This window comes from Pleurodeles waltl, chromosome 6, assembly GCF_031143425.1.
Source record: "Pleurodeles waltl isolate 20211129_DDA chromosome 6, aPleWal1.hap1.20221129, whole genome shotgun sequence".
In the NCBI taxonomy this organism is placed as follows: Eukaryota; Metazoa; Chordata; class Amphibia; order Caudata; family Salamandridae; genus Pleurodeles; species Pleurodeles waltl.
Window position 1 is genome coordinate 212,772,089 of NC_090445.1, and position 288,358 is coordinate 213,060,446.

At 48.8% G+C, this 288,358-nt stretch overlaps 1 protein-coding gene across 8 annotated transcripts; it reads right to left on the bottom strand.

The window, feature by feature from the left end:
• Nucleotides 1-34,885: 34,885 nt before the first annotated feature.
• UBTF (upstream binding transcription factor) lies at nt 34,886-170,681 on the bottom strand. 8 transcript variants are annotated; one of them, XM_069237876.1, is made up of 21 exons: nt 170,329-170,681; nt 152,249-152,368; nt 148,254-148,429; nt 147,403-147,486; nt 146,531-146,686; nt 143,029-143,093; nt 142,707-142,827; nt 141,869-141,979; nt 138,335-138,468; nt 138,004-138,145; nt 131,181-131,222; nt 130,525-130,653; nt 130,174-130,329; nt 126,955-127,110; nt 72,215-72,325; nt 54,569-54,657; nt 53,353-53,542; nt 53,197-53,244; nt 52,659-52,727; nt 36,732-36,899; nt 34,886-36,290 (listed from the first exon to the last, which is right to left on the bottom strand). In XM_069237876.1, the coding sequence occupies exons 2-21, from the start codon at nt 152,304-152,306 to the stop codon at nt 36,201-36,203; spliced, it is 2,295 nt and encodes a 764-aa protein (XP_069093977.1). In that variant the 5' UTR covers nt 152,307-152,368; nt 170,329-170,681; the 3' UTR covers nt 34,886-36,200. The 8 variants fall into 8 exon arrangements, with proteins under 8 accessions (XP_069093977.1, XP_069093978.1, XP_069093973.1 ...); XM_069237877.1 differs by lacking the exon at nt 170,329-170,681 and adding an exon at nt 169,264-169,686; XM_069237872.1 differs by lacking the exon at nt 170,329-170,681 and adding an exon at nt 167,712-167,944.
• Between the last annotated feature and the right edge of the window lie 117,677 nt (nt 170,682-288,358).

Here is a 288,358-nt window from a genome sequence, read left to right on the forward strand (position 1 = left end):
AACCCCTGCAGCGGAAGACCAGAAGACGACAACTGCCTTGGCTCCAGAAACTCACCGGCCTGTCTCCTGCCTTCCAAAGATCCTGCTCCAGCGACGCCTTCCAAAGGGACCAGCGACCTCGACATCCTCTGAGGACTGCCCCTGCTTCGAAAAGACAAGAAACTCCCGAGGACAGCGGACCTGCTCCAAGAAAAGCTGCAACTTTGTTTCCAGCAACTTTAAAGAACCCTGCAAGCTCCCCGCAAGAAGCGTGAGACTTGCAACACTGCACCCGGCGACCCCGACTCGGCTGGTGGCGATCCAACACCTCAGGAGGGACCCCAGGACTACTCTGATACTGTGAGTACCAAAACCTGTCCCCCTGAGCCCCCACAGCGCCGCCTGCAGAGGGAATCCCGAGGCTTCCCCTGACCGCGACTCTTTGAACCTAAAGTCCCGACGCCTGGGAGAGACCCTGCACCCGCAGCCCCCAGGACCTGAAGGACCGGACTTTCACTGGAGAAGTGACCCCCAGGAGTCCCTCTCCCTTGCCCAAGTGGAGGTTTCCCCGAGGAATCCCCCCCTTGCCTGCCTGCAGCGCTGAAGAGATCCCGAGATCTCTCATAGACTAACATTGCGAACCCGACGCCTGTTTCTACACTGCACCCGGCCGCCCCCGCGCTGCTGAGGGTGAAATTTCTGTGTGGGCTTGTGTCCCCCCCGGTGCCCTACAAAACCCCCCTGGTCTGCCCTCCGAAGACGCGGGTACTTACCTGCAAGCAGACCGGAACCGGGGCACCCCCTTCTCTCCATTCTAGCCTATGTGTTTTGGGCACCACTTTGAACTCTGCACCTGACCGGCCCTGAGCTGCTGGTGTGGTGACTTTGGGGTTGCTCTGAACCCCCAACGGTGGGCTACCTTGGACCAAGAACTGAACCCTGTAAGTGTCTTACTTACCTGGTAAAACTAACCCAAACTTACCTCCCCTAGGAACTGTGAAAATTGCACTAAGTGTCCACTTTTAAAACAGCTATTTGTCAATAACTTGAAAAGTATACATGCAATTTTGATGAATTGAAGTTCCTAAAGTACTTACCTGCAATACCTTTCGAATGAGATATTACATGTAGAATTTGAACCTGTGGTTCTTAAAATAAACTAAGAAAAGATATTTTTCTATACAAAAACCTATTGGCTGGATTTGTCTCTGAGTGTGTGTACCTCATTTATTGTCTATGTGTATGTACAACAAATGCTTAACACTACTCCTTGGATAAGCCTACTGCTCGACCACACTACCACAAAATAGAGCATTAGTATTATCTATTTTTACCACTATTTTACCTCTAAGGGGAACCCTTGGACTCTGTGCATGCTATTCCTTACTTTGAAATAGCACATCCAGAGCCAACTTCCTACAGTGGCTTGCCCACTGTTCCATCCTGGGGAGTGCAAAGCCACAGTCTCTCAAGTCTCTACAGTGGGTGGCTTGCACACTGTTCCATCCTGGGGAGTGCAAAGCCACAGTCTCTCAAGTCTCTACAGTGGGTGGCTTGCCCACTGTTCCATCCTGGGGAGTGCAAAGCCACAGTCTCTCAAGTCTCTACAGTGAGTGGCTTGCCCACTGTTACATCCTGGGGAGTGCAAAGCCACAGTCTCTCAAGTCTCTACAGTGGGTAGGTTGCCCACTGTTCCATCCTGGGGAGTGCAAAGCCACAGTCTCTCAAGTCTCTACAGTGGGTGGCTTGCCCACTGTTACATCCTGGGGAGTGCAAAGCCACAGTCTCTCAAGTCAATATCAGTCTCCACTGGTACTGGAGGGGGATTAGTGCCCAGAGTGCTTTGTGCAGCCCTGCCCGACACAGATGCGGGCCTGCCCCTTCCGCCAATGGGCCAGCGGTGCTTGAGACGGCGGTGCCCAGTTCAGCGGTGCTTGAGATGAAGGGCCCAGTTCAGCGGTGCTTGAGACGGCGGTGCCCAGCGCAGCGGTGCTTGAGATGAAGGGCCCAGTTCAGCGGAGCTTGAGACGGCGGTGCCCAGTTCAGCGGTGCTTGAGACGGCGGTGCCCAGTTCAGCGGTGCTTGAGATGAAGGGCCCAGTTCAGCGGTGCTTGAGACGGCGGTGCCCAGTTCAGCGGTGCTTGAGACGGCGGTGCCCAGTTCAGCGGTGCTTGAGACGGCGGTGCCCAGTTCAGCGGTGCTTGAGACGGCGGTGCCCAGCGCAGCGGTGCTTGAGATGAAGGGCCCAATTCAGCGGTGCTTGAGATGAAGGGCCCAGTTCAGCGGTGCTTGAGACGGCGGTGCCCAGTTCAGCGGTGCTTGAGACGACGGTGCCCAGTTCAGCGGTACTTGAGACGACGGTGCCCAGTTCAGCGGTACTTGAGATGAAGGGCCCAGTTCAGCGGTGCTTGAGATGAAGGGCCCAGCGCAGCGGTGCTTGAGATGAAGGGCCCAGCGCAGCGGTGCTTGAGACGGCGGTGCCCAGTTCAGCGGTGCTTGAGACGGCGGTGCCCAGTTCAGCGGTGCTTGAGACGGCGGTGCCCAGTTCAGCGGTACTTGAGATGAAGGGCCCCGTTCAGCGGTACTTGAGATGAAGGGCCCAGTTCAGCGATGCTTGAGATGAAGGGCCCAGTTCAGCGGTGCTTGAGACGGCGGTGCCCAGTTCAGCAGTGCTTGAGACGGCGGTGCCCAGTTCAGCGGTGCTTGAGATGAAGGGCCCAGTTCAGCGATGCTTGAGACGGCGGTGCCCAGTTCAGCGGTGCTTGAGACGGCGGTGCCCAGTTCAGCGGTGCTTGAGACGGCGGTGCCCAGTTCAGCGGTACTTGAGACGGCGGTGCCCAGTTCAGCGGTACTTGAGACGACGGTGCCCAGTTCAGCGGTACTTGAGATGAAGGGCCCAGTTCAGCGGTGCTTGAGATGAAGGGCCCAGCGCAGCGGTGCTTGAGACGGCGGGGCCCAGTTCAGCGGTGCTTGAGACGGCGGTGCCCAGTTCAGCGGTGCTTGAGACAGCGCTGCCCAGTTCAGCGGTACTTGAGACGGCGGTGCCCAGTTCAGCGGTGCTTGAGATGAAGGGCCCAGTTCAGCGGTGCTGGAGATGAAGGGCCCAGCGCAGCGGTGCTTGAGACGGCGGGCCTAGTTCAGCGGTGCTTGAGACGGCGGTGCCCAGTTCAGCGGTGCTTGAGACGGCGGTGCCCAGTTCAGCGGTGCTTGAGATGAAGGGCCCAGTTCAGCGGTGCTTGAGATGAAGGGCCCAGCGCAGCGGTGCTTGAGACGGCGGGGCCCAGTTCAGCGGTGCTTGAGACGGCGGTGCCCAGTTCAGCGGTGCTTGAGACGGCGGTGACCAGTTCAGCGGTGCTTGAGACGGCGGTGCCCAGTTCAGCGGTGCTTGAGACGGCGGTGCCCAGTTCAGCGGTACTTGAGATGAAGGGCCCAGTTCAGCGGTGCTTGAGATGAAGGGCCCAGTTCAGCGGTGCTTGAGACGGCGGTGCCCAGTTCAGCGGTGCTTGAGACGGCGGTGCCCAGTTCAGCGGTGCTTGAGATGAAGGGCCCAGTTCAGCGGTGCTTGAGATGAAGGGCCCAGCGCAGCGGTGCTTGAGATGGCGGGGCCCAGTTCAGCGGTGCTTGAGACGGCGGGCCCAGTTCAGCGGTGCTTGAGAAGGCGGTGCCCAGTTCAGCGGTACTTGAGACGGCGGTGCCCAGTTCAGCGGTACTTGAGATGAAGGGCCCAGTTCAGCGGTGCTTGAGATGAAGGGCCCAGTTCAGCGGTGCTTGAGACGGCGGTGCCCAGTTCAGCGGTGCCTAAGACGGCGGTGCCCAGTTCAGCGGTGCTTGAGACGGCGGTGCCCAGTTCAGCGGTGCTTGAGACGGCAGTGCCCAGTTCAGCGGTGCTTCGGATGACTGCCCAGTTCAGCGGATCCGCCCATGGCGTGGAGGTCATTCGCCACCTGACCTGTGGCTGGCTGCACCTTCCTGCCCACCTGGGATGGGCCTAGTGGGGCCCTCCTGGGCTGCAGTACCGGGCCTGTTGGTGTCCTCCTGCCCACCTGGGATGGGGCATGCGGGTCCCTCCTGCACAGCTGGGCTGCTGGCGGTCTTGTCGGGCGTGCTGCCCTTCCCAGCCTTCCCTGTTCGCCTGTGGCCCTTCCCCACCTTTGGCGGTGTGCCAGATGGCACCACACTCCCTGCCGGAGCCATGGTAGGGATTTTGGTCCCAGGTGTTTTAGGCCTCTCGCGCCGGCCACTGACAATCTTCGCATGTTTTTGCGGGGGTGGGCTGCCCGTGCCTTGGCTCCCTACTGAACTGGCTGCCCTTGAGGGTGGGGGACTCCACAGTCCATGGCAGACTGTCTTCACAGGGCCCGCATTTGTGGTGGCTGAGGTGCTGACTGGAGTCCTATTAGATGGACGGGGTGGGGGAGTTGTTGGAAAGAGGTCAAGTTTTGATAGGAAAATAAGTTTAGGAAGAGAGGGACGGGTAGGTGTAGTAGGTATGGGAGTGGAGGAAGAGGTTGTGGTTGTAGGAGTTTGAAGTCTGCTGTCTTTGGGTGCAGGTGCTTGGGCTGGAGGCTGTCGTGAGGTGGATGGCTGTGGGGTGGGTGGCTGCCTGCATTTGTGTAGCTTGGAAGAGGGGTTGACAGACACACTGGGAGACGACACAGGGGACGTGTGAATGGTACTGGGGGTGGTGACTGCACGTGTGCGGGGGTTCTAGTGGGTGTGCTGGTGATGGACGTAGTGGCTGAAGATGTTGTGCATGCAGGTGTGAGTGGAGACGTGACAGGGAGGGAGGAGGGAGACCAGGAGGAGGGGGACACAGTGGAGCCAGTGGGTGTTGGTATGTCTGCATGTGGATGTTGCTTGTGTGAATGCTTGTGTGATGTGTGGTGCTTATGTCTGTCTGAGCTTCCCTTGGGTGTTGAGGTGTGTGCAGGCTGGTTTGATGGTGTGTCTGGGATAGGCAGAGGTACAGGGGATTGGGTATGGGTGGAGGAAGTTGGAGGGGGGAGGCTAGAGACAGGGACAATTGCTGTCATCAGTGCTGAGGCCAGAGTGTTGAACGATCGCTGATGGGCAGCCTGACCAGAATGAATGCCCTCCAGGTATGCATTACTCTGGTGCACCTCCCTTTCTACACCCTGGATGGCATTCAAAAGGGTAGACTGCCCAACAATGAGCATCCTCAGGAGGTCAATGACCTCCTCACTGAGGGCAGCAGGGGTGACTGGGGCAGGGCCTGAGGTGCCTGTGGCGAAGGAGATGCCCACCTTCCTGGGTGAGCGGGCACGGGGCAAACGCTGAGGGTGTGCTGGGAGGGCGGTGCTGGTGCGCTGGGTGGCGGCTGTACCTGTTGTTGTGGGGGGCACGGATGTTGCCGCCACCACAAGGGAGCTCCCTTCAGAGGACGAGTCGCTGTCACTGACATCCGCACGAGTCCCCGCTGTGGAGCTCCCCTCGCCCTCCGTCTCACTGGTGAATTCCGATTCAGTTGCATGGCTCGCCATGGCCATGTGAGATGCAGCTCCCTTGTGCTCCGATGCCACTTCTCCTCCGTCTGATGATGCTAATGCACAAATGAACAGGAAGACACCAAAAAAGGGGGGTGGGGAAAAATAAAGAAATGTTGAGTGCATGCATTGGCGACACCGTTGGCGGACAGGACAGACATAGAAGCCCCCTGCACTACGCCGCGCACTTGGGGTCGACTACGCAATCCGTGGGACATGGCCTACAAGCCTATGGGCGACCTCTGCTCACATACATGACACAGGGCAATGAATAGCTGTACTTGGCACCCTACAGAGGTGGGGGGCGGGGGCACAGGGCCATGCCTTACGGAGGGGCCTAGCCTACAGATATCACCCTGGCCTAGGGATACCCACAGCCCTCCTCCCCCACCCAGACACCTCCACTGCGCGCAAAGTCACCAGGATTTGAGTGTACTCACCCCCTTGTGTCTGCTGTGATGTCCTCATGCGCCCATCCAAATCGGGGTAGGCCACCGCCAGGATCCGGGACATCAGGGGGGTCAAAGTACGACTGGCACCCCTCCCACGTTGGGAGGCCATCCCCAGCTGAGCCTCCGCCGTCTTCCTGCTCCAGCGTTGGATGTCGTCCCATCTCTTCCGGCAGTAGGTGCACCGTCTGTGGTGGACCCCCAGGGTCCAGACGTCCTTGGCGATGGCACGCCAAATATCGATTTTCTGGTGGGTGCTGACCTATGTGACATGTACAGGGAGAGAAGAATAATCATCACCTTCTGCATGCTCGATGTGAGTGGCCCCCCCATCCACACCCTTGCCATGTGGCACATGCTCTCATCTGTCGTTTGATGCATGCCTCAATCGCTCCCCTCACCACCATCTTTCATCCACCCCACTCAACACAGGCATTGGCCACAAAGCATGGTCCCAGTGTACTTACCTGTTGGTCTGGAGGACCGTAGAGTAGTGCATACTGGGGGAGGACCCCATCCACGAGTTTCTCCAACTCCTGAGCAGTGAAGGCAGGGGCCCTTTCCCCAGTCGCATGAGCCATTGTCTCTTCCAGACCGTGGTCACAGCAGCACTTGCAGTGTAGGTCCTCTCCTGTTGAAGATCAGGTATAGAGTGATTAAGCAGATAGAAAACGGCGGTCACGCCCGCGGCGGTGCGTACCGCGACCGCCGGCGCACATCGTCATTGGCTCCTGAGACCCATAGGGTTCAATGTTAACCAATGCAGCTTTGCGCCGCAGTCTTCGACCGCCTACCGCCACGGTGTGCCACGCCAGCGCATTGACCTCACATCCCATTGTCGCACTTCACAGGTCAGGCAGCCGCCATTTCAAGGGCCCACATGCCTTATTTTCTACTGCGTCACACATACCTAGGCCTTGCATCGACACTCATACAAGCCATTCAATGCATTGGGAATCGTATTATGTGCAAGCTGTGGTTACGTACCTGTGGGTTGATTGACTCTGTGCTCGCTGTTGTCCTTCATAGGCACCGTCCGCTGGGACATGCGAGGAGATGGAGAAATCTTCCCGTGTACAGACCGCTGGTGGACCTGTCGACAATGGAGGAAAGACATGTCATACTGACATACAGGCTTGACCGAGCCACTATACAGGAACTGTGTGCCCAGCTGGAGCCAGACCTGATGTCACCAATCCGCCAACCCACAGGGATCCCCCCTCTAGTGCAGGTGCTGTCACTACTCCATTTCCTAGCAAGTGGGTCATTTCAAACAACAGTGGCCATATCATCAGGGATGTCCCAGCCCATGTTTTCCAAGGTGTTGTCCAGAGTGTTGTCTGCCCTGCTCAAACACATGCGGAGCTACATCGTCTTCCCTGAGGTGGGGGATTTGGCTACAGTGAAGGCTGATTTCTATGCCCTTGGACATATACCCAACATCATTGGTGCCATTGATGGGACACATGTTGCTTTGGTCCCCCCCCAGCAGGAGTGAACAGGTGTACAGGAACAGGAAGAGTTATCATTCCATGAATGTCCAGATGGTGTGTTTGGCTGACCAGTACATCTCCCATGTTAATGCCAAGTTCCCTGGGTCAGTGCATGACGCGTACATCATGCGGAATAGCAGCATCCCTTACGTGATGGGTCAACTCCAGAGGCACCGTGTGTGGCTATTAGGAGACTCTGGTTACCCCAACCTGTCATGGCTACTGACCCCAGTGAGGAATCCCAGGACAAGGGCAGAGGAACGGTACAATGAGGCCCATGGGAGAACTAGGAGGGTGATCGAGCGGACCTTCGGCCTCCTGAAGGCCAGGTTTAGGTGCCTCCATATGACTGGTGGATCCCTAATGTACTCACCAAAGAAGGTGTGCCAGATCATCGTGGCCTGCTGTATGCTTCACAACCTGGCTTTGCGATGCCAGGTGCCTTTTCTGCAGGAGGATGGTCAAGATGGTGGTGTTGTAGCAGCTGTGGAGCCTGTGGAGAGTGAAGAGGAGGAAGGCGAAGAGGACGACATAGAGAACAGGAACACAGTAATACAGCAGTATTTGACACACAGGTAGGAATCCACACCGGCATATTACATATACTTAACCCCTACTACCTCTCTACTGTCTGACCTTTTCCCCCAGTGTATGGTAACTGAGTTGTGACTTTCCCTTCTGATTTCAGAGATGTGGGCCCCACTGTGTGACATCTGCTTTATTTCCCCATGGACTACAGCTGTGTGACATTGGTATGTTGGCATCACAATGTGAATATGCCATTTGGCACAGTAATGTCTAATACATTTGTACAAAATCACAGCCAGACTCCAGATTGTTTTATGCAATAAGTGTGTTTATTACAGTGCTCTAAATTGGTGGGTGGTTGCAAATCGTTGAGGTGTGATGGTGGAGGATTGTCCATGGCAGAGTCCAGACTATCAGTATCACAGGTGCATTGTCCAGATGCCTGTGGAAAGTGGAGCAGGGGCAGTGTAAGGTTGGACAGGGTGTCAATGTGGGAAAGTGGGATGACAATCTGGGAGGTATCCTTTCCTGGCTGGGGTCTTGGCATCTTACTCTGTCTTCTTCCTGGATCTCAGGGCCCGCTTGCGGGGTGGTTCTCCTTCTGCAGGGGGTGGGGTTCTGGTGGCCTGTTGGTCTTGTGTCGGGGCCTCCTGTCCACTAGCACCGGCGGAGGTGGTAGGCAGTTCTTGGTCCATGCTAGTGTCAGGGGCCCTTTGTGGTGCAACAGTGTCCCGCAATGTGGTGACTACCTGATTCAGAGCCACTACGATGGTGCCCATGGCGGAACTGATGTTTCTTAGTTCTTCCCTGAACCCCATATACAGTTGCTCCTGCAGAAGCTGGATCTCCTGAAACCTGGCCAGGACCGTGGCCATCGTCTCCTGGGAGTGGTGGTATGCTCCCATGATGGAGGAGAGGGCCTCGTGGAGAGTGGGTTCCCTGGGCCTGTCCCCCCCCTGTCGCACAGCAGCCCTCCCAGTTCCCCTGTTTCCCTGGGCCTCTGTCCCCTGGACCGTGTGCCCACTACCACTGCCCCCAGGTCCCTGTTGTTGTTGGGGTGGTGGGTTAACCTGGGTGCCCTGTAGTGGTGGACACACCGCTGATTGACGTGTCCTGGGGACAGAGATATGGGCCCGCTGTGTGGGTGCTGTGCTGGTGTTCCCAGAGGGGGGAAGGTCTGCTGTGGCCTGTGGCTGTCTGAGGGGAACCGACTGTCCAGAGGTCCCCGATGGGCCGGGCTGGTCATCTAGATCCAGGTTGACAGAGCTGCTGTCATCACTGTGGGCCTCTTCTGGGGGTGGAGTGGACATTTGTGGACCCTCCTGCGCGGTGACGTGGCGTTCGGGTCCTGCAGGGGTATAGAAATATGATTATTGCTTCTGTGTGTGCCATAGCGTGCAATGGGTGGGTGCCCGTGTACCCCTGTGCTTGCTTTCCTGTGTGGGGGCTTTTGTGACGGTGGTTTGGCGGGAGGATGGGTATGTGCAGTGGGCATGCTTAGGTGATGGGTGTCCATGCTTTGTGGTCGCATGCAGGGCTTGGTGTTGGGATGGGTGGGTTGTGAGGGTGAGACATTTGCAAGGAGTAGGTGTGATGGGGGTGGGGGTGGGGGTGAGGGTGGGGGTATGAGTTGGCATGCTGGTGGGGTGGGGGGGATGAAGTAGTTAAGAATTGACTTACTAGAGTCCATTCCTCCGCCTACTCCTGCGAGGCCCTCAGGATGCAGGATCGCCAAGACCTGCTCCTCCCATGTTATAAATTCTGGGGGAGGAGGTGGGGGTCCGCCGCCAGTCCGCTGCACCGCGATGTTATGCCTGGATACCATGGAACGCACCTTCCCCCGTAGGTCGTTCCACCGCTTCCTGATGTCGTCCCGATTTCTTGGGTGCTGTCCCACAGCGTTGACCCTGTCCACTATTCTGCTCCATAGCTCCATCTTCCTGGCAATGGTGGTGTGCTGCACCTGTGTCCCGAAGAGCTGTGGCTCTACCCGTACAATTTCCTCCACCATGACCCTGAGTTCAGCCTCAGAAAACCTGGGGTGTCTTTGCGGTGCCATGGGGTGGTTTGGGTGATGTGTGGGGTGGATTGTGTGGTGCTAAGTGTGGTGATGTGTATTGGTGTGTAGTTTGAAGTGCGTGGTAATATTGCTGGGTGACAGTGAATTGCGCGTCTGGGTGCTCGGGTCTCTTATCTCTGTGCGTGTTCACGAATCTCTAGGAGTGGGGGTTTGTGGGTGATGTGGGTGTGTGTTTTATATTGTGTTGGGTGTGTGGGAGTGTTGTTTGTATGTGTATCAGGTATGTGTATTTCGAATTGTCCAATGTGGCTGTGTTTTGGAGATGTGTGTGTATTTTGAGCGCAGCGGTGTGTACCGCCAATGGAATACCGCGGTTGAAAGACCGCCGCGTGGATTAGTGTGTCGTGATAGTGTGGGCGTATTTCTGTTGGCGTGACGGTGGAGGTCTGGTCATCGCCAGTTTCTCGCTGGCCTTTGGTGTGGCGGACTTTTGTGGATGTCTGTATTTTGGCGGTTTGCCTGTTGTGGGTCAGAATGACCGTGGCGGTTTTCCGCGGCCGCGGCGGTGTTATGGCGGTCTTCTGCACGGCGGTAAGCGCCTTTTACCGCCGAGGTTGGAATGACCACCTATGTTTCTAAAAGTTGGAATACTTTTTAAGAATCTAAAACTATCTCTAGAACTTAATTCAAACTTTTACAAAACTTTTAAACTCTAAAAGAAATGCTAACAGGGACTAACCCAAGGCCCTAGCAGGACTTAAATTTTTTTTGAAAATTAGCTCAAATTTCAAAAATCAGTTTCTAATGACAATTTTTGGAATTTAGTCGTGTGATCAGGTATTGGCTGAGTAGTCCAGCAAATGCAAAGTCTTGTACCCCAGCGCTGATCCACCAATGTAGGAAGTTGGCTCTGTATGCACTATTTCAAAGTAAGGAATAGTATGCACAGAGTCCAAGGGTTCCCCTTAGAGGTAAGATAGTGGCAAAAAGAGATAATTCTAATTCTCTATTTTGTGGTAGTGTGGTCGAGCAGTAGGCTTATCAGAGGAGTAGTGTTAAGCATTTGTTGTACACACACACAGGCAATAAATGAGGAACACACACTCAGAGACAATTCCAGGCCAATAGGTTTTTGTATAGAAAAATATATTTTCTTAGTTTATTTTAAGAACCACAGGTTCAAGATTTACAAGTAATACTTCAAATGAAAGGTATTTCACTTAGGAACTTTAGGAACTTTGAATTAGCAAAATAGCATATACAGTTTTCACATAAATGACATATAGCTATTTTAAAACTAGACAGTGCAATTTTCAACAGTTCCTGGGGGAGGTAAGTGTTTGTTAGTTTTTGCAGGTAAGTAAACCACCTTCCGGGTTCAAGTTTGGGTCCAAGGTAGCCCACCGTTGGGGGTTCAGAGCAACCCCAAAGTTACCACACCAGCAACTCAGGGCCGGTCAGGTGCAGAGGTCAAAGTGGTACCCAAAACACATAGGCTTTAATGGAGAAGGGGGTGCCCCGGTTCCAGTCTGCTAGCAGGTAAGTACCCGCGTCTTCGGAGGGCAGACCAGGGGGGTTTTGTAGGGCACCGGGGGGGACACAAGTCAACACAAAAAGTACACCCTCAGCAGCACGGGGCGGCCGGATGCAGTGTGCAAACAGGCGTTGGGTTCGCAATAGGATTCAATGGGGGACCAAGGGGTCTCTTCAGCGATGCAGGCAGGCAAGGGGGGGGCTCCTCGGGGTAGCCACCACCTGGGGGTTGCTCCTGCACTGGATGTCGGATCCTTCAGGTCCTGGGGGCTGCGGATGCAGAGTCTTTACCAGGCGTCGAGTCTTTACCAGGCGTCGGGTCTTTGAAGCAGGCAGTCGAAGTCAGGGGGAGCCTCGGGATTCCCTCTGCAGGCGTCGGTGTGGGGGCGCAAGGGGGTCAACTCTGGCTACTCACGGTCTCGTAGTCGCCGGGGAGTCCTCCCTGTGGTGTTTGTTCTCCACAAGTCGAGCCGGGGGCGTCGGGTGCAGAGTGCAAAGTCTCACGCTTCCGGCGGGAAACGTGTGTTGTTTCAAAGTTGCTTCTTTGTTGCAAAGTTGCAGTCTTTGGGGAACAGAGCCGCTGTCCTCTGGAGGTCCTTCTAGATGCAGGGTAGTCCTCTGAGGCTTCAGAGGTTGCTGGACCCTGGGAACGCGTCGCTGGAGCAGTGTCTTTAGAAGTGGGAAGACAGGCCGGTAGAGCTGGGGCCAAAGCAGTTGGTGTCTCCGTCTTCTCTGCAGGTTTTTCAGTTCAGCAGTCTTCTTCTTCTTAGGTTGCAAGAATCTAGTTTCCTAGGTTCTGGGGAGCCCCTAAATTCTAAATTTAAGGGTGTGTTTAGGTCTGGGGGGTTATTAGCCAATGGCTACTAGCCCTGAGGGTGGCTACACCCTCTTTGTGCCTCCTCCCTGAGGGGAGGGGGGCACATTCCTATCCCTATTGGGGGAATCCTCCATCTGCAAGATGGAGGATTTCTAAAAGTCAGAGTCACCTCAGCTCAGGACACCTTAGGGGCTGTCCTGACTGGCCAGTGACTCCTTGTTTTTCTCATTATCTCCCCCGGCCTTGCTGCCAAAAGTGGGGCCGTGGCCGGAGGGGGCGGGCAACTCCACTAGCTGGAGTGCCCTGGGGTGCTGTAACAAAGGGGGTGAGCCTTTGAGGCTCACCGCCAGGTGTTACAGTTCCTGCAGGGGGAGGTGAGAAGCACCTCCACCCAGTACAGGCTTTGTTACTAGCCACAGAGTGACAAAGGTACTCTCCCCATGTGGCCAGCAACATGTCTGGTGTGTGGCAGGCTGCTAAAACCAGTCAGCCTACACGGGTAGTCGGTTAAAGTTTCAGGGGGCACCTCTAAGGTGCCCTCTGGGGTGTATGTTACAATAAAATGTACACTGGCATCAGTGTGCATTTATTGTGCTGAGAAGTTTGATACCAAACTTCACAGTTTTCAGTGTAGCCATTATGGTGCTGTGGAGTTCTAGCCTGACAGACTCCCAGGCAGACTCCCAGACCAAATACTCTTATGGCTACCCTGCACTTACAATGTCTAAGGTTTTGCTTAGACACTGTAGGGGCATAGTGCTCATGCACTTATGCCCTCACCTATAGTATAGTGCACCCTGCCTTAGGGCTGTAAGGCCTGCTAGAGGGGTGACTTATCTATACTTGCAGGCAGTGTGAGGTTGGCATGGCACCCTGAGGGGAGTGCCATGTCGACTTAGTCTTTTTATCCCCCCCAGCACACACAAGCTGGCAAGCAGTGTGTCTGTGCTGAGTGAGGGGTCCCCAGGGTGGCATAAGACATGCTGCAGCCCTTAGAGTCATTCCCTGGCATCAGGGCCCTTGGTACCAGGGGTCTTATCTGAATGCCAGGGTGTGCCAATTGTGGAAACAAAAGTACAGGTTAGGGAAAGAACACTGGTGCTGGGGCCTGATTAGCAGGCCTCAGCACACTTTCAAATCATAACTTGGCATCAGCAAAGGCAAAAAGTCAGGGGGTAACCATGCCAAGGAGGCATTTCCTTACACAACCCCGCCCCCCCCCCCCAAACGAAAGCGGATGAGACTAACCTTTCCCAAGAGAGTCTTCATTTTCTAAGTGGAAGGACCTGGAAAGTCCATCTGCATTGGCATGGGCAGTCCCAGGTCTGTGTTCCACTATAAAGTCCATTCCCTGTAGGGAGATGGACCACCTCAACAGTTTTGGATTTTCACCTTTAATTTGCATTAGCCATCTGAGAGGTCTGTGGTCAGTCTGAACTACAAAGTGAGTACCAAAGAGGTATGGTCTCAGCTTCTTCAGGGACCAAACCACAGCAAAGGCCTCTCTCTCAATGGCACTCCAACGCTGCTCCCTGGGGAGTAACCTCCTGCTAATGAAAGCAACAGGCTGGTCAAGGCCATCATCATTTGTTTGGGACAAAACTGCCCCTATCCCATGTTCAGAGGCATCAGTCTGCACAATGAACTGCTTGGAGTAATCTGGAGCTTTGAGAACTGGTGCTGTGCACATTGCTTGTTTCAGGGTGTCAAAGGCCTGTTGGCATTCTACAGTCCAGTTTACTTTCTTGGGCATTTTCTTGGAGGTAAGTTCTGTGAGGGCTGTCACTATAGATCCATATCCTTTCACACACCTCCTGTAGTACCCAGTCAAGCCAAGGAATGCCCTGACTTGAGTCTGGGTTTTTTGAGCTGCCCAGTCCAGAATAGTCTGGATCTTAGGCTGGAGTGGCTGAACTTGGCCTCCACCTACAAGGTGTCCCAAGTAAACCACAGTTCCCTGCCCTATCTGTCATTTGGATGCCTTGATAGAGAGGCCTGCGGATTGCAGAGCCTTCAAAACCTTCTTCAGGTGGACCAGGTGATCCTGCCAGCTGGAACTAAAGACAGCAATATCGTCAAGTTAAGCTGCACTAAAGGACTCCAAGCCAGCAAGGACTTGATTCACCAACCTTTGGAAGGTGGCAGGGGCATTCTTTAAACCAAAGGGCATAACAGTAAACTGATAATGCCCATCAGGTGTGGAGAATGCTGTCTTTTCTTTTGCTCCTGGTGCCATTTTGATTTTCCAATACCCTGCTGTTAAGTCAAAGGTACTTAAGAATTTGGCAGCACCTAGTTTGTCTATCAGTTCATCCGCTCTGGGAATGGGATGGGCATCTGTCTTGGTGACAGAATTCAGTCCTCTGTAGTCCACACAAAACCTCATCTCTCTCTTTCCATCTTTGGTGTGATGTTTGGGGACTAAGACCACTGGGCTAGCCCAGGGACTGTCAGAGTGCTCAATGACTCCCAATTCCAGCATCTTGTGGACTTCCACTTTGATGCTTTCCTTAACTTGGTCAGACTGTCTGAATATTTTGTTTTTGACAGGCATGCTGTCTCCTGTGTCCACATCATGGGTACACAGGCGTGTCTGACCAGGGGTTAGGGAAAAGAGCTCAGCAAACTGTTGCAGGACCTTCCTACAGTCAGATTGCTGTTGGCCAGAGAGGGTGTCTGAATAGATCACTCCATCAACTGAGCCATCTTTAGGGTCTGTGGAGAGGAGATCAGGGAGAGGTTCAGTCTCAGCTTCCTGGTCCTCATCTGTTACCATCAACAGATTCACATCTGCCCTGTCATGGAAGAGCTTGAGGCGGTTCACATGGATTTCCCTTTTGGGGGTCCTGCTAGTGCCTAGGTCTACCAGGTATGTGACCTGACTATTCTTTTCTAACACTGGGTAAGGGCCACTCCATCTGTCCTGAAGTGCCCTGGGAGCCACAGGCTCTAGAACCCAGACTTTCTGCCCTACGCATCTTTTAGGTCTAATGTGGTCATACCAAAACTTCTGGAGCTGTTGGCTGGCCTCAAGGTTTTTACTTGCCTTTTCCATATATTCTGCCATCCTGGAACGTAGGCCTAGTACATAGTCCACTATATCTTGCTTAGGCTCATGAAGAGGTCTCTCCCAGCCTTCTTTCACAAGAGCTAGTGGTCCCCTTACAGGATGGCCAAACAGAAGTTCAAAGGGGGAAAACTCTACTCCCTTCTGAGGCACCTCTCTGTAGGCGAAAAGCAGACATGGCAAGAGGACATCCCATCTCCTTTTGAGTTTTTCAGGGAGCCCCATGATCATGCCTTTCAATGTTGCTAAATCTTTTGTAAAGAAATGGCTCCCTGTTGCAGTTACCACCCACTTTTTGCCTGATACTGATGCTGACTTGACTGAGAAGTGTGCTGGGACCCTGCTAACCAGGCCCCAGCACCAGTGTTCTTTCGCCTAAAATGTACCATTGTTTACACAATTGGCACAACCCTGGCCCCCAGGTAAGTCCCTTGTAACTTGTACCCCTGGTACCAAGGGCCCTGATGCCTGGGAAGGTCTCTAAGGGCTGCAGCATGTCTTATGCCACCCTAGGGACCCCTCACCCAGCACAGACACACTGCTTGCCAGCTTGTGTGTGCTGGTGGGGAGAAAATGTCAAAGTCGACATGGCACTCCCCTCAAGGTGCCATGCCAACCTCACACTGCCTGTGGCATAGGTAAGTCACCCCTATAGCAGGCCTTACAGTCCTAAGGCAGGGTGCACTATACCACAGGTGAGGGCATAGGTGCATGAGCACTATGCCCCTACAGTGTCTAAGCAAAACCTTAGACATTGTAAGTGCAGGGTAGCCATAAGAGTATATGGTCTGGGAGTCTGTCAAAAACGAACTCCACAGCTTCATAATGGCTACACTGAATACTGGGAAGTTTGGTATCAAACTTCTCAGAATAATAAACCCACACTGATGCCAGTGTTGGATTTATTAATAAATGCACACAGAGGGCATTTAGAGATGCCCCCTGTATTTTACCCAATTGTTCAGTGCAGGACTGACTGGTCTGTGCCAGCCTGCTGCTGAGAGACGAGTTTCTGACCCCATGTGGTGAGGGCCTTTGTGCTCTCTGAGGACAGAAACAAAAGCCTGCTCTGGGTGGAGATGCTTCACACCTCCCCCCTGCAGGAACTGTAACACCTAGCAGTGAGCCTCAAAGGCTCAGGCTTCGTGTTACAATGCCCCAGGGCACTCCAGCTAGTGGAGATGCCCGCCCCCTGGACACAGCCCCCACTTTTGGCGGCAAGTCCAGGAGAGATAATGAGAAAAACAAGGAGGAGTCACTGGCCAGCCTAAGGTGTCCTGAGCTGAGGTGACTCTGACTTTTAGAAATCCTCCATCTTGCAGATGGAGGATTCCCCCAATAGGATTAGGGGTGTGCCCCCCCTCCCCTCAGGGAGGAGGCACAAAGAGTGTGTAGCCACCCTCAAGGACAGTAGCCATTGGCTACTGCCCTCCCAGACCTAAACACACCCCTAAATTCCGTATTTAGGGGCTCCCGAGAACCTAGGAAACTAGATTCCTGCAACCTAAGAAGAAGAGGACTGCTAAGCTGAAAAACCCTGCAGAGAAGACGGAGACACCAACTGCTTTGGCCCTAGCTTTACCGGCCTGTCTCCCCACTTCTAAAAGACACTGCTCCAGCGACGCTTTCCCCAGGACCGGCGACCTCTGAATCCCCAGAGGACTGCCCTGCTCTAGAAGGACCAAGAAACTCCAGAGGACAGCGGCTCTGTTCACCCAAGACTGCAACTTTGTTTCCAAAGAAGCAACTTCAAGACAACTGCGTTTCCCGCCAGAAGCGTGAGACTTGCTACCCTGCACCCGACGCCCCCGGCTCGACTTGTGGAGAAACAACACTTCAGGGAGGACTCCCCGGCGACTACGAGACTGTGAGTAGCCAGAGTCCCCACAGCGACGCCTGCAGAGGGAATCCCGAGGCTCCCCCTGACCGTAACTGCCTGCTTCCCAGATCCCGACGCCTGGTAAAGACTCTGCACCCGCAGCCCCCAGGACCTGAAGGATCGGAACTCCAGTGCAGGAGTGACCCCCAGGAGGCCCTCTCCCTTGCCCAGGTGGTGGCTACCCCCTTGCCTGCATCGCTGAAGAGACCCCTTGGTCTCCCATTGATTTACATTGGAAACCCGACGTGTGTTTGCACACTGCACCCGGCCGCCCCTGTTCTGCTGAGGGTGTACTTCCTGTGCTAACTTGTGTCCCCCCCCGGTGCCCTACAAAACCCCCCTGGTCTGCCCTCCGAAGACGCAGGCACTTACCTGCTGGCAGACTGGAATCAGGGCACCCCCTTCTCCATTGAAGTCTCCATTGAAGTCTATGCGTTTTGGGCACCACTTTGAACTCTGCACCTGACCGGTCCTGAGCTGCTGGTGTGGTAACTTTGGGGTTGCTCTGAACCCCCAACGGTGGGCTACCTTGGACCCAAACTTGAACCCCGTAGGTGGTTTACTTACCTGCAAAAACTAACTAACTCTTACTCCCCCTAGGAACTGTGAAAATTGCACTGTGTCTAGTTTTAAAATAGCTATATGTGATTTATGTGAAGACTGTATTGAAAATGTCACTTACCCAGTGTACATCTGTTCGTGGCATTAGTCGCTGCAGATTCACATGTTTAGCACAGTCCGCTGCCTGGTGTTGGGCTCGGAGTATTACAAGTTGTTTTTCTTCGAAGAAGTCTTTTTTGGTCACGGGACCGAAGGACTCCTCCCTCTTCGGCTCCATTGCGCATGGGCGTCGACTCCATCTTAGATTGTTTTCCCCGCAGAGGGTGAGGATGGAGTTGTTTGCTATAAATAGTGCCCATGCAATGGAGTGAATACGTATGTACATAAAAAGTTTATAATAATTATTTACAAATGTACAAATGTTTAAGATTTAAGATCCACTTCTAAACGGCTACAGGCTTCCCGGGGAGGCGGGAGGGCACATGTGAATCTGCAGCGACTAATGCCACGAACAGATGTACACTGGGTAAGTGACATTTTCAGTTCGATGGCATATGTTGCAGCAGATACACATGTTTAGCATAGACTATAAAGCAGTTACCTCCCCTAAAAGCGGTGGTTTAGCCTGTAGGAGTTGAAGTAGTTTGGAATAATGTTCTTAGTACAGCTTGGCCCACTGTAGCTTGTTGTGCATTTAGTACGTCTACACAGTAGTGTTTAGTAAATGTATGAGGCGTAGACCAGGTTGCAGCCTTACATATTTCGCTCATAGGAATGTTTCCTAGAAAAGCCATTGTAGCACCTTTCTTTCTGGTTGAGTGTGCCTTTGGTGTAATAGGCAATTCTCTCTTGGCTTTAAGATAGCATGTTTGAATACATCTGACTATCCATCTAGCAATGCCTTGTTTAGAGATTGGATTTCCTATGTGTGGTTTTTGAAAAGCTATGAACAGTTGTTTTGTTTTCCTGATTAGCTTTGTTCTGTCAATGTAGTACATTAGTGCTCTTTTGATGTCTAATGTATGTAGTGCCCTTTCAGCCACGGAATCTGGTTGTGGGAAGAACACTGGCAATTCTACTGTTTGATTTAAATGGAATGGTGAGATTACTTTTGGTAGAAATTTTGGATTTGTTCTTAGAACTATTTTATTTTTGTGTATTTGAATAAATGGTTCTTGTATGGTAAATGCCTGTATTTCACTTACTCTTCTGAGGGATGTGATTGCAATGAGAAATGCGACTTTCCACGTTAGATATTGCATTTCACAGGAATGCATGGGTTCGAAAGGTGGACCCATGAGTCTTGTTAAGACGATGTTAAGGTTCCATGAAGGAACTGGTGGTGTTCTTGGTGGTATAATTCTTTTTAGCCCTTCCATGAATGCTTTAATAACTGGTATTCTAAATAGAGACGATGAATGAGTAGTTTGTAGGTAAGCAGATATTGCTGCGAGGTGTATTTTTATAGATGAAAAAGCGAGATTCGCTTTTTGCAAATGTAGTAAGTATCCCACTATGTCCTTCGTAGAGGCATGCAATGGTTGGATTTGATTGGTATGGCAGTAGCAAACAAATCTTTTCCACTTAGATGCATAGCAGTGTCTAGTGGAAGCTTTTCTAGCTTGTTTTATGACCTCCATACATTCTTGTGTGAGGTCTAAGTGTCCGAATTCTAGGATTTCAGGAGCCAAATTGCTAGATTCAATGATGCTGGGTTTGGATGCCTGATCTGTTGTTTGTGTTGTGTTAACAGATCTGGTCTGTTGGGTAGTTTGACATGCGGTACTAGTGAAAGGTCTAGTAGAGTTGTATACCAAGGTTGTCTTGCCCATGTGGGTGCTATCAGTATGAGTTTGAGTTGGTTTTGACTCAATTTGTTTACTAGATATGGAAGGAGAGGGAGAGGGGGAAAAGCGTATGCAAATATCCCTGACCAACTCATCCATAGAGCATTGCCTTGTGATTCGCGGTGTGGGTACCTGGATGCGAAGTTTTGGCATTTTGCGTTTTCTTTTGTTGCGAACAAATCTATCTGGGGTGTTCCCCAAATTTGAAAGTACTTGTTCAGAACTTGGGGGTGAATTTCCCATTCGTGGACTTGTTGGTGGTCTCGCGAAAGGTTGTCTGCTAGTTGGTTTTGGATCCCTGGAATAAATTGTGCTATTAGGCGAATGTGGTTGTGAATCGCCCACTGCCATATTTTTTGTGTTAGGAGACACAATTGTGTTGAGTGTGTTCCTCCTTGTTTGTTTAAATAATACATTGTTGTCATGTTGTCTGTTTTGACAAGAATGTATTTGTGTGTTATTATGGGTTGAAAGGCTTTTAACGCTAGAAATACTGCTAACAGTTCTAGGTAATTTATATGAAATTTTGTTTGGTGTACATCCCATTGTCCTTGAATGCTGTGGTGATTGAGGTGTGCTCCCCACCCTGTCATGGAAGCATCTGTTGTTATAACGTATTGAGGCACTGGGTCCTGAAATGTCCGCCCTTTGTTTAAATTGTTGCTGTTCCACCATAGAAGCGAGAGGTATGTTTGGCGGTCTACCAACACCAGATCTTGAAGTTGACCCTGTGCCTGTGACCATTGTGATGCTAGGCACTGTTGTAAGGGTCGCATGTGTAGTCTTGCGTTTGGGACAATGGCTATGCATGATGACATCATGCCTAGAAGTTTTAGCACAAATTTTGCTTGTATCTTTTGGTTTGGAAACATAGCACTTATTACCTTGTGGAATGCTTGCACTCTTTGTGGACTTGGAGTGGCAATTCCTTTTGATGTGTTGATGGTTGCCCCTAGATATTGTTGTGTCTGACACAGTTCGAGGTGTGACTTTGTATAGTTGATGGAGAAACCCAGTTTGTGAAGGGTTTGTATGACATATGTGGTGTTGTTTGTGCACTTTTTTACTGTGTTGGTCTTGATTAGCCAATCGTCTAGGTAAGGAAACACATGTATCTGTTGTCTCCTGATATGTGCTGCTACTACTGCTAGACATTTTGTGAATACTCTTGGTGCAGTTGTTATTCCGAATGGCAACACCTTGAATTGGTAATGTATTCCTTTGAATACGAACCTTAGGTACTTTCTGTGAGAAGGGTGTATCGGTATATGAAAGTACGCATCTTTTAGGTCTAATGTGGTCATGTAATCTTGCTGTTTGAGCAGTGGAATGATGTCTTGTAGTGTGACCATGTGAAAGTGGTCCGATATGATGTAGGTATTTAGTGTCCTGAGATCTAATATTGGTCTTAATGTTTTGTCTTTTTTTGGAATTAGAAAGTACAGGGAGTAAACTCCTGTGTTTTTTTGTTGTACTGGTACTAACTCTATTGCATCCTTTTGCAGTAGTGCTTGAACTTCTAGTCCTAAAAGTTCTAAATGTTGTGGTGACATTTTGCGTGTTTTTGGAGGGATGTTTGGTGGGAATTTGTGGAATTCTATGCAATAGCCATGTTGGATTATTGCTAATACCCAATTGTCTGTTGTAATCTGCTGCCAAGATTGGTAGAATTGGCTTAGTCTTCCCCCCACTGGTGTTGAGTGAAGGGGTTGTGTGACTTGAAAGTCACTGTTTAGGTGGAGGTGTTTTTGGAGTCTGGAATCTTCCCCTACTCCTTGGGAATTGACCCCCTCTATATCCCCTGAAACCTCCCCTTTGGAATGAACCCTGATATGGTGTGGTTCTTGTTTGTTGGCTGGTGGTGTCTGTGGGTTGGCCACGAAACCCCCCTCTAAATGGAGTTTTTCTAAAAGAGCCTCTGCTCTGCGGGGAGTAGAGTGCGCCCATGGCTTTGGCCATGTCTGTGTCCTTTTTAAGTTTTTCAATGGCTGTGTCCACTTCAGGGCCAAAAAGTTGTTTCTTGTTGAAGGGCATATTAAGGACAGCCTGCTGGATTTCAGGTTTGAAGCCTGAAGTGCGGAGCCAAGCGTGTCTCCTTATGGTGACAGCAGTGTTGACTGTTCTCGCTGCAGTATCGGCTGCGTCCATTGAAGAGCGGATTTGATTGTTTGAGATCGTTTGTCCCTCTTCAACTATTTGCTGCGCCCTTTTTTGGTATTCCTGGGGAAGATGGTCTATGAGAAGTTGCATCTCATCCCAGTGTGCGCGGTCATATCGGGCCAGCAGCGCTTGAGAATTTGCGATGCGCCACTGGTTGGCTGCCTGTGATGCTACTCTTTTTCCTGCCGCATCAAATTTTCGGTTTTCTTTGTCCGGAGGTGGTGCGTCGCCAGATGTATGGGAATTTGCTCTTTTGCGAGCTGCCCCTACTACTACGGAGTCAGGTGGTAACTGCGAAGTAATAAACACTGGGTCTGTGGGTGGTGGTTTGTATTTCTTATCCACCCTTGGGGTGATGGCTCTTGATTTTACGGGCTCTTCAAAAATTTGTTTTGCGTGCCGTAACATCCCTGGTAGCATTGGGAGACATTGATATTGGCTATGTGTAGCCGAGAGGGTGTTAAATAAAAAATCATCCTCTATAGGATCGGAATGCAGTTGGACATTGTGGAATTCTGCTGCCCTAGCCACCAGTTGCGAGTATGAGGTACTGTCCTCTGGCGGTGACGGCTTTGTGGGGTATGAATCGGGATCATTGTCCGGCACTGGGATGTCATATAGGTCCCAAGCGTCTTGATCCGGATTATCTTGACTTATGGTAGTTTGCGCTGGTGAGTGCATTTGTGGCGGTGTTTGTGCCGGCGATGCCTGTTGTGGTGGAGAGGGCGGAGGCGTGACTTTTTTAACCACTTTGGCTTGTGGTTGTGCGTCATCCTTGAGAAATCCGATCCTTCTTTTTCTCATTATTGGGGGAAGGGTTGATATCTTCCCTGTGTCTTGCTGGATGTACAGTCTCTTTTGTGTGTAGTCTGATTCTACACTTTGGAGCTCTTGTCCAAATCTGTGCATCTGGCCACTTATTCCTTGTTCCTCTGTGTAAGATGGAGGTGTGGAACTTTTCGGCGCCGAGAGAGAATATTTTTTCGGCTTCGGCACCGACAGAATTTTTGTAGCTTTCGGCAGTGTGTCTCGGTGCCGATGTTTTTCGGTGCCGGCATCTTGTTTTTGCCTCTCGGAGCCGCTATCTCGGCTCCGAGGTTGCTCCATGGCGGTCCCTCGACCGGAGTCGGGTGTCTTCTCTATGGGCGTGCCCTTTTTTGGCGCCATCGACGGCTCGCCGGTTTTATGGGTCGAGCCATGGCCTGTTGGCAGTGGCGTCCCCTGGGCTTTTGTCTTCTCGATGCTTTTTATTTTCGACGTCTTACTCACTGTTTGTTGTTGTTGTTCGACGTCGGAGTCTCCGGATTCTGATTCCGGAACCGAGAATGTTTCCTCTTCGTCGTCGAAACGTGGTTTTGTCGGCGTGGACGCCATTTGTAGACGCCTGGCTCTTCGGTCCCGGAGTGTTTTTCTGGACCGGAAGGCTCGACAGGCCTCACAGGTATCCTCCTTGTGCTCGGGGGACAAGCACAAGTTACAGACCAAGTGCTGATCTGTATAAGGATACTTACTGTGACATTTTGGGCAGAAACGGAACGGGGTCCGTTCCATCGGCTTCGATGTCGCACGCGGTCGGGCCGACCAGGCCCCGATGGGGGATCGAAGCTACCCCAAAGTCTTCCGATGATCGGTGTCGATGTACCTAACTATCCCGATACCGAACGGAACAATACCGACGCTTTCTTCCGAGATTCTGACTAACTTTCCGAACCGAAACACGGAGCGAAAAGGAATACGTCCGAACACGACAGCGGAAAAAAACAATCTAAGATGGAGTCGACGCCCATGCGCAATGGAGCCGAAGAGGGAGGAGTCCTTCGGTCCCGTGACCAAAAAAGACTTCTTCGAAGAAAAACAACTTGTAATACTCCGAGCCCAACACCAGGCAGCGGACTGTGCTAAACATGTGTATCTGCAGCAACATATGCCATCGAACATGCTATTTTGATTATTCAAAGTTCCTAAAGTACCTACCTGCAATAACTTTCATTTAAATTATTACTTGTAAAATTTGAACCTGTGGTTCTTAAAATAAACTAAGAAAATATATTTTTCTATACAAAAACCTATTGGCCTGGAATTGTCTCTGAGTGTGTGTTCCTCATTTATTGCCTGTGTGTGTACAACAAATGCTTAACACTACTCCTTTGATAAGCCTACTGCTCGACCACACTACCACAAAATAGAGCATTAGTATTATCTCTTTTTGCCACTATCTTACCTCTAAGGGGAACCCTTGGACTCTGTGCATACTATTCCTTACTTTGAAATAGTGCATACAGAGCCAACTTCCTACATCTTTCAACAAGACCATTGGTTCATGGATGGTATGGTGTAGTGACTTTGTAAGTCACCCCACACTCATTCCACATGTGTTTCAGGTATGCTGACATAAAGTTGATACCTCTGTCAGGCACCCCCTCCTTAGGAAAACCCACTCTGGTAAAAATACCAATGAGTGCTTTGGCTACTGCAGGGGCAGTAGTCGACCTAAGGGGAATTGCTTAAGGATATCTAGTAGCATGATCCACTACTATTAGTATGTATTGGTTCCCTGAGGCTGTGGGAGGTTCAAATGGACCCACTATGTCCACACCCACTCTTTCAAAGGGGACCCCCACCACTGGAAGTGGAATGAGGGGGGCCTTCGGGTGTCCACCTGTCTTACCACTGGCTTGACAGGTGGCACAGGAGACACAAAACTCCTTGACCTTCTGGGACATGTTGGGCCAATAGAAGTGGTTGACTAATCTCTCCCACGTCTTGGTCTGTTCCAAATGCCCAGCAAGAGGAATATCATGAGCTAAGGTCAGAATGAACTCCCTAAACTCCTGAGGCACTACCACTCTCCTAGTGGCACCAGGTTTGGGATCTCTTGCCTCAGTGTAAAGGAGTCCATCTTCCCAATAGACTCTATGTGTTCCTGTTATTTTTCCATTGGACTCTTCAGCAGCTTGCTGCTTAAGGCCTTCAAGAGAGGGACAGGTTTCTTGCCCCTTACACAACTGCTCCTTTGAGGGTCCCCCTGGGCCTAGGAGCTCAACCTGATAAGGTTCTAACTCCAGGGGCTCAGTTCCCTCAGAGGGCAGAACTTCTTCCTGGGAAGAGAGGTCCTCTTTTCTTGTTGTGTGGAAGCTGGTTCCCCAGTCTTCTTTCCTTTTCTGTTGGTGGGTTGGGCCCTTTTTCCAGGCTCCAACACCACTTTTTCACCCTGAGCCTTGCACTGTGCCCTTGTCTTGACACACACCAGTTCAGGGATACCCAGCATGGCTGCATGGGTTTTGAGTTCTACCTCAGCCCATGCTGAGGACTCCAGGTCATTTCCAAGCAAACAGTCTACAGGGATATTTGAGGAGACCACCACCTGTTTCAGGCCATTGACCCCTCCCCACTCTAAAGTTACCATAGCCATGGGATGTACTTTAGTCTGATTGTCAGCGTTGGTGACTGGATAAGTTTGTCCAGCCGGGTATTGACCAGGGGAAACCAGTTTCTTTATCACCATGGTGACACTGGCACCTGTATCCCTCAGGCCTTCTACACTTGTCCCATTAATTAAAAGCTGCTGCCTTTATTTTTGCATATTAGGGGGCCAGGCAACCAGTGTGGCTAAATCCACCCCACCCTCAGAGACTAATGTAGCTTCAGTGTAAACCCTGATATGCTCTGGTCACACTGTTGATCCCACTTGGAGACTGGCCATTCCAGTGTTAGCTGGAGTAGAGTTAGAAGTGGAACCTTTCTTGGGACAGGCCTTGTCTCCAGTTTGGTGTCCTGGCTGATTACAGCTACGACACTAGGCCTTTTTGGGATCAAAGTTTTTACCCTTGTACCCAAAATTGGATTGTGAAGAGGCTCTGGGCCCTCTCTCCTGAGCAGGTTTTTGGGGCCCTGTAGAAGACTCTTTACTATTTTTCCCTTTGGATGTCTCAACACTCTTCCCCTGGGGAGTCTTTGTGACCCCTTTCTTTTGGTCACCCCCTGTGGAAGTCTTGGTCACCAAGGAAGTCTTGGTCACCCTAGCCTAGTCAGCTCCACCTGCCTAGGCCCCTGCCACCTCCAGTAGACCATCGGTGCTCCTTTGCGCTCTCTCCCGTCCAGCTCCTCGTTTTTCTCCTCTCCTCTTGGCACGCTCTTGTCCAGCTCCTCGTCTTTTCTCCTCTCGGCTCTCCCTTGTCCAGTTTCCCGTTTTTCTTCTCTGCTCTCTCTTTGTCCAGTTCCTCGTCTTTTCTCCTCTCCTCTTGGCTCTCCCCACATGAATTTCCCCTTCTACACTCTGCCACTGCGCCTTTCTACTCCTGTGTATCTCGCCCCTCTTTTTCCACTGCGCTTTCTTTACCCCTCTGACTCTTTCTACTTTTTGTTTTTTCCTGCCATCTTCGCATTTCTTCTGTGAATTTCCCCTTTTCTTCCCACTTTTTTTCTCTTTTTTCGGCCTCCCGCTCTCTGCTTTCCCGCCGCTGCCACCCGTGTGGCCCGCCCCCCCTGCTTCCATTCGTCACCCTCCCTCCCTCCTCCCGCCCCCAGCTGACCCATCCTTCCCCCCCTCTTATGGCGGCCACTGCGCGGCAGAGACAGCGACTCTTGACCCTAGGGTAGGTCGCTTCCCCCGCCGCTGCAGCTCCACCTACCCAGGCCCCTGCCACCTCCAGTAGACCGTAGGTGCTCCTTTGTGCTCTCTCCTGTCCAGCTCCTCGTTTTTCTCCTCTCCTCTTGGCTCTCCCTTGTCCAGTTTCCTGTTTTTCTTCTCTCCTCTGTGCTCTCTCTTTGTCTAGTTCCTCGTCTTTTCTCCTCTCCTCTTGGCTCTCCCTTGTCCAGTTTCCCGTTTTTCTTCTCTCCTCTGTGCTCTCTCTTTGTCCAGTTCCTTGTCTTTTCTCCTCTCCTCCTGGCTCTCCCCTCGTGAATTTCCCCTTCTACACTCTGCCACTGTGCCTTTCTACTCCTGTGTATCTCGCCCCTCTTTTTCCACTGCGCTTTCTTTACCCCTCTGACTCTTTCAACTTTTAGTTTTTTCCTGCCATCTTCGCATTTCTTCTGTGAATTTCCTCTTTTCTTCCCACTTTTTTCTGCCTCCCGCTCTCTGCTTTCCCGCCGCTGCCACCCGTGCGGCCTCGCCCCCGCTCCCATTCGTCACCCTCCCTCCCGCCCCCACCCGCCCCTCCTCCCCCCCTCCCTCTTATGGCGGCCGAAACCAGAGGCAAGCCCGTCTGCGCCCGTCCGTGCCTGGACTGCGCCCAGCGCCAGAACCCCTGACCCCGCAGCGCTCCCAAAACCCCCAGCACTGCTACGACGCCGCCTCCCTCCATGCACTCAACCCGGGACGTACTACCACCTGCTACCAAGCCAGCCCGAAACGCACACATGGACCCTTCGCCTGTCAAACCTGCAAGCATACCTTCCACCGCGACTGCATTCCGTCCACCAGCCCACGCTCCAACAACCACCTCAAGTGCATCCTCATCAACGCACGCTCCATCCACAAGCACGCCATTGAACTATGGGACCTCCTGGACTCTACCGCACCGGACATCGCCTTCATCACTGAGACCTGGATGAACGCTTCATCGGCCCCCGACATCACCATAGCCATCCCCGACGGCTACAAGATCACCAGGAAAGACGGCACCAACCAAGTTGGAGGAGGAATCGCCATCATATACAAGAGCTCCATCAACATCACCACCTCCACCGAAGACACCCTCCTCGCCGCCTAACACATGCACTTCCAGATCCACACCGACCCCAGGACCACCCTCAGAGGAACTCTCGTCTACAGGCCCCCTAGACCACGCGCCCTATTCAGCGAATCCATCACAGACTTCATCTCCCCGCACGCCCTAGCCTCACCTGACTACATCCTCCTCGGAGACCTGAACTTCCACCTGGAGCAGAACAACGACACCAACACCACCACCCTGCTTGACAACCTCGCCAACCTCCGTCTCAAGCAACTGGTGAACACGCCCACCCACATCGCTGGACACACGCTTGACCCCATCTTCCCCGCCAGTAACCACGTATCCTTCAGCCACTCTACCGAGATACACTGGACCGACCACAGATGTGTCCACTTCACCTTCAGACGCAAGACTCACCACCCGCGCACACAACCCATCGCCCGCAGACCTTGGAACAAAATCTCCGCAGAACAGCTACTCCCCACCCTCAACCACAACCAACCTGCCATCACCTCCGACGCCAACAACGCCGCCCTCAGGCTCACACAATGAATCACCAACTGCGCAGACAACCTCGCCCCCCTCAGACGCCACCCTAGTCAAACCAACACAAGAAAACCCCAATGGTTCACAGACGCCCTCAAAAACCTGCCAGACCCTCGAAAAAACCTGGCGCAAAGAACACACCGCAGAAAATATGTCAGCCCTCAAAAACGACACCCCCGAACCCCACCAACTGATCTGCGCCACCAAAAGAGCATCCTTCCAAGAAAGACTGGACAAGAACACCCACAACAGCAAAGAACTCTTCAACATCGTCAAAGAGCTCTCCAATCCCACCGCCAGCCCCAACTCCATCACACCCTCACAAGAACTCTGCAACTCCCTCGCTACCTTTTTCCATCGAAAGATCACCGAACTACACAACAGCTTCGGTCCACAGATCCCAGCCGTCGCCCTCAACGCCTGGACACCCATCAGCGCCGAAGAGACCAAAACTACCATCCACTCCGGTGCCCCATCGGACCCCTGCCCACACTACATCTTCAACAAAGCCGACGCCAGCATCGCCCCCTATCTCCAGACCATCATCAACAGCTCGTTTGCATCTGCCACCTTCCCCGAGAGCTGGAAACACGCGGAAGTCAACGCCCTCCTGAAAAAACCTACAGCGGACCCAAACGACCTGAAGAACTTCTGCCCCATCTCGCTCCTCCCCTTCCTGGCCAAAGTCATCAAGAAGACCGTCAACAAACAACTGACCAACTTCCTCGAAGACAATAACCTGCTGGACCCCTCCCAGTCCGGTTTTCGGGCCAACCACAGCACGGAAACCGCCCTCATCGCAGTCACCGACGACATCCGAACCCTACTGGACAACGGAGAAACAACCGCCCTCATCCTCCTCGACCTCTCGGCTGCTTTCGACACCGTCTGCCACCGCACCCTAATAACCCGCCTCCGCTTCACCGGTATCCTAGGACAGGCACTGGACTGGATCATCTCCTTCCTCTCGGACCGTTCTCAAAGAATCTACCTCCCGCCTTTCTGCTCGGAACCCACCGAGATCATCTGCGGCGTCCCACAAGGCTCCTCACTCAGCCCTACTCTCTTCAATGTCTACATGAGCCCCCTCGCCGACATCGCACGCAAACACAACATCAACATCATCTCCTACGCCGACTACACCCAACTGATACTCTCCCTCACCAAAGACCCAGCCACCGCCAAAACCAACCTGCATGACGGAATGAAAGACGTCGCAGAATGGATTAAACTCAGCTGCCTGAAGCTGAACTCGGACAAGACAGAAATCCTCATCCTCAGAAACTCCCCGTCCGCCTGGGACAATTCCTGGTGGCCCACGGCCCTAGGCACCGCACTGACCCCCTCAGACCACGCACGCAACCTTGGATTCATCCTGGACCCCCTCCTCACCATGACCAAGCAAGTCAACGCCGTCTCGTCCTCTTGCTTCCTCACACTTCGCATGCTCCGAAAGATCTTCCGCAGGATCCCCGCCGACACCAGAAGAACTGTGACCCACGCCCTCGTCACAAGCCGCCTGGACTACGGAAACACCCTATACGCAGGAACCACTGAAAAACTTCAGAAACGTCTTCAGCGCATACAAAATGCTTCGGCATGCCTCATCCTCGACGTACCCCGCCACAGCCACATCTCCGCCCACCTGAGACACCTGCACTGGCTACCCGTCAACAAAAGGATCACCTTCAGGCTCCTCACCCACGCACACAAAGCCCTCCACAACAAGGGACCCGAATACCTCAACCGTCGCCTCACCTTCTACACGCCCACCCGCCAGCTTCACTCCACCAGCCTCGCCCTCGCCGCCGTCCCTCGCATCCGCCGAACCAACGCAGGGGGGAAATCCTTCTCCTATCTGGCGGCCAAGACGTGGAATTCCCTCCCCGCCCACCTCGCCTTCCGGAGGCATCTCAAGACGTGGCTCTTCGAGCAGCAGTGACCCCCCCCCAGCGCCTTAAGACCCTCACGGGTGAGTAGCGCGCTGTATAAATACCGTGATTGATTGATTGAATGGTCCGCCTTCTTTCCCAATTCTTGGGGAGAAATTGGTCCTAGGTCTACCAGATGCTGATGCAGTTTATCATTAAGACAATTACTTAATAGGTGTTCTTTCACAAATAAATTGTACAGCCCATCATAATCATTTACACCACTGCCTTGAATCCAACCATCCAGTGTTTTCACTGAGTAGTCAACAAAATCAACCCAGGTCTGGCTCGAGGATTTTTGAGCCCCCCTGAACCTAATTCTATACTCCTCAGTGGAGAATCCAAAGCCCTTAATCAGGGTAGCCTTCATGAGGTCATAGGATTCTGCATCTTTTCCAGAGAGTGTGAGGAGTCTATCCCTACACTTTCCAGTGAACCTTTCCCAAAGGAGAGCACCTCCAGTGAGATCTGTTTACTTTTCTGGTTGCACAAGCCCTCTCAAAAGCTGTGAACCATTTGGTGATGTCATCACCATCTTCATATTTAGTTACAATCCCTTTGGGGATTTTCAACATGTCAGGAGAATCTCTGACCCTATTTATGTTGCTGCGACCATTGATGGGACCAAAACCCATCTCGTCTTTCCCTTTCTATGGCTAGGAGCGGTCTCTCTAAAGCCAATCTTTTGACCATCCTGGCTAACAGTAGGTCATCTTCACTGTGACTATCCTCAGTGATTTCAGAGGTGCTGGACCCTCCTGTGAGAGAAGCAGCATCTCTGACTATCACATTTGGAGTCAGGGTTTGAGGAGCCCTGGCCTCCCTAACAAGGACTGGAGGTGGGACTTCCTCCCCATCACTAGCTTACCCCTCTGGGAGGTCATCCTCAGAGGGGTTGTTCTTGGCAAACTCTGCCAAAAGCTCCTGGAGCTGTATTTTGGTAGGGTTTGAACCAGTCTTAATCTTTTTTATTTTGCAGAGAGACTTTAACTCTGACATTCTAAGATTCAGGTAAGGGGTGATGTCGAGTTCCATCACATTCTCTTCTGCATTAGACATTATGTTTCTAAAAGTTGGAATACTTTTTAAGAATCTAAAACTATCTCTAGAACTTAATTCAAACTTTTACAAAACTTTTAAACTCTAAAAGAAATGGTAACAGGGACTAACACAAGGCCCTAGCAGGACTTTTAAAAATGTAGAAAATTAGCTCAAATTTCAAAAATCAGTTTCTAATGACAATTTTGGGAATTTAGTCATGTGATCAGGTATTGGCTGAGTAGTCCAGCAAATGCAAAGTCTTGTACCCCACCGCTGATCCACCAATGTAGGAAGTTGGCTCTGTATGCACTATTTCAAAGTAAGGAATAGTATGCACAGAGTCCAAGGGTTCCCCTTAGAGGTAAGATAGTGGCAAAAAGAGATAATTCTAATGCTCTATTTTGGTGTAGTGTGGTCGAGCAGTAGGCTTATCAGAGGAGTAGTGTTAAGCATTTGTTGTACACACACAGGCAATAAATGAGGAACACACACTTGGGAGTCATTCTAGCGGTGCAGGCAGGCAGAGGGGGGGCTTCTTGGGACAGCCACCACCTGGGCAAGGCAGGGGGGTCGCCTGGGGGTCACTCCTGCGCTGAGGTTCGGTTCCTTCAGGTCCTGGGGGCTGTGGGTGCAGTGCTGGTTCCAGGCGTCGGGTCCTTTGTTACAGGCAGTCGCAGTCGGGGGAGCCTCTGGATTCTCTCTGCAGGCGTCGCTGTGGGGGCCTGGGGGGGGGTCGTCTCTGGTTACTCACGGGCTCGCAGTCTCCGGGGAGTCCTCCCTGTGGTGTTTGTTCTCTAGATCTCGAGCCGGGGGCATCGGGTGCAGAGTGTGAAGTCTCACGCTTCCGGGGGGAAATGTGCAGTCTTTGAAAGTTGCTTCTTTGTTGCAAAGAAGTAGCTGGTTTTGAACAGAGCCGCTGTTCACTGGAGTTTCTTGGTCCTTTAGTCCAGGGCAGTCCTCTGTAGCTTCATAGGTCGCAGGTCCCTGTCGGATGCGTCGCTGGAGCAGGTTTTCGAAGTTGGAGGCAGGCCGGTAGGGCTGGGGCCAAAGCAGTTGTCGTCTTCCTCCTTCTCTGCAGGCTTGTAGGTCAGCAGTCTCTGTTTCTTCAGGTTGCAGAAATCTGATTTCCTGGGATCTGGGGAGCCCCTAAATACTGAATTTAGGGGTGTGTTTAGGTCTGGAAGGGCAGTAGCCAATGGCTACTGTCCTTGATGGTGGCTACACCCTCTTTGTGCCTCCTCCTTGTGGGGAGTGGGGCACACCCCTAATCCTATTGGGGGAATCCTCCAAACTCAAGATGGAGGATTTCTCAAGGTAGGGGTCAACTCAGCTCAGGACACCTTAGGGGCTGTCCTGACTGGTGGGTGACTCCTCCTTATTTTTCTCATTATCTCCTCCAGCCTTGCCGCCAAAAGTGGGGGCAGTGGCTGGCATCTCAACTAGCTGGGATGCCCTGGGGCGCTGTAACAAAAGGGGTGAGCCTTTGAGGCTCACCGCCAGGTGTTACAGTTCCTGCAGGGGGAGTTGAGAAGCACCTCCACCCAGTACAGGCTTTGTTCCTGGCCACAGAGTGACAAAGGCACTCTCCCCATGTGGCCAGCAACATGTCTGGTGTGTGGCAGGCTGGCAGAAACTTGTCAGCCTACACTAGAAGTTAGATTGGTATTCAGGGGGCATCTCTAAGATGCCTTCTGGGCGTATGTTACAATAAATTGCACACTGGCATCAGTGTGCATTTATTGTACTGAGAAGTTTGATACCAAACTTCCCAGATTTCAGTGTAGCCATTATGGAACTGTGGAGTTCGTGTTTGACAAACTCCCAGACTATATGCTCTTATGGCTACCCTGCACTTACAATGTCTAAGGTTTTGCTTAGAAACTGTAGGGGCATTGTGCTCATGCACATATTCCCTCACCTGTGGTATAGTGCACCCTGCCTTAGGGTGGTAAGGCCTGCTAGAGGGGTGACTTACCTATGCCACAGGCAGTGTGAGGTTGGCATGGCACTCTGAGGGGAGTGCCATGTCGACTTAGTCATTTTCTCCCCACCAGCACACACAAGCTCTAAGGCAGTGTGCATGTGCTGAGTGAGGGGTCCCCAGGGTGGCATAAGACAAGCTGCAGCCCTTAGAGACCTTCCTTGGCATCAGGGCCCTTGGTACCAGGAGTACCAGTTACAAGGGACTTAACTGAGTGCCAGGGTTGTGTCAATTGTGGAAACAAAGGTACAGTTTAGGGAAAGAACACTGGTGATGGGGCCTGGTTAGCAGGGTCCCAGCACACTTTCAAATCATAACTTAGCATCAGCAATGGCAAAAAGTTAGAGGGGAACCATGCCAAGGAGGCATTTCCTTACACCAGTGAATTAATGTCTATGGTTTGAAAGACGAACTGACATATTATCCTCTGACGTATGGTCTTTTGAGGCATAACAAACCTGGTGTTTGTAATTTATGGTGAACGTTTGGTGGAATTTAAACAATTCCTTCATAATATAAAATGGCAACAAGGAGTTTCAGAAATAACACTTATGGGTCAAAAGCTGCCTCCCTGTTCTGGCATTGTTTGATCCCTAGCCGATGCAGATACTGTCCCTGAAAGTTGCTGTTCACCTTTCAACGAAATGTACACGTTGCTCAGGAGCTTTCCCTGTATACCTCTGAACCCCGTAGCAGAAAAAGATTATGAAATGAAAGGCAGCACAGCAACATTGTGGCCTTACAGTCAACATTATTGAGAGTCATAAGGACTACATCAGTCAACGCCTAGAAGAAAAAAGAAGGCTATTACCAACACTTCCGAACCTGTAGTATAAGATGGCAAAATGATGTGCAATATGTGAATCTAGAAAATACTTTTTGCTGTAAACCTAGATAATTGCTCACCTTATTGACAGTAAAGGACAAATAAATTGTTAAACAGTTTATTTTCCCTTAAACGTTTTATTAGTTTCTGATAGTATTTCACTTGGCAACAGAAACATTTTTTTTTCTTTTCTCACTTTCTTATACAAAAAAACAACGCAAAAAAAACAAAACAATGCCACATTTGTGTTTCCAGACTGGCTTCTAAATTCAGTTTAGAGATATACAAATGGAATTGTCCCTTGGACCTACAAAACACCTTTTTAAATACTAGAAAAAAGAAAATGTCTTTTCTCGTAACCTTTGATCAAGTAAAGTCCGGGTGCACGCAGTGCCAAAATGCACTCATTTTTATGTCTCTTGCAGTACTAGAATACACATTTCCCCCAGTTCAGATTGTACACTTAATTTAAAAAAAAAAAAAAAAAAAAAAAAAAAAAGTTGAGTACTGTAAGAATTTTTTGTATCTCTTTTAAAACACAAAAATAAAAAAAAATACTAAAACACATTTACTAAAATAGCACAATGCTTCACACATTCCTCTCGTAGAACGTGTCAAAGGATACGAGAGAGAGAGCGAGAGAGTCATACAGAGAGAGACACGAGGAGACGGATGAAGGGATGTATCTGCAGGTATAGCTGCAGTAACGCTATACTTTCTCGTCATGTAAGAAAAGTACATCTACTGCCCACCCACTGGTAAGTTTCTCTTCAAATGGACACGGAGATACGTTGCTAGGGATCAGCATCTGTGTTGACTGCCTGATGACATTCAAGGTAAACGTATATTTCTTGGGAGAATGATTCATTCGCACTGCTGTTGCTTAAGGCTCCCAAACCTTGTGTTCTCAGAATTTAGGCGACTGTGATGAGAGTCAAAATGAGACAATCCAATTAGAAGTTCATGATATGTACATTTGAATTGAATGTGTGAATAACTCCGGCAAAAACCTGGAGGTGTGCAATTTTTAATGTCGAGTCCTGAACAGAATAAAATATGTTTTTATTTGTAAAGGTACAAAAGAGGGCGTCATCAAAACATTACAAGGCGCTAGAAACTTTTGCACACTCTTGCACAGACAACGCAGGTGGAGCGGAGCTTTAGTCCAGTTTTTCAATGTAGTAGCTCATGGTGAAATAAAACAAAAAAAGTTAGGTACCTACCCAGGTATGCCTCAGAAGCCACCGAAGATGCAAAGAGTTCGTGTTATAAACAAACCATCCAGAAGTCCAGAGAACAATAGGCTCCCTTAGCTTATAACGCTAGCACCTGCTGCATTACACATAGTCACCTATGTATATTATTAATTATTTACAATAACCTCCTCCTTCTTTTTTCCGACTGGTTGTAAAGGCTTTCCGACTTTCACAGCGGCTCAAATGTTGGCATCTAGCAGTGAGACTCCTCTTTCCAGATGGCAGGCACATTTAGAAATGTTTTATATGTTTTCTCCGTTTTGAAGGTCATTTAATGCCGATCACTGGAAGATTAGCCAGTTCAGTCTCTTCCTCCTTTATAGTAAGCGTCCCTCCGATGTTTCCAACACCGTACACGTGCCCTGCTGCCCTCTACAAGCCAGCAATGTTTCCAAAGAATAATCTACTGTGCACAACTATCCATTGGGTGATGGCATCAAGGGAAGCTAGAGTGGCATGAGGGCAGCCCTGTGGGATCTATAATTTAATTCTCCCACTCCTTAGCCTCCAGGAAGAAAATGAAAGTGGAACAAATAATAACAAACGGTTCTGAAACTAGGAACAAATGTAATTTTTCTTCAAACGTGAGTGACATACAATGTGGCAACAGCCTCTCTCTCTCTCGCTCCGTCCCCTTGTCCGTTCTAAAAACTGTTCTCTATACAGGTGGGGTGCACGTAGGTCCCACTTTCGCCCTAACCCCACCCACTCATCCGCAAAAATAAATTTTGTAAACACGCTTTTACCACAGAGAAAAGCGTGACTAAGTGCAGTCTTCCCCCTTTTTTGGGAGGCCCCTGTTCCCGCTCCTTTGGCCATCTCAGAGTGATCCCATCACAGGCATGAAAAGTCTTCTAAGATGATGGGTTATGTCCTTCTAAGAGAGAAGCCGCTGGTGGCCAACTGGTAGGCTCACTGGGATCCAAAACATCTTTTTAAAGTATTTAACACAAAAAATAGGACAAAATGTACAAAAAAACTGGAGTCCATTCACGGTGATGGCCTCACTCGCCTCCAACATGTGCCACCCTGCAAAGGTGGACTCAATTTTGAGCTGTGTATGAAAAAGGAGAGGCCTGTGGGTCATCGATGCAGAGGACGGGGTCAGTTAGAGTCCGAGTCAGAAGAGTCGTCTGAAGAGGAAGAAGAACTGCTACTGCCGCTGGAATCGTTATCATCATCGTCATCGTCATTCTGTGGGACAAAATGGTAACATTAGATGTAAAGAGTACACAAAAGCCTGGCTTCAATGGGTCTTTAATTTGCTTGGATGGCCACTATCCTAAATATATATATATATATATAGAAAGGAAAGGAAAGCCTATGATATGGGTGCATATAGGAAATGTATGGCTTGCTAATGATGTACGATTAGGTTCATAATATGCAAATAGCACATGAAAATTCACTGAAACTTCAGCTATCAAATTGTATAAAAATGACTTGGAATAGCAGTTAGCAGTACACAAGTGATCTATGCAGCTATGGAAATGTATGCTGCAGCGCTAAAGCACAGAACAGAATTCATGGCACTGATATGAATGTAGTCACCACTTTATTTCTTTCCCCTTTTCTCTTCCTTCCCACCAGTGTCAGATCCGGTGGGCAAATTGCACTGTCCTCCCCAATGCCTACCTCGTCACCATCTTCACTGTCATCATCACTGCTGGAGTCAGAGGAGTCTCCTCCGTCCTCTGACGAATCATCCTTATCGTCGTCGTCATCATCATCGTCGTCGTCATCATCATCATCATCGTCCTCATCATCATCATCATCGTCGTCCTCGTCATCATCATCAGATTCCTGAAGAAGGAAGAAAACAAGCACCACTTACATATTTAGCATCTACAATAGGCAGTATGGAAAAAATACAGTGCAACAATGATTTTTGAATACAGGAATCTTCCAAGAATTGACTTGCTTTCTGTGTCTCCAGGAGACAGTGGGTGTATGACATACTTTAAAAATATTTCGTATAAACTTCAATTTGTAGATATGCTTTAGTACGTAGAACTGCAATTGTCTACATTTTACAAGAAGTACGAAAGGATGGTATTAAATAGATATTACCTAAAGGTCAATTAATGGAACCAACACCTTAAGAGGGTACTCACATGACCATCTTAGTTTCCTGCAGCCTGAAGCTATTTATTGCTTTGGTACTGTAGGAAGGTGGCTCTGTATATACTATATCAAAGTGAGATACTGTGTGCACAGAGTCCAGGGGTTCCCCAGAGGCTTAACAGAGGCTAAAGTAGATAAAACTAATGCTCTCTTTGTGGTAGTGTGGCCGAGGAGTTAGGCTTATCAGAGGGTAGTGCAAAGCATTGTTGTAAATACACAGACAATAGAAGAAGCACACACTCAAAGACTTAACTCCAGACTAATGGTTTTTATATAACAAAAATATATTTTCTTAATGTATTTTCCAAACCACAAGATTCAAGTTGCAGGTACGTACTTCAAAAGTTTCGTATTTCACACAGGTATCAACAGTACTTTGTTTGAAATAGGTTAGTAATACAGTTTTTGAACTATTAGCCAGAAGCTGTTTAAAAAATGGACACAGCACAATTTTCTTTTCAGAACAGTTCCTGGGAGGGAAGAAATGTTAGATCTTTTTACAGGTAAGTACAACACTTACAGTTTTAGTCTCCGGACTTTAGGAAGTCCACCAGTTGGGATTTAATTTAACCCCAAACACCCACCACCAGCAACACTGGGCCGGCCAGGTGCAGAGGTCAAAGTTGAGCAAATCTAACGTGGGGTCCTATGGGGATGGGTTACTCGGAATCCAGTTTGCCTGCAGGTAGGTACCCACGACTCGGGGGGCAGACCAGGGGGGATTAGAAGAGCACTGAAGGGGCCACAAGTGAGCACCAAACACACACCCTCAGCGGCACAGGGGCGGCCGGGTGCAGGGTACAAACAGAACGGCGTGTTTTCAATGCTGGTCTATGAGACCATGGGTGTCACTCAGAGGCTGCAGGCGAGGTCTGGGGGGTGGGCTGTCTTGAGCACACCACCGGTTGGACAGGGAGGAGGGCCGCCTGTTGGACGTTGAAGCACCGGGGGTCAGTTTCTCCAAGGCTTGGGGGTTGCAGATGCAGTGTGTTCCTAGGCATCAGATATCTTCGTCCAGAGCTTCGTGGTCAGGGGATCCTTGGGATTCCCTCCGCAGGCATCGTCATGGAGGGGTGGAGAGCTCAAGCCAGGGTGGGCACTTGCTCGCAATCGTCTGGGGACAGTCTCTTGCTGGATGAACCATTTGGACATGGGCATCGGGTGCACAGGGGTCAAGACTCACGCATCCGGAGTGAGGTGGGAGTCCTTAGTTGTAGGTTTTCTCAGGCAGAACCGCTGTCCTCTGGAGTTCTTGGTCCTTTTGGGTGCAGGGCAATCCTCTGGAGTTGGCAGAGGTCCCGGGTCCTGCCGGATGCGTCGCTGGTCTTTTGGAGGTTCTTTGAAGCAGGAGACCGGCCGGTAGGGCTGGGGCCAAAGCAGTTGTCATCTTCCTTCTTCTCTGCTGAGTGTTTCAGCTTAGCAGCCCTTCTTCTTGTAGGTTGCCAGGAAGCTGGTGAGCTGGGTTCAGGGAAACCCTTAATGAAAATGTCACTTACCCAGTGTACATCTGTTCGTGGCATCAGTCGCAGTAGATTCGCATGTTCTGCAATAGCTCGCCATCTGGTGTTGGGCCGGAGTGTTACAAGTTGTTTTTCTTCGAAGAAGTCTTTCGAGTCACGGGACCGAGTGACTCCTCCTTTTGTCTCCATTGCGCATGGGCGTCGACTCTATCCTCGATTGTTTTTCCCCGCAGAGGGTGAGGTAGGAGTTGAATTGTAGTAATAGTGCCCATGCAATGGAGTGACTAAGTATGCACCTATTTAAGGTTGAGATGATACATATATAAATAATTGAAGGTAACTTCCAAACTGCTACAGGCTCCCGGGGAGGCGGGTGGGCACATGCGAATCTACTGCGACTGATGCCACGAACAGATGTACACTGGGTAAGTGACATTTTCAGTTCGATGGCATCTGTCGCTGTAGATACGCATGTTCTGCATAGACTAGTAAGCAGTTATTTCCCCAAAAGCGGTGGATCAGCCTGTAGGAGTGGAAGTAGTCTGAAATAATGTCCTTAATACGGCTTGACCTACTGTGGCTTGTTGTGCGGATAACACGTCTACACAGTAGTGCTTGGTGAATGTGTGAGGCGTAGACCATGTGGCTGCCTTACATATTTCTTGCATTGGGATGTTTCCTAGAAAGGCCATGGTAGCACCTTTCTTTCTGGTTGAGTGTGCCCTTGGTGTAATGGGCAGCTGTCGTTTAGCTTTAAGGTAGCAGATTTGGATGCATTTAACTATCCATCTGGCTATACCTTGTTTTGAAATTGGGTTTCCTGCGTGAGGTTTTTGAAATGCAACAAAGAGTTGTTTAGTCTTTCTGATGTTTTTTGTTCTGTCAATGTAATACATTAATGCCCTTTTGACATCTAATGTATGTAGTGCCCTTTCAGCTACGGTATCTGGCTGTGGAAAGAACACTGGAAGTTCCACTGTTTGATTTAGATGGAACGGTGAAATAACCTTTGGCAAAAATTTAGGATTGGTCCTTAGGACGACTTTATTTTTGTGTAGTTGTATAAAAGGTTCCTGTATTGTAAACGCCTGAATCTCGCTTACTCTTCTTAGGGAAGTAATGGCGATGAGAAATGCCACCTTCCAGGTTAGGAACTGTATGTCGCAGGGGTGCATGGGTTCAAAAGGTGGACCCATAAGTCTAGTTAGGACAACATTTAGGTTCCATGAAGGAACAGGTGGTGTTCTTGGTGGTATAATTCTCCTAAGGCCCTCCATGAATGCTTTAATGACTGGTATCCTATATAGGGAAGTTGAATAGGTAGTTTGCAGGTATGCAGATATTGCTGCAAGGTGAATCTTAATGGAAGAGAAAGCTAGGTTAGATTTTTGTAAGTGAAGCAAGTAACCCACTACCTGTTCTGGAGTTGTGTGTAATGGTTGTATTTGATTAATATGGCAGTAGCAAACAAACCTCTTCCATTTACTTGCATAGCAGTGCCTGGTGGATGGCCTTCTGGCTTGTTTTATGACTTCCATACATTCTTGGGTAAGTTGTAAGTGCCCGAATTCTAGGATTTCAGGAGCCAGATTGCTAGATTCAGCGATGCTGGATCTGGGTGTCTGATCTTTTGGTTGTGCTGTGTCAACAGATCTGGCCTGTTGGGCAATTTGATGCAGGGTACCACTGATAGGTCTAGCAGCGTTGTGTACCAGGGTTGCCTTGCCCAAGTTGGTGCTATCAATATGAGTTTGAGTTTGCTTTGACTGAGTTTGCTTACCAGGTAAGGAAGGAGAGGGAGAGGAGGAAAAGCGTAAGCAAATATCCCTGACCAGTTCATCCATAGGGCATTGCCTTGGGATTGTTTGTGTGGGTATCTGGATGCGAAGTTTTGGCATTTTGCGTTCTCCCTTGTCGCAAACAAGTCTATCTGAGGTGTTCCCCAGAGTTTGAAATAAGTGTTCAGAATTTGGGGGTGAATTTCCCATTCCTGGACCTGTTGGTGATCTCGAGAGAGATTGTCTGCGAGTTGATTTTGTATCCCTGGTATAAACTGTGCAATTAGGCGAATTTGGTTGTGAATTGCCCAATGCCAAATTTGTTGTGCTAGCAGGCTTAACTGCGTGGAGTGCGTCCCCCCCCTGCTTGTTTAGATAATACATTGTTGTCATGTTGTCTGTTTTGACGAGAATGTATTTGTGAACTATTATTGGTTGGAAAGCTTTTAGTGCTTGAAAAACTGCTAGAAGTTCTAGGTGATTGATATGCAGTTTTGTTTGATGTACGTTCCATTGTCCTTGTATGCTGTGTTGATCGAGGTGTGCTCCCCACCCTGTCATGGAAGCATCTGTTGTTATTACGTATTGTGGCACTGGGTCTTGGAAAGGCCGCCCCTTGTGTAAATTTATGTTGTTCCACCACAGAAGCGAGAGGTAAGTTTGGCGGTCTATTGACACCAGATCTAGAAGGTGACCCTGTGCTTGAGACCACTGTGATGCTAGGCATTGTTGTAAGGGCCTCATGTGCAGTCTTGCGTTTGGGACAATGGCTATGCATGATGACATCATGCCTAGGAGTTGTAATACCATCTTTGCTTGTATTTTTTGTGTTGGATACATGCGTTGTATGATGGTGTTGAAATTTTGAATTCTTTGTGGACTTGGAGTGGCTACTCCTTTTGATGTGTCTATTATGGCTCCCAGGTATTGTTGTACCTTGCGTGGCAGAATTTTGGATTTTGTGAAATTGACGGTTGTAAGGAAATGCCTCCTTGGCATGGTTGCCCCCTGACTTTTTGCCTTTGCTGATGCTATGTTTACAATTGAAAGTGTGCTGAGGCCTGCTAACCAGGCCCCAGCACCAGTGTTCTTTCCCTAACCTGTACTTTTGTATCCACAATTGGCAGACCCTGGCATCCAGATAAGTCCCTTGTAACTGGTACTTCTAGTACCAAGGGCCCTGATGCCAAGGAAGGTCTCTAAGGGCTGCAGCATGTCTTATGCCACCCTGGAGACCTCTCACTCAGCACAGACACACTGCTTGCCAGCTTGTGTGTGCTAGTGAGGACAAAACGAGTAAGTCGACATGGCACTCCCCTCAGGGTGCCATGCCAGCCTCTCACTGCCTATGCAGTATAGGTAAGACACCCCTCTAGCAGGCCTTACAGCCCTAAGGCAGGGTGCACTATACCATAGGTGAGGGTACCAGTGCATGAGCATGGTACCCCTACAGTGTCTAAACAAAACCTTAGACATTGTAAGTGCAGGGTAGCCATAAGAGTATATGGTCTGGGAGTCTGTCAAGCACGAACTCCACAGCACCATAATGGCTACACTGAAAACTGGGAAGTTTGGTATCAAACTTCTCAGCACAATAAATGCACACTGATGCCAGTGTACATTTTATTGTAAAATACACCACAGAGGGCACCTTAGAGGTGCCCCCTGAAACTTAACCGACTGTCTGTGTAGGCTGACTAGTTCCAGCAGCCTGCCACACCAGAGACATGTTGCTGGCCCCATGGGGAGAGTGCCTTTGTCACTCTGAGGCCAGTAACAAAGCCTGCACTGGGTGGAGATGCTAACACCTCCCCCAGGCAGGATCTGTGACACCTGGCGGTGAGCCTCAAAGGCTCACCCCTTTGTCACAGCCCAGCAGGGCACTCCAGCTTAGTGGAGTTGCCCGCCCCCTCCGGCCACGGCCCCCACTTTTGGCGGCAAGGCTGGAGGGAACAAAGAAAGCAACAAGGAGGAGTCACTGGCCAGTCAGGACAGCCCCTAAGGTGTCCTGAGCTGAAGTGACTCTAACTTTTAGAAATCCTCCATCTTGCAGATGGAGGATTCCCCCAATAGGGTTAGGATTGTGACCCCCTCCCCTTGGGAGGAGGCACAAAGAGGGTGTACCCACCCTCAGGGCTGGTAGCCATTGGCTACTAACCCCCCAGACCTAAACACGCCCTTAAATTTAGTATTTAAGGGCTACCCTGAACCCTAGAAAATTAGATTCCTGCAACTACAAGAAGAAGGACTGCCTAGCTGAAAACCCCTGCAGAGGAAGACCAGAAGACGACAACTGCCTTGGCTCCAGAAACTCACCGGCCTGTCTCCTGCCTTCCAAAGATCCTGCTCCAGCGACGCCTTCCAAAGGGACCAGCGACCTCGACATCCTCTGAGGACTGCCCCTGCTTCGAAAAGACAAGAAACTCCCGAGGACAGCGGACCTGCTCCAAGAAAAGCTGCAACTTTGTTTCCAGCAGCTTTAAAGAACCCTGCAAGCTCCCCGCAAGAAGCGTGAGACTTGCAACACTGCACCCGGCGACCCCGACTCGGCTGGTGGCGATCCAACACCTCAGGAGGGACCCCAGGACTACTCTAAGACTGTGAGTACAAAAACCTGTCCCCCCTGAGCCCCCACAGCGCCGCCTGCAGAGGGAATCCCGAGGCTTCCCCTGACCGCGACTCTTTGAATCCTAAGTCCCGACACCTGGGAGAGACCCTGCACCCGCAGCCCCCAGGACCTGAAGGACCGGACTTTCACTGGAGGAGTGACCCCCAGGAGTCCCTCTCCCTTGATCAAGTGGAGGTTTCCCCGAGGAACCCCCCCCTTGCCTGCCTGCAGCGCTGAAGAGATCCCGAGATCTCTCATAGACTAACATTGCGAACCCGACGCTTGTTTCTACACTGCACCCGGCCGCCCCCGCGCTGCTGAGGGTGAAATTTCTGTGTGGACTTGTGTCCCCCCCGGTGCCCTACAAAACCCCCCTGGTCTGCCCTCCGAAGACGCGGGTACTTACCTGCAAGCAGACCGGAACCGGGGCACCCCCTTCTCTCCATTCTAGCCTATGTGTTTTGGGCACCACTTTGAACTCTGCACCTGACCGGCCCTGAGCTGCTGGTGTGGTGACTTTGGGGTTGCTCTGAACCCCCAACGGTGGGCTACCTTGGACCAAGAACTGAACCCTGTAAGTGTCTTACTTACCTGGTAAAACTAACAAATACTTACCTCCCCTAGGAACTGTGAAAATTGCACTAAGTGTCCACTTTTGAAACAGCTATTTGTCAATAACTTGAAAAGTATACATGCAATTTTTATGATTTAAAGTTCCTGAAGTACTTACCTGCAATACCTTTTGAATGAGATATTACATGTAGAATTTGAACCTGTGGTTCTTAAAATAAACTAAGAAAAGATATTTTTCTATACAAAAACCTATTGGCTGGATTTGTCTCTGAGTGTGTGTACCTCATTTATTGTCTATGTGTATGTACAACAAATGCTTAACACTACTCCTTGGATAAGCCTACTGCTCGACCACACTACCACAAAATAGAGCATTAGTATTATCTATTTTTACCACTATTTTACCTCTAAGGGGAACCCTTGGACTCTGTGCATGCTATTCCTTACTTTGAAATAGCACATACAGAGCCAACTTCCTACAACGGTGAACCCTAGTTTGAAGAGGGTTTGTATGATATGATTTGTGTGATTTGAGCACTCTATTAACGAATGGGCCTTGATTAGCCAGTCGTCTAGATATGGGAACACATGTATCTGCTGCCTTCTTATGTGTGCTGCGACTACCGCTAGACATTTGGTAAAGACTCTTGGTGCGGTTGTTAATCCGAAAGGCAGTACCTTGAATTGGTAATGTATTCCTTTGAATACAAACCTTAGGTATTTCCTGTGCGATGGGTGTATTGGTATATGGAAATAAGCATCCTTGAGGTCTAAAGTTGCCATGTAGTCGTGCAGCTTTAGCAATGGCAGTACTTCTTGTAGTGTGACCATGTGGAAGTGGTCTGATTTGATGAAAGTGTTCACTACTCTGAGGTCTAGGATTGGTCTCAGTGTTTTGTCCTTCTTTGGTATCAGAAAGTACAGTGAGTAAACTCCTGTGTTTATTTGTGTGTTTGGCACTAATTCGATTGCATTCTTTTGCAATAGTGCCTGCACTTCTATCTCCAGGAGATTGGAATGGTGTGTTGTTAAATTTTGTGCTTTTGGTGGTATGTTTGGAGGGAATTGTAGAAATTCTATGCAATAACCATGTTGGATAATTGCTAGAACCCAAGTGTCTGTAGTGATTTTCTCCCATGCTCTGTAATAATGACCTATTCGTCCCCCCACTGGTGTTGTGTGGAGGGGGTGAGTGACATGTGAGTCACTGTTTAGTAGTAGGGGTTTTGGGGCTTTGGAATCTTCCTCTATTTCTAGGGAATTGCCCTCCTCTATATTGTCCCCGAAAACCTCCTCTATACTGTCCTTGGTAACTGGACGGTGTGGCTTGTGAGGTGCTGGCTTGTGTGCTTTGACCCCGAAACCCCCCTCGAAAGGGCGTTTTACGGAATGAGCTGTAATTTCCTCTGCTCTGCGGGGAGTAGAGTGCGCCCATGGCTTTGGCAGTGTCCGTATCTTTCTTGAGCTTCTCAATTGCTGTGTCCACTTCTGGACCGAACAGTTCTTTTTCATTAAAAGGCATATTGAGAACTGCTTGTTGAATCTCTGGTTTAAATCCAGACGTTCGGAGCCATGCATGCCTTCTGATAGTTACAGATGTATTAATTGTCCGTGCAGCTGTATCTGCAGCGTCCATGGAGGAGCGGATCTGGTTGTTGGAGATGGCCTGTCCCTCCTCAACCACTTGTTTTGCCCTATTTTGTAAGTCCTTGGGCAGATGTTCAATGAGATGTTGCATCTCGTCCCAGTGGGCTCTGTCATAGCGCGCAAGTAGTGCCTGGGAGTTCGCGATGCGCCACTGGTTTGCAGCTTGTGCTGCGACTCTTTTACCAGCTGCATCAAACTTGCGGCTTTCTTTATCTGGGGGTGGTGCATCTCCAGATGTGTGAGAGTTGGCCCTTTTCCTAGCTGCTCCTACAACGACAGAGTCTGGTGGCAGCTGTGAAGTGATGAAAACCGGGTCCGTAGGAGGCGGCTTATACTTTTTTTCTACCCTTGGTGTGATTGCCCTACTTTTAACCGGCTCCTTAAAGATGTCTTTTGCGTGGCGGAGCATACCAGGGAGCATAGGCAGGCTTTGGTATGAGCTGTGGGTGGAGGAGAGTGTGTTGAATAAGAAATCATCCTCGACCTGTTCTGAGTGGAGGCTTACGTGGTGAAATTGTGCTGCTCTAGCCACCACTTGAGAGTACGCGGTGCTGTCTTCTGGTGGAGATGGCTTCGCAGGGTATGCCTCCGGACTGTTATCTGACACTGGGGCGTATAGGTCCCATGCGTCCTGATCTTGGTCACCCTGGCTCATGGTGGTGTGAGCTGGGGAGTGTGATGGAGTTTGTGTTGGTGAAACGTCAATCACGGGCGGAGGTGAGGGTGGTGGTGTAACTCTTTTCACCACTTTTGGTTGTGGTGTTTGTTCCGTCTGGAACTCCAACCTCCTCTTTCTCCTAATGGGGGGAAGGGTGCTTATTTTTCCTGTCCCCTGCTGAATGAAGATACGCTTTTGCGTATGGTCCACATCAGTTGCTTGTAGCTCTTCCTCAAACCTATGCTTCTGCATTTGGGAGGTTAGCGAGTGCTCTTCTGTATAAGAGCCTGAAGCTGGGTCGCTTGCAGTTTGTTTCGGCATCGAAACTTTGTCTGCGATTTTTTTCGGCTCCGAGGTGACTTTTTTCCTTTTCGGGGCCGAAACCTCTCGGCGTCGATCTGTTTCTGTGCCGCTGTCTCGGCGTCGAGCCGTGTCCACACCGGCATCACGGTGTCGAGGCTTGTCTCCAGCACTTTCTCGGTCCCGAGAAGGCTGCGTGCCGGTGTCTCGACCGGAGTCGGACGATCTCGGCACTGTTTGGGCCTTTTTCGGTGCCGATGGTCGGTCACCGAATTTATGGGTCGAGCCATGGCCTGGTGGCAGTGGCGTCCCCTGGGCCTTGTAAATGTTTCTCTGTGTGGCTTTCGACGTCTTACTCACGGTTTGTGTATCGTCGAATCCTTCGGAGTCGGAGTCTTGGATCGAGAAGGTACCTTCCTCTTCTTGTTCCTCGAACTCCCGTTGGGCTGTCGGTGCGGACGCCATCTGAAGTCTTCTGGCTCGACGGTCTCGGAGTGTTTTTCGGGACCGGAACGCACGACAGGCCTCGCAGGTGTCTTCGCTGTGCTCAGGTGACAGGCACAGGTTGCAGACCAAGTGTTGGTCTGTGTAGGGGTATTTATTGTGGCATTTGGGGCAGAAACGAAACGGGGTCCGTTCCATCGGCGTTCTTCAGCACGCGGTCGGGCCGACTAGGCCCAGACGGAGGATCGAAAAAACTACCCCGAAGGGCACCGGAGCTCTTCGATCTTCGATTCGGTGTTGAATGTAAGTACGCCGATCCCGAACGCAACAATACCGACGAAAAATCTTCCGAAATTAGCTAATTCTCCGTTCCGAAACTCGGAGCGACAGGAACACGTCCGAACCCGATGGCGGAAAAAAAACAATCGAGGATAGAGTCGACGCCCATGCGCAATGGAGACAAAAGGAGGAGTCACTCGGTCCCGTGACTCGAAAGACTTCTTCGAAGAAAAACAACTTGTAACACTCCGGCCCAACACCAGATGGCGAGCTATTGCAGAACATGCGTATCTACAGCGACAGATGCCATCGAACATACAAGATTTTGGGTGTTACAGGGGTCAGAGGGCATTAGCCAATGGCTACTGTCCCTGAGGGTGACTGGGAGGTGGGGGGGGCGTAACTGCAACAAGTGCCAGTTTCCTACACAATCCCCCTCTAGTCCACAGGCCAGGAGACTCAGCCAAACCTGGGAGAGTCTTCCTAATCTGTCAGGCGAGGAAGAGTAGGGAAACAGGCTGTTGGTTGCAGGGCCTGCTCTGCCTTACATCCTCCTGTCTAGGTCATTCCCTCTGGGGAATTGAACTACCTCAACAGTGACAGGACCCAATCGGTATTGCTTCTTTTCTGTGTTTTTAGTGTCTTCACCCATCCTTTTTATCTTGGGGCTAGAGGTATCCACCTCTGCTAATCCTATCTTAGCCAGGGTCATCCCCAGCTTACTCAAAGAGGTTACCCACAGCTGGAGTGACCACACCATGACCAACATGGTCAGGGGGCCTATCTTGCTATTTGGCATGGGGTCAGACCACCATGCCAAAGACAATGCAGCCATAAAAGCTAACACCCAGCACAGGCCACTGACAGCTATCAGTGCCCAGAACCACACCTTTAGCTCTTCGCCAACAAGGGAAGGGGCTACTTTACAGGCTTCTTTGGGTTCAGAGTGCCTGTCTGCTGTGGTAGAGTGGGGGGTTGCTACTTTTGTAGTAAACACCTTCCTTCCACTCTCTCTCCTGTTAGCTGAGAAGCCATCCACTCATGCTTAACAGTTGCCTGACTAGTCAGGACCTCTTGTGGGTCAGGTTGGACTTTACCAGTGCCACTTTTGGAGTGCTCCCCTACTGGAGCAGAATGTCCCTAGCTTACTGGAACCTTGGCTAAAGGTTGTCCACATTTCCTGCAATTTTATATCCTTTTTCTTTTCTAGGGCCTATCTTTAGACACTACAGGAGCAGTACCTCCAGAATCCTTGGGGGAGGGCTGGTACTGGACCAGCTCCTCTTTTGGGCCCTGACTAACCCCTGGACAGTCATTTCCAAGGAGACAATCAAGGAGGAGGTCTGTACTAACACCCTTCTCCAGCTAAACGTTCCACCCACTTCTAGGGGCACTAAAGCCACAGGCCTATTAGTCACTGTAGGAAAATGGCTCCCTGTTGCAGTTACCCCCCACTTTTTGCTGATACTGATGCTGACTTGACTGAGAAGTGTGCTGGGACCCTGCTAACCAGGCCCCAGCACCGGTGCTTTTTTCTCTAAAAATGTCCACAATTGGCACACCCCTGGCACACAAGTCCCTTGTAAAAGGTACCAGTGGTACCAAGGGCCCTGTGACCAGGGAAGGTCCCTAAGGGCTGCAGCATATGTTGTGCCACGCTAAGGAACCCCTCACCTAACACATGCACACTGCCTTTTTCTCCCCACCAACACACATAATCTACAATGGCAAAGTCAACATGGCATCCCCCTCAGGATGCCATGCCTACAAAATACTGCCTGTGGCATAGGTAAGTCACTCCTCTAGCAGGCCTTACAGCCCTAAGGCAGGGTGCACTCTACCACAGGTGAGGGCATAGCTGCATGAGCAATATGCCCCTACAGTGTCTAAGTCTATTCTTAGACATTGTAAGTACAGTGTGGCCATATTAAGTGTATGGTCTGGGAGTTTGTCAAAAACAAACTCCACAGCTCCATAATGGTTACACTGAATACTGGGAAGTTTGGTATCAAACTTCTCAGAATAATAAACCCACACTGATGCCAGTGTTGGATTTATTATAAAATGCACACAGAGGGCATCTTAGAGATGCCCCCTGTATTTTACCCAATCCTTTAGTGCAGGACTGACTAGTCTGTGCCAGCCTGCTGCTGAGAGACGAGTTTCTGACCCCCTGGGGTGAGAGCCTTTGTGCTCTCTGAGGCCAGAAACAAAGCCTGCACTGGGTGGAGATGCTTAACACCTCCCCCCTGCAGGAACTGTAACACCTAGCAGTGAGCCTCAAAGGCTCAAGCTTTGTGTTGCAATGCCCCAGGGCACTCCAGCTAGTACAGATGCCCGCCCCCTGGACACAGCCCCCACTTTTGGCGGCAAGTCCAGGGGAGATAATGAGAAAAACAAGGAGGAGTCATCCACCAGTCAGGACAGCCCCTAAGGTGTCCTGAGCTGACGTGACCCCTGCTTTGGTTACCATCTTGGTTTTGGAGGATTCCCCCAATAGGAATAGGGATGTGCCCCCCTCCCCACAAGGAGGAGGCACAAAGAGGGTGTAGCCACCCTGAAGGACAGTAGCCATTGGCTACTGCCCTCCCAGACCTAAACACACCCCTAAATTCAATATTTAGGGTCTCCCCAGATCCCAGGAAATCAGATTCCTGCAACCTGAATAAAGAAGGACTGCTGACCTACAAGCCTGCAGAGAAGGAGGAAGACGACAACTGCTTTGGCCCCAGCCCTACCGGCCTGTCTCCAACTTCGAAAACCTGCTCCAGCGACGCATCCGACAGGGACCAGTGACCTCTGAAGCCTCAGAGGACTGCCCTGGACTACAGGACCAAGAAACTCCTGTGAACAGCGGTCCTGTTCAAAACCAGCTACTTCTCTGCAACAAAGAAGCAACTTCTAAAGACTTCACGTTTCCCGCTGGAAGCGTGAGACTCTACACTCTGCACCCGATGCCCCCGGCTCGGCCTGCAGAAAACCATCACCTCAGGGAGGACTCCCCGGCGACTGCGAGCCCGTGAGTAACTAGAGATGACCCCCCTGAGCCCCCACAGCGACGCCTGCAGAGAGAATCCAGGGGCTCCCCCTGACCGCGACTGCCTGTAACAAGGGACCCGACGCCTGGAACCAACACTGCACCCGCAGCCCCCAGGACCTGAAGGAACCGAACTCCGATGCAGGAGTGACCCCCAGGTGACCCTCTGCCTTGCCCAGGTGGTGGCTGTCCCGAGAAGCCCCCGTGCCTGCCTGCACCGCTAGAGTGACCCCAGGGTCCCTCCATTGAAACCTATACAAAACCCGACGCCTGCTTTGCACACTGCACCCGGCCGCCCCTGTGCCGCTAAGGGTGTGTTTTGTGTGCCTACTTGTGTCCCCCCCAGTGCTCTACAAAACACCCCTGGTCTGCCCCCGAGGACGCAGGTACTTACCTGCTGGCAGACTGGAACCGGAGCACCCCTGTTCTCCATAGGTGCCTATGTGTTTTGGGTACCTCTTTGATCTCTGCACCTGACCGGCCCTGAGCCGCTGGTGTGGTAACTTCGGGGTTGCCTTGAACCCCCAACGGTAGGCTGCCTATGCCCCAGGACTGAGACTTGTAAGTGTTTTACTTACCTCCTAATCTAACCTTTACTTACCTCCCCCAGGAACTGTTAATTTTTGCACCATGTCCACTTTAAAAATAGCTTATTGCCATTTTTTACAAAGACTGTACATGATATTCTTTTCATTCAAAGTTCCTAAAGTATCTAAGTGAAGTACCTTACATTTAAAGTGTTTGATGTAAATCTTGAACCTGTGGTTCTTAAAATAAACTACTACTGTGTACAACAAATGCTTAACACTACCCTCTGATAAGCCTACTGCTCGACCACACTACCACAAAGAGAGCATTAGAATTATCTAATTTTGCCACTATCTTACCTCTAAGGGGAACCCTTGGCCTCTGTGCACACTATTTCTTACTTTGAAATAGTATATACAAAGCCAACTTCCTACAGTGACCTTTTCTGGACTAACCTTACTCTGGCAGTCTCACCTGGGATGAACTGGTTTGACAGCACCAGCCTGTCATGCACAATAGTGTGACTGGCACAAGTGTCTCTCAGGACAGTGGCTGGAATTCCATTCACCAGTAGGTGGTGGAAGTGTCTACTCCCCTCTGAAATCTCCAGCTCACCTGTTGGGCTCAATTTCCAGTTGAAGGCTATGAGGACCTTCTCATCTGAGGAGTCATCTCCAGTGGCTACACTGGTTACCCCTGGGGTTTTGCTAGGGTGTTTGTTTTTGGGACAAGAAGTGTCCTTGGTGTGGTGCCCTGTCTCTCTAGTGGCATCCCAGTTCTTACCATGGTACCTACTTTTGTTTTGGGATGTGTCTTGGGGCCCATCCACCTGCACAGAGTTTTGGGGGCCTACTGAGGAATCTTTTTCTTTATTTCTAGGAGTGTCACCCACTTTCTCCTGGGGAGGCTTTGTAACCCCTTTCTTTTGGTCACCGCCAGTGGAAGCCTTGGTGACCCTACTCTTGACCCAGTGGTCTGCCTTCTTTCCCAATTCTTGGGGAGAAAATGGACCTAGGTCTACCAGACATTGATGCAACTTTTCATTGAAGCAGTTTCTTAAAAATGTGTTCTTTCATAAACAAGTTATAAAGCCCATCATAGTCAAGCACTTCATTTTCAGTTACCCAACCATCCAGTGTTTTCACTGAGTAGTCTATAAAATCAACCCAGGACTGGCTCGAGGTTTTGTGAGCCCCCCTGAACCTAATTCTATACTCCTCAGTGGTGAATTCAAAGCCCTCAATCAGGGTAGCCTTCATGTGGTCATAGGATTCAACATATGACACCAGTGAGGGTGAGGAGCCTATCCATGCACTCACTAGTAAACAGTTCCCAAAGGAGAGCTCCAGACTGAGATGTTTTTAATCTTCTGGTTCCACAGGCCCCGGAAAGGCTATGAACCACTTGGTGATGTGATCACCATCCTCATATTTGGGGACACTCCCGTTAGGGATTTTAGGGGTGTCAGAATACTCTGTCCCTAGCTCTTAAATTGTTGCCACCATTAATGGGTGCTTAACACATTTCTGTTCTCTCACTTTCTATAGCCAGGAGCTGTTTCTCCAAGCCGAATTTTGGCCATCCTTGCCGAGGGTGTGTTGATCATTTATTGCCTGTGTGTGTACAACAAATGCTTAAAACTACCCTCTGATAAGCCTACTGCTCGACCACACTACCACAAAATAGAGTATTAGAATTATCTAATTTCGCCACTATCTTACCTCTAAGGGGAACCCTTGGACTCTGTGCACACTATCGCTTACTTTGAGATAGTATATACAGAGCCAACTTTCTACAATAAGGCAAATAGAATTGAAGTCTTGCTAAAGTACTGACAAAGTTTAAAGTGTGCCATACACGTACTTTGAAGGGAGTTAGCCTTTGCTATAGTTCCTCTACTTGGTCAGAAAAACATCAGTGATCTGCAGCATTGTTAAAAAGTAAGATAAGGAGCAATGCATCTCAATAGAATAGCCGTGGTAGACAATTCTTGTATAGTGCAAAAACTATCAATTGTAACACACTTCAAAATGAAGCAGAGGCGGCATGTACTAGACTCTCCTTGTACCCACTCAAACAAAATATGCCTGGGCCCTCTCAACACCTAAACCAAGTGATATACTTACCGACTTGGACTGTACAGCAGCCTTTTTGGGGTTCGGGCCACGCATTTTGGCTGTGCTCTTCCTTTTCAGCTGGTAAAGAACAAATAGAGTAACATGAGAGTAGTATTTAAATTAAACTGAGGGAAAGTCAGTCGACCTCTCTATTTACTGAATAGAAAGATGGGAGTGCCCACCATCAATTTGCTGATTATTTATTTACTGCTGAAAATAAGACCCCCTCTCCCACATTTTCAGGGGGGCCACTCACAGGCCACTAAAGATAAAAACAATACCTGGTCCTGTACCATAGAAAAATTAAACCAATAAATGCCATCAACAGTCACCATTGGCAATAATCTGAACATTCAGGATTAATCAGACAAAATGAAAGCAATGAGCATACCAGCTATTTCACGACTCAACTCAATCTGTTGAATGAAACAGATCCAATACCAAATGGTTTTGAGGTGCAGGACACGACCAATACTTAAAAGGACATGCATGATTTATAAGTTGCGGTGGGCTAACCGATCTCCATTAATTTATTATTTGTACTTACATTTGATAGGTGCTCTTTGTATGTTGCTCTCTCTTGGGGAGATAAGCTCTGCAGGAAAAAAACAAACTGCCGTTAGAATCATGGTATCTTAGTTTCACTAGTGACATGCCTATTGAGATGATACTCATAGGCACTGCCTGTCATGCCCCACCTCACCTTGATCCATACTTCTAGCTGCATCTTGTATTGCCGTTGCTGCTCCTCAGCCATTTTCTTGTAGTGGTCTTTCTGTGCTTGGGAGACGCGCTGCCATCGGCTGCCGATCTCTACCATGCGCTCCTTCAGCGGAAGATGGTTCAGCTCTCCATTGGACAGTAGCTCCTGGGAGAACTTCTGATATCCATTCCTGCAGCGGGACAGAGAGGAGTAAAGTACACCCAGAAGTTATTTTGAATCTCTGATGCCAGGTAGCGCACTTTGTTTTCTAGGAGGGATAGAGCCATTCCAATATTGCCTCTATACTGCATTTTTTTTTATCCTGAGCAAAGAGCCTTTGTCCCTTGTCTTCAAATTATGTATCTCCAATATAACAAAAGAAAGGAAAAAAGGGAAACTGTCATAGAGCTAGGAAGAGACATTATGACAGGCAGATTTATAGGTCGGGAGGCCTAAGGGGCGCAGACATGAAGAGAAATAGAGGGCCACATGTACAAAGCTAATGGTCCAAATTGCTATTTCAGGCCATTAAGACATGCAATATAGGCTTTTCTGACATACAAAGCCCTTTAAGGAATTGCAATTTGTGATCCCCTGAAGAGGAAATCGGAAATAGGGATTATCTATTTGTGATTCCTATTCAGATGTACAAAGCACTTCCTAAATGTGAATTGGACATCTAGGAAATGCAATTACCATCGACTTCAAGTTGATGGTAACCATGTGCAATTTTTAAAAAAGCAACCAAAAATGTTTTTTTTAAAGTGCAATAGAGCACACACATGCCCCTTGGGCATATGTGTGCTCTACATGTGCACCAATATTTTTAGGGTGCATCAAGGAGGGCCCTTTTTCCCATAGCCATCCCTGGTTTTGGGAAACAGGAAATCTATATTTGGGAAATGCAAAACCGGCCCATTGTCTCAATTGCATGTGATTTCTTACTTGCGATATCCTAATAACGATATCTAATTAGTAGGAGTTGCTGTAAGGAAACTGGTATCCTTGTACATAGCATCTTGCATTTCCTAAATAGCGATTTCTATGAAGTTGCTATTTAGGAAATGCAAAATTGGCATTTTAGTACATCTGGCCCATTGATACATAGATGACTGAAAGGCAAAGAGGCAAATATGGAAAGTTACTTTTTGGTGAAAGAAAGATTAAAATAAATGCTCATTTAATGGTTGAATATTAGCAAATGACTAGAACTCACACAGGCGCTTTCTTAGGCTCGCCTTCGAATTTCATTTTCCTGGCAGCGTTAGCTGACATTGGTGTAGACCTCATGTCACTCAGCTCCCTCTGTTGAAAAGGGGTTAAAATGGGAAGAACAGAAAGTCAGGGAAAGCAAGGAGGTAGTTCAAAAGAGCACGACACAAAACTCAGACACAGAGGTTTACAGCACTCAGACTACCTCTGTAATCGTGGTCTATAGACCTTCAGAGGCCACACTCTCCAGCTAATTGTTTCCTGCCTTCTCATGAAACTACAGCCCCTGCTCTAAATACAGAAGCTTTACAATACACTGCGTCTAAGCTCAGGAACCCTCCACTTTTTATTTTTACATGTAATAGAAGATCTGCACCAATAGTTAGGCCAGTGGAGATGAGCTGTACAATCTCTTCTATACAGATGCAGGACAATTACAATGCATAATATCCAGACGAACAAGTTACTTACCTTATCAGGTAGAGACTGTGTAGGAAGTTGGCTCTGTATGTGCTATTTCAAAGTAAGGAATAGCATGCACAGAGTCCAAGGGTTCCCCTTAGAGGTAAAATAGTGGTAAAAATAGATAATACTAATGCTCTATTTTGTGGTAGTGTGGTCGAGCAGTAGGCTTATCCAAGGAGTAGTGTTAAGCATTTGTTGTACATACACATAGACAATAAATGAGGTACACACACTCAGAGACAAATCCAGCCAATAGGTTTTGTTATAGAAAAATATCTTTTCTTAGTTTATTTTAAGAACCACAGGTTCAAATTTAACATGTAATATCTTGTTTGAAAGGTATTGCAGGTAAGTACATTAGGAACTTTGAATCATTTCAATTGCATGCATACTTTTCAAGTTATTGACAAATAGCTACTTTAAAAGTGGACACTTAGTGCAATTTTCACAGTTCCTGGGGGAGGTAAGTTTTTGTTAGTTTTACCAGGTAAGTAAGACACTTACAGGGTTCAGTTCTTGGTCCAAGGTAGCCCACCGTTGGGGGTTCAGAGCAACCCCAAAGTCACCACACCAGAAGCTCAGGGCCGGTCAGGTGCAGAGTTCAAAGTGGTGCCCAAAACGCATAGGCTAGAATGGAGAGAAGGGGGTGCCCCGGTTCCGGTCTGCTTGCAGGTAAGTACCCGCGTCTTCGGAGGGCAGACCAGGGGGGTTTTGTAGGGCACCGGGGGGGGACACAAGCCCACACAGAAATTTCACCCTCAGCAGCGCGGGGGCGGCCGGGTGCAGTGTAGAAACAAGCGTCGGGTTTGCAATGTTAGTCTATGAGAGATCAACGGATCTCTTCAGCGCTGCAGGCAGGCAAGGGGGGGCTTCCTCGGGGAAACCTCCACTTGGGCAAGGGAGAGGGACTCCTGGGGGTCACTTCTCCAGTGAAAGTCCGGTCCTTCAGGTCCTGGGGGCTGCGGGTGCAGGGTCTTTTCCAGGCGTCGGGACTTAGGTTTCAGAGAGTCGCGGTCAGGGGAAGCCTCGGGATTCCCTCTGCAGGCGGCGCTGTGGGGGCTCAGGGGGGACAGGTTTTGGTACTCACAGTCGGAGAGTAGTCCGGGGGTCCTCCCTGAGGTGTTGGTTCTCCACCAGCCGAGTCGGGGTCGCCGGGTGCAGTGTTGCAAGTCTCACGCTTCTTGCGGGGAGATTGCAGGGTCTTTAAAGCTGCTCCTTGAAACAAAGTTGCAGTCTTTTTGGAGCAGGTCCGCTGTCCTCGGGAGTTTCTTGTCTTTTTCGAAGCAGGGCAGTCCTCAGAGGATTCAGAGGTCGCTGGTCCCTTGGAAGGCGTCGCTGGAGCAGAGTTCTTTGGAAGGCAGGAGACAGGCCGGTGAGTTTCTGGAGCCAAGGCAGTTGTCGTCTTCTGGTCTTCCTCTGCAGGGGTTTTCAGCTAGGCAGTCCTTCTTCTTGTAGTTTGCAGGAATCTAATTTTCTAGGGTTCAGGGCAGCCCTTAAATACTAAATTTAAGGGCGTGTTTAGGTCTGGGGGGTTAGTAGCCAATGGCTACTAGCCCTGAGGGTGGGTACACCCTCTTTGTGCCTCCTCCCAAGGGGAGGGGGTCACAATCCTAACCCTATTGGGGGAATCCTCCATCTGCAAGATGGAGGATTTCTAAAAGTTAGAGTCACCTCAGCTCAGGACACCTTAGGGGCTGTCCTGACTGGCCAGTGACTCCTCCTTGTTGCTTTCTTTGTTCCCTCCAGCCTTGCCGCCAAAAGTGGGGGCCGTGGCCGGAGGGGGCGGGCAACTCCACTAAGCTGGAGTGCCCTGCTGGGCTGTGACAAAGGGGTGAGCCTTTGAGGCTCACCGCCAGGTGTTACAGCTCCTGCCTGGGGGAGATGTTAGCATCTCCACCCAGTGCAGGCTTTGTTACTGGCCTCAGAGTGACAAAGGCACTCTCCCCATGGGGCCAGCAACATGTCTCTAGTGTGGCAGGCTGCTGGAACTAGTCAGCCTACACAGACAGTCGGTTAAGTTTCGGGGGGCACCTCTAAGGTGCCCTCTGGGGTGTATTTTGCAATAAAATGTACACTGGCATCAGTGTGCATTTATTGTGCTGAGAAGTTTGATACCAAACTTCCCAGTTTTCAGTGTAGCCATTATGGTGCTGTGGAGTTCGTGTTTGACAGACTCCCAGACCATATACTCTTATGGCTACCCTGCACTTACAATGTCTAAGGTTTTGTTTAGACACTGTAGGGGTACCATGCTCATGCACTGGTACCCTCACTTATGGTATAGTGCACCCTGCCTTAGGGCTGTAAGGCCTGCTAGAGGGGTGACTGACCTATACTTGCATAGGCAGTGAGAGGCTGGCATGGCACCCTGAGGGGAGTGCCATGTCGACTTACTCGTTTTGTTCTCACTAGCACACACAAGCTGACAAGCAGTGTGTCTGTGCTGAGTGAGAGGTCTCCAGGGTGGCATACGACATGCTGCAGCCCTTAGAGACCTTCCTTGGCATCAGGGCCCTTGGTACTAGAAGTACCAGTTACAAGGGACTTATCTGGATGCCAGGGTCTGCCAATTGTGGATACAAAAGTACAGGTTAGGGAAAGAACACTGGTGCTGGGGCCTGGTTAGCAGGCCTCAGCACACTTTCAATTGTAAACATAGCATCAGCAAAGGCAAAAAGTCAGGGGGCAACCATGCCAAGGAGGCATTTCCTTACACAACCCCCCCCCAAACGAAAGAGGATGAGACTAACCTTTCCCAAGAGAGTCTTCATTTTCTAAGTGGAAGAACCTGGAAAGGCCATCTGCATTGGCATGGGCAGTCCCAGGTCTGTGTTCCACTATAAAGTCCATTCCCTGTAGGGAGATGGACCACCTCAACAGTTTAGGATTTTCACCTTTCATTTGCATCAGCCATTTGAGAGGTCTGTGGTCAGTTTGAACTAGGAAGTGAGTCCCAAAGAGGTATGGTCTCAGCTTCTTCAGGGACCAAACCACAGCAAAGGCCTCCCTCTCAATGGCACTCCAACGCTGCTCCCTGGGGAGTAACCTCCTGCTAATGAAAGCAACAGGCTGGTCAAGGCCATCATCATTTGTTTGGGACAAAACTGCCCCTATCCCATGTTCAGAGGCATCTGTCTGCACAATGAACTGCTTAGAATAATCTGGAGCTTTTAGAACTGGTGCTGAGCACATTGCCTGTTTCAGGGTGTCAAAGGCCTGTTGGCATTCCACAGTCCAGTTCACTTTCTTGGGCATTTTCTTGGAGGTGAGTTCAGTGAGGGCTGTCACAATGGATCCATATCCCTTCACAAACCTCCTGTAATACCCAGTCAAGCCAAGGAATGCCCTGACTTGAGTCTGGGTTTTTGGAGCTACCCAGTCCAGAATAGTCTGGATCTTGGGTTGGAGTGGCTGAACTTGGCCTCCACCTACAAGGTGGCCCAAGTAAACCACAGTTCCCTGCCCTATCTGGCATTTGGATGCCTTGATAGAGAGGCCTGCAGATTGCAGAGCCTTCAAAACCTTCTTCAGGTGGACCAGGTGATCCTGCCAGGTGGAGCTAAAGACAGCAATATCATCAAGATAAGCTGTGCTAAAGGACTCCAAGCCAGCAAGGACTTGATTCACCAACCTTTGGAAGGTGGCAGGGGCATTCTTTAAACCAAAGGGCATAACAGTAAACTGATAATGCCCATCAGGTGTGGAGAATGCTGTTTTCTCTTTTGCTCCAGGTGCCATTTTTATTTGCCAGTACCCTGCTGTCAAGTCAAAGGTACTTAAGAATTTGGCAGCACCTAATTTATCTATGAGCTCATCAGCTCTAGGAATTGGATGAGCATCTGTCTTGGTGACAGAGTTGAGCCCTCTGTAGTCCACACAAAACCTCATCTCTTTCTTTCCATCTTTGGTGTGAGGTTTGGGGACTAAGACCACTGGGCTAGCCCAGGGGCTGTCAGAGCGCTCAATTACTCCCAATTCCAGCATCTTGTGGACTTCCACCTTGATGCTTTCCATAACATGGTCAGACTGTCTAAAAATTTTGTTTTTGACAGGCATGCTGTCTCCTGTGTCCACATCATGGGTACACAGGTGTGTCTGACCAGGGGTTAAGGAGAAGAGTTCAGGAAACTGTTGTAGGACTCTCCTACAATCAGCTTGCTGTTGGCCAGAGAGGGTGTCTGAGTAGATCACTCCATCTACTGAGCCATCTTTTGGGTCTGATGACAGAAGATCAGGGAGAGGTTCACTCTCTGCCTCCTGATCCTCATCTGTTACCATCAACAGATTCACATCAGCCCTGTCATGGAAGAGCTTAAGGCGGTTCACATGGATCACCCTCTTGGGGCTCCTGCTTGTGCCCAGGTCCACCAGGTAGGTGACCTGACTCTTCCTTTCTAGCACTGGGTAAGGGCCACTCCATTTGTCCTGGAGTGCCCTGGGAGCCACAGGCTCCAGAACCCAGACTTTCTGCCCTGGTTGGAACTCAACCAGTGCAGCCTTTTGGTCATACCAAAACTTCTGGAGCTGTTGGCTGGCCTCAAGGTTTTTGGTTGCCTTTTCCATGTACTCTGCCATTCTAGAGCGAAGGCCAAGTACATAGTCCACTATGTCTTGTTTAGGCTCATGAAGAGGTCTCTCCCAGCCTTCTTTAACAAGAGCAAGTGGTCCCCTTACAGGGTGGCCAAACAGAAGTTCAAAGGGTGAGAATCCTACTCCCTTCTGTGGCACCTCTCTGTAAGCAAAAAGCAGACATGGCAAGAGGACATCCCATCTCCTTTTGAGTTTTTCTGGGAGCCCCATGATCATGCCTTTTAATGTCTTGTTGAATCTCTCAACCAAGCCATTAGTTTGTGGATGGTATGGTGTAGTGAATTTGTAAGTCACTCTACACTCATTCCACATGTGTTTTAGGTATGCTGACATGAAGTTGGTACCTCTGTCAGACACCACCTCCTTAGGGAAACCCACTCTGGTAAAGATACCAATGAGGGCCTTGGCTACTGCAGGGGCAGTAGTCGACCTAAGGGGAATAGCTTCAGGATACCTAGTAGCATGATCCACTACTACTAGGATGTACATATTTCCTGAGGCTGTGGGAGGTTCCAGTGGACCAACTATGTCCACACCCACTCTTTCAAAGGGGACCCCCACCACTGGAAGTGGAATGAGGGGGGCCTTTGGGTGCTCACCTGTCTTACCACTGGATTGACAGGTGGGGCAGGAGAGGCAAAACTCCTTAACCTTCTGGGACATATTGGGCCAGTAGAAGTGGTTGACTAACCTCTCCCACGTCTTGGTTTGTCCCAAATGCCCAGCAAGGGGAATATCATGGGCTAAGGTCAGAATAAACTCTCTGAACGACTGAGGCACTACCACTCTCCTAGTGGCACCAGGTTTGGGGTCTCTGGCCTCAGTGTACAGGAGTCCATCTTCCCAATAGACCCTATGTGTTCCATTTTTCTTGCCCTTGGACTCTTCAGCAGCTTGCTGCCTAAGGCCTTCAAGAGAGGGACAGGTTTCTTGTCCCTTACACAGCTCCTCCCTTGAGGGTCCCCCTGGGCCTAAGAGCTCAACCTGATAAGGTTCAAGCTCCAAAGGCTCAGTTCCCTCAGAGGGCAGAACTTCTTCCTGAGAAGAGAGGTTCTCTTTTTCTGACTGTGTTGCAGTTGGTTTCCCAACTGACTTTCCTTTTCTCTTGGTAGGCTGGGCCATTTTTCCAGACTCCAGCTCTACTTTTTCACCCTGTGCCTTGCATTGTGCTCTTGTTTTTACACACACCAGTTCAGGGATACCCAGCATGGCTGCATGGGTTTTTAGTTCTCCAGGTCATTTCCAAGCAGACAGTCTACTGGGATGTTTGAGGAGACCACCACCTGTTTCAGGCCATTGACCCCTCCCCATTCTAAAGTTACCATTGCCATGGGATGTGCTTTAGTTTGATTGTCAGCTTTGGTGACTGTATAAGTTTTTCCAGTCAGATATTGGCCAGGGGAAACCAGTTTCTCTGTCACCATGGTGACACTGGCACCTGTATCCCTCAGGCCCTCTACACTTGTCCCATTAATAAAGAGCTGCTGCCTGTATTTTTGCATGTTAGGCGGCCAGGCAGCTAGTGTGGCTAAATCCACCCCACCCTCAGAGACTAGAGTAGCTTCAGTGTGGACCCTGATTTGCTCTGGGCACACTGTTGATCCCACTTGGAGACTAGCCATTCCAGTGTTACCTGGATTGGAGTTTGGAGTGGAACTTTTCTTGGGACAGGCCTTGTCTCCAGTTTGGTGTCCAGACTGACTACAGTTTCGACACCAGGCCTTTTTGGGATCAAAGTTTTTACCCTTGTACCCAGGATTGGTTTGTGAAGAGGCTCTGGGCCCACCCTCCTGTGCAGGTTTTTGGGGGCCTGTAGAAGACTCTTTACTATTTTTATTTTTGGCTGTCTCACCACCTTTCCCCTGGGGAGGTTTTGTGACCCCTTTCTTTTGGTCACCCCCTGTGGAAGTTTTGGACACCCTAGTCTTGACCCAATGGTCCGCCTTCTTTCCCAATTCTTGGGGAGAAATTGGTCCTAGGTCTACCAGATGCTGATGCAGTTTATCATTGAAACAATTACTTAACAGGTGTTCTTTCACAAATAAATTGTACAGCCCATCATAATTACTTACACCACTGCCTTGAATCCAACCATCTAGTGTTTTTACTGAGTAGTCTACAAAGTCAACCCAGGTCTGGCTCGAGGATTTTTGAGCCCCCCTGAATCTAATCCTATACTCCTCAGTGGAGAATCCAAAGCCCTCAATCAGGGTACCCTTCATGAGGTCATAAGATTCTGCATCTTTTCCAGAGAGTGTGAGGAGTCTATCCCTACACTTTCCTGTGAACATTTCCCAAAGGAGAGCACCCCAGTGAGATCTGTTCACTTTTCTGGTTACACAAGCCCTCTCAAAAGCTGTGAACCATTTGGTGAGGTCATCACCATCTTCATATTTAGTTACAATCCCTTTAGGGATTTTCAACATGTCAGGAGAATCTCTGACCCTATTTATGTTGCTGCCACCATTGATGGGTCCTAGGCCCATCTCTTGTCTTTCCCTCTCTATGGCTAGGATCTGTCTTTCCAAAGCCAATCTTTTGGCCATCCTGGCTAACTGGATGTCCTCTTCACTGGAGTTATCCTCAGTGATTTCAGAGGTGTTGGTCTCTCCTGTGAGGGAACCAGCATCTCTGACTATTATTTTTGGAGTCAGGGTTTGAGAGACCCTGTTCTCCCTAGATAGGACTGGTAGGGGGGAATTTTCCTCCAAGTCACTATCCTCTTCCTCTGAGTTGCCACCCTCAGAGGGGTTGGCCTTTTCAAACTCTGCCAAAAGATCCTGGAGCTGTATTTTGGTAGGTTTGGGGCCCATTGTTATTTTCTTTATTTTACAGAGTGACCTTAGCTCCCTCATCTTAAGATGGAGGTAAGGTGTGGTGTCGAGTTCCACCACAGTCACATCTGTGCTAGACATTTTGCTTCTAAAAGTTGGAATACTTTTTAAGAATCTACAACTGGTTCTAGAATCTAATTCAAACTTTTACAAACTTTTAAACTCTAAAAGAAATGCTAAACAGGATCTAACACAAGGCCCTAGCAGGTCTTTTAAGAATTTAGAAAACTTTTCAAATTGCAAAAATCAATTTCTAATGACAATTTTGGAATTTGTCGTGTGATCAGGTATTGGCTGAGTAGTCCAGCAAATGCAAAGTCTTGTATCCCACCGCTGATCCACCAATGTAGGAAGTTGGCTCTGTATGTGCTATTTCAAAGTAAGGAATAGCATGCACAGAGTCCAAGGGTTCCCCTTAGAGGTAAAATAGTGGTAAAAATAGATAATACTAATGCTCTATTTTGTGGTAGTGTGGTCGAGCAGTAGGCTTATCCAAGGAGTAGTGTTAAGCATTTGTTGCACATACGCATAGACAATAAATGAGGTACACACACTCAGAGACAAATCCAGCCAATAGGTTTTGTTATAGAAAAATATCTTTTCTTAGTTTATTTTAAGAACCACAGGTTCAAATTTGACATGTAATATCTTGTTTGAAAGGTATTGCAGGTAAGTACATTAGGAACTTTGAATCATTTCAATTGCATGTATACTTTTCAAGTTATTGACAAATAGCTATTTTAAAAGTGGACACTTAGTGCAATTTTCACAGTTCCTGGGGGAGGTAAGTTTTTGTTAGTTTTACCAGGTAAGTAAGACACTTACAGGGTTCAGTTCTTGGTCCAAGGTAGCCCACCGTTGGGGGTTCAGAGCAACCCCAAAGTCACCACACCAGCAGCTCAGGGCCGGTCAGGTGCAGAGTTCAAAGTGGTGCCCAAAACGCATAGGCTAGAATGGAGAGAAGGGGGTGCCCCGGTTCCGGCCTGCTTGCAGGTAAGTACCCGCGTCTTCGGAGGGCAGACCAGGGGGGGTTTTGTAGGGCACCGGGGGGGACACAAGCCCACACAGAAATTTCACCCTCAGCGGCGCGGTGGCGGCCGGGTGCAGTGTAGAAACAAGCGTCGGGTTTGCAATGTTAGTCTATGAGAGATCAAGGGATCTCTTTAGCGCTGCAGGCAGGCAAGGGGGGGGCTTCCTCGGGGAAACCTCCACTTGGGCAAGGGAGAGGGACTCCTGGGGGTCACTTCTCCAGTGAAAGTCCGGTCCTTCAGGTCCTGGGGGCTGCGGGTGCAGGGTCTTTTCCAGGCGTCGGGACTTAGGTTTCAGAGAGTCGCGGTCAGGGGAAGCCTCGGGATTCCCTCTGCAGGCGGCGCTGTGGGGGCTCAGGGGGGACAGGTTTTGGTACTCACAGTCGGAGAGTAGTCCGGGGGTCCTCCCTGAGGTGTTGGTTCTCCACCAGCCGAGTCGGGGTCGCCGGGTGCAGTGTTGCAAGTCTCACGCTTCTTGCGGGGAGTTGCAGGGTCTTTAAAGCTGCTCCTTGAAACGAAGTTGCAGTCTTTTTGGAGCAGGTCCGCTGTCCTCGGGAGTTTCTTGTCTTTTTCGAAGCAGGGCAGTCCTCAGAGGATTCAGAGGTCACTGGTCCCTTGGAAGGCGTCGCTGGAGCAGAGTTCTTTGGAAGGCAGGAGACAGGCCGGTGAGTTTCTGGAGCCAAGGCAGTTGTCGTCTTCTGGTCTTCCTCTGCAGGGGTTTTCAGCTAGGCAGTCCTTCTTCTTGTAGTTTGCAGGAATCTAATTTTCTAGGGTTCAGGGTAGCCCTTAAATACTAAATTTAAGGGCGTGTTTGGGTCTGGGGGGTTAGTAGCCAATGGCTACTAGCCCTGAGGGTGGGTACACCCTCTTTGTGCCTCCTCCCAAGGGGAGGGGGTCACAATCCTAACCCTATTGGGGGAATCCTCCATCTGCAAGATGGAGGATTTCTAAAAGTCAGAGTCACCTCAGCTCAGGACACCTTAGGGGCTGTCCTGACTGGCCAGTGACTCCTCCTTGTTGCTTTCTTTGTTCCCTCCAGCCTTGCCGCCAAAAGTGGGGGCCGTGGCCGGAGGGGGCGGGCAACTCCACTAAGCTGGAGTGCCCTGCTGGGCTGTGACAAAGGGGTGAGCCTTTGAGGCTCACCGCCAGGTGTTACAGCTCCTGCCTGGGGGAGGTGTTAGCATCTCCACCCAGTGCAGGCTTTGTTACTGGCCTCAGAGTGACAAAGGCACTCTCCCCATGGGGCCAGCAACATGTCTCTAGTGTGGCAGGCTGCTGGAACTAGTCAGCCTACACAGACAGTCGGTTAAGTTTCAGGGGGCACCTCTAAGGTGCCCTCTGGGGTGTATTTTGCAATAAAATGTACACTGGCATCAGTGTGCATTTATTGTGCTGAGAAGTTTGATACCAAACTTCCCAGTTTTCAGTGTAGCCATTATGGTGCTGTGGAGTTCGTGTTTGACAAACTCCCAGACCATATACTCTTATGGCTACCCTGCACTTACAATGTCTAAGGTTTTGTTTAGACACCGTAGGGGTACCATGCTCATGCACTGGTACCCTCACCTATGGTATAGTGCACCCTGCCTTAGGGCTGTAAGGCCTGCTAGAGGGGTGACTGACCTATACTTGCATAGGCAGTGAGAGGCTGGCATGGCACCCTGAGGGGAGTGCCATGTCGACTTACTCGTTTTGTTCTCACTAGCACACACAAGCTGGCAAGCAGTGTGTCTGTGCTGAGTGAGAGGTCTCCAGGGTGGCATAAGACATGCTGCAGCCCTTAGAGACCTTCCTTGGCATCAGGGCCCTTGGTACTAGAAGTACCAGTTACAAGGGACTTATCTGGATGCCAGGGTCTGCCAATTGTGGATACAAAAGTACAGGTTAGGGAAAGAACACTGGTGCTGGGGCCTGGTTAGCAGGCCTCAGCACACTTTCAATTGTAAACATAGCATCAGCAAAGGCAAAAAGTCAGGGGGCAACCATGCCAAGGAGGCATTTCCTTACAAGGAACACACACTCAGAGACAAATCCAGCCAATAGGTTTTGTTATAGAAAAATATATTTTCTTAGTTTATTTTAAGAACCACAGGTTCAGATTTTACATGTAATATCTCATTTGAAAGGTATTGCAGGTAAGTACTTTAGGAACTTTGAATCATTTCATTAGCATGTATACTTTTCACATAAAACACAATAAGCCGTTTTAAAAGTGGACACAGTGCAATTTTCACAGTTCCTGGGGGAGGTAAGTTTTTGTTAGTTTTCACAGGTAAGTAAGGCACTTACAGGTTCCAGTTTTTGGTCCAAGGTAGCCCACCGTTGGGGGTTCAGAGCAACCCCAAAGTCACCACACCAGCAGCTCAGGGCCGGTCAGGTGCAGAGGTCAAAGAGGTGCCCAAAACACATAGGCTGCAATGGAGAGAAGGGGGTGCCCCGGTTCCGGTCTGCCAGCAGGTAAGTACCCGCGTCTTCGGAGGGCAGACCAGGGGGGTTTTGTAGGGCACCGGGGGGGGACACAGGTCAGCACAAAAAGTACACCCTCAGCAGCGCGGGGGCGGCCGGGTGCAGTGTGCAAACACGCGTCGGGTTTGTAATGGTTTTCAATGAGAGATCAAGGGATCTCTTCAGCGTTGCAGGCAGGCAAGGGGGGGGCTCCTCGGGGTAGCCACCACCTGGGCAAGGGAGAGGGCCTCCTGGGGGTCACTCCTGCACAGGAGTTCCGTTTCTTTAGGTGCTGGGGGCTGCGAGTGCAGAGTCTTTTCCAGCCGTCGGGAAAGGGAGTTCAGGCAGTCGCGGTCAGGGGGAGCCTCGGGATTCCCTCTGCAGGCGTCGCTGTGGGGGCTCAGGGGGGACAACTTTGGTTACTCACAGTCGTAGAGTCGCCGGAGGGTCCTCCCTGAAGCGTTGTTTCTCCACCAGTCGAGTCGGGGTCGCCGGGTGCAGTGTTGCAAGTCTCACGCTTCTTGCGGGGAGTTGCAGGGGTCTTTAAATCTGCTACTTGAAACAAAGTTGCAGTTCTTTTGGAGCAGTGCCGCTGTCCTCGGGAGTTTCTTGGTCTCTTGGAAGTAGGGCAGTCCTCTGAGGATTCAGAGGTCGCTGGTCCTGGAGAAAGCGTCGCTGGAGCAGGGTTCTTTAGAAGGCAGGAGACGGGCCGGTAGGACTGGGGCCAAAGCAGTTGGTGTCTTCTTTCTTCTTCTGCAGGGGTTTTCAGCTCAGCAGTCTTCTTCTTCGGTAAGTTGCAGGAATCTAAATTCTTAGGTTCAGGGGAGCCCTTAAATACTAAATTTAAGGGCGTGTTTAGGTCTGGGGGGTTAGTAGCCAATGGCTACTAGCCCTGAGGGTGGGTACACCCTCTTTGTGCCTCCTCCCAAGGGGAGGGGGTCACATCCCTAATCCTATTGGGGAATCCTCCATCTGCAAGATGGAGGATTTCTAAAAGTTAGAGTCACTTCAGCTCAGGACACCTTAGGGGCTGCCCTGACTGGCCAGTGACTCCTCCTTGTTTTTCTCATTATTTTCTCCGGCCTTGCCGCCAAAAGTGGGGGCCGTGGCCGGAGGGGGCGGGCAACTCCACTAGCTGGAGTGTCCTGCGGTGCTGGCACAAAGGGGTGAGCCTTTGAGGCCTGGGGGAGGTGTTAGCATCTCCACCCAGTGCAGGCTTTGTTACTGGCCTCAGAGTGACAAAGGCACTCTCCCCATGGGGGCCAGCAACATGTCTCGGTTTTGGCAGGCTGCTGGAACTAGTCAGCCTACACAGATAGTCGGTTAAGGTTTCAGGGGGCACCTCTAAGGTGCCCTCTGGGGTGTATTTTACAATAAAATGTACACTGGCATCAGTGTGCATTTATTGTGCTGAGAAGTTTGATACCAAACTTCCCAGTTTTCAGTGTAGCCATTATGGTGCTGTGGAGTTCGTGTAAGACAGACTCCCAGACCATATACTCTTATGGCTACTCTGCACTTACAATGTCTAAGGTATTGCTTAGACACTGTAAGGGCACAGTGCTCATGCACTGGTGCCCTCACCTATGGTATAGTGCACCCTGCGTTAGGGCTGTAAGGCCTACTAGAGGGGTGACTTATCTATACCTGCATAGGCAGTGAGAGGCTGGCATGGCACCCTGAGGGGAGTGCCATGTCGACTTACTTGTTTTGTTCTCACCAGCACACACAAGCTGGCAAGCAGTGTGTCTGTGCTGAGTGAGGGGTCTCCAGGGTGGCATAAGACATGCTGCAGCCCTTAGAGACCTTCCTTGGCATCAGGGCCCTTGGTACCAGGGGTACCACTTACAAGGGACTTATCTGGATGCCAGGGTGTGCCAATTGTGGAATCAAAAGTACAGGTTAGGGAAAGAACACTGGTGCTGGGGCCTGGTTAGCAGGCCTCAGCACACTTTCAATTCAAAACATAGCATCAGCAAAGGCAAAAAGTCAGGGGGTAACCATGCCAAGGAAGCATTTCCTTACAGACGCCATCAAGGCTTTCAGTGCCAATCAGATCGCACAGAGCTCCAGCAGGTTGATGTGGAGTCCAGATTCTGCCAGAGACCTCTGACCTCTACCGGATGGCCACCCCATCCCAGCCACCACTGCAGATCCTTTGCAGCTCCCGCCAGTATCTGAACCATGCTGGAGAGATTCCCCTGATGCTGCGCCCAGTGGAACTTCAGGTCCCACTACAGAACCCCCATAATGCAGGATGCATGCGGCCATGAGTCCCAGCAGCCTCAGAGTCAATCTCACCGAAATCCAGGATAGAGGCTGAAACATCAGTATTATAGCCTGAATAGCCTGGACCTGCTTTTCAGGAGGATAAGCCCGAACCTGCAGCATGTCCAGAACAGCTCAAATGAAAGAAAGCATCTGAGAGGGAGTCAGGTGTGACTTCTGCATGTTGATTGTGAACCGCAGCGAGTGCAAGAGGTCTGCCGTAGTCTGGAGGTGGGAGACAACAGCCTGGGGGCAAGCCCATCTTCAACAGTCAGACGTCGTGATAGGGGCAGATTAGCACCCATGGTCCCTGCAGTTGAGCTGCAACCACAGCCATCATCTTGGTGAAAACCTGAGAGACACTGGTAAACACTGTAAGTGCAGTGTGGCCATATTAAGTATATGGTCTGGGAGTCTGTCAAAACGAACTCCACAATTCCATAATGGCTACACTGAATACTGGGAAGTTTGGTATCAAACTTCTCAGCACAATAAACCCCCATGATGCCAGTGTGGGATTTATTAAAAAATGCACACAGAGGGCATCTTAGAGATGTCCCCTGTGTTTTACCCAATCCTTCAGTGCAGGACTGACTGGTCTGTGCCAGCGTGCCACTGAGAGACAAGTTTCTGACCCCATGGGGTGAGAGCCTGTGTGCTCTCTGAGGCCAGAAACAAAGCGTGCACTGGGTGGAGGTGCTTCACACCTCCCCCCTGCAGGAACTGTAACACCTAGCGGTGAGCCTCAACGGCTCAGGCTTCATGTTACAATGCCCCAGGGCACTCCAGCTAGTGGAGATGCCCGCCCCCGGACAAAGCCCCATTTTTGGCGGCAAGTCCAGAGGGATAATTAGGAAAAACAAGGAGGAGTCACCAACTCAGCCAGGACCACCCCTAAGATGTCCAGAGCTGAAGTGACTCCCTCCTTGCAGAATCCTTCATCTTGGTTTAGAGGACAAGGACCAACAGGGTTAGGAATGTGCCCCCTCCCCAAAAAGAGTGGGCACAGGAAGGGTGTAGCCACCCTCAGAGGCAGTAGCCAATGGCTACTGCAGTCTAGCCCTTAAAAATTACCCTAAATTTAGTATTCAAGGGCTACCTCAACCAAGCTAGTCAGATTCATGACGAGACTCGGCGCCAACCCTACTGGCACGTCTCCTGCTTCAAAGACCCTGCCAAAGAAAAGCGACGCATTCTACAGGACCAGTGACCCATAAAACCTTCAGGGGACAGCCTGCATCGCTGAGGAACAAAAAATTCCCGTGGACAGTGGCCCTGTCCAACAAGAAGAAAAGGAGACTCCTTCCAAGGGACTCTCACCTCACTCCAGAAGCGTGATTCCAAAACCACTCTGCACCTGATGCCCACCCACCAGGTACAGGTGGCACAACTATCCAGAGAAGATCCCCAGGTGATTCACCCTGGACAGTCCTCTCCATGACGATGCCTGCAGAGGGAATCCCGAGGAATCCCCTGACCGCGACTGCCCGGGACGAAGATTTCCGACGCCTGGAGAAGCACTGCTCCTGCAGCCCCCAGACTCAAGAGAACCGATCACCGGTGCAGCAGTGAACAGCAGATAGCACTCCTCCCTGTCCAGTCAGTGGCTTGCGTGAGAAGCCCCCCTGTGCCTTGCATTCAGCGCCTAAGTGACCCACGGGATCCCCTCAGAGTTCAATTGGGAACCCGACGCCCTGTTTGCACCCTGCACCCGGCTGCCCCTGTGCTGCTGAGGGTGCGTATCTGGCGCATACCTGGTAATATCTATTATTGCCTCTGTCAAGCCTCTGGGGAATCCCTGGACCCTGTGCACACTATATCTCATTTTGATATAGCATATACAGAGCCAGCTTCCTAAGCTGCTAATAAAGATGACCACTGATCACCTGGTTAGACACCATCATACCCACAGTCATGATTTCAATAAAATCTTCTTTGCGATCTCTTGGCAGATTGTCCACATACTGCTGGAATGCGTCTCATTAAGATCGCTTGCACCTGCCTAGTGGGGGGTGGGGGTGAGCCACAGTTGCAGTTTTCATATTTGTTGCTGCTGTTCCACATACTTTATGGCCCCACTGAGTAAAGTTTCCTACTCTCCTTGTCTGATGGGACTGTAGACAAAGGAGTAGTAGTGTGGACTTTTGTCTTTTTTTGCAGCCAGGACCCCATGGAAACAGGAGGAGGATCTAAACATAAGAATATAGGATCTTGTTCAGTAGGTCTGTATTTTTCTGTAGCCTGGATAGCACAGCTGCTGCTGAAGCAGGTGCAAGGAACAGTTAGATAACCAGTTCTAGTGGGCTTTGAAATAGAGACAGGAGTGGTCTTGATAATGAAAGTTGCTTAAGAGTTTCAAAAATCACAAATGTCGATATTATGGGAGCTGGTAATGGAATGTTCAGTTTAGTCGCTTACCAGATGAGTACTTCTTGAAATGTGCTAATGCCAATGATCAGTAAAACCATGGTTGGAGGACAGTCAGTCAAAGGAGGGGAAAACCACCTTGTGGCCAAGGACGTTGTTGTGGATTATGAAAGAGTCCTGGACCTGTGTCTACATCTAGATTAATACCGTGAAGAAGAGGTGTGTCTAGAATGTTGTGAGTGGTATCTTTAACTTGGTATTGTTCTAGATCTGCAACGGAATCTGGACTTTAGTAGTGAAGACTTAGAGCTCCTTGGTGCTACAGGTGGGCTTATAAGGAAGTGAGTTCCCAAAGGCACCGCAGACTGAAGAGAAGAAGGCAGCGAGAGTTTTGAAGGAATCAGAGGAGTTGCTGGAGAAAATGGATGTTGCAATGTTGAAGGTTGTTGAGAATCTCGAATGACTACCAGCAATGATGGAGAATATGTTCAAGTATTCTGAATTGAAAGTTGTTGGAAGTTTTCTCGCCTTCAATTTTCTGACTCAGTCGTCCGATTTAGTGATGGAAAATGCAAATTTGCTGTGTTTCGACTTCAAATGACCTCTCAACGGCAAATATATCCTATGTCTTGACATCATGGATTCTCTAGACCAGTGGTTCCCAACCTTTTGACTTCTGTGGACCCCCATTTTATCAATACTGGAGACCGGGAACCCCCACTGAATCATTATTGGAACACGGGGACCCCCAAGGAGTAATTTCTGATAGCTGGGACCTAATATTATAATTTTTTTTAAAGAAGCCGCGGACCCCCTGAGGAGGCTTCGCGGACCCCCAGGGGTCCCCGGCCCACAGGTTGGGAACCACTGCTCTAGACTTAAAATGTCGCCTCCTCTTTCAAAGTGGACCCAGTCCTCGATAGCGAGCAGGTTGCCTCTGTATGGCACCTTGATATTGAAGTTCTCGATGTCAAACAGCAACAGCATCTTTTTTCTGGATTTCTTTTCTTATTGAATCTCCCTCTCCTTGAGTCCTGAGGGTGGAGGCAGAGCCCTGGTAAAGGACTGACCCTCTCCTCACTCATGTGACATTCCACCTTCAGATAGCTCCTTGTGCTGAGCAACTCCTCTCTTTCATGCAGGCAAATGTTTTCCCTGTATTTTAGTATACACCTATGAAAGATCTTAACGTGATAACATCAGTCTGGGATGTGCCTGTCAGGAAGCTAAGGTACACAGCTCATCAGGTTCGGATTTAGCCTATTTTTCTGCTACACGTAGGACACTTGGCAAATAGAGACTGCATCTTATTTGCTTCAAAAACATATTTTTCTGTCAGAAAATGGCATAAAAACACTGTCAAAATAAAGTTATTGGAGATTCCCTGTCTGACAAATATAAATTATTTAAGCAAACATTTATATCATATGACATTCCTCAATAGAGATGCTGTACAGTAGGTTCTGCCTTTGTACAGATTATGTGTCATGCCTCATGCCTGAAGTTGTGCCATTGCTGGATACAGATATGATATTGTGCCTAGATTAACAATAACACTGTTCCATGTCTGGCCACAGCAGTTGTATAGCTTGCCAGGTTAAAATACAGACACTTGAAGCCAAATGATACAGAAATACCTGTTGCATTTAATACCTCATATCGCTTCTGGTCTTCGGCGGCTTTCTTGATCCACATTAGCTTTTCTTTTTTCTCCATATTATTCCAGGTCCCCTCCATAGCCTTCAAAGCTCTTGCTCGGTCATTCTGCAGCAATAAAACAAAACAAAAAAGTAAGTGTGAAGTGGAGTAATCAGAAAGAAGAAACAAGCCTAGTGCAGACAAGAAAACGATAGATGGGTGAGAAAGCGGTTACCTATTAACATCTACTGAGTTGCATCCTTCCAGGGGAGGAATTATTGTTCTTTGAAAGTAATACATAACTGCCCTTCGAACATCTAGCGTGTGCAAATGCTCTCTCCACTTGTGTTTTAGACTGTTGAAAAAAGGTTGGTAGGTGGAAAACTTGGTTGACATGGAATTTTAATACTACCTTAAGTATGAACCTTGGGTTTGTTCTTGTTGCCACTTTGACTAAATGTATCCATAGATATGGCTCCCGAGTGGTGAGGGGTTGTATTTTACCTACCCTCAAAGAGGTGATAATGATGAGGAATAACGTTTTTAGGGTTTTGAAACCTAGGTTGTGCATTACAAGGGTGATGTCATTAGCTGGGTGAGTACTACATTCAGGTTCTATGTAGGCACAGGCACGCTTCTTGGGGTGCTAATTTCTTGACCCCTTCTAGGAAGTGCTTCAGCACTGGTGGGGTAAAGAAACTTCTACTTAGTATCCCTCTTGTGTATGCTACAATTGCTGTTAAGTGGACCTTAATATAGGCATACGAGAGATACTTGTCCAGCAGATATGTCATGTGTCTAATGGCAGTGACATCCGATGTCTGGTCTCTGTGTTTCCCAGGCCTGTTATACCATTGTTGAAACAACATCTACTTGTTGCTGTGGCATCTCCTCATTGTTGGTTGCCTTGCTCCCTTTAGAATCTCGTTTGCTCTCCTTGACAACTTGAGGTGGCCAAACTCTAATTCTTCAGGAGCCATGCCAGTCTGAGTGTTTGGTTCTGGGTGCCATACCTTTCCCTCATGTGTCGTTAACAGGTCTTGGTGTGCTAGGAGTGCGATGTACTGTCCTTGGGATATCTCCATGAGGTCTGAGAACCATGTCTGTTGAACCCATTGGGGAGCTATTAGGATTAGGTTGACCTGCTCTTGCCTGCACTTTTGGATCACCTTCTGAAACACTGGAATCAGTGGAAAGGCATTAGCAAATCTGCCTGACCATTTTATTGATCGGGCATTCTCCAGTGTCTCCGGGTGGTAGAAACTGGTTGCAAAGGGTTGGCAATTTGCATTTTTGTGCACTACAAATACGGCTATTTGCAGTGTCCCCCAGATCCAGGAGATCTGCCCTGGCACTTATTGTTTAAGTTCCCATTTGCGTGTGGTGCTCACTTTTCTGCTTAGCCTGCCTGCTTCTGCATTCTCCTTTCATAGCAGGTTTATAGCCACTACTGATACCATGTTCTTTATTGCACATCTACAGATCTCCTGGGCCAAGTTTGATAGCAGGTAGGTTCTTGTTCTGCCTTGTTTGCTAAGGTGGTGCATTGTCGTGTTGCCTGTTTGAATCAAAATTGTTCTTCCTGTTACATGTTTCTGAAAGGCCTTTAGTGCAAGAAACACGGTCTTCAGATCTAGTATATTGTGTTGCACTTCTTCCTTGGTGTTCCAGAGGCCTCTGATGTTTAGCTTGTTCATCTGAGCTCCCCATCTCAATGTGAGATACATCTGTTGTTAGATTCACTGAGGGATGTGAGAGTTTGAATGGCCTCCTCAAAGTTAGGTTTTGGAGGTTCCACCATTGAATTTCTCTGAAACTTGTCCATAACAACCACTGGATTATCCTAACTCCTAGTTTATTGTGACCACTGCTGTTGGACCCATTCCTGTACTGGTCTCATGTGTATTCTTGAGAGCAGCCGCAGGGGAATGCAGGAGGCCTTCATGCCTATTATTTTCCCCACTATTCTTATCTTCATATGTTGCCCCTTCTGATAGCGGTGACCCTGCTCTATGATTGCTTTGACCCTCTTGTCCACTGGTCTCACCTTTGTGGTCGGAGTCCAAGATCGCCCTCAGGAAAGTTTCTTTGTGTCGGGGTTCTGTGACGATTTCTTGTGGGTAATGGAGAGTGTAGGGTTTGCATGACCTTGTTGACGTTTTTGTCTGCTTGTGTTTGCTTTCACATGCCAATTGTCTAAGTAAGAATAGATGTGTATTCCCTGTTGCCTGAGGTGTGCTGTTACTGCAGCTAGGCATTTGGTAAATACCAGTGGTGCTGATTTTATTCAGAATGGTAACACCTTAAATTGGTAGTACGTGTGCTTACCATAAACCTAAGGAACTGTTTGTGCTGTTTGTTTATTGGTATTTGCAGGTAGGTATCCTTGAGTTCTATGGTTGCCTTGCAGTCAGTCTCCCTTACTTATCAGAGGAATTATACTATCATTTGGAAATGTTGTGTTTTTATGAACTTGTTTAGTGACCTCAGGTCCAGTATTGGCCTTAACGTCTGGTCTCGTTTAAATACCAGGAAATAGTCTGAGTACACCCCTTTTGAGTCTTTGGTTCTGGGGTACTAACTCTATAGCTTCCTTGCTAAATAATTTGTCCACTTTCTGCTGTAGTTGTTGTTGGTTCATTACCTTTATTTTCTTTGTCTTTGGTGGTGTTGTTGGAGGAGACTTTGTTAACTCTATGCTGTAATTATATTTTATGATATCCATTTGTCAGAGGTGATCTCCAATTCCTTCAGGAATCCTCAGCTTCTTCCTTCAACTAGTGATCTGTGTAGGAGGGTTCCTTGTGGACAGTCACACGCCAGTGTGTTTCCCCCCTTTTGGGGTTCCCTCTCTTCCGCTGCCACCTATGGGCTGAATGGGGTTTGAGCAGTACTGCCATTATGGGGCAGTGGTGGCCTGAGTCCTTTGGCTGCTCAAGGTTGTGTGAGTCATATGTGGCTACATGGCTCTCCTTGCTGAAGCCACCCTCTTTCTCTGGGTGATGCCTCCTTGGAAGATTCCTTTGTACTGTAGGGCTCCCATGGCCTTGGCGGTCTTGTTCCTATTTATTTATTTATTTATTTTTTAACACATTTTTTAAATTCATTTTGAAATATGCAGGGAACAAACGGCAATGCAGTTCAAGAATGGAAGCAACATAATAAAAAAATCGGCTTTTGGAGCGTTGCATATAGGGCAAGCAGAGGAGCGGTTCGAGTCAATACGGTCAATATCTTAGGGTGTGATGTATATTCTCCTAAGGAATTTAAAGTGGACTAATTTATGACACTGATTGGATGAGACAAACTTGTTCTGCGTGAAGCATGCGTCCCACACCTTCTGTGATATTGGACGACCTAGATCCCTTGAGTCGAGTGTCCAGTATTGGAAGAGCTTTAATACAAGAGAGATAAGTTTGGGTACCAAGTGTGCTCTCGTGTCCGCAGTAGCCACCAAGGTAAGAGAGCGAACTCTGCAGGAGCAAAAGGATACGTGGCATAGCACGCCCGCATAGCGCGCTGCAGCCGGCAGAGTACGAAATGTTGTAAGTGCGTGGCATCAGTGAATCGAATATCTGCGGTGCGTGAGAATATGTGGTCATCCGAGAAAACATCCCCATAGATATCTAGGTGGAAAGTGTGTAGTATGCGCTGGACTAGTGTCTCTTGAGTGATAGGTATAAATGGATTATTAATGAGTGCCAAGGCAGGAGAATATAACGAGTCGCACTGATGCACACGAACGAGCTTGCGCCATGCCCAGCTGGTGGTAGAGATAGTTTGAATATCGCTGCTATGTAATGGGACACCCCCAGGCAGGAGGGCCAAAAGGTCTCTCTCCGGGATAGAGCATGGGAGACGAGCATCCAGATGATACCAATGATATGTGCAGTGGCACTGTGCCACAAGGTAGTAGAGCTGGAAGTGCAGAACATTGAATCCACCGCGCTCATACAGGTGAGTCAAGACCTACCAACGAATGCATGGATGGTGATCAGCCCACACCGAACGGGTAGTCAGGCTACGGAGCACTGCAAAAAAGCAATTGGTAAGTGGGATCGGAATGTTAAAAAACAAATATAAAAATTGTGGGAGAACCACAATTTTAGGAAGTGATATCCGGCCTGCCATGGATATCGGTAGTTTTACCCATCTGTCCACCTGGGCAGTGAGTCTCTCCACCGCAGGCCCGTAACTGAGCCGCAGTACCTGCTCCCTGTCTCTGTGTAAGTGAATACTGAGGTGTTTCACTGAGTCAGGGCACCAGCGCAAGGGGAACCCAGTCTCAAGCGGTTAGGTAGAATCAGTCAATGGGAAAAGATCTGATTTAGCCCAACTGATATGGAGCCCTGAGAAGGCACCAAAATGAGTCACCTCTTCCAATATTGGTGCAAGGTTGATCTCGGGATGACGGATGAACAGCAAGATATTGTCTGCGTATAACAACACCAACAGCAGTCCTGTAGTCCAACGCAGCCCTCTGTGTATATAACTTTGCACAAGTGGCGCACTAATGGGTCCATAGCCAGAATGAAAAGCAAAGGGGGTAAGGTGGCTTCCCTGCCACGTGCCTCGTGTTACAGGCAAGAAGGAGATAACTCGCAATTAAGCTGTATTGCTGCCGTGGGCCGTGAACAGAGCACAGAGATCAATTTGGTATAGCCCCAGTGGAACCCGAGTTTTCGAAGTACTCCGTGCAGAAAGGGCCATTCAAACGAGTCAAAAGCCTTTTCAGCGTCTAATAACGCAACCTCTGCCGGGACCTCAGGGGACACTCTATTTAGCATGCTGAATATAGTGCGTAGGTTAATGGAAGTGGAGCGGTGCGGGATAAAGCCAACTGAGAGGGGGAGATGATCATCTCCAACAAAAGGGATAGACCTGTGGCTATCATCTTGGCTAAAATCTTGTTGTCAAAATTAATCAGGGAGGCAGAGCGGTAGGACCTGCAATTTAGAGGATCTTTACCAGGTTTCGGCAACAAAGCTATGACCGCCTCTCTCATTGATTCCAGCAGGGACCCAATCTCAAGGGCCTCCGCATACACCAAGAGGATGTAAGGGCTAAGAATATCCTTAAATTGCTTGTAGAATGCTCCAGTGAACCCATCCAACCCTGGGTCATGGATCCCGGCCAAGGAATCTATTGCTTGCAATATCTCTTTGGCAGAGAAGGGCTCACTAAGGAATTGCTGTTGGGCAGATGGAAACCAGACCATAAGGATATCTTCAGGATAGTCCTGTAGTGTCGATCCCAAAGGTTCAGTTCTCGCAGTATAAAGACTGGAGTAATATTTATAAAACTCTGCCAGAACCTCTGTTGTGCCAGCAGCAATACTGCCATCAGGTCTTTGTATTTCGAGTATATGGAATACGGGACAAGATGGTCGGATCAATCTGGCAAGTAGTCTCCTGGGTTGGTTTCCCTCCCCATATCTACGGGCCTTAGTATACTTGCTCATGTATTGCACCCCTCGTTGTGCCAGGGTGTTACATTTCTCAAGCAGAAGCCTACAAGGACTCAGATGGGAGACAGCACTGACGTCAGTGGATTCACGGTCGAAGTCAGCGAGCTGCGCCTCGACACGTGCAAGACCATTACATATGTGACGTGGAACACCAGTGTGTGCTGAAATGCAGATACCTCTGATATAAGCCTTGAAGACATCCCACAACACTGCACAAGTATCCACCGAGCCCTCATTCAATTTAAAAAAGTTGAGCACTGATTTGCACAAAGATGAACAGAATGGCGTGTCCAACAATGCCATATTCAGGAACCTCCAAAATTTCCTGCACCTGGTGACCGCAGGTATAGAAAGAGTCAACAATATCGGGGAGTGGTGAGACACGGTCCACGGGAGATGCTGAAATGCCGTGGTCCATTGTGCAGTAGCACCCGCTAGGAGCCAATAATCTATGCGGTACCAAGTGCCACGAGGAGCAGAGCGGAAAGTATATGGTAACGCACCAGAGCCATGCGGTCGCAGAGGGTCCCGAAAAGCAAAAGCAGAACAGAGATCCTTCAATGCCCAAAGGGAGCAGGCTCAGATGACAGGCAATGAGAAGTGGTATCCAACGCTGGATCTATTGCCAAATTAAGGTCACCGCCCATTAGGATATGATGTACATCAAAGCGATCAATATGGGAGTGAATGTCTTGAAAACATTCAGGGCATTAATACTGGGTGCATACACATTGCCTACAGGATCCTACGCTTTTCCAACAGCCCTGCAACCATTACATATCTGCCCGTGGAATCCACCAGGGTCAACAGCGGTCGAAAAGGCACAGATTTGTGGACCAGAATATAGACCCCCCAGTAGTAGGTGCTATAACTTGTAGTTACCGGTGGGGGCCCCAAGTGATGGCAAATGAGGGCACCGCGCCAGCTGCAAGGTGCGTCTCTTGCAGGAACGCACCCTGCACCGCATGCCTGCAAAGGTACTGGAGCACCAGCCTGCATTTACGGGGATGGTTTAAACCACGTACGTTCCAGGACATGAAAGTAAGTCCCCAAAGCATTTGTGTGTGAGGAAGCCGCCATTCCTCCGTGTGGATCATGTGATGTCATCTGCGTAAACTGCAGGAATGGGAACGGACTGCATGCAAAACAAAACAACATTACATTGCATAAACAGAAAACACCCCTCCCACCACCCACACCCGGGCTACAAGTACCAGGCGAAACCCACAGGACCCTAAACAAAGAACATTAAGACTATAATAAGGGATTGTGGTATAAACCATGGGGGCATGGCAACGCAACCACAGGAATCCCCCACAACACAGGTAAAATTGACAGTGCAATATGGGTGAAAACGGCCTAAACGGAACATGGTAATGAACCAGTGAGAAGTCCTAAGCAGTGGTGGGGTATGACAATCAAAGGATAGACAGCATGGTTGTGAAACTGGCGGCAGTGTGGGTTCAAATAGACACATCTAGTCAGGTGGGAAGAGCTCCATGCTCGAGGCGGGTCCCACATCAGGATCATCATTGCCATGGAGAGTCATGGGACGAGCCGGTCGGCCGAGAATGTTGCTTACAAAACATCATGGCCTCTTTGGGGTTGTCAAAGTACCGCGTTTTACCGTTGACCTCAACCGGGCTAAGTACATCATGCCATAACGTATACCAGTTTTACGAAGCAAAACTTTGACCTCAGTGAATTTTCACCTGGCTTTCTGCACCGCAGGTGTAAAATCGGGAAAAAGAGACACTTTTGCATAGTGATACTGTAAAGGAGCTTTCTCTCTGGCAAGTCATAGGGCAGTGTCTTGGTCCCTGAAATTCAGCAGACGGGCGATTACCAAGCACGCAGGAGCCCCGGGGGAGCGGTCTAGGGCCCAAAGTACAGTGTGCTCTTTCCACCATGAAGGGTGAGGTGAAGCCCTGGTGCCCTAATAGATTTGTCAGCAACTTCTCTACAAATATGTCAAGCCGGGCAGTTTCAACAATTCCGGCAATGCACAAGCAATTGCAGTGGCCCCTGGCCTCTAAATCTTCGATCTTTATGGTTAAAGTCTTCAGCCTCCCCTCCAACTTCTCAAGACGCTTTTGCAGTGACGCTGTGTCATCCTCAATGACAGAAATTCGACCCTCTGCACCCTTCAGGCGTGATTGTTGTTTGTGCAGGCGACTGCTCATGCTATCGAGTCTGGTGGTCAGGGAGTCAAATCTATTGTCGATGGTGCGAAACCCAGCCCTCAACTCTTGTCATTATGGCCTCCGCTCCCAACGATCGGTCACAAACCTGACCACTCTGGGTCTCCTCTAGGTCTCGCATCGGAGCTGTGGCCATGTATGTGTGTTGTTTTTTTCTCAAATGGGAGCTCCAGTGGTGCGCCACGCAGTAGCCGACGGTATCTCCAAAAGGCGGTTAATGCAATTATCACTACAGCAGCAGGACACCACCATTTTAGTTTACTGGATTTATAGAGCGCATGGCTACCCGGAGGCATCCCAGCGCTAATGCAGTACCAGGAAGAACCAAAACGGTACTATGCTAAGATAAATAAAGTCTTCAGTTTTCCATGAAAAGAGATTCTAGAGTTGTCTAGTCGGAGTTCCAAGGGGAGGGAATTCCATATATTGGCTGCTCTACAAGCAAAGGATCTGCCTCCCAATCTTGCTTTCTTAACACAAGTGTTAATTAGAACGTCTTATGAGGATCTAAGTGTTCTCTGAGGGATGTAGGGTGTTATGATTCGTCTGAGAAAAGCCAGACCCTTATTATGAATGGCTCGGTGCATGATACACATAGCTCTGAAGTTAATCCGTTGAACAGGAAGCCAGTGGAGGGAAGCTAAGGCTGGCTTGGTAGAAAGATGTCTAGGAATGTCCATGGGTAAGCGGGCAGCTGCGTTTTGTTACCTGCAATTTCTTTAATACGTAGGTAGGAGAACTCAGGAATAGAACATTCCCATAGTCTAGACATGACAGTATAAGGGCTTGAATAATAAGTCTTCTGGCAGGAAAAGGAAGAAGCTTAAAAAAAATTCTAAGGGTTCTTAATAGATTGAAGCAGGTGGTGGCGAGTTTTGTGGCGTGGCATTCCATTGTAAGGCGAGAGTCCAGCCAAAAACCTAAACTTTTTATAGTTTCTTTTGGCGGGGGAGATCTTTAAGTCCTTTCGGGCTGAAGTAGGGGACTTATGTAAAGAAAAGTTCCCAACCAACATTAACTGTTTTTTCGTCGTTAAGTTTAAGCTTGCTGTCTGCCATCCATCTGGGGACATCTAATAGACAGGAAGATAGAGCGGCCTGTTCGCAGTTAGCATTAGTAAACAAAAAGAAAACCGGCTGTCATCGTCATAGGATATTAGGGGTAGACCATAGGGTTCCGCAATCTTTGCCAATGGGGACATATGAATATTAAAAGAGTAGGGCTCAGGGAAGAGCCTTGAGACACCCCACAAGTGAGGGGAAAAATATTGGAAAATAATGACCTATCCAAGACTTGAAAGGACTTCTTTTCCAAATAGGAGGAAAGCCATTTAAAAGTGATACCCTCAAATCCTGCTTGGGATATTCTGTGAAGTAAAATCTTGTGATCCACCGTGTCAAATGCGGCACTCAGATCTAGTAAAATGATTGCTACATATCCACCCGCATCTAGACGTTGACAAGTGTCTTCTGTCACGGCCAAAAGGGCAGTTTCTTCAAGGCAGCCTGTCACTTGCTTATTGACATGTTTTTCAATTATTTTGGATTCTATACGAGGAAGAGCAATAGGTCTATAATTACTAAGTAGAGAAGCATCCAGCCTAGGTTTTTTTTAGTAGAGGTTTCCAATTTTTGTGGTAACTGACCGGCTATAAGGGAATCATTAAGAACATTGGTTAAGACAGGCACTATGACATACGCACCTAAGGCTAGTATAAACGGAGGGGCAGGGTCCAGAGGAGATCCTGATTTTATATTACACAGGTAGTTCCCTACTAGTTCTTCAGTCAGTGGCTGAAAGTCAGAGAGTCGGTCTGAGAGGATGGAATTTATCCTGAGGTGCCAGCTTGAACTCTTGGGAGGAATTATTAGGAAAGGTTGCCAGAATGTCAAGGATTTTCTTTTGAAAGAAACACGCCAGATTATTACTGTGTTCCTTAGAGGCTTCTGTTAAATTAGTAGGGGATGGTTCATGAACCATTTCTTTAAAGATTAAAAAGATCTCTTCATGGGAGTTGGAGGATTGCTCTATTCTAGAAGCATAAAACACTGGCTGCGCGGGTTTAATTTTCATATGGTAGGATCTAATCGCTTTCCTATATTCAAATTTGAAGGCATCGTCAGAAGTTTTCCTCCATTTCCTTTCTAGCTGCTTACACTCCTTTTTTGAGTCCCGCAGCTGGGGAGAAAACCAGGGTGATTTCTTTTGGTCAGCATTTTTAAGAACAGTCTTAGTCGGTAATATGATGTCCAGAGAGTTAGAGATCCATTTATTGAATCTCTCTGCTGAAAAGGGCTCAGTGATGAAAGAAGTAGTGCAAGGATGTTCTAAGTTGTCTATCCAGTCCCTTCGTCTCAGTTTTAACCACTGGGGAAAAGTCAGCTTACTAGACAGTTGGTGTATCAGGGAAGCGGATGTGGGAAGTGTGAGTGGGATTAAAAAATAATCAGACCAGACCAGGGGAAGAGGTGGCTGAGCAGATGAATTGAAGAAGTTACTGAACACCAAGTCAAGTGTGTAGCCTTTGGTATGTGTGGGGCCAACAATCAGCTGTGTAAGATCGAAGGCTGCCAGATCCATGTGAAGGGTTTTACTATCAGTATTATGATCCTCATCTGTATGGATATTAAAGTCGCCCAAGATGGTGAAGTTGGTTTGCCTGCAGGCAAAATCTGCTGCCAATTCCGGTAAAGCCTGTAGGAACTTCCCATAGGGGCCAGGAGGGCGATATATCAGTATTCCCTAGAAAGTGAAAGTAGTACCTATTGCTAAAGAAACAGGCTTTCACTGTCAGGTATAGCCAAAGATTGAGTGAGGCAGTTAATCGAGTTTTTGTAAATAATTGCAACTCCCCAACCCTTAGAATTGGGTTTGTCTAGTTGATGTATTAAGAAATCCTTGGGCAAGGCCATGACTACATCCAAGGATGGTTTCTCAGATAACCAGGTGTAGGAAGTTGGCTCTGTATGTGCTATTTCAAAGTAAGGAATAGCATGCACAGAGTCCAAGGGTTCCCCTTAGAGGTAAAATAGTGGTAAAAAGAGATAATACTAATGCTCTATTTTGTGGTAGTGTGGTCGAGCAGTAGGCTTATCCAAGGAGTAGTGTTAAGCATTTGTTGTACATACACATAGACAATAAATGAGGTACACACACTCAGAGACAAATCCAGCCAATAGGTTTTTGTATAGAAAAATATCTTTTCTTAGTTTATTTTAAGAACCACAGGTTCAAATTCTACATGTAATATCTCATTCGAAAGGTATTGCAGGTAAGTACTTTAGGAACTTCAAATCATCAAAATTGCATGTATACTTTTCAAGTTATTCACAAATAGCTGTTTTAAAAGTGGACACTTAGTGCAATTTTCACAGTTCCTAGGGGAGGTAAGTATTTGGTTAGTTTTACCAGGTAAGTAAGACACTTACAGGGTTCAGTTCTTGGTCCAAGGTAGCCCACCGTTGGGGGTTCAGAGCAACCCCAAAGTCACCACACCAGCAGCTCAGGGCCGGTCAGGTGCAGAGTTCAAAGTGGTGCCCAAAACACATAGGCTAGAATGGAGAGAAGGGGGTGCCCCGGTTCCGGTCTGCTTGCAGGTAAGTACCCGCGTCTTCGGAGGGCAGACCAGGGGGGTTTTGTAGGGCACCGGGGGGGGACACAAGTCCACACAGAAATGTCACCCTCAGCAGCACGGGGGCGGCCGGGTGCAGTGTAGAAACAAGCGTCAGGTTTGTAATGGAAGTCAATGGGAGATCTAGGGATCTCTTCAGCGCTGCAGGCAGGCAAGGGGGGGGTTCCTCGGGGAAACCTCCACTTGGTCGAGGGAGAGGGACTCCTGGGGGTCACTCCTCCAGTGAAAGTCCGGTCCTTTAGGTCCTGGGGGCTGCGGGTGAAGGGTCTCTCCCAGGTGTCGGGACTTAGGATTCGAAGAGTCGCGGTTAGGGGAAGCCTCGGGATTCCCTCTGCAGGCGGCGCTGTGGGGGCTCAGGGGGGACAGGTTTTTGTACTCACAGTCTTAGAGTAGTCCTGGGGTCCCTCCTGAGGTGTTGGATCGCCACCAGCCGAGTCGGGGTCGCCGGGTGCAGTGTTGCAAGTCTCACGCTTCTTGCGGGGAGCTTGCAGGGTTCTTTAAAGCTGCTGGAAACAAAGTTGCAGCTTTTCTTGGAGCAGGTCCGCTGTCCTCGGGAGTTTCTTGTCTTTTCGAAGCAGGGGCAGTCCTCAGAGGATGTCGAGGTCGCTGGTCCCTTTGGAAGGCGTCGCTGGAGCAGGATCTTTGGAAGGCAGGAGACAGGCCGGTGAGTTTCTGGAGCCAAGGCAGTTGTCGTCTTCTGGTCTTCCTCTGCAGGGGTTTTCAGCTAGGCAGTCCTTCTTCTTGTAGTTGCAGGAATCTAATTTTCTAGGGTTCAGGGTAGCCCTTAAATACTAAATTTAAGGGCGTGTTTAGGTCTGGGGGGTTAGTAGCCAATGGCTACTAGCCCTGAGGGTGGGTACACCCTCTTTGTGCCTCCTCCCAAGGGGAGGGGCTCACAATCCTAACCCTATTGGGGGAATCCTCCATCTGCAAGATGGAGGATTTCTAAAAGTTAGAGTCACTTCAGCTCAGGACACCTTAGGGGCTGTCCTGACTGGCCAGTGACTCCTCCTTGTTGCTTTCTTTGTTCCCTCCAGCCTTGCCGCCAAAAGTGGGGGCCGTGGCCGGAGGGGGCGGGCAACTCCACTAAGCTGGAGTGCCCTGCTGGGCTGTGACAAAGGGGTGAGCCTTTGAGGCTCACCGCCAGGTGTCACAGCTCCTGCCTGGGGGAGGTGTTAGCATCTCCACCCAGTGCAGGCTTTGTTACTGGCCTCAGAGTGACAAAGGCACTCTCCCCATGGGGCCAGCAACATGTCTCTAGTGTGGCAGGCTGCTGGAACTAGTCAGCCTACACAGACAGTCGGTTAAGTTTCAGGGGGCACCTCTAAGGTGCCCTCTGTGGTGTATTTTACAATAAAATGTACACTGGCATCAGTGTGCATTTATTGTGCTGAGAAGTTTGATACCAAACTTCCCAGTTTTCAGTGTAGCCATTATGGTGCTGTGGAGTTCGTGTTTGACAGACTCCCAGACCATATACTCTTATGGCTACCCTGCACTTACAATGTCTAAGGTTTTGTTTAGACACTGTAGGGGTACCATGCTCATGCACTGGTACCCTCACCTATGGTATAGTGCACCCTGCCTTAGGGCTGTAAGGCCTGCTAGAGGGGTGTCTTACCTATACTGCATAGGCAGTGAGAGGCTGGCATGGCACCCTGAGGGGAGTGCCATGTCGACTTACTCGTTTTGTCCTCACTAGCACACACAAGCTGGCAAGCAGTGTGTCTGTGCTGAGTGAGAGGTCTCCAGGGTGGCATAAGACATGCTGCAGCCCTTAGAGACCTTCCTTGGCATCAGGGCCCTTGGTACTAGAAGTACCAGTTACAAGGGACTTATCTGGATGCCAGGGTCTGCCAATTGTGGATACAAAAGTACAGGTTAGGGAAAGAACACTGGTGCTGGGGCCTGGTTAGCAGGCCTCAGCACACTTTCAATTGTAAACATAGCATCAGCAAAGGCAAAAAGTCAGGGGGCAACCATGCCAAGGAGGCATTTCCTTACACAACCCCCCCCCAAACGAAAGAGGATGAGACTAACCTTTCCCAAGAGAGTCTTCATTTTCTAAGTGGAAGAACCTGGAAAGGCCATCTGCATTGGCATGGGCAGTCCAAGGTCTGTGTTCCACTATAAAGTCCATTCCCTGTAGGGAGATGGACCACCTCAACAGTTTAGGATTTTCACCTTTCATTTGCATCAGCCATTTGAGAGGTCTGTGGTCAGTTTGAACTAGGAAGTGAGTCCCAAAGAGGTATGGTCTCAGCTTCTTCAGGGACCAAACCACAGCAAAGGCCTCCCTCTCAATGGCACTCCAACGCTGCTCCCTGGGGAGTAACCTCCTGCTAATGAAAGCAACAGGCTGGTCAAGGCCATCATCATTTGTTTGGGACAAAACTGCCCCTATCCCATGTTCAGAGGCATCAGTCTGCACAATGAACTGCTTAGAATAATCTGGAGCTTTTAGAACTGGTGCTGAGCACATTGCCTGTTTCAGGGTGTCAAAGGCCTGTTGGCATTCCACAGTCCAGTTCACTTTCTTGGGCATTTTCTTGGAGGTGAGTTCAGTGAGGGCTGTCACAATGGATCCATATCCCTTCACAAACCTCCTGTAATACCCAGTCAAGCCAAGGAATGCCCTGACTTGAGTCTGGGTTTTTGGAGCTACCCAGTCCAGAATAGTCTGGATCTTGGGTTGGAGTGGCTGAACTTGGCCTCCACCTACAAGGTGGCCCAAGTAAACCACAGTTCCCTGCCCTATCTGGCATTTGGATGCCTTGATAGAGAGGCCTGCAGATTGCAGAGCCTTCAAAACCTTCTTCAGGTGGACCAGGTGATCCTGCCAGGTGGAGCTAAAGACAGCAATATCATCAAGATAAGCTGTGCTAAAGGACTCCAAGCCAGCAAGGACTTGATTCACCAACCTTTGGAAGGTGGCAGGGGCATTCTTTAAACCAAAGGGCATAACAGTAAACTGATAATGCCCATCAGGTGTGGAGAATGCTGTTTTCTCTTTTGCTCCAGGTGCCATTTTTATTTGCCAGTACCCTGCTGTCAAGTCAAAGGTACTTAAGAATTTGGCAGCACCTAATTTGTCTATGAGCTCATCAGCTCTTGGAATTGGATGAGCATCTGTCTTGGTGACAGAATTGAGTCCTCTGTAGTCCACACAAAACCTCATCTCTTTCTTTCCATCTTTGGTGTGAGGTTTGGGGACTAAGACCACTGGGCTAGCCCAGGGGCTGTCAGAGCGCTCAATTACTCCCAATTCTAGCATCTTGTGGACTTCCACCTTGATGCTTTCCTTAACATGGTCAGACTGTCTAAAGATTTTGTTTTTGACAGGCATGCTGTCTCCTGTGTCCACATCATGGGTACACAGGTGTGTCTGACCAGGGGTTAAGGAGAAGAGTTCAGGAAACTGTTGTAGGACTCTCCTACAATCAGCTTGCTGTTGGCCAGAGAGGGTGTCTGAGTAGATCACTCCATCTACTGTGCCATCTTTTGGGTCTGATGACAGAAGATCAGGGAGAGGTTCACTCTCTGCCTCCTGATCCTCATCTGTTACCATCAACAGATTCACATCAGCCCTGTCATGGAAGAGCTTAAGGCGGTTCACATGGATCACCCTCTTGGGGCTCCTGCTTGTGCCCAGGTCCACCAGGTAGGTGACCTGACTCTTCCTTTCTAGCACTGGGTAAGGGCCACTCCATTTGTCCTGGAGTGCCCTGGGAGCCACAGGCTCCAGAACCCAGACTTTCTGCCCTGGTTGGAACTCAACCAGTGCAGCCTTTTGGTCATACCAAAACTTCTGGAGCTGTTGGCTGGCCTCAAGGTTTTTGGTTGCCTTTTCCATGTACTCTGCCATTCTAGAGCGAAGGCCAAGTACATAGTCCACTATGTCCTGTTTAGGCTCATGGAGAGGTCTCTCCCAGCCTTCTTTAACAAGGGCAAGTGGTCCCCTTACAGGATGACCAAACAGAAGTTCAAAGGGTGAGAATCCTACTCCCTTCTGTGGCACTTCTCTGTAAGCGAAAAGCAGACATGGCAAGAGGACATCCCATCTCCTTTTGAGTTTTTCTGGGAGCCCCATTGTAAGGAAATGCCTCCTTGGCATGGTTGCCCCCTGACTTTTTGCCTTTGCTGATGCTATGTTTACAATTGAAAGTGTGCTGAGGCCTGCTAACCAGGCCCCAGCACCAGTGTTCTTTCCCTAACCTGTACTTTTGTATCCACAATTGGCAGACCCTGGCATCCAGATAAGTCCCTTGTAACTGGTACTTCTAGTACCAAGGGCCCTGATGCCAAGGAAGGTCTCTAAGGGCTGCAGCATGTCTTATGCCACCCTGGAGACCTCTCACTCAGCACAGACACACTGCTTGCCAGCTTGTGTGTGCTAGTGAGGACAAAACGAGTAAGTCGACATGGCACTCCCCTCAGGGTGCCATGCCAGCCTCTCACTGCCTATGCAGTATAGGTAAGACACCCCTCTAGCAGGCCTTACAGCCCTAAGGCAGGGTGCACTATACCATAGGTGAGGGTACCAGTGCATGAGCATGGTACCCCTACAGTGTCTAAACAAAACCTTAGACATTGTAAGTGCAGGGTAGCCATAAGAGTATATGGTCTGGGAGTCTGTCAAGCACGAACTCCACAGCACCATAATGGCTACACTGAAAACTGGGAAGTTTGGTATCAAACTTCTCAGCACAATAAATGCACACTGATGCCAGTGTACATTTTATTGTAAAATACACCACAGAGGGCACCTTAGAGGTGCCCCCTGAAACTTAACCGACTGTCTGTGTAGGCTGACTAGTTCCAGCAGCCTGCCACACCAGAGACATGTTGCTGGCCCCATGGGGAGAGTGCCTTTGTCACTCTGAGGCCAGTAACAAAGCCTGCACTGGGTGGAGATGCTAACACCTCCCCCAGGCAGGAGCTGTGACACCTGGCGGTGAGCCTCAAAGGCTCACCCCTTTGTCACAGCCCAGCAGGGCACTCCAGCTTAGTGGAGTTGCCCGCCCCCTCCGGCCACGGCCCCCACTTTTGGCGGCAAGGCTGGAGGGAACAAAGAAAGCAACAAGGAGGAGTCACTGGCCAGTCAGGACAGCCCCTAAGGTGTCCTGAGCTGAAGTGACTCTAACTTTTAGAAATCCTCCATCTTGCAGATGGAGGATTCCCCCAATAGGGTTAGGATTGTGACCCCCTCCCCTTGGGAGGAGGCACAAAGAGGGTGTACCCACCCTCAGGGCTAGTAGCCATTGGCTACTAACCCCCCAGACCTAAACACGCCCTTAAATTTAGTATTTAAGGGCTACCCTGAACCCTAGAAAATTAGATTCCTGCAACTACAAGAAGAAGGACTGCCTAGCTGAAAACCCCTGCAGAGGAAGACCAGAAGACGACAACTGCCTTGGCTCCAGAAACTCACCGGCCTGTCTCCTGCCTTCCAAAGATCCTGCTCCAGCGACGCCTTCCAAAGGGACCAGCGACCTCGACATCCTCTGAGGACTGCCCCTGCTTCGAAAAGACAAGAAACTCCCGAGGACAGCGGACCTGCTCCAAGAAAGGCTGCAACTTTGTTTCCAGCAGCTTTGAAAGAACCCTGCAAGCTCCCCGCAAGAAGCGTGAGACTTGCAACACTGCACCCGGCGACCCCGACTCGGCTGGTGGAGATCCAACACCTCAGGAGGGACCCCAGGACTACTCTGATACTGTGAGTACCAAAACCTGTCCCCCCTGAGCCCCTACAGCGCCGCCTGCAGAGGGAATCCCGAGGCTTCCCCTGACCGCGACTCTTTGAATCCTAAGTCCCGACACCTGGGAGAGACCCTGCACCAGCAGCCCCCAGGACCTGAAGGACCGGACTTTCACTGGAGAAGTGACCCCCAGGAGTCCCTCTCCCTTGCCCAAGTGGAGGTTTCCCCGAGGAACCCCCCCCTTGCCTGCCTGCAGCGCTGAAGAGATCCCGAGATCTCTCATAGACTAACATTGCGAACCCGACGCTTGTTTCTACACTGCACCCGGCCGCCCCCGCGCTGCTGAGGGTGAAATTTCTGTGTGGGCTTGTGTCCCCCCCGGTGCCCTACAAAACCCCCCTGGTCTGCCCTCCGAAGACGCGGGTACTTACCTGCAAGCAGACCGGAACCGGGGCACCCCCTTCTCTCCATTCTAGCCTATGTGTTTTGGGCACCACTTTGAACTCTGCACCTGACCGGCCCTGAGCTGCTGGTGTGGTGACTTTGGGGTTGCTCTGAACCCCCAACGGTGGGCTACCTTGGACCAAGAACTGAACCCTGTAAGTGTCCTACTTACCTGGTAAAACTAACAAAAACTTACCTCCCCCAGGAACTGTGAAAATTGCACTAAGTGTCCACTTTTAAAACAGCTATTTGTCAATAACTTGAAAAGTATACATGCAATTTCTATGATTTAAAGTTCCTAATGTACTTACCTGCAATACCTTTCAAACAAGATATTACATGTTAGATTTGAACCTGTGGTTCTTAAAATAAACTAAGAAAAGATATTTTTCTATACAAAAACCTATTGGCTGGATTTGTCTCTGAGTGTGTGTACCTCACTTATTGTCTATGTGTATGTACAACAAATGCTTAACACTACTCCTTGGATAAGCCTACTGCTCGACCACACTACCACAACATAGAGCATTAGTATTATCTCTTTTTACCACTATTTTACCTCTAAGGGGAACCCTTGGACTCTGTGCATGCTATTCCTTACTTTGAAATAGCACATACAGAGCCAACTTCCTACATTGGTGGATCAGCGGTGGGGTACAAGACTTTGCATTTGCTGGACTACTCAGCCAATACCTGATCACACGACAAATTCCAAAATTGTCATTAGAAATTAATTTTTGCAATTTGAAAGTTTTCTAAATTCTTAAAAGTCCTGCTAGGGCCTTGTGTGTTAAGTCCCTGTTTAGCATTGTCTTTTAGAGTTTAAAAGTTTGTTAAAAGTTTGAAATTAGATTCTAGAAACAGTTTTAGATTCTTTAAAAAGTATTCCAACTCTTAGCAGAATAATGTCTGATACAGAGATGCAGGTGGTGGAACTCGACACCACACCTTACCTCCATCTTAAGATGAGGGAGCTAAGGTCTCTCTGTAATATAAAGAAAATAACCATTGGCTCCAGACCTACCAAAATTCAGCTCCAGGAGCTGTTGGCAGAGTTTGAAAAAGCCAACCCCTCTGATGATGACCTCACAGAGGAAGAAATTAGTGACTTGGAGGCCAATGTCCCTCCTCCAGTCCTAAATAGGGAGAACAGGACCCCTCAAGTCCTGTCTCCAACTGTGTTAGTCAGAAATAGTGAGTCCCTCACAGGAGGGTCCCACATTTCTGAAATCACTGAGGATGCTCTCAGTGAAGATGACCTCCTGTTAGCCAGGATGGCCAGAAGATTGGCTTTAGAGAGACAGCTCCTAGCCATAGAAAGGGAAAGACAAGAGATGGGCCTAGGACCCATCAATGGTGGCAGCAATATAAATAGGGTCAGAGATTCTCCTGACATGTTAAAAATCCCCAAAGGGATTGTGACAAAATATGAAGATGGTGATGACATCACCAAATGGTTCACAGCTTTTGAGAGGGCTTGTGTAACCAGAAAAGTGAACAGATCTCACTGGGGTGCTCTCCTTTGGGAAATGTTCACTGGAAAGTGTAGGGATAGACTCCTCACACTCTCTGGAAAAGATGCAGAATCTTATGACCTCATGAAGGGTACCCTGATTGAGGGCTTTGGATTCTCCACTGAGGAGTACAGGATTAGGTTCAGGGGGGCTCAAAAATCCTCGAGCCAGACCTGGGTTGACTTTGTTGACTACTCAGTGAAAACACTAGATGGTTGGATTCAAGGCAGTGGTGTAAGTAATTATGATGGGCTGTACAATATATTTGTGAAAGAACACCTGTTAAGTAATTGTTTCAATGATAAACTGCATCAGCATCTGGTAGACCTAGGACCAATTTCTCCCCAAGAATTGGGAAAGAAGGCGGACCATTGGGTCAAGACAAGGGTGTCCAAGACTTCAACAGGGGGTGACCAAAAGAAAGGGGTCACAAAGACTCCCCAGGGGAAGGGTGATGAGACAACCAAAACTAAAAATAGTAAAGAGTCTTCTACAGGCCCCCAAAAACCTGCACAGGAGGGTGGGCCCAGAGCCTCTTCACAAAACAATGGGTACAAGGGTAAAAACTTTGATCCCAAAAAGGCCTGGTGTCATAGCTGTAAACAGCATGGACACCAAACTGGAGACAAGGCCTGTCCCAAGAAAGGTTCCACTCCAAACTCCCATCCAGGTAACACTGGTATGGCTAGTCTCCAAGTGGGATCAACAGTGTGCCCAGAGCAAATCAGGGTCCACACTGAAGCTACTCTAGTTTCTGAGGGTGGGGTGGATTTAGCCACACTAGCTGTCTGGCCGCCTAACATGCAAAAATACAGACAGCAACTCTTAATTAATGGGACTAGAATAGAGGGCCTGAGGGATACAGGTGCCAGTGTCACCATGGTGACAGAGAAACTGGTTTCCCCTGGCCAATACCTGACTGGAAAAACTTACACAGTCACCAACGCTGACAATCAGAGAAAAGTACATCCCATGGCAATGGTTACTTTAGAATGGGGAGGGGTCAGTGGCCTGAAACAGGTGGTGGTCTCCTCAAATATCCCAGTGGACTGTCTGCTTGGAAATGACCTGGAGTCCTCAGCATGGGCTGAGGTAGAACTAAAAACCCATGCAGCAATGCTGGGTATCCCTGAACTGGTGTGTGTGAAAACCAGAGCACAATGCAAGGCACAGGGTGAAAAAGTAGAGCTGGAGTCTGGAAAAATGGCCCAGCCTACCAAGAGAACAGGAAAGTCAGTTGGGAAACCAACTGCAACACAGCAAAAGAAAGGGAACCTCTCTTCTCAGGAAGAAGTTCTGCCCTCTGAGGGAACTGAGCCTTTGGAGCTTGAACCTTATCAGGTTGAGCTCTTAGGCCCAGGGGGACCCTCAAGGGAGGAGCTGTGTAAGGGACAAGAAACCTGTCCCTCTCTTGAAGGCCTTAGGCAGCAAGCTGCTGAAGAGTCCAAAGGCAAGAAAAATGGAACACATAGGGTATATTGGGAAGATGGACTCCTATACACTGAGGCCAGAGACCCCAAACCTGGTGCCACTAGGAGAGTGGTAGTGCCTCAGCTGTTCAGAGAGTTCATCCTAACATTGGCCCATGACATTCCCCTTGCTGGACATTTGGGACAAACCAAGACGTGGGAGAGGTTAGTCAACCACTTCTACTGGCCCAATATGTCCAACATGGTTAAGGAGTTTTGCCTCTCCTGCCCCACCTGTCAAGCCAGTGGTAAGACAGGTGGGCACCCAAAGGCCCCCCTCATTCCACTTCCAGTGGTGGGGGTCCCCTTTGAAAGAGTGGGTGTGGACATAGTTGGTCCACTAGAACCTCCCACAGCCTCAGGAAATCTGTATATCCTGGTAGTAGTGGATCATGCTACCAGGTATCCTGAAGCTATTCCCCTTAGGTCGACTACTGCCCCTGCAGTAGCCAAGGCCCTCATTGGTATCTTTACCAGAGTGGGTTTCCCTAAGGAGGTGGTGTCTGACAGAGGTGCCAACTTCATGTCAGCATACCTAAAGCACATGTGGAATGAGTGTGGACTGACTTATAAATTCACTACACCATACCATCCACAAACTAATGGCTTGGTTGAGAGATTCAACAAGACATTAAAAGGCATGATCATGGGGCTCCCAGAAAAGCTCAAAAGGAGATGGGATGTCCTCTTGCCATGTCTGCTTTTCGCTTACAGAGAGGTGCCACAGAAGGGAGTAGGATTCTCACCCTTTGAACTTCTGTTTGGTCATCCTGTAAGGGGACCACTTGCTCTTGTTAAAGAAGGCTGGGAGAGACCTCTCCATGAGCCTAAACAGGACATAGTGGACTATGTACTTGGCCTTCGCTCTAGAATGGCAGAGTACATGGAAAAGGCAACCAAAAACCTTGAGGCCAGCCAACAGCTCCAGAAGTTTTGGTATGACCAAAAGGCTGCACTGGTTGAGTTCCAACCAGGGCAGAAAGTCTGGGTTCTGGAGCCTGTGGCTCCCAGGGCACTCCAGGACAAATGGAGTGGCCCTTACCCAGTGCTAGAAAGGAAGAGTCAGGTCACCTACCTGGTGGACCTGGGCACAAGCAGGAGCCCCAAGAGGGTGATCCATGTAAACCGCCTTAAACTCTTCCATGACAGGGCTGATGTGAATCTGTTGATGGTAACAGATGAGGATCAGGAGGCAGAGAGTGAACCTCTCCCTGATCTTCTGTCATCAGACCCAAAAGATGGCACAGTAGATGGAGTGATCTACTCAGACACCCTCTCTGGCCAACAGCAAGCTGATTGTAGGAGAGTCCTACAACAGTTTCCTGAACTCTTCTCCTTAACCCCTGGTCAGACACACCTGTGTACCCATGATGTGGACACAGGAGACAGCATGCCTGTCAAAAACAAAATCTTTAGACAGTCTGACCATGTTAAGGAAAGCATCAAGGTGGAAGTCCACAAGATGCTGGAATTGGGAGTAATTGAGCGCTCTGACAGCCCCTGGGCTAGCCCAGTGGTCTTAGTCCCCAAACCTCACACCAAAGATGGAAAGAAAGAGATGAGGTTTTGTGTGGACTACAGAGGGCTCAATTCTGTCACCAAGACAGATGCTCATCCAATTCCAAGAGCTGATGAGCTCATAGATAAATTAGGTGCTGCCAAATTCTTAAGTACCTTTGACTTGACAGCAGGGTACTGGCAAATAAAAATGGCACCTGGAGCAAAAGAGAAAACAGCATTCTCCACACCTGATGGGCATTATCAGTTTACTGTTATGCCCTTTGGTTTAAAGAATGCCCCTGCCACCTTCCAAAGGTTGGTGAATCAAGTCCTTGCTGGCTTGGAGTCCTTTAGCACAGCTTATCTTGATGATATTGCTGTCTTTAGCTCCACCTGGCAGGATCACCTGGTCCACCTGAAGAAGGTTTTGAAGGCTCTGCAATCTGCAGGCCTCTCTATCAAGGCATCCAAATGCCAGATAGGGCAGGGAACTGTGGTTTACTTGGGCCACCTTGTAGGTGGAGGCCAAGTTCAGCCACTCCAACCCAAGATCCAGACTATTCTGGACTGGGTAGCTCCAAAAACCCAGACTCAAGTCAGGGCATTCCTTGGCTTGACTGGGTACTACAGGAGGTTTGTGAAGGGATATGGATCCATTGTGACAGCCCTCACTGAACTCACCTCCAAGAAAATGCCCAAGAAAGTGAACTGGACTGTGGAATGCCAACAGGCCTTTGACACCCTGAAACAAGCAATGTGCTCAGCACCAGTTCTAAAAGCTCCAGATTATTCTAAGCAGTTCATTGTGCAGACTGATGCCTCTGAACATGGGATAGAGGCAGTTTTGTCCCAAACAAATGATGATGGCCTTGACCAGCCTGTTGCTTTCATTAGCAGGAGGTTACTCCCCAGGGAGCAGCGTTGGAGTGCCATTGAGAGGGAGGCCTTTGCTGTGGTTTGGTCCCTGAAGAAGCTGAGACCATACCTCTTTGGGACTCACTTCCTAGTTCAAACTGACCACAGACCTCTCAAATGGCTGATGCAAATGAAAGGTGAACATCCTAAACTGTTGAGGTGGTCCATCTCCCTACAGGGAATGGACTTTATAGTGGAACACAGACCTGGGACTGCCCATGCCAATGCAGATGGCCTTTCCAGGTTCTTCCACTTAGAAAATGAAGACTCTCTTGGGAAAGGTTAGTCTCATCCTCTTTCGTTTGGGGGGGGGTTGTGTAAGGAAATGCCTCCTTGGCATGGTTGCCCCCTGACTTTTTGCCTTTGCTGATGCTATGTTTACAATTGAAAGTGTGCTGAGGCCTGCTAACCAGGCCCCAGCACCAGTGTTCTTTCCCTAACCTGTACTTTTGTATCCACAATTGGCAGACCCTGGCATCCAGATAAGTCCCTTGTAACTGGTACTTCTAGTACCAAGGGCCCTGATGCCAAGGAAGGTCTCTAAGGGCTGCAGCATGTCTTATGCCACCCTGGAGACCTCTCACTCAGCACAGACACACTGCTTGCCAGCTTGTGTGTGCTAGTGAGGACAAAACGAGTAAGTCGACATGGCACTCCCCTCAGGGTGCCATGCCAGCCTCTCACTGCCTATGCAGTATAGGTAAGACACCCCTCTAGCAGGCCTTACAGCCCTAAGGCAGGGTGCACTATACCATAGGTGAGGGTACCAGTGCATGAGCATGGTACCCCTACAGTGTCTAAACAAAACCTTAGACATTGTAAGTGCAGGGTAGCCATAAGAGTATATGGTCTGGGAGTCTGTCAAGCACGAACTCCACAGCACCATAATGGCTACACTGAAAACTGGGAAGTTTGGTATCAAACTTCTCAGCACAATAAATGCACACTGATGCCAGTGTACATTTTATTGTAAAATACACCACAGAGGGCACCTTAGAGGTGCCCCCTGAAACTTAACCGACTGTCTGTGTAGGCTGACTAGTTCCAGCAGCCTGCCACACAAGAGACATGTTGCTGGCCCCATGGGGAGAGTGCCTTTGTCACTCTGAGGCCAGTAACAAAGCCTGCACTGGGTGGAGATGCTAACACCTCCCCCAGGCAGGAGCTGTGACACCTGGCGGTGAGCCTCAAAGGCTCACCCCTTTGTCACAGCCCAGCAGGGCACTCCAGCTTAGTGGAGTTGCCCGCCCCCTCCGGCCACGGCCCCCACTTTTGGCGGCAAGGCTGGAGGGAACAAAGAAAGCAACAAGGAGGAGTCACTGGCCAGTCAGGACAGCCCCTAAGGTGTCCTGAGCTGAAGTGACTCTAACTTTTAGAAATCCTCCATCTTGCAGATGGAGGATTCCCCCAATAGGGTTAGGATTGTGACCCCCTCCCCTTGGGAGGAGGCACAAAGAGGGTGTACCCACCCTCAGGGCTAGTAGCCATTGGCTACTAACCCCCCAAACCTAAACACGCCCTTAAATTTAGTATTTAAGGGCTACCCTGAACCCTAGAAAATTAGATTCCTGCAACTACAAGAAGAAGGACTGCCTAGCTGAAAACCCCTGCAGAGGAAGACCAGAAGACGACAACTGCCTTGGCTCCAGAAACTCACCGGCCTGTCTCCTGCCTTCCAAAGATCCTGCTCCAGCGACGCCTTCCAAAGGGACCAGCGACCTCGACATCCTCTGAGGACTGCCCCTGCTTTGAAAAGACAAGAAACTCCCGAGGACAGCGGACCTGCTCCAAGAAAGGCTGCAACTTTGTTTCCAGCAGCTTTGAAAGAACCCTGCAAGCTCCCCGCAAGAAGCGTGAGACTTGCAACACTGCACCCGGCGACCCCGACTCGGCTGGTGGAGATCCAACACCTCAGGAGGGACCCCAGGACTACTCTGATACTGTGAGTACCAAAACCTGTCCCCCCTGAGCCCCTACAGCGCCGCCTGCAGAGGGAATCCCGAGGCTTCCCCTGACCGCGACTCTTTGAATCCTAAGTCCCGACACCTGGGAGAGACCCTGCACCCGCAGCCCCCAGGACCTGAAGGACCGGACTTTCACTGGAGAAGTGACCCCCAGGAGTCCCTCTCCCTTGCCCAAGTGGAGGTTTCCCCGAGGAACCCCCCCCTTGCCTGCCTGCAGCGCTGAAGAGATCCCGAGATCTCTCATAGACTAACATTGCGAACCCGACGCTTGTTTCTACACTGCACCCGGCCGCCCCCGCGCTGCTGAGGGTGAAATTTCTGTGTGGGCTTGTGTCCCCCCCGGTGCCCTACAAAACCCCCCTGGTCTGCCCTCCGAAGACGCGGGTACTTACCTGCAAGCAGACCGGAACCGGGGCACCCCCTTCTCTCCATTCTAGCCTATGTGTTTTGGGCACCACTTTGAACTCTGCACCTGACCGGCCCTGAGCTGCTGGTGTGGTGACTTTGGGGTTGCTCTGAACCCGCAACGGTGGGCTACCTTGGACCAAGAACTGAACCCTGTAAGTGTCTTACTTACCTGGTAAAACTAACAAAAACTTACCTCCCCCAGGAACTGTGAAAATTGCACTAAGTGTCCACTTTTGAAATAGCTATTTGTCAATAACTTGAAAAGTATACATGCAATTGAAATGATTCAAAGTTCCTAATGTACTTACCTGCAATACCTTTCAAACAAGATATTACATGTTAAATTTGAACCTGTGGTTCTTAAAAATAAACTAAGAAAAGATATTTTTCTATAACAAAACCTATTGGCTGGATTTGTCTCTGAGTGTGTGTACCTCATTTATTGTCTATGTGTATGTACAACAAATGCTTAACACTACTCCTTGGATAAGCCTACTGCTCGACCACACTACCACAAAATAGAGCATTAGTATTATCTCTTTTTACCACTATTTTACCTCTAAGGGGAACCCTTGGACTCTGTGCATGCTATTCCTTACTTTGAAAGAGCACATACAGAGCCAACTTCCTACATTGGTGGATCAGCGGTGGGGTACAAGACTTTGCATTTGCTGGACTACTCAGCCAATACCTGATCACACGACAAATTCCAAAATTGTCATTAGAAATTGATTTTTGCAATTTGAAAAGTTTTCTAAATTCTAAAAGTCCTGCTAGGGCCTTGTGTTAGATCCTGTTTAGCATTTCTTTTAGAGTTTAAAAGTTTGTAAAAGTTTGAATTAGATTCTAGAACCAGTTGTAGATTCTTAAAAAGTATTCCAACTTTTAGAAGCAAAATGTCTAGCACAGATGTGACTGTGGTGGAACTCGACACCACACCTTACCTCCATCTTAAGATGAGGGAGCTAAGGTCACTCTGTAAAATAAAGAAAATAACAATGGGCCCCAAACCTACCAAAATACAGCTCCAGGAGCTTTTGGCAGAGTTTGAAAAGGCCAACCCCTCTGAGGGTGGCAACTCCGAGGAAGAGGATAGTGACTTGGAGGAAAATTCCCCCCTACCAGTCCTATCTAGGGAGAACAGGGTCCCTCAAACCCTGACTCCAAAAATAATAGTCAGAGATGCTGGTTACCTCACAGGAGAGACCAACACCTCTGAAATCACTGAGGATAACTCCAGTGAAGAGGACATCCAGTTAGCCAGGATGGCCAAAAGATTGGCTTTGGAAAGGCAGATCCTAGCCATAGAGAGGGAAAGACAAGAGATGGGCCTAGGACCCATCAATGGTGGCAGCAACATAAATAGGGTCAGAGATTCTCCTGACATGTTGAAAATCCCTAAAGGGATTGTAACTAAATATGAAGATGGTGATGACATCACCAAATGGTTCACAGCTTTTGAGAGGGCTTGTGTAACCAGAAAAGTGAACAGATCTCACTGGGGTGCTCTCCTTTGGGAAATGTTCACAGGAAAGTGTAGGGATAGACTCCTCACACTCTCTGGAAAAGATGCAGAATCTTATGACCTCATGAAGGGTACCCTGATTGAGGGCTTTGGATTCTCCACTGAGGAGTATAGGATTAGATTTAGGGGGGCTCAAAAATCCTCGAGCCAGACCTGGGTTGACTTTGTAGACTACTCAGTAAAAACACTAGATGGTTGGATTCAAGGCAGTGGTGTAAGTAATTATGATGGGCTGTACAATTTATTTGTGAAAGAACACCTGTTAAATAATTGTTTCAATGATAAACTGCATCAGTATCTGGTAGACCTAGGACCAATTTCTCCCCAAGAATTGGGAAAGAAGGCGGACCATTGGGTCAAGACAAGGGTGTCCAAGACTTCAACAGGGGGTGACCAAAAGAAAGGGGTCACAAAGACTCCCCAGGGGAAGGGTGATGAGACAACCAAAACTAAAAATAGTAAAGAGTCCTCTACAGGCCCCCAAAAACCTGCACAGGAGGGTGGGCCCAGAGCCTCTTCACAAAACAATGGGTACAAGGGTAAAAACTTTGATCCCAAAAAGGCCTGGTGTCATAGCTGTAAACAGCATGGACACCAAACTGGAGACAAGGCCTGTCCCAAGAAAAGTTCCACTCCAAACTCCAATCCAGGTAACACTGGAATGGCTAGTCTCCAAGTGGGATCAACAGTGTGCCCAGAGCAAATCAGGGTCCACACTGAAGCTACTCTAGTTTCTGAGGGTGGGGTGGATTTAGCCACACTAGCTGTCTGGCAGCCTAACATGCAAAAATACAGACAGCAACTCTTAATTAATGGGACTAGAATAGAGGGCCTGAGGGATACAGGTGCCAGTGTCACCATGGTGACAGAGAAACTGGTTTCCCCTGGCCAATACCTGACTGGAAAAACTTACACAGTCACCAATGCTGACAATCAAACTAAAGCACATCCCATGGCAATGGTAACTTTAGAATGGGGAGGGGTCAATGGCCTGAAACAGGTGGTGGTCTCCTCAAACATCCCAGTAGACTGTCTGCTTGGAAATGACCTGGAGTCCTCAGCATGGGCTGAGGTAGAGCTAAAAACCCATGCAGCCATGCTGGGTATCCCTGAACTGGTGTGTGTAAAAACAAGAGCACAATGCAAGGCACAGGGTGAAAAAGTAGAGCTGGAGTCTGGAAAAATGGCCCAGCCTACCAAGAGAAAAGGAAAGTCAGTTGGGAAACCAACTGCAACACAGTCAGAAAAAGAGAACCTCTCTTCTCAGGAAGAAGTTCTGCCCTCTGAGGGAACTGAGCCTTTGGAGCTTGAACCTTATCAGGTTGAGCTCTTAGGCCCAGGGGGACCCTCAAGGGAGGAGCTGTGTAAGGGACAAGAAACCTGTCCCTCTCTTGAAGGCCTTAGGCAGCAAGCTGCTGAAGAGTCCAAGGGCAAGAAAAATGGAACACATAGGGTCTATTGGGAAGATGGACTCCTGTACACTGAGGCCAGAGACCCCAAACCTGGTGCCACTAGGAGAGTGGTAGTGCCTCAGTCGTTCAGAGAGTTTATTCTGACCTTGGCCCATGATATTCCCCTTGCTGGGCATTTGGGACAAACCAAGACGTGGGAGAGGTTAGTCAACCACTTCTACTGGCCCAATATGTCCCAGAAGGTGAAGGAGTTTTGCCTCTCCTGCCCCACCTGTCAAGCCAGTGGTAAGACAGGTGGGCATCCAAAGGCCCCCCTCATTCCACTTCCAGTGGTGGGGGTTCCCTTTGAAAGAGTGGGTGTGGACATAGTTGGTCCACTAGAACCTCCCACAGCCTCAGGAATGAAAATGTCACTTACCCAGTGTACATCTGTTCGTGGCATCAGTCGCAGTAGATTCGCATGTTGTGCAATAGCTCGCCATCTGGTGTTGGGCCGGAGTGTTACAAGTTGTTTTTCTTCGAAGAAGTCTTTCGAGTCACGGGACCGAGTGACTCCTCCTTTTGTCTCCATTGCGCATGGGCGTCGACTCCATCCTCGATTGTTTTTCCCCGCAGAGGGTGAGGTAGGAGTTGAATTGTAGTAATAGTGCCCATGCAATGGAGTGACTAAGTATGCACTTATTTAAGGTTGAGATGATACATATATAAATAATTGAAGGTAACTTCCAAACTGCTACAGGCTCCCGGGGAGGCGGGTGGGCACATGCGAATCTACTGCGACTGATGCCACGAACAGATGTACACTGGGTAAGTGACATTTTCAGTTCGATGGCATCTGTCGCTGTAGATACGCATGTTGTGCAATAGACTAGTAAGCAGTTATTTCCCCAAAAGCGGTGGATCAGCCTGTAGGAGTGGAAGTAGTTTGAAATAATGTCCTTAATACAGCTTGACCTACTGTGGCTTGTTGTGCGGATAACACGTCTACACAGTAGTGCTTGGTGAATGTGTGAGGCGTAGACCATGTGGCTGCCTTACATATTTCTTGCATTGGGATGTTTCCTAGAAAGGCCATGGTAGCACCTTTCTTTCTGGTTGAATGTGCCCTTGGTGTAATGGGCAGCTGTCGCTTAGCTTTAAGGTAGCAGATTTGGATGCATTTAACTATCCATCTGGCTATACCTTGTTTTGAAATTGGGTTTCCTGCATGAGGTTTCTGAAATGCAATAAAGAGTTGTTTAGTCTTTCTGATGTTCTTTGTTCTGTCAATGTAATACATTAATGCTCTTTTGACATCTAATGTATGTAGTGCCCTTTCAGCTACGGTATCTGGCTGTGGAAAGAACACCGGAAGTTCCACTGTTTGATTTAGATGGAACGGTGAAATAACCTTTGGCAAAAATTTAGGATTGGTCCTTAGGACGACTTTATTTTTGTGTAGTTGTATAAAAGGTTCCTGTATAGTAAACGCCTGAATCTCGCTTACTCTTCTCAGGGAAGTAATGGCGATGAGAAATGCCACCTTCCAGGTTAGGAACTGTATGTCGCAGGAGTGCATGGGTTCAAAAGGTGGACCCATAAGTCTAGTTAGGACAACATTTAGGTTCCATGAAGGAACAGGTAGTGTTCTTGGTGGTATAATTCTCCTAAGGCCCTCCATGAATGCTTTAATGACTGGTATTTTATATAGGGAAGTTGAATAGGTAGTCTGCAGGTATGCAGATATTGCTGCAAGGTGAATCTTAATGGAAGAGAAAGCTAGGTTAGATTTTTGTAAGTGAAGCAAGTAACCCACTACATGTTCTGGAGTTGTGTGTAATGGTTGTATTTGATTAATATGGCAGTAGCAAACAAACCTCTTCCATTTACTTGCATAGCAGTGCCTGGTGGATGGCCTTCTTGCTTGTTTTATGACTTCCATACATTCTTGGGTAAGTTGTAAGTGCCCGAATTCTAGGATTTCAGGAGCCAGATTGCTAGATTCAGCGATGCTGGATCTGGGTGTCTGATCTTTTGGTTGTGCTGTGTCAACAGATCTGGCCTGTTGGGCAATTTGATGCAGGGTACCACTGATAGGTCTAGCAGCGTTGTGTACCAGGGTTGCCTTGCCCAAGTTGGTGCTATCAATATGAGTTTGAGTTTGCTTTGACTGAGTTTGTTTACCAGGTAAGGAAGGAGAGGGAGAGGAGGAAAAGCGTAAGCAAATATCCCTGACCAGTTCATCCATAGGGCATTGCCTTGGGATTGCTTGTGTGGGTATCTGGATGCGAAGTTTTGGCATTTTGCGTTCTCCCTTGTCGCAAACAAGTCTATCTGAGGTGTTCCCCAGAGTTTGAAATAAGTGTTCAGTATTTGGGGGTGAATTTCCCATTCGTGGACCTGTTGGTGATCTCGAGAGAGATTGTCTGCGAGTTGATTTTGTATCCCTGGTATAAACTGTGCAATTAGGCGAATTTGGTTGTGAATTGCCCAATGCCAAATTTTTTGTGCTAACATGCTTAACTGCGTGGAGTGCGTCCCTCCCTGCTTGTTTAGATAATACATTGTTGTCATGTTGTCTGTTTTGACGAGAATGTATTTGTGAACTATTATTGGTTGGAAAGCTTTTAGTGCTTGAAAAACTGCAAGAAGTTCTAGGTGATTGATATGCAGTTTTGTTTGATGTACGTTCCATTGTCCTTGTATGCTGTGTTGATCGAGGTGTGCTCCCCACCCTGTCATGGAAGCATCTGTTGTTATTACGTATTGTGGCACTGGGTCTTGGAAAGGCCGCCCCTTGTTTAAATTTATGTCGTTCCACCACAGAAGCGAGAGGTAAGTTTGGCGGTCTATTAACACCAGATCTAGAAGGTGACCCTGTGCTTGAGACCACTGTGATGCTAGGCATTGTTGTAAGGGCCTCATGTGCAGTCTTGCGTTTGGGACAATGGCTATGCATGATGACATCATGCCTAGGAGTTGTAATACCATATTTGCTTGTATCTTTTGTGTTGGATACATGCGTTGTATGATGGTGTTGAAATTTTGAATTCTTTGTGGACTTGGAGTGGCTACTCCTTTTGATGTGTCTATTATGGCTCCCAGGTATTGTTGTACCTTGCGTGGCCGAATCTTGGATTTTGTGAAATTGACGGTGAACCCTAGTTTGAAGAGGGTTTGTATGATATGATTTGTGTGATTTGAGCACTCTATCAACGAATGGGCCTTGATTAGCCAGTCGTCTAGATATGGGAACACATGTATTTGCTGCCTTCTGATGTGTGCAGCGACTACCGCTAGACATTTGGTAAAGACTCTTGGTGCGGTTGTTAATCCGAAAGGCAGTACCTTGAATTGGTAATGTATTCCTTTGAATACAAACCTTAGGTATTTCCTGTGCGATGGGTGAATTGGTATATGGAAATAAGCATCCTTGAGGTCTAAAGTTGCCATGTAGTCGTGCAGCTTTAGCAATGGCAATACTTCTTGTAGTGTGACCATGTGGAAGTGGTCTGATTTGATGAAAGTGTTGACTACTCTGAGGTCTAGGATTGGTCTCAGTGTTTTGTCCTTCTTTGGTATCAGAAAGTACAGTGAGTAAACTCCTGTGTTTATTTGTGTGTTTGGCACTAATTCGATTGCATTCTTTTGCAATAGTGCCTGCACTTCTATCTCTAGGAGATTGGAATGGTGTGTTGTTAAATTTTGTGCTTTTGGTGGTATGTTTGGAGGGAACTGTAGAAATTCTATGCAGTAACCATGTTGGATAATTGCTAGAACCCAAGTGTCTGTAGTGATTTTCTCCCATGCTCTGTAATAATGACCTATTCGTCCCCCCACTGGTGTTGTGTGGAGGGGGTGAGTGACATGTGAGTCACTGTTTAGTAGTAGGGGTTTTGGGGCTTTGGAATCTTCCTCTATTTCTAGGGAATTGCCCTCCTCTATATTGTCCCCGAAAACCTCCTCTATACTGTCCCTGGTAACTGGACGGTGTGGCTTGTGAGGTGCTGGCTTGTGTGCTTTGACCCCGAAACCCCCCTCGAAAGGGCGTTTTACGGAATGAGCTGTAATTCCCTCTGCTCTGTGGGGAGTAGAGTGCGCCCATGGCTTTGGCAGTGTCCGTATCTTTTTTGAGTTTCTCAATCGCTGTGTCCACTTCTGGACCGAACAGTTCTTTTTCATTAAAAGGCATATTGAGAACTGCTTGTTGAATCTCTGGTTTAAATCCAGACGTTCGGAGCCATGCATGCCTTCTGATAGTTACAGATGTATTAATTGTCCGTGCAGCTGTATCTGCAGCGTCCATGGAGGAGCGGATCTGGTTGTTGGAGATGGCCTGTCCCTCCTCAACCACTTGTTTTGCCCTATTTTGGAAGTCTTTGGGCAGATGTTCAATGAGATGTTGCATCTCGTCCCAGTGGGCTCTGTCATAGCGCGCAAGTAGTGCCTGGGAGTTCGCGATGCGCCACTGGTTTGCAGCTTGTGCTGCGACTCTTTTACCAGCTGCATCAAACTTGCGGCTTTCTTTATCTGGGGGTGGTGCATCTCCAGATGTGTGAGAGTTGGCCCTTTTCCTAGCTGCTCCTACAACAACAGAGTCTGGTGGCAGCTGTGTTGTGATGAAAGCCGGGTCTGTAGGAGGCGGCTTATACTTTTTTTCCACCCTTGGTGTGATTGCCCTACTTTTGACCGGGTCCTTAAATATGTCTTTTGCGTGCCGGAGCATACCAGGGAGCATAGGCAGGCTTTGGTAGGAGCTGTGGGTGGAGGAGAGTGTGTTGAACAGGAAATCATCCTCGACCTGTTCTGAGTGGAGGCTTACGTTGTGAAATTGTGCTGCTCTAGCCACCACCTGAGAGTACGCGGTGCTGTCTTCTGGTGGAGATGGTTTTGTAGGGTATGCCTCTGGGCTGTTATCTGACACTGGGGCGTCGTATAGGTCCCATGCGTCCTGGTCTTGGTCACCCTGGCTCATGGTGGTGTGAGCTGGGGAGTGTGATGGCGTTTGTGCTGGTGAAACGTTAATCACGGGCGGAGGAGAGGGTGGTGGTGTAACTCTTTTCACCACTTTTGGTTGTGGTACTTGTTCCGCCTGGAACTCCAACCTTCTCTTTCTCCTAATGGGGGGAAGGGTGCTTATTTTTCCTGTCCCCTGCTGAATGAAGATACGCTTTTGCGTATGGTCCGCATCAGTTGCTTGTAGCTCTTCCTCAAACCTATGCTTCTGCATTTGGGAGGTTAGCGAGTGCTCTTCTGTATAAGAGCCTGAAGCTGGGTCGCTTGCAGTTTGTTTCGGCGTCGAAACTGTGTCTGCGTGTTTTTTCGGCTCCGAGGTGACTTTTTTTCTTTTCGGGGCCGAAACCTCTCGGCGTCGATCTGTTTCGGTGCCGCTGTCTCGGCGTCGAGCCGTGTCCACACCGGCATCTCGGTGTCGAGGCTTGTCTCCAGCACTTTCTCGGTCCCGAGAAGGCTGCGTGCCGGTGTCTCGACCGGAGTCGGACGATCTCGGCACTGTTTGGGCCTTTTTCGGTGCCGACGGTCGGTCACCGATTTTATGGGTTGAGCCATGGCCTGGTGGCAGTGGCGTCCCCTGGGCCTTGTAAATGTTTCTTTGTGTGGTTTTCGACGTCTTACTCACGGTTTGTGTATCGTCGAATCCTTCGGAGTCTGAGTCTTGGATCGAGAAGGTACCTTCCTCTTCCTGTTCCTCGAACTCCCGTTGGGCTGTCGGTGCGGACGCCATTTGAAGTCTTCTGGCTCGACGGTCTCGGAGTGTTTTTCGGGACCGGAACGCACGACAGGCCTCGCAGGTGTCTTCGCTGTGCTCAGGTGACAGGCACAGGTTGCAGACCAAGTGTTGGTCTGTGTAGGGGTATTTATTGTGGCATTTGGGGCAGAAACGGAACGGGGTCCGTTCCATCGGCGTTCCTCAGCACGCGGTCGGGCCGACCAGGCCCCGACGGAGGATCGAAAAACTACCCCGAAGGGCACCGGAGCTCTTCGATCTTCGATGCGGTGTTGAATCTAAGTACGCCGATCCCGAACGCAACAATACCGACGAAAATCTTCCGAAATTAACTATTTTTTCAGTTCCGAAACTCGGAGCGACAGGAACACGTCCGAACCCGATGGCGGAAAAAAAACAATCGAGGATGGAGTCGACGCCCATGCGCAATGGAGACAAAAGGAGGAGTCACTCGGTCCCGTGACTCGAAAGACTTCTTCGAAGAAAAACAACTTGTAACACTCCGGCCCAACACCAGATGGCGAGCTATTGCACAACATGCGTATCTACAGCGACAGATGCCATCGAACATATGTATATCCTGGTAGTAGTGGATCATGCTACCAGGTATCCTGAAGCTATTCCCCTTAGGTCGACTACTGCCCCTGCAGTAGCCAAGGCCCTCATTGGTATCTTTACCAGAGTGGGTTTCCCTAAGGAGGTGGTGTCTGACAGAGGTACCAACTTCATGTCAGCATACCTGAAACATATGTGGAATGAGTGTGGAGTGACTTATAAATTCACTACACCTTACCATCCACAAACTAATGGCTTAGTTGAAAGATTCAACAAGACATTAAAGGGCATGATCATGGGGCTCCCAGAAAAACTCAAAAGGAGATGGGATGTTGTAGGAAGTTGGCTCTGTATGTGCTATTTCAAAGTAAGGAATAGCATGCACAGAGTCCAAGGGTTCCCCTTAGAGGTAAAATAGTGGTAAAAATAGATAATACTAATGCTCTATTTTGTGGTAGTGTGGTCGAGCAGTAGGCTTATCCAAGGAGTAGTGTTAAGCATTTGTTGTACATACACATAGACAATAAATGAGGTACACACACTCAGAGACAAATCCAGCCAATAGGTTTTTATATAGAAAAATATCTTTTCTTAGTTTATTTTAAGAACCACAGGTTCAAATTCTACATGTAATATCTCATTCGAAAGGTATTGCAGGTAAGTACTTTAGGAACTTCAAATCATCAAAATTGCATGTATACTTTTCAAGTTATTCACAAATAGCTGTTTTAAAAGTGGACACTTAGTGCAATTTTCACAGTTCCTAGGGGAGGTAAGTATTTGTTAGGTTAACCAGGTAAGTAAGACACTTACAGGGCTTAGTTCTTGGTCCAAGGTAGCCCACCGTTGGGGGTTCAGAGCAACCCCAAAGTTACCACACCAGCAGCTCAGGGCCGGTCAGGTGCAGAGTTCAAAGTGGTGCCCAAAACACATAGGCTAGAATGGAGAGAAGGGGGTGCCCCGGTTCCGGTCTGCTTGCAGGTAAGTACCCGCGTCTTCGGAGGGCAGACCAGGGGGGTTTTGTAGGGCACCGGGGGGGACACAAGCCCACACAGAAATTTCACCCTCAGCAGCGCGGGGGCGGCCGGGTGCAGTGTAGAAACAAGCGTCGGGTTTGTAATGGAAGTCAATGGGAGATCTAGGGATCTCTTCAGCGCTGCAGGCAGGCAAGGGGGGGGTTCCTCGGGGAAACCTCCACTTGGTCAAGGGAGAGGGACTCCTGGGGGTCACTCCTCCAGTGAAAGTCCGGTCCCTCAGGTCCTGGGGGCTGCGGGTGCAGGGTCTCTCCCAGGTGTCGGGACTTAGGATTCAAAGAGTCGCGGTCAGGGGAAGCCTCGGGATTCCCTCTGCAGGCGGCGCTGTGGGGGCTCAGGGGGGACAGGTTTTTGTACTCACAGTCTTAGAGTAGTCCTGGGGTCCCTCCTGAGGTGTTGGATCGCCACCAGCCGAGTCGGGGTCGCCGGGTGCAGTGTTGCAAGTCTCACGCTTCTTGCGGGGAGCTTGCAGGGTTCTTTAAAGCTGCTGGAAACAAAGTTGCAGCTTTTCTTGGAGCAGGTCCGCTGTCCTCGGGAGTTTCTTGTCTTTTCGAAGCAGGGGCAGTCCTCAGAGGATGTCGAGGTCGCTGGTCCCTTCGGAAGGCGTCGCTGGAGCAGGATCTTTGGAAGGCAGGAGACAGGCCGGTGAGTTTCTGGAGCCAAGGCAGTTGTCGTCTTCTGGTCTTCCTCTGCAGGGGTTTTTCAGCTAGGCAGTCCTTCTTCTTGTAGTTGCAGGAATCTGATTTTCTAGGGTTCAGGGTAGCCCTTAAATACTAAATTTAAGGGCGTGTTTAGGTCGGGGGGGTTAGTAGCCAATGGCTACTAGCCCTGAGGGTGGGTACACCCTCTTTGTGCCTCCTCCCAAGGGGAGGGGGTCACAATCCTAACCCTATTGGGGGAATCCTCCATCTGCAAGATGGAGGATTTCTAAAAGTTAGAGTCACTTCAGCTCAGGACACCTTAGGGGCTGTCCTGACTGGCCAGTGACTCCTCCTTGTTGCTTTCTTTGTTCCCTCCAGCCTTGCCGCCAAAAGTGGGGGCCGTGGCCGGAGGGGGCGGGCAACTCCACTAAGCTGGAGTGCCCTGCTGGGCTGTGACAAAGGGGTGAGCCTTTGAGGCTCACCGCCAGGTGTCACAGCTCCTGCCTGGGGGAGGTGTTAGCATCTCCACCCAGTGCAGGCTTTGTTACTGGCCTCAGAGTGACAAAGGCACTCTCCCCATGGGGCCAGCAACATGTCTCGGTTTGTAGCAGGCTGCTAAAACTAGTCAGCCTACACAGATAGTCGGTTAAGTTTCAGGGGGCACCTCTAAGGTGCCCTCTGTGGTGTATTTTTCAATAAAATGTACACTGGCATCAGTGTGCATTTATTGTGCTGAGAAGTTTGATACCAAACTTCCCAGTTTTCAGTGTAGCCATTATGGTGCTGTGGAGTTCGTGTTTGACAGACTCCCAGACCATATACTCTTATGGCTACCCTGCACTTACAATGTCTAAGGTTTTGTTTAGACACTGTAGGGGTACCATGCTCATGCACTGGTACCCTCACCTATGGTATAGTGCACCCTGCCTTAGGGCTGTAAGGCCTGCTAGAGGGGTGTCTTACCTATACTGCATAGGCAGTGAGAGGCTGGCATGGCACCCTGAGGGGAGTGCCATGTCGACTTACTCGTTTTGTCCTCACTAGCACACACAAGCTGGCAAGCAGTGTGTCTGTGCTGAGTGAGAGGTCTCCAGGGTGGCATAAGACATGCTGCAGCCCTTAGAGACCTTGCTTGGCATCAGGGCCCTTGGTACTAGAAGTACCAGTTACAAGGGACTTATCTGAATGCCAGGGTGTGCCAATTGTGGATACAATGGTACATTTTAGGTGAAGGAACACTGGTGCTGGGGCCTGGTTAGCAGGGTCCCAGCACACTTCTCAGTCAAGTCAGCATCAGTATCAGGCAAAAAGTGGGGGGTAACTGCAACAGGGAGCCATTTCTTTACACAAGCCCCCCCCAGCCCACAGGCCAGGAGACTCAGCCCAAGCTGGGAGAGTCTTCCTAGTCTGTCAGGCGAGGAAGAGTAGGAGAAATAGGCTGGTTAGTTGCAGGGCCTACTCTGCCTTACATCCTTCTGTTCAGGTCATTCCCTTTGGGGAACTGACCCACTTCCACAGTGATAGGACCTAGTCTGAATTGCCTCTTGTCTGCATCTTCAATGTCTCCACCCATTCTTTCTATTCTGGTTTTAGAGGTATCCACCTCTGCTAACCTTATCTTGGCCAGGGTTACCCCTAGCTTACCCAAAGAGGTTACCCAGAGCTGGAGTAACCCCACCATGACCAATAGGGTCAGGGGGCCTAACTTGCTATTTGGCATGGGGTCAGACCACCATGCTAAGGATAGTGCAGCCATAAAGGCTAACACCCAGCAGAGGCCACTGACAGCTGTCAGTGCCCAGAACCACACCTTTAGCTCTTCACCTAAAAGGGAAGGGGCTAAGTTACAGGCTTCTTTGGGTTCAGGTTGCCTGTCTGCTGTATTAGAGTGGGGGGTTACCACATCTGGTAGTAAACACCCTTCTTCCACCCTTTCTTCTGTTAGCTGAGGAGCCACCCACTCAGGTTTAACAGTTGCCTGACTAGCCAGGACTTCTTGTGGGTCAGGTTGGACTTTATCAGGGCCATTTTTGGAGTTCTCCCCTACTGGAGCAGAATCTCCTTGGCTTGCTGTAACCTTGGCTAAAGGTTGTCCACCCTTCCTACTCTGTTTTCTTTTCTTCTTCTTCTGGGGCCTGCTTGCATTTACTGCAGAGGCAGGACTTCCAGAATCCTTGGGAGAGGACTGGCACTGGACCAGTTCCTCTCTTGGGCTCTGACTAACCTCTGGGTAGTCATTTCCAAGGAGACAATCAAGGGGGAGGTCTGTACTGACTACTACCCTTCTCCAGCTAAGAGTGCCACCCACTTCTATGGGCACTAAAGCCACAGGCTTCTTAGTGACCCTGTCTAGGCTAACTCTTACCCTGGCAGTCTCACCTGGGATGTACTGGTTTGAGAGCACCAGCCTGTCATGCACAATAGTGTGACTGGCACAAGTGTCTCTCAGGGCAGTGGTTGGGATTCCATTCACCAGTAGGTGGTGGAAGTGTCTGCTTCCCTCTGGAATCTCCAACTCACCTGTTGGGCCCTGTTTCCAGTTGAAGGCTAGGAAGACCTCCTCATCTGAGGAGTCATCTCCCATGGCTACACTGGTTACCCCTGGAATTTTGTTCTGGGGTTTGTTTTTGGGACAAGAAGTGTCCTTGGTGTGGTGCCCAGACTGTTTACAGTTGTGGCACCATGCCTTAGTGGCATCCCAGTTCTTACCCTGGTACCCACCTTTGTTTTGGGTTGTGTCCTGGGGCCCACCCACCTGTTCTGGTTTTTGGGGGCCTACAGAGGACTCTTTTTCTTGGTTTCTAGTGTTACCCACTTTCTCCTGGGGAGTTTTTGTAACCCCTTTCTTTTGGTCACCCCCAGTGGAAGTTTTGGTTACCCTAGTCTTGACCCAGTGGTCTGCCTTCTTTCCCAATTCTTGGGGAGAAATTGGACCTAGGTCTACCAGATACTGATGCAACTTTTCATTGAAGCAGTTACTTAAAATGTGTTCTTTCATAAACAAATTATAAAGCCCAACATAGTCACACACTTCATTTCCAGTTAACCAACCATCTAGTGTTTTTACTGAGTAGTCTACAAAATCAACCCAGGTCTGGCTCGAGGATTTTTGAGCCCCCCTGAATCTAATTCTATACTCCTCAGTGGAGAATCCAAAGCCCTCAATCAGGGTACCCTTCATGAGGTCATAAGATTCTGCATCTTTTCCAGAGAGTGTGAGGAGTCTATCCCTACACTTTCCAGTGAACATTTCCCAAAGGAGAGCACCCCAGTGAGATCTGTTCACTTTTCTGGTTACACAAGCCCTCTCAAAAGCTGTGAACCATTTGGTGATGTCATCACCATTTTCATATTTTGTTACAATCCCTTTGGGGATTTTTAGGATGTCAGGAGAATCTCTGACCCTATTTAAGTTGCTGCCACCATTGATGGGACCTAGGCCCATCTCTTTTCTTTCCCTTTCTATGGCTAGGAGCTGCTTTTCCAAAGCCAATCTTTTGACCATCCTGGCTAACAGGGGGTCATCTTCACTGGAGTTATCCTCAGTGATTTCAGAGGTGTTGGTCTCTCCTGTGAGGGAACCAGCATCTCTGACTATTATTTTTGGAGTCAGGGTTTGAGGGACCCTGTTCTCCCTAGATAGGACTGGTAGGGGAGAATTTTCCTCCTGGTCACTATCCTCTTCCTCTGAGTTGCCACCCTCAGAGGGGTTGGCCTTTTCAAACTCTGCCAAAAGCTCCTGGAGCTGTATTTTGGTAGGTTTGGGGCCCATTGTTATTTTCTTTATTTTACAGAGTGACCTTAGCTCCCTCATCTTAAGATGGAGGTAAGGTGTGGTGTCGAGTTCCACCACAGTCACATCTGTGCTAGACATTTTGCTTCTAAAAGTTGGAATACTTTTTAAGAATCTACAACTGGTTCTAGAATCTAATTCAAACTTTTACAAACTTTTAAACTCTAAAAGAAATGCTAAACAGGATCTAACACAAGGCCCTAGCAGGTCTTTTAAGAATTTAGAAAACTTTTCAAATTGCAAAAATCAATTTCTAATGACAATTTTGGAATTTGTCGTGTGATCAGGTATTGGCCGAGTAGTCCAGCAAATGCAAAGTCTTGTACCCCACCGCTGATCCACCAATGTAGGAAGTTGGCTCTGTATGTGCTATTTCAAAGTAAGGAATAGCATGCACAGAGTCCAAGGGTTCCCCTTAGAGGTAAAATAGTGGTAAAAATAGATAATACTAATGCTCTATTTTGTGGTAGTGTGGTCGAGCAGTAGGCTTATCCAAGGAGTAGTGTTAAGCATTTGTTGTACATACACATAGACAATAAATGAGGTACACACACTCAGAGACAAATCCAGCCAATAGGTTTTTATATAGAAAAATATCTTTTCTTAGTTTATTTTAAGAACCACAGGTTCAAATTCTACATGTAATATCTCATTCGAAAGGTATTGCAGGTAAGTACTTTAGGAACTTCAAATCATCAAAATTGCATGTATACTTTTCAAGTTATTCACAAATAGCTGTTTTAAAAGTGGACACTTAGTGCAATTTTCACAGTTCCTAGGGGAGGTAAGTATTTGTTAGGTTAACCAGGTAAGTAAGACACTTACAGGGCTTAGTTCTTGGTCCAAGGTAGCCCACCGTTGGGGGTTCAGAGCAACCCCAAAGTTACCACACCAGCAGCTCAGGGCCGGTCAGGTGCAGAGTTCAAAGTGGTGCCCAAAACACATAGGCTAGAATGGAGAGAAGGGGGTGCCCCGGTTCCGGTCTGCTTGCAGGTAAGTACCCGCGTCTTCGGAGGGCAGACCAGGGGGGTTTTGTAGGGCACCGGGGGGGACACAAGCCCACACAGAAATTTCACCCTCAGCAGCGCGGGGGCGGCCGGGTGCAGTGTAGAAACAAGCGTCGGGTTTGTAATGGAAGTCAATGGGAGATCTAGGGATCTCTTCAGCGCTGCAGGCAGGCAAGGGGGGGGTTCCTCGGGGAAACCTCCACTTGGTCAAGGGAGAGGGACTCCTGGGGGTCACTCCTCCAGTGAAAGTCCGGTCCCTCAGGTCCTGGGGGCTGCGGGTGCAGGGTCTCTCCCAGGTGTCGGGACTTAGGATTCAAAGAGTCGCGGTCAGGGGAAGCCTCGGGATTCCCTCTGCAGGCGGCGCTGTGGGGGCTCAGGGGGGACAGGTTTTTGTACTCACAGTCTTAGAGTAGTCCTGGGGTCCCTCCTGAGGTGTTGGATCGCCACCAGCCGAGTCGGGGTCGCCGGGTGCAGTGTTGCAAGTCTCACGCTTCTTGCGGGGAGCTTGCAGGGTTCTTTAAAGCTGCTGGAAACAAAGTTGCAGCTTTTCTTGGAGCAGGTCCGCTGTCCTCGGGAGTTTCTTGTCTTTTCGAAGCAGGGGCAGTCCTCAGAGGATGTCGAGGTCGCTGGTCCCTTCGGAAGGCGTCGCTGGAGCAGGATCTTTGGAAGGCAGGAGACAGGCCGGTGAGTTTCTGGAGCCAAGGCAGTTGTCGTCTTCTGGTCTTCCTCTGCAGGGGTTTTTCAGCTAGGCAGTCCTTCTTCTTGTAGTTGCAGGAATCTGATTTTCTAGGGTTCAGGGTAGCCCTTAAATACTAAATTTAAGGGCGTGTTTAGGTCGGGGGGTTAGTAGCCAATGGCTACTAGCCCTGAGGGTGGGTACACCCTCTTTGTGCCTCCTCCCAAGGGGAGGGGGTCACAATCCTAACCCTATTGGGGGAATCCTCCATCTGCAAGATGGAGGATTTCTAAAAGTTAGAGTCACTTCAGCTCAGGACACCTTAGGGGCTGTCCTGACTGGCCAGTGACTCCTCCTTGTTGCTTTCTTTGTTCCCTCCAGCCTTGCCGCCAAAAGTGGGGGCCGTGGCCGGAGGGGGCGGGCAACTCCACTAAGCTGGAGTGCCCTGCTGGGCTGTGACAAAGGGGTGAGCCTTTGAGGCTCACCGCCAGGTGTCACAGCTCCTGCCTGGGGGAGGTGTTAGCATCTCCACCCAGTGCAGGCTTTGTTACTGGCCTCAGAGTGACAAAGGCACTCTCCCCATGGGGCCAGCAACATGTCTCGGTTTGTAGCAGGCTGCTAAAACTAGTCAGCCTACACAGATAGTCGGTTAAGTTTCAGGGGGCACCTCTAAGGTGCCCTCTGTGGTGTATTTTTCAATAAAATGTACACTGGCATCAGTGTGCATTTATTGTGCTGAGAAGTTTGATACCAAACTTCCCAGTTTTCAGTGTAGCCATTATGGTGCTGTGGAGTTCGTGTTTGACAGACTCCCAGACCATATACTCTTATGGCTACCCTGCACTTACAATGTCTAAGGTTTTGTTTAGACACTGTAGGGGTACCATGCTCATGCACTGGTACCCTCACCTATGGTATAGTGCACCCTGCCTTAGGGCTGTAAGGCCTGCTAGAGGGGTGTCTTACCTATACTGCATAGGCAGTGAGAGGCTGGCATGGCACCCTGAGGGGAGTGCCATGTCGACTTACTCGTTTTGTCCTCACTAGCACACACAAGCTGGCAAGCAGTGTGTCTGTGCTGAGTGAGAGGTCTCCAGGGTGGCATAAGACATGCTGCAGCCCTTAGAGACCTTCCTTGGCATCAGGGCCCTTGGTACTAGAAGTACCAGTTACAAGGGACTTATCTGAATGCCAGGGTGTGCCAATTGTGGATACAATGGTACATTTTAGGTGAAGGAACACTGGTGCTGGGGCCTGGTTAGCAGGGTCCCAGCACACTTCTCAGTCAAGTCAGCATCAGTATCAGGCAAAAAGTGGGGGGTAACTGCAACAGGGAGCCATTTCTTTACAGATGTCCTCCTGCCATGTCTGCTTTTCGCTTACAGGGAGGTACCACAGAAGGGAGTAGGATTCTCACCCTTTGAACTTCTGTTTGGTCATCCTGTAAGGGGACCACTTGCTCTTGTTAAAGAAGGCTGGGAGAGACCTCTCCATGAGCCTAAACAAGACATAGTGGACTATGTACTTGGCCTTCGCTCTAGAATGGCAGAGTACATGGAAAAGGCAACCAAAAACCTTGAGGCCAGCCAACAGCTCCAGAAGTTTTGGTATGACCAAAAGGCTGCACTGGTTGAGTTCCAACCAGGACAGAAAGTCTGGGTTCTGGAGCCTGTGGCTCCCAGGGCACTCCAGGACAAATGGAGTGGCCCTTACCCAGTGCTAGAAAGGAAGAGTCAGGTCACCTACCTGGTGGACCTGGGCACAAGCAGGAGCCCCAAGAGGGTGATCCATGTGAACCGCCTTAAGCTCTTCCATGACAGGGCTGATGTGAATCTGTTGATGGTAACAGATGAGGATCAGGAGGCAGAGAGTGAACCTCTCCCTGATCTTCTGTCATCAGACCCAAAAGATGGCTCAGTAGATGGAGTGATCTACTCAGACACCCTCTCTGGCCAACAGCAAGCTGATTGTAGGAGAGTCCTACAACAGTTTCCTGAACTCTTCTCCTTAACCCCTGGTCAGACACACCTGTGTACCCATGATGTGGACACAGGAGACAGCATGCCTGTCAAGAACAAAATTTTTAGACAGTCTGACCATGTTAAGGAAAGCATCAAGGTGGAAGTCCACAAGATGCTGGAATTGGGAGTAATTGAGCGCTCTGACAGCCCCTGGGCTAGCCCAGTGGTCTTAGTCCCCAAACCTCACACCAAAGATGGAAAGAAAGCGATGAGGTTTTGTGTGGATTACAGAGGGCTCAATTCTGTCACCAAGACAGATGCTCATCCAATTCCCAGAGCTGATGAGCTCATAGATAAATTAGGTGCTGCCAAATTCTTAAGTACCTTTGACTTGACAGCAGGGTACTGGCAAATAAAAATGGCACCTGGAGCAAAAGAGAAAACAGCATTCTCCACACCTGATGGGCATTATCAGTTTACTGTTATGCCCTTTGGTTTAAAGAATGCCCCTGCCACCTTCCAAAGGTTGGTGAATCAAGTCCTTGCTGGCTTGGAGTCCTTTAGCACAGCTTATCTTGATGATATTGCTGTCTTTAGCTCCACCTGGCAGGATCACCTGGTCCACCTGAAGAAGGTTTTGAAGGCTCTGCAATCTGCAGGCCTCTCTATCAAGGCATCCAAATGCCAGATAGGGCAGGGAACTGTGGTTTACTTGGGACACCTTGTAGGTGGAGGCCAAGTTCAGCCACTCCAACCCAAGATCCAGACTATTCTGGACTGGGTAGCTCCAAAAACCCAGACTCAAGTCAGGGCATTCCTTGGCTTGACTGGGTATTACAGGAGGTTTGTGAAGGGATATGGATCCATTGTGACAGCCCTCACTGAACTCACCTCCAAGAAAATGCCCAAGAAAGTGAACTGGACTGTGGAATGCCAACAGGCCTTTGACACCCTGAAACAAGCAATGTGCTCAGCACCAGTTCTAAAAGCTCCAGATTATTCTAAGCAGTTCATTGTGCAGACAGATGCCTCTGAACATGGGATAGGGGCAGTTTTGTCCCAAACAAATGATGATGGCCTTGACCAGCCTGTTGCTTTCATTAGCAGGAGGTTACTCCCCAGGGAGCAGCGTTGGAGTGCCATTGAGAGGGAGGCCTTTGCTGTGGTTTGGTCCCTGAAGAAGCTGAGACCATACCTCTTTGGGACTCACTTCCTAGTTCAAACTGACCACAGACCTCTCAAATGGCTGATGCAAATGAAAGGTGAAAATCCTAAACTGTTGAGGTGGTCCATCTCCCTACAGGGAATGGACTTTATAGTGGAACACAGACCTGGGACTGCCCATGCCAATGCAGATGGCCTTTCCAGGTTCTTCCACTTAGAAAATGAAGACTCTCTTGGGAAAGGTTAGTCTCATCCTCTTTCGTTTGGGGGGGGGTTGTGTAAGGAAATGCCTCCTTGGCATGGTTGCCCCCTGACTTTTTGCCTTTGCTGATGCTATGTTTACAATTGAAAGTGTGCTGAGGCCTGCTAACCAGGCCCCAGCACCAGTGTTCTTTCCCTAACCTGTACTTTTGTATCCACAATTGGCAGACCCTGGCATCCAGATAAGTCCCTTGTAACTGGTACTTCTAGTACCAAGGGCCCTGATGCCAAGGAAGGTCTCTAAGGGCTGCAGCATGTCTTATGCCACCCTGGAGACCTCTCACTCAGCACAGACACACTGCTTGCCAGCTTGTGTGTGCTAGTGAGGACAAAACGAGTAAGTCGACATGGCACTCCCCTCAGGGTGCCATGCCAGCCTCTCACTGCCTATGCAGTATAGGTAAGACACCCCTCTAGCAGGCCTTACAGCCCTAAGGCAGGGTGCACTATACCATAGGTGAGGGTACCAGTGCATGAGCATGGTACCCCTACAGTGTCTAAACAAAACCTTAGACATTGTAAGTGCAGGGTAGCCATAAGAGTATATGGTCTGGGAGTTTGTCAGACACGAACTCCACAGCACCATAATGGCTACACTGAAAACTGGGAAGTTTGGTATCAAACTTCTCAGCACAATAAATGCACACTGATGCCAGTGTACATTTTATTGCAAAATACACCCCAGAGGGCACCTTAGAGGTGCCCCCTGAAACTTAACCGACTGTCTGTGTAGGCTGACTAGTTCCAGCAGCCTGCCACACTAGAGACATGTTGCTGGCCCCATGGGGAGAGTGCCTTTGTCACTCTGAGGCCAGTAACAAAGCCTGCACTGGGTGGAGATGCTAACACCTCCCCCAGGCAGGAGCTGTGACACCTGGCGGTGAGCCTCAAAGGCTCACCCCTTTGTCACAGCCCAGCAGGGCACTCCAGCTTAGTGGAGTTGCCCGCCCCCTCCGGCCACGGCCCCCACTTTTGGCGGCAAGGCTGGAGGGAACAAAGAAAGCAACAAGGAGGAGTCACTGGCCAGTCAGGACAGCCCCTAAGGTGTCCTGAGCTGAGGTGACTCTGACTTTTAGAAATCCTCCATCTTGCAGATGGAGGATTCCCCCAATAGGGTTAGGATTGTGACCCCCTCCCCTTGGGAGGAGGCACAAAGAGGGTGTACCCACCCTCAGGGCTAGTAGCCATTGGCTACTAACCCCCCAGACCTAAACACGCCCTTAAATTTAGTATTTAAGGGCTACCCTGAACCCTAGAAAATTAGATTCCTGCAACTACAAGAAGAAGGACTGCCTAGCTGAAAACCCCTGCAGAGGAAGACCAGAAGACGACAACTGCCTTGGCTCCAGAAACTCACCGGCCTGTCTCCTGCCTTCCAAAGATCCTGCTCCAGCGACGCCTTCCAAAGGGACCAGCGACCTCGACATCCTCTGAGGACTGCCCCTGCTTCGAAAAGACAAGAAACTCCCGAGGACAGCGGACCTGCTCCAAGAAAGGCTGCAACTTTGTTTCCAGCAGCTTTGAAAGAACCCTGCAAGCTCCCCGCAAGAAGCGTGAGACTTGCAACACTGCACCCGGCGACCCCGACTCGGCTGGTGGAGATCCAACATCTCAGGAGGGACCCCAGGACTACTCTAAGACTGTGAGTACCAAAACCTGTCCCCCCTGAGCCCCCACCGCGCCGCCTGCAGAGGGAATCCCGAGGCTTCCCCTGACCGCGACTCTTTGAATCCTAAGTCCCGACGCCTGGGAGAGACCCTGCACCCGCAACCCCCAGGACCTGAAGGACCGAACTTTCACTGGAGAAGTGACCCCCAGGAGTCCCTCTCCCTTGCCCAAGTGGAGGTTTCCCCGAGGAACCCCCCCCTTGCCTGCCTGCAGCGCTGAAGAGATCCCGAGATCTCCCATAGACTAACACTACAAACCCGACGCTTGTTTCTACACTGCACCCGGCCGCCCCCGCGCTGCTGAGGGTGAAATTTCTGTGTGGGCTTGTGTCCCCCCCGGTGCCCTACAAAACCCCCCTGGTCTGCCCTCCGAAGACGCGGGTACTTACCTGCAAGCAGACCGGAACCGGGGCACCCCCTTCTCTCCATTCTAGCCTATGCGTTTTGGGCACCACTTTGAACTCTGCACCTGACCGGCCCTGAGCTGCTGGTGTGGTGACTTTGGGGTTGCTCTGAACCCCCAACGGTGGGCTACCTTGGACCAAGAACTGAACCCTGTAAGTGTCTTACTTACCTGGTAAAACTAACAAAAACTTACCTCCCCCAGGAACTGTGAAAATTGCACTGTGTCCACTTTTTAAATAGCTATTTGTCAATAACTTGAAAAGTATACATGCAATTGAAATGATTCAAAGTTCCTAATGTACTTACCTGCAATACCTTTCAAACAAGATATTACATGTTAAATTTGAACCTGTGGTTCTTAAAAATAAACTAAGAAAATATATTTTTCTATAACAAAACCTATTGGCTGGATTTGTCTCGGAGTGTGTGTACCTCATTTATTGTCTATGTGTATGTACAACAAATGCTTAACACTACTCCTTGGATAAGCCTACTGCTCGACCACACTACCACAAAATAGAGCATTAGTATTATCTCTTTTTACCACTATTTTACCTCTAAGGGGAACCCTTGGACTCTGTGCATGCTATTCCTTACTTTGAAAGAGCACATACAGAGCCAACTTCCTACACCCGCACCCAGAAGAGTCCAGCAGACGTAACGGTATATTGCTTTAAAAAAAACTGACATTGCAGGAAAAAGTTACAGAGTAAAACGTGGAGAAAAATTGCTTTTTTTAACCTCAATTTCAATATTTTTTTTAATTTCAGCTGTTATTTTCTGTAGGAAAACCTCGGAGGATCTCCACAAATGACCCCTTTCTGAATTTTGTCTATTTTTCAGAAATGTTTAGCTTTCCGGGATTCAGCACTGGTTTCACACCCATTTCTGTCACTAACTGGAAGGAGGCTGAAAGCACAAGAAATAGTAAAAATGGGGTTATGCCCCAGTAAAATACCAAAATTGTGTTGAAAATGAAAATGTCACTTACCCAGTGTACATCTGTTCGTGGCATCAGTCGCAGTAGATTCGCATGTTCTGCAATAGCTCGCCATCTGGTGTTGGGCCGGAGTGTTACAAGTTGTTTTTCTTCGAAGAAGTCTTTCGAGTCACGGGACCGAGTGACTCCTCCTTTTGTCTCCATTGCGCATGGGCGTCGACTCCATCCTCGATTGTTTTTCCCGCAGAGGGTGAGGTAGGAGTTGAATTGTAGTAAATAATTGAAGGTAACTTCCAAACTGCTACAGGCTCCCGGGGAGGCGGGTGGGCACATGCGAATCTACTGCGACTGATGCCACGAACAGATGTACACTGGGTAAGTGACATTTTCAGTTCGATGGCATCTGTCGCTGTAGATACGCATGTTCTGCAATAGACTAGTAAGCAGTTATTTCCCCAAAAGCGGTGGATCAGCCTGTAGGAGTGGAAGTAGTTTGAAATAATGTCCTTAATACAGCTTGACCTACTGTGGCTTGTTGTGCGGATAACACGTCTACACAGTAGTGCTTGGTGAATGTGTGAGGCGTAGACCATGTGGCTGCCTTACATATTTCTTGCATTGGGATGTTTCCTAGAAAGGCCATGGTAGCACCTTTCTTTCTGGTTGAATGTGCCCTTGGTGTAATGGGCAGCTGTCGTTTAGCTTTAAGGTAGCAGATTTGGATGCATTTAACTATCCATCTGGCTATACCTTGTTTTGAAATTGGGTTTCCTGCATGAGGTTTTTGAAATGCAATAAAGAGTTGTTTAGTCTTTCTGATGTTCTTTGTTCTGTCAATGTAATATATTAATGCTCTTTTGACATCTAATGTATGTAGTGCCCTTTCAGCTACGGTATCTGGCTGTGGAAAGAACACCGGAAGTTCCACTGTTTGATTTAGATGGAACGGTGAAATAACCTTTGGCAAAAATTTAGGATTGGTCCTTAGGACGACTTTATTTTTGTGTAGTTGTATAAAAGGTTCCTGTATAGTAAACGCCTGAATCTCGCTTACTCTTCTCAGGGAAGTAATGGCGATGAGAAATGCCACCTTCCAGGTTAGGAACTGTATGTCGCAGGAGTGCATGGGTTCAAAAGGTGGACCCATAAGTCTAGTTAGGACAACATTTAGGTTCCATGAAGGAACAGGTAGTGTTCTTGGTGGTATAATTCTCCTAAGGCCCTCCATGAATGCTTTAATGACTGGTATTTTATATAGGGAAGTTGAATAGGTAGTCTGCAGGTATGCAGATATTGCTGCAAGGTGAATCTTAATGGAAGAGAAAGCTAGGTTAGATTTTTGTAAGTGAAGCAAGTAACCCACTACATGTTCTGGAGTTGTGTGTAATGGTTGTATTTGATTAATATGGCAGTAGCAAACAAACCTCTTCCATTTACTTGCATAGCAGTGCCTGGTGGATGGCCTTCTTGCTTGTTTTATGACTTCCATACATTCTTGGGTAAGTTGTAAGTGCCCGAATTCTAGGATTTCAGGAGCCAGATTGCTAGATTCAGCGATGCTGGATCTGGGTGTCTGATCTTTTGGTTGTGCTGTGTCAACAGATCTGGCCTGTTGGGCAATTTGATGCAGGGTACCACTGATAGGTCTAGCAGCGTTGTGTACCAGGGTTGCCTTGCCCAAGTTGGTGCTATCAATATGAGTTTGAGTTTGCTTTGACTGAGTTTGTTTACCAGGTAAGGAAGGAGAGGGAGAGGAGGAAAAGCGTAAGCAAATATCCCTGACCAGTTCATCCATAGGGCATTGCCTTGGGATTGTTTGTGTGGGTATCTGGATGCGAAGTTTTGGCATTTTGCGTTCTCCCTTGTCGCAAAGAAGTCTATCTGAGGTGTTCCCCAGAGTTTGAAATAAGTGTTCAGTATTTGGGGGTGAATTTCCCATTCGTGGACCTGTTGGTGATCTCGAGAGAGATTGTCTGCGAGTTGATTTTGTATCCCTGGTATAAACTGTGCAATTAGGCGAATTTGGTTGTGAATTGCCCAATGCCAAATTTTTTGTGCTAACATGCTTAACTGCGTGGAGTGCGTCCCTCCCTGCTTGTTTAGATAATACATTGTTGTCATGTTGTCTGTTTTGACGAGAATGTATTTGTGAACTATTATTGGTTGGAAAGCTTTTAGTGCTTGAAAAACTGCAAGAAGTTCTAGGTGATTGATATGCAGTTTTGTTTGATGTACGTTCCATTGTCCTTGTATGCTGTGTTGATCGAGGTGTGCTCCCCACCCTGTCATGGAAGCATCTGTTGTTATTACGTATTGTGGCACTGGGTCTTGGAAAGGCCGCCCCTTGTTTAAATTTATGTCGTTCCACCACAGAAGCGAGAGGTAAGTTTGGCGGTCTATTAACACCAGATCTAGAAGGTGACCCTGTGCTTGAGACCACTGTGATGCTAGGCATTGTTGTAAGGGCCTCATGTGCAGTCTTGCGTTTGGGACAATGGCTATGCATGATGACATCATGCCTAGGAGTTGTAATACCATATTTGCTTGTATCCTTTGTGTTGGATACATGCGTTGTATGATGGTGTTGAAATTTTGAATTCTTTGTGGACTTGGAGTGGCTACTCCTTTTGATGTGTCTATTATGGCTCCCAGGTATTGTTGTACCTTGCGTGGCCGAATCTTGGATTTTGTGAAATTGACGGTGAACCCTAGTTTGAAGAGGGTTTGTATGATATGATTTGTGTGATTTGAGCACTCTATTAACGAATGGGCCTTGATTAGCCAGTCGTCTAGATATGGGAACACATGTATTTGCTGCCTTCTGATGTGTGCAGCGACTACCGCTAGACATTTGGTAAAGACTCTTGGTGCGGTTGTTAATCCGAAAGGCAGTACCTTGAATTGGTAATGTATTCCTTTGAATACAAACCTTAGGTATTTCCTGTGCGATGGGTGAATTGGTATATGGAAATAAGCATCCTTGAGGTCTAAAGTTGCCATGTAGTCGTGCAGCTTTAGCAATGGCAATACTTCTTGTAGTGTGACCATGTGGAAGTGGTCTGATTTGATGAAAGTGTTGACTACTCTGAGGTCTAGGATTGGTCTCAGTGTTTTGTCCTTCTTTGGTATCAGAAAGTACAGTGAGTAAACTCCTGTGTTTATTTGTGTGTTTGGCACTAATTCGATTGCATTTTTTTTGCAATAGTGCCTGCACTTCTATCTCTAGGAGATTGGAATGGTGTGTTGTTAAATTTTGTGCTTTTGGTGGTATGTTTGGAGGGAACTGTAGAAATTCTATGCAGTAACCATGTTGGATAATTGCTAGAACCCAAGTGTCTGTAGTGATTTTCTCCCATGCTCTGTAATAATGACCTATTCGTCCCCCCACTGGTGTTGTGTGGAGGGGGTGAGTGACATGTGAGTCACTGTTTAGTAGTAGGGGTTTTGGGGCTTTGGAATCTTCCTCTATTTCTAGGGAATTGCCCTCCTCTATATTGTCCCCGAAAACCTCCTCTATACTGTCCTTGGTAACTGGACGGTGTGGCTTGTGAGGTGCTGGCTTGTGTGCTTTGACCCCGAAACCCCCCTCGAAAGGGCGTTTTACGGAATGAGCTGTAATTCCCTCTGCTCTGCGGGGAGTAGAGTGCGCCCATGGCTTTGGCAGTGTCCGTATCTTTTTTGAGTTTCTCAATCGCTGTGTCCACTTCTGGACCGAACAGTTCTTTTTCATTAAAAGGCATATTGAGAACTGCTTGTTGAATATCTGGTTTAAATCCAGACGTTCGGAGCCATGCATGCCTTCTGATAGTTACAGATGTATTAATTGTCCGTGCAGCTGTATCTGCAGCGTCCATGGAGGAGCGGATCTGGTTGTTGGAGATGGCCTGTCCCTCCTCAACCACTTGTTTTGCCCTATTTTGGAAGTCTTTGGGCAGATGTTCAATGAGATGTTGCATCTCGTCCCAGTGGGCTCTGTCATAGCGCGCAAGTAGTGCCTGGGAGTTCGCGATGCGCCACTGGTTTGCAGCTTGTGCTGCGACTCTTTTACCAGCTGCATCAAACTTGCGGCTTTCTTTATCTGGGGGTGGTGCATCTCCAGATGTGTGAGAGTTGGCCCTTTTCCTAGCTGCTCCTACAACAACAGAGTCTGGTGGCAGCTGTGTTGTGATGAAAGCCGGGTCTGTAGGAGGCGGCTTATACTTTTTTTCCACCCTTGGTGTGATTGCCCTACTTTTGACCGGGTCCTTAAATATGTCTTTTGCGTGCCGGAGCATACCAGGGAGCATAGGCAGGCTTTGGTAGGAGCTGTGGGTGGAGGAGAGTGTGTTGAACAGGAAATCATCCTCGACCTGTTCTGAGTGGAGGCTTACGTTGTGAAATTGTGCTGCTCTAGCCACCACCTGAGAGTACGCGGTGCTGTCTTCTGGTGGAGATGGTTTTGTAGGGTATGCCTCTGGGCTGTTATCTGACACTGGGGCGTCGTATAGGTCCCATGCGTCCTGGTCTTGGTCACCCTGGCTCATGGTGGTGTGAGCTGGGGAGTGTGATGGCGTTTGTGCTGGTGAAACGTTAATCACGGGCGGAGGAGAGGGTGGTGGTGTAACTCTTTTCACCACTTTTGGTTGTGGTACTTGTTCCGCCTGGAACTCCAACCTTCTCTTTCTCCTAATGGGGGGAAGGGTGCTTATTTTTCCTGTCCCCTGCTGAATGAAGATACGCTTTTGCGTATGGTCCGCATCAGTTGCTTGTAGCTCTTCCTCAAACCTATGCTTCTGCATTTGGGAGGTTAGCGAGTGCTCTTCTGTATAAGAGCCTGAAGCTGGGTCGCTTGCAGTTTGTTTCGGCGTCGAAACTGTGTCTGCGTGTTTTTTCGGCTCCGAGGTGACTTTTTTTCTTTTCGGGGCCGAAACCTCTCGGCGTCGATCTGTTTCGGTGCCGCTGTCTCGGCATCGAGCCGTGTCCACACCGGCATCTCGGTGTCGAGGCTTGTCTCCAGCACTTTCTCGGTCCCGAGAAGGCTGCGTGCCGGTGTCTCGACCGGAGTCGGACGATCTCGGCACTGTTTGGGCCTTTTTCGGTGCCGACGGTCGGTCACCGATTTTATGGGTTGAGCCATGGCCTGGTGGCAGTGGCGTCCCCTGGGCCTTGTAAATGTTTCTTTGTGTGGTTTTCGACGTCTTACTCACGGTTTGTGTATCGTCGAATCCTTCGGAGTCTGAGTCTTGGATCGAGAAGGTACCTTCCTCTTCCTGTTCCTCGAACTCCCGTCGGGCTGTCGGTGCGGACGCCATTTGAAGTCTTCTGGCTCGACGGTCTCGGAGTGTTTTTCGGGACCGGAACGCACGACAGGCCTCGCAGGTGTCTTCGCTGTGCTCAGGTGACAGGCACAGGTTGCAGACCAAGTGTTGGTCTGTGTAGGGGTATTTATTGTGGCATTTGGGGCAGAAACGGAACGGGGTCCGTTCCATCGGCGTTCCTCAGCACGCGGTCGGGCCGACCAGGCCCCGACGGAGGATCGAAAAACTACCCCGAAGGGCACCGGAGCTCTTCGATCTTCGATGCGGTGTTGAATCTAAGTACGCCGATCCCGAACGCAACAATACCGACGAAAATCTTCCGAAATTAACTATTTTTTCCGTTCCGAAACTCGGAGCGACAGGAACACGTCCGAACCCGATGGCGGAAAAAAAACAATCGAGGATGGAGTCGACGCCCATGCGCAATGGAGACAAAAGGAGGAGTCACTCGGTCCCGTGACTCGAAAGACTTCTTCGAAGAAAAACAACTTGTAACACTCCGGCCCAACACCAGATGGCGAGCTATTGCAGAACATGCGTATCTACAGCGACAGATGCCATCGAACATGTGGTTTTCTGATTCAAGTGTGCCTGTTCCTAAAAGCTGGGAAGATGGTGATTTTAGCGCCGCAAACCCTTTGTTGATGCCATTTTCAGGGAAAAAAACACAAGCCTTCCTCTGCAGCCCTTTTTTCTAATTTGTTTGAAAAAAACTAAATTTTCGCTGTGGCTAATTTCTTCCTCTCCTTCAGGGAAACCCACAAACTCTGGGTACTTCTAGAATCCCTAGGATGTTGGGGGGAAAAAAGGATGCAAATTTGGTATGGGTAGATTATGTGGACAAAAGTTATGAGGGTCTAAGCACGAACTGCCCCAAATAGCCAAAAAAAGGACTGGCACCTAGGGGAGGGATGGGGGGGTTAAGGACTGGCAGCAAATGGGTTACGACGCATCGACCTGGAGCTCGACTGGTAAAACTCCCAACCTGAAGCCAGAAAAAAAACACAATCTCACAATGGAGCCGATGCCCATGCTTATTACCAACCTTACAAGGAGTTACAGAGACCTCATGACTCAGAAGATTTATTTAAAGAAAAGCAGGTTGCAGTTGTCAGAGGCCAAAACTAGAACGCAGGAGTATGCAGAGCATTATTTTCCCTAATGAATTCATTTTTTATCTTGGATTTTTTCATCAGTTTCAAAATCTTTAGAATACGTCTGCAGTGGGAAGGCAATCCTAAAACATTTAGGGCAATATGTACGAACACATTTTCTCATTGACACAGAATGGGTAAACCCCTTTGCTACATCTGGCCCTTAGCATTCTTCTGCAGTGGGAGGGCATTCTAACAATTAGGAATTTGAAAAACATCCAATGACAGAAACAGAAAGGGCAGTTCTCTAAGTCAGAAAAAAAACACAATGCCTTGGGCTTGTCTTTCTATCCATTACCCCTAAAGCACTTGCAAGACCGTAATACCTTAAAGCGGGCCAGGTAATCTCCAATCACACTCTGCTGCCAGATCTCCTCAGCAGTCTTTGGTGACTCTGGAAGCTTGGTACGCTCATCTTTGTCGGATCCACGCTTCCTTTCTGACTGGGCTTTCAAAGCAGCCTCTCGAGCCCTATACCTAGCCTGAAAAACATGAAGCAAAGATTAAGTTCTGGGTCTTCTAGGTCACAAAAAAGGAAAATCCATTTTGCTACAGTCTGGTGATTTACGTAAAATCCAGAAAGGGGGATGGTGATGGATGTTGGTGTGTTACCTATATAATCCTTTAGTCTACAGTTGGGAGAAAACTGTAACCAGATGGGAAAGAAGATGAGGGCTAGATCGTTCTAGATGAAATTGGTAGATAAGGAGTAGGTGTTGGCAAGTGCATTATAGAAGAGAAGTGCAGCCAGGTTCTTCCTGCAGCTGATGGAAATTGTAGAAATTAAACGAGGGTGGAAATGCTCACTAATGCAGCGAAATATAGGGGAGAAAGAACTACATTCAGACTGGTAGTTTTAGTGATACAGTGGTCTGGGCTTGTGCAGAAGGACAACAGTGAAAGATGGCATGTTTATGCTATAAGTGCCTTGAGGGATTGGACTTCCATCAGTCTGTGGTCATTGGATGTTTATAGTGAAGGTGCTGGAGGTGTTTTCTGCAAGCAGATAACTCGTGGTGGGTACACTGACTGGGCAAGGACTAACTGCAACTCTGTGTGATAAACAAGGGGACATTCTATGTTTAAGAGCTACTCAATACAATATTACCCCAACGTGCCCTCCTATTTCTTTACATTTGAGACCAGCCAGATGGACTAAGATTTACTGTGTTATCTGATGAGTGTGAGATGTCAGAAGTGTCGGTTTTTGGCCGAGTGGAGTTCTGAGAGGGGAACAAGTAGGAAGCGCATCCCCGTTTGAGGCCTCCAGGATTTCTATAATGGATGGCTTTGTAATCTAAGGGGCAGGGGTCAATATATAATACACTGCTGTGGAACCCAGGCACGCTTTCCAATTATTGTGAGTTTTGGCTGACACTGAATGTAGGAGAAATACTGATTGGGTATTCAGTTCACGTGAATTAACACTGTATCCAGAACAAATGCCACACTGGTTCGAATTTCAGGGCAGCTGTACACATGTAGTACAAGCAGATGCGAGGCCATGACCCGCCAGTCCTTTTCTAAACTCAGTTCTGTCCTTTCTCCAAGACCCTAGTTCAACGCCCCCACAAGCAATCTACGAAACCCGGGCTGATCTACAAGAACTGCCAGGGAAATGTCCTCAACGACTAACACTAAGACCAGAAAGTGACTATGTACCGTACAGCGAAAGAAGCAAGGTGCACTGGAACGGCAGGAGCGTATGGGGTCCATTGGCCAAAAAGTATTTTTTGGTCCCCGGGATAGTTAATTACTTTGTCTAAAAATGCCAAATTACACTACCAGTGAGTAGGGACATAGAGCATCACATTGGGACGCTTGCTTCCCTGTAGGAGTTCTCTCCAATCGGATAACATATCTCCAGGATCTCTCAGACACTGAAAATCGACAAGAGAGAGTGGAATACGCTTCACATAAAGGGTCCCTCATATAATACATGGACATATAATATAACGCTACTAGGGTCGTTACTTTTTCCTTGCTATGTGACCGAAGTAGGTGTGAAGAACGGTGAGAGGGATGAGCAACAAGGTACATACAGTTTGCTTTTTGCTGTAGCAACTATGAATGTTTGATATTCTAGTAGTATATGGTATTTTGAGATGAAAAGTAAAATGTCATTCACTTTTAGCTTAGAAACCACTGCTTTACTGTTTTATATCATCAAGCATTTTCCTTTTATTCTACAGCATCGGGCAGCCACCACGGCACTCTAGATTAACACCTAAAACTAGCCAGGCTGCTCAGTCGCCACCTAAATGGCTGACGACACAAAATAATTATTGACGCATTACTCTAGTAAGGTAGAGTAGCAAAGTTCATGTGGGTTAAAAAGCATGCTGTAAGGCATTAACTTTAACTCTCCGACACTTATCTGTAAAGCATCACTTAAACACAAGTTAATGTAATGCACAAACCGCAAAAAAAAAAACACAAATTCAAAACCCACCCCCCACCCTCTATCCCTGCTCTCCGTCTCATTCTCTAATCCCTTAGCCCTGGTGTTCTCCAGTGCCACACTGCCGCCCTCTCTCCCACCCCACTGCCCCCAGCTCTCCCGTCCTGTGCATATCTCACCTCCATCTTCTGTCACCATTCTTCTGCCCACTCCTTGCTTCCTCCCTACACGTTCCGTCTGTCCCATCCCACCCTCCTGCTCCCCTTCATTCCCGACAAGTGAGGACAGGCACCAGGACACGAAAGCAGATGTCAAAGGTGAAACACGCAGCGCACACACAGAAAGGTAATTCAGCCGTGGCCGGTTCCTGCTGCGCCCACCGAGGGAAGTCAGCGGGCCGCGCGACCAAACCACTTCCATCCGGGGAAAATTCACAGCCTCTAGGCACAATTCAAATGCGTCAATATACTCATCAATGGGCGAACCCAGCAGCATAGAAACAAAGGGGTCCCCTACCCTAACAGTGCTTCGGAAAAAGCTGTTCCTCCAGCTCCAGGCACTGGAGGCATTAAGTGCAACGGTTCCCAACACACAGAGCTATCTTAACTGTTCTGGGTCACATCCTGTACTGCAAATAGTGCAACATATACATTCAGTAATATTAACTCGATCCACAGGACACATCCAGCGCTAAGAAGCACTCCTCCTTAAACCTTTAATATACCAACTGCTGCTTCTCAGTCCTATCCCTTCTTCAGCTCCAGACCACTCGTTTTTGTATAAAGCGTTGTTTTTCCTCGCAGCCCTGCACACTGGCCACTGCTTGTTCATGGTAGCCAATTAAGTGATGTACACAATCAGGTGGGAGACCTTTACTAGTTTAGGATAACATTTAAAAAAGCCTCTCCAACACGCAGCAGCCACCGCTGGATGGCATCGTGTAATGTGTGAGTGCACCCGTTCCTGGCCACAAACTTTCCAGAGGCCACACTTCTGGGCTACCCTGTGTAACATATTCATAGTCGCTTTGGCTTGGTTGAAAGTATCTTTGCTTTCGGAAAAGCAATGTGGTCACAGTGTGCAGCGAGTATCCCTCGAAATGGGGTACTGGGGGAGTTTTTCTTTATATAACGTGAACAACAACCTTTGTCTTGTCGGAAAGGTCGTTCCACATTCGGGCCAGTGCACGGGTGAGTTCACTCTCTGGCAGCTCCGGGTGCTCCTGCTGTAGCCGCTTGCGCCTCTCTTCCGAGAAGATAAACATGGCAGAAATGGGGAGTTGGGGTTTCCCGGCACCCACCTGTTGAAGAGGACAAAAGTCTGTGTAGAGCAGGTTCAACAGGGGCTTGGAAAGACCCCACAAACAGAGAAAAAGCTCGAGGACCTCTAACACGACCAGTTTATTATGCAGGTCAAAGGTGGGATGAGGAGCGCGACGGTTTCAGAGGAGTAATTCTTGCCCCACCCCGCTCACACTTTTGGAGGCACCACTTACCTTGCTGGCGGCATCCCCCGGGGGAGACCCTGGGGTGGTCTTTGAGGCTGGGCTTGCACCTCGTTTCCTGCTCATACCCATCATCTTCTCCTCAGCCAGGACTCTCTGCTGTTCCTCTTCAGGCAGGCTCTAAGATGCACAGAGGAAGGAAGGGCAAGGGGTGGGGGAAGAAGGAGGACACAGTTTCAGTTTTGTTTGCTTTTGGCAGCGATAGAAGTAATTGTCTCTTCAAATCATTCAAGGATGCAATCTCTAGCAGATCCGTTTCATGTTTAAAAGATATGTAAATACTGAACACCATGGCGAATCATCTGGAATGTGCGGGATGAAACACTTAGTACTAATACTTGGCACTAAAATGTCAGTCCCAACTTCACTACAAAGATGGAGAAAGAGACCCGTTTAGAAAACTATAAAATACATGGAGCAGAAGTCAACAACAGGGGGGGGGGGGTCATAGAGAAAACACCATACAGTAGGGGACAGACCTGAAACAAGGGGGGGAAATGAGTATCGCACGAAGTCGGTATGGCTCAAAAACTGAGAAAGAGGTATTTAAGCGTGGTATGGAGTTAAAACAAAGCAGTGGCGAGGAGTGGGCACATGGCAGAAGAATTGAAAATGGGAGAAAAGTAAGGACCGAAAGCCTAACTCACCTCCAAGAATCGTAGCAACTCACTCTCATAGTCTTTTTTCCTCTGTGAATAAAGGAAAGACAGTATTATCGAAAAGAGTAATAGCAAAGGAATACAGACAAATTGTCTAGGATTCAGAGGCAAGCTGAGGTGTACCATACTGACGAGAAGATACTAGTAACCAGGAGTGATGAAAGGCACTAGGCTGAGAGAACGAACTGTAAACAAGCATTGGCATAGCCAATCGGTCACGCCTTTGTGATCTTATAGTATTTACCCATGCAGCACATTTCATTATCAGAAATAAACTTGTGTTTATGCATTCTTTCATAAACTTGTCATTAAGACTGTAACGGCCAGACATCCCTTAGAGGGCACCACAATAAAAATTCCATTTGGAAGAAACAGTCATGTAACCATATAGTCAGCCCCTAAGGAGCATAACCACACGAAAAGAGGAGGGAACAGAGCATTGCAGTGTAACCATATATGCACCCTGAGAACAGCAAGTCTTGCAGACAGTGCATGCACTCTGCAAAGGCTCGACATAAAAACTCTGGACCCTGCTGAGTTGTAAATGCGTGCAATTACAAGACTAAAGACAGGAGTGTTAAACCACTTCATATTTTCAAACAAATGTGGCTCAAAGGCTCTATGGCTTATTTTTGTAAGCCACGTTCATGTAGGAGGATTTACTATAAAAAAAAAAAAAAAACTACCTAAGAAAAGTTGCATTCTGTGATGATTCGCTTTTCCAAAGAAAGGTATCGTATTTCCCACCCATTCGTGCCTCGCAACGGTACTCTTTCTTGAAGAGTCTGCCCTTGGCCACCGAGCAGCAACATCCATTCACAGTGAAAGGTGGAAGGCAGCTCAGACTGGAGCGACCAGGAAATAATTTCTAAATTGCCAGCAACCAAGCTGAGCTACCTGTCAAAACAAGCATTTGCAATACAACGGGTCTTGCATTTGCTCAAGTTACAGCTATTTGCAGTGTACATTCCTAACTGGACTTTTCTTTGCACTTAAATTGAAAATGAAAGTAAAACAGTTGACATAGGCAAACAGATTTGAAGCGCTACGGCCGCCATGAGCACGGAGGAGACACAAAAAGAAAAAGAAGACCGCTCGCAGTCAAACGTATCGGCAATCATGCAATTATCCATGTAAAAGGGGCAGTCTGCAAGGCGGTAACAAAACCACTCCAAGGAAGGACAAACGTTAAGTATTTACCAATCATAACAGGATTTTTGAAAGGCAAACCCACGAACGAGTGAAAGTGATGGGCGTGCTGTGAACGTTTTTAAAAGCCCACAATACTTACAAGAGGTCAAAGCACTTGCGCGTTCAACCTAAAAACACCACCTCACATTCCTTTCTTTTAACATGCAGAGTCGGACCTTGACAAGCAGCTGAAGGAAAGTGACAAAGTCTGCTACATAGTTTAAATGTAGGAACAGCTACCAGCATAAAGTCACAACACGCCCCTTTTTCACTGCAGAAATTAAACCGGGCACAAAACTGGCTGAACTTTATTAGCAATAATACACTTTGGGGGTTATTACAACTTTGGAGGAGGTGTTAATCCGTCCCAAAAGGGACGGTAAAGTGACGGATTTACCACCAGCCGTATTACGAGTCCATTATATCCTATGGACTCGTAATACGGCTGGTGGTATATCCGTCACTTTTGGGACGGATTAACACCTCCTCCAAAGTTGTAATAACCCCCTTTGTTTGTATCTTTACAAAATCCTTGATGAGATATTCCATGCACATCACTCCAGTGGAATATAGCACCGATTTCAGATGTAATATATGGAATGCACCAATTGTGAGTAACTGTTAAATTATTAAGGGTTGCATTCTGTGTCGCTGTGTGAGTGTGTGTGTGTTTTGTTTTTTTGCTGCCTTTTTGTAGTGCCGCATGGGCTCCCTTCGCTTCCTTAAAAAAGCAGTAGGTTCTCTGAGCTCACCAAAAATTTTTTTGCATGGAAGAGTAAAGGGCATGTGTAAGGAAATGCCTTCCTTGGCATGGTTGCCCCCTGACGTTTTGCCTTTTGTTGATGCCAGTTATGATTGAAAGTGTGCTGGGACCCTGCTAACCAGGCCCGAGCACCAGTGCTCTTTCCCTAAACTGTACCTTTGTTCCCACAAATGGCACAGCCCTGGCACACAGATAAGTCCCTTGTAAAAAGTACCCCTGGTACCAAGGGCCCTGTTGCCAGGGAAGGTCTCTAAGGGCTGCAGAATGTCTTATGCCACCCTGGGGACCCCTCACTCAGAACATGCACACTGCCTCACAGCTTGTGTGTGCTGGTGGGGAGAAAATGACTAACTCGACATGGCACTCCTCTCAGGGTGCCATGCCCACGAACCACTGCCTGTGGCATAGGTAAGTCACCCCTCTAACAGGCCTTACAGCCCTAAGGCAGGGTGCACTATACCACAGGTGAGGGCATAGCTGCATGAGCAATATGCCCCTACAGTGTCTAAGTCCATTCTTAGACATTGTAAGTGCAGTGTAGCCATACTGAGTATATGGTATGAGAGTTTGTCATTACGAACTCCAGAGCACCATAATGGCTTCACTGACTAATGGAAGTTTGGTATCAAACTTCTCAGCACAATAAACCCACACTGATCCCAGTGTGGGATTTATTGAAAAATGCACATAGAGGGAATGTTAGAGATGCCCCCTGTATGCTAGCCCAACTGCTAGTGTAGGACTGACCGGTCTGTGCCAGCCTGCCACTTTCAGACGAGTTTCTGACACATGGGGTGAGTGCCTTTGCGCACTCTGTAGTCAGAAACAAAGCCTGTCCTGGGAGGAGGTGCTTCAAATCTTACCCTGCAGGAACTGTAGCACCTGGTGGTGAGTCTCAAAGGCTCAAGCCTCAGGTTACATTGCCCCAAGGCACTCCAACAAGTGGAGGTGCCCGCCCCGTACAAAGCCCCACTTCTGGCAGCAAGTCTGATGGGAAAATTAGGGAAAACAGGGAGGAGTGACGACCCCAGCCAGGACCAGAGCTGAGGTGACCCCCCTCTCTGCGGAATCCTCCATCTTAGTTTGGCGGGCATGGAGCAATAGGGATAGGAATGTGCCCCCCTCCCCAAAGGGAGTGGGCACAAGGAGGGTGTAGCCACCCTCAGGGACAATAGCCATTGGCTACTGCCCTCTGACCCCTAACACGGCCCTAAATCTAGGATTTAAGGGCCTCCCTGAACCCAGCTCACCAGATTCCTGGCGACCTACAAGAAGGAGGAATGCTAAGCTGAAACCCCCAGCAGAGAAGAAAGGAAGGTGACAACTGCTTTGGCCCCAGCCCTACCTGCCTGTCTCCTGCTTCAAAAAACCTGCAAAAAGACCAGCGACGTGTCCAGTGGGCCCAGCGACCTCTGCCAACTGGAGGACTGCCCTGCACCCAAAAGGACCAAGCACTCCAGAGGACAACGGCTCTGTCTAAGAAAACCCACAACCAAGGACTCCCACCTCACTCCAAACGCGTGAGTCTTAACCCCTGTGCACCCGACGTCGACGGCCCATGTCCAGGTGGTCCATCCAGCAAAAGAGGGTCCCCAAGCAATTGCTAGCAAGTGCTCATCCAGGGTTGACCTCTCCACCCCTTCATGACGACGCCCGTAGAGAGAATCCAGAGGACCCCCGACCATGAGCTCTGGATAAAGATATCCGACCCCTAAAGAACACACTACATCCGCAGCCCCCAGACAAACTTGCAAAAGAGTCTTCTTTGTTGTAGCAGCATTTGTCGGTTCCTGGAGGGTCCAGTCACGGTTCCAGTGGCCAGAAGTTGAAGTGGAGGTTGCAGAGGAGTCATGCTGGAATTTTGCAAGCTGAATCTGAGGACCCACCCAAGAGAGAGACTCTAAATAGCCCTGAAAGGGGGACTGGTCACCTAACCAGGTAAGCACCTATCAGGAGAGGGGCTCTGATGTCACCTGCCTGGCCGCTCAGATGCTCCCAGAATTCCCTGCCAACTTTGGAAACAAGGTGACAGAACCCAGGGACCCTCTGAGCACCACCCCTGGGGTGGTGATATACAGGGGAGTAGTCACTCCCCTTTCCATTGTCCAGTTTCGTGCCAGAGCAGGGACTCAAATAATGCATTCTTGATGACCCTGTGCTCCACTAAGCTAAACAGTGTGATAGAAGAAATTAAAACAAGACCGTAAAACTGGTTATTATAAAATAACAGTGCGAAGTTGAATAAAATATATCTAGGGCAAAGTGCACAGCGGCCTAGTATGTTAAACTAAAGTGCATGAAGCTATATTATAAATGGCTGCACTACAGATGCCCAGTACACGCGTAAAATAGCGTCCCCGCACTCACAAAGTCCAGGATTATGGATATGGAGTTTGTGGGGACACCTCTGCTAGTGCAGGGGTGCCCTCACACACAGGTATCTGCACCCTGTCCTCTGGGCTGAGAGGGCCTACCATTGGGGTGACTTACAGTAACCTGGTGTAGTGACCTGTAGTGAAAATGGGTGCATGCGGAATAACTGCTGCAGCCCATAGGGATCCCCTGAAACCCCAATGCCCTGGGTACCTAGGTATCATATACTAGGGACTTACATGGGGGGACCAGTATGCCAATTGTGGGAAGAAAAAGGTACAATTTAGAGGATAGACCAAAACTACTGGGGTCCTGGTTAGCAGGATCCCAGTAGGCACAGTCAAACACACTGACCACAGGCATAAAATGGGGGTAACCATGTCAAGAAAGAGGGTACTTTCTTTTAGAAGGGGACCAAGTCCAGTTCGTGATGGAGGGTCCGGTTGTGACAGGAGCCACTACCCACCCATCTGTGGATGTAGGACCAGGTCGATGGGGGATGAAGAAGACCTGCTGTGCAGCATTAGAGATGAAGGGTAGTCCCTGAAGTGAAGCAGATCCATGCAGCCGGTCGTCATTGCAGTTGGTGCCCGCAGATGCAGGGGAGTGACTCCTTCACTCCAAGGGAGATTCCTTTTTACTTCTTGGGGCAGATTGGAGTCTCGTCGACCTCAGAGAATGCACAGCTGGGAAATGTTGCAGTTGCTGGGACGAGCTGGAGAAACAATGTTGCAAAGCGGAGTCGTTGCTGGAGTTGCCAGTTGTTGGTTCCTGTAGAGTACAGTTGTGGTTCCAGTGGCCAGAACATGAAGTAAACGATGCAGAGGAGTCCTGATGGAATCCTGCACATCGAATGTGAGGACCCGCCCAAGAGGGAGAGCCTAAATAGCCCAGGAAGGGCGTTTGGTCACCTGGCTGGGTGACCACCTATCAGAAGGGGGCTGTCTAGTCACCTAACTGACCTGGCCACTCAGATACTCCCAGGTTTCAAGATGGCAGAATCCAGCAGCCACCTGGAGGAGCTCTGGGCATCACCCCTTGGGTGATGATGGACAGGGGAGTGGTCACTCCCCTTTCCTTTGTCCAGTTTCACGCCAGAGCATGGAGTGGGGGACCCTGGACTGGTGCAAACCGATTTATGCAAGGAGGGCACCAAATGCGCCCTTCAAAGTATACCAGTGGCTTGGGGAGGCTACCGCTCCAAAGCCATGTAACATCTATATCCAAAGGATAGGGTGTTACCTCCCTCTGGCACAGGAAATCCTTTGTTCTGCCGTTCCCTGCCTGAGCAGGTCAAGCAGCAGGAGGGCAGAAACCTGTCTGAGGGGGTGGCAGCAGTGTGGGCTGCCCGGAAAACCCCAGAAGATTGATAGGAGCAATGCTGGGGGTCCTCTAAGGAGCCCCCAGAGTGCATAGAATCATACAACCAATACTGGCATCAGCATTGGGGTATGATTCCGACATGTTTGATACCAAACATGCCCCAGTTCGGAGTTACTATTATGTAGCTGGACACAGTTGCTGTGTCCAGTACATGGGTAAAATGGCTTCCCCGTACTTACGAACTCCAGTATAATGGAGCTGGAGTTCGTAGGGGCACATCTGCTCATGCAGGGGTGCCGTCACACACAGGGATCTGCACCCTGCCCTCTAGGCTAGGAGGGCCTACCACAGGGGTTACTTACAGTGGCCTGGTGCAGTAACCTGTGTTGAAAGGGTGCATCCATCTTTTCACCCAGGCTGCAATGGCAGGCCTGCTGACACATTTTGCATGGGCTCCCATGGATGGCACAACATATGCTCCAGCCCAGGGGGAACCCCCAGTGCCACAATGCCCTGGGTAACTAAGTACCATATACTAAGAACTTACAAGGGGGCGCCAGTATGCCAAATTGTGAGGAGTGCAAAGTCCTAGGCTACCAAATTTTGAAAGAGAGAGAGAACACAATCACTGGGGTCCTGGTTAGCAGAATCCCAGTGAAAATAGTCAAAGCATGGCAAAAAGTGGGGGTTACCATGCCAAAAAGAATGACTTTCCTACAGTGATCTAATTTGGTTCCCTAACACTACAGACTGGGTTGTTCCTACTGGAGCATAGCACTGCAGACTGTCTTTTCCCACTGGAGCAAACCAACGGCTGATTTACAGAGTACTGGTCCCGGTCTGTAGTAGCAGAGTGAGCAAAAATACGATCGGCAAGAACGAGCCCAAAGTAATTACCTGCAGTGGGAGAGATGATGTCAAGCATTCCACACATCACTTTTCTGTTTAGCTTGGCTCATGGCAGCCCATCACCCCGACAAACCCAATGTTTCTGTCCTCCACCTCCTCATTAGTGCTCTTCTATTGCTCAGTCTTCTGTGCGTCCCAGTTCCCATCACGCTGTTTCCATGGCCACCTGCCCTAGTGGTCCACAGCATCCACTACACTCTGATCGCTATCAGCCTTACTGCTCTGTAGCCCCCTTAGTCAGCCAGCCCTTACCTGCTCGCACTTCTTGTGATATGCATCCTTCTCCTTCTGAGAGAGCAGCTTCCACTGCTGGCTGCACAGCACCATGCGCTCCGTGCTGGGCACATCCTTCATGTTGGTCATGAGCTCTGCACAATACAAGGAGTAACTGTTCCTGGAAACCGAGGACAGTAAATGGTTAACATTTCCAGAGATAGGCAAACCCAGGAAGAGGAAGCACAAGGAAGCAGAGGTAAATAGGCAACACCAAGAAGCAAGAGAAAAATATATAGTACAATGCCACCTTCTGCCATTATTTTTCACCCTGCACATCTGCTTTTTCATTTTTATGAGGCATACTTACGGGGGAGGCTTGGTGGGCCGTCCATCAAACTTGTCTTTAAGTTGACGCTCGGCCTTGGTCAGGGTGGATTTAGTGATGCCCTCCTCTGTGATGTTCAACTCAGGATGTTTCTGCATATACTCCCGCATGACGTCCTGCAAATTCAAACAGCAAGTAATAACAGAGAGCCTTGGATTGATATGAAATACGACACTGAGTTCTAATTCCTATTCAGCGAGCATGTCCAGCACATGTGAAAAGCATCCAGAGTTTTCTAGAGACCTAGAATTAGGAAAGTCACTTTTGGGGATGCGAGAACTGCTTGGGAAAGTTATTCATGCATACTGGGAGGAAGAACTAGCAGCCGAGGATTTATTACTATAATTGTCACAACTTGTAAACTGCACATTAACTTTGTTATACTTGTTGGCCAGATCATCCTTGGGCTCACCTACTACCTCAAGTCTGGTAAAACAAACATTGGCAAAGCAGATAGGTCTTACTTATACCAGATCTATTGGCTTTCTCAATGTTTTTTGCCTTGTTGCAAGCCCCCTGTAAGCAAACAAAATATCTCAAAAGCGACAGCACATGCACTGCCTCAGGCAAGACCTAAAAAATAGCTAGAAAACTACAACTGTGACTACCTCCAAAAAATTGTAGTGGATCAGACTGATTAAGTTTGTGTGATGCTACGGTAACTGAAAAGGATCTGGTCTTGTACAAAATATGGCCCCATGCACAAGGCTAAACTTTGTATTTCTAGTCATATTTCCTCTGACTAATGTATGCATCAAAAGTAGCCACAGAAGCCTGTGGCATTAATCATTACAAATATCTAACATAAAGAGCTCAACGTAAACTCATGTTTTCTCAGTAACTGGTGCAATATGTTAGAATGAAGCATAACTTTTAATGACACACAGGAATTCGAAAGTCTCATAACAGACCCTACATCCCGAGTGTCCAACATAGGTCGAAAGGTGTTGGATCCAATACAGTTTTTGAGGATAACCAGTTAATAAGTAAATCAGTTCAATTTTGATTCACTGCATGCACATTCATTGGAGTCTGGCATGGATCCAGCCACTGTGGACATAGAACACACTAGCCGTAATATGGGCAACAGCTCTTCCCTCTGATTCCCTCATCTAGGAACACACCAATCTAAATGGTGAGGCTGAAGCAATGAGATATGTATGATCCCATCACACACATACAGTAACAAGAAAATACCGAATAAGTCCAGAGGCAGTGGTAGAAATGAGAAATGATACTTACAGTGTAAGCACCTTCGAAGCGTTTAATGCTGTAGATTGACGTATTTAGCATACTCCTGCCATCTAGCGTTAGGAGTGGATGTTTGCAAGTTGTTTTTCTTCGAAGTCTTTCGAGTCACAAGGTATTGGTGTGACTCCTATTGTTGTAGACTACGTGTGGGCAGTGACTCCACCATAGATTTTTCCGCACAGCGGGTGAGTGCATTAACAAAGTAAGGTGCTTGGAGTGCAGCGTGCAGTAGAGCATAAGGAAAATGAGATATCTGCAACAATGAACGTATGCTTCTGGGGAGGGGTGTAGCTTCATATGATTCTGCAGCACTACACGATAAGAACAGATGCTTATGCACGTGCTTAATATAGCATATAGCAGTACTCGCCAGAAAAAGGTGGCTAATGTGGACGATGCAGATGTGTGAAATAACGTTCTTAACACCAACTGGCCCACTAGGGCCTGTTGATGGGCTGAGGTATCCACACAATGCTGTGTAGTAAAAGTGGTAGGTGTGTGGGGTTGACTAGGTGGCTACTTTGGCGATATCTGCTAACGGGATGCTTCATAAGAAGGCCATAGTTGCATCCTTCTTGTGGGGGAAATGCACCCTGGATGGGGCAAATAGGATCTTTTTTGCCTTCTGATAACAGGTCTGAATGCATGTGACTATCCTCCTGGCTATGCCTGAGTTTGAGATGGGCGTGACCTCTCTAAGGCTTTGAAAGCACTCAAAGGCTGATCTGATTTCAGAATGGCTTGGTGCTGTCAATAAACTACATTTTGAATTTTAAGGTGTGGAGTGCTCATTGACTGAGAATTCTATTGTTTGGTTAAGGTGAAAGACGGATACCAATTTAAGGAAGGTTTTAGGATAAGTTCTAACACGGACCCCATCTCTTTGAACCTGGATGAATGGTTCCTGTAGGATCAGGGCTTTCGGCTCACTTATGCGTGCTAGGGAAGTATGGCCATGAGGAAAGTGGTGTTATCTAAGTATGGCTACAAGGAAAGCCTCCTTCCAGGACAGGAAGTGAAGGGAGCACAAGTGCATAGTGTTTAAAGGGTGGACCCATAGGTCTGGTGAGGACGACAATGAGATTGCACACAGAAGCAGGAGGTATCCTAGAACATATGACTCTTTTGATGCCCTCCACAAATGCCTGGGCCACAGGAATTCTGAATGGGTAACTTCTGTTCCCTATTTTGCATGTAGACAGCAACTGCTGCTAAATGCAGACAAATAGAGGTGGAGGCAAGGCCTGCCTTTTGCTAAGTATAAGAGATAGAGGACGAGATCCTGGACGGTAGTTTTTTAGGGGATCTAGGCTGTTAGAGATGCAGTAATGAACAAACCTCTTCCATTTCACCATGTAACAGGCCTAAGTTGTGGGTGGATGGGCATCCTGTAAGATAACCATACAATCTGGTGGAAGGTTAACGTTCTAGGACTTCAGTTACCAACTGGGGGAACCGGAGATATCTTGTAGCTGCATCCTGTTGTGCTCCAACCAGAGTTCTCTTCAGTACTGAAGTGTATTTTTGGAGCAGAAGGTACAGCACAAGCAGGTGGTGGCCTCCTGGCTGGGGGACAAAAAGAGATTGCACATCTCGTGCTGGTCAACTAAGGGGTATTTAGAGCGTCAGTGAGGTCAGTCCCAGAAGGGTGGCTGTTCCATCACCCATACAGCATTCACAAATGATGAAGGATTGCAGTGGTGCTAAGCCCCAGAATGGGGCTAGGCCTTCGACACCTCGTGGCACTGACAGCAGTCTTCTGTGCTGCCAATGAGCTGCGTGTGCCTGTAGAAAGACGATGTCAAAGCACAGTGTAGCCGCCAAAGTGCGGTGGGGAGTAAACTGAATGGGCGTGATGAATAACCGAGTTACGGACATAACAACCTCAGTGCCCCCTCTTTGCGCGTTTAACCCGGAAGGCATAAAATAATAATCTAACATGCAACGGATGCCCATGCGCAATTTACAACAAGAGGAGTCACACCATACATCAAGACTCAAAACACTTCTTTGAAGAAAAACTTGCAAAGATCCAAGCCCAACATTAGATAGCACGAATATGCTAAGCATGTGCATCTACTGACATAACATGCTACGAAGATATATTTTAAAAAGCAAATTAAGGGTGAAAAATACAAGAGAGCATATAGAACCGTTCCATAAAATTCGACAGTGCAGCAAAAGCTTAGAAAAAATTTAAATAAAGCATTGTAAAGCACTATGAAGAGAGAGAGAGGGAGCGAGAAAGAAATATGTTAATCTTACTTCATACAGCTTCCGCTGTTCTAGAGCCTTGTGGATCCATTTTAGCCTCTTCTTATCAGTGAGCTGAGACCACTGCTTCCCAAGAGAGTCCTTCACCTCCTTCGTTGTTGCCTGTCAAATCAAGTAGAGCAATTGTAGGGCTTAGGTAAGGGCCAGTTTCGTTTTCTAGTGCATTATATGCCTCTTTCACCTTTCTAGCTATAATATGGAGTTTTCTGAAGCAGTAAAAACTATATAAAATATGGGTATTTATGGAAACATACTCCAGAGGTGAACCAATCAAATTAAACATACGCTGATGGACAATTAACATGAAAATCTGGGCACATCGCACTACGGCCTACACATGACTTGTTGCTTTCACAGACACTTGTGAGGGTACGATATCTATCTCAAAGCACGCTAACAATATGGTAGCAGTCATCTGTGAGTATGAGGTGGTGAGGGATCACACTGACAAATGCTGCACCACTGATCAACGGTACCTCTTCCAAATATTTTTAATCCACTGGATTTCAAAAGTAATACAAACATGTTGCGTTGCTTTAAAAACACAGATGCAAAATAAAGAGGTTAGAGTCCTTTTCAAATAGCAGTTGACCCATTTTACTTCTCCGAAGATCATGAAAACAAAATGATGATATTCATTTCTGATCATTTTTTCTTGGTTAACACAAAGCTGTAGTCAGAAACTTGAGTTTAAATGACTGTTTGGGAACCAACGGAAGATAATGCTGCTGGCATGACAAGGTTCATTGCCAGAAGCAAGTGCAGAGATCTGCTGTGGAAATAAGGATATGGACCAACACACACAATATGTCCCTCCTTGTTTACTTACATCTGGGTGAACCTTCAGGTAGATCTTTCTCTCGTGGTTGTACCACAGTTGCTGAGGGGTTTTTGGTTTCTCAGGAGCATCTGATTTCTTTGCAGTCTGCATGAGGTCAGGGTGCTCGTCCCTGTACCAGAGATAAAATGGTGGTTATGAAAGGGAGAAAACAAAACATTAAGTCACGAAAAAGACTAGTAACTTTGCCCTTATCTTTTTTCAAATGTGAACAATTAATCTAGAATTGCATGTTTTACTGTAGGCAAGCCTGATTCATGTCCCACCATTTATGTCAATCTGTCTGGTCATGTTAAAATATTGCCCTGCTCACCTGAATCGTGCCAAATTTCGCTCAAACTCCATTTTCTCCCTTTGGAAATCCTGAATATATTTCATCTGCGTGAGGAAGATAGAAGATAGGCCATTCAACAGCTTTGCAGAAGATGTAGCACACACCTCTCTTCCTCTTGCAAAGCCAGTCCACAACTCTGTTCTGCCATTCTTATAACACTACAGTCATCATTCCCATTGTAAAGTGATTCATGTGTCCCTCGCCATGTTGTGGCTTTCCATTCTTGCTATTGCTTGTGCATCTCTCTGCTGTGTGTATTATCCTTCCCAATGCTGAATTTACATCCCTACTCTGCATTTCAATAGGAAAGGTACTCCAGCACGGTCATTCAGATAATTTGAATATCTACCGTGCCAACAAAGTATTTTGGTAAACATTTTGTAAAAGTGTTTACGTCTCTCAATACTGAGAGGAACAAACACAATAGCAAACTATTTATGTGAGGTCTTTTGAAATAAGACTCACTCAGCAATTGCCAAGTACTATTTTTTCTTTTTTGAAAGCAAAAACAGAAAAGAATGATCGCTCATTTGGGAAGGGAAGGTTGAGAAGAAACCCATGCTCGAGAACCATTGTTACAGGCAAGTACACTTTTCTCCCGCAACACTAGATGAGGTATATGTATAACTTAGATTCAATGGAAAATAGTAAATTTGCTTTTGGGGGACTGAACATTAATTCAGCAACATCCTTCACAAAAGGTCAACGTAAGGAGTTTACCTCGAACCTCCTGATCTTTCCCTCCTCTTTCCCATTCTATGTTCAGGCTAGTTTTACTTAATATTACACGGCAATTGGAGATACTTTACAGATAAGGCCCACATGCAAAGACGCTGAGCTTTAATGGCGAGTGTGCGACCATGACTTTGTATCTTTTTTAGGTAGTGAAACAAGTAGCCGTCCTCAAGTAAGCAGTGTGGCTGCCTTTCACCCTATTATGTTCTCCGTGAGCTGGGCAATCTGCAAGATATCCAACTCTCTAATTCCGTCGAGGAGTTTACTTCTCTTGACTCCTTGCAGCAGGTAATCGCCCCGGAACACAGAGATGAATTTTGGTTTATGACAGAAGATATATGTTAGATGATAGAGACTCAATAGGAGCGATCCTTGGGGATTTCCTTCCTGATTTTGATACATTGGATTACAGTATACTGATAAAAAGTCTGTGGAAAACTGCAAATAGTGAAATTATATTAAAGTGCTGCCATTCATCCCTGTAGGGTTGTCGTTAGACCACAATACTACTTCCTGTGACATCAGCATGTTGGCAGTGGTTTATGAGGTGCTATCATGCTCCTCGCGGTCACCTGCTCTCTTCAACAATATGCCTGACTATTATCAGACCTCATTAGCAGGGTTGGTTGCAGGGCCCGAGTTATGTGAATGATACCCAGGTTATCATGAGGTCAGTGAAGAAACTGAAGAAATGTTTGATGGCCATAAATCAATGGATGGGCCACAACTTCTTGAAGCGCAACGCTAGCAAGACGCAGCTGCTTGTCACCAAAAACAAATAATAGTGCTGGACAATGCTCTATGCCCCTATGTATGGGACATCTCCAGTGCCAGTCACAGTTAAGTCTTTTGGCTTTGGACTGGATGAGGAGTGTGAGCAAGTCTTAGAGTGTATACCAAACTTTGCTGTTGGGAGAGTTTATAGCCTTAGAAAATGTGACACTTCAGTGGACATTGGGAACGGCACTGACTGGAAGTTGAAGAAAGAGTGCATTTAAAGAGACTGCGTTCAATACACAGATCATTTACATGCATATACTACTGCCCAGTCCTTGCAATCGACACCTGTTTTGTGCCATATTCACAGGTCAGGAGGAAACGTGTTACCGTGCAATCTTTTAGATATCTCAATCAAAGTTAGCCTTTTGGTTTCTGCTAAACTCACATGTTGTTTGCCTTTTTAAACACCCATCGGTTGTTGGACTCACAAGTTTTAGTCGGTTTCTTTTGTTTTGCTGCACTGAAGCCGACACAATACCTGAGCGCTTTATACATAATAGATTCATTTTGTGATTAATCTCTAGTTCTTGCTTCCCTCTCCTTAGCTTGAGCAGGGTCTATAGCCCTTTAACTTGGCTAACAGCTTAGGGCCTTAAACCGGCCTGTCTTTCCCAACATACACCATTAATGCCCCCATCAACCCAAAACCCTTCATCTGCGACCCATCCGATGATGCGGCATGGGACACCTTTTCATTCTTTTGAGTTAGTTGTGTGTGAAATCTATAATGGTGTAAGAATGGCTTATTACCTGCTCCGCATCATTGTCGGAGACTGAGGGTGTTTTACAGTATGAGTGCCTGCCAAGCTTCATATGCCTGCTGGTTGCAAAGATGGGTTCAGTATCTGGGTGTCACTGTTGGGTACTTCTGGGTTATTATTACCAATATAGGCTTAGGTGCTTTATTAAGAGAGAGATAAAAGTGTACGTCTCATATCAAAATGCATGCAGATGAGGAACACTGTTGAGGGTGGGGAGGGTAAGAACGGCACTAATAGACTGATAGATTGGCACACTACTCTGCCGCAAATGCATGGGAACCAACTCTGGCTTTTTTTTTGTATCATTTGCAGAAATAGCTTGCCTTTTGCAAGCACAGCTGGTTGTATGGATTGCGGCCACCTGATTCCTGACTTGGTGGCTTTGTTCCTTGAACAAGTCTACGCGAAGGTCTATGGAGCATAAACGGTGTCCCTGAATGGAATGCCCCAACATGTGAAAGGTCGCTCACCTGTATTTCTCTCCTTAAGATGTCGCAGGTGGTCAGGCACTATTTGGGGCCAGTAAGACGCACAGTATGACCTTCTGAGCTGGTCGTACAGGCTCAACGTTTTCATTACATAGGAAATAAATTGGCTACTTTGAGCAAAGTGACATGATCCTTTGCAAAGCTTGAGACCTTCAGGACCAGCCTGTCTGCTTTCTGTCATTCTTCAAACTGCTTGTTCTCCCACTTCCTAGTGCAATGGCTGTCACTCTTTCTATTACCTTTGCATTTCTTTTCTCCCATGCCACCAACGCCCCCAGTCAGGTTTTCCCTCATTCCTGCATTTTCTTCTTTTCAACACATTATTACATTTCCCTCTGGCCCATTAAGTATTGTCACTCCCCACCATCCTCCTCTTTATAATCTTTACATGGCTTATTCATCTGTTTGACTCTTTCAATCGAGCACTCTCCCATCTACCTTCCTTCATGCTCTTACGTTGCACTATTCATATGTCTATGTGTCCTCATCAAAGCCCCACTCTTCCTCTCTATCAATCTCTGCCAGATCTATTGTATCCCTTTCCTTTCCCAGTAGAATATGTTCCTCTCCCATGTCCTATCTGAACCTCAATAGAATTACACTCACTACATTCCCCTTGGACCAATGGAAGTCTCCATTGACCTTGCTAGGATTTTAATTGGTATTGAGATTTACACAGATCCAGTATTGGGCTCTCAAACAGTTGAGACGTCTCACCTTCTTTTTCTCAGTGAGCTCCTTGTACTTTTTAGACAGAATCTTGGTCAGGTCCAGGTTGCTCATCTCGGGGTGCAACTTGGCATACTTCGCTCGCTTCTCCATGAAGAAGCGGAAATACGGGGTCAGCGGCTTTTTCGGGAACTCTGGGTGTTTCTGGACAACAAGACAAGAAGGCTTCATTTCCCTCTCCAGATCAAATGTAAGCAATGAAGAAGGTTTTTAAAACCCTCCTTACTTGTTAACCCTTTGCACCCCCCTCCCACCACCCAAAGCATCGTCCTTGACCATGCTACCAATGCGATGGCATGCATCTCTCGATGATGCTTTCAACATTATGGACATCAGTGCCACTCAAATAGTGCAATGATAGCCAATACATATATCAAGCACTGATGCCAAGGAAGCAGTGCTATGGTATCCCTATGAGCTCCCTGGCCATGATGACAAGAGGTAAAACCAATGACTGCACTATTAGGTCACTGAGTAATAGATCATGTGAGGAGTACCATAGCCTTTCTGATCTCCTGGACAGCCCTAGCAGCTCCCCCAAGCACTAATAGCAGGTCAAGGGTGCCATGATTACCATATAAGTTCTCCTGGCAATTACGTCAGGTTAGGAATTACTCTGACAGGCTCAAGAGCTTCCCAGGCACTGATGCTAGGAAAAGAATGCCACAGGAGTCTAACAAGCTTACCAGGCATTGACGGCAGAGAATGAGCACCGTGATGATCCTATCACTTTCTCTGCCGCCAAAGTCAGGAACATGGGGCTTAAAGGGCAATGGTCACCACTGCACTAGAATCTCGTAAGGCTAAGCTCCCAGAGAATGAGCGTTAGAAGGAATTCCCAGCCTAGAAGCAAAACCCACCTTCAGCTTTTTTCCTTTGTAAGGATTCTTCACATGTTCTTGTGCATCCACAATGAGTTCTGTTAGTGTTCGGAACTTTCTCACCTGAGGAAAAACAAGGTATATAAATATACATATCTGCAACACAAAAACATAAAATACCCAACCCTAAATACAACACATACAAACAGCTACTGCTTCAACTAAGTACAACAAGGTCAGGCGCAGCTTCAACTCTCCGCAAAAATACTACATGCCACATATGCTTGTTTCTAATGCAACGCCGAAAACACAACCACTCTGCCTGCTCCCAATGTAAAACAAAGACACAGACAGCTTTTGCTTTCCAAAAATGCAAGAGAAAGACACAGTATTCTTGCTTACTCTTTGAGATATATAAAACATTTTCTCCTCTTAAGCACGGACAACCGTGCAATACAGCCTCTGGCTACTGCACATGCAAAGCAAACTTAACTATAGCTCTTCGTTTCCTATATATATGAAACACACAAACACACCTGCCATTCCCGAATGCAAGACGCAAAATCTCTCAAAATAAGTACGAAATAACTTACAGCCGCTACCAAATCTGGCTGGGTAGGAGGTCACAAAAAACAAACAAACATATCCAATGTACTCCACTCGGGCCACTGGATTGTCTTCTTTCCGTCTCAATATCCAACACACCTGCTGACAGTGATGGTCTTCAAGCAATAGGCCCCGAGTGCAGACATGCCGCTTTGCATATCACCCAAAGCAGGCAGCTGTTACGTGCAAGAACAACCACTCCCCCTATTACCGTAAAAGCAATCTGTTACAAACCCCTGCACACACAGCCTCGTTTCTGCACCTATGTATGGACGTCTACCTACCTCGTTGGAGAGCTCCAGCCATTTCTGTCGGCACGCTGCTCCAGTGTAGTCCCTAAAAGCCACCTTCTCCCAGTCCAAGTGCGACTCGGTAGTTTTGAATTTGCCAATGTCGAGCGTCGGGAGATTGGTCTTCATGTTTTCCAGTAGTGTCAGCATGTCATCCTGGCACCAGCGCTCTGTACAAAAGACGAGACCGACAATGTCACAAGGGGCATGTGAAGCGAGGAAGGATACTACTCAGTACCCGTTTCCTTAACTTTCTCGTGTTTTTCTTTTTTAGTGGTTGTTAGCATATAGCCTGCAGCCCAGATGAGTTAGGTCATGCTCACGAAAATCTATGTTTGAGGACTTCTGGGTTCTTCTCTTTTATCAGGCTGATGAGTGTGGACGCAGGACTAAGTACAAATTACTCATCTTTGTAACCCACAGTTTCTCACCCGCCAGAGGGCCCGCCAGCCACGTCCTGCTCTCTTGTTTTTGTGACAACGAGGAAGAAAGTGAAGAAGGAAGCAAAGAACTGAAGGGGGAAACTAGAGAGGGCAACAACAGGAGCCAAACTCAGACATTTAGTCCTACAAATGTGCAAATAAGCTTCTAATAAGTCCTAAACACATTTTATGGGAGTGTAGAAGGCAATTTCTGATTGAGAAAATATTTTCTATATGGGTAAAAAAAAAAAATGCCTGGAAATCTATAACCCATTTAGGTGTGCGCCTTGCAATTTTTGTTATTCACCATAAATGAGAAAATCTATGTAACCTGTAGGTAGAAACCTGCATGCTTACATTTCCTCTCTTTTTGGTGACTCCGACACTGAAAGTAACTATTGTGTCCTTATTGTGCATTTTTCTTCTTTTTTCCTCCATCTAGAATTAAATTCTACGCAATAAATTACAGTAAGGTGAGGGCTACCCATGTCTCAAGAAGCCCTATTATCACTTATTTAATGGTGGGAAGGTAAAAGCCAAACATGTCTCATATCGACTGCAACCTTTGTGTGTTTCACTTGGCCACTGATTCATGCATTTTCATTTCATTATTTCTTAAGTGTTGTGCAGGTTTCATTCAGTGCAAACGGATATGAACCGTGATGCTTCAGTGAAAACACCCGAAACCAGGTTTTATCAAATATACCACAATAAATATTGCCCGCATGGAGTATCAATGGCATGGATTAACGTGTTTTATACATTGTCAGAGATAGGCATGACTTTCATGCCCATTTTTCTCATTAACGCACCCACTTTGGAGCTTGAGGGGGGCGGGTTTACTTTATCAGAAATACCAAATGGAATACAGTAAACAAGCATTGCCAAAGTCAAATGAATGCACTTTTTGGCTTTACCAAAGCAGACCTATTGGTTTTGTAAATGTTACTTTTTTATGCAGTTCATCGTTGAGGAAAAAGAGAAAACAAGCATTGGCAAAGCCAACAGCTCACACACGCGAGCTATTGGCAATGTTTTTTAACCATGTGATAGAGCAGCGCAGCTGCTGTGCAGCATGGCTAAAAAGTCATTTAAAAAAGCACTAGGACACGGCCAGCGCTAATGCATTGTTTCTTTAAAGCGCAATAGTGCTTACACATTGTTTTCAGGATATGTTCTGCTGTGTAGATGCAGTTTCAATCATCCAATCCTGAAGGGTTTGAATACCACAAATATGAGATGGTTATTGTATACTGTTTGAGATATAAAAGGAGTCTGTAAAATTGGTTCAGTGTGTTCTTCTCCAAGGGTACTTACAGAACATCTATCATACTTGTCTTGGAGGTGGTATGGTATGTGCATAGGTTGACTTTGATCTGTTACTGAAAGTGCAAAAAGTATCGATTTTCTAACTGTCCAGGTACTTGGTTGTCAAATTACTGGTTGGTGAGTACATATAAGCTCAGTGCCATTTGTGCAGACTTAAGAAAGTTAATTATGACAAAAACAGAATAATCCCTTTTGTGTTTTGCTGGTAATTAATCAAGTTTATAATTTGCTCTGCTCGTTTATTTTGTACTAAGCACTAGTGAGGTCAACCCAGATGGAATTTACAAGGAACAAAGATAATGAACTGGTTCCAATACGTATTTGTTAGGTCAACCCTAGTACGTGTTACAAAAAACGTCAGAGAATTACCCAGTTCATAATATTACTTGTGAGCTCAGCTGAGATAGAATTCAAGAAATATCATAGGGATTACTTCGTTCCCAATAGGCAGATGTGAGGTCAATCCAGATAAATAACAAGAAACTGAGAAAATTACTCAGTTCCAAATAATATTTGTATCTTCAGTCCATAATTTACAGTTTTAATCTTTGCAGCCCCAACAGTACATCAGTAGTACGATTTATACGTCTAATATGCCTATTAAATGCTAATTCCAGTCAGTCACCAGATTTGTATGCAAGAAGGGTATTAAATTGTTCCTGACCATTTGAGAAGTGGTCGCTATATGAGACAGCAAATAACTTTCACAATATCACCAAAACAGACCTGCTGGGCTAGACTTCAAAGCTTTAATGACGATAGGCAGAAGAGTACCACTAGAATATCGATTTTTTCCACAATAACCCATATATAGCAAAAACAACAAACAAAAAAAACATAATACGGTAATGCAAGGCACATTGATAAAGGAAACCCGTTTGAAATAGACAAAAATGTGCAGCTCGCAAAACAAAAACCCTAAGCTTGTGTGCCATGTAATTGTAATGACAAGCTACAATAGTGATCACAAGTCCATCATGTTTAACTAACCAAGGGTTACATTTTAGCATTCCAATTAAAACTGCAAAACAAATTATACTTGGGAAACTTCAGAAGCAAAGGCGGTCTGGTACATAAAATTTTGCAGACAAAAAACCCTTAACCAATCCAGAATATGGATCACCGGCCACTGGTAACTTGTTATCCCTCTTTAATAGTTATTTTACCATCCATTACTTGATAGGATACTATGCACCCATGAACTTAGGAAATATTGCTTATCCTTTAGTAAATCATCCCAAGAACCATGGTAACCACAGGGGAATATTATCAACTAGACCTGGATGGAAACGTACTGTGTACTCTAGACCAGCATAAGCTCTTATAAAATAAAACACTCTCCAGATGATCGCCTTCCTAAAATTACAAAGTCTGTGCATCAATTTGTTCTCTTTACTTCAATAGGACTTCTTCTTCATCTTTCAATTATGAAAAGCTCTAACACCAACTGGACTTGGTACCCTTTATATATCCAAAATATGTGAAATAGAGCATATGCAACACTGTTACAAGCAGAGCTAGGCATACTACAATTCACACACACAATATTTAAATTAATGTATGGCTACAATTAAAGTCAGTGAATGGATTTAGATTTATAACAAATAGTGCCTTTGGCCTCATACCCTGGCGTGCTGGGGTGTGAGTTGGTCAAAACAAAACTGATCTCAGAGTCGTTTTTAGAACGGCTTTAGAGCGTCTTCCACATATGTTTTATTAAATAGTGCACCACTATGTATTTTTAAAGTGCTTAATGTGCCCAAGGACATATACCCTGGATAGAATATGTGGATCTTTAAGCTTTCCAATGACATCTTGTCTACACTTTGTAAAAACATGGATTTTGTTGTAATAGAGCACAACAGTGTGCTGGCAACATTGATCAGAGGAAAGAGGATGTCAACTGCAAGTGTGAAGGGGACGGCCAGCTGTGATATGCACACACAATTTACAAGCTTTTTGCATCTCAGCTGAAGTCGATGACCAACCATGTGGATTAGACAGTAATATGGTAGAGGCTTTCTGTACTACTACCCAATGTTTAACATGAGGTCTTAGCCAAAAACAACTACTACGGATGTATAGAAATTGATTTCTGAGGAATAATCCCATTTTACATATGTCCCAAACAATGACAATGTACCCTACAGCCCTGCACATGAGCACCAGCAAAACCACGAGTACCAAACTTATCAGTATGCAGATTCACCTGGAGGAGTGAGGCACATTCCACCATACCTTGATCTTTAGGAGCTGCCATTTCTGTATCTGAAGAACTATCTGCTTCTCCGTTCATTCTCTGATAGAACACCCTCGATGCACAGCCAACGGGGTCTGCTCGTAGTTTCCTCAGCAGTTCTGTGTAAAGGAGTAAACTGTCATTATAATACATGTATATTGTCTCCTCACCACCCATTGATCTACAACCTTGCAACCAAATGTATTAGTACATTTTTTCTTCTTATGCCACCTGAGCTGGGATGCCAAAGACCTCTTGATCAGCCTAAACTGGGTGTCAAAGATAAATTGCCGCACATGAGATTGGTGCCAGAGACCTCGTTTTAACTTAACAAGAATTCCAAACACCACTTGTTCAGCCTGAGCGGGGTGTCAAGTATCTCTTGCTGCACAGAGCTGAGGGCCACAGGTTTCTTGCTGCACATGGGCTGGCTGCCATAGATCGCTCCTGCCACACACCTAGGTGCAACAGATCTCTCTCACCACTGCTCTCACGTACCATATATCTCTTCCGCCGCTAAACCGGAATGTCAGATCTCTCATGTTGCCTGAGCAGAATAACATAGATCCCTTCTGCAGCCTGAGCAGTGTGTTATAAATCTATCATGTCACCTGATCGGTCAGTAGCTCTTTCACATGTGCTTGATTTACAGCTCAACCTCGCAGTGCGTCATGGTTCTCACCCCACCTGGGTGTCACTTTTGTCCACATGGACTAGAGACCAATAGATCTCTAGATAGCTCCCACCACTTGGTGGCAATAAACTTCACTAGCTTGGTGTCAATAGACTTCACCACCACCAGAGATGAGTGTCAATAGATTCTTCATGTCTCCTTAGTTAGGTATCAATAGATACCTCCCACCACCTAGGATGAATAACAACAGATCCCTTGTTCTACAAGACCTGGGTAAATGATATCTCTTCTGCCTGACCTGGTTGTGATAGATCACTTACACTGCCTGGCCTGGTTTTTCACAGCCTCTCCTTGACTCCTGAGCAGTGGATTTATGACCTGAAACCACAGTCTAAGCATACCAAACATCTCCTTGAAAAGGCTCAGACCACACCTTTTCTTCTAAGCCAATTAAGTTAATGTCCCTGGCCTTTGACAGGCCCATGTGGTTGAGGACCATAATATCTACGGCTGAGCGTCCCCCAGCATTTGGCAGAGGTGACCACATCCCGATTTCAACTTATCTTCCTACTGCAAACAGATATTATTGACAACCACTCAATTCATAGAGCCCTCTTTCTGGCTTCTTATATGCCAGAGACGACTGTAGCTAAGCTGGATATCACAGGCCCCCAGCACCAGTGTTCTTTCACCTAAAATGTACCGTTATCTCCACAATTGGCACAACCCTGGCACCCAGGTAAGTCCCTTGTAACTGGTACCCCTGGTACCAAGGGCCCTGATGCCAGGGAAGGTCTCTAAGGGCTGCAGCATGTCTTATGCCACCCTAGGGACCCCTCACTCAGCACAGACACACTGCTTGCCAGCTTGTGTGTGCTGGTGGGGAGAAAATGACTAAGTCGACATGGCACTCCCCTCAGGGTGCCATGCCAACCTCACACTGCCTATGGCATAGATAAGTCACCCCTTTAGCAGGCCTTACAGCCCTAAGGCAGGGTGCACTATACCACAGGTGAGGGCATAGGTGCATGAGCACTATGCCCCTACAGTGTCTAAGCAAGGCATTAGACATTGTAAGTGCAGGGTAGCCATAAGAGTATATGGTGTGGGAGTCTGTCATACACGAACTGCACAGCACCATAATGGCTACACTGAAAACTGGGAAGTTTGGTATCAAACTTCTCAGCACAATAAATGCACACTGATGCCAGTGTACATTTTATTGTGATATACACCCAGAGGGCGTCTTAGAGATGCCCCCTGAAAACATACCCGACTTCCAGTGTGGGCTGACTAGTTTTTCCCAGCCTGCCACACACCAGACATATTGCTGGCCACATGCGGAGAGTGCCTTTGTCACTCTGTGGCCAGGAACAAAGCCTGTACTGGGTGGAGGTGCTCCACACCTCCCCCTGCAGGAACTGTAACACCTGGAGGTGAGCCTCAAAGGCTCACCCCCTTTGTTACAGCGCCACAGGGCATCCCAGCTAGGGGAGATGCCCGCCCCTCCGGCCACTGCCCCCACTTTTGGCGTCAAGGCTGGAGGAGATAATGAGGAAAACAAGGAGGAGTCACTGGCCAGTCAGGACAACCCCTAAGGTGTCCTGAGCTGAGGTGACTCTGACTTTTAGAAATCCTCCATCTTGCTGCTGGAGGATTCCCCCAATAGGATTAGGGATGTGCCCCCCTCCCCACAGGGAGGAGGCACAAAGAGGGTGTAGCCACCCTCAGGGCTAGTAGCCACTGGCTACTATCCTCCCAGACCTAAACACACCCCTAAATTGAGTATTTAGGGGCCCCCAGAACCAAGGAAGATAGATTCCTGCAACCTGAAGATGAAGGACTGCTGACCTGAAGCCCTGCAGAGAAGATGGAGACACCAACTGCTTTGGCCCCAGCCCCACCGGCCTGTCGCCCGACTTCGGGAAAAACTGCAACAGCGACGCGTCCCCCAGGGTCCAGCGACCTCTGAAGCCTCAGAGGACTACTCTGCATCTAAAAGGACCAAGAACTCCAGAGGACAGCGGCCCTGTTCCAAAGAAACTGCAACTTTGCAACAAAGAAGCAACTTTTAAAGACCACACGTTGCCCGCCGGAAGCGTGAGACTTTCCACTCTGCACCCGACGCCCCCGGCTCGACCTGCGGAAAACGAACACTACAGGGAGGGCTCACCGGCGACTGCGAGCCCGTGAGTAGCTAGAGTTGACCCCCCTGAGTCCCCACAGCGACGCCTGCAGAGGGAATCCACAGGCTCCCCCTGACCGCGACTGCCTGTTTCAAGGAATCCGACGCCTGGAAAACACACTGCACCCGCAGCCCCCAGGACCTGAAGGAACCGAACTCCAGTGCAGGATCGACCCCCAGACGGCCCTCTTCCTAGCCCAGGTGGTGGCTACCCCGAGGAGCCACCCCCTTGCCTGCATCGTTGAAGATACCCCTGGGTCTCCCCACTGAAACCTATTGCGAACCAGACGCCTGTTTGCACTCTGCACCCGGCCGCACCTGTGCCACTGAGGGTGTACTTTCTCTGCCTGCTTGTGTCCCCCCCGGTGCCCTACAAAAACCCCCTGGTCTGCCCTCCGAAGTCGCGGGTACTTACCTGCTGGCAGACTTGAACCGGGGCAGACCTGACCGGCCCTGAGCTGCTGGTGTGGTAACTTTGGGGTTGCCCTGAACCCCCAATGGTGGGCTACCTTGGACCCAACTTTGAACCCTGTAAGTGCTTTACTTACCTGTGAACCTAACATTTACTTACCTCCCCCCGGAACTGTTGATTTTTGCACTAAGTGTCCAATTTTAAAATAGCTTATTGCCATTTTTGCCAAAACTGTACATGCTATTGTGATGATTCAAAGTTCCTAAGATACCCGAGTGAAATACTGAAGTATTGTTTGTAAATCTTGAACGTGTGGTTCTTAAAATAAACTAAGAAAATATATTTTTCTACATAAAAACCTATTGGCCTGGAATTGTCTTTGAGTGTGGGTTCCTCATTTATTGCCTGTGTGTGTACAACAAATGCTTAACACTACCCTCTGATAAGCCTACTGCTCGACCACACTACCACAGAGCATTAGAATTATCTCTTTTTACCACTATCTTACCTCTAAGGGGAACCCTTGGACTCTGTGCACACTATTTCCTACTTTGAAATAGCATATACAGAGCCAACTTCCTACAAAAACGCAGTGGACAAATGGTAGTGGAAGCTAATGTGGCTTAATCTCTTTACAACTCTTATACTGTATGTGGAGTTGGTGCATTACTGGGAGGACTCTTAAAAAGATTTGTATTTTTTAAGGTCTGGCTGGACTGTATGCCAAATAAATACTCCCAAACCGATTTAGAAAAACAGCTTAAAATAATTAACAAAATTACAAAAATTCCAATAAGGGGTACTGTAGATATACATTTTTGAAGTTTCAAGTATAAATAAAGCCAAAAAGCACAAAGTGCTAATGATAGTCAATGGTTGTGGTAGAGCCAGACACAGGCGCAATTTGAGGCGGCCCCTGATGAAGCCCGGGTCGGATACACCAACCTGGTTTGTTTTGGTCAACATCCGTAAGTCTTAATCTACCACCCTGGGAGCTTTAGTACACTTCTAAAGCCCCCAGGACCTCAGGGTAGGCAGTTGGAGACCCACAGGGTGTTAGGCAGAGGCCAACAAAAGGGTGCAGTCCAGGTCCGGTTGCCACTGGCCACATGTGTCCTTCCATGAAAAGGCGTCTTGCAGCTCTTTGCCTCCATGTAGCCATGACGGTACTGACCATTGGTGTCCACTTGTTTGTCCTGGGTAAATAAAAAAGAAGGGAGCTGGTCCAGTACTTCAGGGCTCGTGTCAGATCACAGACAGATGGCCCAGACCTCTTCAGATCTTCCACAGGTTCAGAGAGTGTTCTAAAATGAGTGCCTGGAGGGGCCACCTTTATGCATTGCACTAGCAAGTTGGTAGGAATTACTCCTGGACACACCCTAACCATTGGGGTAAAAAGTCCTGAAGCCAACCCTGCCCACTCTGTACATGTTCAAGATGGTGAATGTCTCCAGCCACGTTAAACATGGGCTCAGAGGGCTGTGGGTGTGTTTGAGGAGCGTACTCTGGTAATGCCAGTGTCCTCTCACATCAAACACTGAAATCCAGTTAGTCGGCCACCATACACACAATATACCTAGAGGCAGTAGTCTGACAAAACAAAAGAAGAGTCATTTAGCAACCAGGCGGTGGATACACAAGAATTATCTTGGCAACCAGTTCTATCCTCTTTCAAGTGTACCCTAGGGTTATATGTAAACCCAGCAGACCTGTCAAGCAGGACTTGACACTGTAGTGTCGAAAAGGATGCCCGCTGCACCACCCTGCATATTCTGTGTACTTCAGATGTACCCATTCAGGTTTGTCTATTGTTGCTCCTGGGAGGCATTTCACACCTATTCAAGACTAATTACCAGATGGGAGAGCTGGAGAGCCAGGGCAAATTAGCTTCCAAGAACATCAGGAAAAAGGCAGCTTTTTAAAAAGTACTTTTCCTTAGAATGTATGAAAAATCTGACTTCATTAATCAATTTGATTTTTAATCACTATTGAAATAGTTAATTATTTTTCTAGCTGGTCCCACTCCTGAGATACAATATTAGGATTTTTATCTGTAATTTGTTTTTCTTTATAGTACAGCTAGTCCTTCCAAAATGAAAAATAGCTTTTGGATACAAGTCACTGTAAGTACATGTTAACATTACATTTCTAAATGCCCTACTTTTAAATAGCATGCACCCTGCTGTGTGTGCTACTAACATATACAGGATTACTTATTAATTTTTAAAAGGGGGTTTTACCTGTCAAAGGGGTTCATTCTAAACAGGTGGAATTGCAGGTTTTACACTGCTACACACTTTCTGGATAAACTTTGTACCATATACTAGGGGCTTATAGGCAAGTTAGATATTCCAATTAGGAGTATTTCAATTTAAATATGTTAAAAGGGGGAGCACACTCACTTTACTATTGGATGAAAGCGTTAAAGTGCCCAGAGTTCTAAAACCAGAAAAAATATAGGGCCCAGCAAGAGACAAAGAAATCCAGGGTGACTACACAGAAAGGCAGATTTCCTACACCTCTGATCATGAATGGAATTAGAAAGGGAATTCCAGCATGTGTACCAGCAATACATTATGGTGCCCTCCAAACAAGCCAGCTGGCATCCCTTGAAAGTGTTTATAAATGTTTATTTTCAATGTAGATTGCATGCCTACTCTGAGCATCAAGGACTGTAACAGCAAATTTGCACAAAGTACATCCGCTCAAGCAGTAGCTCAAACAACTGCATTCTTTTCCAGATACTGCAATGGTCACCAGATCAATTGTCAGCTGAACCTGGTCAAAACCTAATTAGTTAAAAACAAAACAAAAACTAATTCCCCAACCGGAGGCCATAATTCTAACAAAAACAGAGTCGGCTGGAACACATAATGCTGACTGAGTGGACAGCAAGGTAGGACAAAACAGATACAGTAATGGAACTCTTAGAATAAACTTTTGAAACTTTTACAGATTTGTTATGTTTTCTTGCAGTTTCAGATCTGCGTAGTCTGGAACTAGAGACGGACTAATAAGGAGGTTGGGGAGTTCTAAGTGGTTGCCCTTCACATGTTTTTAAGCTATTGTTCATCCACAGACAATTTTTTCTGTAACAGCTGCTATGTAGCCAATGACACCCAGTAATGTTCACATTAAACCTGATCTAGATACTTAGAATCTCGGAGAGTGTTGGTCTTCATTCTAGAAGCTGTGCATTATGGTAAGGCAATGGTTTATAGTTCAGTGAGACCTTTGCAACAGCTAACTCACTCCTTCTCAATCTGATGGATTTAATCGGGCTACCTGATTTATTATGAAAAGTTATGAAAAAGGCAGTAAGCCTGACATATTTATTGTGAAAAAATATATTGTAGGAAAGTACCCTCTTTCTTGGCATGGTTACCCCCATTTTCTGCCTGTTGTCAGTGTGTTTGACTATCTACTGGGATCCTGCTAACCATTGCAGCCTGCGTGAAATGGGTGCATGCACCTGTTTTCACTACAGGGCACTACACCAGATCACTGTAAGTCACCCCTAGGGTAGGACCTCTCAGCCCAGGGGACAGGGTGCATGTACATGTGTGTGAGGACACCCCTGCACTAGCAGAGGTTCCCCCACAAACTCTGGATCCATTTTCCTGGTCTTTGTGAGTGCGGGGACGCCATTTTATGCGTGTACTGGACATAGGTCACTACCTATGTCCAGCTACATAATGGTAACTCCGAACCTGGGCATGTTTGGAATCAAACATGTTGGAATCGTATGCCAATACTGTTGCAAGTATTGGAAGTATGATTCCATGCGCTCTGGGAGTTCCTTAGAGGACCCCCGGCTTTGATACCACCAGTCTTACAGGGTTTTCCGGGCAGCCCAGCTTCTGCCACCTCTCAGACAGGTTTCTGCCCTACTGCTGCTTGATCTGATCAAGCTCAGGAAGGCGGAAAAAAGGATTTCCTTTGGGAGAGGGAGGTAACACCCTCTCCCTTTGGAAATAGGTGTGACTGGCTTATGAGAGGTAGTCTCCCCAAGCCACTGGTTTGCTTTGAAGGCTCCGTGCATAAACCAATACACATCGGTTCAGAGACCCCCCAGTCCCTGCTCTTGCGCAAAACTGAATGGAAAGGGGGGTGACCGCTCCCCTGTCCATCACCACCCCAGGGGTGGTGCCCAGAGCTCCTCTAGAGGGTCCCTGGGTTCTGCCATCTTGTTTCCAAAGTTGGCATGGAACTCTGGGAGCACCTGAGTGGCCAGGCCAAGCAGGTGAAATCAGAGCCCCCTCCTGATATGTGCTTACCTGGTTAGGTGACCAATCCCCCTTTCAGGGCTATTTAGGGTTGTTCTCTTAGGTGGGTCCTCAGATTTGGCTTGCAAGATTCCAGGAAGAATCTGCTTTGATGTCTGGCCTCTGGAACTGCGACTGGAAGCTCCAGGACCCGGCAAGCTGCCTCTAATAAGAAAGGACTCTTCTGCAACAGTGTTTCCAGGGCTCCTGCCAGCTTTGCAACATTTCCCTCACTGTGCATCCTCAGAAGACTGCAACTCTTCAGCCTGCACAAGAAGAAGAAGGAATCTCCCTTGGAGTGACGGAGTCACTCCCCTGCACCCGGAGGCACCTACAGCAAGCAACAACCTGCTACGTGGATCTCCCCTCATCTTGAGCTGCGTGGATCCTGCATCACGGGTGGTGGTCTGGAGTAGTCCTCTTGGTCCTCTCTGCCAGCTGTCCAACTTTGGTGGAGGTAAGCCTTTGCCTTACAACGCAGGACAGTGCCCCCGTGCACATGTCTCTTGCAGCTGCCAGGGCTTGTTTGCATCTCCTCTAATTGATCTTCAGGCGATGTGTAGCTCAAGTCCCCAGCACTCCTTCCTGTGATGCACAGCCCTCTGCGTGGCTTTCCTGCGGTTTGGGATCCCTTCCTGTAGTGCTGCGTGGGCTCCTTCTACGACTTCTGTGTCCCCATCCTGTGGGACTCCTGTGGGTGCTGCCTCTGCTCCTGTGGACTCTGCGCGACGCTGTGGGTCCCCTGTGACTCCCCCACCTGAGTTGAGTCCTCCCTGGCCTGCTCGTCTCCGGCAGCACCACTTTTCAACTAAAAGTGAGTTTGCTTTTGCCAAGGCTTGTTGGTGGAATTCCTGCACCAACACACGTCTGCAATTTTCCTTCCAGCGTGGGACATCAGCTGCATCCATCAGGAACTCTTCTCCGGCTCTTGGGCTGCAGTGCTGACCTGTTCTTCATTACCGTCGACCAACTCCTGCAACTACAGCTGGGTGGGTAGTAGCTCCTACGCCTCCTGGACTCTGCTATGACTCTTGGACTTGGTCCCCTGTCTCCACATGTGTTCTTTCTTGAGGAATCCACCGCTGGTTTTCTTGCAGCCTTCTCTGGGTGTCTTCTTTTTCTTCTTTTCCTCCTTGTGGGTGGTTTGGTGAAAATTCAATCATTTACTCCTGCATTCCTGGTCACTGGGAGGTACTGGGGCACTGTGTTACTTACCTCTGTGGTTTTCTAGTACTCCCAGCTCCCCTCTACACATTTTACTTACCTAGGTTGGGGTACCTTATTCGCATTCTAATTTATAGTATATGGTTTGTGCTCCCCCTAGGGTCACTATTGGTTATTGCTATTTGCACTGTTTTCTAACCTTTTCTATTCCTATTTCTGATTACTAGTGTATATATTTAGAGTAATACCTCCTAATGGTAGGTTACCCTTCTAGTATTTTGTGGTGATTTGTTAAAAAAATAAAGTACCTTTATTTTGTACAACTGAGTGTTTTCTTTCATGTGTGTAAGTGCTGTGTGACTACAGTGGTATTGCATGAACTTTGCATGTCTCCTAAATAAACGTTGGCTGCTCATCCACAACTACCTCTAGAGAGCCTGGCTTCTAGACACTGGCTACACTACACTAACAGGAAATACCTGAAATAAGGTGTAAGTACCTTAGGTACCCGCCACACACCAGGCCAGCTTCCTACACATGTTATAGCCAAAAGTCCTTTAAGGGTGGATTTCATGACACTGTGTTAAAGCTTACAGCCAGGTATTTTGTAACAGAGAAACTCGGATAACCATTAGTAGCCGAGGGTGTTAGTTACCCACTGCAACATAACATCATAGTAAAAATTTTGCGATTTGAGAATCCTTGTAATCCAGTTTGAGGAAGAACTATATATTGTTCTGCCAACTAATTTTCTATATATGTGTAATTCTATGACTATACACTGACATAGTAGGCCTGAGTTTGTTATGGTGGGTAAAACACCCTTTTCCCTATCCATGGTGAGCAGATCCGAAACTGCAGATAATATTGCTGTTACTGCATCTGCCTTCCGTGGAGTAGAAAAAGAGAAGAATGGTCATCAAAACAAGAATTCCTCATTGTGGGCTTGAAGGAAAGCAAGTAATGAGGAATTCTTGAGACATCCAGCACTCTCAGGAGGTGGAAGAAGTTTGAAATAACTTAATGATAATCATATGATATCCAACACTCTCAGGGAGTGGACATCTGAAATAACTTCATGATAATCACATTAGATTCATTACAATGGGCCCTGGCGGTGCTCTTCAATGCAAGGAAGCATGACTATGGATACTGCAGACAGGTGCTTAACACAGACCTCTCTTTGAAGTGCACTTTGGAGACTGGACAAAGTATTTGCCTTAAAAGCATAAGGCAAATACATTACCTAGCCCCTAAAACTGTTTTAAAAACCTTTTGGGATATTTTTTCACCCACAGAGCAGAGTATCAGTTTCAACTGCACTCAGCGGGTACAAACAAAAAAAAACTAAATTTCATGTGTTTTGCTTTCTGTGGTGAACCTTATGGTGAAATGCCAATGATAAAGCCTACCAGCCAAATTGGCTCATTGGAAAGATTTATGTCAGAGCCATAATTCTAATCTTTTTATTAAGAATATTTATGACAAACAAAGTAGGCCCAACTTAGAAAGTTTTCAGCCTACTGCAGTAAGCAAAGATTTTGGTGTGGCTACTTCATTTGACAAACCCTTAGGGTAGAAGATGCATTACGATTTTCCTTGCTAAAGACCAATTAACAGGTATGCCAAGTGTGATTGTATGCAATGTCCTTGTAATAAGAAATTAATTTAAAAAAACACTTTGGGTTAGTCCTCTTTGTTTGTTTGAATGTCAGTCATATTCGGCTTCACCCATGACAGCATACTGCATGAGCAATGGGTTTTGGCTTTTCTGCCATGGTCTCTATTGCCCTCTGAGAAACTGCATTTTGCTTGATCACATCTGCAAACCTGTTTGAAAATTAGTGTGCTTCTGTGTCTGGCTACTGGACATTCTTTTAGTTTTCTTTTTAGGTCTCGCCAAGGCAGCTCATTCGTTGTCGCTTCATGCTCTTTTGTTTTCTATCAGTGGGGTTACAGCCTGACCTTTGCTCCCCATTAGTTAGCTTCATTGTCACTCGTTTGTTTGCTTCTTATGGGTCAGCTGCTGTATGCTTTCTTCTTCTTTGGGTGTTCACCCCTCCCTTCCTCTTCATATGTTTGTTCCTCCCCTGGAGCATAGAACTCTTACTTGAGTCCTTCCACTGTGCATTTCTGTAGGCCTATGTTTTCTTTGTGTTTAACCTATCTACCAGAGTGTCTTTTTCAGTTGGCTCCCTTGCTGCTTGCACCTGCCATCCCTCGAAGAGTTTTTGCTTGCCCCCACTCCTCTCCCTCCCACTTTCATTGCTCCTCTCCCTCCTGCTGTTGATGCTTGCCACATCCCCTTCAGTTGTTGCTTACCCCTCACCTCCCTCTACTGTTGCTGCTTGCCTACACCTACCTGCCATAAGAACAACAACAAAAATGCTATGGTGTGAGCACCACCAGAAGCATCATAGTGCTTCCCCCCTCCATACCCTCTGTGTTGCACGGCCTCTGTCCGTGATGCCTCCCATCCCGCCCTCCAGCCCAGTACTGGATTACCAAATAGGCAAAGTAGGCAAGAGCTACTGATTTTAGGGGCCCTGCGGCAACGGATCAAACAAAATTGATTTTCTCTTGAAAGAAAATTATAATCAAGCTTTCTTAAATTGTTTCCAAAAGATAGGAAAAAAAGAACTCAAAGAAAGGAAAACTTTACTTTAAAGACTCTACAGAGAAAATACTTTATTAATGTAATGTACCCATTAGCAACTTTAAGTGCATAAAACATAGACATCTGATTCACACAACAGTTTGTCTCTTAAAAGCTCATCTTCCGTCAGCTGTGCAAAACCTTTTATGTGTAATGTTTAGTTTTGTGTAATAAAATGGGTTTATTAAAACTGTTGGTTGGTAAAATTAAAAACGTATTAGGCGATAATTTGCTTGTTTTTTCTTTTTATGGAACCCTTTTCATTTGTTTCCTTTTAATGATTTTCTTTAGGAGCATCCTGCAGCCTCAAAAATAGTGTTATACTTGCAGCTGAATTTAACCTGCATTGTGCTGCATCCTTTATAGCCACCATTTCGAAACTGCGCAGTCATCTTGGTATTGTCCATAGTGTACCAGTATCTACCCGTTCAGCATGTTTAGAAGCATTACATTGGCCACTCCGATCAGTTAGCAATTATCCAATTATGTATTATACAATACAATTAGCAATGATACACTATACACCTTAACTTTTTTAATTAATTACCCAGGACCATGTTTGCTGAGCAGCCATGCAAAGGTACTATGCATACTGCATTCATGTTTTTCACTCCCAGGTGGTCAGCATGTTGCTTTTAAATGTGGCAGCTAAGGTAAAACTTTAAATAACAATAACACTATGTACAATAATTCTGAAGACAGCCACTCGCTTTTATTGCAAGCTTATGCGGCTGTATGTTTTCTTTTTTCTACCTTTATTCTTTTAAATAAATGTTCAACATACTCGTTGAGCTTGTGTTTCCTTTTTACTGTGGATGGGTAAATGGGTGAATGCAGAACAGTCAATAGGTTGAGAAATGGAGGTAAGACCATAATGATGAATTTTAAAGTTCATGTCCATTGACTTACTGAGTGCCCAAACTCATCAGTTACCGCGGAGGTGCTTTCAGTTATAATTGGAATTATGCGGTTTGTCTTTTATATAAGGATTCGGCTTTGGGTAAAGTGTGTTCAGTAGGATTCTGCAAAGATGTAGAGCAGCATTTGATTTTAGAATCTAGTTAGACTTGGATACATTTTAATTTCATTGTAATAAAATATTGCCAAATTCTGCTCGTTATTATGTCAAAAAGATGATTGCTTTTTAAATGATACAACGGAAATCCCTGTTGAACATTTTGCACTATTTTAAATGCTGTTTTCCTTTTAAAACTCTGTATTCACTTTTTTTTTTAAATTCAAGCTAACTGCAATGCTTTGCAAGTATCTGTAATACGTTCTGTTCCAGTTCCTTTTAGTAGCGGTTTCTACAATCTATTTCCTCCACTTACTAGTGCACATATGAAAACGATCTCACCTCTGTCTTTTTAATAATAGTGTCATTCCTGTTGTAGTCATATTTACAGCAATCGTTATGCACAGAACCAAATATCCACCTTTTCACTCGTGAACCTGAAACTCATTTAGACTCCTCGGCTTGATGTTCAAACGCTCTTTTGGGGGCCGGCTGAACTAGATATCCCTTACGTCTTCTGAGATGGGTGCCTACCTACGTCTCAACCCATGAATTGGGTGTCTAAAAACTTTTGGGACCCTTAGTGTCTCTAATTCCCGTCAGCTGGGTAGCCTCAGTTGACCAGGGCCTTGACGTGTCTTGGCCTCGGCAAATGGTGTGCCTAACCTTGCTTATGGATCTCCACATAGGGCAACCCTAGCCTCTCACATGCCCTTAGGCAGGCTGTTTAGGGCGTTCTAAGCTTCTTCTTGGTTCCTATCATGTGTCCCCTACCACCACTTTCCCTGCCCTGAGGGGTGTGTCATAAGACATCCAAGATGACTGGGTCGGTAGACCACTCCCGCCTTTCAACAACACCCCTTGCACCCCCCCCCCCCCAAAAAAAATGATCAGGCAGTGAACATGTAGCTTCTGCCACCAGCGTGAGGTTATCCACAAATTTCATTCATCATCTAAGCTGGGCGACAGATCTTTCTTCCTAGCTAAGATGGATCTCTATCACAGGTGATAAGTTCGGAGTCAACCAAGTGCTCCCACCACCTGAATTCTATATCAATAGATAATTCCTGCTAAGATGAGCAACTTTGAATCCTCTATACCATATGACCTGTGTAGCAGATCATTCCGCTGCCTGGTCTGGGGGTCAGATCTCCCTACTACTATGTGAGCTGGTTCTCCATTGCCTCCCCTAAGAGACAACAGACTGAGATAGTGGACTCGTTTTAGCACCATCTTCTGAGACCCTGAGTTGGGTGTCCAAGAGGGCGTCCACTAACTCTCCAAGATCCTTTATTAGTGTCCTCAGCCATTTCTGCTTAAAGGCCTAGGGTGTCCACTCGAGATAGGTATCATTAGATTCATCATGCTTCCTACTGTGTTGCTCGATCCCTCTGCCCTTGGCATCTGCCTGAGTTGGGTGGTAATGTCTACTTCTGTGACCCTAAGGAAAGGTTCCCAGCAGTTCCATGTTGGAGTTAGCCACAATTAGACTGTCTCAACAGATTTACCTGCCACGTGAGTGAGGTCTCAATAGATTTCCCATCACCTAGTTTAAGTTTCAAAAGATTTCCCAGTCCATCTCAGTATCAACAGATGATTCAATCCAACTACCAGAGACGGTGCCAGATCGCTCCATCTTCCTGAACTGGGTGTCATAGATCTCTCAAACAACACAAGCTACGTGTTGTGTCTAACCCAATCTCTAACCACTCAACCAGTCACTTAAGTGCTGAATGTAACTGTCACCACCTGAGCTGGGTGCACATTCGTTCCCCTTATTGTCTAAGATAGGCAAGTACATCCACCTGCTTGTGGCATCTACCTGTTTGGGCTAGATGTAAACGTCATCGTCTATGCACCTCATCCAGGGTTTCCAGCTCTTCTGTGGCAGAATCTGACTTGCATATATTTGAACATGACCAGTGGTGTTGCTTGGTTATTAGCTATAAGGCTCTGTACCATTCTGTTGGTCTAGTCTACACCCGAGTTCGGAGTTCCTGTCCCGATCTCAGGCTCTGAGACTGCTATCAATAGGCTGTTCTTGTTTCCTGAGCTGAGTATCCATGGCTTCTTGGGGGCCCCTGAACTGATGAGTCGTTTCTGGAACCTCAAGTTGGGCTTTCATAGCCTTTGTTCAAACCTCTTGGCCACTGACCCTCAAGCCTATATCCCCTCTGCTCAGTGTCTGCAGCCTTTTAGGTGGCTGGATTACACCTTGCGGGATTTGAACATGTAACCACAGGGTCATACACAGCTTTTAGAAGCAGGCACTTAGATCACTGTGCGATCCTCTTCTGTGGCCCCAAGCAAGCCTCTGAGTTGGGTATCCTTGACTTTCACTGAGCAGTATATCTGTGGCCTCTTTCAGGCCTCTGAACTTCTTTTGGTCCCTTGAGCTGGACAACGCTAAGCACTATAGTCCCTTTAGCTGGATCAGTGTAGTCACTTCTGGACCTCATCCACACCATCTCTTCTAGACCCCTTTATTCGATCTCCATAGCACTGCCTGTGCCCCTTACGCTGGTGTTCCTTGCCCCTCTTCAGCAATTAATTTTAGTGTCACTGCCATCTCTTCTAGGCTCCTAAGCAGGTGCTCCCTGCTTCTTCTGGGCCTAATGCTGCTTGGTCATAGCCTTTTTTGTATACAATGAGCTGGCCTTTTCTAAGTCCCTGGATCTCGTGCCCATTAGGTCTTCTGGGTCCCTAGCATCTTCTGGCCTTTCAGTTGTGTCCCCACCATCTCTTAAAACTCCTTAAATGAGCGTTCTGGGCACAGTTAGGTTCCAAAGACTCTTGAGACATACTACTGCATGTCCCTAATATCTAAGCTAAATGCCTTGTGTCTTATCAGGGCCCCTAGGCTGAGCGCCTTATATTACTTTGGGTAACAAGCTCAGTACACATAGCCTCCGGTCTGGATTTATTGAGGGTGCCAGTGGATAACGTCTCTTCCGTCCCCTTAAGAGTATCTAGCCTCTACTCTGAACACTTCAACTGTGTATATAGGCTTTATGTAATGAACTATGCAAGCTGCTGGTATTGCCAATTTTCTAATTTTACTCATGCTCGGATATGCCTGGCCTCTCTGTTAATCTTGAACCTACTCTGTTTGCCATTGGTCTCTCACTGACCTGTCCAGCGTGACCTTCTTCTGGTCCGTAAGGCGAGTATATTTGGGGAGTCTTCTAGCCAACTCTCCTCTGGTCCTTGGCCTGGGTGGGTACCTTTACCTCTCTTCTGGCTCCTGTGCTGGGAGCCGAAGTCTGTCTTGTGCTTCATCTTCTAATCATGACCTGTTTGATCACCTTACTGGTCCTTATGCTGCGGTTTCTGTACTTAAGTAGTGCCCGTGTTCTAAATGTCAGTGCCTCTCTTCTAGTCCCTGCCATGAACACATTAGCTTCTGTATGAACGATGGCTTTCCTCTGCCTTGACCTCTCCTAAAGAGCGTCTCCTTGTCTAGGTCTTTCTTTTGGCTACTCCGGGTCGTGGCTCGGAAATTCTATGCCCCGTGCTTGGAGGGTATAGTTTTTTCACGGGCTGTGGCGGGCTGGATACGGCAGTCCATTACCGTGTGCTCTAACCAGCCCGGCTTCCCCTCTCCCCATCTCCTGGCTGCCCCTTCGTGTGTAGTTCGTAAATCGGCTGTTCTGGACTATGTCTCACCTAGGTACGTTTTAGCCTTTCTTGACCCTGGGAGCGGGGAGCCCCGTGTCCCTTCGCTGGGCCCTGCAGGGTTAAAGGTCCCGGTAGGGGTAAGGCCTCTTTACCGCGCCCCTCCCGCCCGGTCTCCGCCCCCTCTCCGCACAGGCTCTCCGGGTGGGGGCGGTACAAACCCGGCTCCGGCGCAGCCCGTCGCGCAGCCTGGGGGCAGACATGGTGGGGGTACGGGAGCTGGGGCGGAGAAGAAACGTCGACCGACTAAAGGGGCGGCGTCTCAGAACAGGGTTTCGGACTAGAGGGCCCGGCGTCGACCGGGAAAGCGGCGCTCCGTATTCGCTACCCCTGATTTGACGGAACCTCGTCCCGACCGGGGCCCTACGGGAAGAACTGTCTACCGACGACCCGGGAAAGATGTGCGGGATCGTAGTAAACAAACCCCCCGCGGCTTCGGGCCCGTGAGAGAAGGCAGCCGCCTCTTCTCTAGCGACCGTGAAACGCCCGAAGAGGGGGATCCTGCGTATAAGGCAGAGCTTGGGCTGTAACACCCTGAGCCGCGGGTACGATAGAGGGACGTGGGTGGATGTCGGGCTGCAGTGCGAACCCGTCCTGAAGTGTCTCGTCTTCGGGTAAAGGGGATGCACTTGGTGACCATGGGTCAGCCTGAGTAAAGAGAGCGTCAAGTGTGCCCCGCAACCGGCTCCGAAAGGGTGAAGCCCGGGAACGAAGAGTATCAACGGGGAAGAGCGGCGGTGTGGAGAGCGGGTCAGTCAGGCCCACAGTGAGGAGTCGGCGGAGCGGCCAGTCAGGGATCCCAGCCACGCTCCCGCGGCGGCCTCACACGGCGCGCGACGGTTCCGGCTGCATCCCACGAGGCCTCCTCGCGCGCCGTCTCCGGGGCTTCCCGCGCCCCTGCTAACGGAGCTGCTCACCTCACAGAGCCGCCCTTCCCGCCGGCCCTCGTCAGCCCTGCCGTGGGGGCTCCCCTCGGCCCGTTCCCCGCGGTCCCTCTGTGCTCCTTACCTCAGTGCCTGCAGCCCACTGTCTCAGGCCGGGGGTGGCTGCTCTGCTACGGCCTCCTCGTCTCCCCTCCGTTCTTCTCGATAAGGCTGTCGCCTTCTCCAGTATCTCCTCAGCCTGTGCTTTTCGTCCCCTTTTCTGTTGCTGTGGTCGGGTCTCCTCCCTCCGTATTTCAGGCTACCGAGGCCGCCTCCCCTCCCGTCCTCGCTTCGGTTGCTCTGCTTCCCCTGCAAGCCGCTTCCTCAGTGCGGCTGCCTCCGCCTCCTGTGGCCTCGGCCCGGCTGGTGCTGCTGCTCGTCCCCTCCCCCTGCTCTCGGCTCCCTCGGTACTCCTGTGTCCGGCTGCTGCTCTGGTCTCCTCCCCCTGTCCTCTCCGGCTGGCGCTGCTCGCTCTCCTCCCCCTGCTCTCGCGGGCTCCCCTGGTACTGCCGCTCGCTCCCTCTCCTCGGGCTGCGGCTGCCTCCTCCTCCCCCTGCCTGTCGGCCTCTTTCCTCCCCTACAGCCCGCGCGGCGCTGCCGCTCCCCTCCCCCTGCTGCAGCAGGCGCTGCCGAAGCCTCCCTGCTCCGCTGCCTGCGCTGCTGCTTTCTTCCCAGTACTGTGCAAGCTCCCCCTTCCTAGTTCTATGGTAGCCCCCCGTAACTCTACCCCGTTGCGGGGTCTCCCCTTCTCAATCCTATGCTTGATTACCCTTCTAAATTCCGTGCTGGCTCTCCCTTTCGCGTTATCCTGTGTTGGTGCTCTCGATTTAGACTTGCCCTTGGTTCGGTTACGGCGGATCTCCGATTCTCTTTCCCCATGGCACAGGCTCTCCTTTTTCCTTGGCGCTGCCCGGGTGATCTCTTTTGACCCCAGCGCTAGATATGTTCTTGGATCTGTTTTCTCAATCTCACCATTTTTTTAACCTTCGAGGTGGCTCTTCCTTTTCTTTACTCTCGGTGCTTGATGTGCCGTTCTCCCCTTAACCCGGTTCTGTGGGATCTCCGTTTATTTATCCCTATGCTGGCTCCCTCCTGCCTACCCCGATGCACGGCCCCGGTTCTTAACCCGGTTCCGTAGAATTTCCCATACCTTAGCCTTGCGCCGGATCTGTCCTCATTAGTCCGGTGCTGGAATTGCCGTGCTCCCTCTTAGCTCGGTGTTGGATCGCCTTTTCTCCCCTTCAGTCCGCTGTTGGATTCATTACTCTTCCTCAGCCCAGTGCTGGATCTTTCCTTCGCCTACTTAACACGGGGCTAGATCGCCCATGTTTCTCCGCCGGGCACTGGATCGCCCCTCTCTTTTCTCCGTGCCGGATCTCCTCGCTTCGTTCTTTACTGGCCTTCCCTTCCCCCTTTCTGTGCCTGCTTTGTCTGCTCTCCAGCTCTGCGGGCTCGCTGCTGCCCCGGGCGTGGACTGGCTCCAGTCCCCGCAGAGAGCGGCTCTTCCCCCGCCCCTCCATCCCGCTCGCTCTGCTCTGCCTCCCCCTCTCTTCCAATCAGCCAGCGGGCTCCAGCCTGCGCCGACCCCACAGCAGAGCAGCGGAGCCAGGCGGACGGAGAGGGAGGGCTGTGCTACTGCCTGCCTCAGAGCAGGGGGCATTGCTGTTTGTGCCTGCTCCTCGCGATCTACAGTGGAGACAACCAAGGAGGGTTTGCTGTTCGCCTCGGAGCGGCGAGCCAAGCACGGCAAAACATTAGACGAGTCTTCGCTACCTATCTCAAGCCAGCTGGTTTAACTGCAGTTCAGTCTCAAGCTTGGGACGACATGCACCGCTATGCGTTTCGGCTGGCTCTTGCCTCTGAAAAACATGGTAAAGGCGGACTACTCCCATTTTCTGTAGTCCGATCCGACAGGCACACCTAAACTTTGTAGTGTTTGTCCTGGAATAGAGCGCCAGGCACAAGGGGGAGCTACCAGTGCTGACTGCCTTACAGACGGGCTTAGAGAAGGAGGGCTTCACACATTATTGCAGAACTCAGTGCCTGCCCACACCAATGACAAGCGAATTCTTTAGACGTCTTGCATAATAACATCAAGTATGAGCTGGTTGTTGCTTGTCACTGTTTGTCGCAGGCAGCGAGCTCCTACTAACATGAAGAGTTGCCAGAGATGCCAGGCCATTCTGTGCCACAGAACGCCCGTAATCAACCCCTATTTCTAATGATAGTTTCTGGCCTCACGCACATTTCCTTTTCTATGCCCGCGGACCACTTGCCTTTTCCAGGACCCCACGGACCACTTGCCTAAACCGCGCTAAATCTGACTGCTGGAAGAAAAGCCACCACAGGCAGAAACACACATTTCTCCTAACTCGCAGGCACAGCACACCGCGGGATGCCAGGCAGCCAAACCTGGTTGCTGTGTCCCCTACACCTGCTCGTACCAGATACCGGACTACAAATATCTTTCCCTAAATAGTCTTGACTTCCTTCAGACTGCCATCCCACCGCCCGGACAGACTGACAATCTTGGTGTGACCCACGGCTTTTCAGAATGCCACCCTGTTCCTGCATTGCACGATCCGCCCTTGTCTGGTACAGCTTTTCCCACACTTTCTCAGCGCGAGCAGGTGGTAAAGGCGCTGCTCAGCCCCCTCTCACTTATTTACAATGCCCCTCCTCTCCCAGATGCCCGGCTTACACACACACAATTCGCACCACCCCTTGTCTGTTCCTGCCATCGAGTGCCCGTATGTTATACCACTTGCTTCCTTAATCTTGCTCTGCTGTCTGTCTCCCTGGTGCTTAATTTGGGGAGGTACACGAGAACAGGTTAGCACCAGCTGGCCTCACCCTCTTCTTGCCAACCGAAAACTGCTGCCACTAGATCGCTACATTTTATTTCTAGCTCTTGGTATTTAAAATGTCTATTCTCTGCCCAGTTGAAACTGACGTTAGCATGGAGGCAGGGGAGGAGATGTGACGTTTGCCTCCCTCTTTCCACGTACACTTTATTATTTTTTTTTTATCAGATTTTTTTTCCAACTCCACCTTTGTTGTCAGGGGCGTCATCGCCTGCTATCCAATCCCTGACTCGAGTCCGCCTGCTGAAACGGATGATAGGCCCAATGAGATCTTAACAAGGGAATGGCAATTGGGTGCAATGCAGAAGTGTCTAATATGTCCTTCTCCGCCTCCAAATAAACAAACAGATTCTCCATACACCATAGCGTTTAATTTGCTTGCGTTTTCTGTCTGCCCTCCTTGCAGTAAGCAGGGGCGGGCCGTGGAAAGATGCCCGCTCTCTGCTCGTGTATATATTTTGTTTAAGGCTGTGTTCATTCGGAGCACTCGGCACTTTACTTGTTCGGAGATGTCGCTACATTATATCTGCGACGCATGCTAATATGTCCAGGTGGCTAATGCCTATTTGGCACAACACACAAATGCTTTGTTGGCATTGACTAGACACACTGCTTCTAACTACATTGGAACAAAGCTGCTGTCGAGCCTGCAACAGGTCGTTCCTGTTTCCCTGATCACGTCCTTGAAAATCCTGCCTCATTCCTCAACAGCCTGTCATTGGGAAATGCGTTTGCTTGTGTGTGTTTAGGTAGAGGGACTGTACGCCGTGTGTGTGTTTTGGCCGATGGATGGGGCAAATATCTTGGGTTCGTTTGCATTGCGACACACATCCGTATGCTAATTTAAGCCTCTGATGTCACTGGAGAACAGGCATCGGCGCTGATGAATTTAAGATGCAGTACATGTAGACGACCAGACCCCTGCGCACGCTAGTATACACACAGTAACTTACATTTTCAATTTGCTGCGCACGCTTACCCCGTCCCTCTTGAACAGGCACGTTATGCGTTGGATCTCATAGCCAATACAGATACGTTTTTCAAGACGCCGTAGACAATCTGTCACTGACCCGCTTAGTTGAGTATTTACTACTTGAGATGTTCTGCAGAATTCAAAGCCAGCACTACCCAAAAGGTTCTTTTCTACATGGTAGAGTGCTAGCATCCGCACAAAGAGATCTCTTGGTGCCTGCCACTCTGTATCTAAACATAAAACGCCTGGTAAAAACTGTAATCAGCCACAGTGCTGATCTGACTACTCATGTGCAGCATGTAAAAAGCCTTTGTGTTGTGCAGGTTCCACATACAGTACCCATCTCTTTCAGATCCCAGCTATTCATCCAGTTGTTTGTTGACTAGATGTCTGCCTTTGTCCTTGCACATTGATCTGCTGCCTCTTGATTGGCTTTGTGCTATAGAAATACCACATGCAATTATTGTGCTGTTTACTAAATCTTAAAAGTGAAATAGCATGATGTCTGTATATTACCTCTTTGAAACAGAAACTATCCTCGTATAAATGAAAAACACGACCTTGCCTCAGTTATAAATTGATATTTATTTGACTGTTAAATTTAATGTTTGGGAGAAAAAAGCCCTAGAGATGCAGGAGCTTCTACGCCATGTTTTGTGGGACCTTACTAAAGCTCCCGCTTGTGGTAAGTTCTGTGCTGCTTTGATTGATCACTACCGTTGACTTTGAGGCAACACCATGTGTCTATTCATGAAACCAAGTAAAAGTTACAAAGGTAGACTACAGTAAATACCTTCCAGAGCAGAAAAAACGCACCTATCTTTTCTGGACAGCAAAGCTCGTACCATACAAGCCACGATCTAAAAAACATTAATTGCATACAAAGTTGGCACAACGTAATCGCAAATGCATCAATACATTATTAAAAAAACACAGTGGGTGTGCACAGTTCCCACTATATATTGACTTCTGGGCACGAATATATTCACAACCCTCAGGAAACAGACGACAACACAGAAGTGCCATTTGATAAAATTGACACGCATTCCCTGATGAAGGAACAGAGATTCTTTAAAAAGCAGCATCAAAAAGGTTGCCCCTTGCAGAAACAACCAGTGTCTTGAAAACTATCGGCGCACAAACAGCTGAAGGGGAACGAATCCACAACAGCATAATATCTAGGCGATCACCATGATTTATGTTGTGGAAGTACTGTTAAAGCTCATGATCTACACCGTTTTAAAACTTATTATGACCTTTAGCAATCTGCATGCGCACACATATTTTTCACCTACCAGGCCATGCATATGAAAACAACACAGTCTAAGGAATCGTGCTTCCTGCAAGAAGAAGTAGCATTTGGATAGATGCTGGAGCAAGAGGGCCATACAAGGAAGACATACAGTGGTGGCAATAGGAGGGAGAGGTTAAGAAGGAAGAGTGCTTTGCAGGTCCTGGATGAGGTTTGTTGCATCTAGTGGGAAAGCTGAGAAATCATCTTGGACCGTGACGTCCGTCAGTATTAAAATGTCATACCATAAAGTAGTGATGTGTTCATTGGCCTGGGAAAGTCATAATTATTTTTTTACAAGCGTTCGATAATAAAGAGGGTAAAAAGTTCCAGAGTATGGTTAATTTATTTAAGGATTTTGATGTAGAGCTTAACATAGAAAGGATGACAGTGCTGGATGTAAAGCAATGAACAGATGAAGAAAGCCAATAATTTTGATACAGTACTTTCAATAACTGAAATATTAAAATGTAAATTGAACAATTACAACAATATAAATGACTTATTAAAGGAGTCAAAGCTGCATACTATTCAACTCGCTTTATGAATAGCAAGTATCTTTAGTCTATAGTCAAGCAATTGAAAACCCCTGAAGTTTATTTTGGAGGTCAATTTCTGGCTGTTTTGGCCTGCTCTGGAGACTGGCCCTGTTACATGGATCAGTTAACCTTCCTTGCTATTTGTTTTCCCTTTCTGCTGCTGACATGTTTTCTTTGATGTGGCATTCAGAACAGATCAGCATTTGTAATTTTCACTGCCAGCACAAAGTGGCATTTCTTTGTAATTTTGTTTACCATCTGTATTTTGTTTAGATTGACATTGTTTAATTTTTTGTTCCCATGGGCATTGGACCTGGGAGAGCTGATGTGGAGACTTGAACCTGGTTCTTCAGTCTCAGTGTTGGCAGCTCTGTACTATACACCGCACCCTCTCAGGCTGCTAACTTGTAATTCTGAACCAGCACTTCCCACTTGTTTTTTTTTCTTTTGCTTTCTCTTCTCACCGGAGGATCTTCACGACATTGATTGAGCCTATAATGTGAGTCTAGCTCTGCATCGGTATCACCATGGAAGGTGTACGGGGCACTGGGGTAGGCCCCACTGTCACTCTGGTGCTAATGCAGGCATGTGAAGAGGCAGAGAACACTGGCGCCCAGCAACAGGGCAATCCGTCAGTTCAACCTGAAACCTGGGAATACAGCAGTGCAGACGAACCTACAGCATGTCACCATTGGCATGCAGCAAAGCAACTTCATTTGCAACAGGATAGTCCGGAGCTGCCGCAGGCCACACCTGGTCGTGTGATCGTTCAGAAAGGGCAGTGTGGACCTGCAACAGTCTGCCGCTGTTACGCACCATAGCAGCCCCGAGTTGTAGCAAGGCGGCCTGGAGCAGCTGCTGGCGTCCCAAGGCACGCTGGAGTTGGTAGGTATCCGAGTATACTACTGCAAGGTGATACCTGGGGAAGACAAACTAGAGGACGAGAGCGAAGACCTGATAGAGACCCCCGGTAAATTATGGCCGGCTCGGAGGAATTTAAACTGATGTTAGACGACGAGTAGAGTTCTGGAGGCCACGAGAACGTGACCAGAAGCTGCACCTACCTGCGTTGCCCAGAGACCTGCGTTGAGTGCGCTAAGCAGATGAAGCCCTGGGTGTGCAAGAAGCACTGCAATAAAGTACAAGGACGCGTACAAGAAGAAGAATGATCAGGCGAGAACCTGCACTAGTTGCAAACTGGAGTAAAGCATCATTTAAGCCCACCCCTGCCTCTTGCCTTGAGCATTGGCAGTTCTGCACTCACCCCATAGAAATGCAAAAATAATTATTTCCACACACCCTTGGGTGTTCCTCCATCTAGCCTTTCAGCGTGTGCTATACTGTGTATTTATTTTGTACAATGTGAATAAGATACACCTCAATGAAAGCATGTTATAGTATTAACAAAAAATGTTACTTATTGTCTTACCAAACAACCATATTTAAGTGATTATGCTTAGATCCCTGAACGTCCTGGCTTGGATGTGACCCCGTCATTCATTCCTGACTTTTTACCAGTGCTTAATTTGTAAATAAAAACGTGCCGGTGCCCAAAGCCCTCCTCTAGAGCACGCGGCTGCTGCATTTAAATGTGCGAGCACGAAATACTGAGGCAGCGTAATCCTGAAGCCATCTCGGGCCTCTTCTAACCATTTAAAGCCACTTCCTGCCCCTTCAGTTGACGCTGCCTTTCTACCTTAGTGACGCTTTTTCCATTTTCTCTTCCGCCGTCTTTCCCAAACGTTTCTATTGCTCGCAGCAAATGCTGGAGGCAGAAGAATAAGCCCCGGCCCTCAAAAATAAGTGCCGGTGCTCAGCACCGGAAACAACAAGCACAAATGAAGCCCTGCTTTTTTACTCTTCACTTTGCCAGCTAAACTTGTAGACTTATTCCTGTAATGGAAAACAGAACTGCACTTTTGATCTGGCACAGATTGTAAGCAAGTGACATATGACATTAAGCCGCAGCCGTGGTTTAGCATGTCAATCCGCCCGTTCTTCGCTTAGCCACGCTCCTCTGCTTTCCCCTTGTTATGTCTGCTGAGGTGGACGCGTGCCGTGTTTATGAGGAGTCTCGAGGTGGGGTTCTGCCTCTCGCTTTTGACCGACTCCATGCTTTGTCTGGTCAATTTAAGTCTTCTTGTGCACCTATTGATCTCGGTATCCTGAGGATGGCAGAGCTGGGTCCGGCTATTGCTGCTCTGCCTCTGCACGGGGAATGTTTTCTGAGGGGGCAGCAACAGAAAGAACCGGAGGGAGGTGCAGCCTCAGCAAACCGTGCAACTCCGGGACGCCCAAAAGAAACGTGAGTACTTCTCCACCTCTTTCTCTGCGCTAACACGTCATCCCTACAAACGTGTTGAAACACTTGATAAAGAAAGGTCCTGTCTGCAACTACAGTCACGGATAGCCCTCATTCAATATTTATATAATGGTTATGTTACTTGAAGCAGGCAGCAAAGCATCTTCTCCAATCGCCTCCTTAAGAACAGCCTATCTGGTGGCAGCTCTTGGATATACCTCACCATATAAGCTCATACACTTGGAAATAGTGTGGAAGGTAAAAGGCTGCATTCCTAAACTGCGCTCATGAGATCCTAGCAAATGGTTGTACCCAAATGTTCGGGGCCTTTATCCTTTTAAACATGAATTTCTAGATGGTGTCCAAATATTTAAGCTGCATGTAGGGAAGAAAGAAGCAATTCCTTCCCATCAAAGCCTTTTCTGAGTTTCCTTTTGCACTTTCTGGTGGCATCTTGTTGTTCCCTTGTAGATGTGTTGTTTCTCTGTGTATTGGCGTTGACCAAAGTTTCCCATACAGTTAATTTACTGTTTGTTTTATTGCAGGGGTAGTCCCTGAATTCCTTTCCACTCTACTCTCCAAAACTCAGCTCCATTGTATGTCACTCGACAATACTACTCAACAACATTCTAGCAACTCCTTCTATACCACTCCTTCCCACTTTACTCCACTCTATTCAACCACTGACTAATCCACTCTACTCCTCCACTGTATGCCACTCCACGCTGACACTCTGTGCTACTCCATTATACTCAAAGCCACTCAACTTTACAACACTCTGCTCCACTCTAAGCCATTCCGCTCCTACACTACTTCATTCTGCCACTCACTCTAATCCACTCTACAACACTGTACTCCAATCTACACAGCACCATTTATGCCACTCAGCTCTGCTGTACACCACTCCACTACACTCTAGAGCACTTTCCCACACTCTGCCGTACTCTTAACAATCTGCTACACTCTAGCAATCTTCTCCACTCAACTCAATGCCCTTTCACTATACAACACTAAGGGGGTCATTACAACATTGGCGGTAAAAGGCGCTTACCGCCGCGCAGAAGACCGCCAATACACCGCGGCGGTGGCGGGAGCCCGCCACAGCTATTATGACACATATCACAAAATCCGCCGAAATTCAGACACCCAGACAATACCGCCACACCAAAGGTCAGCGATAAACATGCAGAAACAAATACTCCACCTCCACGCCAACAGAAACACGCCCATGCCATTACGACCCACGAATCCACGCGGCGGTCTTTCAACCGCGGTATTCCATTGGCGGTACACACCGCCGCGCTCAAAATACACACACAGCTCCAAAACACCGCAACATTGGACAAATCCAAATACACACACCTGATACACATACACACACCACTCCCACACATCCAACACAATATAAAACACACACCCACATCACCCACAAACCCCTACAAACCAAAATTAGAGAGAAGGCCATAGAGAGACAGCACAGAATAGAGAACCCCATCACACAGAGGCACACTACACCATCACCCACACAACATCCACGCACAAAACACCACATACCACTACACTCACCACACTCATCACCACATACACCACCCCACACATCACACACACCACCCCATGTCACGCCAAAGACACACCCGCTTCTCCGAGGAGGAGCTCAGGGTCATGGTGGAGGAAATCCTACGGGTAGAGCCACAGCTATTTGGCTCACAGGTACAGCACACATCCATAGCCAGGAAGATGGAGCTATGGCAAAGAATAGTGGACAGGGTCAACGCTGTGGGACAGCACCCAAGAAATAGGGAGGACATCAGGAAGAGGTGGAACGACCTACGGGGGAAGGTGCGTTCCACGGTATCCAGGCACAACATCTCGGTACAGCGGACTGGCGGCGGACCCCCACCTCCTCCTCCACAACTAACAACATGGGAGGAGCAAGTCTTGTCCATCTTGCATCCTGAGGGCCTCGGAGGAGTCATTGGAGGAACGGACACTGGTAAGTCAAATCTTAACTATTATATCCCCCACCCTACCTGCATGCTATCACACACCCCCACCCTCACACCCTCCCCTATCAGCCCAACTCCTCACTAATGTACCCATAACACAAACCACCCATCCCAACACCAAGACCTGCATGACACAACTAAGCATGGATACCCATCACTAAAGCATGCCCACTGCACAGACCCAGAACACCCCCCAACCATCAGCACACAAGCCCCCACACAGGAATGCCTGCACTGGTGTACACGCACACCCAACCATTGCACACCATGAAACACACACATGCAATAATCATGTACTTATACCCCCGCAGGAACCCGAAGGAACGTCACCACACCAGAGGGTCCAGACAACACCACTCCACCCCCAGAAGAGGCCCACAGTTACGACAGCAGCTCTTCCCTACTGGATCTTGATGACCAGCCCGGACCATCGTGGGCCTCAGGACAGTCGGTTCCCTTTGCCCAGCCACAGCCCAACACAGAGCTGCCACCCTCTGGTAACACCAGCACAGCACCCACCCAGCGGGCCCATACCTCCGTCCTCAGGACAGGTCAGTCAGCGGTGTGTCCACCACTACAGGGCACCCAGGGTAACCCACCACCCCAACAACAACAGGGAACTGGGGGCAGTGGTAGTGGGCACACGGTCCAGGGGACGGAGGCACAGGAACATAGGGGAACTGGGAGGGCTGCTGTGCGACAGAGGGAGGACAGGCCAAGGGAACCAACTCTCAACGAGGCCCTCTCCTCCATCATGGGAGCATACCACCACTCCCAGGAGACGATGGCAACGGTCCTGGACAAGTTGCAGAAGACCCTGCGTCTGCAGGAGGAGCAGTATTTGGGGTTCAGGGAGGAGCTCAGGACCATAGGCTCCGCCCTGGGCACCATCGTAGGTGGTGCTGACGGACATTCAAAAGACCTTGAGGGACACCGTGGCACTCCAAGGGGCCCCTGACAGTAGCCAGGACGATGAAATGCCCACCACCTCCGCCGGCGCTAGTGGACAGGACGCCCCGCCACAGGACCACCACACCAGCACCCCACCCCCTGCAGACGGACAACCACCACAAAAGCGGTCCCTGAGATCCAGGAACAGGACAGAGCAAGATGGCAAGACCCCCGCCAGGAAATAAGACTACCCTGATTGTCCCCCCACTGTCCCACTTTGTTACCCTGTCCAGATTGGAACTGCCCCAGCTCCACTTCCAATGGCCAGATGTGCAATGTACCTGTGAGACTAATAGACTGGACTCTGCCATGGACATTCTTCCACCATAACCCATCCCCATTTCACAACCCCCCTTCATTTTTATACACTTCAATAAACATCCTTGAAACACTAATAAAACTGGAGGCAGTCTATGATTTTGAACTTTGTATTGTCAATTGCAGTGTCAAAAAGGGTTACCCATTGGAAGGCCAACATACCAATGTCACACATCACAAGCCCTTCAAGGGTGCAAGCTGTTGACACGTAGGTTACCACATTTGTGAAACTGAAATGGAAGGGGACAACTCAGTTAACAAATAGTGAGTGAAATGTAGGTACAGGATAGAGGTAGACGTGTGAAAGTTAATGTAATGTTAAACCAGAAAATGTACTCACCTGTGTCTCCCTGGAAATATTGCTGTATGACTGACTCCCTGTTGTCGTTTTCTTCTTCCTCAGCCTCATCCTCATCACTGTCCACAGGCTCCACCACTGCTACAACACCGTCATCTGGATCATCCTCCTGCAGAAAAGGCACCTGGCGTCGCAATGCCAAATTATGGAGCATGGAGCAGGCGATGATGTTGTCGCACACCTTCTTCGGTGAGTAGAATAGGGACCCACCTGTCATATGGAGGCACCTGAACCTGGCCTTCAGGAGGCCGAAGGTGCGTTCGATCACCCTCCTAGTCAGCCCATGGGCCTCATTGTACCGTTCCTCTGCCCTGGTCCTGGGATTCCTCACTGGGGTCAATAGCCAGGACAGGTTGGGGTAACCAGAGTCCCCCAATAGCCACACCGGTGCCTCTGGAGTTCACCCATCATATCAGGGATGCTGCTATTCCACAGGATGTAGGCGTCATGCACAGAGCCAGGGAACATAGCATTTACCTGTGAGATGTACTGGTCTGCCAAACAGACCATCTGGACATTCATCGAATGATAACTCTTCCTGTTCCTGTACACCTGTTCACTCCTGTGGGGGGGACCAGAGCTACATGGGTCCCATCAATGGCACCTATGACGTTGGGGATATGTCCAAGGGCATAGAAGTCTCCTTTAACTGTAGGCAAATCCTCCACCTCAGGGAAAATGATGTATCTCCTTACGTGTTTCAGCAGGGCAGACAACACTCTGGACAAAACGTTGGAAAACATAGGCTGGGACAACCCTGATGCCATGGCCACAGTAGTCTGAAATGACCCACTTGCAAGGAAATGGAGCACTGACAGCACCTGCACGTCAGGGGGAATTCCAGTCGGATAGCGGATTGGTGACATCAGGTCTGGCTCCAACTGGGTACATAGTTGCTGGATTGTGGCACGGTCAAACCGGTAGGTCACGATCAAATGTCTCTCTTCCATTGTCAACAGGTCCACCAGCGGTCGGTACACCGGCGGCTTCCGCCATCTTCCCATATGTCCCAACTGACGGTGCCTAAGAAGGACAACAGCGAAGAAACGGTCCCCATTCCTCCAGGTATGTACCCACAGTCATACACAAGACTACAACAGACAATTAACCCTTCCTGGATATGTTTTGAGTGTAGGCCTCAGTATGTGTGACGCAGTAGTAAATGAAGCCATGTGGGCCCCTGAAATGGCGGCTGCCTGACCTCTAAACTGGGACAATGGAATTGTGGGGTAACTGCGCTGGCGTTGGACACCATCGCGGTAGGCGGTCGTAGACCGCGGCGCAATGCTGCATTGGTTAACATTGGACCCTATGGGTCCCAGGAGCCAATGAACAGGTGCGCCGCCGGTGATGATGCTCCCCGCCGCGGACGTCACCACCATTTTCTATCTGTTCAGTCACTAGATACCTGACCTTCGACAGGAGAGGACCTACACTGCTAGTGCTGCTGTGACCTCGGTCTGGAAGCGACAATGGCTGCTGCGTCTGGGGAAAGGGCCCCTGCCTTCACTGCACAGGAGTTGGAGAAACTTGTGGATGGGGTCCTCCCCCAGTACATGCTACTCTACGGTCCTCCAGACCAACAGGTCAGTACACAGGAAGCACGTTGGATGGGCTAGGCCTGGGTGGACAGGGCTGGGTGGGAGAGGGAAGGGGGCAGAGTTCTAAGAACAGAAATGCATGGGGATTAATGGGCCACATGGCCAGAGTTGGGAGGGGGCCACTCACATTGACGGTGCAGTAGGTAATGACTGTTCCTCTTTCCTTGTGCATGTCATGTAGGTCAGCGCCCACCAGAAGAGGGACATGTGGCGTGCCATCGCCAAGGAAGTCCGGACCCTGGGGGCCCACCAGAGACGGGGCACCCACTGCCGTAAGAGATGGGAGGACATTCGCCGCTGCAGCAAGAAGACGGCGGAGGCTCAGCTGGGGATGGCCTCCCAACGTGGGAGGGGTGCCCGTCGCACCATGACCCCCCTGATGTTCCGGATCCTGGCGGTGGCCTACCCGGAGTTGGATGGGCGCTTAAGGACATCACAGCAAACACAAGGGGGTGGGTACAACCTCATTCAGCGGACTTTGCATGCAGTGGAGGGGTCTGGGTGGGGGAGGTGGGCTGTGGGTGTCCCTAGGCCAGGGCGAGTTAGGTAGGCAAGGCCCCTCCGTAATGTAGGCCATGTGGCACTCTACCCCAGCTCAGAAGAGTGGCAAGTTGAGGTATAGTTGCCCCTTTGCCATCCATGTGCGCAGATTTCTACCATTGCCATATAGGCCATATCCCAGAAACTGCATGTGCAGAGGCCAAGAGCACGGCGTAATGCATGGGGCTGCTGCGTCTGTCTTGTCCGCCAACGGTAGCGGTATGCCATGCACTAAAACTCTCTTTCTTCTGTCTTCCCCCCCTTTTACTGCTCTCCCTGTCCTTTTGTACATCAGCATCATCAGTCGGAGGTACAGTGGCACCGGAGCACGAGGGAGCTGCATCCCACATGGCCATGAAGGGCCACACCACAGACTCTGAATGCATCAGTGGGACGGAGGGCGAGGGGAGCTTCACGTCGGCCACAGGATCACCAACCAGCGACACTGACTCGTCCGCCGATGTGAGCTCCCCCGTGGTGGCGGCACCATCTGTGCGCCCCACTTCTACAGGTACAGCCGCCACCTCCCCTACCAGCCCCGCCCTCCCAGCAGCCCCTCAGCGTTCGCCCCGTGCCCGCTCACCCAGGAGGGTGGGCATCACCTTCGCCCCAGGCACCTCAGGCCCTGCCCCAGTCACCCCTGCTGCCCTCAGTGAGGAGGCCATTGACCTCCTCAGGTCACTCACTGTTGGGCAGTCTACCATTGTGAATGCCATCCAGAGTGTAGAACGAGAGTTGCAACACGGTAATGCATTCCTGGAGGGCATTCATTCTGGTCAGGCTGCCCTTCAGCCAATCCTGCAATCTCTGGCCTCAGCACTGATGGCAGCCATTGTCCCTGTGTCCAGCCTCCCCCCTCCAACTTCCTCCACCCAGCCCATCCCAAGCACACCTACAGACCAGCATGCACACAAGTCAACACCCAAAAGTAGCTCAAGCAAACATAGGCACCACACACACCACAGGCACTCACACAAGCATCACACCCATACAGACACAGCAACATCCACTGTGTCCCCCTCCTCCTCTTCTCCCTCCTCCCTCCCAGTGTCGTCTACACACACACCTGCATGCACCACATCTACAGGCACTAGGACTCTCACCAGGACACCCAGCACCACAAGCCGCTCACCTGCACTCACCACCTCCACTGCCATTTACACGTCCCCTGTGTCCTCTCCCAGTGTGTCTGTGACGCCCCCTCCCAAAGTACACAAACGCCGGCAATCACTCACCCAACATCCATCCACCTCACGACAGCCTCCAGTACCTGCACCTGCACCCAAAACACCTAAAGTGACACCTCCTACAACCACCTCCTCTTCCTCCACTCCCAGACCCCCTCCAGCTACCCATCCCAGTGTCCGTCAGAAACTGTCCCTATGTCAAATTGACCTTTTTGCCCCCCCCCTCCCCCAATTCATCAGTCCCGTCGTAGCGCCTCAGCCAAAAAGCCTCCCGTACCAGTGGTGCGTGTTCCAGGTTTTTGGAGTGCACCGTCCACCAGGGCAGGCAGTAGGACCCGGAGCCAAGGCACTGTCAGCCCACCCCCTGTAAAGGCTCTGAAATTGGAGAGTGGACAACGGGACCGTGTCAAGACTCCTGGTGGGACAACAACTGAAATGGGATCCAAGGCGATTGGTGAGTCAGCTGTAACTCCAAAGAAGGTGGGGAAGGTCCGAGGAAGTCTCCCCAGCCTGTTGTGAGTGTCACGGCGGAGAAGTGCGCCATCATTTCCGGCGGTCCTGACACAACCGTCAGCACCGTCTTCACTGGTCAGGAGACCTCCGTCAGAGTCACAGCCCAGGAGGGCCCAAGTATCGTTACTGGTCAGGAGACCACCGCCAGAGTCACAGCCCAGGAGGGCCCAAGTATCGTTACTGGTCAGGAGACCACTGCCGGAGTCACAGCCCAGGAGGGCCCAAGTATCGTTACTGGTCAGGAGACCACCGCCAGAGTCACAGCCCAGGAGGGACCAGGATCCCACAGCCCCGCTGGGCAATGATGGAACGTCAAGCCACACACCAATGTCCAGTGTGGAGTTTGTCATGCCACACACCAATGTCCAGTGTGGAGTTTGTCATGCTACACACCAATGTCCAGTGTGGAGTTTGTCATGCCACACACCAATGTCCAGTGTGGAGTTCGTCATGCCACACACCAATGTCCAGTGTGGAGTTCGTCATGCCACACACCAATGTCAGTATCCGAACCGCCATGTCAGAGCACCGCTGAACAGTCCATAGACCGCCATGTCAGAGCACCGCTGAACAGTCCATAGACCGCCATGTGAGAGCACCGCTGAACAGTCCATAGACCGCCATGGTGAAGACCGCTGAACAGGGCAAAGACTGCCATGGTGAAGACCGCTGAACAGTCCATAGACCGCCATGGCTAAGCACCGCTGAACAGGGCAAAGACTGCCATGGTGAAGACCGCTGAACAGGGCAAAGACTGCCATGGTGAAGACCGCTGATCAGGGCAAAGACTGCCATGGTGAAGACCGCTGACCAGGGCAAAGACTGCCATGGTGAAGACCGCTGAACAGGGCAAAGACTGCCATGGTGAAGACCGCTGAACAGGGCAAAGACTGCCATGGTGAAGACCGCTGAACAGGGCAAAGACTGCCATGGTGAAGACCGCTGAACAGTCCATAGACCGCCATGGCTAAGCACTGCTGAACAGGGCAAAGACCGCCATGGTGAAGACCGCTGAACAGTCCATAGACCGCCATGGCTAAGCACCGCTGAACAGGGCAAAGACTGCCATGGTGAAGACCGCTGAACAGGGCAAAGACTGCCATGGTGAAGACCGCTGAACAGGGCAAAGACTGCCATGGTGAAGACAGCTGAACAGGGCAAAGACTGCCATGGTGAAGACCGCTGAACAGGGCAAAGACCGCCATGGTGAAGACCGCTGAACAGGGCAAAGACTGCCATGGTGAAGACCGCTGAACAGGGCAAAGACTGCCATGGTGAAGACCGCTGAACAGTCCATAGACCGCCATGGCTAAGCACTGCTGAACAGGGCAAAGACCGCCATGGTGAAGACCGATGAACAGGGCAAAGACCGCCATGGCAAAGCACCGCTGAACAGTCCATAGACCGCCATGGTGAAGACCGCTGAACAGGGCAAAGACTGCCATGGTGAAGACCGCTGAACAGTCCATAGACCGCCATGGGGAAGACCGCTGAACAGGGCAAAGACTGCCATGGGGAAGACCGCTGAACAGGGCAAAGACCGCCATGGTGAAGACCGCTGAACAAGGCAAAGACTGCCATGGTGAAGACCGCTGAACAGGGCAAAGACTGCCATGGTGAAGACCGCTGAACAGTCCATAGACCGCCATGGTGAAGACCGCTGAACAGGGCAAAGACCGCCATGGTGAAGACCGCTGAACAGGGCAAAGACTGCCATGGTGAAGACCGCTGAACAGGGCAAAGACTGCCATGGCTAAGCACCGCTGAACAGGGCAAAGACTGCCATGGCTAAGCACCGCTGAACAGGGCAAAGACTGCCATGGCTAAGCACCGCTGAACAGGGCAAAGACTGCCATGGCTAAGCACCGCTGAACAGGGCAAAGACTGCCAGGGTGAAGACCGCTGAACAGGGCAAAGACTGCCATGGTGAAGACCGCTGAACAGGGCAAAGACCGCCATGGTGAAGACCACTGAACAGGGCATGCACCGTGTAGGAATGAATGTACCACCACATCAGGCATCCTTATCTCATGTGCAGCTGGGACAGTGACAGGACATGAACTTTCACGGGGAGACTCATCCAGTCTGGGCACCAGTCCCACCCAGTACCAGTAGAGAACTGCATCTACTTGCGAAAATGTGGCTTTGCATTCCCCAGGATGGCACAGTGGGCAAACCACCCACTGTAAAGACTTATGAGACTGTGGCTTTGCACTCCCCAGGATGGCACAGTGGGCAAACCACCCACTGTAAAGACTTGTGAGACTGTAGCTTTGCATTCCCCAGGATGGCACAGTGGGCAAACCACCCACTGTAAAGACTTGTGAGACTGTGGCTTTGCACTCCCCAGGATGGCACAGTGGGCAAACCACCCACTGTAAAGACTTGTGAGACTGTGGCTTTGCACTCCCCAGGATGGCACAGTGGGCAAACCACCCACTGTAAAGACTTGTGAGACTGTGGCTTTGCACTCCCCAGGATGATACAGTGGGCATGGAGCCCCGTCGTGGATCTGGCTTTGCATTCATCTGGCTGAGGTGCCCCCCCTTCCCTTCCCCCTGAGGTGCCTGTAGTGTTTCTATCTGATGCCCTGGCAGTGTTCTCTCCGATTTTGGGCAGGTATCTATTGTGGGCCTCGTCCATGCATTTTTGGACTGTTGGTGCACGGACATTGTTGTGTACATATCTGCACTACTTCTTGTATTGTATATATAATTATGAGTGATTTAGAGATATATATCAGTATATTTTTGTATGACATGTATATTGGCACATTACAATATTTGACCGCAATTCGCTTTGTCTTTGCATTCTTCCGGGGGGATTGTGGGTTGTTACTGTGATATTTTTGACTGCATTGGTGTGTATGTTGTGATATGCGAGGGTGGGGGTGTTTGGTGGGTGTCCCCCTAACTTTTTCCTCCCCCCTACCCCGTGTCGTAGATGAAGTACTCACTGGTATCATCTGCGCCTACGTCGCTGTTGGTCGTAGAGGAGCAGAAAGACCAGGGCAGGGAGGATTTGGAGTTCCGGCTCCATGGAGTCATCGTTCCTCATGGAGTGTGTTCAGGTGAGCGCTTTCCCATAGCGAAAGCTGTTTCCGCCGTGTTTTTATCCACGGAGAATCCGCCCCGGAAAAGGTGGTGGATTGGTGTGTTGAGATAGTGTGGGCGGTACATTGTCTCCCGCCTGTCTGTTGGCGGTGACCGCCAGGCTGTTTGTCTGTACCGCCGTGGCGGGTGGTGTATTAAAGTGGCTGTCTTTGTTGACGGTTTCCGCCAGGGTCATAATTCCCTTTTTTTGTCCGCCGGCCTGTTTGCGGTATTTCCGCACCTTTAACACCGTCCGCCAGGGTTGTAATGACCACCTAAATTTCCTACATTACACTCCACAGCACTACAGGCCACTCCACAACACACCATACCACTCACCTCTGTACCATGCCACTCCATACCACTACACTCTGAACCACTTTAGAACCCTTCACTCCACCCCCCCTTTATACCAATAACTTTTACCTATTCTGAATAGCAGCCACACTAGTGTACAACATAGCTAAAACATTTTGGCAAAGCCGTAGGTGAGACCTATTGGCTAAGCCATTGCTTGTTAATACATAAAAGTCACTCCTAAGTTAGGCCCTAAACACTCCTAGAGCAAGGTACATTGTATTTAAAAAGCAGGACACATGGCTTTACGTTCTATATGTCCTAGTGGTGAAAAACTACTGAAGTTGTTTATCACTACTGTGGGGCCTATCTCTCCCATTGACTAAAACTGGGTTCGTTTATTACATTTAATAAGTCCTAACTTTGCATTGGGAACAGATAGATGTGCTGTTTAGACTCAAATTAATTGTAATGTAAAATTGTCTTTACTGGTAAAGTCAGTTTTTTAGCCACAATTCTGAAAATGTCCCTTTCAGAAAGTTGGCATTTTTGTATCCTACCAATTTATGCCTTCTGCCAGTTGTGGGTCACTTGAATGTGAATGGCTCTGCTGCTGGGGTTTTTGTATTCTTTCCAGACACTGACACAAAAGAAAGACAGACACACACACACACACACACACACACTCTCTCTCTCTCACTCTTTTTCTGTCTTTCTTTCTCTCTCTCTTGATGCGAACCTTTTGTCACCCCAGGCAGCTTGGAGGCGTGACATTGGAAGTGAAGAACTTTCTAGAACTATATATGGGGGGGGGGGGGCATAAAGAAAGGATGCCCCCACCCACAAAGGCTGGCACCAGGTATAAATATTGGACACTCCCCCAGAACCACTCTTCAGTACACTCCTGGACCTATAGGAGATTCAGAAAGAGGACTGCCCTGCTGGGGAAAGAACTGCCTTGCTGACCTACTTTCAGAAAGAGGACTGGACCTGCTCCTTGGGCAAGAGTGATTCCAAGGACTAGTTTGGTGTCCTCTTATGTGAGCGGCAGGGACATACGAGCTCCTGAGGCCTTGCACCCTGTCGCTGGCCTCTGCTGCCCCCCCTTTCACTTTTCCCTGAGTGGTGCCCTCCAGGTCCTTGACTCTTGGTGTAATGCTGGAGTGGCGTCCTACTAGAATCTAAAGTGTGGGTCTTAAAAAAATAATAATAATAATAATCCCAAAAATGTCCCAGAGAACTGACAGGACACCCCACACCAAATCCAATTCACCAACTCCGGTCCACCCCACTTCACTCTAGTCTAATCCACCCCACTCAAATTCAGTCCAATCCAATCTATCTCAATTAGATCCACCCACTCCAGTTCAACCTCCTCCAGTCTATTCCACCCCATCTAATCCACCCACTCAATCCAATTTACTCCACTCCGATCTACCCCGCACCAATCTCCCCCACCACAATTCAATCTAATCTACCACACCCCAATCTAATTCATCCACCCCACCCAACTCTGATCCACCTGACTCTACCCCAATCCAAGCCACCAATCCACCCTCCAGTCCAGTCCAGTCCATCCCATCCCTTCCCAATCCAACATACCCCAATCCAATTTATCCCACCCCACCCCACTCCAGTCTACTCTGATCCACCCAACTGTGCTCCAGTCTAGTCCAACCCAGTTCACTCCACCCCACTCCAATCTAACCTACCCCATTTCAGTCCACATCACTCCAATCCAACCTACCCCAGTTCAGTCTACCTCACTCCAATCTGTCCAGCCCACTCCAGTCCAATCCAACCCACTCCCATACAACCCACCCACTCCAGTCTAATCTACCCCACTCCAGTTCATTCCACCACACTCCAATGAATCCACCCCAATCCAGTCCACCCCACTCCAGGCAATTCCAATTTACCCCCGCTCCAATTAACTACTGCTCCAATCCACCCCATCCAGTCTACCTAAGCTTCCCAACTCCTCTCGAACCACCCCACTGTACTCCAATCCACCCCGCTTTACCCCAGTACACTCTCTACCTCAATCCACTCTAAACCAAATCCAATCCACCCCTCTACCTCAATCCACTACAACCCACTCTACCCTATTTCACTTTGCAACACTACACTCAGACACTCTCTGCTACTGAACTCTAATTCCCTCTGCTCAACTCTGACCACTACTCCCCCTCTCTGACACTCCACACCACAAACTTTTAGCCATGATGAATGGCAGCCACATTGGTGTACAACATGGTAAAAACACATTGCCAAAGCAATAGCTCTTGTATGGGCGAAACCTATTGGCTTTGCCAGTGCTTGTTTTATTTGGGCTTTATGTGTCAGCTCTACCAAAGAGACTTCAGTGTGAAATATCATAGCAACCAAAGTTAGGCCAGACATCTATGTAAAAAATACAAAAAATGTAATTTGCTGAGCATGCTAAAATATTGGATCTTCTTCTGGCTGCCGTTCAGCCATGACTGTAAACTCCTGAGCAGTAATTATTTATTTTAAACATTTGCATAACATGTCTAGATCAGTTTCGATCTGAGAGTGCTTTACATTTGGAACCACTCTGTACTTAAAACAAGTTAGCAGCTATCGATATAAAAAGTTTGGAAAGTACCAGCGACCGAGGATCACATAGTAGATTTGATTCTACTGTACCATTTGACTGTACACAGTTTCTGAGAAAAAAAACATGATATGAGATCTTATGTGGGGAAAAAACAGTGTGGATTAAACTAAAGGTTATTTTTTTACCTATCAGTCTTTTTTTTTTTGTTATGTACCTTCTGATGTGTTACAGTTCCATAATTATTGACAAGAATTGTTTAAACTTGGATGACCATTATTTATTCTTGGAATACGATTTGAAGTATTTCTCTGTGCACTCTTTGTAAACTTACTTTAAGAAAGTCATCATTGAAAACGTGTTTAAGCAATTAAGATAAATCAAAAGTGGTCATTTTTTGTAAAACACATGGACCAAGAACACCCGATTGACATTTGTGTAGGGAAATGAAGAAATAGTGGCACTGTATTATTATGTTGCGGTATGCGGTTTCATTTCAGTTTAATATTCGTTCACTTAAAACAAGGTTTAGTTATAAGGCTTATAGGCGGTCATTCTGACCGCGGCGGGTGGCGGTCGCCGCCCGCCATGCGGTTACCGCCGAATGACCGCACCGCGGTCAAAAGACCGCGGCGGTCATTCCAACTTTCCCGCTGGGCCGGCGGGCGACCGCCAAAATGCCGCCCGCCGGCCCAGCGGGAAAGCCCCTGCAACGAGGAAGCTGGCTCCGAATGGAGCCGGCGGAGTTGCAGGGGTGCGACGGGTGCAGTGGCACCCGTCGCGATTTTCACTGTCTGCAAAGCAGACAGTGAAAATCTTTGTGGGGCCCTGTTAGGGGGCCCCTGCACTGCCCATGCCAGTGGCATGGGCAGTGCAGGGGCCCCCAGGGGCCCCACGGCACCCGTTCCCGCCATCCTGTTTCTGGCGGTGGACACCGCCAGAAACAGGCTGGCGGGAAGGGGGTGGGAATCCCCATGGCGGTGCTGCAAGCAGCGCCGCCATGGCGGATTCCCTGGGCCAGGGGAAAACCGGCGGGAAACCGCTGGTTCCCCTTTTCTGACCGCGGCTTTACCGCCGCGGTCAGAATAGCCCAGGAAGCACCGCCAGCCTGTTGGCGGTGCTTCCGCCGCCCTCCGCCATGGCGGTCATGGACCGCCAGGGTCAGAATGACCCCCATAATGTTTTCTTGATAAACATGCTAATAATGATAAAGGCATATAAAGTCAAGGTTTCTCTTTTACTGTACAATGTCATTCGTTATTACAGCAGTTTTAAAGGGTGGGACTGTGGTTGATGGAATTACATCTTGGTCACTGACAAATATATGGGGTTGCTTCTAACTGTATGCTATAAACTTTTGTTGAAGAAACATATGAAAGATGCTAATTTTAAACAGGCATTGGCAAAGCTGGTAGATCTAGCATTTGCTGTCAGCCTTTTGGCAATTCTTGTTTTGTCATAGGTTTTTGCAAAACGTTTTTTTCCAGGAAGTCACCAGGCCTTCTTCGGTCTCCGAAAATAGCTAAAGGCAAAAATGTTTTTTGGGTCTCAAAAACACAATTACCAAAGTACTCACTGACACTGAAGGGAACTACTTTGTATGGGAATGTGCTTCTTGTGATAGGGGAAGAATGGCATAATTTAAAGTAAAGTCAGCCAAAGAGGGCTGACACACTTTCCTTTGATGCTTGCTGGAGTGGGTGGAAGAAAAATGCGAATGACACAATTACAGAATGACGCGTGGCTTAAAACACCTATAAGTAATTATGTTATACACATAATCAAAGGTCTCAGCTAACACAGACATAAAAGCTAATTGTTCTGCCAGCCTCTTGTCTTAAAGAAAGAAAAGACAGGAAAGAAAAGCAAGCAAGAAAGAAAGAAGGCAAGAAAAAAACAATGTAAGAAGGAAAGAAAACATGAAAGAAAAATGAAATAAGGAATGAAAAGAGAAGGAAAGGCAAAACAATAATGAATAAGAAGGAAAGAAGGAAGAAAAAATATAAGAAAGGAAAGAAAAACGTGTTACAAGTGCTGCAAATTAAATACAATAAAGGTTGGTTCCCAGTTTTGTGCCCCCTGGAGCTACTTCGGAGAGAATATCGGGACCTGACCATGAGGGAGGTCCGCAGGCACTTGCTGGCTATGCAGCACCGCCTTTATGACGCAGGAGACAAAGCAGACAAACTGCTTACCTGGCTAAGTAATTGGGAGATTGTGTCTCACTGGATTCAAAGTATTGTGGACGCGAGGGGTATCCCCCACTTGACGAATGTAGCAATTGCTAAGGCCTCCGCTAGCTATTATGGCATGTTTTACAAGGCATGCCCGTTGGCGAACACCCCCAAATATCCAAGTACTTGGACTCTGGACTTGCAGATGGTACCCTCAATAGACTATATGGCTCCTGAAGATATTACCCTGGAGGAGGTCATGGCGGTCATTGCTAAGTTGAAAACGGGAATTCCGGCAGAATTCCTCAAAAGGTACTCAGGTCTGTTGGCCACTCATATGCTTGACCTCTTTTGCGGGGGCAAGAGACCGTGGCGTGTTGTCTCTGGATCTACAATGTGCAACCATTGTTATGATCCATAAACATGGTAAGCCAGTGACAGACTGCAGCTACAACCATCCCGTCTCCCTGTTGAACACTGAGATGAAGGTGCTCGCTACCATTTTGGCCTTGGGACTCGTGACAGTAATTGTGCCTCTCATCCACAGAGACCAGTATGGTTTCATGCCAGGCAGTTCTACGCGACTTAACCTATGGCGTCTCCATAATTGGCTGCTGGAGGCTGCCCATCGAGAGGACCCCCACATTTTCATGGCACTGGATGCGGAAAAGGAGTCTGATGCCATCTACTGATCCTTTCTCCACCAAATGCTCCGTAAATTTGGTTTGGTCCCCGCTTTCGACAGTGGATATCACTACTGTAGCCGGCCCCCATGGCAGCGGTCTAAGTTAATGGATACTTTAGGTTAACATTTCCCTTACAGTGAGGCACCTGCCATGGCTGCCCTCTGACCCCCTTGTAATTTGCTCTCACTGTCGAGCCACTGGCGGGTTCGATTTGCTCCTTCCTAGACATTTGGGGTTCAGAATCTCAGACATGGCAGAAGAGGAGGAAAAAATCTCTCTCTTTGCAGATGACATTCTGCTTTAAGCCACCGAAACTGAGACCACTATTTCTTCGATCCTTGGTACGTTTGAGTCCCGTGGGGATCACTCTGACTACCACATCAACTTGAACAAGTCGTGATCTGTCATTCCTACATCCCCCTGAACACTGCTGGTCTCCCTTGGGTGCTGCAGGTAGTGACTGAAAGATTTCAATACTTGGGTATATATGTCACGCTCCACAGAGCGCAATGCTTTACTAGAAACTTAACACAGGTGATGCAGTCATTTTGAGAAGATGTGAAGAGATGGCATACGCTGCCCCTTACCCTGTTGTGGAGGGCTGCCATATTTAAGATAATTACTCTTCCAAAACCACTGTATGTCATGCAAAACACCTACTATCCGCTTCCAGCGATGGCATTTGTTGGGTTAGAGAACGATCTGTGCTCCCCACTGTGGAGTGATGGGCATCCCAGAATATCTCTCTCCACACTTCAACGCAACCCCTACAGTAGTGGGATTGCCCTTCCTGATGTTAGAGCCTAGTACTGGGTAGCGCATTTGGTGGCAGTGAATGACTGAGTGTTTGCCCCGCAGGACCACTCCACTTATCAGTTGGAATGCTCCCTATTTCTTCGTCGCTCCTCCCTTCAATTCCTGTACAGAGGAAAGGGAGTGCAACACCTTCTACCAGCTACACAGGTGGCAGTGGAGGTCTGACTGAGGGCCACTGACTGTTGTGGGGTAAGATGACACAGGTGAAGCCGCTTTAGGCAGGTGTGTGGTTGAAGGAAATTGAGAAACTTAGAGGATTTGGCAACTGGGATCTACTGGGAATTTCCCACATAGGCGATTTCTTAGAGGGGGGTGGGCTGATGCTGTTTGCATCGCTCCGACGTGAATGTTCCATATTCCATGCATCATAACTAGTTCCTAAAATATGCCCATCTGCGGCACGCCTGGCTGGCAGAGGGCTTAGAGATGCTGGACTAACTTGAATTCGCCCCAATAGATGGACGGCTTGCGGACCAGTCCTCAAAAGCTATCTCCCTTACGTATAAGACACTCAACAACCACATTCCTGATAGACTGGCTAAACTGAAGGAAACATGGAGGCAGGAGGTGGGAGAGTTGGAAGATGTGGATTGGGTGGTGGCCCTGATGCACCTGAGGGAGGTAGCAATAAAATTCTGCCTGCGCCTGATTCAGCTCAAAATTCTCCATCGAGTATATTATGAATTATGATAGAGGCCAATTACATTGTATGAGACGGGCGACTTCCTCAAACTGTCTTCGGTGTGGGGGAGGTAAGGGAATACTACACAGATTGTGGAGTTGCCCGGATATCCTGAGATACTGGGTGCAAGTGGTGAGAGAGCTGGGAAGGGTGGTAGATGATGCCCTTCCTCTTGACCGTAAGTATATCATGTTGGGAATAAAAGGTGATGTTGATGTTCATAGGGCGGGCTTCTCTTTTGTAATTTGGGACTGGTGGTGGCCAAGCATGATGTAGCACAATATTGGGGGGGTGTCAGAATCCCCATCATTGCAGAAATGGAGGAGAGGGATGGATCTCTACATAACAGCTGAGAGAGTCACATATAAGCCAGGGGATGCCTGTGCAAATTTCAGAAAGTTGGGGGGGGAGGGGGTAGTCAGCGGATCAAGCTAGAAGCTGCACTGTTTATATGATCTGATGTGCACAATTATCTGATGGTGAAGTACGCAGATTGTTTCATGAAATGTTTCTAAAGTTTTCATAACAGACATAAGACCCTCTATCAATGCATTTATATGGACATAGAAACATCAATTATGACATGGTGTGAAAAACCCAAGTATCTTGCGGTGTAATATACATTTTCCTCTTATATAAATGTGCCTGCTTACAATAGGAAGCATAATTCAATGTACAGTGACACATTCCCCTTAGTCGTGCTGCACAGTACAAGTACTTGTGTATACTCCATTCTAACTTTTCCCTAAACATGTGAAGCACAGTTGGAAAGAACTACCTCCTTGGTTGATTATTTAAAATGACCGATGTAAAAGTTAGGCAGCCTATTTAAAAATGTATATATATAACTCATAAAGAAGAAAGGACAGATTTTAAAGGATACAATTGAAATAGACCAGAATCACGGAAAATTTGATAGGTAGCCTAGAATTTCAGCCATTCTTCTACAACAGCTATAAAAATGTAGGACCCATCTTCAATAACAGCAATAAAAAGGAAAGAAAAACTGTAAGCTAGTTGTGATCCTACAGTAACATTGAGAAGCCTTGGGGGATCAAGGGGATATGGTGAAAATACCCTAAATTACATCAAAATGGAAACAGTTTGCAAAATGGTTAGAGAGCTTCAAACTTTATAGTACATTCTTAACAGATAGAACACATGGAACCAATACCTCTACAAAAAATGCAGTGTCCTCTAGGGTTGTTCCACGCCTTGATTGCTTGCCTGACAATCACAATGGCATCATGCAATAGTCTCTTAGCTTCTTCCACGAACTGCTCTGCACCACTTCTCAGTATTATTATGCAGGTCTTTGCTTTTGGACATCCTTTAAAGACGTTATACCTTTCTCCTCCAACTCTAACTTTAGTAAATCAGAAATACAATATAGGCAACAATGATCATAACATTGCACATGCAGTTGTAAGTTCATCCAATGTTGGGTGCTTAACCAACTATAGGTTATGTTACCCAAATGACTCAAAAAGTCAAGTACAACATTTTGAATAAGGATGAAACACTCCAGGAAATAAATTATTATGATATCCAAGTCACATAAAGCGATCTTTTTTTTCCAGATTTCTTTCCTATTCCAAAAGTATCAGTATGTAGTAATCAGGACAAAGTCTTATCTTCTCATGACAAATAAAGTGCTTTGCTGAAGAAGTACACCTTTAAAATTCATTGATTTGATCAGCCCAGCCAATGTGTTTTATTCCTTCCTTTGGAACTTCATCAGAGCTATTATATTAGTCACAAACGGTGTAACTCCTTAGAAGGAGCTGCAAAGAAATCTTTGAAGAGTATCTTTGTCACTTGTAGTCCTTATTGGGAGCCATCATGATGAACATTAATATACAATCATCAGTCCTTTTAGTTTCCAGTGGATTGGAATCACTTTAACCATGAGCCATATTAATAGCTGATAGATGCCCAGAAATAGAATGCCCTATCTTGAGGGATACGACCGACATTCAATCTGATTGTCTTATGAATAATAACTGGAAGTCCAAAAGAAACAGTTGGAAACTGCTCATGGCTGTACAACCACCAGACTAGATATTCTATGAAAAAAACAACAGTATGAAATGTGGGCCCAAGCAGCCAAAATCAAAAGACATTAAGATGCTCACGGAAAGGTGTGTCACGGACAGTCTGGAAAGCTTGTAAAGCTGACATAACAGGCTGTTACATACGCCTAACTATGTGCCAGGATGCACATACCTTGTTCTTGGAATTGAGTGGGGGCAATGTGCTCTCCCGTTTTCACTTTCTCCATCACTGACTGCATACAAAGGAAGATGAGGCCCAGTGGTGGAACTGGTTAAGGGGAATGGGTCAAGAGAGGAAAAAGAGAAACTGCATTACACCACTCTTAGTCATCACTTGTGTTGATGAAGGAAAGGGATACCTTAAATAACTTAGGGCCTGATTTAGAGTTTGGCAGACAGAAAATTTGTCACAAATGTGAGAGATCTTGTCCGCCTTATTACAAGTGCATTAGGATATAGGCCCTCATTATGACCGCCAGGGCCACAGTGGCGGTCTCACCACCGACGGGCCAGCGGTGAAGACTGCCACATTATGAGTGTGGCAGGTTAACCTCTGCCAACCTGCCACATTCCCGGCTGTACGACCAGGGCGGTTAGACTCGCTGGGCCGGAGATTAGCATCTCCGACCCAGCAGTCCAATGAAGTCCCCCTGGTGGTATTAGGAGTCAGCTTTCCACCAGAGTTTCCACAGCGGAAAGGCTACTGGTGACAGGAAATTCATTTCTTGTCACCGGCAGAGGACTCCTACAAACCCCCCTGCAAGCCCAATAACCCCCTACCCCTCCTCCATGCCAGAATCCCCCACATCCCCCTACCAGAACAGTGCCCCTGCATACTCACACACAGACACCTATACGCACCCCGCATACACTTATTCACCAACACTGACATACATGCATTCACTCACAAGCATCCATACATGCACTCACTTCAGCATTCATACACGCATTCAACCACGCATATATACATGCATGCACACACATACACACAGACACACACGTAGACAACACCCACTCACACACGCACACACAACAACCCCCACCCTCCCACCCCTGTCAGATGCCTGACTTATCTTGTCCAGCTAGAAGGTCGTCCGGCAGGGAACAGGAACGGGCACTTCCACCGCTGGCAGCGCCCCACCATCAGGACACCGCCAGGCCGTATTACAGGTCATGATACAGCTGGTGGAGTCCTTTTGGTGGGACAGGCCGGTGGTGGAACCACCCATGCGCCTCTGACCACCAGCACAACTACTGGAGGATTTCTGCTGAAAATATGGCAGAAATCCTGCAGTGCTTGTAATATGGTGGTCGGAAGACCACCAGCCCTGGTAGTCTTCTGGTACCCGTGGCTTTGGTGGTCTTGTAAAAAGAGCGGCAAAGTCGTAATGAGGGCCATAATGTTTGTGACAGAGTACTAATCTGCCAAATTTTAAACCAGGCCCTTAAACTTGGCATAGAAGATTCTGGGCTCAACTCTAATAGGGAATGGATGTTCCTTAGCAATATGTCAATGTAACTTAGCTCTCTGTACTTTGATGTTTAACTTGTAATTGCTGAAACTAAACAAAGAAAGTGTGTGTAGAAATATATGTTTACTAACACCTCTCCATGTGAGTTTTTCTCTAGCTTTCTCATTGTGCACTCAATTTGGAAGATGGTCTTAGCAATTTTTTTGTATGTACCAGAATGCTAACACTTTATATTTTGACATTCATACTAAGCTTGAGCAGCATTGTCCAGGCCTTTGTGTTCTGTCACAGGATAACCCTTAGTAAATGTAACAAACCCTAGTCTTGGAACAGTTCATATTGATGTTCAAAAATAGTTAAAATGTGGTTTCCATTACCAACATTGCTGATTAGGTATCCTAATTCCTAATGTCCCTCAATAGAAATGCATAAAAAAACAAATGAATCTTGAGAAGAAAATGTGACATTTGGTTAGCAAGGTCTTGACTGCAAGACACTGTATTATGATTGCCTAGAAAAGATGCTATTGATTTTGAGGAAGGTTATACCCAGATATCCAAGATAACAGCCATCTCACTTGGCTGTGAGAGTTCCTGGCCTACTGGGAGTTGCAGGTCACTGTCGGCATGTTAGTGCTTTGCCTGCATGGATGCAGCCTCAGTACAGACAGCGCAGACACAATGTAATGACCAGCACAATCCTTCCTTACCTGAAAGCAGCTTAGGGTTAATGGGTTTGGAGTATCGCTGGCTGCACTTTTCCAGTACCATGTGGAAAGCAATGCCTCCAGCCCTGCTTCCTGACACTATGTCACTTAGGAATTTCATTGATGTGAGTAGCCTACAGCATGTTGCCTGCCAAAAATACTGCAGAAAGGACACTTAGCCTAGTAAGGATTCTGGGCCCTGTCCCTGCTTTCACTTCTTTGCTTTCTGCTGCCATTTTTATTGTCAGTCAATTACCTAGAAGTGACCTGGACAGGGACCTGATATGTGGAGCACATAGCCCTCAAATGGAGATGGGCAATCTCTGTATTTGAGTGAAATAGAAGGAATTAGGAAGAAGATAACAAGTACATTGAAGGAAAGTAGATTACAGTGGACGAGGGAGGGTCAGAGAAAACCATCTGAGGTATGCGGAGCAGGTATGGAGAGAAACAGACTGCAGTAGGTCAGGAGAAGCAGAGAGAACCATCAGAGGTGGGCACAGAAGTGGAGGAAAAGAGACTGGAGTTAGCCGGGAGGTACTGACAGGACCATTAGAGGGGCGTGGAGCAGGCATGTAGACCATAGCAGAGCCAGGTTCAGTGTAGCAGGACATCAGAGGTGAGTGGAACAGAAGTGAAGGAGCGCACAAGAGACAGGAGAGCAGTAGAGGAGGAAACAAGGACCAAAGTTAAGGATGGAACTCAGAGGGAAAGAGGGACAAGATAGCAAACCAGATACCTACGAAACAGCAACCAGTGGGCATGAGGTACTGAGGCAGGGATCTTCTACTCCGGAAAGCCCCCAGCATGTGGACATATCTCCTCCACATGCAAAGGGTTCCCTCCCTCATGTGAAAGGATATAGGCCCTCATTATGACATTGGCAATATGTACCGCTTACCTCCATGCTGACTGCTGCCCACATACCGCCGCCACAGTGGATTACCGCTACCCATATTATGACACACACATAGCAATCCGTCACTATACAGCCACACACACAAGTCCACCAGCCCAAAGGTCAGTGATAAACTGGCGGTATCCAAACCCACACCGTTACGCCAACAGAACTACGCCCACAACATTGTGACCCACGAATCACTGCTGCAGACATTCAATGGCGATAAACCATTGGCGCTACATACCGCCGCGCTCAAAATACACACACACACATACAAAACAACACTACATTGGACAATTCAAATAACACACACCTGACCCACACCACTATAAAACACCCACCCACATTACCCACAACCCTTTATGACTACAAACAAGTGCCACAAGAGAGATAGCAAGACCACAGCCAGACTCCACCATTACCTATACACCATCCATGCACCTTACATCACACACCCCAACACATCACCCCCCACAGCCTAACCCACACCACTCAAACTACACCCATGGCACCACAACGACACCCCAGGTTCTCAGAGGAGGAGCTAAAGTTCATGGTGGAGGAAATCACCCGGATAGAGCCACAGCTATTCAGATCACAGGTGCAGCAGACATCCATTGCTAGGAAGATGGAGCTATGGCGGAGAATCGTGGACAGGGTCAACACCGTGGGACAGCACCCGAGAACAAAGGATGACATCAGGAAGAGGTGGAACGACCTACGGGGGAAGGTGCGTTCTGTGGTAGCAAGACACCAAATAGCTTTACAGAGGACTGGCGGTGGACCCCCACCTCCTCCCCCACAACTAACAACATGGGAGGAGCAAGTCTTGGCAATCATGCATCCTGAGGGCCTGGCAGGAGTAGCAGGAGGACTGGACTCTGGTAAGTCAAATCTCTATTACTATCACCCCCCTACCTGCATACCATCACATACCCTCACCCTTACCCTCACTCCCATCTCTCCACAACCTCCCACACACCCCACCATCACAACCCACCCCTCCCAATACCAAGCCCTGCATGCTCTATCAAAGTATGGACCCCCATCACTGACCTGCATGGACACCCATCACTAAAGCATGCACACTAGAGGGAAACAGCAAGCCCACCAAATAATTACTCACACAAGGCAAAGCTGGCAGGGCAATAACAACCATAGAGGGCAACACACCCATGCACAAGATGTCACACGCAGAAACAATAACACTGCATTTATATCCCCACAGGTCCCCCAGCCAACGTCACCAGAGAAGGAGGTGCCAGCAACATCCAGTCCCCCCCCAGAAGAGGCCCACAGTGATGACAGCAGCTCTGGATGCCTGGATCTGGATGACCAACCTGGCCCATCAGGGATCTCCGGAGAGTCGGTTACCCAGGCACATCCCCATACCACCAAAGAGCCCCCCCCTCAGGAAAACCAGCACAGTACCCACCCAGTGGGCCCATACCTCTATCCCCAGGACATGTCAATCAGCATTGTGTCCACCTCTACAGGGACCCCAGGCCACCCCACAAACACAGGGCGATCAGCGACCTGGGGTCAGTGGCAATGGGCACACGGTTCAGGGGACAGAGGCACAGACGAGAGGGAAGATGGGAGGACTGCTGTGCGACAGGCCCAGGGAACCGACTCTCCAGGAGGCACTGACCAAGATCCTGGGAGCATACCACCATTCCCAGGAGACAATGGGCCAGATACTGGACAAGATGCAGGAGAACCAACGGCTGCAGGAGGGACAGTACCTGGGGATCAGGGACGACTTGAAGTCCATTAACACCACCCTGGTCTCCATTGCAGGGGTTGCTGGCAGACATGGCCAACAGTATGAGGGAGGCAGTGGCACAGCACCGGGCTCCTACCACTAGCCAAACCAATGAACAGCCCTCCACCTCCGCTGCCGCTAGTGGACAGGAGGCCCCGCCACAGGACCAACAGGCCACCAGAACCCCTCCCCCTGCAGAAGGAGAACCACCCCGCAAACGTTCCCTGCAATTCAGGCAGAAGTCAGAGACTATTGCCAAGACCCCACCAGGAAATAAGACTCTCCTGATTGTCACCCTTGTGTCCCACCCTGTCACCCAGTCCATCTTGAACTGCCATTGCTCCACTTCCTTTGCCCCCTTAAACAATGCACCTGTGATCCACATAGACTGGACTCTATCCTGGTCTTTCCTCCATCATCTCCCCAGCCCACTGCACATCACCCTCTACTTATTAGCACTTAAGTAAACATCATTTGAAAAAATACAAGTATGGAGTCTGTCAAATGATTGAACTATGTATTCGTTTAACAAGCTTTAAACACTGCAATAACTATGTATTCGTTTAACACGCTTTAAACACAGCAATACAACTGTACAGTAATGTATACATAGGAATGACCTGTAGTTGCAGTCAACACACCAGGAGCGATAGTGGGGCACAAATATCTGCAAATAGAGATGCCAAAGGGTACAGTAAGTGGCCATAGAAGTGGGAAAATCAGGCTGCCAGTGACAATGTCAAACACAAAACTGCCAATTAAAAGTGAAGTTACACTGTCTTACCTGTGTGTCATTGGAAGTATTGACAAATTCTTGCACTTCTGTTGTCCTCATCCTCTGCCTCCTCATCTTCACTGTCCACAGGGTCCACTGCTGCCACACGCCCATCTCCAGTCTCATCCTCCCGCAGAAAAGGCACCTGGCGACGTAAGGCAAGGTTGTGCAACATACACCATGCCATGATGATCTGGTAGACCTTCTTGGGCGAGTAGCACAGGGAACCACCTGTCAGATGGAGGCAACAAAACCTAGCCTTCAGGTGGCTGAATGTCCTCTCTATGATTCTTCTTGTTCGCCCATGTGCCTCATTGTAACGTTCCTCTGCCCTTGCCCTGGGATTCCACACAGGGGTCAGTAGCCATGAGAGGTTGGGATAACCAGAGTCACCTGCAAATATTGAGGGACAACTGTTAGACACACACTAACTCTTAGGGCCCACACCAAACCCATACACCAACATCCACTGGGTGGGAACTAGGGTTCACCTATTAGCCACACCCGGTGCCTCTGGAGTTGAGCCATCACATATGGGATGCTGCTATTCCTCAGGATAAAGGCATCATGCACAGACTCAGGATACTTTGTATTGACATGGGAGATGTATTAGTCCGCCAGGCACACTATCTGCACATTCATTGAGTGAAAGCTCTTTCGATTTCTGAACACCTGTTCATTTCTCCCGGGGGGGGGGGCAAATGCAATATGTGTACCATCAATAGCCCCAATAATGTTGGGGATATGTCCCATTGCATAGAAATCAGCTTTCACTGTGGGCAAATCCTCCACCTGGGGGAAAACGATGTAGCTGTGCATGTGTTTAATCAGGGCAGACAACACTCTGGTCAGCACTACTGTCCAGTCTGTAGGTGAATAGGTGAGGCTAATGTGCCTGTCCCCCATTGTTGCCAAGTCCACCAGGGGCCTGTACACGGGGGATGTCTCCATTTCCTATTCATCCGCAGCGGTTGCAAATTAGGGGGCAAAACGGTGAGCAGCAGGTCAGTATCTCATATTTCCAAACACTACACTTCATTGCATGTTGTGACTGTAATAGTATATTGTTGGATAGGCCCAAATGGCGCTTGTAAAGAAATGGCTCCCTGTTGCAGTTACCCCCCACTTTTTGCCTGATACTGATGCTGACTTGACTGAGAAGTGTGCTGGGACCCTGCTAACCAGGCCCCAGCACCAGTGTTCTTTCACCTAAAATGTACCATTGTTTCCACAATTGGCACACCCTGGCATCCAGATAAGTCCCTTGTAACTGGTACCTCTGGTACCAAGGGCCCTGATGCCAGGGAAGGTCTCTAAGGGCTGTAGCATGTATTATGCCACCCTAGAGACCCCTCACTCAGCACAGACACACTGCTTACAAGCCTGTGTGTGCTGGTGAGAACAAAATGAGTAAGTCGACATGGCACTCCCCTCAGGGTGCCATGCCAGCCTCTCACTGCCTATGCAGTATAGGTAAGACACCCCTCTAGCAGGCCTTACAGCCCTAAGGCAGGGTGCACTATACCATAGGTGAGGGTACCAGTGCATGAGCACTGTGCCCCTACAGTGTCTAAGCAAAACCTTAGACATTGTAAGTGCAGGGTAGCCATAAGAGTATATGGTCTGGGAGTCTGTTTTACACGAACTCCACAGCACCATAATGGCTACACTGAAAACTGGGAAGTTTGGTATCAAACTTCTCAGCACAATAAATGCACACTGATGCCAGTGTACATTTTATTGTAAAATACACCACAGAGGGCACCTTAGAGGTGCCCCCTGAAACTTAACCGACTGTCTGTGTAGGCTGACTAGTTCTAGCAGCCTGCCACAAACCGAGACATGTTGCTGGCCCCATGGGGAGAGTGCCTTTGTCACTCTGAGGCCAGTAACAAAGCCTGCACTGGGTGGAGATGCTAACACCTCCCCCAGGCAGGAATTGTCACACCTAGCGGTGAGCCTCAAAGGCTCACCTCCTTTGTGCCAACCCAGCAGGACACTCCAGCTAGTGGAGTTGCCCGCCCCCTCCGGCCAGGCCCCCACTTTTGGCGGCAAGGCCGGAGAAGATAATGAGAAAAACAAGGAGGAGTCACTGGCCAGTCAGGACAGCCCCTAAGGTGTCCTGAGCTGAGGTGACTCTAACTTTTAGAAATCCTCCATCTTGCAGATGGAGGATTCCCCCAATAGGGTTAGGATTGTGACCCCCTCCCCTTGGGAGGAGGCACAAAGAGGGTGTACCCACCCTCAGGGCTAGTAGCCATTGGCTACTAACCCCCCAGACCTAAACACGCCCTTAAATTTAGTATTTAAGGGCTACCCTGAACCCTAGAAAATTAGATTCCTGCAACTACAAGAAGAAGGACTGCCTAGCTGAAAAACCCCTGCAGCGGAAGACCAGAAGACGACAACTGCCTTGGCTCCAGAAACTCACCGGCCTGTCTCCTGCCTTCCAAAGATCCTGCTCCAGCGACGCCTTCCAAAGGGACCAGCGACCTCGACATCCTCTGAGGACTGCCCCTGCTTCAAAAAGACAAGAAACTCCCGAGGACAGCGGACCTGCTCCAAGAAAAGCTGCAACTTTGTTTCCAGCAGCTTTAAAGAACCCTGCAAGCTCCCCGCAAAAGGCGTGAGACTTGCAACACTGCACCCGGCGACCCCGACTCGGCTGGTGGCGATCCAACACCTCAGGAGGGACCCCAGGACTACTCTAAGACTGTGAGTACAAAAACCTGTCCCCCCTGAGCCCCCACAGCGCCGCCTGCAGAGGGAATCCCGAGGCTTCCCCTGACCGCGACTCTTTGAACCTAAAGTCCCGACACCTGGGAGAGACCCTGCACCCGCAGCCCCCAGGACCTGAAGGACCGGACTTTCACTGGAGGAGTGACCCCCAGGAGTCCCTCTCCCTTGCCCAAGTGGAGGTTTCCCCGAGGAACCCCCCCCTTGCCTGCCTGCAGCGCTGAAGAGATCCCTAGATCTCCCATTGACTTCCATTACAAACCCGACGCTTGTTTCGACACTGCACCCGGCCGCCCCCGCGCTGCTGAGGGTGAAATTTCTGTGTGGACTTGTGTCCCCCCCGGTGCCCTACAAAACCCCCCTGGTCTGCCCTCCGAAGACGCGGGTACTTACCTGCAAGCAGACCGGAACCGGGGCACCCCCTTCTCTCCATTCTAGCCTATGTGTTTTGGGCACCACTTGGAACTCTGCACCTGACCGGCCCTGAGCTGCTGGTGTGGTGACTTTGGGGTTGCTCTGAACCCCCAACGGTGGGCTACCTTGGACCAAGAACTGAACCCTGTAAGTGTCCTACTTACCTGGTAAAACTAACAAAAACTTACCTCCCCCAGGAACTGTGAAAATTGCACTAAGTGTCCACTTTTAAAACAGCTATTTGTCAATAACTTGAAAAGTATACATGCAATTTTGATGATTTGAAGTTCCTAAAGTACTTACCTGCAATACCTTTCGAATGAGCTATTACATGTAGAATTTGAACCTGTGGTTCTTAAAATAAACTAAGAAAAGATATTTTTCTATACAAAAACCTATTGGCTGGATTTGTCTCTGAGTGTGTGTACCTCATTTATTGTCTATGTGTATGTACAACAAATGCTTAACACTACTCCTTGGATAAGCCTACTGCTCGACCACACTACCACAAAATAGAGCATTAGTATTATCTCTTTTTACCACTATTTTACCTCTAAGGGGAACCCTTGGACTCTGTGCATGCTATTCCTTACTTTGAAATAGCACATACAGAGCCAACTTCCTACATTGGTGGATCAGCGGTGGGGTACAAGACTTTGCATTTGCTGGACTACTCAGCCAATACCTGATCACACGACAAATTCCAAAATTGTCATTAGAAATTGATTTTTGCAATTTGAAAAGATTTCTAAATTCTTAAAAGACCTGCTAGGGCCTTGTGTTAGATCCTGTTTAGCATTTCTTTTAGAGTTTAAAAGTTTGTAAAAGTTTGAATTAGATTCTAGAACCAGTTGTAGATTCTTAAAAAGTATTCCAACTTTTAGAAGCAAAATGTCTAGCACAGATGTGACTGTGGTGGAACTCGACACCACACCTTACCTCCATCTTAAGATGAGGGAGCTAAGGTCACTCTGTAAAATAAAGAAAATAACAATGGGCCCCAAACCTACCAAAATACAGCTCCAGGAGCTTTTGGCAGAGTTTGAAAAGGCCAACCCCTCTGAGGGTGACAACTCAGAGGAAGAGGATAGTGACTTGGAGGAAAATTCCCCCCTACCAGTCCTATCTAGGGAGAACAGGGTCCCTCAAACCCTGACTCCAAAAATAATAGTCAGAGATGCTGGTTCCCTCACAGGAGAGACCAACACCTCTGAAATCACTGAGGATAACTCCAGTGAAGATGACCCCCTGTTAGCCAGGATGGTCAAAAGATTGGCTTTGGAAAAGCAGCTCCTAGCCATAGAAAGGGAAAGAAAAGAGATGGGCCTAGGTCCCATCGATGGTGGCAGCAACTTAAATAGGGTCAGAGATTCTCCTGACATCCTAAAAATCCCCAAAGGGATTGTAACAAAATATGAAGATGGTGATGACATCACCAAATGGTTCACAGCTTTTGAGAGGGCTTGTGTAACCAGAAAAGTGAACAGATCTCACTGGGGTGCTCTCCTTTGGGAAATGTTCACTGGAAAGTGTAGGGATAGACTCCTCACACTCTCTGGAAAAGATGCAGAATCTTATGACCTCATGAAGGGTACCCTGATTGAGGGCTTTGGATTCTCCACTGAGGAGTATAGAATTAGATTCAGGGGGGCTCAAAAATCCTCGAGCCAGACCTGGGTTGATTTTGTAGACTACTCAGTAAAAACACTAGATGGTTGGTTAACTGGAAATGAAGTGTGTGACTATGTTGGGCTTTATAATTTGTTTATGAAAGAACACATTTTAAGTAACTGCTTCAATGAAAAGTTGCATCAGTATCTGGTAGACCTAGGTCCAATTTCTCCCCAAGAATTGGGAAAGAAGGCAGACCACTGGGTCAAGACTAGGGTAACCAAAACTTCCACTGGGGGTGACCAAAAGAAAGGGGTTACAAAAACTCCCCAGGAGAAAGTGGGTAACACTAGAAACAAAGAAAAAGAGTCCTCTGTAGGCCCCCAAAAACCAGAACAGGTGGGTGGGCCCCAAGACACAACCCAAAACAAAGGTGGGTACCAGGGTAAGAACTGGGATGCCACTAAGGCATGGTGCCACAACTGTAAACAGTCTGGGCACCACACCAAGGACACTTCTTGTCCCAAAAACAAACCCCAGAACAAAATTCCAGGGGTAACCAGTGTAGCCATGGGAGATGACTCCTCAGATGAGGAGGTCTTCATAGCCTTCAACTGGAAACAGGGCCCAACAGGTGAGTTGGAGATTCCAGAGGGAAGTAGACACTTCCACCACCTACTGGTGAATGGAATCCCAACCACTGCCCTGAGAGACACTTGTGCCAGTCACACTATTGTGCATGACAGGCTGGTGCTCTCAAACCAGTACATCCCAGGTGAGACTGCCAGGGTAAGAGTTAGCCTAGACAGGGTCACTAAGAGGCCTGTGGCTTTAGTACCCATAGAAGTGGGTGGCACTCTTAGCTGGAGAAGGGTAGTAGTCAGTACAGACCTCCCCCTTGATTGTCTCCTTGGAAATGACTACCCAGAGGTTAGTCAGAGCCCAAGAGAAGAACTGGTCCAGTGCCAGTCCTCTCCCAAGGATTCTGGAAGTCCTGCCTCTGCAGTAAATGCAAGTAGGCCCCAGAAGAAAAAGAAAAGGAAACAGAGTAGGAAAGGTGGACAACCTTTAGCCAAGGTTCCAGCAAGCCAAGGAGATTCTGCTCCAGTAGGGGAGAACTCCAAAAATGGCTCTGATAAAGTCCAACCTGACCCACAAGAAGTCCTGGCTAGTCAGGCAACTGTTAAGCCTGAGTGGGTGGCTCCTCAGCTAACAGAAGAAAGAGTGGAAGAAGGGTGTTTACTACAAGATGTGGTGACCCCCCACTCTAATACAGCAGACAGGCACCCTGAACCCAAAAAAGCCTGTAACTTAGCCCCTTCCCTTGTAGGTGAAGAGCTAAAGGTGTGGTTCTGGGCACTGACAGCTGTCAGTGGCCTCTGCTGGGTGTTAGCCTTTATGGCTGCACTATCCTTGGCCTGGTGGTCTGACCCCATGCCAAATAACAAGTTAGGCCCCCTGACCCTGTTGGTCATGGTGGGGTTACTCCAGCTCTGGGTAACCTCTTTGGGTAAGCTAGGAGTGACCCTGGCTAAGATAAGATTAGCAGAGGTGGATACCTCTGACCTCAAAATAGAGAGAATGGGTGAAGACATAAAAAACACAGACAAGAGGCAGTTCAGACTAGGTCCTATCACTGTGGAAGTGGGTCAGTTCCCCAGAGGGAATGACCTGAACAGGAGGATGTAAGGCAGAGTAGGCCCTGCAACAAACCAGCCATTTCCTCTACTCTTCCTCGCCTGACAGACTAGGAAGACTCTTCCAGCGTTGGCTGAGTCTCCTGGCCTGTGGGCTGGGGGGGGCTTGTGTAAAGAAATGGCTCCCTGTTGCAGTTACCCCCCACTTTTTGCCTGATACTGATGCTGACTTGACTGAGAAGTGTGCTGGGACCCTGCTAACCAGGCCCCAGCACCAGTGTTCTTTCACCTAAAATGTACCATTGTTTCCACAATTGGCACACCCTGGCATCCAGATAAGTCCCTTGTAACTGGTACCTCTGGTACCAAGGGCCCTGATGCCAGGGAAGGTCTCTAAGGGCTGTAGCATGTATTATGCCACCCTAGAGACCCCTCACTCAGCACAGACACACTGCTTACAAGCCTGTGTGTGCTGGTGAGAACAAAATGAGTAAGTCGACATGGCACTCCCCTCAGGGTGCCATGCCAGCCTCTCACTGCCTATGCAGTATAGGTAAGACACCCCTCTAGCAGGCCTTACAGCCCTAAGGCAGGGTGCACTATACCATAGGTGAGGGTACCAGTGCATGAGCACTGTGCCCCTACAGTGTCTAAGCAAAACCTTAGACATTGTAAGTGCAGGGTAGCCATAAGAGTATATGGTCTGGGAGTCTGTTTTACACGAACTCCACAGCACCATAATGGCTACACTGAAAACTGGGAAGTTTGGTATCAAACTTCTCAGCACAATAAATGCACACTGATGCCAGTGTACATTTTATTGTAAAATACACCACAGAGGGCACCTTAGAGGTGCCCCCTGAAACTTAACCGACTGTCTGTGTAGGCTGACTAGTTCTAGCAGCCTGCCACAAACCGAGACATGTTGCTGGCCCCATGGGGAGAGTGCCTTTGTCACTCTGAGGCCAGTAACAAAGCCTGCACTGGGTGGAGATGCTAACACCTCCCCCAGGCAGGAATTGTCACACCTAGCGGTGAGCCTCAAAGGCTCACCTCCTTTGTGCCAACCCAGCAGGACACTCCAGCTAGTGGAGTTGCCCGCCCCCTCCGGCCAGGCCCCCACTTTTGGCGGCAAGGCCGGAGAAGATAATGAGAAAAACAAGGAGGAGTCACTGGCCAGTCAGGACAGCCCCTAAGGTGTCCTGAGCTGAGGTGACTCTAACTTTTAGAAATCCTCCATCTTGCAGATGGAGGATTCCCCCAATAGGGTTAGGATTGTGACCCCCTCCCCTTGGGAGGAGGCACAAAGAGGGTGTACCCACCCTCAGGGCTAGTAGCCATTGGCTACTAACCCCCCAGACCTAAACACGCCCTTAAATTTAGTATTTAAGGGCTACCCTGAACCCTAGAAAATTAGATTCCTGCAACTACAAGAAGAAGGACTGCCTAGCTGAAAAACCCCTGCAGCGGAAGACCAGAAGACGACAACTGCCTTGGCTCCAGAAACTCACCGGCCTGTCTCCTGCCTTCCAAAGATCCTGCTCCAGCGACGCCTTCCAAAGGGACCAGCGACCTCGACATCCTCTGAGGACTGCCCCTGCTTCAAAAAGACAAGAAACTCCCGAGGACAGCGGACCTGCTCCAAGAAAAGCTGCAACTTTGTTTCCAGCAGCTTTAAAGAACCCTGCAAGCTCCCCGCAAAAGGCGTGAGACTTGCAACACTGCACCCGGCGACCCCGACTCGGCTGGTGGCGATCCAACACCTCAGGAGGGACCCCAGGACTACTCTAAGACTGTGAGTACAAAAACCTGTCCCCCCTGAGCCCCCACAGCGCCGCCTGCAGAGGGAATCCCGAGGCTTCCCCTGACCGCGACTCTTTGAACCTAAAGTCCCGACACCTGGGAGAGACCCTGCACCCGCAGCCCCCAGGACCTGAAGGACCGGACTTTCACTGGAGGAGTGACCCCCAGGAGTCCCTCTCCCTTGCCCAAGTGGAGGTTTCCCCGAGGAACCCCCCCCTTGCCTGCCTGCAGCGCTGAAGAGATCCCTAGATCTCCCATTGACTTCCATTACAAACCCGACGCTTGTTTCGACACTGCACCCGGCCGCCCCCGCGCTGCTGAGGGTGAAATTTCTGTGTGGACTTGTGTCCCCCCCGGTGCCCTACAAAACCCCCCTGGTCTGCCCTCCGAAGACGCGGGTACTTACCTGCAAGCAGACCGGAACCGGGGCACCCCCTTCTCTCCATTCTAGCCTATGTGTTTTGGGCACCACTTGGAACTCTGCACCTGACCGGCCCTGAGCTGCTGGTGTGGTGACTTTGGGGTTGCTCTGAACCCCCAACGGTGGGCTACCTTGGACCAAGAACTGAACCCTGTAAGTGTCCTACTTACCTGGTAAAACTAACAAAAACTTACCTCCCCCAGGAACTGTGAAAATTGCACTAAGTGTCCACTTTTAAAACAGCTATTTGTCAATAACTTGAAAAGTATACATGCAATTTTGATGATTTGAAGTTCCTAAAGTACTTACCTGCAATACCTTTCGAATGAGCTATTACATGTAGAATTTGAACCTGTGGTTCTTAAAATAAACTAAGAAAAGATATTTTTCTATACAAAAACCTATTGGCTGGATTTGTCTCTGAGTGTGTGTACCTCATTTATTGTCTATGTGTATGTACAACAAATGCTTAACACTACTCCTTGGATAAGCCTACTGCTCGACCACACTACCACAAAATAGAGCATTAGTATTATCTCTTTTTACCACTATTTTACCTCTAAGGGGAACCCTTGGACTCTGTGCATGCTATTCCTTACTTTGAAATAGCACATACAGAGCCAACTTCCTACATTGGTGGATCAGCGGTGGGGTACAAGACTTTGCATTTGCTGGACTACTCAGCCAATACCTGATCACACGACAAATTCCAAAATTGTCATTAGAAATTGATTTTTGCAATTTGAAAAGATTTCTAAATTCTTAAAAGACCTGCTAGGGCCTTGTGTTAGATCCTGTTTAGCATTTCTTTTAGAGTTTAAAAGTTTGTAAAAGTTTGAATTAGATTCTAGAACCAGTTGTAGATTCTTAAAAAGTATTCCAACTTTTAGAAGCAAAATGTCTAGCACAGATGTGACTGTGGTGGAACTCGACACCACACCTTACCTCCATCTTAAGATGAGGGAGCTAAGGTCACTCTGTAAAATAAAGAAAATAACAATGGGCCCCAAACCTACCAAAATACAGCTCCAGGAGCTTTTGGCAGAGTTTGAAAAGGCCAACCCCTCTGAGGGTGACAACTCAGAGGAAGAGGATAGTGACTTGGAGGAAAATTCCCCCCTACCAGTCCTATCTAGGGAGAACAGGGTCCCTCAAACCCTGACTCCAAAAATAATAGTCAGAGATGCTGGTTCCCTCACAGGAGAGACCAACACCTCTGAAATCACTGAGGATAACTCCAGTGAAGATGACCCCCTGTTAGCCAGGATGGTCAAAAGATTGGCTTTGGAAAAGCAGCTCCTAGCCATAGAAAGGGAAAGAAAAGAGATGGGCCTAGGTCCCATCGATGGTGGCAGCAACTTAAATAGGGTCAGAGATTCTCCTGACATCCTAAAAATCCCCAAAGGGATTGTAACAAAATATGAAGATGGTGATGACATCACCAAATGGTTCACAGCTTTTGAGAGGGCTTGTGTAACCAGAAAAGTGAACAGATCTCACTGGGGTGCTCTCCTTTGGGAAATGTTCACTGGAAAGTGTAGGGATAGACTCCTCACACTCTCTGGAAAAGATGCAGAATCTTATGACCTCATGAAGGGTACCCTGATTGAGGGCTTTGGATTCTCCACTGAGGAGTATAGAATTAGATTCAGGGGGGCTCAAAAATCCTCGAGCCAGACCTGGGTTGATTTTGTAGACTACTCAGTAAAAACACTAGATGGTTGGTTAACTGGAAATGAAGTGTGTGACTATGTTGGGCTTTATAATTTGTTTATGAAAGAACACATTTTAAGTAACTGCTTCAATGAAAAGTTGCATCAGTATCTGGTAGACCTAGGTCCAATTTCTCCCCAAGAATTGGGAAAGAAGGCAGACCACTGGGTCAAGACTAGGGTAACCAAAACTTCCACTGGGGGTGACCAAAAGAAAGGGGTTACAAAAACTCCCCAGGAGAAAGTGGGTAACACTAGAAACAAAGAAAAAGAGTCCTCTGTAGGCCCCCAAAAACCAGAACAGGTGGGTGGGCCCCAAGACACAACCCAAAACAAAGGTGGGTACCAGGGTAAGAACTGGGATGCCACTAAGGCATGGTGCCACAACTGTAAACAGTCTGGGCACCACACCAAGGACACTTCTTGTCCCAAAAACAAACCCCAGAACAAAATTCCAGGGGTAACCAGTGTAGCCATGGGAGATGACTCCTCAGATGAGGAGGTCTTCATAGCCTTCAACTGGAAACAGGGCCCAACAGGTGAGTTGGAGATTCCAGAGGGAAGTAGACACTTCCACCACCTACTGGTGAATGGAATCCCAACCACTGCCCTGAGAGACACTTGTGCCAGTCACACTATTGTGCATGACAGGCTGGTGCTCTCAAACCAGTACATCCCAGGTGAGACTGCCAGGGTAAGAGTTAGCCTAGACAGGGTCACTAAGAGGCCTGTGGCTTTAGTACCCATAGAAGTGGGTGGCACTCTTAGCTGGAGAAGGGTAGTAGTCAGTACAGACCTCCCCCTTGATTGTCTCCTTGGAAATGACTACCCAGAGGTTAGTCAGAGCCCAAGAGAAGAACTGGTCCAGTGCCAGTCCTCTCCCAAGGATTCTGGAAGTCCTGCCTCTGCAGTAAATGCAAGTAGGCCCCAGAAGAAAAAGAAAAGGAAACAGAGTAGGAAAGGTGGACAACCTTTAGCCAAGGTTCCAGCAAGCCAAGGAGATTCTGCTCCAGTAGGGGAGAACTCCAAAAATGGCTCTGATAAAGTCCAACCTGACCCACAAGAAGTCCTGGCTAGTCAGGCAACTGTTAAGCCTGAGTGGGTGGCTCCTCAGCTAACAGAAGAAAGAGTGGAAGAAGGGTGTTTACTACAAGATGTGGTGACCCCCCACTCTAATACAGCAGACAGGCACCCTGAACCCAAAAAAGCCTGTAACTTAGCCCCTTCCCTTGTAGGTGAAGAGCTAAAGGTGTGGTTCTGGGCACTGACAGCTGTCAGTGGCCTCTGCTGGGTGTTAGCCTTTATGGCTGCACTATCCTTGGCCTGGTGGTCTGACCCCATGCCAAATAACAAGTTAGGCCCCCTGACCCTGTTGGTCATGGTGGGGTTACTCCAGCTCTGGGTAACCTCTTTGGGTAAGCTAGGAGTGACCCTGGCTAAGATAAGATTAGCAGAGGTGGATACCTCTGACCTCAAAATAGAGAGAATGGGTGAAGACATAAAAAACACAGACAAGAGGCAGTTCAGACTAGGTCCTATCACTGTGGAAGTGGGTCAGTTCCCCAGAGGGAATGACCTGAACAGGAGGATGTAAGGCAGAGTAGGCCCTGCAACAAACCAGCCATTTCCTCTACTCTTCCTCGCCTGACAGACTAGGAAGACTCTTCCAGCGTTGGCTGAGTCTCCTGGCCTGTGGGCTGGGGGGGGCTTGTGTAAAGAAATGGCTCCCTGTTGCAGTTACCCCCCACTTTTTGCCTGATACTGATGCTGACTTGACTGAGAAGTGTGCTGGGACCCTGCTAACCAGGCCCCAGCACCAGTGTTCTTTCACCTAAAATGTACCATTGTTTCCACAATTGGCACACCCTGGCATCCAGATAAGTCCCTTGTAACTGGTACCTCTGGTACCAAGGGCCCTGATGCCAGGGAAGGTCTCTAAGGGCTGTAGCATGTATTATGCCACCCTAGAGACCCCTCACTCAGCACAGACACACTGCTTACAAGCCTGTGTGTGCTGGTGAGAACAAAATGAGTAAGTCGACATGGCACTCCCCTCAGGGTGCCATGCCAGCCTCTCACTGCCTATGCAGTATAGGTAAGACACCCCTCTAGCAGGCCTTACAGCCCTAAGGCAGGGTGCACTATACCATAGGTGAGGGTACCAGTGCATGAGCACTGTGCCCCTACAGTGTCTAAGCAAAACCTTAGACATTGTAAGTGCAGGGTAGCCATAAGAGTATATGGTCTGGGAGTCTGTTTTACACGAACTCCACAGCACCATAATGGCTACACTGAAAACTGGGAAGTTTGGTATCAAACTTCTCAGCACAATAAATGCACACTGATGCCAGTGTACATTTTATTGTAAAATACACCACAGAGGGCACCTTAGAGGTGCCCCCTGAAACTTAACCGACTGTCTGTGTAGGCTGACTAGTTCTAGCAGCCTGCCACAAACCGAGACATGTTGCTGGCCCCATGGGGAGAGTGCCTTTGTCACTCTGAGGCCAGTAACAAAGCCTGCACTGGGTGGAGATGCTAACACCTCCCCCAGGCAGGAATTGTCACACCTAGCGGTGAGCCTCAAAGGCTCACCTCCTTTGTGCCAACCCAGCAGGACACTCCAGCTAGTGGAGTTGCCCGCCCCCTCCGGCCAGGCCCCCACTTTTGGCGGCAAGGCCGGAGAAGATAATGAGAAAAACAAGGAGGAGTCACTGGCCAGTCAGGACAGCCCCTAAGGTGTCCTGAGCTGAGGTGACTCTAACTTTTAGAAATCCTCCATCTTGCAGATGGAGGATTCCCCCAATAGGGTTAGGATTGTGACCCCCTCCCCTTGGGAGGAGGCACAAAGAGGGTGTACCCACCCTCAGGGCTAGTAGCCATTGGCTACTAACCCCCCAGACCTAAACACGCCCTTAAATTTAGTATTTAAGGGCTACCCTGAACCCTAGAAAATTAGATTCCTGCAACTACAAGAAGAAGGACTGCCTAGCTGAAAAACCCCTGCAGCGGAAGACCAGAAGACGACAACTGCCTTGGCTCCAGAAACTCACCGGCCTGTCTCCTGCCTTCCAAAGATCCTGCTCCAGCGACGCCTTCCAAAGGGACCAGCGACCTCGACATCCTCTGAGGACTGCCCCTGCTTCAAAAAGACAAGAAACTCCCGAGGACAGCGGACCTGCTCCAAGAAAAGCTGCAACTTTGTTTCCAGCAGCTTTAAAGAACCCTGCAAGCTCCCCGCAAAAGGCGTGAGACTTGCAACACTGCACCCGGCGACCCCGACTCGGCTGGTGGCGATCCAACACCTCAGGAGGGACCCCAGGACTACTCTAAGACTGTGAGTACAAAAACCTGTCCCCCCTGAGCCCCCACAGCGCCGCCTGCAGAGGGAATCCCGAGGCTTCCCCTGACCGCGACTCTTTGAACCTAAAGTCCCGACACCTGGGAGAGACCCTGCACCCGCAGCCCCCAGGACCTGAAGGACCGGACTTTCACTGGAGGAGTGACCCCCAGGAGTCCCTCTCCCTTGCCCAAGTGGAGGTTTCCCCGAGGAACCCCCCCCTTGCCTGCCTGCAGCGCTGAAGAGATCCCTAGATCTCCCATTGACTTCCATTACAAACCCGACGCTTGTTTCGACACTGCACCCGGCCGCCCCCGCGCTGCTGAGGGTGAAATTTCTGTGTGGACTTGTGTCCCCCCCGGTGCCCTACAAAACCCCCCTGGTCTGCCCTCCGAAGACGCGGGTACTTACCTGCAAGCAGACCGGAACCGGGGCACCCCCTTCTCTCCATTCTAGCCTATGTGTTTTGGGCACCACTTGGAACTCTGCACCTGACCGGCCCTGAGCTGCTGGTGTGGTGACTTTGGGGTTGCTCTGAACCCCCAACGGTGGGCTACCTTGGACCAAGAACTGAACCCTGTAAGTGTCCTACTTACCTGGTAAAACTAACAAAAACTTACCTCCCCCAGGAACTGTGAAAATTGCACTAAGTGTCCACTTTTAAAACAGCTATTTGTCAATAACTTGAAAAGTATACATGCAATTTTGATGATTTGAAGTTCCTAAAGTACTTACCTGCAATACCTTTCGAATGAGCTATTACATGTAGAATTTGAACCTGTGGTTCTTAAAATAAACTAAGAAAAGATATTTTTCTATACAAAAACCTATTGGCTGGATTTGTCTCTGAGTGTGTGTACCTCATTTATTGTCTATGTGTATGTACAACAAATGCTTAACACTACTCCTTGGATAAGCCTACTGCTCGACCACACTACCACAAAATAGAGCATTAGTATTATCTCTTTTTACCACTATTTTACCTCTAAGGGGAACCCTTGGACTCTGTGCATGCTATTCCTTACTTTGAAATAGCACATACAGAGCCAACTTCCTACAGCGCTTATGTGTACTGTGACGCAGTTAGGTTCCATGGCCTGCCCCCCTCACCCTGAAATGGCATCCGCCTGTCCTGTTAGGAGGGACATGTGGGAATGAGGTAATTCCGCTGACGTTATGTGCCGTTGCGGGAGGCGGTCGAGAACCGGCGTGCAACTCCTCATTGGTTACCATTGGGCCCTATGGGTTACAGTGGCCAATGATGATGCACGCCAGCGGTGACCGCCATTTTCTATCTGTTCACTTACTTGCTACCTGACCTTCAACAGGAGAGGACCTACACTGCATGTGCTGCTGTGACCTGTGTCTGGAACCGACCATGACTCGTGTCACTGGGGAAAGGGCCCCTGCCTTCACCGCGGTGGAATTGGAGAGATTGCTGGATGGGGTCCTACCCCAGTACTGAATGCTGTATGGGCCTACAAACTAACAGATGAGTACACTGTGAGCATGATGCATGGGGCATGAATGCATGGAGTGGTGTGTGTGAAGGCCTTGTGTGGGGGGTGGTGGTGGAAGGGCCCTGGGCAGCGTGCTGCATGTATGGTGGGCCATGTCAGTGCGTAAGGGAATCTGAGGGCTATGGTGGGCCAGGAGTGTAACAGGCAGAATGGTCTGACTGATACCTTTTCTTATGTGTATTTCTATGCAGTTGGGCCCATCAGAAAAAGCGTATATGGCGTGCCATCGCCAAGGATGTGCGGACCCTGGGGGTCTAAAGCAGGCGGAGCACAAACTGTCGGAAACGGTGGGAGGACCTGAGATGCTGGACACGGAAGACCGCGGAGGTCCAGCTGGGGATGGCCTCCTAACGAGGAAGGGGTGCCCGTTGAACCCTGACCCCCCTGATGGCCTGCATGGATGGTGGCCTATCCAGAGCTGGATGGGCGCTTGGGGGCATCACAGCTGCCACAAGGGGGTGAGTACAGTGCCCCAATATACTACTTGCACATGGTGGTGTGGCATCTGGGTGGGGGATGTGGGCCTGTGGGTGCCCCTAGGCCAGGCAGGACATTGCAGGGTAGGTCTCATGTTGGGCAGGGTCTGATGTAAACTTCCTCCAACCAAGCTAGTAGGCATCCACTACTGGGCAGGGGACTGTGGGTCTCAGGTATGCTGCAATTGGTGTTAGGTGTCCCTGTCCATGGGCTGGTGACGAGCATTGTGACTGTTAGTGCATTGCCTAGTGCATAGGGCTGTTCCCTGAGTGTGTGTGTCGTGTACGCCAACGGTGGTGGTGTTGCCGCAATTGACCAATTGTATTCTTTGTCTCTCCCCCCCTTTTTGTTTTGTCACCCTGTCCTTTTGTACATTAGCATCGTCTGGCAGAGGTACAGAGGCACCGGCGATGGGGAGAGCTGCATCCCACAGGACCCAGGAGGCCGAATCCACTGACGGTGAGGGCACCACTGGGACGGAGGGTGAGGGGAGCACCACGGCAGAGACTGGAGGGGACAGTTCGGACAGTGATACCTCCTCCGATGGAAGCTCCCTGGTAGTGGCAGAAACCTCTGTGCCCACCCCAACTACAGCCAGCACCCCCTTACCAGCACCACCCTCCCAGCAGCCCCTCAGCGTGTTTCCCATGCCCGCTCAACCAGGAGGGTGGGCATCTCCTTCGCCCCAGGCACCTCATGCCCTGCCCCAGTTAGCCCTGCTGCTCTGAGTGAGGAGGCTATTGACCTCCTGCGATCCATTTCTGCTGGGCAGTCAACCATTGTGAATGCCATCCAGGGCCTGGCAGCCCATTTGCAACAGACAAATGCATTCCTGGAGAGCATTCACTCTGGCATGGCGGCCCAACAGAGATCAATCCAGGCTTTGGCCTCCTCCCTGATGGCAGCCATTGTTCCTGTTTCTAGCCTCCCCCCTCCAACTTCCTCTACCCAATCCCATTCCCCTCAACCCCAACCTATCCCAAGCACACAGGCAGACCAGCATGCACACAGGACAACACACAGGAGTGGTTCAGGCAAACACAAGCACCACACATCATCCCACAGGCACTCACACAAACACCATCCAGATACAGATATACCAACATCCACTGCCTCCCCTGTGTCCCCCTCGTCATCCTCCTCCCTCCCAGTAGTGTCTACACTCACTCCTGCATGCACTACATCTTCATCCACTACCACCATCACGCCTATCACTACACGCCCCTCACTGGCAGTCACCACCCCCACATCCATGCACACGTTCCCTGTGTCCTCTTCCACTGTGTCTCTGCCCCCTCCTCCCAAAGTACACAAACGCAAGCACTCACACACCCAACAGCCATCCACCTCACAACAGCATCCAGCCCATGCACCTGCACCCAAAATCAGCAGACACCTCCTACAACCACTTCCTCTTCCTCCACTCCCAAACCTTCACCCTCTTCCCGCCCTAATGTCCGTAAGAAGCTGTTCCTCTCCACCGTTGACGTCTTCCCTACCACTCCCCCCCTCCTTCACGTCGGGCCAGGGTGGTCAGAACCCAGGCGAGTACCTCAGCCACCCAGTCCACGGCCACAGTAGTGTCGACAGCTACTGCATGTGGGAGAGGATCCCAGGCACCAGGCAGCCACACTGAAAGGGTGCCTGCACCAGGTGCTTCAAAGAAGGGCAAGGAGGCACCACCAGCTGCGTCTAGGATGGGCAAGGAGGCACCACCAGCTGCGTCTAGGAAGGGCACGGAGGCACCCCCATCTGCTACAGGGAAGAGCAAGGAGGCACCACCAGCTTCGTCTAGGAAGGTCAAGGAGGCACCCGCAGCTGCTACAGGGAAGGGCAATGGGCAATTCCCGGCTGCTGACAGGAAGGGCAAGGGGCCTGCATCAGCAAGCAGGAAGGACAGGAGGTATGGTGCTGGGACTCATTCGGAGCCCCCACCACCAACCATGGTGGTTCAGCCGTCTGAGGCTGCAAAGGAAGAGCTGGAGCCTCCCCCCACCACTGGCAGCACTGCCACAAGCACCGCAGCCAGCAGCAGCAGCCCCAGTGGGGCAGCCGTCCGAGGCTGCAGGGGAAGGACTGGAGCCTCCCCCCACCACTGCTAGCACCGCCACCACCGCCACCAGCAGCAGTAGCCCCAGTGTACAGCCGTCCGAGGCTCCAGGGGAAGGGCTGGAGCCTTCCCCCACCACTGCCAGCACAGCCACTGCCACCACTGAGCAGCCGTCACCACCAGCGGCCAGTGTGTAGTCCTGCATCCATGGGCTGTTGAGCGGCCTGGGCCCTGCAAATCCTGTGGGTCTGACACCCAGGTGAGAGACTGTGGCCTTGTATTCCCAAGATCTGCACCACAGGGCACGATGCTCCCTCCAGAAACAGTGGAAGATGCGATCCACTCACCCCATTCTTCCCATGATGAAGCACACTGGGCACAATGACCCCTCCAGGACCAGTGGAAGAAGCCATCCATTCACCCCATCCTTCCCAGGATGAAGCACACTGGGCACAATGCCCCCTCCAGAACCAGTGTAGAAGCTATCCACTCACCCCATCCTTCCCAGGATGGAGCACACTGGGCACAATGCCCCCTCCAGAACCAGTGGAGAAGCCATCCACTCACCCCATCCTTCCCAGGATGAAGCACATTGGGCACAATGCACCCTCCAGAACCAGTGGAAGAAGCCATCCACTCACCCCATCCTTCCCAGGATGAAGCACACTGGGCACAATGCCCCCTCCAGAACCAGTGGAAGTAGCCATCCCCTAGAGAGACTGTGGCCTTGCTCTCCCCAGGACCAAGCAGTGGGAAAACCACCCACTTGAGAGACTGTGGCCTTGCACTCCCCAGGACCAAGCAGTGGGGAAACCACCCACTTGAGAGACTGTGGCCTTGTACTCCCCAGGACCAAGCAGTGGACAAACTACCCACTTGAGACTATGGCCTTGTACTCCCAGGACCAAGCAGTGGGCATGTAGCCCCATCGGGGACCAGTGGCGTTATACCATCTTCCGGATGAGGTGCCCCCCCATTCCCCATCCCCCTGAGGTGCCTGTTTATTTTTGACCTTATGCCCCTGCAGTGTTCTCTCCGTGTTGTTGCAGGAGTGAGGTGGGGCCTTGGCCTATGTGATGTGGCCCTGTGGCCCACAGACATTGAGGACTGGGCAATGTCCCTACATTTGTAAATATGTATATACGTTTGGATTTCGATGCACTTATTCGTAGTATTTTGTCGCATTACACTCACTTTCTTCATATCATTTTGTCCTTGCATTATTCCTGAGGGTTATGGGGTGAATATGTAGTGTTACTGCATCTGGTTGTGTGTATGGTGTTGGGGGTGGGGGTGTTGCGAGTTACGTGTGTGTGTCACTCTCTTTTTCCTCCCCCCTCCCTTGTATGCTAGGCAGCAGTACTCACTGTGGTCTTCTTTGTCGGCGTTGATGTTCATAACGCAGCAGAAGGTAGACGAGCATAGGGAATATGTGCAGCTTGGGCTCCATGGCATTGTGGTTGATCCCTGAGTCTCCACAGGTGAGTCCTTTGACTTCTGAGATCTGTTTCCGCCAGGCTTTTGATGTTGTTGGTACCGCTCCAGAAAAGGTGATGGATAGGCCGATCATAATAGTGTGGGCGGTACACTGTCTTCCGCCTAGCTGTTGGCGGTTCCCGCCGTGGTGCTTGTTGATTCCACCGTGGCGGTCGTTGTGTTAAAGTGGCTGTCTGTCTGAGCGGTTTTCACCGTGGTCATAATTAAATTTTTGTTACTGCTGGCCTGTTGGCAGTATTACTGCTGATTTATTACCGACTGCCAGGGTTGTAATGAGGGCCATAGTCTTCTGTCTACCACAAGAAACATGAAATTACATTCAGGAAGAGGAATTTGGACATTTTGTGGTCATTCTGAGGCATCCTCTCATCACCACAATCTCCTCCATCCTGTTGCTCCTTGCCAGAATCATAGGCCCTCCTATTTGGCAATCAGGAACTAGAGATCTTTAATGAAAGGATCGCCCAAAGGCACCTTCAGCTTTATGGGGGTCCAAAGCGCAGGCCCAAATCCGGTGCAACATCAGTTCATGCTGCGGTGCAGTCAGTGTCCACACCTGGCAGGGGAAGTTCTGCTGCTAGAGCTGGCAGGACTTTGATCACTGGACCTGAATCAAGGTCCAGGACATTATGGGCTTGTCCTCCCAGCCACATTCTCGACTAACCGAAATGATACACATGTTTATGAGGGTCTTGAGAGCAGCCTGGCCAACCCTTCATGCTCAACTGGAAGAGTTTGAGCAGCAGAGAGACACTAAGAATATTATTTTAATATTCAATTACGTGCACTCCTGAAAGTGATGTCCTGTTGTGTTCAGTTTGAGCTTTGTTCTAACCTTCAATGTTGTATTTAATCTATGTTGTTCTGGATATTATAAAATTACTTTTACAGTTCAAAGGAAATTCTCTATCTCTCTATATATACTTATAGATATAGATATATATAAGACAATTAAAACAGAACTTCCAAATTTCTGGAACTGTTACATTTTCATTTTGTAAAAGCTTAGTTGCGGAGTTCAGTTAAGTTTTGAAAGTCACACAGAAAGCGCAAAAATCCTAAGCATGATTTGCCAATGCCCCGCCACTTGCACTGATCAAAGTCAGGCAACACCTCCGGTACCTCCAAGCCTCAGAGCTGTTCTGTGGAGCATGGAACAGACTCCTGAAGGGCTACCATTTGGTCTCCTACTACAGCAGAAAGCCACAGTTGATGAAATGCGAGATTTGTGGTACCCCACTGGATCCCTTTGGAGAACCTTCAGGCCCCAAGGATCTGAGATTGCTGCCAGTTAGATAAACATTAGCAGATCCTTCTCTGACTCAACTTCCAATCAAGGTCGCTCCCATTTTCGAGCCTAGTGCTGCTGACTCCATACCCAGCGCAACGTCTGACGCCGATTCTGGCGCTGCAGCTGATGTCGCCAGCCTGAGCCTCAATGCCGATACCAGCATCACTGATGCCGGGCCCAGAACACATAGTTCTATCAGATGTAGAGGCTCAATCCTCACCAACAATGCAACACTATGGCCACTCCAATCCAGAAATATACCTTCAACATGATGATTGGGATGAAGATGATGGTGGCTATACTAATGGTTATTATGATGATAGAAATGTGTTTGTAGATCTTCAGGATGCCAGTGGCCTGGACACACCAGAAGACACTGGACTAGCCTCCCAAATCAAGCTTTGGTCGCCTGAAGACCCCACCTCCTTCACCACAGACATTAGGAGGGCGGCAGAAGTCCTGGACCTCAACATGCCTATGCTGGAAGAGAAAACAAATGTCCTGACGGAGGTCCTGCATTCATGGGGATAAATCACAACCTATGGCATTTATTGGCCCACAGAGCAATATAGAGGGTCCCAGTATCGGAGATCAGGACAGGTTGCAACCCCCTTTATTTTCTGGTGCTGAAAAAGGGTAGTGGGCTTTGTCCTATCCTAGATCTTCCCCATCTGGACTTCTTCCTTCAAAATGCTCACCCTGACCTAAGTCCTGTCTGCTCTAGATCCAGCAGAGGGTATGGTAGCACTGGACTTACAGGACACATACTTCCACATCACCGTCCTGCAGTCACACAGGTGCTACCTGCGGTTTCAGGTAGGCCACAATCACTTCCAGTTCTCTGTGCTCCCCTGTGGCCTTATTAGTCAGTGCACCTCGGGTGTTCGCAAAGGTGATGGTGGTGGTTGCAGCTCATCTGTGGAGGTTGGGAATATTGGTCTTTGCATACCTAGACAACTCGCTACAGAAAGCAGGCTCACCCCAAACAGTCAACATTGTTGAGTTTCTCCATCAATGTGCCAAAGTCACACCTGACTCCTTCACAACAGCTCCCCTTCATTTGAGCCATCCTAAACACTGTGTTTTTCTGAGCCATTCCTCCACATTAATAAGCCCATGAAATGTGGGCTATGATCCTGATGTTTCAGCCTTTTACCTGGTTTTCAGTGAGAGTGGCTCTGAGACTTCTGGGCCTCTTGGTCTCTTGCATCCTGCTTGTGGACCACAAAAGGTGGCATATGCAGGCTCTGTGGTGGGATTGAAAGTCTCAGTGGGCTCATCATCAACACACCTCACCTCTCAGACTCCATCCAGGTGTTGAAGGAGACTGTGAAAGACCTGTAGTGGTGGCTGCTTTACTGCAGTCTGACTGGCCACAGACCCCTCTCCTCATCCCACCCAGAGCTAACAGTAGTGACAGGATTCATAGCTGCTGGGTTGGAGAGGTCATCTGGGAGAGGTGGAGACCAGGGGAGTCTAGTCTCTGACAGATGGTCACCTCCACTTCAACTTGCTGAAGTTGTGAGAGATTCATTTGACAATTAAAGTGTCCCTCCTGACCATCAAAGGGGAACAGGTGCAGGTACTCAGGAACAACATGACTGCCATATAATATTTCAACAAGCAGGGTGGCATAAGGTTATGAGTTCTGTGTCAAGAGGCTTTGCACCTCTACAAGTAAATGAATGCCCAGGCCATTTCCCTCATTCACCAGCACCAGTGCAGATGTCTACATCCAATGTTGGCTTGAGATCACGAATGGCAGTTACTCTCAGAGTCAAACAATGGGGAGACCCCTGGCTCATTCTATTCACCACCAAAGAGACCTCACAGTGCCAAAACATTTGTGCATTGAAGTTTCCAAGGAAGTCCTCTTTCTGAGATGTCTTTACCCAACATTGGGTGTTGGGACTCCTATATGCCTTTCCACCCCTCCCTCTCCTATCCAGAGTACTCAAAAAGATCAAGACAGTCCTGGTCCAAGTCATCCTAATGGTCGTGGACTGGGAGCGGAGAGAGTGGTACCTGGAAACTCTGGCCATAAATATGTCTTTCAATGCAGCTGCCCCTTCAGGAGAACCTTTTGTTGTAGGAGCAGGGCAGAGTCTTTCACTTTTTCCTGCACAATCAATCTACACCTCCATGCATGGAGATTGACCGGTGACAGGTGATGGCTTTCAACCTTCCTCCCAAAGTGGTTGGCGTCATCTTAGCAGCCAGGCATCCATCAATAAAAACAATTTATGCAGGACACTACGAGAAGTTTTTGTCTGGTGCTCTTCTCAAAACATACAACCGCTGATGCACAGTTATTGGATGTTCTCCAGTTCTCTTTGTCATTGTCCCAACAAGACCTTGCAGTGACAACAGTTAAAGGTTATCTCGCTTTTCTTCTGGCCTTTTTAATTTTACCTGACCAGCCACCCTTCTTCATGTCGCCTGTTATGATGCATGTTGAAGGAGTTGGTCCATAGGTTCCCTCCAACTCTATTTGTCATTCTACACCTCCATGCATGGAGATTGACCGGTGACAGGTGATGGCTTTCAACCTTCCTCCCAAAGTGGTTGGCGTCATCTTAGCAGCCAGGCATCCATCAATAAAAACAATTTATGCAGGACACTACGAGAAGTTTTTGTCTGGTGCTCTTCTCAAAACATACAACCGCTGATGGACAGTTATTGGATGTTCTCTAGTTCTCTTTGTCATTGTCCCAACAAGACCTTGCAGTGACAACAGTTAAAGGTTATCTCGCTTTTCTTCTGGCCTTTTTAATTTTACCTGACCAGCCACCCTTCTTCACGTCGCCTGTTATGATGCATGTTGAAGGGGTTGGTCCATAGGTTCCCTCCAACTCTATTTGTCATTCTGCAGTGAGACCGTAATTTGGTACTCACTTACTTGTGCACTCCCTTTGAACCCATGCACAGTTGTACTCTTTGTCTTCTTAATATCAAGATAGCATTCCTCATTGCCATAGCATTAGCCAGGCGAGTGAATGAACTTCAGGCATTATCCATGGTCCCTTCAGTAACATTTTTCCTTCCGGATAAATTAGTCCTCCAGACAAAAGTTGCATTCCTGCCCAAAGTACTCATACTCTTCCACATAAGGCAATCCATTGCCTTGTTGACTTTTTATTCACTGCCTCGTTACCCCAAGGAGAAAGAACGGCTTCATCTCCTTGACTCTAAATCCACATTTAGCTTCTGTGTAGACAGAACCAGGGACTATTGACTGGACGTCCAGCTTTTTGTTGGTTTCTTTGGGACTAAGAAAGACAAATTAGTGTAAAAAAGGCCCATCTCAAAATGGATTGTGCTATGCATCAAGATCTGCGCATTCTGCTACAGTGAAGGCTGCTACCACTCCTGTTGCGAACTGTGTGCCAGTCATGGACATCTGGCAGGCAGCTAAGTGGGCGTCCCAACACACGTTCATAAAGCATTACTGCTTGAATAGCCAGCTCTGGCAGATCTGCCATGCAGGATTTCCTGGGCTGATCCATTCTACAGACCCACCACAAGAGGAGGTGTACTGCTTTTGAATCTCTTCACAAGGAAAGGATTCTTTGCCTACAAGTCTCTATAAGTTACTTATCTTCTGTGACGCCTTTTCTGATAGAGACTAAGGGCCTCATATAGAACTCTGCAGACGGGTTACTTTGTCACAAAGGTGATGGATATTCTGTCCACCGAAATCTAAATCCCATTATATTCTATGGGATCTAGATTACTACGAATGGGATATCTGCCACTGTTGTGACAGAGTAAACCATCGGCCGAATTCTAAATCAGGCCTTCTGTCTAAGTGCAAATTCCTCACCATCCAGCTCTCCTCCCCATTCTGAGGAATGGACTCACATAATGTTTTAAAAGTATGCCAAATCTAAAAGATCTGCACACTGCACTATTTGATAACTATGGCTCCACGCCTGACGGCGCACAGAGTTAATAAATAACCTGATGTCAGTAAGTGGAGGTGGTGCATATATAGTAGCCCTGACTTCACATACGAGTCCGGACAGAGCTGATGCGGAACCGCACAGCGCCACCTACCAACGTTTGAGAGATTGGCTTTAAAATTTCCTGATCCAGTCTGGGGCCTGGGGAAATCCACAAGGTGGGGAATCTGCAGTTAGATTTAGGGCCTGATTACGACCTTGGAGGATGGGATACTTCATCACAAACGTGACGGATATCCCGCCCGCCATTTTACAAGTTCTCTAGGATATAATGGAACTTGTAATACGGCGGACGGGATACCCGTCATGTTTGTGATGAAGTATTCCATCTGCCAAGGTCGTAATCAGGCCCATAGTCTCTAACAGAGAAGGCGATACCATAGGTAAGTAACCTGTTCATTTCACCCCTCCAGAGTTTTGTCTGCTCTTTGGCCAACAGCATGTATCTGGCTCCCTCTTACTCTTCCTAGAGGAAACACACTAGTTGCAAGTGCTCTGGCACTCAAGTCAAGTCCACAGAATACCACAGCAGTGGCTGGCTGCCACCTGGAGTCAGTGCAGGTGTGCAGGCTCTGGCATAGTTGCAGGTCTCCTGCTGGTCGCAAGCCCACTTCTGTGCTTTGGGTGAGTTGCGGTGGTGGGCTACGGGGTCAAGGAGCACTGGGGTGCATGAAGCACTCATCTTTTGGCAGAACAACACCGTCTTGGCTTTTGTTGCTGGGCTAGCTGACCAGCTTCTCGATGTTGCAGCAGCATAGTACGCTCAGGCACAACTTCACAATGTCGCAGTCCACTCAGGCACAACTTCACAAAGTCACAGTGCGCAGTTCAGTTGGGCATAAATTCCCGAAGTCACAGTGCACAGTTCACTTGGGCACGATGTCATAAGGTTGCTGCTTTTCCAGATGTTCATCGGGGAGACTGTGCTGTGGTTCTTGGAGCTTGCAAATCACTCTCCTGTGTCTTCCTATGTAGACAGGCCCTCCAGTTCTGAGGCCAGCTGTTTCTGGCTTGCCCTGAACAGTCACACCTCCTGTAAGATTGGCATATTCCAAAATCAAGGTCAGGGTTCCTCAACTCTGGGAAGTTTAATGTCAGGCAGGCAACAGCTCTGGTTGCCCACAGTCATCTGAGTACTCTGCAGAGTACTCCCCTCCTACGTCAGAGAAATTGTAACAAGGGGTTCAGTGGCTCCCACTTTTAGACATTCATAGCACATGGGGGATATGGATGACTGGATCCTATTCACAAACTGCATTTTATAGTATGTTTAGTAGTACCAAAACTGTGCTACTAACATGCTACAAAATGCTATTTACAGCCTACATGCAGTTGTTATGCCTTCTCCTATCCTATCCTTTTCTGTGCAGAGATCGCCACCCCATCTGAAGAGTTTCCACACGTTTGAGTAGCAAATGTGGGAGTGACAGAGGAGACTGGCTGGAAAATGGAGACTACTTACTGCAAAATGGGAGTGGTTAAGGGAGGATTAAGCAGGGGTTTCCGGAGGGGTGTGCAGCCACCCACAAAAGAGTATGCCCATGCCTATTCACAAACTGCACTTCTAAAGCTACTACAGCCAAAAAGGAACTCAAAACAATTATAAATGTACTCCAGCTCCGAGCTGGAGTACGCCTAACAGCACACATGGCCAACCACTGGTAATGCAACAGCCTCTCATGGAAAATAATGGGGGTGAGGAATTACAAGAATAAAAACTTATAGGAAATAATGTTAAATTGAATTCAATTAAAGTTTTTAAACTAGCTAAACATATAAATACATTTAATTTAGGGTTAAAAAATAAAAATAATATTAATTTTTTTTTCATGAACATATTTTAATAAGTTTTTTAATTCAAAGATTAATGTAACACATTAAAGTTTATTAAAATATAACTACATAATTAAGTCATTTTATATATCACTTTTAACAATTGATCATATTAATAACAAATATGTTTTTTTTACTTCAGGTGGGATTTTTTATGTAATTTAAACTTCAGAAAAATAATTTGTATTAACATGTTCAAAATTATAACATTTTAAATGAAAAGTAAGTTATTAATGCTGTAATATTCGGCCACGGTGGGGGTCAGAAAGGTACTCATTAAGGAACTACAAGACTTAGAGATAAAGCTTTGCAACGCAGAAAATGCAAATGATAACAGCGAACCTGCATTGGCAACACTACATCTGCTTAGGGCTTCCCATAAGGAGACAGAAAATAGACTGTGTAAGCATGATTACAGACACTATAGGACCAGACAACACGCCGAATGTGATAGATCTGGTAGATTGTTAGCTTGGCTAACTCGGCAACCATCACAACCAACACCCATTGGCGCAATACGCCTAAATCCTGACACAATCGTTAATACCCAAGCAGGTATAAATGATGCCTTCTCCACATATTATCGGAGCCTATATACGCCCCCTTCACCACCTCCAGAGCAACATATTATTAACACACTAAGCCTGGTCCCCCAAAATCAACTTATCCTTGATAATACCGCCACTCTAGATGGCCCCGTTACTATTGAAGAGGTGCGCCTTGCATTATCACAAATAGCATGCAATAAAACACCTGGCTCAGACGGTTTACCAATAGAATACTATAAGTCCCATGCTTCCCTATTATTACATCCACTAATAGAAGTATTTAACGAAGCACACCATAAATTGCAATTGCCGGACTCAATGTGCGAAGCACTGATAGTTGTCCTCCCAAAACCAGGCCGCGACCCTCTAGATGTTAAATCATACAGGCCGCTCTCCTTGCTGAACACAGACTGCAAACTATTAGGTAAAATTCTCGCAAATCGCCTCCTCCCTTATTTACCGACTCTGATACACCATGATCAATCAGGCTTTATCCCTGGCAGAAGTACTTTTCTGAACATTAGAAGACTGCTACACATAATACATAGTAATACAAACTCGGTAGCAGTCGCCTTATCCTTAGATATAGAAAAAGCATTTGACACACTTAATTGGAACTATTTGCTACACACTCTTAAAGCGTTCGGCTTTGGTGTCGGTTTCATTAACTGGATTAGGACGCTCTACTCTAGGCCCATTGCCCGAGTTAAAAATGGACAAGGTATTTCTGAAGCATTCCCAATAGGCAGAGGCACCAGACAGGGCTGTCCTTTATCTCCATTGCTGTTCGCTATTGCTATGGAGCCACTAGCGATCAAACTGCGGAGCCACGCACACATATGGGGTATACCGGAGGCTAACACTCACCACGTCGTTTCTATGTACGCAGACGACACTTTAATATACCTGCGAGACCATTCAGCCCACATGGCTGAGGCCCTGCAGTTGCTGGACTCCTTTGCTGTCGCATCCGGGCTATATGTCAACTGGTCCAAATCAAGCATATTCCCCATTTCTCCGTCCCTGGTAGCTCACCATATGTCGCTACCACAATACAAACTGCCCTGGTCACATACAACCTTTAAATACCTGGGCGTGCAAATTTATCACTCTATCATGGATCTAAAAGAAGGAAACATAGATAGAATCCTAGGTTCCGTTCGCGGCTCAATTCCCTTCTGGAGCTCACTCCCCCTATCTCCAATGGGCTGTGTGGCAATAGCCAAAATGCTTATCCTTCCAAGGTTTCTATATTATTTTACAGCTCTCCCGCTGTGTTTACCGCGTTCCTTTTTTAATAAGCTGCAATCAATGCTAACGGACTTACTCTGGGGTAAAGACAGGCGCAGAGTGGCGCTGTCAACAACGCAACATCCGCAGGAGAAGGGTGGATTGGGAATGCCTAATTTCGAAAGATATTACGCAGCCGCCCAATTATCATGGCTGTCTACCTGGCTATGCGACACCCCGACGCCTGAAAGCAGGATGCTACAGACACACATACCATCACAGAGGCTGCTACTCTCGATACTAAATAGTACCCCCCATACGTCCCCAAGACTAATATTACTAGAGGCAGCTCGATTCTGCTGGCGTAGATATGTCCAAACCAAGTCCACATTTTTCCCCTATTCGCCTCTGCTTCCACTACTCCAACTCCCGGACACTCAAAAACTGTCAATACACCACGATACACGCGGATTGAACATGCTCCAACTGGGTGACTTATACTCCTGCTCCGTGCTGCGTACTTTCCCTGAACTGGTAACCGCAGGCACTATGCAAAAGGGGGCCTTCCTAACATTTAACGCTATAAGACTATTGCTTAATAAGATCTGGGGCGTAGTAGACTCGGAACCTCCCGAATCCTCGCTGCTTACTATTATATTAACTATTGGCAACTCAAAGTGTATTATTACCACATTATATAAAGCATTGCTAGAAGGAATATGCACAACATTACCAAATGTAAAGGCGCGCTGGGACGCTGTCCTCCCTACCCCACTATCACAGGAGACTTGGATCACTGCTCTCACAACAATCAAATCAGTGTCCCGTAATCCTCGCCTACGTTACACTCACTTTAATTTCCTTCACCAATCATACTTATCACCAGCTCGCATCCAGAAAATCTACCCCCACACAACTCCAACATGCCCTAGATGCGCTACACCAGCAGCTGATTTCTACCATATGGTTTGGGAATGCCAAACCATAAACCTGGCCTGGCAACGCGTGACGGAGGTTACAGCAGAGATCTCATCCCACACCCTCGTGCCCACCCCTGATTCCTGCTTACTCGGCATAAGGCATCGCACTAAAGCAGACAAACACACGCACAGGTTTATCGACCTGGCTTTCGTGGTGCATAAACGCCTGATAGCAACACATTGGAAAGCTCCGCATGCTCCTTCTTACGCGTCATGGCTACGAGAGTTATGCAGCCACTCTCAGGCTGAAGCCCAGACACTTTGCTCGCTACAACATAGAGGTCTTAATCTAGCTGGCCTGGAGACATGGGACACATTTGTGGTTGCAATGGAGGCCAGAGATGACATGTATCCCCCATGAACAGATATCGTCCCATTGCATTCCACAGCCTGAGCTGACGCTGTTGAAGCAAGGGCCGCACAGCAGCAACCTTGGTTTGTTCTTAAATACATTCATCACTACTATTCTTCTTCTCCTGCGGTAGATATTTCTAATCTGCGCCTAATGACTTCTCACACGCTCATATAAGCCTGTAATACACAATCACAACAAGTTAAATAGTCCTGCCCCTGAACCTGTCAACACCACGAACATCCTTAACACTCCTGAAGTGAGTACCACATCAGTAACGGACATCGTTAGCATCCGGTCAATCCCCGTAAGCTGCAATCAGCCCTCATAACAGCTTGTATGTTAAATACCACTGCATTCTCCTTTTACAACGCCCTTAACTCTCTCACATTATTAAGTTAAGTTGTTAAAGTTTTCCCTTTTGTTATCTCCGCTCTCTACCAATCCCCCTTTCCCCCCCTTTCTCTTTGACCCTCTTGAAGTGGCAATGCTGTGGAAAACAAAATTATATAATTGTGTAAATGTAATGCAAAACAACATACAGCTACTGTATTGATGTGTGCAGTTTGTGTTTAATAAACAGATTTAAAAAAAATAAAAAAAATAATGCTGTAATATGTTTTATATTGCAAATATATAAACGAATTTAACATTATTATTTTACATTTTGCTATACTGTCAGACGTGATGATGAAGTTGGAATGTACTGACATTTGGCCGACTTCATACCACACAACCCATAATATTCATGCCATTCATTGACACATAATACCTTTAGTACATTAGACTGGATCCTAGTATCACTGAACTTTAGCCCCCTGATACAGGGGCTCTCTGATCATTCCCTGTTAAGATAAGAAGGGGACGGGAGATGAAGACGAACATCTGAGTGGCAATTGAACCCTGAGGCCCATAGTGATGCTGTGTTTAGATCTAAAATAAGGGGAAGCTTGGAAGGTTACTTAGAACATGAATGGGGATCTGCGAATACATGGTCCACAGAATGGGAGCCCTTGAAGGCTGTACTGTGAGGTGAATGCAAATAATTTGCAATGTAATCTCGCATAGCAGGAAGCTAGATTAGCGCAGCTCCAAGCACACAACACCTTTAACACCTCACGAATACTAGCTATACTAGCCCTAAACTGAGCTATAAGGAATACGTGGAATACATTGAATAAACACACTATTGGAGATTATAGGCAAAAGCTCCATAAGGAGGAAGACAAATCAGGCAAACTGTTGGCCTTATTATTGAAAAGAGAGAGTCCCTAACTTTGCTCATACTAGCCCTAAATAGACCAGATGGCTCAAAATCAGTGGCACAGTCTAGCATTAATACCATTTTATCAGATTATTTAGTGTGCTTTACAAAAACGCGCACCCCCTAGGAACATCCTGCAGCTTAAGACATACCTAAGGAGTGTTGAGCTCCTGACTCCAGAAGATAGAGAGAGACTAGAGTTACACATTGCTAAGGAGGAGGTAGTCGTTGTAGTCCAGTGACTGCTGTCCAGGAAGGCAGCTGGAGAGGATGGGTTCCTCTTGAACTTTTATCAAGAATATGGTAATGTTGAATTGGACAAGTTGTTAGAAGTATACTTAGAAGTGAAACGGTAGATGGACTGCTGGACATGATAAGGGGTCCGTGTAAAATCGAAAATTAAATAGAGACTCCAAGATATCGGTGTGTAGTGCAGGTAACGAGTTTATTCAGTTTCAGAGGTACCATCCACCACGTCCAACTGCCAGCCTCTTCTGACACCACCCTCACATTCCATGATGACATGTGCATGTTCTAATCTAGCACAAAGGTTCTTCACTTAGCTAGTGCCATCATACCTATTGATGAATACTACACACCTCCCTCCTTTATTAAAACAAATAAATAAACAAATACAAAAAATATAAAATAAAAATAAAAAACATTTATCATTACAACACATAAGTACACTAATTCTAAAACATATTTACAAAAAAAGAAAAGTCTATCAATGGTAGTATCTACTTAGCATATTCCTTTAAATATTTTGGAGTTACAATTTTTCTACAAGATTTTCTGAAATAAGATTATCCAGTCTATCATTAAGTTCTCTCCAAAACATGCTATGCTTGAGTACTGCCACCCGATTGAGATTCCAAATTTTAGAATCTTCCGTCCTGACTTCACTGTTGAACAGCTTGGCTACTCCTACAGGTTTTGACCTACCTATTCCTCTCCCTTTCTTCACGGGTTTCCGAATGAGTACCCAATCTCCTACCTTGACCTTTGTTTCCTGTACAGACTTCCTGGCATCAAAATGTCTCTTTCAGGCTTCTATTTTTTTTTGCTCCCTCATTCTCCAAAGATCGTCTGACACTATCAGGCCTGTTCTCAATTCCATATCATTCACCCATGTGGGCGCTACTAGGGTATTAGGATGTCTCTCTCTAAACAATTCAAATGGTATTTTCCCAGTAATGGAATGAGGTGAGACCCTATATGCATAAACCCTTTTCATCACCTCTTTCTTCCAACTTAGATCAGTGTCTTTGGCCATAGCTATAGTTTCTTTTAGCACCCTATTAAAGCGCTCTACCATACCATTGGTTTCCGGATGGTAAAGCGCACATTTCTTGTGTCGTATGTAACAACCTGTTAAAAATTGTTCAATTTCTTTAGAAAACAATTGTACCCCATTGTCAGTGAGGATAACCTTGGGAATACCCTCTCTCCCAAAAACTTCTTTCGGAAAACTAATTAAATGTTTTGTTTCAATGCTTCTAGTAAACATGATCTCTGGCCACCTTGAATATACATACATCAATCAGCACTAAGAGATATGTATCACAACCTTCTTCATGGATCGGCCCTAGTATGTTGAGGGCAACTTCTTCCCAAGGCTGCGTAGGACGATCTCTAATCTTCATTGGTTGGACCCTAGGTTTAATAGTTTTCTCACTCATCACACATTGCATGCACTCCCTTATTGTTCTTTCTACTTGACAGTCCATACCTGGCCACCAGTAAGTCAATCGCAATCTTTCTTTGGTTTTAGACATCCCTTGATGACCAGAATGTGCAAGGGAAATACGTTCCTGTCTTAATGTAGTGGGAGGAACTAACCTCATACCCCTAAACAACAAATCACACCTTCCTGGCAGCTCCCCTCTAACACACCAGTACTTTTGGGTTTCCAGACTTACCTTATTCCTACTCTTCCAACCCCCCTTTATTAGGGACAGCACTTCTACCATCGTACTGTCCGACTCACATTCTTTCCGCCATCTTACCTCTGTCACAGCACTGTCATCAAACACACTGGTGGTCATTACAACCCTGGCGGACGGTGTTAAAGCGGCGGTAAGACCGCCAACAGGCCGGCGGTAAAAATTTTGGAATTACGACCGTGGCGGAAACCGCCAACAAAGACAGGCACTTTAACACTCCGACCGCCACGGCGGTACAAACAAACAGCGTGGCGGTCACCGCCAACAGACAGGCAGAGGACAATGTACCGCCCACACTATTATGACAGGCCAATCCGCCACCTTTTCCGGGGCGGATTCAACGCAGATAAAAACATGGCAGAAACAGGCATTTCGAAGGAAAAACGCTCACCTCTACACACTCCACGAGGAAGGAGGACACCATGGAGCCGGAACTTCATATTCTCCCTGCGCTAGTCTTCCTGCTCCTGTACCAGGAGCACCAACGCTGGTGGCGAAGACCACGGTGAGTACTGCACCTACGACATAGGGGAGGGGGGAGGCAAAAAACAGGGACACTCACACGCAACACCCCAACCCCCACCCCCACCCTCACCCACTACAACACACACACCAATGCATATCTATACATTACAGTAACACCCCCAACCCCCCCCCCCCCCGGAAGAATGCAAAGACAAAAGGAAATGAGTGTAACCATTGTAATATATCAAAAATCAGTAAGCAAAAAAAAAAAAAAATATATATATATATATATATATATATATATATATATATATATATATATATATATATATATATATATATATATATATATATATATACACTATTAACAAAATATACACCACGATTAGTAGTCCAGGTATTGCACCATTCATAGTCCATGGACCACTGGGCCCAAAATGCATGGGCGAGGCCCACACAAGATACCCGAACATGACGGAAAGAACACTGCTAGGGCATCAGGTAGAAATACAACAGGCACCTCAGGGGGAAGGGAAGGGGGGGCACCTCAGCCGGATGAGTGCACGACGCCAGATCCACGAGGGGGCTCCATGCCCATTGATGTTTCCTGGGGAGTGCAAAGCCACAGTCTCACAAGTCTCAACAGTGGGTGGTTTGCCCACTGTACCATCCTGGGGAGTGCAAAGCCACAGTCTCACAAGTCTCAACAGTGGGTGGTTTGCCCACTGTACCATCCTGGGGAGTGCAAAGCCACAGTCTCTCAAGTCTCTACAGGGGGTGGGTTGCCCACTGTACCATCTTGGGGAGTGCAAAGCCACAGTCTCACAAGTCTCAACAGTGGGTGGTTTGCCCACTGTACCATCCTGGGGAGTGCAAAGCCACAGTCTCTCAAGTCTCTACAGTGGGTGGGTTGCCCACTGTACCATCCTGGGGAGTGCAAAGCCACAGTCTCTCAAGTCTCTACAGTGGGTGGGTTGCCCGCTGTACCATCCTGGGGAGTGCAAAGCCACAGTCTCACAAGTCTCAACAGTGGGTGGTTTGCCCATTGTACCATCCTGGGGAGTGCAAAGCCACAGTCTCTCAAGTCTCTACAGTGGGTGGTTTGCCCGCTGTACCATCCTGGGGAGTGCAAAGCCACAGTCTCATATGTCTCAACAGTGGGTGGTTTGCCCACTGTACCATCCTGGGGAGTGCAAAGCCACAGTCTCACAAGTCTCTACAGTGGGTGGTTTGCCCACTGTACCATCCTGGGGAGTGCAAAGCCACAATCTCTCAAGTCTCTACAGTGGGTCTCAAGTCTCAACAGTGGGTGGTTTGTACCATCCTGGGGAGTGCAAAGCCACAGTCTCTCAAGTCTCTACAGTGGGTGGATTGCCCACTGTTCCATCCTGGGGAGTGCAAAGCCACAGTCTCTCAAGTCTCTACAGTGGGTGGATTGCCCACTGCTGCATCCTGGGGAGTGCAAAGCCACAGTCTCTCAAGTGGATGCATGTCTCCACTGGTTCTGGAGGCGGACTGGTGCCCAGAGTGCTTCATCCTGTGCAGGACAGAGGTAGTGGATGCATGTCTCCACTGGTCCAGGAGGGGGACTGGTGCCCAGAGTGCTTCATCCTGTGCAGGACAGAGGTAGTGGATGCATGTCTCCATTGGTTCTGGAGGGGGACTGGTGCCCAGAGTGCTTCATCCTGTGCAGGACAGAGGTAGTGGATGCATGTCTCCACTGGTTCTGGAGGGGGACTGGTGTCCAGAGTGCATCACTCACCCCGTGACGGTCCCGGTTGCATCACTGCCCCTGCCGCTCATGGGCTAGCGGTGCTTGAGTTGGCGGTCCTTGCCCTGTTCAACGGTGCTTGAGTTGGCGGTCCTTGCCCTGTTCAGCGGTGCTTGCCTTGGTGGTCTTTGCCCTGTTCAGCGATGCTTGTCCTGTTCAGCGGTGCTTGCCTTGGCGGTCTTTGCCCTGTTCAGGGGTGCTTGAGTTGGCTGTCCTTGCCCTGTTCAGCGGTGCTTGCCTTGGCGGCCTTTGCCCTGTTCAGCGGTGCTTGCCCTGTTCAGCGGTGCTTGAGTTGGCGGTTCTTGCCCTGTTCAGCGGTGCTTGCCTTGGCGGTCTTTGCCCTGTTCAGCGGTGCTTGCCCTGTTCAGCGGTGCTTGAGTTGGTGGTCCGTGCCCTCTTCAGCGGTGCTTGAGTTGGCTGTCCTTGCCCTGTTCAGCGGTGCTTGAGTTGGCGGTCCTTGCCCTGTTCAGCGGTGCTTGCCCTGTTCAGCGGTGCTTGCCTTAGCGGTCTTGCCCTGTTCAGCGGTCCTTGCCCTGTTCAGCGGTGCTTGCCCTGTTCAGCGGTGCTTGAGTTGGCAATCCTTGCCCTGTTCAGCGGTGCTTGCCCTGTTCAGCGGTGCTTGCCTTGGCGGTCTTTGCCCTGTTCAACGGTGCTTGCCCTGTTCAGCGGTGCTTGAGTTGGCGGTCCTTGCCCTGTTCAGCGGTGCTTGACTTGCCGGTCCATCATTGCCCAGCTGGGCTGTGGCTGGCGGTCCTTCATTGGTCAGATGGGCTGTGGCTGGCGGGGCCCTCCTGGGCAGCGATGATGGGGCTGGCGGTGGCCTCCTGGCCAGCGGGGATGATGGCAGTCTTCTCCGCCGTGCTGCTCCTCACAGACTTTGCAGGTTTCTTCTGCCCCTTCCCCACCTTGGGAGGAGTCACAGCTGAGTCCACACTCCCCCCGGGACCCCTGTGAGCGGCTTTCGTGGCTGGAGTCTTCCCCCTCTCCCGCCGGGCACTGGGCAACTTCTGGTGCTTCACGGGGGGACTGGCTGTGCTGTGGCTCCGTGACACACTGGCTGTCCTGGTGGCTGGTGCACTTCACATACCTGTGACAACAGGCACCACTGGTCCCGGAGATTTTGTGGCTGAGGTGCTAGTACGGGACCTATGAGTTGGACGGGGGTGGTGGGAAATAGGTTAAGGGTGGACAGGAAAAGTTGTTTGGAGACACTGGGACGGGTAGCTGGAAGGGGTTTGGGAGTGGAGGAAGAGGTGGTGGTTGTAGGAGGTGTAAGTTTTGTGGCTTTGGGTGCAGGTGCATGCGCTGGAGGCTGTTGTGAGGTGGATGTATGTTGGGTGGGTGTGTGCCTGCGTTTGTGTATCTTCGGAGGGGCGTCACAAACACACTGGGAAAGGACACAGGGGACGTGTGAATGGTAGTGGGGGTGGTGAGTGCACGTGAGCGGGGTGTGGTGGTGGGTGTGCTGATGCGGGACGTAGTGGCTGTAGTGGTAGTGCATGCAGGTGTGAGTGTAGACGAGACTGGGAGGGAGGAGGGAGACAAGGAGGAGGGGGACACAGTGGAGGCAGTGGATGTTGTTGTGTCTGTATGTGTGTGATGCTTGAGTGAGTGCCTGTGGGATGTCTGGTGCTTATGTTTGCCTGAGCTTCCCTTGTGTGGTGAGGTGTGTGCAGGCTGGTCTGATGGTGTGCTTGGGAAAGGCAGAGGTACAGGGGATTGGGTCTGGGTGGAGGAAGTTGGAGGGGGAAGGCTAGAGACATGGACAATGGCTGCCATCAGTGGTGAGGCCAGAGTTTGAAAGGTTTGATGAAGGAAAGCCTGACCAGAATGAATGCCATCCAGGAATGCATTGGTTTGTTGCAACTCCCTTTCTACACCCTGGATGGCATTCAAAATGGTAGACTGCCCAACAGTGAGTGACCTGAGGAGGTCAATGGCCTCCTCACTGAGGGCAGCAGAGGTGACAGGGGCAGGGGCTGAGGTGCCTGGGGCGAAGGTGATGCCCACCCTCCTGGGTGAGCGGGCACTGGGCGAAGGCTGAGGGGCTGCTGGGAGGGCGGTGCTGGTAGTGGGGGTGGCGGCTGTACCTGTAGAAGTGGGGGGCACAGATGTTGCCGCCACCACAAGGGAGCTCCAATCGGAGGACGAGTCCGTGTCGCTGGTTTCAGCTCCTGTCACCGCCGTGGTGCTCCCCTCGCCCTCCATCTCACTGGTGTATTCAGAGTCCGTAGTGTGGGCCTCCATGGCCATGTGGGATGCAGCTCCCTCGTGCTCCGGTGCCACTGCTCCTCCGCCTGATGATGCTAATGCACACAGGAACAGGGAGACTGCAAAAAAAAGGGGGGGGGCAGAAGAAAGACAGGTTGAGTGCATGGCTTACCGCTACCGTTGGCGGACAAGACAGACACAGCAGGCCCCTGCACTACATCGCGCGGTTGGGCTCTACAGTGCAGTTCCTGGGAAATGGCCTACAATGCTATGGACGACATCTGCACACATAGATGACACAGGTGCATGAATAGCTGTACTTCACACTCTACAGAGGTGGGGTGGGGGGCCACAGGGCCATGCCTTACGAAGGGGCCTAGCCTACAGAACTCTCCCTGGCCTAGGGAAACTCACAGCCCTCCTCCCTCACCCAGACCCCTCCACTGCGTGCAAAGTCAGCTGAATGAGAGTGTACTCACCCCCTTGTGTCTGCTGTGATGCCCTCAAGTGCCCATCCAACTCAGGGTAGGCCACCGCCAGGATCCTGAACATCAGGGGGGGTCATGGTTCGACGGGCACCCCTCCCACGTTGGGAGGCCATCCCCAGCTGAGCCTCTGCCGTCTTCTTGCTCCAGCGACGAATGTCCTCCCATCTCTTCTGGCAATGGGTGCTCCGTCTGTGGTGGACCCCCAGGGTCCGGACGTCCTTGGCGATGGCACGCCAAATATCCTTCTGGTAGGCGCTGACCTACATGAAATGTACAGGGGAAGAAGAGAAGTCATTACCAACTGCAACATCAAAGTGAGTGGCCCCCATCCCTACCCTTGCCATGTGGCACATGCACCCAACGTCTTTCATGCACTCAGAACTCTGCCCCCTTCCTTCTTACAACCAGCCCTCTCCACACAGGCATAGCCCATACAACATGCTCCCTGTGTACTTACCTGTTGGTCTGGAGGACCGTAGAGTAGCGTGTACTGGGGGAGGACCCCATCCATGAGTTTCTCCAACTCCTCCGATGTGAAGGCAGGGGCCCTTTCTCCAGACACTTGAGCCATTGTCTCTTGCAGACCGAGGTCACAGCAGCACTTGCAGTGTAGGTCCTCTCCTGTCGAAGATCAGGTATCGAGTGATTCAACAGCTAGAAAATGGCGGTCACGTCCGCGGCAGTCACGTCCGTGGCGGTGCGTACCATCATCGCCGGCGTACATCGTCATTGGCTCCTGGGACCCATAGGGTCCAATGTTAACCAATGCAGCATTGCGCCGCGGTCTTCGACCGCCTACCGCAACGGTGTACAACGCCAGCGCAGTTACCTCACATCCCATTGTCCCGCTTTAGAGGTCAGGCAGCCGCCATTTCAGGGGCCCACATGGCCTAGTTACCAACTGCGTCACACATACCTAGGCCTACTCTCAACAAACATACAGGCCAGATTTTGTGTATGAATCGTGTTATGTGTAGACTGTGGGTACATACCTCTGAGTTGTTTGACTCTGTGCTCGCTGTTGTCCTTCATAGGCACCGTCCACTGGGACATGTGAGGAGATGGCGGAATCCTCCGGTGTACCGACCGCTGGTGGACCTGTCGACAATGGAGGAAAGAAATTTGATTATCACCTACAGGTTTGACCGTGCCACAATCCAGGAACTGTGTACCAGACCTGATGTCAGCAATCCGCCATCCCACAGGAATCCCCCCTCAAGTGCAGGTGCTATCAGTGCTCCATTTCCTTGCAAGTGGGTCTTTTCAAACAACTGTGGCCATGGCATCAGGGATGTCCCAGCCTATGTTTTCCAACATATTGTCCAGAGTGTTGTCTGCCCTTCTGAAACACATGCAGAGCAACATCGTTTTCCCTCAGGTGGAGGACTTTCCTACAGTGAAAGGTGACTTCTATGCCCTTGGACATATCCCCAACATCATAGGTGCCATTGATGGAACCCATGTGGCTTTGGTCCCCCCCCACAGGAGTGAACAGGTGTACAGGAACCGGAAGAGTTATCATTCCATGAATTTACTGATGGTATGTTTGGCCAACCAGTACATCTCCCATGTGAATGCCATGTTCCCTGGCTCAGTGCATGACGCCTACATCATGCGGAATAGCAGCATCCCTTATGTGATGGGTCAACTCCAGAGGCACAGTTTGTGGCTATTAGGTGACTCTGGTTACCCCAACCTGTCATGGCTATTGACCCCAGTGAGGAATCCCAGGACCAGGGCAGAGGAATGCTACAGTGAGGCCCATGGGCGGACTAGGAGGGTGATCGAACGCACCTTCGGCCTCCTGAAGGCCAGGTTTAGGTGCCTCCATATGACAGGTGGATCCCTATTCTACTCACCTAAGAAGGTGTGCCAGATCATCGTGGCCTGCTGTATGCTTCATAACTTGGCTTTGCGACAACAGGTGCCTTTTCTGCAGGAGGATGGTCCAGATGGCGGTGTTGTGGCAGCTGTGGAGCCTGTGGACAGTGATGAGGAGGAAGCAGAGGAAGAAGACATTGACAACAGGGACTCAGTCATCCAGCAATATTTCCAGTGAAACACAGGTGAGAATACATTCCTGCCTACTACAAGTATTTTTACACTTCTACCTCTATCCTGTCTGTCGATTTCACCCAGTGTATGGTCACTGAGTTGTCACTTTCCCTTACGGTTTCACAGGTGTGGGTCCCACTGTGTGTCATCTGCTTTGATTCCTCATGGACTAGAGCTGTGTGACATAGGTATGTTGACATTACTATTTCCTGAAAATTGTGTCACTGTAATTGCAAATACACTATTTCGAAATCACAGACAGACTCCAGATCTTTTGATGCTTTAGGTGTGTTTATTTACATATAAAATATTGGAGGGGGAAGTCAAATGGTGAGGGGTGATGGCGGAGGAGTGTCCATGGCAGAGTCCAGTCTATTAGTCTCACAGGTGCATTGCCCATATGGGCATAGGAAGTGGAGCTGGGGCAGTTTCAATATGGACAGGGTGACAAAGTGGGACAGTGGCCTGACAATCAGGGTGGTCTCATTTATTGGCGGGGGTCTTGGCATCGTGCTCTGTCTTGTTCCTGGATCTCAGGGACCGTTTGCGGGGTGGTTCTCCGTCGGCAGGGGGTGGGGTGCTGGTGTGGTGGTCCTGTGGCGGTGCCTCCTGTCCACTAGCGCCGGCGGAGGTGGTGGGCAGTTCATCATCCATGCTAGTGCCAGGGGGCCCTTGTAGTGCCACAGTGTCCCTCCTGGTGTTGAGTATTTCCTTCAGCACCCCTACGATGGTGCCCAGGGCGGAGCTGATGGTTCTGAGTTCCTCCCTGAACCCCAAATACTGTTCCTCCTGCAGCCGCTGGGTCTCCTGAAACTTGGCCAGGACCGTTGCCATCGTCTCCTGGGAGTGGTGGTATGCTCCCATGATGGAGGAGAGGACCTCGTGGAGAGTGGGTTCCCTTGGCCTGTCCGCCCCCTGTCGCACAGCAGCCCTCCCAGTTCCCCTGTGTTCCTGGGCCTCCGTCCCCTGGACCGTGTGCCCACTACCACTGCCCCCAGGTCCCTGTTGTTGTTGGGGTGGTGGGTTATCCTAGGTTCCCTGTAGTGGTGGACACACAGCTGATTGACGTGTCCTGGGGACGGAGGTATGGGCCCGCTGGGTGGGTGCTGTGCTGGTGTTACCAGACGGGGGAAGGTCTGTGGTGGCCTGTGCCAGTGTGAGGGGAACCGACTGTCCTGAGGTCCACGATGGTCCGGGATGGTCATCTAGATCCAGGTGGACAGAGCTGCTGTCATCACTGTGGGCCTCTTCTGTGGGTGGAGTGAAGATGTCTGGACCCTCCTGTCTGGTGACGTTGGGTAGTGGTCCTGCAGGGGTGAAAAGGCATGACTATTGCATCTGTGTGTGTCATGGTGTGCAATGGGTGGGTGACCGTGTACCCCAGTGCTGGCATTCCTGTGTGGGGGCTTGTGTGATGATGGTTTAGGGGGGTGTATGGGTATGTGCAGTGGGCATGCTTTAGTGATGGGTGTCCATGCGTTGTTGTTGCATGCAGGGCTTGGTGTTGGGATGTGTGGTTTGTGATATTGGTACATTTGTGAGGAGTTGGAGTGATAGGGGTGGGGGCGAGGGTGGGGGTATGTGATAGCATGCAGTTAGGGTGGGGGATGTAATAGTTAAGATTTGACTTACCAGAGTCCATTCCTCCACCGACTCCTGCGAGGCCCTCAGGATGCAGAATCGCCAAGACCTGCTCCTCCCATGTTGTTAGTTGTGGGTGAGGAGGTGGGGGTCCGCCGCCAGTCCGCTGAACCGCCTGGTGGTGTCTTGAGACCACGGAACGCACCTTCCCCCGTAGGTCGTTCCACCTCTTCCTGATGTCGTCCCGATTTCTTGGGTGTTGTCCCACTGCGTTGACCCTGTCGACTATTCTTCGCCATAGCTCCATCTTCCTTGCAATTGAGGTGTGCTGCACCTTGGATCCAAATAGCTGTGGCTCTACCCGGACGATTTCCTCCACCATGACCCTGAGCTCCTCCTCCAAAAACCTGGGGTGTCTTTCCGTGCCATGGGGTGGTGTAGGTGATGTGTGGGGTGGTGTGTGTGGTGATAAGTGTGGTGATATGTAGTGGTGTGTGGTGTTTTGTGTGTGGAAGTTGTGTGGGTGATGGTGTTGTGTGCCTGTGGCTGCTAGTTTGTGGATGGTGGTGTCTCTCTCTGGCCTTCTCTCTGTAAATGTGGTCGTAAGGGTTTGTGGGTGATGTGGGTGTGTGTTTTATATTGCAATGGGTGTGTGGGAGTGGTGTGTGTATGTATATCAGGTGTGTGTATTTCGAATTGTCCAATGTGGCGGTGTTTTTTATGTGTGTGTGTATTTTGAGCGCAGCGGTGTGTACCGCCAATGGAATACTGCGGTTGAAAGACCGCCGCATGGATTTGTGTGTCGTGATAGTGTGGGCGTATTTCTGTTGCCGTGACGGTGTCGATTTTGTTTTCGCCAGTTTATCACTGACCTTTGGTGTGGCGGACTTGTGTGGGTGTCTGAATTTTATCGGATTCCGAGATGTGGGTCATAATAGCTGTGGCGGAATTCCGCGGCCGTGGCGGTGTGTTGGCGGTCTTCTGCACGGCGGTAAGCGGCTTTTACCGCCAATGTTGTAATGACCCCCACTGTCTTCAATTTCACACACCATTTCTTCATCTTGACTCACATCACTTTCTTCTCTCATCTGGTCTCCTACTCCTATCTGCACCAACCTTGACAAGGTGTCAACTACCCTGTTTTGTGCTCCAGGTATGTATTTGACTTCAAAGTCAAAACCTTGTAGCGATACCAGCCATTTTGTGATTCTACTCGATATCGCATCAACACTTTTGTTTTTTTTATAAATCTCACAAAGTGGCTTATGGTCCGTCCTTACTTCAAATTTGCTTCCCCACAACAATTTTTTTTGCTTCTTAATGGCCCAATGTACTGCGAGAGCTTCTCTCTGAATAACTGAGTAATTCAACCCGGCATCTCTCAGGGCTTGAGACAAAAACAAAACAACCTGCCCTGAATTATGTTCACTTTGTTGCAATACAGCACCCAAACCTTTTTGCGCTGGCATCCATAATTAAAACTGATCTAAGATTAGGGTTAAAAGTCTTCAATTGGGAGCCTTATCTAATCTCTCCTTTCTCTCCTTAAATTCCCTCTCGCACTCCACACTCCACACAAACTCCACACCCTTCCATAACAGTATCCTCATATTCACACAAATCTATGGAAAACCTCTCACATATTTTCCATAATATTCCGCCATCCCAATGAATTTCATCAGCTCTTCCGTATTGGATGGTGACTCTAATTTCCTGGTTGCATCCACTAAATCTCTCTTGGGAGCAATGCCCTCTCCAGTGATCGTGTGACCTAAATACTCTATAAAATCTCTTTTAAACTTACACTTCTCTATTTTAATAGTTATGCCATATTCTCCAAGTCTCTCCAATACTTTCAGTACCCTTTCTTCATGCTCAAGATAGTTTTTCCCAAATACCAAAACATCATCTTGATATATTCTTATACCTTTAATACCCTTCTGTAGGAAGTTGGCTCTGTATATACTATCTCAAAGTAAGAGGTAGTGTGCACAGAGTCCAAGGGTTCCCCTTAGAGGTAAGATAGTGGCACAATTAGATAATTCCAATGCTCTATTTTGTGGTAGTGTGGTCGAGCAGTAGGCTAGTGTTAAGCATTTGTTGTACACACACAGGCAATAAATGAGGAACACACACTCAAAGACTTAACTCCAGGCCAATAATATAGTGAAAAATATATTTTCTTAATTTATTTTTAGAACCACAAGTTCAAGATTTGAAGTAGATACATAAAATGCAAGGTACTCCACACAGGTAAGTTAGGAACTTTGAATTAGAGTAATAGCATATACAGTTTTAGTAAAAACTGCACTAAGCTATTTTAAAAGTGGACACAGTGCAAAAATCAATAGTTCCTGAGGGAGGTAAGTAATGGTTAGTTTGTCAGGTAAGTAAGACACTTACAAGTCTAAGTTCCTGGGCATAGCAGCCCACCCTTGGGGGTTCAAGGCAACCCCAAAGTTACCACACCAGCAGCACATGGAAAACAGGGGTGCTCCGGTTCCAGTCTGCCAGCAGGTAAGTACTGCGTCCTCGGATGGCAGACCAGAGTAGGTTTTGTAGAGGACTGGGGGGAACACAAGTAGGCAGACAAAACACACCCTCAGCGGCACAGGGGCGGCCGGGTGCAGTGTGCAAAGCAGGCGTCGAGTTTTGTATTAGAAACAAAGGAGGGACCTGGGGGTCACTCTAGCGGTGCAGGCAGGGCACAGGGGGGCCTTTCAGGTCAGCCACCAACTAGGCTAGGCAGAGGGTCGCCTGATGGTCACTCCTGCACTGAGGTTCGGTTCCTTCTGGTCCTGGGGACTGCGGGTGCAGTAGTTGGTCCAGGCATCGGGTTCCTTTTTACAGGCAGTTGCGGTCAGGCGGAGCCTCTGGATTCTCTCTGCATGCGTCACTGTGAGGGTCCGGGGGGGCGTCTCAGGCCACTCACGAGGTTGCAGTCGCCTGGGAGTCCTCCCTGTAGTGTTAGTTCTCTGGAGCTCGAGCCGGAGGCGTCAGGTGCAGAGTGTGAAGTCTCACGCTTCCGGCGGGAAGAGTGAGGTCTTTAAAAGTTGCAAGAAAGTTGCAAAGTTGTTGCTGTTGTTGAACAGAGCTGCTGTTCATGGGAGTTTCTTGGTCCTTTGGTTCAGGGCAATCCTCTGAGGCTTCAGAGGTCACTAGTCCCTGTCAGATGCATTGCCGTTGCAGTTTTCTTCGAGTTAGGAGACAGGTCGGTAGGGCTGGGGCCAAAGCAGTTGTTGTCTCCGTCATCTCTGCAGGGATTTCAGGTCAGCAGTCCTTCTTCGTGTTTCAGGTTGCAGGAATCTGATTTCCTGGGTTCTGGGGTGCCCCTCAATACTAAATGTAGGGGTGTGTTTAGGTCTGGGGGACAGTAGCCAATGGCTACTGTCCTGGAGGGTGGCTACACCCTCTTTGTGCCTTTTCCCTGAGGGGAGGGGGGCACATCCCTAATCCTATTGGGGAATCCTCCAATCTCAAGATGGAGGATTTCTAAAGGCAGGGGTCACCTCAGCTCAGGACACCTTAGGGGCTGTCCTGACTGGTGGGTGACTCCTCCTTGTTTTTTTCATTATCTCCTCCAGCCTTGCTGCCAAAAGTGGGGGGAGTGGTCGGAGGAGCGGGCATCTCCACTAGCTAGGATGCCCTGGGGTGCTGTAGCAAAAGGTATGAGCCTTTGAGGCTCAATGCCAGGTGTTACAGTTCCTGCATAGGGGGGTGAGAAGCACCTCCACCCAGTGCAGGCTTTGTTCCTGGCAACAGAGTGACAAAGGCACTTTCCACATGTGGCCAGCAACTCTTCTGGTTGTGGCAGGCTGGCAGAAACTAGTCAGCCTCGCACTAGGAGTCGGACTGATATGCAGGGGGCATCTCTAAGATGCCCTCTGGGTGCATTTTACAATAAATTCCACACTGGCATCAGTGTGCATTTATTGTGCTGAGAAGTTTGATACCAACCTTCCCAGATTTCAGTAAACCTTTATGGAACTGTGGAGTTTGTGTTTGAAACTCCCAGACTATATACTATTTATGTCTACCCTGCACTTACAATGCCTAAGGTTTTGCTTAGACACTGTAGGGGCATAGTGCTCATGCACATATGCCCTCACCCGTGGTATAGTGCACCCTGCCTTAGGGCTGTAAGGCCTGCTAGAGGGGTGACTTACCTATGCCACAGGCAGTGTGAGGTTGGCATGGCACTCTGAGGGGAGTGCCATGTCGACTTAGTCATTTTCTCCCCACCAGCACACACAAGCTGTGAGGCAGTGTGCATGGGCTGAGTGAGGGGTCCCCAGGGTGGCGTAAGACATGCTGCAGTCCTTAGAGACATTCCCTGGCACCAGGGCCCTTGGTACCAGGGGTACCATTTACAAGGGACTTATCTGGCTGCCAGGCCTGTGCCAATTGTGGAAACAAGGGTACAGTTTAGGGAAAGAACACTGGTCCTGGGGCCTGGTTACCAGGGTCCCAGCATACTTTCAACCATAAGTGGCATCAGCAAAAAGGCAAAAAGTCAGAGGGTAACCATGCCAAGGAGGCATTTCCTTACACCTTCAAAACCTTTTCTAATGCCCTTTGGAACACTGAGGTAGCAGATATTATTCCAAATGGTAGCCTGGTGTACCTAAATGTCCCAAAAGGTGTGACAAACGCAGTGAGGTCTTTAGACTCCTCAGTCAGTCTTATCTGATGATATGCTGACGTAAGATCTGTGGTAGAAATATTTTTTGCTCCTTGAAGCAACATCAGCATATCTGAAATGTTTGGTAACGGATATCTACAACTACATTTTTATTTAGTTCTCTCACATCCACACATAAGCGTAGACTCCCATTAGCCTTCCTGGCTGCAACCACTGGTGCCAACCACTCAGTTCCTTCTACTTCCTCAATAATCCCTTCCTTTTTAAGTCGATCCAATTCCAAACTCATTTCTCCACGTAGTGCTATAGGTACACTATGAACTTTACTGCACATAGGCTTTGTCCCATCCTTAAATCGAATGTGATGGATGTAGTGACAAAGACACCCCAATTTACCATGAAAGACCATGGGAGCTTTCAATTTTAGCTTCTCTAGAAAATCATCAACAATTGCAGCTTGTTGCTCGATAGCTGTATCTTGTTCCACGACCGCATTCACAACAACCTGTTCCCTCATTCTTCCAGGTGGATCACTATTTGGATCAAGAATTACACCTAAATCTTTCTGATGAAACCAACTTAGGACACTGTCACCTTTTTTAGACACATAAATCTTTGCATTAGCATACTTATGTTTAAATTAAATTAGTCCCCAAAAGTATCCATGCAACTTAATAGGTTCTCTGCCATAGACGTATGGTGTAATATCTGGTTTGAACAATTTGACTTTATCCTTGAGTTTCTTCAAGTAAAACTCCTTTGAAACGATGGTTATTTTTGCTCCAGAGTCAAATAGAACTTTTGTTCCTTCACCATCTACCATCACTTCGTTGCTAGGGCCCTTCCTTCCCTCTCCTTCTACCTGAAGAACGATTTGTCCACATCCAACATCAACATCATCCTCATCCTTGGAGTCAGAATCATCCTTGACTTCATAAATGCTACCCTTTACACCTTTTGTTCTGCAGACAGTGGTCAAGTGACCTTTCTTTTTACATAAGCTGCATATCACTTTAATAGCTGGGCAACTCCTATCATTAGCCATGTGTCCCTGCTTGCCACAGCGAAAACACTTCCCTTGAAAGGTATCCTTTTTTTCCTTTTTATAATTTAGTCTTCCTGCAGCTTCTCGTTTTCCCATATTATCCTTAATCACTTGCACACTGCCATTTTTACTTTCCTCCTTTTGATGGTTTCAACACATTTGAGAGAGTGTTCAATTTTCTTTGCTATCACTAAGACCTCATCTGATGATGGATCATCCTTTTGCCAAATTTCCTCCCTCACCTTTTCTATGTTACAACCAAGCATGAACTGATCTCTGATTCTCTCCTCTAACAAAGGACCAAATCTACAAGATGAAGCTAATTTCCTCAAAACTGTTGTGTAGTTCTCTACAGTTTCACTTTCTTCCTGGTTTCTCATATCAAAATGGTATCTTTCGAGTATGGTACTAACTTTAGGTATGTTGTGTCTGTACAGTTTTTCTATACATTCTTCATACTCATTCAAATTTTCATCAACTATTTCTGGAAGGTTGTCAAACACCTCTTGTCTTGCTGAACCCAAACAGTGTAACAGTAAGGCAGTTTTCCTCTTCACACTTAAGGATGCACCACATACTTTGGCGTATCTTTCAAAAACCTTCTTCCATTTCAGCCATTTAATAGGAGGTTCTCCTGGTATAGCTAAAAAGAAAGATGGTGAAGTGACATTTTGCATGGTCAAAGAACAAAAAAAAAAAAAAATTGACAAAGAAATATAACGATTATATTCAAATTTGAGTCCATTCAAAACTCTCTCCTTGGTTTAGTTGCCAAGTGACCACAATCATTCACTGCAGTCTAGTTGTTAATTGCTAGTCCTCTTTCCATGTGTACAATGTCCTTCTTCTGTTTCAACAACCTTAGAACTCCTAAGAGGATTTGAAGCAGCTGGACACCTGAAAAGATCTGGAGTAGTTTCACTCTCCACACTTTTATGAGGTATGCTCAAATGTTAAGTTTGTTGCATATTCAACTCCACTTGTATAAGTATAACTTCCTCCGTTGCGGTCTGTTTGTAGTTAAAACAGACCAGTGACGTGATTAACACTGACAGCACAGGCACGCGATTTCACACAACACGCGCGTGTTATTTATAGTATATTTTTAAGGAGCAAAAAATTTCCTTTCACTCCTCTGTGCGTGCCGTTTGTCCTTCAAAAGAAGACAAACGCGACTTCAAACAGCGCGTGTGTGTTGTTTTTAATAGTCCGAAAATAATGAGTCGATGAAAGCACATGTGACTCCCGTCAGCGCTCGCGTGTTGTTTTAATGACACGCGACTCCAGTCAGCGCGCGTGTGTTGTTTTGATGTTTTTAAAAACAGGGTGATCATTCACCAAACGCACATTGCCTCCAGGATGTAATTCATATGAAAGACGTGCCCCCAAAATCCCTGCAGCAGCGCTCACCTCGTTTTCCTTTTAAAAATGATGTCCTTAGCGTTAAAACCTCTTTATATATATATATTTTTTATGAATCCTCCTTGTGGCTAAACACATCCCATCCTCCGTCGCCAGTGTAAAATCGAAAATTAAACAGAGAATCTAAGATACCTGCGTGTAGTCCACCACGTCCAACTGCCAGCCTCTTGTGACACCACCCTCACATTCCATGATGACATATGCATGTTCTAATCTAGCACAAAAAAACGCACCCCCTGGGACATCCTGCACCTTAAGACATACCTAAGGAGTGTTGAGCTCCTGATGCTGACTCAAGAAGATAGAGAGGGACTAGAGTTACACATTGCTAAGGAGGAGGTAGTGGTTGTAGTCCAGTGCAGCCTCTTTTTGACAGACCCAGGGAATAGTAGGGTAGTACTATTTTGGTTCTTTCTCCAGTGCAGCCGTGACCCAGTCTGCTGCCAGGGGTGCCATATTTATGCCCAGAAAGCACCCCCAGAGATGTGGCAGTTACAGGCCAATGGGTTACCAGATCCCTTTCCACCTAATGATGACTTCCTGTGATGTGTGGCATATAGCTTCCAGAGTGCAATATTCTTCCCACTCCCAAAATGGCACTTCCAAAATGGCAGTCAACTCTAGTGGCTACCTTGCGGAGTGAAAACCAGTATTGCAACAGTTTTCCCCTCTCTGTCCCTGACGCCAACCTGTCTAGCAGAACAAAAAAGCAGCTTCTCTCGTGTGTGTCCACAATTTGCCCTGCTAAGGCAGCTTCCCCATTGAAGCTCGCCTTTTGGGCTCACACCCATTGTACTTTCCTGCTAGTGTGAGGTAACACCCCTTCCAACTACAGGCCTCTATTGTTTCATTTGTGCTTGCCTATGCATGCAGATAGATTGCTGTAACTATGCACCAGCTGTGCTTTGCTTCCAGGAGTGCTGCCGTAGCTTGCAGCACCGAGGCCATGTCTGCTCAGTTTAGGACTTACTGGGAAGTCAGAGCCACATAATTATCTGGCCCCTGTTTTCACTTTCCACGCCTGCATAATGAACGTCTGGACAGCTGCAACCACTCCTGCAAGGCCCCCACCTGAGAATATGTCCCATGGGTATCGGCCCATTCCCAGGTATCCGCCGGGTCTGTGAGGAAGAGGGACTTACCCTCATGAGGAATCCAGAGCCTGGCCGGGAACAACAGGGCAAATTTTAGTCCCATATCAGAAAGTCTACATTTCACACTGAGGAATGAGGCTCTGTGTCTCTGGATGCGTAAGGTAAAATCTGGATACATTAACATTTATTGTTGTGCACCACAAAGTTGCCTTCCGGTCTAGCCATCCTCAGGATGATATCTCTGTAGCAAAAATGCAGCACGAGTCCAGGTGTGGCCCCCATGCAGTGGGGCGCTAACGTCCCCGTAATCCATCCCTCTAGTTAGGCCGCCATGTCATGCTTCCACTTGCCCTCGGGCAGACCCACCAAGCGTATGTTGCTGCAGCATTGTCTGCCCTTTGAACCCTCTGCCCTGCCCTCCAGGTTGTGAAGGCAATCCAAAAGGTCCTGCACTTGCTGTTGAAGGTCCGTTGTATGGAGCTGCAGCTGTGGTAGTGACGATCACCCTCTCATGCAGTTTCTTTTGGTCCTCCCGGAGCAGGGCCAACTTCACGGCCTCTGCGTCTATCTTTGTCACCGTGGAGGTTCTTGAGGAGGTCACTGCCTCCAGGATCTGGCCATCCCCATCAGAGCCAGGTACAGTGCCTGCTGGTTGTGACCTCATCGCGCCATCCGGCATAGAAGCAGCTGTCTACTCAGTCTGCACACCTACGTGTGGATGCAATGCAGTTGTTGGTGGCAGTTTGGCCATTTTTTGTTTCACCATTGTTAGCTGGGGATCGGGAGGCAGGCCTCATCAACTGAACAGTCTAGCTCCAAAAGACTGGTTGCCATCCACTTCAAATAGACCACGGGCAGCACACATACCCACAAAATATGGTGGGGTAGCACATGCAGATGTCTGTCTTGAGATGGCGAAGGGCAAAGAGCGTCCAACTCAGGCTGCCAACTGGGTCAGAGGTGGGTACACAGCCAGTGGTGCCAGCACCGGAGGGATGGGGGTCTTGCAAAGTACCAGGTACCCCATCCTAAAGCCAGTTTTTAGAGAACTGAATAAGTTACTGATCCTGCTGGTCTGGGAAGGGAAAATAAATAGGTTTTGCATGAAAATGGGCAGGACATGAGGAGGACTGGGCCTTACCCATTTGAAAGCTTATTATATTGCAGCACAATTGCAGCATACAGAGAAATAATGTGCTGAGGAACCTAACTGGGAAACCAGCCTCCTAGGTGTAGTAGTGGAAAGAACCCTACTCCTATGCCTGAGATCAAAACACAAACTCCTGAACACTCCATGGGTGGTCTGACAAGTAGTTACCACTTGAGTGGCTGCAGCTATTCATCAGATCAGGGAAAGTAGGACATTGTCCTCCAGCAGGGAGTGGGATTACATCATATTAGGAGATCTTTACCCTAGTGATAGGTGTTTGACTTTTGGGAGGCATGGAAGAACTTTGGGTTGGGGCAGGGCAGCTCATACAATTTACCACACTAGCACATACAGACAGAGAGATCTTGACCAGTTTCCTGGATGTACCAGAACCCCTCATTCATTGTTGAGATGCTGTCTGAGAGAGGCAGGGATAGAAGACTTACCTCACTTATGCACAAAGCATTAAGGAACGATAATCCCCTCCCTCTGGTTCGTTGTGAAAGCTAGACAGTCATAGGCTCCATTAACAAGTGCGAAATGGGCTAGGACTTGCTTGCAGATGCAGGAGATTGCACGTAATGCAAGGTTTAAGTGAAAACACTTCAGTTATCTCTACCAGGTGTATCTGGTGCCCACCAGATTTCAGAGAATATATCGTAACATCCCCAGCTCTCCCAAGGTGCGGTGAAGAAGCAGTCACATTTTTGCATGTAACATGGATTCGCAGGGAATTGTCCATGTATTGGGAGGAGGTGGTATAGAGTCTGAAGGAGGTGACAAATCTAAAAAGTCAATTCAGCTTTGCCTATTGAGTATCATATCTAAGCATACCTAAGCATGGTAGAGTGCCCCACAGATTTGAAGCATTGGGGTCCAGTTTACAAAGGTAAACTTCGACCTGAAGTCTAACTTTAGACCTGGGGTCTAAGTTTAGTCCTGAAGTCTAAGTTTAGGACTGAAGCTTGAGTCTACATTTGTGAATTGCACCCTTAGACTTCAGGTCTAAACTTGGACTTCAGGTCCAAGTTTTCCTCTGTGAATTAGGCCCTGGGCCTTCTTCTTGCTAAACACTGTAGCGATCCATTAGCTGTCATCTGAGGCCCACATGGTGCTGAAATGGGTTAAAGTCATGATGGAATGAGCTGTAGCTGAGGAGGTACACCTCAGGGCCATTAGAACAGATGAAAGAGCCAAGGGTGACCTGGGTGAATGGGCAGATATGATCTGCAAACTGAATAATTTGCACACAAATGAGGATGAGTGAGGCATGCCTAGGACATGGACATGCCTGATTGTGTGGGTGGACTGGGGAGTAGTAGATGGATTAACCCCTACCTCCCACTATGCTACTGAGGTTGAGATATACAGAGGGAAATTAAATATTGTCATTGTTTTAAATGGGCTCAAAGAGGAGGATGTGGTACACCAACGAGTGATTGGAAGAGCGTGGTCCTCAGTTCCACTTTTCTGTGTGTCTAACATGTATGAAAAAGCACTATGTTGATAAATGGTGCAGAATATGAATAGTAGTATAGTCTCCTGTTTGATTATTGTGCCAAAGAAATGTTTTGAAATACAGGTATTGTTATGTTGGCAAACTAGAATATAAAAAAAGTGTTAAAAAATATTTTACATCATTTTTTTTTTTTTTAAGTTTAATAACACTTCACTACTTTCTTTATACTTTGCCACAGGGAGATGTCCACCACAGTTGCAGAACCCTCTGAGTACATATGAAAAGTAACTTTTTGTAACCTTAAACTATTACCTTTTTTGGAAGAAAATTAATTAATTAAAATATATTTTTCAACATTGTTTGTACTGTATTGTAATTGTATTTATATAGCGCTTACTACCCCTGACGAGGCAATGAAGCGCTTTTCAGCAGTAGCACGCTAATCCGGAAGCCAAGAGGAATTAGTGGTCGATTAGTATAGGTAAATGTGGGTACAATATTAGTATGAGTTAATTTGAGCGGAGGATATGTGTGTTTGTTAGTTGGATTGACTAGAGCAATGGAGGGATAGAAAAGGGAAGACTCCAGAAGTGTTAATTGGGAGATTATAGTATTAGGATGGGGCTAGGGATCAGTAAAGGAGAGATGGAAGATGGAGGAGTCTGTGGAAAGGGGTTAGGGACATCATAGTAGCAGAAGGGGGTTTGTGTCAGAGTCACCAGATCCTCGGGGTCTGCGCACGTTCCCAACACGTCCACCACTGAACAGCTCCAAGACTCTGACAGATAAATCACAGAGGCTAAGAGAGTTCAAGAGGGGAAGAGGGGATTAGGAAGGGAAACAGCTGGGAAGGAAACCGGTAGTAAGAAAAAGGTTAGAACACACAATATGAACATTATGGGGGTCATTCTGACCTCGGCGGTAAAAGGCACTTACCGCCGGTCAGAAGACCGCCATTCTACCGCCGCGGTAACCCGCCACGGTCATTCTGACCCACAAATGCCAAGCCGCCAAAAACCCGACATCCATGGAAGGCCGCCTCATCAGCGGGCAGCGATAAACTGGAGATGACCAAACCTCCACCGCCACGCCAACACAAACACGCCCATGCCATTACGACCCACGAATCCACGCGGCGGTCATTCAACCGCGGTATTCCATTGGCGGTACACACCGCCGCGGTCAAAATACACACCCAGCTCCAAAACCCAGCCACATTGGACAATTTGAAATATACACACCTGATACACATACAAACACCACCCCCACACATCCAAGCAACTATAAAACACACACCCACATCACCCACAAACCCCCACTAGTTGGAAATCGGAGAGAAGGCGAGAGAGAGAGAGAGAGAGAGAGAGAACAGCAACCGAAAACCCCAACACACACAGGAACCCAACATCATCAACCACACCACATCTACGCACACATCACCACACACCACCACTCACATCACCACAAACACCACCCCACACCTCATCCACACCACCCCATGGCACCCCAAAGACACCCAAGGTTTTCGGACCAAGAACTCCGGGTCATGGTGGAGGAAATCATAAGGGTAGAGCCCCAGCTCTTCGGCACACAGGTGCAACACACTACAATAGCCAGGAAGGCGGAGCTATGGCAGAGGATCGTCGACAGGGTCAACGCTGTGGGACAGCATCCCAGAAACCGGGAAGACATCAGAAAGCGCTGGAACGACCTACGGGGGAAGGTACGGTCGATGGTCTCCAGACACAACATCGCTGTGCAGAGGACTGGCGGCGGACCACCACCCACCCCTCCCGAATTCACAGCATGGGAGCAAGAGGTCCTTAACATCCTGCATCCTGCGGGCCTCGCTGGAGTAGGCGGAGGAATGGACTCTGGTAAGTCTAGTCTCATCTACTATTCCCCCCCCCACCACCAGCATGCCAACCCACACCCCCACCCTCACCCCCAACCCCCCAGAACACATCCTCCCTGCCAATGTCTCACCAGCACAACCCACCCAACCCAAAACCAAACCCTGAATGCCAACACAAACCATGGACAACCATCACCTATGCATGACCACTGCACATACCCATACCCCCCACAAACCACCCTCACAACTCCTGCCACAAGGGAATGCCAGCACTGGGGGACAAGGGCACCCACAAATCGCACGCCATGGAACACACAGAAGCAATAACCATACTCTTTCACCCCTGCAGGGCCCGAACGCCAACACACCGGCCAGGAGGGTCCAGATATGTCCATCCCACCCCCAGAACAGGCCCGCAGTGAGGACAGCAGCTCTGTCGACCTGGAACCTGACGACCAGCCCGGACCATCGGGGATCTCTGGACAGTCGGTTCCCCACACACAGACACAGGCCACAGCAGACCTAACCCCCTCTGGGAATATCAGCACAGCTCCCACCCAGCGGGCCCATGCCTCTGTCTCCAGGACAGGTCAATCAGCGGTGTGTCCGCCACTACAGGGCACCCAGGCTGACCCAACACCCCAACAACAACAGGGACCTGGGGGCAGTGGTAGTGGGCACACCGTCCAGGGGACAGAGGCCCGGGGAAACAGGGCAACTGGGAGGGCTGCAGTGCGACAGGGGGGGGAGGACAGGCCCAGGGAACCGACTCTCCAAGAGGCCCTCACCACCATCATGGGAGCATACCACCGCTCCCAGGAGACGATGGCGACGGTACTGGCCAGGTTCCAGGAGATCCAGGCACAGCAGGAGGAACGGTACATGGGGTACAGAGAGGAGCTCAGGAACATCGTCCTGGCCCTGAACCTAATAGTCACCACATTGCGGGACCATGTGGCACCCCAAAGGGCCCCTGTCACCAGCCCGGACCAGGAGCAGCCTACCACCTCCGCCGGCGCAAGTGGACAGGAGGCCCCCACACAACAACGGGCCACCAGAACCCCACCTCCTGCTGAAGATCAACCACCCCGCAAGAGGAGCCTGAGATCTCAAAGGAAGACAGAGTAGGATGCCAAGACCCCCGCCAGCCTAAGATCCCCCCGAATGTCATTCCACTGTCCCACATCGTCACCCTGTCCAACCTTGAACTGCCCCTGCTCCATCCTTCCACAGGCATATGGACAATGCACCTGTGCGACTGAGAACTGGACTCTGCCATGGACATCACTCCACCCCACCCATCACCGTTTTACTATCATGGTCCCATATGTAGCACTTTAAATAAATCACTAATTGCACTTAAAAAAACAGGAGTCTGCTTGTATTCTTAACAAATGTATTACACATAACGGTTCAAAATTGTTCAGTTACATTGTGATGACAACATACCAATGTCAATGTGCTTTACTCCATGGCCGAACAAACCAGAAGTCACGCAGTGGGTCATACAGCTCTGAAAAGCCAAGGGAAAGTCACAATTCAGTTGAAAGGAACTGGGGGGAAACACAGAAAGTAGAGATGCAGGAGGCCAGAAGTAAATGTAAAGTGGGGGATTCTTACCTGGGTGCTACTGAAAATACTGTTGAATGACTGTGTCCCTGTTGTCCGTGTCGTCCCCGTCGTCTTCCTCCTCTTCACTCTCCACAGGCTCCACAGCTCTGTCCACCTGGATCTAGATGACCAGCCCGGACCATCGTGGACCTTGGGACAGTCGGTTCCCCTCACACTGGCACAGGCCACCACAGACCTTTCCCCGTCTGGTAACACCAGCACAGCACCCACCCAGCGGGCCCATACCTCCGTCCCCAGGACACGTCAATCAGCTGTGTGTCCACCACTACAGGGAACCTAGGATAACCCACCACCCCAACAACAACAGGGACCTGGGGGCAGTGGTAGTGGGCACACAGTCCAGGGGACGGAGGCCCAGGAACACAGGGGAACTGGGAGGGCTGCTGTGCGACAGGGGGCTGACAGGCCAAGGGAACCCACTCTCCACGAGGTCCTCTCCTCCATCATGGGAGCATACCACCACTCCCAGGAGACGATGGCAACGGTCCTGGCCAAGTTTCAGGAGACCCAGCGGCTGCAGGAGGAACAGTATTTGGGGTTCAGGGAGGAACTCAGAACCATCAGCTCCGCCCTGGGCACCATCGTAGGGGTGCTGAAGGAAATACTCAACACCAGGAGGGACACTGTGGCACTACAAGGGCCCCCTGGCACTAGCATGGATGATGAACTGCCCACCACCTCCGCCGGCGCTAGTGGACAGGAGGCACCGCCACAGGACCACCACACCAGCACCCCACCCCCTGCCGACGGAGAACCACCCCGCAAACGGTCCCTGAGATCCAGGAACAAGACAGAGCACGATCCCAAGACCCCCGCCAATAAATGAGACCACCCTGATTGTCAGGCCACTGTCCCACTTTGTCACCCTGTCCATATTGAAACTGCCCCAGCTCCACTTCCTATGCCCATATGGGCAATGCACCTGTGAGACTAATAGACTGGACTCTGCCATGGACACTCCTCCGCCATCACCCCTCACCATTTGACTTCCCCCTCCAATATTTTATATGTAAATAAACACACCTAAAGCATCAAAAGATCTGGAGTCTGTCTGTGATTTCGAAATAGTGTATTTGCAATTACAGTGACACAATTTTCAGGAAATAGTAATGTCAACATACCTATGTCACACAGCTCTAGTCCATGAGGAATCAAAGCAGATGACACACAGTGGGACCCACACCTGTGAAACCGTAAGGGAAAGTGACAACTCAGTGACCATACACTGGGTGAAATCGACAGACAGGATAGAGGTAGAAGTCTAAAAGTACTTGTAGTAGGCAGGAATGTATTCTCACCTGTGTTTCACTGGAAATATTGCTGGATGACTGAGTCCCTGTTGTCAATGTCTTCTTCCTCTGCTTCCTCCTCATCACTGTCCACAGGCTCCACAGCTGCCACAACACCACCATCTGGACCATCCTCCTGCAGAAAAGGCACCTGGCGTTGCAATGCAAGATTGTGAAGCATACAGCAGGCTACGATGATCTGGCACACCTTCTTGGGTGAGTACATTAGGGATCCCCCTGTCATATGCAGGCACCTAAACCTGGCCTTCAGGAGGCCGAAGGTCCTTTCTATGATCCTCCTAGATCGCCCATGGGCCTCATTGTACCGTTCCTCTGCCCTGGTCCGGGGATTCCTCACTGGGGTCAGTAGCCAAGGCAGGTTGGGGTAACCAGAGTCACCTATTAGCCACACACGGTGTCTCTGTAGCTGTTCCATCACATAAGGGATGCTGCTATTTCACATAACATATGCGTCATGCACTGACCCAGGGAATTGGCATTTACATGGGAGATGTACTGGTCAGTCAAACAGACCACCTGGACATTCATCGAATGGTAACTTTTCCTGTTTCTGTACACCTGCTCGTCGTCTTTTGGGGGTACTAAGGCCACATGGGTCCCATCAATGGCACCAATGATGTTGGGGATATGTTCAAGGGCATAGAAGTCAGCCTTCACAGTGGCCAAATCACCCTCCTCCGGGAAAATAATGTAGCTCCGCATGTATTTCGTCAGGGCAGAAAACACTCTGGACAAAATCTTAGAAAACATAGGCTGAGACATCCCTGCTGACATGGCCACTGTTGTCTGAAAAGACCCACTTGCCAAAAAATGGAGGACTGACAGAACCTGCACCAGAGGGGGAATTCCTGTGGGTTGGCGGATGGGGGACATCAGTGCTGGCTCCAGCTGGGCACACAGTTCATGTATAGTGGCTCGGTCAAGTCGGTAGCAAAGTATTATATGACGTTCCTCCATTGTCGACAGGTCCACCAGCGGTCGGTACACGGGAGGATTCATCCTTCTCCTCGCAAGTCCCAGCGGACGGTGCCTAGGAAGGACAACATGGAGCACAGAGTCAAGCAACCCACAGGTACGTAACTACAGCTTGCACAGTACACGATTCTCAATGCATTGAATGGCTTGTATGAGTGGCAATGCAAGGCCTAGGCCTGTGTGACGCAGTAGTAATTAAGCCCTGTGGGCCCTTGTAATGGCGGCTGCCTGACCTGAGAAGTGTGACAGTGGGATGTGAGGTCAATGCGCTGGCGTGACACACCGTGGCGGTAGGCGGTCGAAGACCGCGGCGCAAAGCCGCATTGGTTAACATCGAACCCTATGGGTTTAACGAGCCAATGACTAGCTGCGCCGGCGGTCGCGGAACGCACCGCGGCGGTACGCGCGGCGGCGGCCGTGACCGCCATTTTCTATCTGGTTAATCACTCGAGACCTGATCATCCACAGGAGAGGACCTATACTGCAAGTGCTGCTGTGACCTCGGTCTGGGAGATGCAATGGCTGCTGCGACTGGGGAAAGGGCAGTCCTCTCCCACTGTGTCTGTCACCACCTCTTCCAAGACACACACACGCAGGCAGCCACCCACCCAACAGCCAAGCACCTCACGACAGCCTCCAGCCCATGCACCTTCACCCAAGGACAGCACACCTGACTCTCCTACAACCACCTCCTCTTCCTCCACTCCCATAACCACTACACCTACCCTTTACCCTGGTCATAAAAAACTTTACCTCTCCACTCTTGACCTCTTTCCCTCCCCTGACCCCCCCCTCCATCTGCTAAGAGTCCCAGGAGCGCCTCAGCCACCACCAGCCCGGCTTCAAGGGTCACCGTAGTGCATGGCTTTTGGAGTCCTCCCTTTGCCAGCAGTGATACATTGGTCAGCAGCAAGGGGACAGTCACCCCCCCCCCCTGGAAAGAGGACCCGTAAAGTAAGGGGCCGCCGCGGGACGACTGACACGGCTGCCCCCAAGGACCAAAGTTCTGCCACTTCACCTGCCACAACATCCAGGGGAGGCAAGGGCCCGAGAGCCAGATCGAAGGAGGGCAAGGGCAGCAGGGCGGAGAAGTCAGCCAGCAGGAGCGCGGACCAGGAGGGCCCCACAAGCCCCATCCCGGGTGTGAGGGAGGACACCCAAGGGCCCAGCACACCGTCACCGAAGGGTCCAGCAAATGCACGGTCGGAGGGCGACTGAGCAGGGAGTCGTGGCGAGGTCTGACTCCCTTGACTTACGGAACAAGCACCGCTGAACAGGGCCCCGCCGTCCAGAAAGGCACCGCTGAACAGAGCCCCGCCATGCAGAAAGGCACCGCTGAACAGGGCCCCGCCGTGCAGAAAGGCACCGCTGAACAGGGCCCCGCCGTGCAGAAAGGCACCGCTGAACAGGGCCCCGCCGTGCAGAAAGGCACCGCTGAACAGGGCCCCGCCATGCAGAAAGGCACCGCTGAACAGGGCACCGCCGTGCAGAAAGGCACCGCTGAACAGGGCCCCGCCGTCCAGAAAGGCACCGCTGAACAGGGCACCGCCGGGAGGAGCACCGCTGAACAGGGGCCCTTCATCTCAAGCACCGCTCCGCTGGGCCCCGCCGTCTCAAGCACCGCTCCGCTGGGCCCCGCCGTCTCAAGCACCGCTCCGCTGGGCCCTTCATCTCAAGCACCGCTCCGCTGGGCCCTTCCTGTCAAGCACCGCTCCGCTGGGCCCTTCGTCTCAAGCACCGCTCCGCTGGGCCCTTCCTGTCAAGCACCGCTCCGCTGGGCCCTTCATCTCAAGCACCGCTCCGCTGGGCCCCGCCGTCTCAATCACCGCTCCGCTGGGCCCTTCATCTCAAGCACCGCTCCGCTGGGCCCTTCATCTCAAGCACCGCTCCGCTGGGCCCTTCATCTCAAGCACCGCTCCGCTGGGCCCCGCCGTCTCAAGCACCGCTCCGCTGGGCCCTTCGACTCAAGCACCGCTCCGCTGGGCCCTTCCTGTCAAGCACCGCTCCGCTGGGCCCTTCATCTCAAGCACCGCTCCGCTGGGCCCTTCATCTCAAGCACCGCTCCGCTGGGCCCCTTCATCTCAAGCACCGCTCCGCTGGGCCCTTCATCTCAAGCACCGCTCCGCTGGGCCCCGCCGTCTCAAGCACCGCTCCGCTGGGCCCTTCATCTCAAGCACCGCTCCACTGGGCCCCGCCGTCTCAAGCACCGCTCCGCTGGGCCCTTCATCTCAAGCACCGCTCCGCTGGGCCCTTCATCTCAAGCACCGCTCCGCTGGGCCCTGCCGTCTCAAGCACCGCTCCGCTGGGCCCTTCGTCTCAAGCACCGCTCCGCTGGGCCCTTCCTGTCAAGCATCGCTCCGCTGGGCCCTTCATCTCAAGCACCGCTCCGCTGGGCCCTTCATCTCAAGCACCGCTCCGCTGGGCCCCTTTATCTCAAGCACCGCTCCACTGGGCCCTTCATCTCAAGCACCGCTCCGCTGGGCCCCGCCGTCTCAAGCACCGCTCCGCTGGGCCCTTCATCTCAAGCACCGCTCCGCTGGGCCCTTCATCTCAAGCACCGCTCCGCTGGGCCCCGCCGTCTCAAGCACCGCTCCGCTGGGCCCTTCGTCTCAAGCACCGCTCCGCTGGGCCCTTCCTGTCAAGCACCGCTCCGCTGGGCCCCGCCGTCTCAAGCACCGCTCCGCTGGGCCCCGCCGTCTCAAGCACCGCTCCGCTGGGGCCCGCCGTCTCAAGCACCGCTGGCCCATTGACAGTGCCGGTTCTGTGTCGTGCTAATGTTCACGCTGCACTCGGGCCACCCTGCCTCCTCCATTGCCTGTGGAGACTGTTATCCACTTGATGGACTGTGGCTTTGCACTCCCCAGGATGTGACAGTGGGCAAGCCACCCACTTGTGAGACTTGAGAGACTGTGGCTTTGCACTCCCCAGGATATGACAGTGGGCAAGCCACCCACTGTAGAGACTTGAGAGACTGTGGCTTTGCACTCCCCAGGATTGAACGGTGGGCATGGTGGCCCCTTCTTGGATCTGGCGTTGTGGACTCATGTGGCTGTGGTGCCCCCCCTTCCCTTCCCCCTGAGGTGCCTGTAGTTTTATCATCTGATGCCCCTGCAGTGTTCTCTCCAATGGACTCAGGTCTCCTGTGTGGGCTTTGCCCATGTGATGATACACTTTGGCCCACGGACATTTGCTATTTCAGTGACTGTGCGGGACTTTTTGCCTCTATTTATCGGTTACGCAATGTTTACACTTGGATTTTTTAATTTCATTTTCCTATTTTACCATGACTTCAATGAACCTATTTTTTACATAAATGTTGTTTCTCACTTTAATCTTATCTTTTCGTTATTCCGGGGGGTTTGGGTGGGGTCACTTTGACTTGGTGCTCTGCCTTGGTGTGTAGATAGTTGGGGGGTGGGTGTAATGCGTATGTGTGTGCCCGTAACCCTTCCTCCTCCCCCCCTCCCCTGTGTCGTAGGTGCGGTACTCACCGTTGTCGTATGCGCCGGAGTTCGTACTCGTGGTAGATGAGCAGGTAGACGAGAGCAGGTAGGATGTTCAATTCGGGCTCCATGCTGTCCTCCGTCCTTGTGGAGTGTATAGAGGTGAGCGTTTTCCCGTTCGTAGTCTGTTTCCGCCGTGTTTTTATCGGCGGGGCTCCCGCCCCGGAAAAGGTGGCGGGTTGGTGAGTTGTGATTGGGTGGGCGGTACATTGTCTGCCGCCTGCCTGTTGGCGGTGACCGCCGCGCTGTTTGTCTGTCCCGCCGTGGCAGTCGTAGTGTTAAAGTAGCGGGCTGTGTTGGCGGTTCCCGCCAGGGTCAGAATTCCATTTTTTGGACCGCCAGCCTGTTGGCGGATTGGCCGCCGCTTTATCACCGACCGCCAGGGTCAGAATGACCCCCTAAATCTCCTGAACTCAATACTAGACTATGATTCTAAGCATAGTCATTCTGAAAACATGAACAATCTAAGAATTAAGTTTAAAATGACTAAGTTTCAAGATGGCCGGATACCTGTAAGGGAATCAAGATGGATTAAATGAAAACTTTCTTATTTAAGTACTTTCCTTTGCATGAGAATCAGAAAAAACGTTCTGACTAAATTTTAAACCAGTCGTATAAATGCTTTTTTGAGAATGCATACTAGGACCATACAATATTGCATCTAGACACTCTGATCTTCTGTGTACTCTTAAAATGTTTCAACACAAATTGCGCATATTGTAGACTTATATATATATATATATATATATATATAGTAAAACACCCTGAATAACACAATATGGATTCAGGAAAAACAAATCACATAACTTGTCAACTCGAATACTACATGATAAATATCTTAGAATAGTGGCATACAATAAACAACATGAATTAAACTCGAGGAGAGAATCGTGCGTCTTGCCGATTCGTAAACCACAATGTAAATGCCAAGAAATAACAGCTCACAATGAATAACAAGATCAAAGTACAATTAAACGAATTGCGCGTCTTTTGCCGATTCTTAAGCCACCATGTAAATGTCAATAAATTATAGCACGGAATGAACAACAAGGTTAAAACACTATAAAGCGAATTGCGTGTCTTGCCGATTCTTAAGCCACCATGTAAATGTCAAAAATGTAGCGCGCAATGAACAACAAAGTTAAAACACTATAAAACGAATCGCGCGTCTTGCCGATCTTAAGCCACCATGTAAATGTTAAGTAATGGTAGCGCGCAATAATTAACAAGATTAAATTATCAGGAAACGAATTGCGCGTCTTGCTGATTCGCAAGTCACCCTGCAAATGTCACAAACACTCACGCGCACATTTCACACGCGCAAAGTACTCTGTCAAATCATAAAAGAATTAGGCCCAAGAACATGAGAGTTCTCGATAACGGCGTTCGGGAGGTCAGCCCAACCACCGTCTTACCGCCCAGAACAAGGATCTCCAAATGAAGAATGAAAGTCAGATGTCTGGAAGATCAAATAGGCCACCGGGACAGGAGTTCAAGAAGTAGCTGCTGCTCTGCACCGGGACCTCTGAATAGTGAACAACTGGAGCTGGGCTGGCTCCTTTTTATAGAGTCTTGGCCCAGCCCACAACCACACCCAGGCATGTTGCAGGGAAAGTCTCTAGAAGGCCCTGGAAAGGGACCACACCCTAACACACTCTGAAAGCCTGCAGCAATACACTGCAAATGAACAGCATTTGTGAGCACATTAAAAATAAGACTTCAAGATTGAACTCTGCAATGCAAAAGGTTAAACAACAATATATCAGCACAATGCATAAATGACGTTGTTTTGAGAGTGCTGGGTTTTTGCATTCTAGTCGCCAATAGAGCGCGCACTGCCCTGGTGTTGACAGTTTGGATGAGTCAAAGGTGAGATAAATGAGGGAGAATTTAGTAGGGTTGTTTGGGAGATCATAGTAGTAAACTGAAGTTTGGGGTGAGCTAGATGCAGTAGAAGAAGGAAGAGGTTAGGCAGGGTTATTTTGGAGATCAAAGTGGTAGAATGGATTTGGGATGAGTCTGAGTGGGGATAGATTGATAGAGACATAGGGTGAGGGGGAAACCAACTAAAGCTTACGAGAGAGTAACATTTATTTTATTTTTATTTAAATATTTATTTTGTGAATTTTATTTATTTGTATTTCTTTATTCCTCTAGTACAGTAGGCCTAGAGAAATAAATAGAAATAGATATGTAAATACATAGTAAGGGAATGCACGTGCAAGGTATATAATAATGGGTATGACAATATAAGAAGTAAAGTTGTATTGTACAAACACAAACCTTCAAGATTTGTAATATTTGATGTTAATCAAAAAGTGTACTTTTCTAACATTCATTTATCTTTCAACAGCAAAATGCTTGCAGTTAAATAGTTAAGCTAACATTTGTGGCTACCTTTCCACTGCCCAATATAAATTACTTGGTGCTGTTACTTAAGTGTAGAAAGTACTTTTTGAAGTTGGATTTGAAAAGTGCTTATCACAGATTAGACTTCACAATGGTTCCATATCTCTTACAGCCTTCTTTACCATGAATGGTACTTTTCAATGTACTTGCATGCTTTTTCGTTTGTGTTCAGCAATGAGTGTTTTTCAACATATGAGGAGTGAAGTGTTTAAAGGATTGAATAATATAGTTTACTTTCAGGATGATATTTTAATTTTGGGTGAGGCCATTGAGCCACACAATATGGTGCTTAAAAAACACTCTTTGTAAGAATTGCTGAAATAGGTCGCACATTAAGGAAAGACAAATGCAAATGTTAGGAAACACAAGTAGAGTATTTATTATTAAGCCATCTCTGGAAGAGTCAAACTGTAAATGGATTTGGTGAGGGCTATTAAATTAGCTCTTCCTCCTTCCAATAAAGAACAGCTGAGATCCTTTATGGGATGAATCAAGTATCATTCTAAATTTGTGAACACATTTGTGGACAAAATGGAGACTTTAAGAACCTTATTGAGGAAAGGGTGCAATTTTGTGTGAGTAGGTTTTCAGCAAGATAATTTTGATGCAATTAAAAGGAAATGTGTAATTCGGATGTATTAGTACCCTCTGACACCAAGTTGAAGTCCATCCTTACTGTTGATGCCAGTGCTAGAGGTATTGGTGCCATTCTTTCACAATGTTATTGAAGGTTAGAAAAAGCTGTGGATTTTACTTCTTAAACTCTTACCAATTCTGAAGGGAATTTTTCTGTGATTGAACGGGAGCCCCAACAGCTGCATGAGGTGCTGAATATTTCTGAATACATTTGTTCGGTATGCATTTTGGACAGATCATAAATCATTGGTGGTGGTGCTTCTTGGTGGAGCAGGGAAAGGATCAGCCAGACTGTCAAGACTTGCTGCCAGGTTGCTGAAATATCAATAAGTCGTACAGCACATTTAAGGGTGGAGAGAGGTTCAGAAAGATTGCTTGTCATGGTGGTCTGTGTATTAGCATGATGTGGAGGACCAGCTGTATTAACTAGAGAGAGAGAGGGGGTTGTAGCCTTCATTCAGGATGCTATAAAGGGTGGTCCTAATATGTTCATGATTGAGAAATGAATTCATGAAATGAGTAGTGATGTTATGGTAATAACTGGAGGTAGGTAAGAAAGTTGTGCGCTTATTTCTGAAAGACCTTTATGAGGATTCTGGAGGAGTTGACCCTGTGTCCAGATAACATTTGTTATAGAGGTGACAGACTCATCCTGTCTTTGGGGATAATTAATAAATAGTTTCATTAGTGCATTAAGATCATGCAGGACAGAGTTTAACACAAAAAAGCCTTAAAGTTCATTTTTGGTGGCAAGGCTTGGACGAGCAGGTGACCTTCTGGATAAAGAAACGTGGTTTGTGTAATGAAGGAGAGAGGAGGCTTAAGGTAAGTGTTCTGGCATCTGTAGGCCACATTGCAAATCTTTGCAAACCACAGCGCAGCATGTCAAGAGTTTGAAAGAGATCACTACTGGTAGTACTATTCATAACTTACTACGGTTGTTCATAGAAGAGGGAGTACCTTCCATTTTGATAACTGACAATGGTACTCCGCTTCCTTCTCATGAAATGTGCAGCTTTCTATCTTCTTGGGGCATTATACATCATCACCTCTTGTTAGACAATCCACAAGCCAATGGTATGTTGGAAAAGGCAAATCATTTGGCACTTGCAGGTGATCAGGATGTCGAAACATTAGTGAATGACATGGACTGAGCATATCGTACCATAGTGCAGGAGGCTACTCAAAAATCCCCTTTCGAAGTAATGAGGTGGAATAGTGCCAGGCACCAAAGTGGTTTCATATTATTTGAAGGAGTGGCTTGAGAAGGTTGAGCAGATTAATGGATCTTTTGACTTTAGCAAAAACAGGAAGGATGGTGCTGTGACGATTGGGTGAAGATCAAGTCTGAAAGGTTGAGGAAAGGGTTATTCAAATTTTCAGTGAAACAGGTTCATTAATAGTATGTTGTGTTGGAGAATGTTGAACGGTGATATCTAAAGAGCGTTTCTTTGTATCAAAGAGGTGGAGAATGTGGGAAAAGTGAAAAAGGTTAAGTGTAGTTGCTTCATGCTGATAGAGGATGCTATTTTGGCTTTGAGTATGGGCTTGTTAAATTCGACCTTGGTGGCAGGAGGAGACGCCAATGACAGAGGCAGATTGAACAATGTGAGTGGGCCGGGTGCAGTGATGGGAAGTTGCCATAGAGATCATAGACAACCCAGATATTTGAGAGATTACGTCTGTTAAGAAGATGTAGGAAAAAATATACATGAGAATCTTTATTTACTGGAGATCTGAGAACCTGTTTCTCCTTTGGGAGTTTTCTTTTCTTGGTTTTGTTTTAGTTTATTCTTATTCTCTTTTATGTATGGAAGGAAAGGGGATGTGTTATAAGGTACGTTGCATGTAGACTGTAAGCACAGAACCTTCCCAAGGCTCTATGTTAGATGTTTGTGTGGTAACATTCTGAGCTGCAGCAGTTGCTCCATGGCCAGCTGGGAAGGCACTACTGTAGCTTTGTATCTTCCAAGCATTGTAAAAAAATCCCTCCTAAAGCAAAATGTTTGTATTTACTTATTAAGTATTTTCAAAATTACAAAACAATGTGTTTTTTAAAATAAAGTTACATGTATATTTAAATTTATTTACATTTATTAAAATATTTTTATCATAAAAATGTATTTAAAAAAAATATATTTAACTTTTCATTAAATGCATATATGTTAATAAGTTGAAATATATTATTTTAATTTAGCATTATTTGCTATGATGTTATTTTTTAATTCCCTGCCTCCGTTATTTTCTATGAGAAGGAGCTACAACATCTGTGGTTAGTCATGTGTGGTGCTGGACATACTGCTGCTCCTTTTTTTTAGCTGTAGTAACTTTACACAGCTAAGTTTAGCTCCACCCCCTGCTTCAGGGGGTGGAGACATGAAAGTCTACACTTTAAAGTAACTTTACACTCATATGTGGTGAATAGCCAAAAGTAATAACGTTACTCAAAAGTGTAAGAGTAAACTTATATGTGTTGATTTGATCATGTGTAAGTTTATCTTAGTGAGTAGACCCCACTGTCTGTACTTCTAGAACCAGTTTGGGTCGGTTCTTCTTTCATCTGGCCTCTCTAGGCTGTTCTCGAGACGCAAGTGATACTTTTCACAGTACGGTAGCCTCCAGCCTGGATTACCCACCAAAGAGGCACAAAGAGGTGTGCATCTGGCTATCAAAAGCCACACTGAACCGTGATCAGAAAAGGAACTGAAGGCTGGCCACACCTATATGATCCTTCTCTCTCTGAACTACAGAGACTGCAGTAGCACCCTTCACCCCCACCATCTAGCAAATGGCAGGCCATCCTAGAAAAAATACTTAATCGAAATTCTAAGAGGATCCCTGTCTCCTTTTTTCCCACTTCAGTGCCCAGGTCTCCTCCCTCCAGCTTCGGGAAATTTAAACAATATATTTTCTGGGAAAAATAACCTTGCCTCCATCTTGTTCATGTGAGCAGGCCTGGGACTTCCAAAAGTGATCCCACATACCTCCTTTAATCTGGTTCACTCATACATAGAATATATGTACCAAACAGTCCACACATGCACAAACACAACAGATGCTTGTGTTGTTAGACCTGGGATCTGGGTTAGCCCATATAGGCGGAACTTTACAAAAGTAGTCCAGTAGGTTTCCACTCCAGTGACACAGGTAAAAGGTCTGGTCACAACAGTATAGCCACAAAACAAGGTATGCTGCCACCACTGCTCTACCTGCTAAACCTATGAGAGGGCACCACTGATGCAGCCCTTCAGCCCGCAGGCAGGACCTTACCCATGTCAAGGGTTAGGCCTTAGTGCACACACTAGATTAACATGAGGCTAGAGAAAAAACACAATACCAGATTCTTGCAGTCTTGGGCTCAGTGCAGGGTAATACACCTGTATGCCATGCAAAGAACATTCCTGCTCCAACGCCATATCATTTGTAACTCCTACATTTGATTTCTAAAAAACTCTACCTCTTACCTATATAACCAAACAGTCAAATCTCTGCTTTTCCTATTTCTTTATTGTGCCTTTACATTCTTTAAATTAATGTACATAAGCTAAACCAACTGCATTATGAGTTACCTCCCCATCCCACTCTCCTGCATATTTCTTTTTGCCCCTAGCTCTCACTTCCAAAGTATTAACATTTTCCTTTACTGTTACAGATGACTAGAGTTCTTGTAATGCACCAGTCAAACTCAACATGCCTGCCAATAACGAAAGACCTAGACTCATAGGCAAAACCATGACCAGCTGTTGAAACTCCAGCTCTGTACAATCTACTCCTCCACTCTTAATGTGTATAATATATTATCTCCTTCCTCTCATATTGATATAGAAGGAATGATGTCACCATTCTAGCATGCCGACAGCATTCACAGAAGTGTGATGGGAGTGTCATATTGATATTAGAGCAAGTCTATTTTGCCCCCTGCATTCTTGGGTAAGAATCTTAAGGAGCATAAACCTCATTAAAATAAAGTATATTTAGGACATTGGTTACTGAGGCCAATGCCCCTCTTTTCAATCTACGGAGCTCACGTGGATACATCTTTTCTGCTTTCTTCTGAATGTTGTGATCTCCTGCATCTCATTTCTATTCTGAGGCATCACAGAGGAAACTTCTTGATGGAGCTTTATTTTACCTTCAGATTAATGTCTTCTTTCTTATGAAAAGTGATTAATTTTGTATGTGTCATCAACATCATGACATCTGCCATATCTTTGTCTTGGAGTAACCCTGGAAGTATATCCTGCACGTATTGCTCCAGATCCTTTATGGAAATCTCAATATGAATCCGATGAAGCACCTTGTTTCTCTGGAAACAGCTCTCTCTGCATGTTCTTGTTTGAAAAATAGATTCCACTATTGCTTCTCAAGCACTTAAAATTTGCTTAAATTAATTGCCTGGCTGTTAACCTAATGTCTGACACTTGTTTCGAGGGGTCCAATCCACCACTGCCATGATGTTATAAGTCATATCTGAAACTGTGTGATCCAGGGTGGAACTGAGGAAGGTCATTTTATTTTTTAATTCATGTATAAATATCTTCAAATCTGCTACTGCTGCATGAGTTTGGTTTCTGAGTCCTGCTTTTCCCTGGTATTCTTGGAGTCCTGCAGGAGCTTACCCCTGGATTTCTTCAGAGGTTTTGTGAAAAGCTGATCTTTTATTGTGGTGCTACCTGATGCTTTGTATTTGGATGGTGGATTGATTAAGTTTTTCGTATTATAACAACTAGAATTGGGGTGCACAAGGGTAAATCAACAGAAAAAGTTTTATTGCTAAACAAAATTAATTTGTTTGCATAACTATACATTTGCAAAACTTAAATAAAATCACAAATCACTAAACATCTTTGTCCATTTTTAAGTATTTCCTAATTATTACAGTACATTAGACAATGGGCCTGATTTAGAGTTTGTCGGAGGGGTTTCTCTGCCACAACGGTGATGGATAACTCATCTGCCGAAATATGAATCCCATTATATCCTATGGGATTTTTATTTCAGGGGACGGAACATCCATCACCGTTGTGATGGATTAACCCCTTCGCCAAACTCTAAATCAGGCCCTATGTGTTGTATTACATTCTATGTAGACATTACATCATTCACACAATTGAAAAAAAATGACATTTCAACATTCAGAAATTACAAAGAATATATATATATATATATAAAGATATATATATATATATATACACTCCTAAATCAACTAGTCAAAAATCACCACAACAAAAACTATACACTTTTCATGGTCATTTCTTGCCTATCCCAGCGTCAATTATATAATAACAGGTGGTATATACTTATATTTTGTGTCCATAATCCACCATGAGGTGGCTAGAGTCAGGCCTAGTAAAAGTCCATTGAATACTTCAGACCTGTGAGCTAAAATACTTAAATTAAAGTCATCTTGTGTTCGCTTCATGATAAAAAACAGGTTGATCCGTTTCTGCCTTTTCATCTCTCCAGACCTCTTCAGGACCAGCGGAAGTCAAATTACCATATCCTAAAAATCAAGAGTATCTCATCAAAACAAATGTTGATATGATATTGTTCTTTTTTAACAAGAGACAAAAGAACATGCATTGCCTATGTTAGTAGCTCACAGAGATATGCCAGTAACCACCTGAATGCAGACTTGTGTCACATGAAGTCCATGCTAACCCCAACCATTTAAGTACCATCTGAAAGTAACTATATACCCACTGTGCATTTATGTGCAACCATGTGCCACACCACTGTGCATTATCCTTCAAAGGGATCTGGACTCTCAAAACATTACTCAAAAAATATGTACATATTTGGGATCAGCAAGAAATAACAAAGAAATGTGTTTAATTTCCGATGTGATCATTTTTGATGTGGTGGTTTAGGAGTATATATATATATATATATATATATATATATATAGATCCTCTAAATATCTCTCCCTCGCTCTCTCTCTATATATGTATATATATGTATATATATATATATATATATATATATATTTTCTCTTTATTTTGTATATGTATTTGTTATATATATATATATATATATATATATATATATATATATATATATGTGTGTGTGTTTGTAATCCATCAAACGGTCCACCTATATGTGTGTGTGTATATATATATATATATATATATATATATATATATATATATATATATATATATATATTAAACCAAGGCCCTTTCAGGGTTAGAGTGATGCATAAATTATGCAAAAAACAAAGGAGAACTCTGGGAAGTTCCCAATTTTAGGTGGAGAGCTGCTCTAGTAAGGAGCACCCTGCAACACCAGCGACACTCTAAATTTGCTCACCTCCAATGTCTGCTTATCTAGCAAAGTTTTTAAGCATAGGATTAGCACAGTGTTATCCTCACCGAGCTAGATAGTGACAAAGGGGGTCATTCTGACCCTGGCGGTCACCGACCGTCAGGGCCAACGACCGCGGAAGCACCGCCAACAGGCTGGCGGTGCTTCCATGGGCATTCTGACCGCGGCGGTACAGCCGCGGTCAGAAACGGGAAACCGGCGGTGTCCCGCCGGTTTCCCGCTGCCCCAGGGAATCCTCCACGGCGGCGCTGCTTGCAGCGCCGCCATGGGGATTCCGACCCCCTTACCGCCATCCTGTTCCTGGTGGTTTTCACCGCCGGGAACAGGATGGCGGTAACGGGTGTCGTGGGCCCCCTGGGGGCCCCTGCAGTGCCCATGCCAATGGCATGGGCATTGCAGGGGCCCCCTAACAGGGCCCCACATTGATTTTCAGTGTCTGCCAAGCAGACACTGAAAATCGCAACGGGTGCCACTGCACCCGTTGCACGCCTTCAACTCCGCCGGCTCCATTCGGAGCCGGCTTCCTCGTTGAAGGCGCTTTCCCACTGGGCCGGCGGGCGGCCTTCTGGCGGTCGCCCGCCAGCCCAGCGGGAAAGCCAGAATGGCCGCCGCGGTCATTCGGCGGCTCCCGCCGGGCGTGCGGTTACCGCCGCCGGCGGGAGTCAGAATGACCCCCAAAGTCTTTTGCCATTTGTACAGCAAAATCTTTAAGCATAGGATTGACATAGGGGGTCATTACAACATTGGCGGTAAAAGGCGCTTACCGCCGTGCAGAAGACCGCCAATACACCGCGGCGGCGGCGGGAGCCCGCCACAGCTATTATGACACACATCACGGAATCTGCCGAAATTCAGACACCCACACAATACCGCCACACCAAAGGTCAGCGATAAACATGCGGAAACAAATCCTCCACGCAAACAGAAACACGCCCATGCCATTACGACCCACGAATCCACGCGGCGGTCTTTCAACCGCGGTATTCCATTGGCGGTACACACTGCCGCGCTCAAAATACACACACACATACAAAACACTGCCACATTGGACAAATCCAAATACACACACCTGATACACATACAAACACCACTCCTACACATCCAACACAATATAAAACACACACCCACATCACCCACAAACCCCTACGACCCGAAATTAGAGAGAAGGCCATAGAGAGACAGCACAGAATAGAGAACCCCATCACACAGAGGCACACTACACCATCACCCACACAACATCCACGCACAAAACACCACATACCACTACACTCACCACACTCATCACCACATACACCACCACACACCTCACACACACCACCCCATGTCACGCGAAAGACACCCCCGCTTCTCCGAGGAGGAGCTCAGGGTCATGGTGGAGGAAATCCTACGGGTAGAGCCACAGCTATTTGGCTCACAGGTACAGCACACATCCATAGCCAGGAAGATGGAGCTATGGCAAAGAATAGTGGACAGGGTCAACGCTGTGGGACAGCACCCAAGAAATAGGGAGGACATCAGGAAGAGGTGGAACGACCTACGGGGGAAGGTGCGTTCCACGGTATCCAGGCACAACATCGCGGTACAGCGGTCTGGCGGCGGACCCCCACCTCCTCCCCCACAACTAACAACATGGGAGGAGCAAGTCTTGTCCATCTTGCATCCTGAGGGCCTCAGGAGGAGTCGTTGGAGGAACGGACACTGGTAAGTCAAATCTTCACTATCATATCCCCCACCCTACCTGCATGCTATCACACACCCCCACCCTCACACCCTCCGCTATCTCCCTAACTCCTCACTAATGTACCCATAACAACAACCACCCATCCCAACCCCAAGACCTGCATGACACAACTAAGCATGGATACCCATCACTAAAGCATGCCCACTGCACATACCTAGAACACCCCCCAACCATCAGCACACAAGCCCCCACACAGGAATGCCTGCATTGGGGTACATGCACACCCAACCATTGCACACCATGAAACACACACATGCAATAATCATGTACTTATATCCCCGCAGGAACCCGAAGGAACGTCACCACACTAGAGGGTCCAGACAACACCACTCCACCCCCAGAAGAGGCCCACAGTGACGACAGCAGCTCTGCCCTACTGGATCTTGATGACCAGCCCGGACCATCGTGGGCCTCAGGACAGTCGGTTCCCCTTGCCCAGCCACAACCCAACACCGAGCTGCCACCCTCTGGTAACACCAGCACAGCACCCACCCAGCGGACCCATACCTCCGTCCCCAGGACAGGTCAATCAGCGGTGTGTCCACCACTACAGGGCACCCAGGGTAACCCACCACCCCAACAACAACAGGGACCTGGGGGCAGTGGTAGTGGGCACACGGTCCAGGGGACGGAGGCACGGGAACATAGGGGAACTGGGAGGGCTGCTGTGCGACAGAGGGGAGGACAGGCCAAGGGAACCAACTCTCAACGAGGCCCTCTCCTCCATCATGGGAGCATACCACCACTCCCAGGAGACGATGGCAACGGTCCTGGACAAGTTGCAGAAGACCCTGCGTCTGCAGGAGGAGCAGTATTTGGGGTTCAGGGAGGAGCTCAGGACCATAGGCTCCGCCCTGGGCACCATCGTAGGTGGTGCTGACGGACATTCAAAAGACCTTGAGGGACACCGTAGCACTCCAAGGGGCCCCTGACAGTAGCCAGGACGATGAAATGCCCACCACCTCCGCCGGCACTAGTGGACAGGACGCCCCGCCACAGGACCACCACACCAGCACCCCACCCCCTGCAGACGGACAACCACCACAAAAGCGGTCCCTGAGATCCAGGAACAGGACAGAGCAAGATGGCAAGACCCCCGCCAGGAAATAAGACTACCCTGATTGTCCCGCCACTGTCCCACTTTGTTACCCTGTCCAATTCAGAACTGCCCTAGCTCCACTTCCAATGGCCAGATGTGCAATGTACCTGTGAGACTAATAGACTGGACTCTGCCATGGACATTCCTCCACCATCACCCATCCCCATTTCACAACCCCCCTTCATGTTTATGCACTTAAATAAACACCCTTGAAACACTAATAAAACTGGAGTCAGTCTATGATTTTGTACTTTGTATTGTCAATTACAGTGTCAAAAAGGGTTACCCATTGGAAGGCCAACATACCAATGTCACACATCACAAGCCCTTCAAGGGTGCAAGCTGTTGACACGTAGGTTATCACATTTGTGAAACTGAAATGGAAGGGGACAACTCAGTTAACAAATAGTGAGTGAAATGTAGGTACAGGATAGAGGTAGACGTGTGAAAGTTAATGTAATGTGAAACCTGAAAATGTTCTCACCTGTGTTTCACTGGAAATATTGCTGTATGACTGACTCCCTGTTGTCGTTTTCTCCTTCCTCAGAATCATCCTCATCACTGTCCACAGGCTCCACAAGCTCTACCGCTGCTACAACACCGTCATCTGGATCATCCTCCTGCAGAAAAGGCACCTGGTATCGCAATGCCAAATTATGGAGCATGGAGCAGGCGATGATGATGTCGCACACCTTCTACGGTGAGTAGAATAGGGACCCACCTGTCATATGGAGGCACCTGAACCTGGCCTTAAGGAGGCCAAAGGTGCGTTCGATCACCCTCCTAGTCTGCCCATGGGCCTCATTGTAGCGTTCCTCTGCCCTGGTCCTGGGATTCCTCACTGGGGTCAATAGCCAGGAAAGGTTGGGGTAACCAGAGTCCCCTAATAGCCACACACGGTTCCTCTGGAGTTGACCCATCATATCAGGGATGCTGCTATTCCGCAGGATGTAGGCGTCATGCACTGAGCCAGGGAACATAGCATTTACCTGCGAGATGTACTGGTCTGCCAAACAGAGCATCTGGACATTCATCGAATGATAACTCTTCCTGTTCCTGTACACCTGTTCACTCCTGCGGGGGGGGGGTACCAGAGGTACATGGGTCCCATCAATGGCACCTATGACGTTGGGGATATGTCCAAGGGCATAGAAGTCACCTTTCACTGTAGGCAAATCCTCCACCTCAGGGAAAATGATGTATCTCCTTACGTGTTTCAGCAGGGCAGACAAAACTCTGGACAAAACGTTGGAAAAAACATAGGCTGGGACATCCCTGATGCCATGGCCACAGTAGTCTGAAATGACCCACTTGCAAGGAAATGGAGCACTGACAGCACCTGAACGTCAGGGGGGATTCCAGTCGGATGGCGGATTGGTGACATCAGGTCTGGCTCCAACTGGGTACATAGTTCCTGGATAGTGGTACGGTCAAACCGGTAGGTCATGATCAAATGTCTCTCTTCCATTGTCAACAGGTCCACCAGCGGTTGGTACACCGGCGGATTCCGCCATCTTCCCATATGTCCCAACTGACGGTGCCTAAGAAGGATAACAGCGAAGAAACAGTCACCATTCCTCCAGGTATGTACCCACAGTAATACACAAGACTACAACAGACAATTAACCCTTACGGGATATGTTTTGAGTGTAGGCCTCGGTATGTGTGACGCAGTAGTAAATAAGCCATGTGGGCCCCTGAAATGGCGGCTGCCTGACCTCTAAACTGGGACAATGGAATTGTGGGGTAACTTGGCTGGCGTTGGACACCGTCGAGGTAGGCGGTCGTAGACCGCGGCGCAATGCTGCATTGGTTAACATTGGACCCTATGGGTCCCAGGAGCCAATGAACAGGTGCGCCGGCGGTGATGATGCGCCCTGCCGCGGACGTCACCGCCGCGGACGTCACCGCCATTTTCTATCTGTTCAATCACTAGATACCTGACCTTCGACAGGAGAGGACCTAAACTGCCAGTGCTGCTGTGACCTCGGTCTGGAAGCGACGATGGCTGCTGCGTCTGGGGAAAGGGCCCCTGCCTTCACTGCACAGGAGTTGGAGAAACTTGTGGATGGGGTCCTCCCCCAGTACATGCTACTCTACGGTCCTCCAGACCAACAGGTCAGTACACAGGGAGCACGTTGGATGGGCTAGGCCTGGGTGGACAGGGCTGGGTGGAAGAGGGAAGGGGGCAGAGTTCTAAGAACAGAAATGCATGGGGATGAATGGGCCACATGGGCAGAGTTGGGAGGGGGCCACTCACATTGACGATGCAGTAGGTAATGACTGTTCCTCTTTCCTTGTGCATGTCATGTAGGTCAGCGCCCACCAGAAGAGGGACATTTGATGTGCCATCGCCAAGGAAGTCCGGACCCTGGGGGCCCACCAGAGACGAGGCACCCACTGCCGGAAGAGATGGGAGGACATTCGCCGCTGCAGCAAAAAGACGGCGGAGGCTCAGCTGGGGATGGCCTCCCAGCGTGGGAGGGGTGCCCGTCGCACCATGACCCCCCTGATGTTCCGGATCCTGGCGGTGGCCTACCCGGAGTTGGATGGGCGCTTAAGGACATCACAGCAGACACAAGGGGGTGAGGACAACCTCATTCTGTGGACTTTGCATGCAGTGGAGGTGTCTGGGTGGGGGAGGTGGGCTGTGGGTGTCCCTAGGCCAGGGCGAGTTAGATAGGCAAGGCCCCTCCGTAATGTAGGCCATGTGGGACTCTACCCCAGCTCAGACAGTGGCAAGTTGAGGTATAGTTGCCCCTTTGCCATCCATGTGCGCAGATTTCTAGCATTGCCAAGTAGGCCATATCCCAGATATTGCATGTGCAGAGGCCAGGAGCACGGCGTAATGCATGGGGCTGCTGCGTCTGCCTTGTCCGCCAACGGTAGCGGTATGCCATGCACTAAAACTCTCTTTCTTCTGTCACCCCCCCTTTTTCTGCTCTCCCTGTCCTTTTGTACATCAGCATCATCAGGCGGAGGTACAGTGGCACCGGAGCACGAGGGAGCTGCATCCCACATGGCCATGGAGGGCCACACCACAGACTCTGAATGCACCAGTGGGACGGAGGGCGAGGGGAGCTTCACGTCGGCCACCGGATCACCAACCAGCGACACGGACTCGTCCGCCGATGGGAGCTCCCCTGTGGTGGCGGCACCATCTGTGCGCCCCACTTCTACAGGTACAGCCGCCACCTCCCCTACCAGCACCGCCCTCCCAGCAGCCCCTCAGCGTTCGCCCCGTGCCCGCTCACCCAGGAGGGTGGGCATCACCTTAGCACCAGGCACCTCAGGCCCTGCCCCAGTCACCCCTGCTGCCCTCAGTGAGGAGGCCATTGACCTCCTCAGGTCACTCACTGTTGGGCAGTTTACCATTGTGAATGCCATCCAGGGTGTAGAACGAGAGTTGAAACACGGTAATGCATTCCTGGAAGGCATTCATTTTGGTCAGGCTGTCCTTCAGCGAACCCTGCAATCTCTGGCCTCAGCACTGACGGCAGCCATTGTCCCTGTGTCCAGCCTCGCCCCTCCAACTTCCTCCACCCAGACCCAATCTCCTGTACCCCAGCCCATCCCAAGCACACCTACAGACCAGCATGTACACAAGTCAACACCCAAAAGTAGCTCAAGCAAACATAGGCACCACACACACCACAGGCACTCACACAAGCATCACACCCATACAGACACAGCAACATCCACTGTTTCCACTGTGTCCCCCTCCTCCTTATCTCCATCCTCCCTCCCAGTCTCGTCTACACACACACCTGCATGCACCACATCTACAGGCACTAGGACTCGCACCAGGACACCCAGCACGACAAGCCGCTCACCTGCACTCACCACCTCCACTGCCATTTACACGTCCTCTGTGTCCTCTCCCAGTGTGTCTGTGACGCCCCATCCCAAAGTACCCAAACGCCGGCAATCACTCACCCAACATCCATCCACCTCACGACAGCCTCCAGTACCTGCACCCAAAACACCTAAAGTGACACCTCCTACAACCACCTCCTCTTCCTCCACTCCCAGACCCCCTCCAGCTACCCATCCCAGTGTCCGTCAGAAACTGTCCCTATGTCAAATTGACCTTTTTGCCCCCAATCCCCCCCTCCAATTCATCAGTCCCGTCGTAGCGCCTCAGCCAAAAAGCCTCCAGTACCAGTGGTGCGTGTTCCAGGTTTTTGGAGTGCACGGTCCACCAGGGCAGGCAGTAGGACCCGGAGCCAAGGCACTGTCAGCCCACCCCCTGTAAAGGCTCTGAAATTGGAGAGTGGACGACTGGACCGTGTCAAGACTCCTGGTGGGACAACAAGTGGAATGGGATCCAAGGCGATTGGTGAGTCAGCTGTAACTCCGAATAAGGTGGGGAAGGTCCTGAGGAAGTCTCCCCAACCTGTTGTGAGTGTCACGGCGGAGAAGTGCGCCATCATTTCCGGCGGTCCAGACACTACTGCCAGCACCGTTGTTACTGGTCCAGAGACCACCGCCAGAGTCACAGCCCAGGAGGGCTCAAGTATTGTTACTGGTCCAGAGACCACTGCCGGAGTCACAGCCCAGGAGGGCTCAAGTATCGTTACTGGTCAGGAGACCACCGCCGGAGTCACAGCCTAGGAGGGCTCAAGTATCGTTACTGGTCAGGAGACCACCGCCAGAGTCACAGCCCAGGAGGGCTCAAGTATCGTTACTGGTCCAGAGACCACCGCCAGAGTCACAGCCCAGGAGGGCCCAAGTATCGCTACTGGTCAGGAGACCACCGCCAGAGTCACAGCCCAGGAGGGCCCAAGTATCGTTACTGGTCAGGAGACCACCGCCGGAGTCACAGCCCAGGAGGGCTCAAGTATCGTTACTGGTCCAGAGACCACCGCCAGAGTCACAGCCCAGGAGGGCCCAAGTATCGTTACTGGTCAGGAGACCACCGCCGGAGTCACAGCCCAGGAGGGCTCAAGTATCGTTACTGGTCCAGAGACCACCGCCAGAGTCACAGCCCAGGAGGGCCCAAGTATTGTTACTGGTCAGGAGGGCTCAAGTATCGTTACTGGTCCAGAGACCACCGCCAGAGTCACAGCTCAGGAGGGACCAGGATCCCACAGCCCCGCTGGCCAATGATGGAACGTCAAGCCACACACCAATGTCCAGTGTGGAGTTCGTCATGCCACACACCAATGTCCAGTGTGGAGTTCGTCATGCCACACACCAATGTCTTTATCCGAACCGCCATGTCAGAGCACCGCTGAACAGTCCATAGATCGCCATGGCAGTGCACCGCTGAACAGGGCAAAGACGGCCATGGCAAAGCACCGCTGAACAGTCCATAGTCCGCCATGGCAAAGCACCGCTGAACAGGTCAAAGCCTGCCATGGTGAAGACCGCTGAACATGGCAAAGACCGCCATGGTGAAGACCGCTGAACAGGGCAAACACCGTGTGGGTATGAATAGGCCGCCACATCAGGCATCCTTCTCCCATGTGCAGCAGGGACAGTGACAGGACATGAACTTTCACGGGGAGACTCATCCAGTCTGGGCACCAGTCCCACCCAGTACCAGTAGAGAACTGCATCTACTTGTGAGCCTGTGGCTTTGCGCTCCCCAGGATGGCACAGTGGGCAAGCCACCCACTGTAGAGACTTGAGAGACTGTGGCTTTGCACTCCCCAGGATGGCACAGTGGGCAACCCACCCACTGTAGAGACTTGAGAGACTGTGGCTTTGCACTCCCCAGGATAGAACAGTGGGCAAGCCACCCACTGTTATCCACTTGAGAGACTGTGGCTTTGCACTCCCCAGGATGGCACAGTGGGCAACCCACCCACTGTAGAGACTTGAGAGACTGTGGCTTTACACTCCCCAGGATACATCAATGGGCATGGAGCCCCATCGTGGATCTGGCTTCGCATTCATCTGGCTGAGGTGCCCTCCCCTTCCCTTCCCCCTGAGGTGCCTGTAGTGTTTCTATCTGATGCCCCGGCAGTGTTCTCTCGGATTTTGGTCAGGTATCTATTGTGGGCCTCACCCATGCATTTTTGGACTGTTGGTGCACGGACATTGTTGTGTACATATCTGCACTACTGCTTGTATTGTATATTTAATTATGACAGATTTTGTGATATATATCAGTATATTTTTGTATGACATGTATATTGGCACATTACAATGTTTGACCGCAATTCGCTTTGTCTTTGCATTCTTCCGGGGGGATTGTGGGTTGTTCATGTGATATTTTTGACTGCATTGGTGTGTATGTTGTCTAATGCGAGGGTGGGGGTGTTTGGTGGGTGTCCCCCTAACTTTTGCCTCCCCCTTCCCCCGTGTCGTAGATGCAGTACTCACCGGTATCTTCTGCCCCTACGTCGCTGTTGGTCGTAGAGGAGCAGAAAGACAAGGGCAGGTAGGATTTGTAGTTCCGGCTCCATGGAGTCGTCGTTCCTCGTGGAGTGTGTAGAGGTGAGCGTTTTCCCATAGCAAAAGCTGTTTCCGCCGTGTTTTTATCCACGGAGAATCCGCCCCGGAAAAGGTGGCGGATTGGTGTGTTGTGATAATGTGGGCGGTACATTGTCTCCCGCCTGTCTGTTGGCGGTGACTGCCGCGCTGCTTGTCTGTACCGCCGTGGCGGGCGGTGTGTTAAAGTGGCTGTCTTTGTTGGCGGTTTCCGCCAGGGTCGTAATTCCCTTTTTTTGTCCGCCGGCCTGTTTGCGGTATTACCGCACATTTTACACCGTCCGCCAGGGTTGTAATGACCACCATAGTGTCATCCTCGCCGAGCTGTAAAATGACAAAAGCCATTTACCACTCCAGGCACAGTATTACAGCTTTGGACTGGTCAAATACTGTCCAAGCCAACCTGGAATGAGTAAAGCAACCCCTGACACGTGTTTCGATCTCATTAGAGCTCTTCAGAGAGGTATAGCTTTGTCCAGACACAAGGGAGCACCCAGTATAAGTCAAACCAAGGCCCTTTCAGGGTTAGAGTGACGCATAAATTATGCAAAAAACAAAGGAGAACTCTGGGAAGTTCCCAATTTTAGGTGGAGAGCTGCTTTAGTAAGGAGCACCCTGCAACACCAGCAACACTCTAAATTTCCTCACCTCCAATGTCTGCTTATCTAGCAAAGTTTTTAAGCATAGGATTAGCACAGTGCTATCCTCGCCGAGCTAGATAGTGACAAAGTCTTTTGCCATTTGTACAGCAAAATCTTTAAGCATAGGATTGACATAGTGTCATCCTCGCCGAGCTGTAAAATGTCAAAAGCCATTAACCACTCCAGGCACAGTATTACAGCTTTGGACTGGTCAAATACCGTCCAAGCCAACCTGGAATGAGTAAAGCAACCCCTGACACGTGTTTCGCTCTCATTAGAGCTCTTCAGAGAGGTATAGCTTTGTCCAGACACAAGGGAGCACTCAGTATAAGTCAAACCAAGGCCCTTTCAGGGTTAGAGTGACGCATAAATTATGCAAAAAACAAAGGAGAACTCTGGGAAGTTCCCAATTTTAGGTGGAGAGCTGCTCTAGTAAGGAGCACCCTGCAACACCAGCAACACTCTAAATTTGCTCACCTCCAATGTCTGCTTATCTAGCAAAGTTTTTAAGCATAGGTGTAATGGGTTCTTTATCCCGAAACAAATAAAGGGGATATTGGAATAATTAACAGGCGCAGAAGGTGAGGGTTTAGCCAATTTATTCTTGCTTTGGTTTTAAGGATGGAGCTTTTTTATCCCATGTTTCTTGTTCACAAGGATAACGCACTTGTAGTCCAACGAAATTAACAAAGTTTCCTTTTCCTTCTCTTTCAGGGTTTTGGTGATAGTCCATAAATGACCGGGTCCATCTTTGGGAAGGTCTCCGATCTTCCTCTACGTCAGTGGGCCAGGCTCTCAAAAAAAATAGAAGAAGGACAACAAAACAGGTAAGTGGGATATATATACTGTCAGTATATAGGGTTAGTAGGGTGGTGGGGGAATAGGTATGAGTGACGGGAAGTGAGGGTATAACTGTCCTTTAGTTTGTGGTTTTCCCTATAGGTGTTCTCAGACATTCCCTTCTTTGCAGAAATCCTCTGGCTGTCGGTTTCTTTGTGAGGTTAGATTTACTTTAGGGCTCTCTGTCATATAGTCTCCCCTTCCCTGCAGGACCTCCCTCTCTTTCCCTTATCCCCCCCTATTCCTAATAACCACCCTCTCGCGAACCCCCAGCTGTGGTACGAACGTACGTGAGGTGGCCACGCCCCTCCAGGGACGCGGCCGGCACTTTGGCAGTCTCCCGGCTTTTCTCTGACGGGGGCGGGAGGGCCCCGGTGCTTCTCTCTCTCCTGCGGATCTCCCGATCCTTCAACGGGCTCCTTCCTCTCCGTCCTCGGTGTCCGGGTTTCCTCTTCCTCGGGTCGCGCTTGCCGGGCGTCTTCCTCCGTTTCACACACTCCTTTTCCTTTTGGTCCGTCTTTTCTTTCGGTCGTCGTCCAGACGCCGAAGGCGTCTGACGTCATAGGCTTGCGTCCCTCTCGAGTGTGTCGGGCCCCATCAATGGCGGCCGTCACAATATTTTGAAGACCGGCGTCCGGAGACGTCCGGTTACACATCCCCTCCCTTGAATGGGGCTGTTCGAGACCCAAAGGTCCTGGGAACCGGGATAAATAGTCAGCCTGTCCCATAAGATCACCAGGGAGATGGCAAACCTGGAAGGAGAAAGGTTGAAGCTCCATAAACCATCTCAATATGCGACTGTTAGTATCTTTATATCTTGAGAGCCAGGTGAGGGGAGTGCGTTCCGTATATAATAGAAAGGATCTTCCTAGGCGGTAGTATTGGAGGCTTTCAATCGCCCACTTGATGGCGAGACATTCTCGTTCTATAATGGGATATTCTTGCTCCCTGGGAAAAAGTTTACGACTAATAAAGACCACGGGGTGACTAATATCTCTCTCATCTTTCTGAAAAAGTACGGCCCCCAGACCCACGTCTGAGGCATCCGTTTGGAGGTGAAATGGGATAGTGAAGTCAGGACATTTTAAAATCGGTTGGGTAGTGAGATATCTTTGTAGGGTATGGTAACTATGGGATTGTACTGGGTTTAAATTCGTGATATTTTTGGGTTGGCCTTTCCTCAGGAGATCGGTTAGGGGAGCGGCCACGGTGGAATAATGGGGTATAAATCTTCGATAATACCCTACCAAGCCTAAGAATGACCGGACCTCCTTTTTCGTTGTGGGTGTATCTATCCGTAGGATGGCTTCAACTTTATTCATTTGTGGTCTAAGTATACCTTTCCCTATATGATATCCTAGATAAGAGATCTCATTGAATGCCAACCGGCTTTTGGAGGCGTTGGCTGTTAATCCAGCCCCTCGTAACGCTGTAAAGATTTTGTTTAAATGTGCCAAGTGTTCTTCCCAAGTCTCGCTGTGAATAACGATATCATCCAGATACGCGGCAGCGTACCTGGTATGAGGTCGTAGAATGGTGTCGATGAGACGCTGGAAGGTGGCGGGTGCCCCATGTAACCCGAAAGGGAGAACATTAAAATGATATAGCCCAGAGGGAGTAGAGAAAGCCGTTTTCTCTTTATCTTCTGGCGTCAAAGGAATCTGCCAGTAACCTTTGGTCAAGTCGAGTGTAGACATGTACTTAGCTTTTCCCAACTTCTCTAAGAGTTCGTCCACCCTTGGAAGGGGATATGTGTCAAACTGGGATATAGAATTGACTCGTCTAAAGTCAATACAGAAACGTATAGACCCATCGGGCTTTGGCACTAATACCACCGGTGAACACCAGGGACTCTGGGAAGGCTCTATAATGCCTAGGTCTAACATCTTTTCTATTTCGTTTTCTACCAGGATCTTTCTAGCTTCAGGGATACGATATGGCCGTAAGCATATGACCTTGCCAGGTGGGGTTATGATTTGATGATGCACCAACTTGGTCCTGCCTGGTATCGAGGAGAACACATGGGCATGATCATGGAGGAGCTGGGTTAATTGCTCACTCTGTTGGATCGAGATTTCACTATTTATGGGAGGCATCTCCTTTCCGCTAGGCTGCTCAGTGGGACACCACCCTATCTCCAATTCCTTAACGGTGTTAACTAGGCATCCCCGGGTTGGTTCTCCCTGTGGTTCTTCCCACTTTTTTAATAGATTGACATGAAAGATCTGTGACCGGTTGGAACTGTCTGTGAGCTGGACCTTATAGGTCACGGGTGTTACTACCCCTATCACTTTATAGGGTCCCTGCCACTTTGCCAGCAACTTGTTGTCTGAACTGGGGAGAAGCACTAACACCTTATCACCTAGGGTAAAGGTCCTTAATTGAGTATTCCTGTCGTAATATCTTTTCTGCTTTTCTTGAGCCTTCTCCATATGTTCCCTCACGTTTTCCCACACATTTTGGATGTTGGTTTTTAACTCCTGGGTATATTCTAAGAGGGATTTTTCTCCATCCTCCTCCTCCCATAACTCTGCAGCCATATCTAACAAGGTCCTGGGCTGTCGTCCGAACAATAATTCAAATGGACTATGGCCCGTGGATGCTTGCTCATGGGTCCTGATAGCGTATAACACTAATGGGAGTTTTCTATCCCAGTCCTTACCTGTCTCTGAAATAGATTTCTTTAGTAGAGTTTTCAGAGTGCGGTTATACCTTTCCACCAAACCATCCGTTTGAGGATGATAAACCGCTGTTCGCAACTGTTTGATCCCCAGAAGTTGACATATTTGTGACATCAAGTTGGACATGAACTGGGTACCTTGGTCTGTTAAGATTTCTCGGGGAAAGCCTATTCGAGAGAAGAACCCTATCATTGCATGGGCTACGCTCTTGGAGTTAATACTGCTGAGTGGGATGGCTTCTGGGTATCTGGTGGCATAATCTACCAATACTAGTATATAACGGTATCCTCTAGAAGAAGGTAGGAGAGGGCCTACAATGTCCATTCCTATTCTTGAAAAAGGGATGTCTATAATGGGAAGCGGTTGTAAGGGAGCTCTTCTTTTGGGACCCGGATCAATCATTTGGCATTTAGGACATTGCTGACAGAATCTCCTAATTTGTGAAAAGACCCCCGGCCAGTAGAACTTCCTCAACAGATATTCTTCCGTTTTCTCTCTTCCATAGTGACCCCCCCCCCTGGCTGGCTATGGGCTAGGTGTAGGACTTGTGGTCTATAAGGTTCGGGGACTAATAGCTGCTTCTTTTCTTCTCGGTTGTTACCAGTGACACGGTATAACAGATTTTTGATTATGGTAAAAGAAGGGCTTTTGTCTTGGGGGTTCCGGGGTCGTGCACTTTTCCAGGCATGGATCAAACTCGGATCTTCTCTTTGACAACTACGGAATGGGGGAAGGTCAGTAAGGGTAAGGACCTTTGTAATTACCCTATTTGGACTCATGTTTCCTTGGGCGTAGACTTTTCTGGTTTCTCTTTTTTCTTTTCGGGAGGGTCTGTATCTAACCACCGGTGGTGTTATAGGCGTACTAGAAAAAGGAGCTCTTTTCCACCATGTACTCATTTCTTCAGAGTCTTTTGTACTGTCAAGAAGTTCCGAAAAGTCAGGGAAGTCGGTTCCTATGATAGCTTCTTCGACTAGCCGTTCCACCACCCCCATCCTTATGGGGACTTCTTTTCCATCCCAGGACAGGGTTGTCCAGATTAGGGGGTATTCTTTTGTATCTCCATGAATACAACATATGGATACCGTAAGTCCTGAAGTAAAAGGGGGGCTTTCCAGTAAATCAGCACGAATTACAGACTGACTGCAACCTGAGTCAATGAGTGCCACTGTGGTTCTTCCATTGACAACAAGTCTCTTCTTGTATCGGGTTTCCTTTCCGCCTGTATAGAAGACTCTCCCCCTAGTGACACCTATTTCCATCGGTTCTGATTTTTCCGTTTTCAGCAGGCAAACCCGGGCGATATGTCCCCACTCTCCACAGCTAAAACACTGTGGTTGTTGCATATAGGATCTTTCTAATCCTCGCAATTTTCCCGGATCCTCGGTTGGTTTCCGCCCCAGGGATGGGGAGGGTCCGGGGTTCTGTCGGATGGGGTTAAGCGTTGGCCGTACGGGAGGGATTTTGAACTCGAGGGAGCGGTGAAAGGCACAGGCTAATTCAATAGTGGTGTTAGTATCTGGACTTGGGTGTTGCTTGATCCAATTACGGGTATTGGTAGGTAGGGCGTCTAGCTATTGTTCTAAGAGAACAACCTCAATGATATCCTCCCTATTGGTCCCAATGGGACCTAGCCACTTGAGTCCCA

Excerpts from the sequence above, each read along its gene's own strand:
- UBTF (XM_069237872.1), bottom strand. The coding sequence starts at position 167,859 with ATGAAGCACAAGACAGACTTCGGCTCCCAGCACAGGAGCCAGAAGAGA. Across the intron at positions 147,487-148,253 it reads GGCTGGAGCTCTCCAACGAG|GTGAGAAAGTTCCGAACACT; the intron begins GTAGGTAGACGT and ends GTTTTTCCTCAG. Across the intron at positions 127,111-130,173 it reads ACCTTTCCGACAAGACAAAG|GCTAGGTATAGGGCTCGAGA; the intron begins GTTGTTGTTCAC and ends CATGTTTTTCAG.